At 52.2% G+C, this 243,161-nt stretch overlaps 15 protein-coding genes and 4 long non-coding RNA genes across 39 annotated transcripts; 10 read left to right on the forward strand and 9 right to left on the reverse strand.

Moving 5' to 3' along the window:
* FBRS (fibrosin) lies at positions 5,067-17,602 on the reverse strand. The gene is made up of 18 exons (XM_021086415.1): positions 16,058-17,602; positions 15,588-15,767; positions 14,803-14,838; positions 14,652-14,681; positions 13,551-13,599; positions 13,159-13,459; positions 11,480-11,781; positions 11,072-11,277; positions 10,912-10,956; positions 10,571-10,666; positions 10,245-10,313; positions 9,411-9,440; positions 8,953-9,024; positions 8,527-8,647; positions 8,341-8,421; positions 7,354-7,437; positions 7,042-7,249; positions 5,067-6,867 (listed from the first exon to the last, which is right to left on the reverse strand). The coding sequence occupies exons 1-18, from the start codon at positions 16,511-16,513 to the stop codon at positions 6,285-6,287; spliced, it is 2,949 nt and encodes a 982-aa protein (XP_020942074.1). The 5' UTR covers positions 16,514-17,602; the 3' UTR covers positions 5,067-6,284.
* Positions 19,676-25,171, reverse strand: PRR14 (proline rich 14). 3 transcript variants are annotated; one of them, XM_021086416.1, is made up of 12 exons: positions 25,052-25,171; positions 24,197-24,268; positions 23,904-24,072; positions 23,197-23,318; positions 22,935-23,124; positions 22,364-22,407; positions 22,070-22,179; positions 20,880-21,468; positions 20,668-20,737; positions 20,496-20,587; positions 20,148-20,219; positions 19,676-20,057 (listed from the first exon to the last, which is right to left on the reverse strand). In XM_021086416.1, the coding sequence occupies exons 2-12, from the start codon at positions 24,217-24,219 to the stop codon at positions 19,778-19,780; spliced, it is 1,761 nt and encodes a 586-aa protein (XP_020942075.1). In that variant the 5' UTR covers positions 24,220-24,268; positions 25,052-25,171; the 3' UTR covers positions 19,676-19,777. The 3 variants fall into 3 exon arrangements, with proteins under 3 accessions (XP_020942075.1, XP_020942076.1, XP_020942077.1); XM_021086417.1 differs by lacking the exon at positions 25,052-25,171 and adding an exon at positions 24,691-24,924; XM_021086418.1 differs by lacking the exon at positions 24,197-24,268 and having other exon boundaries at positions 25,052-25,160.
* LOC110259905 lies at positions 25,433-40,146 on the forward strand. Of its 3 annotated transcripts, none has more exons than XR_002342362.1 (2): positions 25,433-26,813; positions 36,621-40,146. It is a non-coding gene; the product is annotated as an uncharacterized LOC110259905 (long non-coding RNA). The 3 variants fall into 3 exon arrangements; XR_002342363.1 differs by having other exon boundaries at positions 37,263-40,146; XR_002342364.1 differs by having other exon boundaries at positions 39,900-40,146.
* Positions 33,830-52,758, reverse strand: LOC110259906. The gene is made up of 4 exons (XR_002342366.1): positions 51,824-52,758; positions 50,463-50,628; positions 47,403-47,497; positions 33,830-40,713 (listed from the first exon to the last, which is right to left on the reverse strand). It is a non-coding gene; the product is annotated as an uncharacterized LOC110259906 (long non-coding RNA).
* Positions 40,531-46,666, forward strand: ZNF689 (zinc finger protein 689). Its single transcript, XM_021086420.1, has 3 exons — positions 40,531-41,095; positions 41,310-41,423; positions 43,810-46,666. The coding sequence occupies exons 1-3, from the start codon at positions 40,891-40,893 to the stop codon at positions 44,991-44,993; spliced, it is 1,503 nt and encodes a 500-aa protein (XP_020942079.1). The 5' UTR covers positions 40,531-40,890; the 3' UTR covers positions 44,994-46,666.
* On the forward strand, positions 65,221-69,222 carry ZNF688 (zinc finger protein 688). 2 transcript variants are annotated; one of them, XM_013992452.2, is made up of 3 exons: positions 65,224-66,445; positions 66,743-66,856; positions 68,038-69,222. In XM_013992452.2, exons 1-3 carry the CDS (start codon positions 66,250-66,252, stop codon positions 68,571-68,573), a joined length of 846 nt encoding a protein of 281 aa, XP_013847906.1. In that variant the 5' UTR covers positions 65,224-66,249; the 3' UTR covers positions 68,574-69,222. The 2 variants fall into 2 exon arrangements, with proteins under 2 accessions (XP_013847911.1, XP_013847906.1); XM_013992457.2 differs by lacking the exon at positions 66,743-66,856 and having other exon boundaries at positions 65,221-66,445.
* Positions 73,492-80,758, forward strand: ZNF764 (zinc finger protein 764). Of its 4 annotated transcripts, none has more exons than XM_005653010.3 (3): positions 73,492-75,447; positions 75,596-75,709; positions 77,412-80,758. In XM_005653010.3, the coding sequence occupies exons 1-3, from the start codon at positions 75,252-75,254 to the stop codon at positions 78,329-78,331; spliced, it is 1,230 nt and encodes a 409-aa protein (XP_005653067.1). In that variant the 5' UTR covers positions 73,492-75,251; the 3' UTR covers positions 78,332-80,758. The 4 variants fall into 4 exon arrangements, with proteins under 4 accessions (XP_005653067.1, XP_003354580.1, XP_013847931.1 ...); XM_003354532.4 differs by having other exon boundaries at positions 77,415-80,758; XM_013992477.2 differs by lacking the exon at positions 75,596-75,709.
* Positions 83,643-84,776, reverse strand: LOC102158302. Its single transcript, XR_002342367.1, has 2 exons — positions 84,129-84,776; positions 83,643-83,827 (listed from the first exon to the last, which is right to left on the reverse strand). It is a non-coding gene; the product is annotated as an uncharacterized LOC102158302 (long non-coding RNA).
* On the forward strand, positions 85,125-88,182 carry ZNF768 (zinc finger protein 768). The gene is made up of 2 exons (XM_005653012.3): positions 85,125-85,759; positions 86,046-88,182. The coding sequence occupies exons 1-2, from the start codon at positions 85,672-85,674 to the stop codon at positions 87,641-87,643; spliced, it is 1,686 nt and encodes a 561-aa protein (XP_005653069.1). The 5' UTR covers positions 85,125-85,671; the 3' UTR covers positions 87,644-88,182.
* On the reverse strand, positions 89,613-91,161 carry LOC110259907. Its single transcript, XR_002342368.1, has 3 exons — positions 90,890-91,161; positions 90,690-90,739; positions 89,613-89,952 (listed from the first exon to the last, which is right to left on the reverse strand). It is a non-coding gene; the product is annotated as an uncharacterized LOC110259907 (long non-coding RNA).
* Positions 91,576-131,848, reverse strand: ITGAL (integrin subunit alpha L). Of its 3 annotated transcripts, none has more exons than XM_005652999.3 (31): positions 131,601-131,848; positions 130,380-130,482; positions 129,667-129,761; positions 129,492-129,559; positions 128,721-128,838; positions 128,466-128,596; positions 126,798-126,943; positions 123,745-123,877; positions 123,143-123,293; positions 118,760-118,833; positions 118,549-118,681; positions 115,054-115,205; positions 114,360-114,497; positions 113,325-113,522; positions 113,053-113,183; positions 110,987-111,147; positions 110,743-110,894; positions 108,127-108,216; positions 104,910-104,963; positions 104,705-104,778; positions 103,967-104,108; positions 102,456-102,566; positions 101,869-101,948; positions 101,688-101,774; positions 100,492-100,567; positions 97,278-97,391; positions 96,975-97,031; positions 96,779-96,880; positions 95,860-95,955; positions 94,638-94,748; positions 91,576-93,160 (listed from the first exon to the last, which is right to left on the reverse strand). In XM_005652999.3, the coding sequence occupies exons 1-31, from the start codon at positions 131,842-131,844 to the stop codon at positions 92,975-92,977; spliced, it is 3,708 nt and encodes a 1,235-aa protein (XP_005653056.2). In that variant the 5' UTR covers positions 131,845-131,848; the 3' UTR covers positions 91,576-92,974.
* SEPHS2 (selenophosphate synthetase 2) lies at positions 160,756-162,919 on the forward strand (the record flags this gene model as incomplete). Its single annotated transcript, NM_001093735.1, is given in 1 exon segment — positions 160,756-162,919. A coding segment is annotated over 1 exon segment (1,356 nt). The 3' UTR covers positions 162,187-162,919.
* On the forward strand, positions 170,217-174,353 carry DCTPP1 (dCTP pyrophosphatase 1). The gene is made up of 3 exons (XM_003354540.4): positions 170,217-170,385; positions 171,086-171,196; positions 173,862-174,353. The coding sequence occupies exons 1-3, from the start codon at positions 170,288-170,290 to the stop codon at positions 174,157-174,159; spliced, it is 507 nt and encodes a 168-aa protein (XP_003354588.1). The 5' UTR covers positions 170,217-170,287; the 3' UTR covers positions 174,160-174,353.
* ZNF771 (zinc finger protein 771) lies at positions 178,231-191,205 on the reverse strand. Of its 3 annotated transcripts, none has more exons than XM_005653018.3 (3): positions 189,365-191,205; positions 188,560-188,709; positions 178,231-179,302 (listed from the first exon to the last, which is right to left on the reverse strand). In XM_005653018.3, exons 2-3 carry the CDS (start codon positions 188,698-188,700, stop codon positions 178,490-178,492), a joined length of 954 nt encoding a protein of 317 aa, XP_005653075.1. In that variant the 5' UTR covers positions 188,701-188,709; positions 189,365-191,205; the 3' UTR covers positions 178,231-178,489. The 3 variants fall into 3 exon arrangements, with proteins under 3 accessions (XP_005653075.1, XP_003354583.1, XP_005653076.1); XM_003354535.4 differs by lacking the exon at positions 189,365-191,205 and adding an exon at positions 189,068-189,323; XM_005653019.3 differs by lacking the exon at positions 189,365-191,205 and adding an exon at positions 188,896-189,040.
* ZNF48 (zinc finger protein 48) lies at positions 194,675-199,384 on the reverse strand. Of its 3 annotated transcripts, none has more exons than XM_003354537.4 (3): positions 199,178-199,384; positions 198,941-199,034; positions 194,675-197,411 (listed from the first exon to the last, which is right to left on the reverse strand). In XM_003354537.4, exons 2-3 carry the CDS (start codon positions 199,017-199,019, stop codon positions 195,610-195,612), a joined length of 1,881 nt encoding a protein of 626 aa, XP_003354585.1. In that variant the 5' UTR covers positions 199,020-199,034; positions 199,178-199,384; the 3' UTR covers positions 194,675-195,609. The 3 variants fall into 3 exon arrangements, with proteins under 3 accessions (XP_003354585.1, XP_005653074.1, XP_020942080.1); XM_005653017.3 differs by having other exon boundaries at positions 198,908-199,034; positions 199,178-199,375; XM_021086421.1 differs by having other exon boundaries at positions 198,908-199,034; positions 199,202-199,272.
* Positions 198,442-211,740, forward strand: SEPT1 (septin 1). Of its 2 annotated transcripts, NM_001244989.1 has the most exon segments (12): positions 198,442-198,515; positions 207,531-207,623; positions 207,800-207,890; positions 207,983-208,069; positions 208,564-208,687; positions 208,992-209,126; positions 209,244-209,361; positions 210,194-210,295; positions 210,420-210,516; positions 210,722-210,887; positions 211,138-211,228; positions 211,348-211,739. In NM_001244989.1, coding segments are annotated over 11 exon segments (1,101 nt in total). In that variant the 5' UTR covers positions 198,442-198,515; positions 207,531-207,620; the 3' UTR covers positions 211,435-211,739.
* On the reverse strand, positions 211,920-214,862 carry MYLPF (myosin light chain, phosphorylatable, fast skeletal muscle). Of its 2 annotated transcripts, none has more exon segments than NM_001006592.1 (7): positions 211,920-212,116; positions 212,207-212,255; positions 213,063-213,141; positions 213,237-213,341; positions 213,545-213,620; positions 213,880-213,972; positions 214,804-214,862. In NM_001006592.1, coding segments are annotated over 7 exon segments (510 nt in total). In that variant the 5' UTR covers positions 214,807-214,862; the 3' UTR covers positions 211,920-212,011.
* TBC1D10B (TBC1 domain family member 10B) lies at positions 218,702-229,860 on the forward strand. Its single transcript, NM_001244423.1, is given in 10 exon segments — positions 218,702-218,848; positions 218,851-219,704; positions 222,877-222,976; positions 223,283-223,390; positions 223,488-223,594; positions 227,041-227,155; positions 227,297-227,362; positions 227,564-227,753; positions 228,103-228,257; positions 228,345-229,860. Coding segments are annotated over 10 exon segments (2,439 nt in total). The 5' UTR covers positions 218,702-218,737; the 3' UTR covers positions 228,978-229,860.
* CD2BP2 (CD2 cytoplasmic tail binding protein 2) lies at positions 231,488-235,595 on the forward strand. Of its 5 annotated transcripts, none has more exons than XM_003354536.4 (7): positions 231,488-231,641; positions 232,161-232,265; positions 232,485-232,620; positions 233,022-233,179; positions 233,287-233,722; positions 233,804-233,910; positions 233,998-235,592. In XM_003354536.4, the coding sequence occupies exons 2-7, from the start codon at positions 232,191-232,193 to the stop codon at positions 234,106-234,108; spliced, it is 1,023 nt and encodes a 340-aa protein (XP_003354584.1). In that variant the 5' UTR covers positions 231,488-231,641; positions 232,161-232,190; the 3' UTR covers positions 234,109-235,592. The 5 variants fall into 5 exon arrangements, with proteins under 5 accessions (XP_003354584.1, XP_005653070.1, XP_005653072.1 ...); XM_005653013.3 differs by having other exon boundaries at positions 231,494-231,641; positions 232,058-232,265; positions 233,998-235,595; XM_005653015.3 differs by having other exon boundaries at positions 231,498-231,641; positions 231,982-232,265; positions 233,998-235,595.

The raw sequence follows: 243,161 nt of genomic DNA on the forward strand, positions 1-243,161 counted from the left end.
AACAAAACAAAGCCCCCAAACCAATAAATTCTTCCCATATAGAATTCCAAATAATTTATGTAGATAAACCTACACCACAGCCACAGCCTCCCAGAATCCAAACCACTTCTGCAACCTACACCACAGCTCACAGTAATGCCGGATCCTTCCACAGAGCGAGTCCAGGGATCGAACCCACATCCTCATGGATACTAGTCAGGTTCGTTAACCACTGAGCCACAATGGGAACTCCGACAGCAATCATTCTTGGAGCATAAATGAACTTGTGCATGCCAGGCACAGTTCTAAGAACTTTATGCTTATTTACACAGTCAATTCATACAGCAATTGGTAGGAGAAAGCATTCAAATTCCAGCTTCACACATCGTTGGTGGAAATACAAACTAGTTCAGCCACTTTGGAAATTAGTTTGCAAGTTCCCCCCATTTTTTTTTTTGTCTTTTGTAGGGCCGCACCCACGGCATATGGAGGTTCCCAGGCTAGGAGTCGAATTGGAGCTACAGCTACTAGCCTAAGCCACAGCCACTAGCCTAAGCCACAGCCACACCAGATCTGAGCTGTGTCTGCGACCTAAACCACAGCTCATGGCAACACTGGATCCTTAAGCCAATGAGTGAAGTCAGGGATCAAATCAGCAACCTCACAGTTCCTAGTCAGATTCGTTTCGGTTGTGCCACGATGGGAACTCCCCCCAAAAGGTGAAACACAGAGTCACTGTATGGAGACAGGCTGGGACCTGGGACCAGAGACCCTCTGCTGCAGTGGCTGAAAAGCTTGCACCTGGACAAAGTCTCCTCCAGCAACAAAATACAAAGAAACGATAAGGATCTAAAAATAACTGCAGGCAGGCACAGTTAGGGCAAATTATGAACAAGATACAAAAAAACTAAAAACACCCAACTGCCACTTTGGAAAAGCAAAAAGCAAAAGCAGGGTACTACCCGCAGCCCCTGCACAAAATACCACCAAAGGGGTGGGCAAACTGCCTAAGCTACCCTTCTGGCACTACCCCTGGACCTGCCCCTACTCTTACCCATGTAAGGAACCAGCTTAACACCACTCAGGGAGCTAGGGAGCAAGGGAAATTCTTGCTTATTTTTGCTCCCCCTGGCTGCCCCAGGGGCCCCAATAAAGCCTTGCTTATATGGCCTTTTATTAATTTCAGTTGATTAAGGAAGGCAGGTACCCAGGTAGATAACAGTTTGACCCAGCAATTCCACTCCAAGGTATATACCCAAGAGAACTGAAAACACATGTGCATGCAAAACTTGTACACAGATGTTCACAGCAGCACTATTCATTTAACAGTCAACTGAAACAACCCAAATGTCCATCGACTGAGGAATGGATGAAAACAAAATGGGAGATCTATTCGGTGGAATATTACTTGGCAATAAAAAGTGATGAAATACTGAAATAAGCTATAGCACAGATGAAGCTTGAGACCATAAATGCCAAGCAAAAGAAGCCAGTCATAAAAGACAGGGTTAATCATAGAGTATGTGAATTATGTATCAGTAAATTGGTTTTTTTGTTTTGTTTCATTTTTAGGGCTGCACCTGAGCCACATGGAGTTTCCCAAGCTAGGGGTTGAATTGGAACAGTAGCTGCCGACTGACACCACAGCCACACCAAGGTAGGATCCTAGGTGCACCTGTGACCTACACCACAGCTCACGGCGACGCCAGGTCCTTAACCCACTGAATAAGGCCAGCATTTTGAACTTACGTCCTCGTGGATGCTAGTCAGTTCCATTGAGCCACGACAGGAACTCCATGTTATCAGTAAAGTGGTTTTCAAAACTCTCCATTTTGCAAATAAACCATGACACAGAAATGCGTACATGGTTTAGGGTCACACAGTTAACTCTGCAGAACTCATTCAAAGCAAAGACACACATTTCCAAGTATCAACCTGGCGATGGTGGGGGATTTCGGTTGGGTTTGGTTTTTCTCCAGTGTTGACAGTTGTTTCTGGACTCCCCTTTTACCTCTGCTTGAGGAGCTGCCTGAGTTAGGGTCAGAACAGGAGAGGGGTCAATGGAGGATGGTGGTTCCTGGGGACAGGCCCTAACAAGGCAGCCTCTGGGACTCTTTCCTCTTACTCTTTCGTCTCATAGGACTTTATTGCTCTTCTCTCCTGGTAGCACGGAAGGTCCAGGAAAGCTGGGCTTTTGTTTACTGCTGTATCCCCAGCCACCAGTTTACGGCCTGGAGTGAGGAAGAAGGAGTGGTTCGAAGAATAAAACGCAGTGCAGACAATCAGAGGGAGGTTTCCGACTTGGGTGCAGGTAATACTCGCAGAGATGGAAATAGGATGATGTGGGCTGGGTGCAGCCTCAGATCTAGACGACTGGGAAATCTGCGGTGCTATGGGAGGGAGGGCTTGGATTTACATATCTAGAGATATTTCACTAAGAGTTTTCACACCCAGATGCTGACAAGGGACCATGGAAGTACTTTGAATAGTGACAATGGCCCATTCCTAAACAATAGAGTAGAGGGGACAGTGGCAATCTGGAGACACCATGCCCCACTGCAAGGGACAGTCATAGTAAAAGCAGGCTCAGTGTCAAGAGATTTTGGATTTTTTTTTTTTTTTTTCCTTTTTAGGGCTGCACCTGCAGCATATGGAGGTTCCCAGGCTAGGGGTTGAATCTGAGCTGCAGCTGCTGGACTACACCACAACCACAGCCACACCAGATCCAAGCCACGTCTGCGACCTACACCACAGCTCAAGGCAATGCCAGATCCTTAACCCACCGAGCGAGGCCAGGGATCAAACCTGTGTTCTTGGGAGTTTTCCATTCTGTGGTGCAGCAGAAATGAATCCGACTGGTATCCATGAGGATGTGGGTTTGATCCCTGGCCTCTTTCAGTGGGTCGGGGGTCCGGTGTTGCCGTGAGCTGTGGTGTAGGTGGCAGACTCAGCTTGGATCCCACATTGCTGTGGATGTGGTGTGGCCCGGCAGCTACAGCTCCGTTTTGACCCCTAGCCTGGGAAGGAACTTCCATATGTCATATGTGCAGCCCTAAAAAGCAAAAATAAAAAACCAAAAAAGCCCTGCGTCCTCACAGATGCTAGTCAGGTTCGTTACCGCTGAGACACAACAGGAACTCCAAATGCATCCTTCCTAAGGTGATGGGTACACTTGGAACCAGTCAACTCTGGAAGCTCAAATGAAATTCGGCCTCTGTAGCCTAGTTTAGTAGTCACTTGTTTTTTAATGATTATACCAAAGAATGATGTTAAGTGTAAAAAGAAGAGTTGTAAAATTTCATAGGGTCCCCCCCTCCACGTTTTAAGCATATAGTTGGAAAGATAACTGGAGGAATATATTGGACAGTTAACTGAGGAATGGTATTTAAGGCAGTTTTCCTTTGTACTTCTGGGTGTTCGAACTGTTTTATGATGACCATGTATAAAAGAGACACTAAGGGAGTTCCCGTCGTGGCTCGGTGGTTAACAAATCCGACTAGGAACCATGAGGTTTCGGGTTTGATCCCCGGACTCGCTCAGTGGGTTAAGGATCTGGCATTGCCGTGAGCTGTGGTGTAGGTCGCAGAAGCAGCTCGGATCCCGCGTTGTTGTGGCTCTGGTGTAGGCCGGCGGCTATAGCTCCGATTCGACCCCTAGCCTGGGAACTTCCATATGCCGAGGATGTAGCCCTAGAAAAAGCAAAAAGCCAAAAAAAAAAAGAAAAGAAACACTAACAGATATAAGTGTATATATATATATATTACATACACACATTTTATACACACGTGCACGCGCGCACACACACACACACACACACACACACACGAGTATTTACTTTTTTGTTGTTGTTTTTTGTCTTTCTAGGGCTGTACCTGCGGCATATGGAGGTTCCCAGGCTAGGGGTTGAATCAGAGCTGTAGCCACCGGCCTACACCACAACCACAGCAATGCCAGATCCATGCCGCGCCAAGCCACATCTGCCATCTACACCATAGCTCATGGCAACGCCAGATCCTTAGCCCACAAAGTGAGGCCAGGGGTCAAACCCGCAACCTCGTGGTTCCCAGTCAGATTCATTCCCGCTGTGCCCTGATGGGAACTCCTACACTTTTTTTTTTAAATGGCTGCATGTGCAGCACATGTAAATTCCCAGGCCAGGGATGGAATCTGAGCTCTACACCACAGCTGCAGCTCCTGAAATCCTCGACCTACTGTGCTGGGCTGGGGATCAAACCCACACTGCCACAGATCCACCAGATCCTTAACCTGCTGCTTCACAGCAGAAAGAAACTCCAGAAACACTAACATAATTTTTTTTTTAATTACAGATCTTGGAGTTCCCATTGTGGTATAGTGGGTTAAGACTACGACTGGAACTGCAGAGGCACAGGTTTGATCCTCAGGCCTCGCCTAGTGGGTTAAAGGATCCAATATTGGTGTGGCTGCAGCTTGGATTCAATCCCTGGCCTAGGAACCTCCATAGGCTGCGGGTATGGCCCTTCAGAAGTAAAAATTCTACATCTTTTCTGACATTACAACGCATGTACATACATACGTGCAGGTAAACATAAATACAAAATGATTGACAGTGGTTACCTCAGGAAGGCTTTGGGACTTGGGCATGTTGAACGGGAAATTTAGTTTTGTCGTCTTCCTGCATTGCTTGAATCTCACATACAATCCACCCTCCTATCTGTGGGGTACTGCTTCCTGGCAGGTACCAAAATCCGGTGATGCTCAAGTCCTTTGGTTGGGCCTCCGTATCTGTGGATGTGCTGATTGAACCAACCGTGGATCGTCGGGTACTGCACGCAGTATTCATTGAAACGAATCCGTGTATGAGTGGACCTGTGCAGTTCAAACCTGGTTCGAGGATCAACTGTAATATGTGCTCCTGGACTGTAGAGAGTGTGAAAAACTTCAGTGCCCAACACTCCAATCCATTCATCCAGAAGCATAGCAAATCTCCCAGGTGGCGGGGCGGGGAGAACCTTCACCAGGACATGGACGTGTCCTCGTCCCTCCCTGACCCCAGGACGCAGCCCACCCCCGACCAATGACCCATACACAAAGAGGAGCCAAGGGGCCTCATTGTAACACTCATTTTTATATAAATATCCTCAAGTCATGTTACAGAATAAGCCCCACCGGGGAAAAAAGTCAACGTTATGTTTTTGTTAAACCGACCCCTGCTTTCTCGGTTGGGCCCCAGCCCGGGGGCACCTGCTGCTTTGGGAAGGCTGGAGCTGCTGCCAAGAGGCTGCTCAAGAAGCTGCCTGTGTGGCCCACCCCCGGGCCGACCCCCTTCTTTGGTGTGTGGTACATGGTGACCTTCTCTGGCCCCCCTTAGCTTGAGGGAGGGTTCTGGAGAACAGGGTTCCGGAGAGCAGGGCCCAGGAGTCCTGGGGGCACTTGGAAATAGTGGGGGGCTGGGGGGGGGAACCAAGCCACTAAGAGGTGGAATCTGAAGCAGAGAGGTTGAGCCTTTGGGGATGAGGGCACACAAAGGTAACGAGAACAGGCCAGGGGCAACCCGGGCCGCCAGCCAAGCAGAAGCAGGTGCCCTTCCTTCTAGCCAAGGTACCCAGGTCCCCTCCCCTGTTGGTCTGCCTCCTGCTGGACCCCCATTCCCAGGGACAAGCCCTGGGTTCTTGCCTGTTCCCTCCCAACTCTTCCCCCTGCGATCCCCCTCCCCCCACAGAGAGGCCAGAGGCTAGGAACACAGCACCAGTCTTGAGGATTTAATTAACCAGGAAGGGGGATTATTGGGAGGGGCACCCCTGTAAAAATGTACAAAAGGTCTGGGGGGCTACGCAGAAGGGGAGATAAATATGTACACGCAACTCCCCTTCCTGCAGCCCCTCCTCCCCCAGCCCTGAGGGGGCATGAGGACTTGGGTGGGAGGTGAAGGGGAGGGGGGCACTTTGGCCTCTGGCTTAGTGAGCCCTTGGGGAGGCAGGCCAAGGGCCTAGGGGCCCTCAGAGGGGGCGATGGTGCACCTCAGGAGATCAAGAGCTCTGACCTCTGAAACGACCCCCATGCTTGCATGCGCACACGCGCGCGTGTGCACGCACACACACACACACCTCTCTAGAGGCTGGTGACCTCTGCCCTCCCGGTGACCCCAAGGTCCAACTGATGCTTGATCTCATGGGGGTTGGGGCTTCTGCTCCCAGGTTCCATGACCCCAGAGGTGGCTGGTGAGGTCTTGACCTCTGCCCTCCAGCCCTGGCTCCACACCTCAGCTCTAGGACCTTGTCGAAAGGAGAGGAGGATGGAGCTCTGCCCCTGCCCCTCCCCTTCCCTCACCTGTCAGCCCGGGCGGGGCCGGGGGCCCGAGGTGGGGAGCTAGGCCGGGGGGCGGGTACGAGCGGAGGTGGGGCCCCCAAGAGGGCTCCTGGCGGGGTCTTGCTGAGAAGGTGAGGGGTTCCCGGGGCCGCAGTCGGCGGCGGCGGAGGAGCCAAGCGGCTGTATAGCAGAGGGTGGGCAGGCTCCAGACCGTAGAGGCGGGCAGCAGCCACGGCCCCAGGTCCAGTCAGCTCCTCCCCCGCCTCATAGAAACGGGGTGGCCTACCAAGGCGCGGGGGCCCTGCCAACCAGGTTGGCTCCAGGAAGCCGGCACAGCGCTCCGGAGGACTAGGGCCCAGGAAGGGAGGCGGCCGGGGCCTCTCAAAGAGCAGATGGAGGCCTTGAGGCCCGGTGGTGGCGGCGGCAGCGGCAGCGGCAGCGGCGGCGGCAGCAGCGGCGGCGGCAGCGGCGGCGGCCTCCTCCTTCCGCTCTTCCTTTACGCGCACCGATTCCTTGGCCGGCCGGGCCCCTTCCTCGCCAGCCCGGGCCTTGGGAGTAGCAGGAGAAACGCGGAGCTGGGGCCGTGAGAAGGGCAGGTCCCTGGGGGGGGGTGCGAGAGGAGGAGGTGAGGGCTGGTCCTCTGGGGCTCAAGGTGAGGGCGGCGGGCAGGGCAGGCGGCGGGCAGGGCAGGCGGCGGGCAGGGCAGGCGGCGGGCAGGGCAGGCGGCGGGCAGGGCAGGCGGCGGGCAGGGCAGGCGGCGGGCGGGACGCGCACCTGTCTTTCTCCTCCTTGGTGATGGAGGGCTCCCTCCGTTCCACAGGCCGCTCCTTGTCTGAGCCTGGTGTCCGGGCGGCCTCAGGGGGCCGGACCCAGGCAGGAAAGGCCAGAGGACTGCGGTGCAGGCGGCCCCATGGGTCTGGGGGGGAGGCGAAGGCTGGTGGGGCCCCTGGGCTTTCTTTCTGGGCAAAGACGGCGCCGGAGTCTAGACAGGGGACAAAGAGCGTGAGGGCAGCCAGGAGAGGGCTGTCCCTCCCAGGCCCCCTCCCGGCCCCCGGCCCACCCCAGCCCGCCCCAGCCAGCACTCACTGAATGTGGGGCTGCCCAGGCCTCCAAAGGCCCCGTTGGAGAGGGCAGCCAAGGAGGCGAAGCTTGTGGGACGCCCAAAGGGATCTGTGGGAGAAAGGGGGGCCGGTCAGAGCACCGGGCAGCCAGCGCTGAGAACTGGCTCGGCTGAGCTTCAAAGAGGCTGATCAGCAAGCAGGCCCCGGAAAGCCACTGAGCTTTTACGTGCGACGTGTGGTTTAACCTCACAAGCCTCGTGAGGCAGACGGGCTCAGTTCCCACTTAAAGGTGATGCGACAGGCTCAGAGAGGTGAGGTGATTTGCCAATGGTCATCTAGCCAGTGAGCGGTACCCCCGTTCCCGGGCCTCTCTGACTCCAGAGGTCAGGCTTCTCACTCTGTCCACACTCCCCGACACCAGCCACCAGGACCAGCTCTACGGCAAGCCACTCCCCCGAAGACCTCTGCTGGCTCCCTCCCACCCGTCATGCAGGGCCACTCCCCACCCTAACTTCACGCGTAGGTCACACGGCCAGTCAGAACACCTAACCTAGCCAGCCAAGGGAACCTTACAATTTCTTGCCTCTTCTAGGAACGCTTCTCCCTAGGCCAGCAGGCTCAGTTCCTCCTCGTCCATCCAACCCGGGATTAACCTCCCCAAAGAAGCCTGCCAAGGCGGCTGGGAGCCAGTGACCATGCTCTCCACTCGGCCTGCACAGCCTCTCTCCACCCGCCTGTCAGGTGGCACAGCGCCCGCCTCCCCACTTCCCCCCAGAGATAGTGACTGAGCTGGCAGGGATTGGCAACCACTCTGCCCTTCCCTACCCCGTTTTACAGATGGTGAGATCAAGGCTCAGAGGAGTAGACGGACTTGCCCAAGGTCACCAAGCAAGTGGAAGCGGGTCTACCCTCCGCCCCGGCTGCCTCCCTGGTCTAACTTCTGTCCCCAGCTTGAGACCTCCTGTGAGGCAGTGACAAGGCTCGGGATGCCCGACATGCCCTTGGCTCTTACCAATGTGGGTGCTGGGGCTCAGAAAGGGTCCGTGGGCCCCGGGAGCTGCCGTGAAAGGGTTGGCTGCAGCATGGACGGCACCTGGGGCAGAGAGGTGGGAGAGGCTGATGATGCTAAGTGGGCGCAAGGAGGGCCTCGGGCTATCAACGGGCAACCTCAGGCCCAGAGAGGGCTGGCCAGACTCACCAGTCGCAGTGAAGAGGGAGGCAGCCGGGTGGGAGAGCTCCTGCCCAGGGGGCAGGGCCCCATAGGGCCCCGGAAGGCAGGGCAGGAGGTCGTTCCGAAAGTCAAGCTTGTGGGAGTCGCCCTGCGTGGGACAGGGAGAGGGGCGGTGAGTGAGGAGCCGGGCGTGGTCCCGCTCTTGCTCTTCCACCCCTGGTCCCCCTCTGAGGGCGGGTGCCAAGATAGGGCTTGGGTGGGCCTCGGCCTCTTTCAGAGCCTTCTCTGACCACCTGCTGGTTAGCCAGAGAACCTAGTGCTAAGTATGGAATGGCTCAGGCAGTGACCGGGGACAGGAGGGGACATGTCTGGCCAAGATGCTGCCAAGTTCCGCTGAGGTGGACGCCCAGAGCTCAGGCAGGCCCGCTCTCCCCAGCCCTCCGGCCCCAGTACCTTCATCTTTTCCTGGTGTCTCAGGATCATGTAAGCCACGCGCACGTGCATGGCACACCACTTCCCTGGTTTCTGCCGCCCCAGAAGGATGACCAGAGGGAAAGGGAAGGAAAGAACGTTCACTCATCACCCACTCCGGACGCGGCCCTGGGCCCAGCCTCGCCACACAACATCCCCACTCATCACCCCTACGACCGAGGGATGACTAGGTTCATTGCACAGCCTAGGAAACTGAGGCTCAGAGAGATAAACTGTCTTGCCCAAGGTCCCATGGCCAGCTGGGTCTGAACCCAGATCTGCGGTTCGCAAGCCTTTAGCTTTGGGCTAGTCCACCTCTGGCTGCCTCCACGTCTTGGGCTTCTCGCTCACTCCCAGGCAAGACCCCCCTGCCCCCTTCAATCAAACACCCTGACGCCAGCCCCCAGCCTCAGGCAGCCTGAGGCCCTCACCCAACTCACCCTCAAAGGTGGCCGGAAATGGTCAGGGATCTGGGGATGGCAAAGCAGAGAAGGGCGGCAGTTCAAACCTGTTTACTGACCCGGGCACCTCCTCTTCCTAGTTCCCGGAGCCCCCCACAATCACCTCCCGGAGACCCTGTGCAGCTCCCTCACAGCTTGCCTGCTTGTGACAAGACCCCCTGCCCCACCTCTCCCACTCCGGGCATCTCTCCTCCAGCACCAAGTTTCTGAACCTGGAGCCGCGGAGGCACCCTGCTTGGAAGGCTGTGCGGTGGGTGAGCGGGCAGGCGGGGCAGCTTTCTCAACCGGAGAAGCTAGCCCAGGAAGAGCTCAAGAGAACGAGGGGCCGCTTAGGATTTCTGCAGGAAAACGCCTCTACTATTGCTACGCGAGGCTGGGTGACCCCCAGTCTAGTCTAACCTCTAGGAAGCGCATCCTGTGCTCTTCCCCACATTCCCAGAGCCCTGGGCTTAGCTGCTCCCCTGGCCGCTTCACAAAGGGGCAGCTTATTTTTTCATTGTCTTATGGACAGGACTTCCTGGTATGAAGTCATTTGGGGGAAAAAAAAAAGTTCTGAGATTTTAAAAAATCTGAAAACCCCTACAAACACTACTGTCTTGGTAACCTTATTTCTGGGGCAACTGCATGAAATTCCTATGCCTCATGCCTGGGAAATTCTGTCACTTACAGACACTGCCTCGCCTCAGATTCTCAAGGACACTCCTGATCATACACTGAAGGGAGGGATCAGGGGTTCACTCGCGAGTCAACCATGCTCTCCCTCGAAAGATCGTCCAGCTCCCAAGAGACCTGCCTTGGCCCCACCCCCCTCACCTGTGTCCCCTTCTGGGGAAGCCCGCTCGGCACTGGCCCCAGTCGTGGTGGCAGCTCGGGGTTCGTGCTCTGGGAAAGGGGAGTGGAGGGATCAGTCAGAAGAGCTGGCACCAGGCAGCCCAAGGGGGCTAGAACCAAGCTGGGGGCCGGGACATGGAGGGAGCATGGCTTCGGAGCAACCTGGGTCCACCAGGGAGGTGAGGCGGGGGCGGGGCAGAAGCCTGGGTGTGGTTCCGGGGAGTGGGAAGTGGGAAGGTCAACGGACAGGAGGTGTCTGGGTTTGGAAGGGGTGGGGGCTGGCGGTGGTGTCTGGGTTGGGAGCTCACCTTGGGCTGGAAGGCCCCCTGCAGGGAGCCAAAGGAGACAGCCGGCGGGAGGCCCGGAGGGAGGCCGGGCACTGCGGGAGGGAAGGCCGTGTACGGCTGCGGAGAGAAGGGGACTGGTCCAAGCTGGGGGTGGAGGTGCAGCCCATGTCGGGCCTACCCATCAGTCCCTCGGCCGCCACCCTAAAACCTCCCAGGGAGCTCTCCCAGGCTCAAGGCTCTAGCTTTGGAAGCTGACGGCGGGACCCCAACAGCCAGGGCCACAGCACCGAGGCATCCACGCCCACGCATCACACACACTCACTCACATACATACACACACACACACTCACTCACTCACTCACATTATGCCGGAAAAGGCCTTCCATCTTTCCTGGGTATTTCTCAAACTAGGGAAGAGAAGGGAAGAGTAAGCTGCCAGTCAGGAACCCAGGGCCTTCCCCTGGAAGCCAGACCCTCCCCCGAGGGCTCTGCGCCTCATCACCGGCCCATTGAGGAGCTCACCATGTGGGGGCCGTGGGGTGGCAGCAGGCCCGGGGGATAAGGGGTGAAGTGCTGGTGGGTGTGCTGGTGGGTGTGCTGGTGCTGGTGGTTGTGCTGGTGGAACTGGAAGGCCAGGGGCCGGGCTGAGCCCCCTGCCCCCACCACCTCGGGGCCACCCTGGGCATTCAGGTAGCGAGAGTTCAGGTCCTGGCCGATCAGGTCCTGCTCTGTGGGAGGGGAGGGGGAGAAGGCTTTAATATCCACCATGTCGGCCTCCCTGGGCCCGGGTGACCGGCTTGCCCTTCGGGCCTTGAGCCACTCCCTCCTCAAGCCCTGCTGTCTGCTAAGGTCCAGATGCCCCAAAGCCAGCTGGGCCCAAGCCCGGGGCCATGGCCCCCCAACCCCCCAAGGCCAGGACCCCAAACTCACCAGAAAGGGCGTTAGCGGCTGAGGCCCCAGGGTGCCCTGGCACCTGCAGCAGGGGTGGGGGTGGGGGCAGGGTGGGGCCGGGGGAGAACAAGGAGGGGTGGTGGGGTGGTGGGGGGGGCCGCAGCCCGGGGGCAGGGAAGCTGTGGGTGGATAAAGGCAGGGGCAGTGAGGGCGTCGGGGGCCGGTGGGTGAGCTGCGCGGACGAGGAGGAGGCAGATGAGGAGGAAGAGGACGAAGAGGATGATGAGGGGGGAGGCTGAGCCACGGGAGGGGCCGGGGCCTTGGGGGGCGGCCGTGAAGAGCTGGGGAGAGAAGTGGGGAGATGAGTGAGGGGTTGGGAGGTGCCAGCTCTGACGGGTGGGGGTCAGAAGCCTGGGCGATACCGTGACCCTGGTTCTCCAAGGAAGGTGGTAGAACCCGGCCCCCGGGACCCCCCTCCCACCCCCGCCCAGGGGACCCATCCTCAGACGGAGGTCCCTCCCACACCCAACAACCCCCTCTCTCCCGCTCTAGGTCTCTGCTTCCACGCAGCTGCCTCTGACGCCTCTGGCCACGTGACTTTCCCTGCTCTGCCTCCGCCACAGCGCAAAACACATCATTCACTTTGACGCTTCATTACGACAGGCCACCTGGGTTCCCACCCGAAGACAGTGGAAGCAGCACCGCGCTGGCCCGGCCCAGGAGTCAGGAGACCCGAATTCTAGGCCCGTCTTGCCATGAACACCCTGGGCGACCTTGAGCAAGTCACTGCCCCTCTCTGAGCCTTAGTTTTCTCCATCAGAAGCAAAAGGATGAGAATGACGATGACGGTAAGAGAAAGAGCATCAGTCGGGATGACAGGATCGGTAATTCTTACCCGTGAGCGAGCCCTCGCTCTAGGCCAAGGGCCGTCACCTGCTTTACATGCTAATCCGAGTCTCCAAAACTCCACAGCACCTTCCCAACTGCTGCCGGCTCCGTGGAACCCCCTGCCCCGTCTACTCCTTCCTTCACCTTAACTCCGTTTCTGTCTCTTTGACTGAGCCTCACCGAGCGGTAACGTGCAAAATCAAGGGGCTGAGGGACTAGCCGTGTTGTTCTAAAGCACATCAAAGCCGAGAAAGATTTTACTCACGGAACATCTACAATTGCCTCCTACGCCGCTGCCGAAGAGCGGACACACTTTGGGAAACACTGCATTAACTCGTGGTTAATCCTCACAGCAGCTTTACGACGAAGGTACTACTGCTATCTCATTTCGGAGACGAAATGGAGGCTCAGAGGGGTTAAGTGACTTGCCAAAAATCGCCGCCGTTAAGTGGCAGAGCAAGAATTTGAATCCAGGTCCGACGGACACCGAAGCCGGCACTCTCAGTTAGCATGTCAGCATTTCCCAAAGTATGTGCCCAAGAGCCCTGTTCCTGGCAGACGTGCCTGGCAGAAATGTCTCGCCAGCGAATACAACTGGGAGACGGCACAAAACGGGTTCCGTGCGTGTGAAGGCAGAAAGGGTTTGCTGCCGAGTCCTCTGGTGAGCTCTTTACGTTTGTCCCGCCCAGCGTCTCAAACTTTTCACCCTCAGAATCCTTTTTCAAGTCACATCCCACAGGCACCATCCCGCGTCCCAGCCACAGAATGCAGGGGTTGGTGCCAAAAGGCCCAGGCCTTTCCAGACCAGGCCGAACCCCTGGACCACTCACCTGCCAGTGCTGAGGTCAAGGCTGCTGCCATAGGGGGAAGTGCGGAGGCCAAAAGGCGAGACCCGAAGCTGCAGCTGGGGCTGGGGTGGGGGTGGCAGACTGGGGGCGGCCGGCAGGGGCGCGGGGGGTGAGACGGGAGGCCGAGGGGCTGGTGGAGGCGGTGGTTCCTTCGGGGGGAAAGGCACTAGCAGCGGGTCGGGCCCTGGGGGCTGCTCCTGGCTCCGCTCCAGGCCCGACACTTTAGGGACCACGGAGAGTTTTGCTTCACAGTTCCCGTTGAAGGCGCCGTGGGGGCCCGAGGCTGTGAGGGGAGGACAGCAGACGCATTCAGGTGAGGGCCACGCTCGCCCCATTTCCCTCCCTCGTCTCCAGCCCCGGCCCTTGGGACCAACCTTTGCTGGTTGAGACAGTAAAGGATGGGTCAAGGTCATCGTCTGAGACCTGGGGGAGAAGGACAAGGACAGAGTCAGGTTCTGGTCAGCTCGGGCCCTCACCCAGGAAGGCCAACCGCCTCCAAAGGCTACTAGGAACCAGCTCGGGTGACAAGTCTATTCCAGCAGCCGAGCTGAAAGCCACCAAAGACTGCGGGCTCTGTGGGGACCTCTGCCTGGGAAAAGGGTGGAGCAGCTGCGCCTGAGAATCTGTGAGGCCAGGAGGACTGAACTGAGGCAGCGCTGATGTAGCTGAGCAGCAGGCACATCAAGCAAAACTGTCAGCTGTCACTAACTGCTGGCCCACGTGCCTACCTGACTTACAGATCTGTGTGGTCCCTAAGAGTTGGGAAAATTGTTAAGCTAACTGCCGATACTCAAAAATCCAGAGGATCCTCCCAGAAACCCAGACGTGCAGGTTTTCTTGAGAATGGGCTCCTTCTCTCATGACAGCGGCCGCCCTCTTTCACTACCTGGGTCACCGCGGCGCCTGTCCAGCCAATTTTTTAGACTCGAGCAAGACCCGCGTCGGGAGGACAGATTAGTTAGTCACGGGGGTAGTAGAATGTCAGCGGAGCTAAAGCACACTGTTTCAAAACAAGCACGTCACCCCTAACAATAAAACGAAATACACCTTCACAGGGTATGTTCTTACGCAACCACAAAGCTTCACATCTCCACTGCCGTAACCACGGTCTCTGTTCCGACTCTAACCTAGAGGATCAGACTAATGGCCAGCAGGAAGGACCAGCTGGGTTCCACAGCCGCCTCGGGTTTCCGTGGAGAACCACAGGTGTCTCCAAGGGCTTTGGGAAGGATGGCACAGCGAGGCACAGGCCTTCTATTCCTTGGTCAACTGGTTCTAGTCACCAATAAAAGTGTCCTTGACCTTCTCAATCCCCACCCACCTGCTTCCTCCCCCCAAAATCTAATCCTGGCTCCACCTAACCTGTGTTCTCTCCTAGAGAGGAGGCTCTGGCTGCTGCACAAGGAAACCTTTAAGCTGCAGTTCGCTTTATGAACCCTAATGCTGCCCACCCAACAAGGTCTAACCCTACTCACCCTCTCGTCCAGATCACTTTCTGCATCACACTGGGGAGAAGGAAAAGACAGAGGTGTCACAAGAGGGAAGAGGAGTGGGGCCCAAGGTCCAGAGGGGAGTTTCAGACAGGGAGGGAGAGGGGAGGGGCCGGTACAGGTGGAGGGCACTTACTATGTATCCAGCTTCCAGAGAATGACGGGAGGAGGCCTGAGAAAGACCAGAGTCCAGAGGTAAGAGAGGCTGATTGGCAGGGCCTTTGGATAAAGTCTCAACTCCCCAGCAAGGCACTCAAGGGCTCTCATGACCTACTCTCAGTCTCGTTCTCCTGCCCAGCCCCTGTTCTCAACGCTCTGGCCATTTCCCAAACAGACCAGATTCTCACATCTTTGTGCTTCGGTCCAAAACAACTTTGCCCCGTTTCTCTTCTTAGCAAACTTATGACTATCCTTCAAGGCCTGACTAAGACATCCCAGGGGGCTTTCCCTAACCACAACACTCCTCCCATCCCCCAGGCCGAATGAGTGGCTTCCTCATGTGGGTTTCTGCAGCATCTCTCCCAGATCTCTGCCTTCTGGTACGTCTCAGGTTTTGGTCTAGGTATTTGCTGCTAGCTTTTCTTTCTTACTTGCTAGACTGGCACTGGGTTACACAGGAGGACAGAGACTGTACCTAATTCATTTATGATTCAACTAAGTCCCTCTGATACATCTCTGAATTACCCACATGTCTATGACAGACTTTAGTGTCAGCCAAAAGCAAGCAGGTCCGACAGTGGACACGTCTTTGTCAGACCTGGACAGGGCAGTGGGAGCTCAAGTTTGCTCTACCTTTCTCTCTGCCCTTAGAGACTGGGATCACTGTTTACAATGGGTGGCAGCATTGCTGATGGAAAACAGGTCTAAGTGAAAAACCTTATGGCCAGAGTTTGAAAGCACAGGGATCTGGGGCAAGCTCACCTCTTTCCTTCTCCGCTTATTGGGCCATTTTCGGGCCCGATCCCCAGAGGGTCGGCCAGGCTCTCGATCAGAGCTGTCCCCTGGCTCCCCAGTGGCTCCACTGGAGCCCCCCCTCTTCCGCTTCCCAGAATGCTTTAGCCGATGCTCCAGTCGCTCTGGGGGCTGAAGAGATGCATCCTTCTGTGGAAGAGGAGGTGGAACTGAAGTAGATGAAAAACAGAAAGCTCCCGATCTCTCTAGGGGTGACCAGGCTACCAGAGTGGCTCAGAGGCCAGGTAACCTGGTTGGTCCCTGGAGACTAGCTCTACCTCCTCCCACCCCAGGGTGGGGCAGAGGCCTGGCCAGAGGAGCCGGTTGCTCTGGTTTGGGGTGCCAGCATTCCCCCCTCAACTCCACCCACTCCAGGCCTCATACTCTTCTCTCTGGCCCTCTGAAGCCCCCCAAGGGTCCCCAGCCCCATCAGACCCCACCTGCAAGGCTTCGAGGCTGGCGAAGCTGGCGATGGCGAAGCCATCGATCAAGTCCTCCTCCTCTTCTTCCTCCTCCTCTGGCTCCTCCTCGGCCTCCCCATCGTCTGCGCCCCCCTCCTCCTCCTCCTCCTCTTCCTCCCCGCGGCTGCCCGAGCCGGCAGGCCGCTTCCGAGCTCGGGGTCGCGGGGGCCGAGGCCTGGGACGCGGCCGCCGCCGTCTCGGGCCTCCCGGCCGCTCTCCAGATGAAGCTGACGACCAGGGCCTGGCGGGCGGCGGCGGCGACGACGAGGACGAGGAACCGCGCGGGGCGGCCAATAGGGCCCGGGGCGCGTCGCCGCCGGGACCTCGGCGGCGCCGCTGCTCCCGGTCTCGGTCTCGGCGCGAGCAGCGCCGCCGCCGCCGCTCCCCCTCAGCGGCCCAGCCCGGGCCGGGAGCCGCGGCCGCTGCCGTCTCCATGGCGACCGCCCTCAGCGCCGCATCCGGAGGCGGCGGGGCCCGAAGCGGCCTGTCCGCAGGCCCGGGGTCGCACGCGCGGCGCTGGCGGCTGCACAGGGACGAGAGGGCCACGGCTTCCCCTTTAAAGCAGGATCTCCTGGCCCCGAGCTTGCCCCAAGGCCAAGGCCCGGGAAGCCGGCGCCGCCCCCGGGGCGACAAGCCTGAGGGCCCCCCCTGTGGGGCCGGCGGGGACGAGACGACGAAAACGGAGCGGCCGTTCCTTTAAGGCAAGGCCTCAAGTTGTTCAGCCCCTGTCCCCTTTAAGACGACCCGACGGTGTCCGACCGGCCTAGTTCGGTGGCCGCCCCCTGCCAGGGGTCGAGACAAGTCTCCCCGAGGAAGAGGAAGGGCCACCCCTTTAAAAGGGGCCGAAAGCTCGACCCGAAACGCAGACCTCCCCTTTAAAAGTGCCTCAAGTCCTCCGACGAAAAGAGGCCACCCCTTTAAGGAGTCCAGGGTTCTCCAAACAGCAGGCCGCCCCTTTAAGGGCTCGGGAGTTAGTTTCTAGTCCTCCACAAGCAGCCACTTCCCCTTTAAGTTGAATTTAAAGGACTTCTTGCGTGGGGGAGGAGAGGCGGTGAGAATCCCCACTCCTTCCAATTCTCCCAACAGCACAGTTCTCAATTTGTCAGCGTCTGTTCGGTGGCTTCCCCTTTAAAGGCTGGCGTTGTAGTCTGCCGAGATGAGTGGCCACCCCTTTAAGGAGATTTAAAGGGGCCTCCTCCAAGCCCAGCTCTTCCAGCCTCCGCCTCCGGTCGCCATGAAAGGCGCGAGGGGGGGGCGGGGCCGCGGGGGCCAGCCCTCCAAAGCCCCGGATGTGAGGCAACGGTGACGGGTAGAGCTTCTCTGTCTGCCGACATAAAAGTCTCTTCCTCCTTTCCTCCGTCTCTGTCTGACTTGCGCCTTAAGGGATCCGGAACGGCTGCTGGGTAGGGAGGGAGCTTCTGCGTACCCTCCTGTTGTCTCCTTTGGAGTCTGGGGCCTCCTCTCCGCCAGGACTTCCCTGCCCCTCCTCCCTCTTCCTCCTCAGCCTACGCCTCCTTCCTCTCTTTGCCTCCTCCCACTCTCCGCCCCCTTCCCCTCACCCCTCTACAGGCTTAGTCGTTGATAGGTTGAGACGTGTACGTCAAGGCGAAGGGCGGAGTCAAACTCCGGGGAGTGGGTAATATGTAGCCGCCCTCAAATCTTGGATTGGGTATACGTCAGATTAGCTCCTCCCTTCATCAAGTCTTATGACTCGACTGGTTAGAAGTACGTGCTTGGGGCGGTCCTTCAGATGACCCCGCCTCTTCCTGCTCTTCGTTCATTGGCCCGTGACCTGACGGCGTCTAGGCAAGGATCCGGATGGGGTGCGCGAGTCCTAGGGACGGTTGGCCGCTGGGCGGCGCGGGGCCGAGGCAGGTCCTTGTCTGCCGCGCGCTACGTCTTCTCTCCCTTTCCGCCGTTTGGCTTAGTCCACCGGCCGCTTGGCTTTTCGCGCACGCGCGTGGTGGTACCTCCGTCGGGTAGCTGCTCAGCGGGATCTCCCGCGGTGCGGGATGGCTAGAGCTTGCGGCGTGTTTTGAGAGCTCTAGTCGCGCGGCAAGCAAACCGCATCCCGTTATGGGTCGGTGCAGTGAGAGAGTGCTTGCCTATGGTCTCCGCGTTCTAGCAAGAAACACCTTGTCCTGTGTGCCGGGCACTTTCTCTCATATTAACTCGTTTGACAGTACGAAGTCTCTTAGGAAGATACTCCTATCAGCCCCATTTTACAGAAGGAGCAGGGAATTGATGCAGGTTTAATTTCCCAGCCAGGGTTTGGACTCAAGTTTAGCTCCAGTCAGTGCTCTTGACCACTGCTGTATTTTGCCTCTAAGTTATGAAAGATGTACAGTGCCACTTACGTCCGCTGGTTGTTTAGGTTACCCTTTTAAGGTGGACATAGCACTGGAACAGTCAACTTGCTTGCTTATATATTAAATGGGTATGACTCTCACAAGGCTTTGTGTAGGTCAGGTAACTGGGACAGGTTGTTGTAGGTGCTTAATTATAGCTGAGTACTCAGCTCTTGAATCCAGCAGGAGGATCCTGGCCTGTGTGTTAGGAGGAACTCAGGGCCATGGTGATCAAGGCCTTCGTCCACTCTGGGTCTTTACATCTGTCCTCTGCGACGTAAGTGAGTTGAGAGAACCCTGACCAGGTATAGAATCATAGTATCTTCTGGAGGAAATTCAGACGTATCCATATGGGAAAATTCTTTTTTTTCCTTTTTAGGGTTGCAGCTGCAGCATATGGAGGTTCCCAGGTTAGGGCTTGAATCAGAGCTTAGCTGCTGGCCTACACCACAGCCACAGCAATGCCAGATCTGAGCCACATCTGTCACCTACACCACAGCTTGCAGCAACACTGGACCCTTAACCTGCTGAGCAAGGCCAGGGATCATCAAACACTTATCCTCATGGATACTAGTTGGGTTCTTAACCCAGAGCCACAATGGGAACTCCATCACATGGGAAGATTTTTTTTTTTTTTTTTTGGTCTTTTGTCCTTTTAGGGTCACACCCAGGGCATATGGAGGTTCCCAGGCTAGGGGTCTAATCAGAGCTATTGCTGCCAGCCTATGCGAGAGCGACAGCAATGCCAGATCCGAGCCACATCTGCAACTTACACCACAGCTCACAACTACGCTGGATCCTCAACCCACTGAGCGAGGCCAAGGATCGAACCCGAAACCTCGTGGTTCCTAGTCAGATTCGTTTCCCCTGGGCCACGATGGGAACTCCGGGAAGATTCTTAAAACCAGAGTATCTCCAGGAGTTCCCACTGTGGCGCAAGGGGATCAGCAGTATCTCTTCCAACACCAAGGTGCAGGTCCAATCCCTGCCCCTTGCAGTGGGTTAAAGGATCCAGCGTTGCCCCAGCTGTAGCACATGCAGAAACTGCAGCTTGGATCTGATTCCAGGCCCAGGAACTCCATATGCCATGGGGCAGCCAAATAAATAAAAAGTGTCTCCAATGACCATTTCTCCACCCCCTTCCCTATATCCATCCTTCACCATCTCCCCTGGTACCTCCCCATTTCCTAGTCTTTGGCAGCCAGTACTGCCAGCTACTCTCAAACTCAGATAGAGACTTATAAAAGAATCAGAAACATATCGAAAACTTTACTAGAAATGTAGAGAAAAAATATAACTGCCTTAGAGACTTCCCCTCCCTCCAGGATGAACGGACAAACAGATGGCGCTTCTAAGTCCGATGGGGCTGCTCTTGATCCCCTTCCTCCTCTTCGAGGAGCAAGGCATCCAGCTCCTGCAGTCGCTGCTGCAGCAGGGGCCCCACATCTGGGTTGGGGGCCAGATTGGGAGTAACGGTCCTGCCAGCTGCAGCCCGGGCCCCTCGAGATGGCCGCCTGGATCGAGGAAGGCTGCAGTCCCGAAATTCTACAGTCCGCCGGAGCTTCTTTGAGCTGGTGAAAATCAGGGTCCCGTTGCGCTCCCGGGGTTCCTCGAAGATGGTCTCAAAGGTCCTGGACCAGGCAGGGAGGAGTGCTGGTTACCAGCGTGCCCCCTGGCTCCAGCCTTCCCTATGTCACCCCCAAGACTTCAAAGTGTCTCACCTCCTGGTCGTGGGTGACTGGTAATTCTTATTGGTGTAAATTTCTTCCAGGCTGAACTCCTTCTTGTTCAACCTGTGAGCAAAGGGCAGAGGCCTCTGAGAAACGTGGGACCAGTGGCCCTGGAAGAAGGGATAAGCAAGGCCTGGTCTGTATTTCAGTTTCTAGGATGTGCCAGGAGCCAGGAGTGCTGCCAGAGGCAGAGGGATGGCTCTATGGCCAAACCAAGTCCAGATCAAATAGACTCCTCCAAGCTGGATTGTGCTCCCTGAGAGGAGACAAAGCCACACGCCGAGGACCTGGGCCTGCACCTATCTGGCAAGGTAGCTCCGTGCACCACGAACCTCTCACCTGATTGGTCGAGGCAGCCCCATGGGCGTAAGGTTTAACTGAGAACGGGCCGGTGTCCTGCGTATTCTGAATCGAGAAACCTTTCCCATGGTCTGCAAGATGGGGCAGAGGGTGTAGGTGCAGCCTGGGCTTGGGCTCCCCCCGGCCTCTTGCCCCTCAGCTGTACCCTTACCTTGGACTCGGGGTCTGAAAGCACCTGGTCTTCTGAAGCCCTTGGCTCCTTCCTCTTGGTTGAGCTCAACCTGCAGTGAAGGTCAAGGCTCAGGGCCAAACAACATCCGAAGCAACATCCCCATCTCCTGCCCCCTAGACACTAGGGAAGGAGGGAGAGGCGGAGCCCAGACTGTGGCCAGAGCTTTATGGAGAGTTCATCGACAGCACTACCTGGGTTCTGAAGCTTCAGAGAAGGCAGACGTGGACGCAGTAGACGAGCAAGATGTGACGAGGGGAGGAGCGCCTCCCACTCCTCCAAGAGGGAAGACCTCCTTCCGGAGACAGGGCCGAGGGGGTGGCCGGGCTCGGGCCATCTCTCCGCCACCCACGGTGTGCCGCCGAGGCCGTGGCCGGCTTGGGTGGGGTAGCGCAGGGGGCCAGCTGCAGGTGTCTCGGCCAGGGGGCCCCAGATCAGGGCAGGAGTGGCTTCGGCCCAGAGAGGGCCTGGGGAGAGGTGCCGGGGGATTCTGGTCTTGGGCCCGCCACTGGTGGATCGGGGGCCGGGGACTGACAGCTGCAGTGCCCTCGGCGACCCTGGACTGCTCGGCCTCTGAGATGGCAATCTTCAACTCCAGCTTCATGGGGGGTGAGGGGGGCGGGGGCCGTGGGGCTTTGTTGGGCGTGAGGAAGATGTCGGCAAAGCTCTCCAGCTTGGAGCGGACGGAATGGAAGAGGGGGGCCAAGCCCCAGGGACTGAGGCGGGGACGTAAAAGGCTGGATGGCGGAGGGGTCGACGGGCGCTCCAGAACGGGATCGGGGGCTGAGGAAAGGAGAGAGTCAGGTGGGTGCTCCTCAGCGGCAGGTGTCAAAGCCCCAGGACAGTAGCCTTGGTCCCAACACCAAGCTCTGCCCGCTGAGGAATAAGCCCATCCCTAAAATACCAAGCCCTACATTTATGTATTTGTGTGTGTGTGTGCGTGTGCGCGTGTGCACAAGGGGCTCTTGAGGGCCACACCCGCGGCATGTGGAGGTTCCCAGGCTAGGGGGTGAATCAGAGCTATAGCTGCCGGCCTACACCACAGCCACAGACACGCCAGATCCGAACCGCATCTGCAACCTACACCACAGCTCACGCAATGACAGATCCTTAACCCAGGAGCGAGGCCAGGGATCGAACCCGAGTCCTCATGGATACTAGCCGGGTTCGTTACCGCTGAGCCACGATGGGAACTCCTCAAGCCCTACATTTAGAAGTTAAACTTCAGGCCTCCAAAGTCTAAACCCCATCTTCACACACCAAGCTCACCCGGGGGTGGTGGGGGTGCGGGGCCTTAAGCTCCATCCCCACCTCTGCACCTGACACTTCAAAAGCTCAGCCAGAATTTTCCAGAACCCCAAGTCTCATCCATCTGAGTCTTTACCTGGTGGTGGGTTCTCCGGAGGATCTGTAGACATGGCAGGCGGCTGGAATGGGGGTTCCAGGTCCCTGGGCGGAGGCTTTGGATGGTGAACCCTCACCATGGGCTCAGCTCTGGGGTGAAGGGGCAAGTTCGAGGCTGAGGAAGCCTCCAGATCAGATCCCACCTGAGCCAGCACCTCCCCGTCCCTTAAGGCTTCTGAAGGTGCTACAAGGAAGGACTGGGCAAGCAAATTCTGACACCTGGATAATGGCTGTGGCCAGTACATCTTGAAAATCCCTTCCCCAGCCCTCTCACCTTTTTGCTGGGACGATGAAGTTGGGCGTCTCACCGGCAAAACCCTGGATGTAAACAGGGGATGTTCGTGGGCAGGCAGGGAAGGCCCCTGCGGCTTCTTTAGCTCCTCACACTCCGAATCTCTCAGTCGCCAGAGGCCTGCCTAGGTTCACGCTAAAGGCTTTTTCATATAGGTCTTTGCTCAGGCAGAGGTCTCTTTCACCTAAAACTGTTCTCACTCTGAGCAAAATCCACCCTAGGAGTTCCTGTTGTGGCTCAGCAGTAACGAACTCAACTAGTTTCCATGAGGATGCAGGTTTGATCCCTGGCCTCGATCAGTGGGTTAGGGATCCAGCGCTGCCATGAGCTGTGATGTAGGTCGAAGATGTGCCTTGGATCCGGCATTGCCATGGCTGCAGCAGATTCGACCCCTAGCCTGGGAACTTCCTTATGCTGCATGTGCGGCCCTAAAAAAGAAAAGGAAAAAAAAAAAAATCCACCCCCGACTCAGCCCTTTTACTCTGTCTTCCATGCCCGCTGGAGCCCCTGCCCCCAGCTGAACCCCCAACATCATTCTCTGAAGTTCGCATACCTCAACCGGGGCTCTGCGGCTGGCAATGTCTTCTAGCATCACCACCAGAGTGGGCTGGGGGGCCTGGTCCACCTTTTGTGAAGGGCCTTCCTCTGGGCCAGGTGTTGGCTTTGAACGCCGCCTCAGGGTGGAAGGGGGCCGATGGACACGGCTCAAGGGCTCTCGGCATAAGCGCAGTGGGTCGGGGGGCCTAGGGACGGAACAGGAAGATCAGTAGGGCTCAGCTGGGTTCCCAGCTTACCCCTCATCCTGCCATGCTCACCTGGCCTGTGAGCACCACGTGGCTTGTCGGGGTGGTGAGGCAGGTGGCTGGCTTCGGGCGGAATCCTGATGGTTGCTGCGGTGCCGTGGGGTGGAGATCTCCTCTTGGGGCACCAGGGGAACCTAGGAGAGGAGGAGGTGTCGAGAGCAAGGTGACGGACAGGGCTTCCCTGGGCCTAACAGTGTCCTCTGCCATACAGATGGCAGACATCGTGCCTAGAATTCATTCGCGAGCCCAAGAAGTCAGCTGAGCTGAATTAAGGACCAGATAATAGAGTGTCTTGAGCTGCTGGTGTGGGACTTGGGTAATATTCACCCAGGTTTCTTTGTAGAAATGAAAAGGAGAAGGTACCCAGAGAGAGTCACTGCCCTATTTGGGGCCTCAGTTTTTCTAATCTGAGCAGTGGAACCAAAGACCTCAGCCTGCTTCCTAAGGGTTGTTTAGAAGTTGGGCTGGGAAGAAAGCAGAAGGGTTTCTCATACTTAGAGTCGTAGGGACGTGGTTTCAGCCCAGCAGAGTCGGTGGTGAGGAATGGGTCCAGGAGACCCTACCCACTTCCAGGTTAGAGTAAGTGAGAGCCGAGTGGGAGGCTGCCTGATGGATGAGTGTGAGAATGAGGTGTTTGTTATCCTCATTAAAGAACGGGTTTGGCTTTGGTACCCAGGAGACGGGAGGGAGAAGGGGGCCTCTCAGTTCAAGGGGCTCACCATGTGGGCAGCCATGACATCTTCCAGGACCACAGCCAGGACCCGCCGAGAGGCTTTTTCCAAGGGCGAAGGGGCCCCAAGGGGCTGCAGTTTCGGCCGTTTGGGGCTCCTGGCTCCCCATAATGCTCGAGCCAGAGGCTGGCGGCACAGACGCTGCCGGCCAGGCGGGCTGGAGGTGGAGAGAAGCAGAGGACGGTCCTCTAAGCCTGTTGTTGGCTCTGTGGTTTCCCCGGTACGGCCACCAGGCTCCCCGTTTCCCGGGCTCAAGACAGGCGGGCGGGGTGCGCTCTCACCTGGAGTCCCCGGGCAAGTCCATGGGGGAAGCGGCGGCTCCGGGGAGTCCCTGGGGGATCCCAGGCTCCAGCCTGGGTTTGGGGGGGAGCGGGGGAGCGGGGAGTGAGGGCCAGCCCCTCCCCTGGGGCTCCGCCCTTCATGGTCCGCCCGAGGCTCCCAGTAGCCCAGGGGCCGGAGCCCTGGGGCTCGGAAGGGCGCCCTCGTCTGGCCGCCGGGAACGGGTGTCTTCCCGCTGCTGCCGCGATCAGTGGATCACTCGCGCCCTGCCTGGCCGCGAGAACCTGGATTGCAGCGGCCCCAGTTCTCCCACGGCCCAAGCCTCCTGGGGCCTTTGTCCCTTCAGATTCTGCCCTGAGATCCCCCGGGATCAGCTGGGATCCCGGTCCTCAGAGGCTCAGTTTCCGCCAGATCCCTCTGTAATCCTCATCCACTCCCAGTGAGTGGGCGAGGACTCCGAAGGAACACTCCCACACGCCGACGGTTCCCCCCCTACCAGATCCCCTAGACTGGATCCCCGCTGAAAGAATCCTATAGCGCGGTTCCTCCAGTCAGACGCCGCGCGAGGATCCTCCTCTCCCCGTGAGCTTCGGCTCCACAAAGCTCCACTCAGAAAGGGGCTGCCCGAGCTTGAGCATCACAAACTCAGTCCGGATCCCCGGGGATCCACTGTCAAGCAGATACCCCCTTCACTCCAATCCCGGGAGGTCCCGCCCACAGACCCCCTCCCTCCGCCCTCCCCGGATCCCCGCCCAGCGCTCTCCCCAGCCCGGGACCAGATGGTTCAAAAGTTTCCTTCCCTCCCTCCTCCCGCCCTCTCTTCAGCCGCTCGGTGCCCTCCCCCGCGCGCCGCTCACCGCCGCCTCCCGCGGATCCCGGGTCTTCGACGGCTCCCACCTCCGGCTCCTTTAAAACTAGCCTTACCCAGCTCTGCCCAACCGCCGAGGGCCTTCTTCTCAGAGCCTTTGGGCAACGCCCAATCGCCGGTCGCCGTCTTCCGGGGTGGTGAGAAACTAAGTGAAGCCGCCTAGCGGCCATCATCCCTAGGGGCAAGAAGCCAAATTGGGCAGCGCCGCCATTATAGTTGAGGGCAGATAGCGCTGTCCTCAGTGGACCGCAGTGGGCCGGATGGCGTCATCTTTTCCGGCCAGTGAGTGGCCGAAGATGATGCCAAGGTTCTTGAGCTACTGAGGCAACTGTCATGAAGCTAGAGTACCGCCACGTTTTTTAAGGGCATCTTCCGGTTCTTTCGTACTTGGGCCAATAAACGTGAACTGAGTGCTAACGATATGTGAAATTCCCAGTTGCCTAGAGAGGCCCCTTTGAAGCCTTTTCCAGTACCATCGTGGGTTGCTGAACCGGGTTCCCGAGTTGCACGGAAGTGTTTGGCAGCGGGTGGCGGGGACCAGAGACAGGCTGGTGCCACCTCCTGCTTCTCTGGTTGCGTGGCGTCCTGGAGGGACTGGGCTGAGCGGGGGTGCGGAGGAGGCTGGGGCGTTGAGCTTCACTTCACCCAAGGGTTGTGTACCTCTTCCTGGAGGAGCGGGGGTTTCTGCCGCTGGCGCTGGGGGCTCAGTATAGAGGTGCTAGTGCCAGGAGACCAATAACAACCTTGGGGTGCTCGGTGGGGTGCGGCCGCTTTCCTCTCTTTTCGGGCCTCCCCCGAGCCCTCTTTCAAGAGGGACCTAGCTGATGGGCTGTGTAATCAGTCCCATAGTAGTAAGGGACCAGGGATGGAATCCTGCTGCTTAAAGGGGCTTCATCCTGAAACTTTTATACCAGGAGCCAGCTGGTGGTGGGGAGGTAGTGGCTTCTTGCACTGTGAAGGCACCCTCACCGCCTAACCAAAACTCATGCCTCCACTCCTTCCCCAGGATTCCCTGGTCCAAGCTAGTACTTATTTTCTTGCTGGAGCAAGAGAGCCTGAAGCCTAGAATCCTGCGTCTGAGATGACGGTGCACAAGTGACCTAACCCAGCCCAGCATGATTCTCGCCTATGAGATTAAATGATAAGAGTAGTGACACAGGGATTTCTCACTGTGGCTCAGTGAATGTGGACACGAATTTGACTAGCATCCACGAGGATTCGAGTGCGATCCCTGGCCCCGCTCAGTGGGTTAATGCCCTGGCATTGTCTCGATCTGCGGTGTAGGTTGTAGACACGGCTCAGATTCCACATTGCTTTTGCTGTGGCTGTGGTGTAGGCCAGCAGCAGTAGTTCCAATTCAACCCCTAGCCTGGGAACCTCCATGTGCCAAGGAAGCAGCACTAAAAAGAAAAAAAAAAAAAAAAAAAGAATAGTGACACAGAAAGGGTAGAATGGAAAGAGCCCCCACTGGTAAGAATTGGTGTAGAAAGTGAAGACACCCCAACTTGGTAACCAAGGACTCATTCAGAGAGATCTCCCAGGACTACAGCAACTCTCTTCATAACACAGGGCCTGCTGGGTCCTTTGGAAATCCGCCATGAGGCTTCTAGTTCAAATAGGTAGCTGTTCTTCCAGCTGAGGTGTTCATTCCCCTCTCCCCATTCAGGACTGGCTACACAAGTAGCCTGAGGATGAGCCCCTGCTGGTTTGGTGATGCTTCCTGCTGTGTTTGGAGAGCCCTTCCAACCTTGGTGAGTTGACACCCCCTGCCCCCAACAGACTCTCACTTTCCTGCTTAAACACCCAGGTATTTCCCAGACTTCAGGACAATGAAAAGCTTTTGCCTGTCATGGCGCAATGGAAACGACTCCGACTAGGAACCATGAGGGTGCAGGTTCAATCCCTGGCCTCGCTCAGTGGCTTAAGGATCCAGCGTTGCTGTGAGCTGTGGTGTAGGTCACAGATGAGGCTTGGATCCCACGTTGCTGTGGCTGTGGTGTAGGCTGGCAGCTACAGCTCTGATTCTACCCCTAGCCTGGGAGATTCCATATGCCGCAGGTGCGGCCCTAAAAAGCAAAAAAAGAAAAAAGCTTTTAAAGGCAGAGCCTGCCTGATCTGAGTTTGTTTTTTCGGTCACTAAGAAATTTACTTTTTAAAAAAAAAATCCTGGAGTTCCCGTTGAGGCGCAGCAGAAACGAATCCGACTAGGAACCACAAGGTTTCGGGTCCGACCCCTGGCCTCGCCTAGTGGGTTAAGGATCCGGCGTTGCCATGAGCTGTGGTGTAGGTCACAGATGCGGCTCAGCTCTGGCGTGGCTTCGGCATAGGCCGACAGCTACAGCTCCAATTGGACCCCTAGCCTGGGAACCTCCATATGTCACCAATGCAGCCCTAAAAAGACAAAAAAAAAAAAAAAAAAAAAAAAAGGACAAATAAAAAAATCCAAATGCTGGCATTGTCCAGAAATTTTTTTTTTTTTTTTTTTTGGTCTTTTTGCTATTTCTTTGGGCCGCTTCTGCGGCATATGGAGGTTCCCAGGCTAGGGGTCTAATCGGAGCTGTAGCCACCGGCCTATGCCAGAGCCACAGCAACGCAGGATCCGAGCCGCGTCTGTAACCTACACCACAGCTCACGGCAACGCCGGATCCTTAACCCACTGAGCAAGGGCAGGGACCGAACCCTCAACCTCATGGTTCCTAGTCGGATTCGTTAACCACTGCGCTACGACGGGAACTCCTGTCCAGAAATTTTTAACAGGTTTATTTATAATTGGTATAAAGTTGAATTGCTGAAACTTGTTCACTTAAATATATTGACTTGCATTAATGCTTTATGTCCCCGCATTTATATTAAAAATTCACATACATGGGAGTTCCCGTTGTGGCTCAGGGGAAATGAATCTGACTGCTATCCATGAGGACACAGGTTTGATCCCTGGCCTCACTCAGCAGGTTAAGGATCCAGTGGTGCTGCAACCTGGGGTGTAGATTGCAGATGTGGCTCGGATCCTGCATTGCTGTGGCTGTGGTGTAGGCTGGCAGCTGCAGCTCCTGATTTGACCCCTAGTCTGGAAAACTCCATATGCCACAGGTGCAGCCCTAAAAAAAAAGGAAAGGAAGAAAAATTCGCACACAAATGAAAATGGAAAAACTGCCAATACCTGATTTCTGTCCCCTATTTTTCCACTTGCAATCATATACTTAGGTACTTTTTGGCCCCATGGAAAAAAATAGCTAACGTTCAGAACTACCAATAACAGGAAGAAGAGAATTTTTTTTTTAATGAAATGTTTCCCAGCATAGTGGATTCTTAAGCACATTCTCCGCGTTTGCGGTGTGCTAGCTGGGTATCTTTTGGCATAATTGTTATACATTTGGATGGATAGTGCACAGGTTAGTGTCCTCAAAAAGGCCAACTAGCTAGGCCTCACTTGCCTCCTGCGAAGCACCAGTAGCTGCACTCTGGAAGCGCAGATCTGTACTGAAGTCCCGAGCAATTTCTCGCACCAGACAGTGTGAGTGGAAGCTGGCTAATCACAAGTTCAGGGAACCTCTGATTTCACAGAGCACCAGGGTGCCAGGCCGGGAACGATGAAGTTTCTTTACCCCTCCAGTAGAGGGTGCACTCTTGCCAGCGGCTTTTGCAGCCAGTTCCTTCCTCAGTGCTTTATCGCAGGTGGATTTGCAGGGGGGTCGGCTTTGTATGAACCACAGTATAGAGACCCCCTCACTTACCCGCCTTCTCCTTCGGCTGGAGCTCTGCGAGCTAGAGGGAGTGCTGGCGTTAGAGAGTGGAGGCGGCTGCAAACTGATCAGAGTTTTGAATCTCTAAGTATCCCGAAAAAGTCAATGCCAAGGGCAAAGGAAGTAGCCTAAAGAAAAGGCCTGAGGAGTTCCTGTCATGGCTCAGCAGTAATGAACCCAACCAGTATCCGTGAGGACGCAGGTTCAATCCCTGACCTCGCTCAGTGGGTGAAGGATCCACCGTTGCTGTGAGCTGTGATGTAGGTCGAAGATGTGGCTCGGATCCTGCGTGGCTGTGGCTTTGGTGTAGGCCGGCAGCTGTAGCTCCGATTGGACCCCTAGCCTGGGAACTTCCATATGCTGCAGGTGCGGCCCTAAAAAGCAAAAAATTAAAAAGTAATTAAATTTTAAAAAATAAAATAGGAACAGCAAAGCCATCTCATGCTTGTCTAAGATAGACAGAGAAGATCAAGTGAGAAGGCACATCTGAATGTGCCTGATACGCAAGTTAAGTCTTGGGCTACAGGTAAAAAGAAGATGGTAAAAACAGGCTTTTCACTTTCTCAGAGTGCCCTGTCCGTTCTGGTCCTCAAGCCTGCTGCTCTGCTCAGTATCTTTCTCTGCAGAAGTTTCCAGCCAGAGATGCTTGGGTTGGGTTGTGTCTGCAGGGTGTTGAGGTGGGAGGGATGTTCAGTTATAGCCCTTTGCCAAGAACCACCCCTAAGAAATGACAGGCAGCCTTGGCTTTGGGTTGCCGCTCTGGTTCGCATCAACCATTGGAAAAAATTTCAATACCTATGTGCCGTGCTGTGGGAACAGAAAGTGCCTGTCCCTGGAGGCTGAAGTTTATATGCCTGTATACAAGGTTGCTGGTGGCTCTGCTGCTTCCCTCAGCCTCAGTCCAGCCAGGTGCCAGCACATTTCTGCCCCCCCCTTTTTTTTTGCTTTTTAGGGCCGCATTCGAGGCATATGGAGGTTCCCAGGTTGGGGGTCAAATCGGAGCTGTAGCTGCCAGCTTACACCACAGCCACAGCAACACAGGATCCGAGCCTCTCATCTGCAACCTATGGCACAGCTCATGGCAACTCGGGATCCTTCACCCACTGAGTGAGGCCAGGGATCGAACCTGCATCCTCATGGATGCTAGTCAGATTCATTTACCACTGAGCCATAACAGGAACTCCTTCCTGCCCAATTTAATTCCCCTGATAAGGTGCTTTCAAGACCACCTCTGGGGCTCTTCCACTCGGGTCAGCTACTTCAGCTACTTGCTAGAATTTTTATTCATCTGAGGAAGCTGATCCTGCCTGGGGTCTAACTCCGTCTCTTCCCCAGTCTTGAGAACCACCTGCCACCTCCTTTTGTCCTTGCCTCCTTTTTTCCCCCCTTTTTTGGCCGCACACGCAGCATGTGGAAGTTCCCAGGACAGGGATGGCACCTGCACCACAGCAGTCGAACAAAACGCTCTGCACCACAAGGGAACTCTAAAGAACTCTAGTTTTTCTTTCTTTTTTCTTTTCATGTCCACACCTATGGCATATGGAAGTTCCCAGGCTAGGGACTGAATCAGAGCTACTGCTGCCGGCCTGCGCCACAGCCACAGCAACACCGGATCCAAGCCTCATTTGCAAACCGGCATCCTCACAGACACTCTGTCAGGTTCTTAATCTGCTGAGCCATAATGGGAGCTCCTAAGGAACAGTTTTTCAATGAGCGGAACTGAGCAGACTGTCTGGTTCTGAGCAAGACAACTGATATCCATGGGTCCACCCATTAAATGGAAAGATCCTAGAGTTCCCATTGTGGCTCAGTGGTTAACGAACCCGACTAGCATCCATGAGGATGTGGGTTCGATCCCTGGCCTCACTCAGTGGGTTAAGGATGCAGCATTGTCATGAGTTGTGATGTAGCTTGCAGACTTGGCTAGGATTCTCCGTTGCTGTGGCAGTGGTATAGGCCGGCGGCTGTAGCTCTGATTTGACCCCTAGCCTGGGAACTTCCTTATGCCTCAAGTGCAACCCTAAAAAGACCAAAAAAAAAAAAAAAAATCCCTTATCTGTATTTATTAGAAAATATCTGTTCTCAAAAGAATAGAAATGATCTATTCTCCCACTTTGTTTTTATTTTGGGCCACATTGTCCAGAATTTGATGTGGGATCTCAGTTCCCAGACCAGAGATTGAACCCAAGCCACAGTGGTGAAGGTTCAGGGTCTGAACCACTAGACCACCAGGGAACGCTGGAGTTTTTGTTTTTGCTTTTGTGTTTTTGGGGGTTTGTTTTGCATTCTCCTCCTTTGAAATGGAAGTCCCTTGAGAAGAGGACCTTTGCGTATTTTTTCACGGACTTATCCTAAGCTGCTGGTACCTAATAGACTCAGGACTAGCAGGAAAAAGCCGTGAGCAGGAGGCCTCAGGTAACAGAACTTCGGATAACAGGAGTGAAGTGTAGTTGAAGATATTCTAAAGTATCTAGAAAAATTAACAAGCTCCCAGCTCGACCACCATGTGAAAATATTTAGCAGCCAGTTCGATGTGCAGGCCCAGAGGGGGATTTCCCAACGGCAGCCCAACGAATATTTTGAGCCAGAGAATTCTTTGTTCAGAGGAGCGCTCCTGCGCGTTAGAGGATGTTTGATGGAAGCAGCCCTGGCCCATGACCACTAGAGGGCAGTAGCACACACATCCGCGCCCTTTGGCCCGCCCCCGCCCCCGCCCCGCCCCAAACCCAAAAAGTCTCTGGACATTTGCCAAACGTCTCTAGGGGGTGAGATGGGTAATCACCACGCCCCCCAAGTGGGAGCCACTGGCCTGGAAGTTAATAATAACAACGGGAACCGAGGGAAAGAGGTTGGACGCCTGAACGTTGAGAAAATGTACTTAAAAAGTGAGCAATGTGGCGAATTCCCGTTGTGGCGCATCCGAAACGAATCTGACTAGTATCCATAAGGATGCGGCTTCGATCCCTGGCCTTGCCCAGTGGGTAAGGAGTCCTGCGTTGCTGTGGCTGCAGCGTCGCCTGGCAGCTGTAGCTCCAATTTGACCTCTATCCAGGGAACTTCCATATGCTACAGGTGCAGCCCTTAAAAAAAAAAAAAGAATGTGGAGTTCCTGCTGTGGTGCAATGGGTTTGGAATCCAGCGTTGCCGCAGCTGTGGCACAGGTGTTAGCTGCGACTTGGATTCGATCCCTGACATGGGACCTGAGGCCTAAATAAATAAATACATAGATATAAAGCGAGGAATGTAACAAAGATAGAAAGACTAGCAGAAAACCAAGTTGAATAAAGCAAAAGAGGATTCAGAAGCCAATGGAAGGACGGGGCAGGGTGTTTTAACGAAGAGGTTGGCAAGACGTGGAGAGAATTATTTTAGTGGAACAGCAGGGCAAGAGCTGGGTTGGAGTGGGTTTGTGTGTGCCTGTGCACATGCGTGTGTCCTAGATGTGCCCTCGGTGGGACAGGTGATGACATTGTCGATACAGTCCAGGGCCAGTCAAGAGGGGAAAGCAAAGAAACATTGTTTTCATGACTGTAATATTTTTGGACAATTGCTCTGCCAGGCGTAGCGATCTAGCACAATGATTGGGGTACATGGTCTTCAAAGTCAGGCACATTGGATTCTGTGGCTGGCTCCTGAAGTGAGCAGTGTTACAATGGAGAGTGTCTTACTGGGCTGAGCTTGAGCACCCCCATTCAGAAAGTGAGATGATCCACCTCGTGGGGTTGTTTCAAGGATTAAATGAGAGAATGTATTTGAAGTGTTTTGCACAGTTCCTGGCACACGGTGTTTTTCTTATTACACCAGCGTTATTAGATGCTTAGGAGCAATGAAGCATGATTCTGACTTTGCTCCCAAGCAGCACAGACCTAGTTATTTCACTGATGGTAAGAGTCCAGTCACTGCGCTGTCAGCAGCCACGTCCTTAAGCCAATCTCTGCAAGTGCCATTGGCGGGTTAGGAGGGATAAGAGTTGCAGCTGAGCATTTCGAGCTGGTCCCTATTTGATAAGCTCAGTTGGAGCGAACGAATGATCAGCTTCCGACTGCACTTGAATGACAGCTGTGAAGGCAGGTCGTCCTAGGACATTTTCTGGTATCGTCGTCCACCCTGAGTATCAGAGCGACCCATGATGCTGTGATTCCTGTTTTGGCTGCAGCTTGTCCCCGCGCGAAGCCAGATCCAGGCCAGCTCAGACGCTGGATCTAGCAGGGCAGTGTCTCCTTGGCCCAGGAGAGTGGCCCTTGGATTGGAGCATCCAGGACCTGGGGACTGGAGGAATTTAAGTGTCGCCCCAGCCCCGTTCCCCGTCTGGGGCCCAAAACGTAGACTTGAGCTGAGCAGGCTGTGGGTTCTGAAGCTTTGCCACGTGACTATGTACTTCTTCTTGGGGAAGTGGTGAAATAGGAGGTGCAGAAGGCCCTTTACCAAAAGTGATGCCTGAGTCCTACTGCCACCTTGGGGCGCTCTGTGAGGCCCTTTGGGGGTCGCCTCCCTCACGCCCATTTTTGCTCACTCCTTTAAAAATTTATTCAGTGTGGGAGTTCCTGTGTTGGCTAAGCGGTAATGAACCCAACTAGTATCCCTAAGGACTCAGGTTCGATCCCTGGTCTCGCTCAGTGGGTTAAGGATCCGGTGTTGCTGTGAGCTATAGTGTAGGTCAAAGACTCGGATCAGGTCTGGCATTGCTGTGGCTGTGGTGTATGCCAGCAGCTGCAGCTCATATTCGATCCCTAGCCTGGGAATTTCCATATGCTGCCGGTGTGGCCCTAAACACACCAAATAAATAAATTTATTCATTGTACCCAAGCCAGTTCCTGGGTGAGAGCTGCAGATGCAGACTCTCTAGACAGGGCAAAATGCCTGGAGGGGAGAGAAACAGAAGGAGTAGTGAGCTGAGACATGGGGAGGGACTGTTCCAGAATGCCCCCTGGAAACTTTTTTTGTTTTGTTTTAGATAATTGACTGTGACCATCTTGCTATGTCTGGGACTACGACGTATTTTTTTTTTTTTTTTGTCTTTTCTCTTTTTTTTTTTTGTTGTTGTTGTTGCTATTTCTTTTGGGCCGCTCCCGCGGCATATGGAGGTTCCCAGGCCAGGGGTTGAATCGGAGCTGTAGCCACCGGCCTGCGCCAGAGCCACAGCAACGCGGGATCCGAGCCACGTCTGCAACCTACACCACAGCTCACGGCAACGCCAGATCGTTAACCCACTGAGCAAGGGCAGGGACCGAACCCGAAACCTCATGGTTCCTAGTCAGATTCGTTAACCACTGCGCCACGACGGGAACTCCTACGACGTATTTTTTAAAAGATTCTATTAAGATGTTATTCATAGGAATAATATTGTGGCTCAGCAGGTTACCAACCTGACTAGTATCCATGAGGGTACAGGTTCAATCCCTAGCCTCACTCAGTGGGTCAAGATCTGGTGTTGCCATGAGCTCTGGTGTAGGTTGCAGATGAGGCTTGGATTCCGAGTTGCTATGGCTGTGGCGTAAACCAGCGGCTACAGCTCTGATTTGACCCCTAGCCTGGGAACTCCCATATGTGCAGTTTTGGCCCTTAAGATATTATTCACATTATCATATAATTTGCCCCATTTAAAGTGTACAATTCAATCTTTTTTAATATGTTCAGAGTTTGAAACCATCACCAAAATCAACTTAGCACATTTTCATCATCCCAGAAAGAAACTCCTACCATCCCTCCCCCGTCTCCCCTCCTCCAGCCCTTGACAACTACTAATCTGCTTTCTGTCTCTATAGATATGCTTTTTCTGGACTTTTCATATACATATATAAACAGAATTATAAGACATGTGGTTTTTTATATCCAGCTTCTCTCACATGGTATATTTTAAAAGTTCATTCATGTTGTAGCACGAATCATTATTTTTAAAAATTTTAAGACTTAATAGATTTTATTTTAATCCTCTGGGTGTAGTTTAGGGTTCACAGTAGAAATGAGCTGGATGAACAGAGAATCCCCAAATTCCTCTGCCCTCTCCTACATCCTCCCCCACCATCAACCTCCTGTACTGAGCTCCAGTGGCTGTAGGGTGGCCCCCCGGCCTGCGGCAGCTTGAAGCAAAATCTCAGTTCCCTCACCAGGGATTGGACTTTGAGAGCACCAAACTCTAGCCACTAGAGTGCCAGGGAGTTCCCTCAAGACTAAACTTTGAGTCAAGTCCAGTAGAGATATGAGCATCTGTAAAGCTGTGGAGAAGAATGTGACCTCCGCGGCTGAGAACACTGAGCTCCTTGCTCTCTACTTAGGGCCTATAACTGTGCTCAAACCAATAGGCTTAATAAATATTTAATCGTCGTCCAAGTCTGGGTGTAAAGGAGGCAGGGAGCCCCAGAGCAATGCAGAAGGGGTTCTGGTGACAGTGGGGCCGAGCGCGGGGCCGGGAGAAGGCCGTTGCTGTGAGCTCTTGGGCAGCAGAGCTGCCTTGCTGTCCCTTGGCACCACCACACAGCACAACGCCAGGCGCCGGGCAGGTGCTCAACAGTGGGGCGGGCGGGGGGAGCTCTGGAACTCCGGGAAGAGGGCCTGCCCTTTTCGCTATCGCCGGCTTCCTTCTAACGGGAACGATTCGCTGAAACCCAATTAGGACGCTGGCTCTTTGCGGTCAGCCGCGCGCCAGCCAATAATCGAGCGCAAAAGGAAGACGGGCGTGAAGCTCAGCAGCGCCAGGACCCCTGAGGGCGAAGAATTTCGGGCCAGGCGCCGCCTAGTGGTGGATCGCGTCAACCGCGCCTCCGCGGCGCCGGAAGGCATCTTCCTGGGCTCTAACCCGGGTGCTTGCAGGACCCGTAGGAATAACTGGGACCCAAAGAGACTCATCCTTGTGCCATTCAGGCCTCCTTGGCGGCGCTCTGGGTCCGAAGATCGGCCAGCTTCGGCTCCGCTGCGTCCAATACCTGACCACCCCACCCCCCGCCGCCACCCCGGCGAACCCTGGGGAAAGCGATGGTGCTATGGCGCCCCCCCACCCCGTCCCGCTCCCCACCGGCGGGCATGGGGGAGGCTTGGCCTGGGCAAGGGAGACCAGGTGCAGTGAAGTTCGCAGACGTGGCCGCGTACTTCTTCCAGGAGGAGTGGGGCTGTCTGCGGCCTGCGCAGAGGGCCCTGGACCGGGACGTGATGCGGGAGATCTATCGCCACCTGGGTGCGCTCGGCAAGGCCCGGCCCTCGCACTCAAACTTTTTGTCATCTGAAGACCCTTAGGTTTGAGTCCTGACGCGCCTGGGAGAATATCTGCTGTTGGGGAGGGTCTTCTCTCTGAGGGATCAGGAGGTTGCATCCCACCTTTGCAGAGGAAGACCTTCTTTAGGCTCCGTGTCTCCGCCTTGGCTTGCTGGCCTCTTCTCCCTTAGGATTTGCAGGCCTCAAACCTGCCCTCATCTCCTGGATGGAGGGAAGGAAGGAAGTGTGGAGACCGGAGGCTGAAGATCCCAAGAAGGGGCGAGGCACCCAGGTTCTGGGATAGGCGAGGAAAGCGGAGCTGAGCTGGAAGTCAGCCTGTCTCGGGAGTGAGTCCAGCAGCCGCTCCACACACGCAGCCTCTCTTGCAGGCCCCAGTTGGTAAGAATCCTCTGAACCTTCTCTTCCAAAGTTCCCTTTGTCAGACCTGGTGCCTTCCTTGGATCAAGGATAGTGAGATGGGGGAGAAGCTGGGCATAGAACGTATGTGCCTCCCTTCGCTGTGTGCCCAGAGGGTCTGCACGCCTCTAAAAAGGGCTAGAAGTTCGCTGTGCAGCCAGGACTGTTTGCTCAGGTGGTGACTGATGTTTCCTTTGTTTGTTTTTTTAGGGCTGAACCTGTGGCATATGGAAGCTCGCAGCCACAGCAACCTACCAGATCCGACCCGCGTCTAAGACCTACCCCACAGCTTATGGCAACGCTGGATCCTTAACCCACTGACTGAGGCCAGGGATCAAACCCACGTCCTCATGGATACTTGTCCGGTTCATTACCGCTGAGTCACAAATGCCTACCTTTAAGGGCTTTCTTTTTTGCCTCCCCGCCCACGGCATTTGCAGTTCCCCAGTCAGGGGTCAGATCCAAACCACAGCTGCAATACTCTACCCTTAATCCACTGTGCTGGGTTGGAGTCAAACCTGCATCCCAGTGCAACCATCCCATTATGCCACAGCAGGAACTCCTTAAAGGCTTTAACATGGCTGGTGATGGCTTATTTCTGACAAGCAGAACTATCCCTCACCTCCTGACAAAACCACAATTTTCCAAGCCCTGAATGGGGAAAAGCATGGCATCTGCCCATGGAATGAGGACCCGCTGATGGCAGCTGAGACTGGGGGTTCAGAAATAAGGGACTCTGCCAGATGAACAGGACCTGCTGTCCCCTTCACACACTCCTCCCCATTTGGAGAGAAAACAGGTGTGGTGATGCAAGCCCTTGAGTCTTCAGTTTCAATTCTCTCGTCTCTTTAGAAGCAAGACAAAGAAGAAGGAAGCGGCCTAGGGAGCCTGAGGATGCTCCTGTGAGGAACGGGCCCCCCACTGAAGGCCAGGCTGCTCCCTGGCTTAATGGACTGTGACCATTCTTTGCCTCAGGTCCCCAGCCAACACCAGACACCAACGTGCTAAGACTGCCAAGAGGCCCTAGCCCTGCCTGGAATGTAGCCGATCTTTCAGCCACCCCTCCTTCCTAGTCAGCTACCAGGGGGTCCACTCTGGGGAGCGGCCCTGCCCCTGAGACCAGTGTGGACGTTGCTTCTGCCAAAGAGGCACCCTGGCTGTCCATATCCACGTGGGCACACTGGAGAGAAGCCTTTCCGCTGCCCAGACTGTGGAAGGCTCTTTGCTTCCCACTCGATGCTGGTCAGATATCCAGTGAATCCATCCCGGAGACCATCTTTATGTCTGTGCGCCTTACGGAGTTCGGTTCTCCCAGAGGGCTCACCTGGTCCAGCACCAGCTGCTCCACACGGGGACAAGCCCTATGCACATCCAGATTGTGGCCGATGCTTCCGGCAGTTCACAGACACAGCTCGGATCCCATGTTGCTGAAGCTGTGGTGAGGCCAGCAGCTGTAGATCTGATTCAGCCCCTAGACTGGAAACCTCCATATGCCGCTGGTGCAGCCCTAAAAAGACCAAAAAAAAAAAAAACAAAAAACAAAAAAAAAACAACAAACCCAATTAGTATTCTGTCCAGCCTGCATTCCCACTTCCTGGATGTTGGAAGGGGGCCTAGCGCCCTGAGCGAGACCAAGCAATCGAATCTGCAACCTCATGATTCCTAGTTGGCTTTGTTTCTGCCACGCCACATCAGGAACTCCTCGGCTCAGGCTTTAATCATCTCCTTTCCTTTTCCACGTTAGCATCTTCTCCGTGTTCAGTTGGCAGCGCATCATTACCAATTGGGCAAAATGTCCACGAAGATTAGGTCCTTTCTAGCCTCCTCTATTTAGTCCATTTCTTCCTTCAAAATGAAATGGATTCACAGGAGTTCCCTTGTGGTACAGTGAGTTAAGGATCCAATGTTGTCACTGCAGTGGCTTGGGTTGCTGCTGTGGCACAGGTTCGATCCCTGGCCTAGGAACTTCCATATGCTGTGGGCACAACAAAAAAAACCCCAATAAGACAAAACAAACAAAAAAACCCCAAACAAACAAAAAGAAATTTTTGCTATTCATTTGCCTTTTTATTCCTTTTGCAGCCTAAGTTTACATTCTTATTTCTCCAAGCAGAAGTATGTGTGTGCAGAGAGAGTAGGCACAAAGCTATCAGTTCATCTTGCAGACTCCCGGCGCAGTCTTACTAAAACATCAATGAAAGGTCATTTGTTTCTCTAGACTGATCTAGAGCTCCCCGATGTACAGGATGAAGCCCTGCACCAACCTCCCCTTCCAGTCCTCCAGTGTTACCCTAAGTGTATCCTGTACTACATTAGAACTTTCCTGAAGTTCTGCCTTGTGCCCGAGATTTCACAGCCATGGAATTCAGGTGTTTAGTCAACAAATGTATATCGAACAGCACTGCTCTCCTTACATCCTACCTGTTCATAGACCAAAGTCATTGGTCCCACTGAGTTAGCGATCTGGAAAGCTATTAGGAGGAGGGACTCTGCCTTTTGGGGGACAATCATGGAATTCCACGTGCTTCCCCAGTAATTTGTTCAGGTAACAGTCACCATCCTTGGACAGAGTAGAACTCAATGAAGGCTTACTGCAGGTTGCTTTGGGTTTTGTTTTTTTCTTTTTACAGCTGCAGGTGCGGCATATGGAGATTCCCAGGCTAGGGGTCGAATTGGAGCTACAGCTGCAGGCCTACACCACAGCCCCAGTAACATGGGATCGAGTACATCTGTGACCTACAATGCAGCTCATGGCAACGCCAGATCCTTAAGCCACTGACCAAGGCCAGGGATCGAACCCAAGTCCTCATGGATACTAGTCAGGTTCATCACTGCTGAGCCACGAGAACGCTTCTTTTTTTTTTTTTAAACAGACAAAACTGCGTTATATGGAAGTTTCCAGGTTGGCAGTTGAATCCAAGCTGCATCTGAGACCTATGCCGCACACAGGATTCACTGCATCTGACTGGGGATTGAACCCATACCTGGGCAGCAACTTGAGCAGCTGCAGTGTGATGATTCTTTTTTTTTTGGTCTTTTTTTTTCCCATTTCTTGGGCCGCTCCTGCGGCATATGGAGGTTCCAGGCTAGGGGTCCAATCCAGCAACAGCAACGCGGGGATCCGAGCCGTGTCTGCAACCTACACCACAGCTCATGGAAATGCCGGATCCCTAACCCACTGAGCAAGGCCAGGGATCGAACTCACAACCTCAGGGTTCCCAGTCAGATTCGTTAACCACTGAGCCATGATGGGAACTCCTGCAGTGAGATTCTTAACCCACTGTGCCATAGCAGGAACTCCTATGAACATATTAATGTTATTATCTATATTACTTATATCTTGTGTATTGTGTTTTATAAGATTAATGCCTCTTGCATTAGCCAATGTATAACCAGGCCTCAACAAAATCGATGGCTAAATGTCGCGTGGCTGTGTGTGTGTGTGTGTGTGTGAAGTTTTATAAAGAATAAAACTTCTATTTTTTTCAGGAAAAACTGCTATATATCCTGGCTCCTGCCTCTCTGGAGCAGTTCCTCGGAGCTATCTGGGAGGTTGCAGTGCTCAGCAAAGTCCCCAACGTGCAATTTTTAGGTCCTGCGTTTTTTTTCAATGGACAAAATCTTTGCTCGCTTTCCTTACTAGCAGGACCCCTCTGAGATTTTCTTAGTTAGTAGAACTAGGTTGATAATCATCCCTTCACACAATGGTAACAAAAAATAAATAAGACGAAATGTGTGATGTGCTGGGCGTGGTACTTGAGCCCAATTCTCCTCCCTAAAAGGCCACAAGGTAGTTACACGCTATCTGCCTCGAAGGCTTCTCTGAGAAAGCCACTATAAGGCAAACCAGGGAAATCTCAGACCCGGGTTGGCCAGAGTGGCTCCGTCGCACAAATCCTTCCCTACCTCGGCTTATCGGGGGATCTTTACAGATCCCAAGTGGGGTCGCCCTTGGCGCCTCCAGACTCACGGCAGTCGCCTAACGCCGAGTCCAACTCCCTGCCCTTACGTTTCCGTTGGCTTCATTTAAACAGGCCGCTTTTGGCATCACCCAATCAGAATGCTCGATCTTCGGTCGCCGCCCAATGAGCTCGTGGAATGGGGGAAAAAGGGCGTGAAGCCCAATCGCAGCGCCATCACACTTGAGGGCAAAGAGGTTAGGAAGCCGGCATGGCGCTCCGGTCAATAAAATCGATAGCTGGAAGCTGCCTGTGTTTCAGGCAAAGGCGGTGCAGTAGCGGCGCCGCCATTTTCCCCGAAGGCATCTTCCGGTGCCTTTCACCCAAGTTCGGGCAGGAGTTTCCTGAATAACAGCGAAAGGTTTCCGTTAGCCCCGCAGGCGGCCGATTCCGGTTCCCTCCGGGCCTCCCTGGGCACGCTCCGCCCGGGTCCGGCGGGGGCTCCCAAACCTCGGGGCCAGCCAGCTCCCAGGGGCCGAGGCCGGGACGGGGACGGTCGTGGCGCCGGCTTCTCGGGCCCAATGGCGCGGCCTTCCGCTCCGCTCCCCGCGCGGGGAGCGGGAGAGGCCGGACCCGGCCGGAGAAGGGGAAGGAGGCCAAGGGCGGTGAAGTTCGCGGACGTGGCCGTGTACTTCTCCCCGGAGGAGTGGGGGTGTCTGCGGCCCGCGCAGAGGGCCCTGTACCGGGACGTGATGCGGGAGACCTACGGCCACCTGGGCTCGCTCGGTGAGGCCCGGCCCAGTCCGCTTCCGCGGGGCCGAAGGGATGGAGGAGATGGGGGGCGGGGGAAGGGCAGGGAGACCAGAGTGTCCGAGGTCCTGGCCTGCGACCAGGTTGTGTGAAGGGAGGAGGACGGGGGCTTGGCAGGAGATGCACCGGGTAGATGTATCTACCCAGCGTTGTGGACGATCTGGGCCTCTGACTGGTTCTCCTTCCCCAGGGTGCGCAGGTCCCAAACCATCCCTCATCTCCTGGTTGGAACGAAATACCGATGATTGGGAACCGGCTGCCCTGGATCCACAGGAGTGCCCAAGGGGGGTAACAGTCCAGAGAAGTGAGTGAAAGATGCCTCTGTGGAGGGTTTGCAGCCTCTAATGACTTGGTCCAGTGTTTTGGTGGCCAGGGGTACCGATGACCTATGCTGTAATGCTCCACTGACTGTGTTCATTTTCACAGCTTAGGGGTTCTTGTCTCATTGATGGTGAGTCCCTCCCTCCACCAACGATACACTTGTCAGTTTGTAAACTAACCACCTGCGGTTGTCTGTTGTGTGAGTGGATCCCTGAGCTTTTTTTTTTTTTTTTTTTTTAAAAAAAGAGCTACTGGAGTTCTCTGTTGTGGCTCAGCAAGTTAAGAACCCAACCAGTACCCCCCAAGGATTCCAGTTCGATCCCTGGCCTTGTTCAGTGGGGTTAAGGATCTGGTGTTGCTGCTAAGCCATGATGTATAGCTGGCAGATACAGTTGGGATCCGGTGTGGCTGTGGCCATGGCCTGCAGCTCCAATTGGACCCCTAGCCTGGGGACTTCCTTATGCTGCAGATGTGGCCATAAAAAAAGAGAAAGAGCTACTATCCTTCTGCCTACTTTTAGGACTCTGCCTTCTGCCTGCTTTGAACTAGGCTGTGACTAAGATACTACACCTCTTGAGTTTTCTGGGGTTGGGTTGAAGGGATCTTATGTAGCACGGGGTCTGGGGTGCAGGGCCTGTTTTTGCCCTTCTGGCAGGATGACCCTGATGAGTGCAGGAATCTGCAGCTCTCCTCAGGATCAGGCAAGGCCCTGATAAAGGCCGTGCAGGTAGAAGAGCCCCACATCCACCCACAGGGGCAGCTGCAACTGTCCGGAGCTTCTGTGCCAGATTGTCTAAGAGCGGGGCTGTCTTTCTAAGATTCAAATCTGACATGGTATTTCCTTGCTTAAAAACTTTTAAGTTTTCACCAAGTCAGGTTGTCAAATTGCTGTCGGTTATAACTAGGTCACTTGGGGAACTTTTTTTTTTTTTTGTCTTTTTACGGCTGCATCCGAGGCATATGGAGGTTCCCAGGCTAGGGGTCTAATCGGAGCTGTAGCTGCTGGCCTACACCACAGCCATAGAAACGCCAGATCCTTAACCCACTGAGCGAGGCCAGGGATCGGACCCACGTCCTCATGGATACTAGTTGGGTTCATTAGCGCTGCGCCACAACGGGAACTTTTTTTTGGCCACCCTGAGGCATATGGAGTTCCCTGGGCCAGGCATCAGGTCCCAACCTCAGCTGCGACCTAAACCCCAGCTGAGGCAGTGCCCGATCCTTAACCTGCTGTGCCCAGCAGGGGATCAAACCTGTGTTCCAGTGCTCCCGAGATGCTTCTGATTCCATTATGCCACAGTGGGAACTAATCCGTTTTCCTTTTGTCTGTGTCCACGGCCTACAGAAGTTCCCAGGCCAGGGATCAAACCTTAGCCACAGGAGTGACAATGCCAACGCTAGGACACCAGGGAAGTTTGGTGTGTGTTTTCGTTTTTGTTTTTTGTTTTTAAATAATCGCTTCAGTTAATTTGAGTGAACCCTTAGGTTTCTGGTTTGGTTCTCTGTGGCCTTAAGACACCAGAAGCAACAGCAGCATTTGGGAATATATTAGAAAAGGCAGATTCTTGGGGCACACCCTAGACGGGCTGAATCCAAAGCTGGAAGTGGAGCTCAGCAGTCTGTTTCATTACAGCCTCCAAACGATTTGGTTCCCAATAAAATTTGAGAAGCATTGGTTTAGGGGGCCTCATGACCTAGTTATTGCTAATTCCTACCTCATTAGTTTTCACTTCTTGCATTTGTTTTCACACCACAGCCACAGCAATGCTGGATCTGATACACATTTACAACCAGCAATGCTGGATCCTTAACCCACTGAGTAAGGCCAGGGATCAAACCTGCGTCCTCATGGACACTAGTCAGGTTCATTAACGGCTGAGCCACGGCAGGAACTCCAAAAACTTTTTAATTTTGTGTGTGTGTGTGTCTTTTTGCCTTTTCCGGGGCCGCTCACGCAGCCTATGGAGATTCCCAGGCTAGGGTTCTAATTGGAGCCGTAGCCACTGGCCTACGCCAGAGCCACAGCAACACAGGATCCGAGCCGCATGTGCAACCTACACCACAGCTCACGGCAACGCCGGATCCTTAACCCACTGAGCAAGGCCAGGGATTGAACCTGCAACCTTGTGGTTTCTAGTCAGATTCGTTAACCACTGCGGCACGACGGGAACTCCAATCTCCAAGAAACCTTCCTTGGTTTCTCCAAGCTAGGCTAGGGGCTCCTGTAATACCCTGTTTTCCTATTTGACTGTCTGTGTCACAAACACTCCTTGAGGATGGGGCTGAGTCGATCTGTCTTATAACCTGTAACACTGATAGGGAAGAGCAGGAGCCCGATATTGATTAATGTCTGCTTTGCATCCCGGTAGAAACCAGAACCAGAAAGAAGAACGAAGACAAGGAAGTCTTCCCACCTAGGGAGGCACCCCGAAAGGGGAAGCGAGGGCGCCGGCCCAGCAAACCCCGCCTGATCCCCAGGCAGACCTCCGGAGGGCCCATCTGCCCTGACTGCGGCTGTACCTTTCCCGACCACCCGGCCCTGCAGAGCCACAAGTGTGCGCAGAACCTGAAAAAGCCTTACCCTTGTCCAGACTGCGGGCGCCGCTTTTCCTACCCGTCCCTGCTGGTCAGTCACCGGCGGGCGCACTCTGGGGAGTGTCCCTATGTCTGCGACCAGTGTGGCAAGCGCTTCTCCCAGCGCAAGAACCTCTCCCAGCACCAGGTGATCCACACCGGCGAGAAGCCCTACCACTGCCCTGACTGTGGCCGCTGCTTCCGGAGGAGCCGGTCCCTGGCCAATCACCGGACCACGCACACGGGTGAAAAACCGCACCAGTGCCCGAGCTGCGGGCGGCGCTTCGCCTACCCCTCCCTGCTGGCCATTCACCAGCGCACGCACACGGGCGAGAAGCCCTACACCTGCCTGGAGTGCAGCCGGCGCTTCCGCCAGCGCACGGCGCTCGTCATCCACCAGCGCATCCACACCGGCGAGAAGCCCTACCCGTGCCCGGACTGCGAGCGCCGTTTCTCCTCGTCCTCCCGCCTGGTCAGTCACCGGCGGGTGCACTCCGGGGAGCGGCCCTACGCCTGCGAGCACTGCGAGGCCCGCTTCTCGCAGCGCAGCACGCTGCTCCAGCACCAGCTGCTGCACACGGGCGAGAAGCCCTACCCGTGCCCGGACTGCGGCCGCGCCTTCCGGCGGAGCGGCTCCCTGGCCATACACCGCAGCACGCACACCGAGGAGAAGCTGCACGCGTGCGGCGACTGCGGCCGCCGCTTCGCCTACCCGTCGCTGCTGGCCAGTCACCGGCGCGTGCACTCGGGCGAGCGGCCCTACGCCTGCGACCTGTGCTCCAAGCGCTTCGCCCAGTGGAGCCACCTGGCCCAGCACCAGCTCCTGCACACCGGGGAGAAGCCTTTCCCCTGCCTCGAGTGCGGCCGGTGCTTCCGCCAGAGATGGTCCCTGGCCGTCCACAAGTGCAGCCCCAGGGTCCAGAACTGCAGCCCGAGATCTGCTCTCGGGGGGCCGAACCAGAAGGGCGATGCCCTTTAGAGTGGGAAGCGCGTTTCATGGCGGGGCGCAGAAAGGGGAAGGGGCCCCCAGCCACACAGGGCAGGGCTGGAGCTCAGCCCCAGCGCTCCTGCTACCCAGAGCTGAACTTGAGCGGATTCTGCCGTGCTGGCTGCCTTAATACGTGTGTCTGGGACAGACGGCCCCAGGAGGTGAGGTGACCTCGTTTGGTTAGTTTTCTAAGCTACCCTCATCCGAAAAGGATTTCTGTGTGTGGATGTCAGGCTGAAAGTTCTCCCCACCTAATTCATACAGCCCGCATCTGTCCCCTTGCCTCGCGTGAGGTCAGGAGGGTGCTGTGGATGGGGAGCAGGATCTTCCCCTCTGCCCTGTCCTCCCTTCCAGGTTTAAACAGACCTGGTTTAGCCCCCTTTTTACAATGTTCCTGCCAAGTGGTCTTCTCCCCTTGACAGGGAGCTCACTACCTCACAAGGCAGGTCATTGCACTGAGGGATAGCTCTGATCCTTAGAGGAACCTTCAGTACCACCGTCTCCTTCCCAGGAAGCCTGGCCCGGAAGGTTTCAAACGTGATCTACACGGCCGGCTCTCAGAAAACTTAATCACAACTCGCCACCACGCTGTCAGGTTGAATAGCACTGAGTAGGTCAATTATTCCTTAAAGACAGGGTTTCAGTCACCACACATGATCTCTTCCCAAAACGGCACTGGTTTTTCAATGTCCCTTCTCAAGGGTCATACAAGATAAGCCAGCATCAGGGTACACCACCCGTGTTCTTGGTCTGTACTTGTTTTAACAGCTCTAGATCACTTTGGATCTGCGGGTGGTGGCAGTGTGCCAGGGGTTTATTGTCGCAGACATCTAAGTACCTAAGCCTTTTCTTTTTCTTCTGCACCCTGTGTTTGGGAAGTTGGTTTAAGATGCCTCTGGGACATGAGTGCAGTGAGCTTGGGGAAAAGGTTGATTTTAAGGCAAAGCAGGGGCCTAGCAGCAAGAAGTAAAACCAGGACCAGCCTGTCCTCTTATCTAGTGGATTTGGATTAGCTCCAGGCAGCCAGTGGCTGGAAAACTCTTGAGAACTGGGTCTCACGCCCCCGATTCTCATCAGCATAAGGAGACACGAGCCCAGAACTGTCTATGAGCCCTCTGTCAACACTGTTCATGAAATGAGGTGAGGCCATTATTTGAGGTCAGAAAGCTAGGGAACTGTGTATAAAGCAGGAAGCGACTACAGGCATCAGGTTATGCTCATGCCCAACCTCTTGCATAAGTTCCAGATGGTGGCAGCAGCAATGTTTTAATCTCTCACATGCCTCCGTGGCCCCCATCCCCGAGTAGGTGTTCTGTAACGCTTTACTGAATTAACAAGGCCTGCCACTTCGCCTTGGGCACCTGCACCAAATTGGAGTTTCCAAACATGACTTAGATCCCAACAGCTGGTGTGGCTCATCCTCCTACCCCTGCTGCTGCTTCCTGCAGCTCTCCTGACATCAGCCCGAGGGGGTGTCCCTGGGAACAGCGTTGGAAACCTCTGTTCTGTATTTAACAAGTGGCATCAAAGCCGTCTGTTTCTCCTTGGACTGATGGGTTACCCCAAAGCAGCGGTCATCCCAGACTGAATTTCATTAAAATGTCTGATGAATGGCTTATGTTCCTTGTGGAATTACTGCATAAAATATAAATCTAGTTCCTTGACTGCGTAGACATTTTTACATTTCTGATGGAAATTCCCCACCCCCGGCCCCAGCAGGGCCCTATTAGAATTCTGCCTAGCTCTGTTTTATTTTTATTATTTTTGGCCACACCCACAGCATGTGGAAGTTCCTGGGTGAAGTACTGAACCTGTGCCACAGCCGTAACCCAAGCTTCGCCAGTTGACAATGCAAATCCTTAACTCACTGTGCCACAAGGGAACTGCTAAACCTGTTTTTTTGTTTTGTTTTTTGGCTCAAGGCATATAAAGTTCCCAGGCCAGGGATCAGATCTGAGCCACAGTTGTGACCTAAGCTGAAGCTGCGGCAACTCTGGACCCTTAACTCACTGTGCTAGGCATGGGATCAAACCTGCATCCCAGTGCTCCCAAGATGCCGCCAATCCCGTTGCGCCACAGTGGGAACTCCTCCTAGCCCTGTTTTATTTATTTATTTGTTTATTTATTTTTTTGGTCTTTTTCTAGGGCTGCACCCGTGGCATATGGAGGTTCCCAGGCTAGGGGTCTAATTGGAGCTACAGCTTCCGGCCTGCACCACAGCCACAGCCATGCCAGATCCTTAACCCACTGAGCAAGGCCAGGGATGGAACCCACAACCTCATAGTTCCTAGTCAGATTCGTTAACCACTGAGCCACGACGGGAACTTCCCTCCCAGCCCTGTTTTAGAACAGGCTCTTTTCCCTACCTTTAGCATCAAGCTGACCCAACTCTTTCCTTACCTAGGAATCCGAGACATTTCTTTGGCCTGCATTTTGTAACTCATAAAACATGGGAGCTGTTGGTGGCCACGTTCCAGTACAGCATCTGTGGGGGGCTGAGATGAGAGACAAGCTGTTAGGGTCCCAAATGCACTTCAGTCCCAGGATCTGTCTGATAACCAGCTGTCTTGCCCCCTCATTGAGTGGGAGATCCCAGTATTCTCGCAAATAACTAGCTAATCTACAGCCTCGGTGTGGGTTAACGTCTCATCTATCTTCATGCCCATATGTGAGTTACGAAGAAACAAAGCGCCCCCACTGCCAGCCTTTCCACTCCATCCTCAGCTGAACCTTCAACGTTACTTATGTCTGTTATACACCCCAAACTGGTGACTGCCTTCTCCTTCTCTAAGAAAACACAAGAGAATAAAAATAAAACATCAGAAAAAATTGTTTTGGAGTTCCCATTGTGGCACAGCGGAAACGAATCTGACTAGGAAGCATGAGGTTTCGGGTTTGATCCCCAGCCTCGTTCAGTGGGTTAAGGACCCGACATTGCCGTGAGCTGTGGTGTAGGTTGCAGACATGGCTTGGATCTGGCGTGGCTGTGGCTGTGGCTGTGGTGTAGGCCGGCGGTGTAGCTCCGATTCGACCACTAGTCTGGGAACCTCCACATGCTGTGGGAGTGGCCCTAAAAAGACAAAAAAAAAAGGCAAATTTTCCTTCACTGGATATCAAGTAGCAATATCTTCAAATGTTGATACGCTGTTCTATTAAATCCCTCTACTTCACAATGTAATATCATATACTCTACATACTCCACTTTTCAATCATTCTCAGGATGTTAACAGAGTTACTGGGAACACTGGGAAAAAATCATGAGCAAAGACATTAGGGTGCACCAATTTCTGACAGAGCCAAAATTGAGGAGTGATCTGCTTTAGGAAACAGTTCTACCAAAAACAGCACGTGAAGAGAAATAATTTAGTGTTCAAGACATTAAATGCCCAGCTGACTCCAAATTGCCATTTAATATGCTTTATATTATAGGATATAAAAACGAACCCGCGTCTCTGAAATGTTAAGCTGACTTCAAGACAATCGGAACCTCTCATATTCAATATCCTACTATTTTCTGGATGAATCAAAAAGGAAGCAAGTAGGGAGTTCCCGTCCTAGCTCAGCAGAAACAAATCTGACTAGCATCCCTGGCCTTGCTTGGTGGGTTAAGGATCTGGCGTTGCCGTGAGCTGTGGTGTAGGTCGCAGATGTGGCTCGGATCTGGTGTGGCTGTGGCTGTGGTGTAGGCCAGAGGCTACAGGTCCGATTCGACCCCTAGCCTGGGAACCTCCATATGCCACGGGTGCGGCCCTAAAAAGACAAAAGACAAAAATAAACGAGTGATTTCACCACTTTAAAAAAAAATCATTTACACTTTAAAGAAAATGAGGTGGGATTCCCTCCTTTTTAAAAATGTTTCTACAGCTACTAAAAACTTGCATTTACAAAATTGTTGATAGAAATATTCCTCCGAGTTGCACAAGAAGGTAGGCAGGGACCATAGATAAGGCCAAATGTGTGACCTCAATCGGCGACTTTCTCTCCTGCTCTATCAGAGGCTGGGCTCTCCTCACTTTTCTTTTCTTGGCTGCACCTGTGGTATGTGGACGTTCCCGGGCCAGGACCCAAGCTGCAGCACTGACAATGCAAGACCCTTAACCCACTGCAGCATAACCCACTTAACCCTCTGTGGCTCTTTTCCCTTTCGTTTGCACTTTTTTTGTCTGAAGATTTATCTTTTCCTGCTGCCTTTTTGACTTCACTTCCACTTTTTTTTTTTTTTTTTTTTTTTTTTTGGTCTTTTTAGGGCCACACCTGAGGAAACTCCTAGGCTAGGGGTTGAATCAGAGCTGCAGCGGCCAGCCTACACCCCAGCCACAGCAATGTGGGATCCGAGCTGCATCTGTGACCTACACCACAGCTCGTGGCAACACGGGATCCTTAACCCACTGAGTGCGCCAGGGATTGAACCCAAGTCCTCATGGATACTAGTCAGGTTCCTTACCACTGAGCCACACCGGGAACTCCTTTACTTCCACTTTTGCAGAAGCAGGTTTAGCTGACAAACTTGCTAATATCCTCCTATGTTCCTCCTTCGAAAAACTGACCTTCCTCTTGGGTGTGGTGGTGGAGGGGTGGGCGTGTGCTGGGTGCCTGCGAGCTGCAGTGAATCTCAAGCCATTGCTCTTCCTCCCACCACCTGAGGTGATGGGACCCACCATGGAGGACCCTATCATTTTTTGGGAATTCTCTTTTCTTTCGCTGTACTGATTGGGTGACTTCCATTACCCTTCTCACTGGTCTGTCTTTTTGCATTCTCTGATCCCCTCTTGCTTTCCACTAATGTATTTTTTTCATTTCAGTTACTAAATTCCAAAGCTCTAAAACTTTTTTTCTTTATTTGTCTTTTTAGGGCTGCAACGGGGGCCTATGGATGTTCCCAGGCTAGGCGTCGAATTGTTTCGGCAGCTACTGCCCTACACCACAGCCTCAGCAACTTGGGATCCAAGCTGGGTCTATGACCTACACCACAGCTCACCACAACGATGGATCCTTAACCTGCTAAGTGATGCCAGGGATCAAACCCGAGTCCTCATGGATACTAGTCAGGTTCATTAACTGCTGAGCCACGATGGGAACTCCTAAACCTTTCTTTTTTATATCTTCTCACCCTTTGATAATTTCCTTACTGGATTCATTCATATCTCTTCTGAATTCGGTGAGCATCTTTTATTACTGTTATTTTGAGTTCTATATCCAGTAAACTGCTGGCCTCCATTTCATTCAGTTCTTTTTCTAAGGTTTTGTCTTGTTCTTTCCTTTGGAAGATATTCTGTAGTTTCTTCATTTTGCCTAACTCTCTGTGTTTGTTCCTATGTATATCAGCTTTGTCTCCCAGTCTTTAAAGAATGACCTTCGTGTGTGTGTGTGTGTGTGTGTGTGTACGACATCCATCTTGCTTGTGGGCTGCCCCACAGGAGGTGGGGAGTTCTCACCAGACCACGACTCTGCCCCTCCTACCTTCTCAAGGTGGCCTTTTCCTTATATCCTTAGTTGTAGAAAAACCTGTCCTGATAGTAGTCTTCTGGTCAGCTCTCAGGGATAGCTGTTCTATAAGCAGCTGTTGTTTTGCAGGGTCCTGGGAGATGAACTCAACATCTTCCTGCTCCACCGTCTTGATCCAGAACTAAAAACACACAGGCATAAAAACAAAAACAGGAATTCCTGTCGTGGTGCAGTGGTTAACGAATCCGACTAGGAACCATGAGATTGCGGGTTCGACCCTGCCCTTGCTCAGTGGGTTGAGGATCCGGCGTTGCCTTGAGCTGTGATGTAGGTTGCTGTGGCTCTGGCGTAGGCAGGCGACTACAGCTCCGATTGGACCCCTCGCCTGGGAACCTCCATATGCGGTGGGAGCGGCCCAAGAAATGGCAAAAAGACAAAAAAAAACAAACAAAAAAAACCCCAAAACAAAAACAGCCCGTGGATCAGCAGGTGGAGGATCTGGGATTGTCACTGCCATGGCTCGGGAAGAACTGACAACATCCTTAGGAGACGATCAATCCTATTACTCATTTATGAGGTGTAATTTGAACACAGGTTTTCTGATTGAGTCAGAGTCCATACAGTATTACAATTACAATAACAACTGCAATACAACAACTATATGTACGTATACATGCATACACATATATTTACACATACACACGTACATTTAAATGTATAAATTTAACATATTTTAACATATGGATATTAAACATATAAACAGAAATATGTAAATATAAAATATAGGTATATATTTAGTGGCTGCACCCTCCACATAGGTAAGTTCCCCAGCTAGGGACTGAATCGGAGCAGCAGCCCTGATCCTTTAACCCACAGCGTCAGGCCAGGGATCCAACCCACTCCTCCACTGCGACCCTAGCGGCTGCAGTTTGGATTGTTAAGCCACTGCGACACAGCAGCAACTCCATCTGCAAGCTCACGGTCCATGAGTACTTATTTTGGGCAGGGCACTACCCTAAGCACATAACTCCACCTAAGTTCAACTTAGAAGGGAGCCAGAAGATGACTTTGAATCTGGCTCTGCCGCAGGTGAACAATCACCTGCCCTGCACTCGGTTTCAGCAGACTGTACAAGGGAGACGTCTGTGGCCTTCGAGCACGGGCCAGATCACATACCGGGTAGGAACCTATTTCCGAAGCTCACGTGGCTACTAGCCCTGCCCGAGGGTCCGCAGCACAGTGTTGGAACAGGTCGCTCCTCACTTCCCGACCTCCAGAATTCGCCTCAGTCTTTCCCTTGGGCTTTTACACACCTCCTAGCCCCGCACCCCAGACCTGCCTGTAAGAGGTCTCATGAGAGTCGCAGAAAGGAGTACCTTACTCGTCAGAATCTCTCTCTCTCTAGATTCTTGTCCCAGAAAAGCCAGATAAGGAGAGAGCCCGCCGCCCCTTCACCGCTGGCCACCTTCGGACCTGTGGATCCTTTCCTCTCGGTCTTTCAAACCGGCCGCCTCGGAAAGGCCAATCACAGCCTTCATTCTTCTCCTGTTGACCGGTACTGTCCAATCAACACACGTCATCTATCGGCGGGTTACTCCCTGGAGTCCAACCTCCTTTCCGGTTTGCCCCTTGGTACTTCAGGGCAAATAGGAAACGTAAGGGATGCTGAGGTCGGAGGGACGCCATCTTGGTTAAGGGCAGGGCTGTGGGGCTTGAAGAACTTTTCCTGAGGAAGGGCGGAAACGGCAGAACATTTCCACATTTCCCGGAAGCCTCTGCGAAGCACCAAAGGGTTTGCCCATGGCTCCGCCCCCGGCTCTTGTTCTCTGTGGCTGAGGTGCCAGGGAAGGCCGGTTCCGGGCTTCGAGGGAAAGCCTCCCAGGGGCTGTGAGGATCGTGGACGTGGCCGTGTACTTCTCCCGGGAGGAGTGGGGGTGTCTGCGGCCCGCACGGAGGGTCCTGAACCTGCACGTGACATAGGAAACCTACAGCCACCTGGGCGCGCTAGGTGAGGCCCAGCAGCCTGGCCAGGACTCTAATATGTGGGAAGCAGGGACTGATGCGCCCAGAGGTGGTGGGGTTGGAAGTGTGGAGCACTGAGCAAGGGGCCTCAGCTGTCTTTTTGGTGTTCGGCCCAGCCCAGTATTTCCTTTTCGGAGGATTTTCAGGCCCCGGACCCGCCTTTATCTCTTGGGTGGAAGTGAAAGGATGAAAATGCAACCCAACCCTCCCAGAACCCAGGAAGTTAATAAAAAGCTCTAAATGCCCCCGAATTCCAGACCCTGTTTCCTGCCAGCAAATAGGTAGAAGGTCACACTTCTTGCTGTTCCAGGGCCTGCTATCCTGGCCTAAGTAAGATAACAGGAAATGAGTTGACTAATCGCTTATCTGGATTCTGTAAAACTGACTAGCGCCATAGAAGAATTGATTACACATTGAAAGCCCTAGTGACTTATCTCAACTGCAATCTGTCACTCTGCCGAGGAGCCCACGCAAATGCGGACCTCCGGAGCTGTTTTAAAATGATTGGTCCACGGAGCGCGGGCTCTCGATGTTTTAAAATGATTGGTTTGCAAAGCACGGGCTTTGTTGTGAACCCCATAAAATCTGTCCCGATTCCGCACTCGGGGCCGCAGTCCTCTACCCCTGCGTGGCGTACGACTGTGGGCCCCAGCGCGCTTGGAATAAAAATCCTCTTGCTGTTTGCATCAAGACCGCTTCTCGTGAGTGATTTGGGGTGTCGCCTCTTCCGAGTCCGGACGAGGGGGATTTTACCTTCTACTGGCCTTTCATTTGGTGCGTTGGCCGGGAAATCCTGCGACCACCCCTTACACCCGAGAACCGACTTGGAGGTAAAGGGATCCCCTTTGGAACGTGTGTGTGTCGGCCGGCGTCTCTGTTCTGAGTGTCTGTTTTCGGTGATGCGCGCTTTCTGTTTGCAGCTGTCCTCTCAGACCGTGAGGACTGGAGGACTGTGATCAGCAGATGTGCTAGGAGGATCACAGGCTGCCGCCCTGGGGGACGCCCCGGGAGGTGGGGAGAGCCAGGGATGCCTGGTGGTCTCCTACTGTCGGTCGGAGTTCTGTTGTTGAGGCGAAAGCTTCCCCCTCCGCGGCCGTCCGACTCTTTTGCCTGCTTGTGGAAGACACGGACGGGTCGCGTGTGTCTGGATCTGTTGGTTTCTGTTTTGTGTGTCTTTGTCTTGTGCATCCTTGTCTACAGGGACAGACGGTGACGACCCCCCCTTAGTTTGACTCTCGATCATTGGACTGAAGTTAAATCCAGGGCTCATAATTTGTCAGTTCAGGTTAAGAAGGGACCTTGGCAGACTTTCTGTGCCTCTGAATGGCCGACATTCGATGTTGGATGGCCATCAGAGGGGACCTTTAATTCTGAGATTATCCTGGCTGTTAAAGCAATTATTTTTCAGACTGGACCCGGCTCTCATCCCGATCAGGAGCCCTATATTCTTACGTGGCAAGATTTGGCAGAAGATCCTCCGCCATGGGTTAAACCCTGGCTAAATAAACCAAGAAAGCCAGGTCCCCGAATTCTGGCTCTTGGAGAGAAAAACAAACACTCGGCCGAAAAAGTCAAGCCCTCTCCTCGTATCTACCCCGAGATTGAGGAGCCGCCGACTTGGCCGGAACCCCAACCCGTTCCCCCACCCCCTTATCCAGCACAGGGGGCTGCGAGGGGACCCTCTGCCCCTCCTGGAGCTCCGGCGGCGGAGGGACCTGCTGCTGGGACTCGGAGCCGGAGGGGCGCTACCCCGGAGCGGACAGATGAGGTCGTGACATTACTGCTGCGCACCTGTGGCCCTCCCATGCCGGGGGGCCAACTGCAGCCCCTCCAGTATTGGCCCTTTTCTTCTGCAGATCTCTATAATTGGAAAACTAACCATCCCCCTTTCTCGGAGGATCCCCAACGCCTCACGGGGTTGGTGGAGTCCCTTATGTTCTCTCACCAGCCCACTTGGGATAATTGTCAACAGCTGCTGCAGACACTCTTCACAACCGAGGAGCGAGAGAGAATTCTGTTAGAGGCTAGAAAAAATGTTCCTGGGGCCGACGGGCGACCCACGCAGTTGCAAAATGAGATTGACATGGGATTTCCCTTGACTCGCCCCAGTTGGGACTACAACACGGCTGAAGGTAGGGAGAGCTTGAAAATCTATCACCAGGCTCTGGTGGCGGGTCTCCGGGGCGCCTCAAGACGGCCCACTAATTTGGCTAAGGTAAGAGAGGTGATGCAGGGACCGAACGAACCTCCCTCGGTATTTCTTGAGAGGCTCATGGAAGCCTTCAGGCGGTTCACCCCTTTTGATCCTACCTCGGAGGCCCAGAAAGCCTCAGTGGCCCTGGCCTTCATAGGGCAGTCGGCCCTGGACATCAGAAGAAAACTTCAGAGACTAGAAGGGTTACAGGAGGCTGAGTTACGTGATCTAGTGAAGGAGGCAGAGAAAGTGTATTACAAAAGGGAGACAGAAGAGGAAAGGGAACAAAAAAAAGAAAGGGAGAAAGAGAAAAGGGAGGAAAGACGTGATAGACGGCAAGAGAAGAATTTGACTAAGATCTTGGCCGCAGTGGTTGAAGGGACGAGCAGTAGAGAGAGAGAGAGAGATTTTAGGAAAATTAGGTCAGGCCCTAGACAGTCAGGGAACCTGGGCAATAGGACCCCACTCGACAAGGACCAGTGCGTGTATTGTAAAGAAAAAGGACACTGGGCAAGGGACTGCCCCAAGAAGGGAAACAAAGGACCAAAGGTCCTAGCTCTGGAAGAAGATAAAGATTAGGGGAGACGGGGTTCGGACCCCCTCCCCGAGCCCAGGGTAACTTTGAAGGTGGAGGGGCAACCAGTTGAGTTCCTGGTTGATACCGGAGCGGAGCATTCAGTGCTGCTACAGCCATTAGGAAAACTAAAAGATAAAAAATCCTGGGTGATGGGTGCCACAGGGCAACGGCAGTATCCATGGACTACCCGAAGAACCGTTGACTTGGGAGTGGGACGGGTAACCCACTTGTTTCTGGTCATCCCTGAGTGCCCAATACCCCTCCTAGGTAGAGACTTACTGACCAAGATGGGAGCTCAAATTTCTTTTGAACAAGGGAAACCAGAAGTGTCTGCGAATAACAAACCCATCACTGTGTTGACCCTCCAATTAGATGATGAATATCGACTATATTCTCCCCTAGTAAAGCCTGATCAAAATATATAGTCCTGGTTGGAGCAGTTTCCCCAAGCCTGGGCAGAAACCGCAGGGATGGGTTTGGCAAAGCAAGTTCCCCCACAGGTTATTCAGCTGAAGGCCAGTGCCACACCAATATCAGTCAGACAGTACCCCTTGAGTAGAGAGGCTCGAGAAGAAATTTGGCCGCATGTTCAAAGATTAATCCAACAGGGCATCCTAGTTCCTGTCCGATCCCCTTGGAATACTCCCCTGCTACCAGTTAGGAAGCCTGGGACCAATGATTACCGACCAGTACAGGACTTGAGAGAGGTCAATAAACGGGTGCAGGACATACACCCAATGGTCCCGAACCCTTATAACCTCTTGAGCGCTCTCCCACCCAAACGGAACTGGTACACAGTATTGGACTTAAAAAATGCCTTCTTCTGCCTGAGATTACACCCCACTAGCCAACCACTTTTTGCCTTTGAGTGGAGGGATCCAGGTACGGGAAGAACCGGACAGCTCACCTGGACCCGACTGCCCCAAGGGTTCAAAAACTCCCCGACCATCTTTGACGAAGCCCTACACAGAGACCTGGCCAACTTCAGGATCCAACACCCCCAGGTGACCCTCCTCCAGTACGTGGATGACCTGCTTCTGGCGGGAGCCACCAAACAGGACTGCTTAGAAGGTACGAAGGCACTACTACTGGAATTGTCTGACCTAGGCTACCGAGCCTCAGCTAAAAAGGCCCAGATTTGCAGGAGAGAGGTAACATACTTGGGGTACAGTCTACGGGACGGGCAGCGATGGCTGACGGAGGCACGGAAGAGAACTGTAGTCCAGATACTGGCCCCAACCACAGCCAAGCAAGTGAGAGAGTTTTTGGGGACAGCTGGATTTTGCAGACTGTGGATCCCGGGCTTTGCGACCTTAGCAGCCCCACTCTACCCGCTAACCAAAGAAAAAGGGGAATTCTCCTGGGCTCCTGAGCACCAGAAGGCATTTGATGCTATCAAAAAGGCCCTGCTGAGCGCACCTGCCCTGGCCCTCCCTGATGTAACTAAACCCTTTACCCTTTATGTGGATGAGCATAAGGGGGTAGCCCGGGGAGTTTTAACCCAATCCCTAGGACCATGGAGGAGACCTGTTGCCTACCTGTCAAAGAAGCTCGATCCTGTAGCCAGTGGTTGGCCCGTATGCCTGAAGGCTATCGCAGCTGTGGCCATACTGGTCAAGGACGCTGACAAATTGACTTTGGGACAGAATATAACTGTAATAGCCCCCCATGCGTTGGAGAACATCGTCCGGCAGCCCCCAGACCGATGGATGACCAACGCCCGCATGACCCACTATCAAAGCCTGCTTCTCACAGAAAGGATCACGTTCGCTCCACCCGCCGCTCTCAACCCTGCCACTCTTCTGCCTGAAGAGACCGATGAACCAGTGACTCATGATTGCCATCAACTGTTGATCGAGGAGACTGGGGTCCGCAAGGACCTTACAGACATACCGCTGACTGGAGAAGTGCTGACCTGGTTCACTGATGGGAGCAGCTATGTAGTGGAAGGTAAGAGGATGGCTAGGGCGGCGGTGGTGGACGGGACCCCGCACTATCTGGGCCAGCAGCCTGTCGGAAGGGACTTCAGCACAAAAGGCTGAACTCGTGGCCCTCACACAAGCTTTGCGGCTGGCCGAGGGGAAATCCATAAACATTTATACGGACAGCAGGTATGCCTTTGCGACTGCACACGTGCATGGGGCCATCTATAAACAAAGGGGGTTGCTTACCTCAGCAGGGAGGGAAGTCAAGAACAAAGAAAAAATTCTAAGCTTGTTGGAGGCCTTACATTTGCCAAAAAGGCTAGCCATTATACATTGCCCTGGACATCAGAAAGCCAAAGATCTCATCTCCAAAGGAAACCAGATGGCTGACCAGGTCGCCAAGCAAGCTGCCCAGGGTGTTAACCTTCTGCCTATAATAGAAATGCCCAAAGCCCTGGAACCCGGGCGACAGTACACCCTAGAAGACTGGCAAGAGATAAAAAAGATAGACTGTTTCTCTGAGACCCCAGAGGGGACCTGCTATACCTCAGATGGGAAGGAGATCCTGCCCCACAAAGAAGGGTTAGAGTATGTCCAACAGATGCATCGTCTAACCCACCTAGGAGCTAAACATCTGCAGCAGTTGGTCAGAACATCCCCTTATGTTCTGAGACTACCAGGAGTGGCTGACTCGGTGGTCAAACATTGTGTGCCCTGCCAGCTGGTTAATGCTAATCCTTCCAGAATGCCTCTGGGAAAGAGACTAAGGGGAAGCCACCCAGGTGCTCACTGGGAAGTGGACTTCACTGAAGTAAAGCCGGCTAAATACGGAAACAAATATCTATTGGTTTTTGTAGACACCTTTTCAGGATGGGTCGAGGCTTATCCTACTAAGAAAGAGACTTCAACCGTGGTGGCTAAAACAATATTGGAGGAAATTTTTCTGAGATTTGGAATACCTAAGGTAATAGGGTGAGACAATGGTCCAGCTTTCGTTGCCCAGGTAAGTCAGGGACTGGCCAAGATATTGGGGATTGATTGGAAACTGCATTGTGCATACAGACCCCAAAGCTCAGGACAGGTAGAGAGGATAAATAGAACCATTAAAGAGACCCTTACCAAATTGACCACAGAGACTGGCGTTAATGATTGGATAACTCTCCTGCCCTGTGTGCTCTTCAGGGTTAGGAACACCCCTGGACAGTTTGGGCTGACCCCCTATGAATTGCTCTATGGGGGACCCCCCCCCCCGTTGGCAGAAATTGCCTCTGTACATAGTGCTGATGCGCTGCTTTCCCAGCCTTTATTCTCTAGGCTCAAGGCGCTCAAGTGGGTGAGGCAGCGAGCATGGGAGCAGTTCTGGGAAGCCTACTCAGGAGAAGGAGACTTGCAAGTTCCACATCGCTTCCAAGTTGGAGATTCAGTCTATGTTAGACGCCACCGTGCGGGAAACCTCGAGACCCGGTGGAAGGGCCCTTATCTCGTACTTCTTTTTTTTTTTTTTTTTTTTTTGTCTTTTTGCTATTTCTTTGGGCCGCTCCCACGGCATATGGAGGTTCCCAGGCTAGGGGTTGAATCGGAGCTGTAGCCACCGGCCTACGCCAGAGCCACAGCTACGCGGGATCCGAGCCGCATCTGCAACCTACACCACAGCTCACAGCAACGCCGGATCGTTAACCCACTGAGCAGGGGCAGGGACCGAACCCGCAACCTCGTGGTTCCTAGTCGGATTCGTTAACCACTGCGCCACGACGGGAACTCCTTATCTCGTACTTCTGACCACACCAACAGCTGTAAAAGTCGAAAGAATCCCCACCTGGATTCATGCGTCCCACGTCAAGCTGGCGCCACCTCCTGACTTGGAGTGGAGAGCTAAAAAGACTGAGAACCCCCTTAAACTTCGCCTCCATCGCTTGGTTCCTTACCCTATCAATAACCCCTCAAGCTAATAGTAAATGCCTTGTGGACAGCCCGACCTCCCATAAACCCTTATCTCTCACCTGGCTACTTACTGATTCCAGTACAGGTATTACTATTAACAGCACTCAAAGGGGAAGCTCCCTTAGGGACCTGGTGGCCTGAGCTACATGTCTGCCTTCGATTGGTAGTCCCTGGTCTTAACACCATGTCCACACCCCCCGATATACTCCATGCTTACGGGTTTTATGTTTGTCCAGGACCCCCAAACAATGAAAAATATTGTGGAAATCCCAGGGATTTCTTTTGCAAGGAATGGAGCTGTGTAACCTCTAATGGTAGGTATTAAAAATGGCCAACCTCTCGGCAAGATAGGGCAAGTTTCTCTTTTGTCAACAATTATACCAGTTCTGATCAACTTAATTATTTAGATTGGCAGAGAGAGGGAAAATATAAACAAATAAGTTGCTCTCCGTCAGACCTAGATTACTTGAAAATAAGTTTCACTGAAAAAGGAGAACAACAAAATATTTGAAAGTGGATAAATGGTATGTCTTGGGGAATAGTTTTCTATAGAGGCTCTGGAGAAGAAAGATCTATTCTAACTATTCACCTCAGAATAGAAACTCAGATGGAACCTCCGGTTGCTGTAGGACCGAATAAGGTGTTAACCGAACAAGGACCTCCAATCCAAGAACAGAGGCCATCTCCTAATCCCTCTGATTTCAATACAACCTCTGGATCAGTCCCCACTGAACCTAACGTCCCTGTTAAAACAGGGCAGAGACTCTTTAGCCTCATCCAGGGAGCTTTTCAAGCTCTTAACTCCACAACTCCAGAGGCTACCTCTTCTTGTTGGCTTTGTCTAGCCTCGGGCCCACCTTACTACGGGGGAATGGCTAGAGAAGGGAAATTCAATGTGACAAAAGAACATAGAGATCAATGTACATGGGGATCCCAAAATAAGCTCACCCTTACTGAGGTTTCTGGAAAAGGCACCTACATAGGGAGGGTTCCCCCATCCCACCAACACCTTTGTAACCACACTGAAGCCTTTAATCGAACCTCTGAGAATCAGTATCTGGTACCCGGTTATGACAGGTGGTGGGCATGTAATACTGGATTAACCCCTTGCGTTTCCACCCTGGTTTTCGACCAAACTAAAGGTTTTTGCGTTATGGTCCAAATTGTCCCCCGGGTGTATTACCATCCTGAAAAAGCGGCCCTTGATAAATATGACTATAAATATAATCGGCCAAAAAGAAAACCCATATCCCTGACACTAGCTGCAATGCTCGGATTGGGAGTGGCTGCAGGCGTGGGAACAGGAACAGCTGCCCTAATCACAGGACCACGACAGCTGGAGAAAGGACTTGGTGAGCTACATAGAATTATAACGGAAGATCTCCAAGCCCTAGAAAAATCTGTCAGCAACTTAGAGGAATTCCTAACTTCTTTATCTGAAGTGGTTCTACAAAACAGGAGAGGATTAGATCTGTTATTTCTAAAAAAAGGTGGGTTATGTGTAGCCTTAAAAGAGGAATGCTGGAGTTCCCATCGTGGCGCAGTGGTTAATGAATCCGACTAGGAACCATGAGGTTGCGGGTTCGGTCCCTGCCCTTGCTCAGTGGGTTAAGGATCTGGCATTGCTGTGAGCTGTGGTGAAGGTTGCAGACGCGGCTTGGATCCCGCGTTGCTGTGGCTCTGGCGTAGGCCGGTGGCTACAGCTCCGATTCGACCCCTAGCCTGGGAACCTCCATATGCCGAGGGAGCGGCCCAAGAAATAGCAGCAACAACAACAACAACAACAACAACAGCAAAGAGGAATGCTGCTTTTATGTGGATCATTCTGAGCTATCAGGGACTCTATGAACAAGCTCAGAAAAAGGTTAGAAAAACATCACAAAGAAAAGAGGCTGGCCAAGGATGGTTTGAGGGATGGTTCAACAAGTCCCCATGGGTGACCACCCTGCTGTCTGCTCTGATAGGACCCCTAGTGATAACTGCTCCTGTTGCTTACAGTTGGGCCTTGCTTAATTAATCAGTTTGTTGCCTTTGTCAGAGAACGAGTGAGTGCAGTTCAGATCATGGTACTTAGACAGCAGTACCAAGGCCTTCCGAGCCAAGGAGAAACTGACCTTTAGCCTTCCCAGTTCTAAGATTAGAACTATTAACAAGAGAAGAAGTGGGGAATGAAAGGATGAAAATGCAACCTAACCCTCCCAGAACCCAGGAAGTTAATAAAAAGCTCTAAATGCCCCCGAATTCCAGACACTGTTCCCTGCCAGCAAATAGGTAGAAGGTCACACTTCTTGCTGTTCCAGGGCCTGCCTTCTGTATGAAACTAGATGAAAGAACGTAAAATAGGCCCTGGAATGCGTGACCCTGGCCTAAGTAAGACAACAGGAAATGAGCTGACTAATCGCTTATCTGGATTCTGTAAAACTGACTAGCGCCATAGAAGAATTGATTACACATTGAAAGCCCTAGTGACCTATCTCAACTGCAATCTGTCACTCTGCCCAGGAGCCCGCGCAAATGCGGACCTCCGGAGCTGTTTTAAAATGATTGGTTTGCGAAGCACGGGCTTTGCTGTGAACCCCATAAAATCTGTCCCGATTCCGCACTCGGGGCCGCAGTCCTCTACCCCTGCGTGGCATACGACTGTGGGCCCCAGTGCGCTTGGAATAAAAATCCTCTTGCTGTTTGCATCAAGACCGCTTCTTGTGAGTGATTTGGGGTGTTGCTTCTTCCGAGTCCGGACGAGGGGGATTTTACCTTCTACTGGCCTTTCAGAAGGAGAGTTGGATGCCTGAAGCCCAGAGGCCGAGGATCCAGATCTCTGCAGCTGTCAGCAGAGACGAGGGAAGAGTAGCAGGAAGACCTTCACTTCAAATCCATCTTTGAAACTCCCTTCCCCCACTAGGATCCTCTCCACACTGCTCCCTCCAAAGCCCCTCAGTGTCTCCCTGCACTTCATCTCCAGAAAGGTTCTCTCACTGCACAGTGGCTCAAAAGAACAGCTGTTAAGGGATTGATAGTGCCTCTTAATCATCCTGGAAAACCCCAGTTTAATGCAAAATTGAGCCTGGGCTTCCAAAGCAGCCAAGAAAAATGGGAAACCCATATGTAATTTGGTGGTTTTTTGTTTTTGTTTTTTTTTTCTTGTCTTTTCTAGGGCCGCTCCCGCAGCATATGGAGGTTCCCAGGCGAGGGGTCCAATCAGAGCTGTAGCCGCCGGCCTACGCCAAAGCCACAGCAACTTGGGATCCGAGCCACGTCTGTGACCTACACCACAGCTCATGGCAACGCCAGATCGTTAACCCACTGAGGGAGGTGAGGGATCAAACCCAAAACCTCGTGGTTCCTAGTCGGATTCCTTAACCACTGAGCCAGGATGGCAACAACAGTTTGATTTTGTTGTGTTTTTGTTTTTGTTTTTGTTTTTTCTCCTTTTCCTTTTAGGGCCACAGGCCATATAGAAGTTCCCAGGCTAGGGGTGGAATCCAAACTACAGCTGCCACAGCAACACAGGCTCGAAATCATCGCGAGGCCAGGGATCCAGCCCGCATCTTCTCGGAGACTATGTTGGAGCCACAATGGGAACTCCTGTAATTTGGTTTTTGTTGTGATAAAGACAGTGCTTCTTTTGGATATTGGTTATATGGATTGCAGTATAATTGGATAATGCCATTCATCAGAGACATTTAAAATAAAATGTTTTTCTGGAGTTCCCATCATGGCGCAGTGGTTAACAAATCCGACTAGGAACCATGAGGTTTCGGGTTCCGTCCCTGCCCCTGCTCAGTGGGTTAACGATCCAGCGTTGCCGTGAGCTGTGGTGTAGGTTGCAGACGCGGCTCGGATCCCGCGTTGCTGTGGCTCTGGCGTAGGCCGGCGGCTACAGCTCCGATTCAACCCCTAGCCTGGGAACTTCCATATGCCGAGGGAGCGGCCCAAGAAATAGCAACAACAGCAACAACAACAACAAAAAAAGACAAAAAATAAATAAATAAAATAAAATAAAATGTTTTTCTGAGTTCCCTTGTGGGTTAAGGATACAGTGTTGTCACTGCTGCGGCTAAGGTCTCAGCTGTGGGGTGAGTTCAGTCCCCGGCCAGGGAACTTCCGGATGCGGTGGGTGTGGCTGGAAAAAAAAATGTTTTTCCTGCAGCTGTGATATCATAATAAATGTCTATTCATTCTGGAATCTAGGATGCTATCCAAGTGTAGACTTTTTGTCTTTTGTCTTTTTAGGGTGGCATATGGAGGTTCCCAGGCTAGGGGTCCAATCAGAGCTGTTGCTGTCGGCCTAACCACAGCCACAGCCACACCAGATCCGAGCTGCATCTGCGACCTATACCGCAGGTCATGGCAACGCTGGATCCTTAACCTGATGAACAAGGCCAGGGATCGAACCTGCAACCTCATGGTTCCTAGTCTGATTCGTTTCTGCTGCACCACGATGGGAACTCCAACCAAGTGTAGACTTTTTGATGGTGTCCTTGAATAGATAGCACCAAGGGAGGTTATTCAATGGCTGTCTGCAAAGATCGTAAAGGGGCTCAGGATTCTAAGCTCCTGGAGGCTGGGCCCACCACCATCCTCAATGCCTGACACAGAATAGGGATTCAAGATTGTTGACTCCTCCCTTTTCCTCCACACTTCCAGGCTTTCCTTTATTGAGAATTTCCAGACAATGGAGTTTGCTTTTACTCCAGGCCAAGTTTCAAGACTTGTTAAGGCACCAGTCTTTGAGCTTCACTCCCAGGGGCCATATACTCAGCCATTCACGCTGCCTCCTAAGGCAGGCCAACGGCTGGAACACACTGCTAAATTTCAAGTTTTATCTTTTTCCCTGTCTTAGAATCCAGGGATGGGAGTAAGAAGAAAGGAGGGCAGAAGAGGCCCAAGCGAAAAAGCGATGGAGCATGAGGGGTTGTCTATCAAGGAGTGGTTGCCATCCAGTACACCACCTGGCCCAATCACAGAGCAAACATTCCAGAGTCCACAGCAACACCAGATCCCAGACGTGCCTGCAATCAACATCGCAGCTCATGGCAAACACTGGATGCTTAACCCGACTGAGGGCCTAAGGAGGGAAATTTCCCAGAAAAAAAAAAAAAAGGGGATTTGAGATTTGATGCTATCTTTGGCAATGTGCACAACTTTAAGAAGCAGGGTAAATAATGTAAGGAGGAAAGAAAGACAATTAGAAAATTCAAGAAGGGGGAGTTCCCGGCGTGGCGCAGTGGTTAACGAATCCGACTAGGAATCATGAGGTGGCGGGTTCGGTCCCTGCCCTTGCTCAGTGGGTTAACGATCTGGCGTTGCCGTGAGCTGTGGTGTAGGTTGCAGACGCGGCTCGGATCCCGCATTGCTGTGGCTCTGGCGTAGGCCGGTGGCTACAGCTCCGATTCGACCCCTAGCCTGGGAACCTCCATATGCCACAGGGGCGGCCCAAGAAATAACAAAAAAGACAAAAAAAAAAAAAAAAAAAAGAAAGAAAATTCAAGAAGGAATTCCCATGGTGGCTCAGCAGGTTAAGAACCTGACTAGTATCAAATGAGGAAGCAGGTTCAATCCCTGGCTTTGATCAGTGGGTTAACAATCCAGTGTTGCCTTGAGCTTCAGTTGAGGTCGAAGAATCAGCTTGAATCTGGAGCGGCTGTGGCTGTGGCTTGGTGTAGGCTGGTAGCTGCAGGTCCGATTGGTACCCTAGCCTGGGAACTTCCATATGCCAGGAAAAATTTTTTTTTTCAGGAAAAGTAAGCAGTTGACAAGAAAATCAATATAATAACAACATACATAGGATATGTTACTATCATTTATTGCATTAAGTATTGGGGAAAAGAAGGGAATGGGCTAGAAGTTAAATATCAAATAGACTAACAGGGTGCCCATAGTGTCTAAAATGAGTACAGGGAGTTCCCGTTGTGACTTGATGGTAAGGAATCTGACTAATATCCATGAGGACTTGGGTTTGATCCCTGGCCTCGCTCAGTGGGTTAAGGATCTGGTGCTGCTGTGAGCTGTGGTGTAGGTCGCAGATGCAGCTTGGATCTGGCGTGGCTGTGCCTGTGGCATAGGCCAGCGGCTGTAGCTCCGATTCAACCCCTAACCTGGGAGCCTCCATATGCCGAGGATGTGGCTCTAAAAAGACAGAAAAACAAACAAAACAAAAACAAAAAACCTCCCTCATTCCAATTCCAGCCTCATCAAGCACTTTCCTCCATCCGTGGCTCAAGTCCAGAGACTGAGCAAGCGGAGCTGCGGGTGGCTTCACAGCTGTGGGTGGGTTGGACTGCAAACCCACAGTACCTGGTCTCCATCTCTGCTGTCCCCACCTCCCCAGGGTTTGGCTGCAGAGGCTGGGGATGGCTTCTGGATCCTACCGCAAGGAGGTGTGGAGGGAAACTGGGATCCAAACCAAGCTCCCCAAAGCTAGGTCCTCTGTGGGTTCCAGAGTCCCCCTGATTGGCCGCGGTGCAGCATGGGCAGGGAGAGTGTTGGAAGCCTCCTGTCTGTCTATCTTTCTTTCCCTTTTAAGTTTTATTTTAAATTCTGTTGAAGTATAGATTGACAATATTGTGTTAAATTTGCTCTACAGCTAAGTGACTCAGTCACATACATGTATTTTTTCATAGTCTTTTCCATTATGGTTTATCACAGGATATGTAAGATAGTTCCCCGTCCACGTTTCTTGAAAGCTAGAAAGCTCCCCTCCGCCTCCTCTACTCCCTGCCGCCAGGCACTTCCCTCAAAACCCACCTGCGAGGCCATTGTATTTAAGGGCAAGTGAACGATGAAGCCAGAGAAGCCAGACCGGCGCCATGTTTGATAAGGTCAATGGGTGGCGCCCTTAAGGGCAACCAGTGGCAACTGAAGCCAGGAATATCGCCATATTTTCTGAAGGTACCTTCCGGGTCCCTCAACCCGGTTGTCTAAATCGAAGCTGCCCGTGAAGTGAATAAACACCGAGGGGGGTCTGTTTGTCCGCATCAGAATCCTGAATCCCAAACCGCCAGTCCTTGCTCCCTCAGTCCCTCGGCCGCGCTCGGAAGCCGAGGCTGGGCGGGGCCGGGTTCGGGAGCCCTTCCTGCGGACGACGAAAGCTGAGGCCGGGCGCGGGGACCAGGCGGCCGCTGCTCGGGGCTGGGAGGCCCCATGGCGCCGCCTCCGGCCCGGCTCCCGGTGCTGAGACCGGGGGATACTGGGCCGGGTTGCAAGAAGCCCGCGGCCGTGAGGTTCGCGGACGTGGCCGTGTATTTCTCCCCGGAGGAGTGGGGGTGTCTGCGGCCCGCGCAGAGGGCCCTGTACCGGGACGTGATGCGGGAGACCTACGGCCACCTGGGCGCGCTCGGTGAGGCCCCGGGTCAGAGCACCCCTCCACCTTCACTGGGGTTCAGAGGGGAGATGACATAAGAACCGAGAGGATCGTGAGCCCCGACCCCGCACTATTCCGCCAATGGCACCAGCCACCTCCCATCCCCCCAGCACTTCAGGCACCCTCTCCGAGTCCTTCCACCCGCACCCGCCCGCTTCGGGCAGGAGCCCTGCAGACCCACCCTGTCCAGGTTGAGCCTGAACTCCGAGGAGGTGCCCTCACCCTGACAGGGCAGCCTCTCAGGCCAGCACTGTGATCCCTGTTCTCTCCCAGGATTCCCAGGCCCCAAACCAGCCCTCATCTCTTGGATGGAACAGGAGAGTGAGGCTTGGAGCCCCGCCGCCCAGGATCCTGAGGAGGGGGAAAGCCTGGGAGGACCTCTGAGAGGTGAGGGATGGTCCCAGGTCTCCCCCGCCTGGCATTCCAGGGCTTCCTGTCTAGCAATGTTTTCTTTCAGATCGCCATCTGCAGCGTCCCTAAAGGAAAGAAAGAGCCGACCGAAGAGCCAACTCTTCTTTCCTATAGAGAAGGGAAGAAGGCAGACCTGGTACAAAGTTTGCAGAACTTGGGACAGTAGCCATGTTGAGACCAGAGTAAGATAATCAGGAGCCCCGGGGGAGTTCTGTGGTGCAGCGGGTTAAGGATCCAGCATTGTCACTGCAGCAGCTCAGGTTGCTGTTGTGGCTTGGGTTCTATCCCCAGCCTGGGAACTTCGGCCATGGGTGAGGAAAAAAAAAAAAAAAAAGGAAAAGAAAAAAAAAAATCTGGAGCCCAAGTCCATGATTCCCTCTTATAGAAACACTGCTCATTCTCCCCTTTTCTGGAACAACTAAAACCCCCTAAGAATGGAAGCAGCTTCAGGTCTGCCTTTCACATTCCTCAAGCAAGGCAATGTGGTGCAAGAGAAAATGCCCAGGAATAGACAAGTTGGTTCTTCACCCCCTTATTATCCCTCAGCAGAATAATTTTTTTTTTTTTTTTTTTTTGCCTTTTGAGGACTGCATCTGAGGCATATTGAGGTTCCCAGGCTAGGGATTGACTCGGAGCTGTAGCTACCGGCCTCCACCACAGCCACAGCAATGCAGGATCCGAGCCACGTCTGCAACCTGCCTCACAGCTCACGGGAACGCCTTAACCCACGAAGGAACCTGCATCCTCATGGGTCTAGTCAGATTCATTTCCGCTGAGCCACGCCTGGGCCTCCAACAGAACAATCTTGAGGGAATATCTTTCCTCCTCTATAACATGTCTTAACTCTACAAAAATTGAGAAACCGCAATAACAATTGGCACTGCTTGTTGAGCATTTGCTAAGTGTGTAACACGTCTACTCATTTACTCCTCTCAACAGCCCTGCGAAATAAGGAAACCACGATGACTCTCATTTGACATACAAGGAACCAAGGCCCAAACAACTCACTTTGAACAACTTTGATCTGAACCCTCCTTCAAAGCCTGGGTATTAAACCCTGGGCAGAACTTTAGCACTTCCCTAAGTAAAAGCATCCTACGTCCTGAGACAATATAAGCCAATGTATTTTAACATGTAACTTAATTCCTGTTCCCTAGGAGATGCCGCAAACCAAAAGGAAGATGAACCCGAGGCAGGGCCAGGAGCCAAAGGACCCAGAAAGACGTCCGGAAAGGAGAGGCCCGAAGAGCTGGTTAAACACACCCCGGACTCGACCATCAGCAAAACCTCGACCAGAGCACAGACACCCAGGAACGCTGCGCAGGACCAGAGCACAGGTGCTCAGCCCCCGGTCCCGGTCCCCGGCGGCCCCGGCGGCGGCGTGGATGCTCAGGCCAGCCAGCGGCGCCACGTGTGCGCGGACTGCGGCCGCCGCTTCACCTACCCGTCGCTGCTGGTCAGCCACCGGCGCATGCACTCCGGCGAGCGGCCCTTCCCCTGCCCCGAGTGTGGCATGCGCTTCAAGAGGAAGTTCGCCGTGGAAGCGCACCAGTGGATCCACCGCTCCTGCTCTGGCGGGCGGCGGGGCCGGAGGCCTGGGATCCGGGCTGTGCCTCGGGCCCCGGTCCGAGGTGACCGGGACCCGCCAGTGCTGTTCCGCCACTACCCGGACATCTTCGAGGAGTGCGGCTGAGCGGCTCCCGCACGCTGCCCTTGACGGAGCCTGACCTGGGCTCTAAGGACTGACTGGTCCCTGAGGGAAACTCCTGTGTCAGGACCTAAAATTCGTCCCTTGGGCCTCCCCCAGGGATCCCTCAAGTTTCCAAGCTTGTAAAAAGAAAAGTGCCTGTAAAGATTCAAATAGATTCAACTCGACACCCCCTCTCCCCAGTCTTTCTAAACAAATGAAGGGAGTGAGATGCTTGGACTTTTCTCAGCGTTATCTCAGTAGCAGGGGCAACCAAGATCATGTGCAAACACTGTCTCCAAAAATCAGCCCAGCGCTTATCTGCAGCAGAGGGAAACGCTGCTGAGGGGACAAAGGCTGGAGAGGAGGCCGCGGATGCAAGGCATGGCTAAACCCCGCCTAACTGACAGCCCCAGGAAGCCCTGCCAGTGACGTGGGTGCAAAGCATACAGAAACCCCAGTTGCGGACTCATCTCTGCACCTTGCCCCCAAGGCACAGCTGGTAAGTCACACACCCTGCCTGAGCCTCAGCTCCCTCCTCTGTAAAATGAAGATCAATAAAATCTACCTCAAAGGGTTACTGTGAAGACTGCAATTGTAACAAGATTATGTATGGCATAGTAAATGTGCAATAAACATTTGTTGAAAGAGTGAATGATGTTGGCATTTTACCCCTCAGAACGTGAAAAGATAGGTTCCCATTGTGGTTCAGCAGTAGGTAACGAACCTGACTGGTATGACTCATGAGGATGCAGGTTCCATCCCTGGCCCTGCTCGGTGGGTTACATATCCAGTGTTGCCACGAGCTGCAGTGTAGGTCGCAGAGGTGACTCGTGGCCGTGGCTGTGGCTGGCAGATGCAGCTCCAATTCAATTCAACCCCTAGGAAGCAGGGATGAATACCAATAGCTACATTTTACAAATGAATAAACTGAGGCTCAAGGTTTCACTGCTACAAGGCAGCAGAGCTGCAAACTGGCCCTGTGCCCACCTGTATCTACCACTTACAAGCACTCAGATCTGGGCCCAACACAGGTCAGGGGCTCGGGTGAGGGTGAAGTGAGAACTCAGGTCTGGGCGGGGAGCCAGCCTTGCTTGTCTGGGGGAGTCTCGGCAGGAAACCGAGAGCCCTGCCAAGGCCAGTGACTTTCACTTGGAAAGGACAGTCAGTGTTCGGTGGCCACATATTGCCTGACTTCTGTTGGAGAGACAGCCGGTGATAAGGGAGCTCAGAGACGAGGGAAGCTAATTTCACTCATTCCTTAAATACCATTGAAGACTTTGTGGAGGTTTTTTGGGTCGGGGAGCTGCAGGGACATACTGACTCAGGTCTAGCCTTCAAGAGCGTGATTTAGGGAATTCCCGTTGTGGCTCAGTAAGTTAAGAAGCTGACTAGTATCCATGAGGATGTGGGTTCAGTCCCTGGCCTTGATCAGTGGGTTAAAGAATCCAGCATTGCCACAAGCTACGGCGTAGGTCGTGGATGTGGCCTGGATCCTGTGTTGCTGTAGCTCTAATTCAACCCCTAGCTTGGGAACTTCCATATGCCACGGGTGCGGCCCTAAGAAGCCCAAAAAGAAGGAGTTCCGTCTTGTCACAGTGGAAATGAATCCAACTAGGAACCATGAGGTTGCAGGTTCGATCCCTGGCCTCCCTCAGTGGGTTAAAGATCCGGAGTTGCCGTGAGCTATGGTGTAGTTGGCAGACCCGCCTCGGATCTGGCATTGCTGTGACTGTGATGTAGGCTGGCAGCAACAGCTCGAATTGGACCCCTAGCCTGGGAACCTCCATGTGCCAAGGGTGTGGCCCTAAAAAGACAAAAGAGCAAAAAGAGAAAGAAAGAAGGTGGAGCTGGAGAGAGGAGGAGCCACAGAGGAAGGGGAAGCAGAACCAGGCACAGTGTGAAGCAGAGCTGCCTGGGTCAGCACAAGGCACAGGACAAGTGCTGTCTGTGCTTGTTTGTCCAGCTAACAATTATCCATTAAGCATGGATCATGTGCGAGGTAAAAATGTATGTGCCAAGAAACAGCAAGGAAATCAGATGCAGGAATCCTCTTGGAGCTTATAATTGGAGTGGGGAGAGTTGAGTGACAAGCCAGTACATAAATAAGACAAGGTACTGTGATTGCAAATTATAAGCTCTACAGGAGTTCCTGTCATGGCTCAGTGGTTAACGAACTGACTAGCATCCATGAGGACGTGGGTTTGATCCCTGGCCTCGCTCAGTGCGTTAAGGATCTGGCGTTGCCACAAGCTGTAGTGTAGGTTGCAGACATGGCTCGGATCTCACCTTGCTGTGGCTGTGGCGTATGCTGGTGGCTACAGCTCCAATTCGACCCCTAGCCTGCAAATCTCCATATGCCATGGTTTTGGCCCTAAACAAATTTTTTTTTGGATTTGATTCTAAATAAATTGGGAAGCCACTGCATTGTTGTTTGCTTTTTTTGTTTGTTTTTGTGGGCTGCACCCGTGGCATATGAAGGTTCTCAGGCTAGGGGTTGAATCAGAGCTGCAGCTGCTGGCCTACACCACAGCCATGGCCATGTCAGATCCTTAACCCACTGTTAATTGAAGCCAGGGATCGAACATGAGTCCTCACGGATACTAGTCAGAATTGTTTCCGCTGAGCCACGACAAGAACTTCTCACTTTTTAAAACATTTTATTTTATTTTATTTTACTTTTTTGCTTTTTTAGGGCTGCATTTGTAGCATATGAAGATCCCACGCTAAGGGTTGAATCAGAGCTGCTGATGCTGGCCTACCAAACAACCACAGCAATGCCAGATCCAAGCCAAGTCTGTGACCTACACCACAGCTCAGGGAACTTGGGATCCTTAACCCACTGAGCGGGGCCAGGACTGGAACCCACATCTTCATGGTTACTGGTCGGGTTCATTATCACTGAGCCACCACAGAGACTCCCTTTTAATATTTTAAATTATAGTTAATTTTTTTTGTGTGTGTGGTAACCTACACGTCATAAAATTTACCATTTTAATTTTTTTTTTTTTGTCTTTTTGCCTTTTCTAGGGCCGCTCCCATGGCATATGGAGGTTCCCAGGCTAGGGGTCTAATTGGAGCCGTAGCCACCGGCCTACGCCACAGCCAAGCAACTTGGGATCCGAGCCGCGTCTGTGACCTACACCACAGCTCACGGCAATGCTGGATCCTTAACCCACTGAGCAAGGCTAGGGATCGAACCCGCAACCTCATGGTTCCTAGTCGGATTCGTTAATCACTGAGCCACAACGGGAAGGACTCATTTTAAACATTTTTATTTTTGTTTTTTTTTTTTTTTTTTTTTTTTTTTTTTGTCTTTTTGCCTTTTTTTCTAGGGTTGCTTCCAAGGCATATGGAAGTTCCCAGGCTAGGGGTCCAATTGGAGCTGTAGCCGCTGGCCTATGCCACAGCCAAGCAATGCGGGATCCGAGCCGCATCTGCAGTCTACACCACAGCTCACAGCAACGCCGGATCCTTCACCCGATGAGCAAGGCCAGGGATCGAACCCGCAACCTCATGGTTCCTAGTCAGTTCGTTAACCACTGAGCCACGATGGGAACTCCTGAAATATTTTTAAATGTACAGTTGGGTGGCATTAAGTACATTCACACTCTTAGGCAACCAACACCACTATACCTCTAACTGTTTCATCTCCCCAATAGAAACTCTGTACCCTTTAAACAAAATGCCCTATTCCCTCTTTGCCCAGCCCCTGGTAACCAAAATTCAACTTCCTGTCTTTATAAATTTGACTACTTTAGGGACCTCATATAAACCACTGTTTTGTTTTTTTGGGGGCCACCCTATGGCATATGGAGTTCCCAGGCTCAAGATCAGATCTGAGCTGCAGCTGCAGCAGTACTGGATCCTTTAATCCACTGTGTCAGGTCGGGGATTGAACCTTCATCCTGGCGCCGCAGAGATGTCCGACATGGATTCCATTGCGCCACAGTAGGAACTCCCCCCTGGAGGGTTTTAAGCACATGACCGTCAAGGGTTCAGGTAATCTGATTTGAATTTAAAAACTTACTTTGCTATTACATTTATTTATTTACATATTGATTTATGTATTTTTTGTCTTTTTTGAGGGCCGCACCGGCACTATGTGGAGGTTCCCAGGCTAGGGGTCTAATCAGAGCTGTTGCTGCCGGTCTATACCACAGCCACAGCAACGCAGGATCCAAGCCACATCTGGGACCTACACAACAGCTCACAGCAATGCTGGAGCTTTAACCCACTGAGCGAGGCCAGGGATCGAACCAGCAACCTCATGGTTCCTAGTCAGATTCGTTAACCACTGAGCCACGATGGGAACTCCCTGTATTATGTTTAGAATGGATAGACAATAAGGTCTTACTGTACAGCCCAGGGAACTGTATCCAATGTCCTGGGATAGACCATGATGGAAAGTAATATGAAAAAAAGAATATCTATATGTATATGTATGACTGAGTCACTTTGCTGTACAGCAGAAATTGGCACAACATTGTAAATCAACTGTACATTAATAATAATACTTTTTAAAAATGACACAAAACCCACTCTGGCTGCTCTGAGGAGGGATGGCAGTGGAGGAAGTTGAGTGGAGGTGAGAGAAGCAGAAGAACTGGAGGTAGACACTCGAAGAGGAAAGGATAGGGCCTGTCCAAGGGCTGGATGTGGGAGCTGCAGTATCAGAGGGGCCTAGGACAAGGACAAAATTTTCGGCTGAGTGAGGAGGATGGAGATAACAGGGTAGACTGTGGCTTCCTGTAGCTGGCAGGGAGCTCTTGGAGCTGTCTGGTTCAATGTTTTTTGTTTTTATTTTTAGGGCCACACCTGCAGCATATGGAAGTTCTCAGGCCAGGGGTTGAATTGGAGCTGCAGCTGGGGTCTACACCACAGCCACAGCAATACCAGATCTGAGTGGCATCTGCGACCTACACCACAGCTCATGGCAACACCAGATTGTTAACTCACTGAATGAGGCCAAGGATTGAACCCACAGCCTCACGGACACTGTGTGAGGTCCTTAACCGGCTGAACCGCAATAGGAACTCCTGGTTCAAAGTCTGAAGCAGGGTTTGAGAAACTGAGGGTGGACCTCTTTGTTGAGGGCACTTTAGAAGGGGCAGGAAGAAGTGGCACTTGTTGCCATCTTGCGGGAATATTGCTCCACAGAATATGCTCTGGGAAAGGCGGAGGCCCAGAGACCAGCCTGGAGACCCCAGGCCTAAATCAGCAAGGACCTAAACCAGAGGAGCTAAACTGTTTTGTGAAGCCTGTCACCCTCCTGTAGGGCAATTTCACTTGAATGACCTTTGGCCCCACCCACCAGCATATGGAACTTCTGAGGCCAAAGATCTAATCCGGACCCATCTTAGACCTATCGCACAGTGATCACACCAGATCTATAACCCACTGTGCTGATCCAGGAATCGAACCAGCAACACCACAGAGACAAGCCACATTATTAATGTACTGGGCCACAGAGGGAGGACTCCTGAATGACACCTCCCTGTACCTGACTCCTAAACACAACCCTCTTACGTACTTTTTTTTTTTTTTACAGTCAGAGAAATTATTTTTTTTTCTTTTTAGGGCATATGGAGGTTCCCAGGCTAGGGGTTTAATCGGAGTTGTAGCCGCCAGCCTATGCCACAGCCACAGCAACACGGGATCCGAGCCACATCTGCAACCTACACCACAGCTCACGGCAACACCAGATCCTTGACCCACTGAGTGAGGCCAGGGATCGAACCCCCAACCTCATGGTTCCTAGTCGGATTTGTTTCTGCTGCGCCACGACAGGAACTCTGAGAAATTCTTTTTTAACTTACTTTTAATCCTTATGCCCTGCTCTGCGACCTACACCACAGCTCAGGGCAACGCCGGATCCTTAACCCGCTGAATGACACCAGGGATAGAACCCACATCCTCATGGATCCTAGTCGGGCTCCTTACCGCTGAGCCACAGCAGAGACTTCCAAGAGGGTCCTTCTGACCTTTCTCAGACCTTATCCTATTCACTCCCGGCTGCCCCTACAACCTCCTGGAACAGGAGCTTCCAGAATTTCAGTCTCGACCAGGCTTCCAATAGAGAAGGTTCCTGGACCATCTCATTTTTAGATCCTCAGCCCTGGGGATAATCTGCTGTCACCCCGTGACGGGTCGAAGCCCGCGGATAAACGACCCAGAGCCGAAAAAAAAACGTCTGAATTCGCAGCGGCGGAACGAGCCGGGCTCGGCGCTGGAGGCGGTGGTCGCCAGCCTGGGCGGGGCCGCGGCTGCACCTTCAGCACGGCGGGCACTGGGACCCGGCTGGGAAGCGGGGCCGCCGCGCTCTGGGCAACGCCGCCCCCCGGCCGGTGGCAGCGCCTTGGCGGGCGTCCTGTCGCCGCCGCGGCCATGTTGACTGAGGGCTCGAAGACAAAGCCACCTGGAGACACCGGCGTGGCGTCATCTGGGCACGACGGCGCGGGAGCAAAGTTCGTGGGGCGGTGTTGCCGCCATCTCTCAGGAAGGCACCTTCCAGTCCTGGTTCTCCGGGCATCTTCGGCCACCCCCGTGGGTCCTCGAGGGGCTGTTCCTGCTCCCCCGGCCCCAGACCCTTGGGCCCGGCCGGGGAGCAACCCGGATCGCCTCTCCTGCATGGACCCCGGCCGGTAGGGGTGGCGCTGGCCCACCGCCGGGGTGGCACTTACGATGGCGCCGCCCCCGGCCCCGCTCCCCACGCGGGAACCTAACGGGGCCGGGGGCCAGTGGGGGACACCGGAGCCCGTTAAGTTCGCGGACGTGGCCGTGTACTTCTCCCCGGAGGAGTGGGCGTATCTGCGGCCCGCGCAGAAGGCCCTCTATCGGGACGTGATGCGCGAGACCTACGGCCTCCTGGGCGCGCTCGGTGAGGCCTCACCTGCTCTCCTGTGTCCACATCCCCGTTCACCCCGCCCAGCCTCGGGGTCCTGCACGTGGAGTGGGCGGCCCCAGGAAGGCGGGACCCTGTGCGGCGGCCTCCCCCGCAGCCTGCGCTTTGCGTTCTTCTCCCCCAGGCTTTCGAGGCACCAAGCCAGCCCTCATCTCCTGGGTGGAGCAAGAGGCCGAACTGTGGGGTCTAGAGGCCAGGGATCCGGAGGTGGGAGAGTGTCTGACAGAGGCAGACACAGGTGAAGTACTGGGTGCTCTGTCTCGTGGGGACTTCCTCTGGGCCTGATCCATCCTGCGCCCCCTCTGCCAACTCCTTCCCTGCTCATCAGTTTCCCCCTTGAATTACTTTCTCAGTTACAGTTATTATTATTTTTGTCTTTTGTCTTTTTAGGGCCGCACCTGTGGCATACGGAGGTTCCCAGGCTAGGGGTCTAATCGGAGCTATAGCCGCCAACCTACAGTACAGCCACAGCAACGCGGGATCCGAGCGGAGTCTGCAACCTACACCACAGCTCACGGCAACGCCAGATCCTTAACCCACTGAGCAAGGCCAGGGATGGAACCCTCGTCCTCGTGGATACTAGTCAGGTTCTTTAACCACTGAGTCACCATGAGAACTCCTACAGTTATTATTATGCCTGGTCCCTGCTGAGCTTCTGGATTTAGCCTAGAAAGGGGCTGTGAGTGTGACTGGCATACCTGCCTCTCCACTCCCAGCTCCTCCGAATCTGAGCCCCTCTCATCTAGCTGGTCTCTAAGCTCTGCTGAGCTCCACATTGTCCCTCCTGCTGTTTGCCTGCCCTCTGGCTCCTCTGCCACCTCCTGGGTTTTAGCTTACTTTTTTTTTTTTTTTTTTGGCTGAGTTTGCCGCATATGGAAGTTCCTGGACCAGGGATCGAATCTATGCCACAGCAGCAACCACAGCTGCTGCAGTGCCAGTGCCAGATCCTTTACCCACGGTGCCACAAGCTAACTCCCAAAACTTTCTCTGCTTTTTTGGCCGCCCCCGCAGCATACGGATTTCCTGGGCCAGAGATGAGATCTGAGCCACAGTTGCCACCTACATCTACAGTGTTGTAGCAACACTGGATCCTTTATCTGTGTTTTTTCTTTTTTTTTTTTTTTTTTTTTTTTTTTTGTCCTTTTAGGGTTGTACCTGTGGCATATGGAGATTCCCAGGCTAGGGGTCTAATCGGAGCTGTTGCTGCTGGCCTACACCACAGCCACAGCAACGTGGGATCTGAGCCCCTTCTGTGACCTACACCACAGCTCACAGCAATGCCGGATCCTTAACCCACTGAATGAGGCCAGGGATCGAACCTGCAACCTCATGGTTCCTGGTCGGATTCATTTCTGCTGTGCCACAATGGGAATTCCACAACACTAGATCCTTTAACCCATGGTGTTAGGTGGGAGATCCAACTCGACCGGCAGAGCTGCTGCTGCTTCCCATTGCACCACGGTGGGAACTCCTTTTTGTTACACTTTGGTATCGGCCTCCTTTCTCCTGGCTTGTACTGTTTTCTTCCTCTCAGTTCACCCTGTCCACCTGTCCAGCCCCTCCGAACTTGTCATTGCCACCCACCTTCATGCCTCCTTTGTGTTCCTGCCACCTGATGCATCCTTACCATCTGCTCATCCTCTGTGATCCAGCTACACTGTCACCCCGACCCCCATTTTCCCAGCCCCGAGCTAGAATGTGCTGTGCACCTGTTTCTTCTTGGTCTCTGTCTCTGCAGCTTTTCTCTCCATCCCGTGCCCCGGAGGAAAGGTGTCACTCCCAGCTTGCTTGCCTGTACCGAGCTGAGTTCCAGAGGCAGCTGTGGGTCCAGAAGGTGGCTGTTTGCAAGAGGATTCTCTGTCCCCATATGCGGTGTGGGACTCAAGGACCAGGATAAGCCTGATAGGAGGATGAGTCTGAGCTGTCCCTTTATCTCCCAGCAGGTTCTAGAGACCAGGAAGAGAAAAGACAAAGAGAAGAGACAGAGGCTCTGGGGAAGATCTTTTCTGTGGACGCTCAGCCTCCCGGGCTGACAGCTCTCAAACCGCTTTCCGCTGGGTTTTCTGGTGGTTGGGAGCAGCCATCCAAGATGCCTCGCCGGGGTCGCCCGCCACTCTGTGCCCATCCCCCGGTCCCCAGGGCAGACCAGCGCCACGGTTGCTACGTGTGCGGGAAGAGTTTCGCCTGGCGCTCCACCCTGGTGGAGCATCTGTACATGCACAAGGGTCAGAAGCCCTTCTGCTGCCCTGACTGCGGCAAGGGCTTCAGCCAGGCCTCCTCTCTGAGCAAGCACCGGGCCCTCCACCGTGGCGAGCGGCCCCACCGCTGCCCGGACTGTGGCCGCGCCTTCACCCAGCGCTCCGCGCTCACCACCCACCTCCGGGTGCACACGGGCGAGAAGCCCTACCGCTGTGCCGACTGCGGCCGCTGCTTCAGCCAGAGCTCCGCCCTCTACCAGCACCAGCGGGTCCACAGCGGCGAGACCCCGTTCCCCTGCCGGGACTGTGGCCGCGCCTTCGCCCACGCCTCCGACCTCCGGCGCCACATGCGCACCCACACGGGCGAGAAGCCCTACCCGTGCCCAGACTGCGGGCGCGGCTTCCGACAGAACTCCGAGATGGCAGCCCATCGGCGCACGCACAGCGGCGAGCGCCCCTACCCCTGTCCTCAGTGTGGCAGGTGCTTCGGCCAGAAGTCAGCCGTGGCCAAGCACCAGTGGGTGCATCGGCCTGGCGCCGGCGGCCGCGGGGGCCGGGCTGCCAGCGGGGTGCCTACACCCTTGGCTTCTGGCGGCGGGGGGGACCTGGACCCACCCGTGGGCTTCCAGCACTACCCAGAGATCTTCCAGGAGTGTGGGTGATGGCCTCAAAGGTGACAAGGCAGAAGTTGAAGACCTAGACATTGTCCGAGGCCCAGGGTGGCCTCAGGGGCCTGAAAGTCTGTGGCAGCTCCAGGGAGGTCTCAGAATTCCCCCCCCAACCCCAGAGCTGGACCTGGGGGATGAGGACTGGGTCATCTTAGGCCCTCACCAGCTTGATCTGCTGATACTTGTTCCTTACTGGCCCAGACTCTAGGAGCACCCGGCTTGCTGAGTTAGGGCTGAGGAAAGAACCCCCACTGTGGGGAAGAAAAGGCTGTGGCTCAGCTTAGATGTAAGAGGATGGAGGTGGAGAACCGTGTTTTACCCTTTGACGTCACTGCAGAAGTTAAAAACTGGAGTTCCTGTTGTGGCTCAGTGGTTCACGAACCCAACTGGTATCCATGAGGATGTGGGTTTGATCCCTGGCCCCACCCAGTGGGTTAAGGATCCGGTGTTGCCGGGAGCTGTGGTGTAGGTCACAGATGCAGCTTGGATCCTGGGTTGCTGTGCCTGTGGCTGGCAGCTGTAGCTCTGATTCTACCCCTAGCCCGGGAACCTCCATATGCCACGGGTGTGGCCCTAAAAAGACAACCCCCCCCCAAACCCGACTAGTTTCTATGAGGACACGGGTTTGATCCCTGGCCTTGCTCAGTGGGTTAAGGATCTGGAGTTGCTGTGAGCTGGGTATAAGTTGCAGACGTGGTTCGGATCTAGTGTTGCTGTGGCTGGGGTGTAGGCTGGCAGCTGCAGCTCCTTTTCAACCCCTAGCCTGGGAACTTCCATAGGCCTTGGGTGTGGCTGTTAAAAAATAAAAAGTTAAAAATTGATGGCCGTGCCCTAAATCTGGCATGCGGCAGCCTCTTTAATTTTTTTTTTTGCCTCAGGCAGCATTTAAAAATGTTAAGAATTATTGGTTAAGATTTAAGAGTCAGGACACTTCACACAAAGAAGCAGGTCTCTGGCCTCTCTTTAAAAATCCAAAGATTTGGAGTTCCTGTCGTGGTGCTGCGGGAACGAATCTGACTAGGAACCATGAGGTTTCGGGTTTGATCCCTGGACTCCCTCAGTGGGTTAAGGCTCCGCTGTTGCCATGAGCTGTGGTGTAGGTCACAGACGCGGCTCAGATCTGGCGTTGCTGTGGCTGTGGTTTAGGCTGGCAGCTACAGCTTCGATTAGACCCCAGCCTGGGAACCTCCATATGCCGTGGGTGCGGCCCTAAAAAAGCCAAAAGCCAAAAGCCAAAAAAAAAAAAATCCAAAGATTTGTCATCTTGACCTGTGCTCCCACAAAACCACATCTGGTGGGAGCCGAGGGGCAGATGGCCCTGTGGCTGGAGCCCAGGCTTTCTAGTTGAGCGCCCGCCACCTCTTATCACCTCCTGACCACTGTCAGCTGGCATTCATCATGGCTTGCCCATGTCTCTCGCGAAGCAGGCCCGCTCCATCAGGCATTTTCTACTTATTTGCATGACCTGTTAGGATCCTTTAGTCATTTGAGTCTACAAACTGCAGTTCACGGCATTTAAGTGTTTCTGAATCAGGGAGTCAGGTAGAGAGTATGTGTGTGAGAGGGTGTCAGGAGAGCAGTAAAACAGGCTTTAGGTGAGAATGTGGCTTGTGTTTTGTGGTTTACAATGTACTGCCTTATCCATCAGCTCATTTCATCCTCATAACAGCCTGTGGAAGGCAGCATCTAGTGTGGAGAGGACAGCCCAACAGGAGGAAGCAGTCAGGACCAAATCATTTGCCCCAAACGGAGTGGTGTCTCCGCCATACCTCAGTCCCCCTCTCAGTGGACTTGCTTTTCCTGTTAGGGTTTTTTTTTTTAAATTTTTTTTCCAGGCCACATCCGTGGCATATGAAACTTCCCAGGCTAGGGGTAGCTGCTGGCCTATACCACAGCCACAACCACTTGGGATCCCAGGCACATCTGCGACCTACACCACAGCTCACAGCAACGCCAGACTTCAGATCCACTGAGCAAGGCGAGGGATTGAACCTGCATCGTCATGGATGCTGATGCTCGTTTTTGCTGAGCGATGACGGGAACTCCACCTAGGGAAACTTCTAAAAGAAGAGGGAAAAGCTTTGAGGAAAAGCCCCTGTTCAGGTAAAGTGATGAACTGACTCGATTCCAACCTACTCCTCCAATCTGACCCCACCAAGACTCACCATAAACTTCACTGGGAGGATTGGCTCATATGCCACCTGTCACAAGGGGGCGTGGGGGTGAGGGGAGGTACCTTGGCAGTAGTAGATACCTTTGCACCAGCTTTTAATCCCCTAGAGAAGCCAGTCCTGCCTCCCCCTGCTCCTCAGCACTGCCTGGGGAAAGTGCAACCTGCAATACCAGTTCTCAGTTCAGCCTCAAAGCCAGATCTGGACCCTGCCCTGATCTTGCCAATTAAAAGTATCATAATTACTACTTTCTCTGAGTGCTGTGAAGTTTGCAAGGCTTGGGTCCCCAAACTAGACCCAACTCCTCCACATTCTGCCCTTGTGACCCAACTTTCCATCACTTAAATAATTTTCATTTGTTTGTTTCTGGCAGTGACTTGATGTGAGGGCTCAGCTGACAGACCAGGGATTGAGCCTGGGCCATAGCAGCAAAAGCTCCGAATCCTAACCACTAGACCACCAGGGAACTCCCTTAATCAGTGTGTGGTTTTTTTTGTTTTTTTGTCTTTTGTCTTTTTAGGGCTGCTCCTGAGGCATATGGAGGTTCCCAGACTAGGGATCAATCGGAGCTACAGCTGCTAGCCTACACCATGGCCACAGCAATGCCAGATTCGAGCTGCATCTGTGACCTACACCACAGCTCACAGCCACACTGGATCCTTAACCCACTGATCGAGGTCAGGGATCGAACCAGCAACCTCATGGTTCCTAGTTCGATTCATTTCCGCTGCACCATGATGGGAACTCCAGTTTTTGAGTGTCATGGAACAATGAAGCTAAGAGCCTCACCCCCTTCTTCTTATTTCTTGGCACAAGTACTTCTTCCAAAGTTAGAGCTCCCTTTTCTCTCTGCTACCACAGGTCTTTGAAGCTCAGACCCTGAAGCCCTTCAAGCCAGGAAGAGGGTTTTCCTGAGGCTTCATCAGTGCATCAGGAGAAATGCTTGTCTGCACCAATGAAAATATGAATCCTATCCATCTGGCCAGACTGAGAGGTCAAGGCCATGACCACATAGCCCATCCTGAGTTTGTCCAAGCCATGTAGAGGCTAAGTATTTATTTGAGCTCCAGGGACCCCTAAGTTTTTTGGGAATATTTGTTTAAGTGTATCTTTCTAGGAATAGGAAGTGCGAAGACATTTATGACTCAGGCTAAAACCTGCTCTAGGCCAGTATTTTTTGAAGTAAGGCCTTTTTGCCACAGAATCATATACAGTACAGTGCCTCTTTAAGATACAGCTAAGGGAGTTCCTGTCGTGGCTCAATGGTATCCATGAGGATGCAGGTTCTAACCCTGGTCTTGCTCTGAGGGTTAAGGATCTGGCATGGCCATGAGCTGGTTGCAGATGTGGCCTGGATCTGGTGTTGCTGTGGCTGTGGTGTAGGCTGGCAGCTGTAGTTCTGATTCCACCCCTAATCTGGAAACTTCCATATGCTACAGGTGCAGCCCTAAAAAGACAAAGAAAGAAAGAAAAGGGAGCTATTTTTCTGGGCCTTGCTGTAGACTTTTGAATCAATATCTCCAGAGATGGAAACTTATGGCTGCTAAAGTTTGAAAGGACCACTGCTCTGAACCTAAAAATGTTATTTTACAGCTGCTCTCAGCTTTGCAAGAGTAGGGGTTGGTCTCAGGGCCAGCTCCAAATGTGTCAGACCAGGAGTTCCTGTTGTAGCTCAGTGGTTAAAGAGTCTGACTAGGAACCATGAGGTTGTGGGTTCGATCCCTGGCCTCGCTCAGTGGGTTAGGGATCCGGCATTGCCATGAACTGTGGTGGAGGTTGCAGACTCGGCTCAGATCCTGCATTGCTGTGGCTCTGGCATAGGTCGGCAGCTATAGCTCCAATCAGACCCCTTGCCTGGTAACCTCCATATGCCTTGGGTGTGGCCCTAAAAAGCCAAAAAAGAAAAAAAGAGTACAAATATGTCAGACCAGTCGATGACCAGCCCTACACAGGGACTCTCATTTCTCTTGTTCTTCCCAAAGGGGCCTGTGTCATGAACGGTCTCTTTCTGTTACCTCAGATCCTCTTCAGTCAACAAGGGCATCCTTGTAGCATCTGATTGAGGCCTCTTAGAGGGCTAGAGGGCTTGTCTTTGACATGTAGGAAGGAAGAAATTCACACAGGAGCCCCTCTCACACTGAGAACTTTTGTTAGGGCTCTTTCCAGGGGGAGCCAAATTGGCCAGACCAGAAACGGTGGATGCACACTGACTAGCTCTGGCACAGTGCTGATGCATGCCAGGGGATGATGCTGTGGCCAAAGTGGCTGCCCAGCTCAGGACAAGCACAGGGTCAAGTTGGAACCCTCATCAGGGGCTTCCCTGTGCTTAGAGCCTGTCACTGCTATGGGCACGTGGGAGGCACAAGCTGGCTGCCTCTTGAAGGCCCACTGCATAGAGAGGACCAGTCTTGGAGGAGGCTGCATGGAGGTTGGCCAGGTACTAGTGAGACTGACTTTTCCCATGGAAATGCTGGTGCCAGAGCAGATTGGAGCCCTGACCCAACTTCTGCTACAAGTGGAGCTTGTGGCCCATGCTATGAAGAGTACAGGCAGTGGACCACGTCAGGGCTGAGGCTGGAGGGCTTGCACACACTTTGCAGGGCATGGCTTGTGCTCCTGTGTGCATTTCCTGGCGGGTAAGCAGGTTGGAGGTCAGAGAGAAGTGCCTCATGACAAAGACTTATTTGGAAGTTTCTTTTGTGGCTCAGGGGTAATGACTTGTATCCATGAGGATGTGGGTTCGATCCCTGGCCTCGCTCAGTGGGTTAAGGATCTGGCGTTGCCATGAACAGTGGTGTAGGTTGCAGACACAGTTTGGATACTGTGTTGCTGGGGCTGTGGAGTAGGCCAGCAGCTGTAGCTCCGATTCGACCCCTAGCCAGGGAACTTCCATATGCTGCAGGTGTGGCCCTAAAAAGCCAAAGGAAAAAAAAGAAGCAGCAGCAAAGCAAAAGGCTTGTCTCTCATCTGTGCTTTGGGAATGACCAGGAGGTGATCAGGTCCAGCTTTGCCCATACTCAGGGTACCTGTAGGGTGTTCTGCCCATGTAGGCTCTCTAGCGCTGGGCTCTGTGGGTCATTCTCTGCAAAGACAGACATTGGGATGGGAGAAAGGCATGGAGCTATAAGCTGTTCTGGAGGGCAGAGAAGTACTCACTTTATTTGTAGGAAGACACCTGTCTGTGATTGTAAGCCTTTACTGAGATGGCTTCTCTCCAGCGTTTCACCACTTGGGATTCTCCAAATTCTTGTTCTCATCTCTTTTTAGAAGAATAGAAGACGCCATGTTTCCTCCTAACCAGTTTCTTCCCTTCCTTTGTCTGGGAAGGCAACGAGAAAACACACTCTATAGTTCTTGCATCATCCCCATAGGAAGAATCTGGCTCATTCATTGTCAGGAACACTGCCAACTAATTTCAGTAGCAAGGGTTGGATCCTCTTAAGTTCTCTTTCCAGGGTCATTTTTTTCCTTGATTCAAAACTGCACCTACGGCAGTGCTTCTCAGGTTCTCTTCCTCTACAAGCCTCTATGCAAGTCGGACAGGCCTGCAAAGTCTTAAAGGCTGTCTTAAAGGCCACATGATTCTCTCTTGGTCCACTTCCCTTCCTGAACTCTATTACCTTCACCTGAAGGGATTCCCAAAGATCCTTGCCTCTCTGTGAGAAAAGCCAGGAACCAGAGATTAAGACTCCAGATATGGCGTTAAACTCAGGGAAGGTGGAGGGGAGAGGCAGGGTAACAGAAAAGGAAGCAGCCTTCTCTCTTTGGCAGTATCCCTCCGATGGGCCCCATCAGCACCTGGAACCTGTGGGGAGAAGGAAGGTGCTAGGAAGCAGAGTGTGGGCAGAGGCCGGGGAGGAAGGGTGTCTGTCCTCAGATCCCTCGGCTTTCGGTCTTCGGAAAGATAAAACTTAATGAGGCGTAAACGGGGGCGGGAAAAGATCTGAAAGCACAGGCCGGTCTAGAAGGGAGACGCCAGGGACCTCCCTCCTACTCCTCCCGCAGGCATTTCTGGAGCACCGGGGAGGTGGAACCGGCCTGCGCACCCCGCAACCAATAAGAAAACTGCCTCGCGTTCCCTGGCGACCATTAACTCCTAGCAGTTGGTGTAGTGGGAGGGGGCGGGATGGTGAGAGCACGAGCTCCACCGGCCAATCGCGGAGCTCGCTGAGAGGTAGGGGCGGTGTCTCTGGAAACGGAGGCGGGGTTGTTTCCTTGGCAACGGTCCTAGCCCTCACCGAGGGGGGAAGGGTGGCGATTAGGAGGAGCAGAGAGAGTAGGGGGCCGGGAGGAGTCGGGGAGGGCGCGCATGGGGTGGGGGTGTACAGTTCGAGGAGGGGTTCCCAGACTCGGGAGACTCGATGAGCCTAAGTTGGGGGGCGTCTATCCAGTTTCCCGAGGCGCGGCCAGAGCTGACCCCAAGGCCGGGGAGGGGAGGGGAGCTAGACGCCGCCCCCGCTGGCGCCGGGAAGCGTCGCTCCTTCTCGCTGACCTTGGTCTCGCTAGTTGCCTCGCCCTTGGCCACAGGCACTGAGGGACGCAGGGCCCGGAATACGGACAGATAGGCCCTCAGGCGGACGGAGACCTAGCACATAGGCACACAAACTGCCCCAGCCTTTCCTGGCGCCTGCAGGGCGCCCCGTCCTCCCCTACCTCGACGCCCGGGCCATCCAGCCCAGGGTTAATGCCAACGAGTTTCCACCTCCAGCCGCTCCTAGAGAGGCCGCGGCGCTAGCCAGCGGGGGAAACTGGCCGCGGACGGACACTTCCTGTGCGGAGGGGAGGGGGTCGGCCAGCCGCAGCCCTGCCCGGGCTGGGGGGCCAGACGGCGGGGTCTCGGGCGGGGAGCGGTATCCCGGGGCGGCAAGGCGAGTCGCGAAGCCCCTCACCTCCGAGGCCACAACGCACGAGGGCCTGAGGAGACCCCAGGGCAAGCCGAGTCCTTGTGGGTGGGGGCGGGGCCGCGGGTAGGGGAGGGGCCCGGCCGGCCGGAGAGGCCCAGGGTCAAGACGTCCGGCCTCTGGGGCCGACGCTGGGCAGCCAGGTCCCCTGGGCGGCGCTGAGCGGGCGGGCGGCGAGGGCCTGGGTCTCAGGGCACTCAGACCCGGGTCGCAGGATCGTCCGCCATCGCCGCCGCCACCGCCGCACTGGGAGCCGGCGGGGATGGAACGGGAGGCGTCGCCATGGGGCCTCGAGCCCCAGGATGTGCAAAGTCGTGACGAAATGGGGAGCCCCGAAGGGTCCCTCAAAGGTGAGGGAGGGAGCGCCCCTCCGAGGAGCGTGCCTGGGAGCGGGAGAGGGGGCTGCAGGGAGGGGAAAAGAGCCGGGGGCTTGGACACCTGGGACCTGGAGGAGGCGGGGGGCGGGGACCTGGTGTCCTGGATTTGCTGAGGGGGTGGTGGGAATTTCAGCACTTGCTCGAGGGCCAGCGACCCTGCTTGAGGAGGAGAAAAAGGCTTGTGGCAACTAGTGGTGGGACCCAGAGACCTTCCATGCCCCACACAATCTGGGTTTTCTGTAATTTTCTGATCCTGCAGGCAACATGAGTGAGAATGAGGAAGAGGAAATTTCTCAGCAAGAAGGCACTGGGGACTATGAGGTCGAAGAGATACCCTTTGGGCTTGAACCCCAGAGCCCTGGGTTTGGGTCACAAAGCCCAGAGTTTGAACCCCAAAGCCCCAGGTTTGAGCCTGAAAGCCCAGGTTTTGAGTCCCGAAGCCCTGGGTTTGTGCCCCCAAGCCCTGAATTTGCGCCCAGAAGCCCTGAATCAGATTCTCAGAGCCCCGACTTTGAATCCCAAAGCCCTGGGTACGAACCCAAGAGCCCTGGGTATGAACCCAAGAGCCCTGGATATGAACCCCGGAGCCCTGGGTATGAACCCAAGAGCCCTGGGTATGAACCTGGGAGCCCTGGATATGAATCTCAAAGCTCCAGATATGAATCCCAGAGCCCGGGGTATGAACCCCAGAATCCAGAGTTCAAAACCCAAAGCCCTGAATTTGAAGCGCAGAGTTCCAAGTTCCAGGAAGGCGCAGACATGCTTCTGAATTCTGAGGAAAAGAATCCCTTGAGCATCCCCTTGGGAGTCCACCCCTTGGACTCCTTCACCCAGGGCTTTGAGGAGCAGCCCACCGGGGGCTTGCCGCTAGGGCCCCCTTTTGAGATGCCCACAGGGGCCCTGCTGGCTCCACCCCAGTTTGAGATGCTCCAGAATCCCCTGGGCCTGACGGGGACCCTTCGTGGTCCCGGCCGACGGGGTGGCCGGGCCAGGGGTGGGCAGGGCCCGCGGCCTAACATCTGCGGCATCTGCGGGAAGAGCTTCGGGCGGGGCTCCACCCTGATCCAGCACCAGCGCATCCACACGGGCGAGAAGCCCTATAAATGCGAGGTCTGCAGCAAGGCCTTCTCCCAGAGCTCTGACCTCATCAAACACCAGCGCACCCACACGGGCGAGCGGCCCTACAAGTGTCCCCGTTGCGGCAAGGCCTTCGCTGACAGCTCTTACCTGCTTCGCCACCAGCGCACCCACTCTGGTCAGAAGCCCTACAAGTGCCCGCACTGCGGCAAGGCCTTCGGCGACAGCTCCTACCTCCTGCGGCACCAGCGCACCCACAGCCACGAGCGGCCCTACAGCTGCCCCGAGTGTGGCAAGTGCTACAGTCAGAACTCATCCCTGCGTAGTCACCAGAGGGTGCACACCGGGCAGAGGCCCTTCAGCTGTGGCATCTGTGGCAAGAGCTTCTCCCAGCGCTCAGCACTTATCCCCCACGCCCGCAGCCATGCCCGCGAGAAGCCCTTCAAGTGCCCCGAGTGCGGCAAGCGCTTCGGCCAGAGCTCGGTGCTGGCCATCCACGCCCGCACCCACCTGCCGGGCCGCACCTACAGCTGCCCCGACTGCGGCAAGACCTTCAATCGCTCCTCCACGCTGATTCAGCACCAGCGCTCCCACACGGGCGAGCGGCCCTACCGGTGCGCCGTGTGCGGCAAGGGCTTCTGCCGCTCCTCCACGCTGCTGCAGCATCACCGGGTCCACAGCGGGGAGCGGCCGTACAAGTGCGATGACTGTGGAAAGGCCTTCTCTCAGAGCTCCGACCTCATCCGCCACCAGCGGACCCACGCGGCCGGCCGGCGCTGACCTGGGGCCCCGCGGGGCGTGGGGAGGTGGTGGGCGGAAGAGAAGGGCACGGGGAGCGAGAGAAACCTTGGGAGGAAGAGTGGGTGGAAACGCTGGAGGCGAAAGGAGTTGAGGATTCGAGGAGGAGAGGGGGCCAGGGTGGAGGAAGTGACATGCCCTGGAGACTTATGGGAAATGGGCTATGAAGAGGGGTTGGAGGGAGGCCAAGCTGGCAGCCAGAGGCTCCGGGAGGGATCCAGAAAGAGGTCAGCAGAGAGCTGGCCTCAGCAGCAGCATGCCCCTTGCTGGACGCCCGGCTTGGCACAGTGCTAGATGGGGGTGGGGGGAGGGGGGGAGGGGTACTTAATTAGAGTTGGTAGCTTAGATTGGTAGCTACTGAGACCCCCTCGGAGTCAGGAAGAGGTGAGGGTCGGTGGGGCGGGGGGTGGGACCCCAAAGCAGGGCCTGGCTTCTGAGTGCAGACCCCAGCCTCTCCCGTCTTCCTCAGGCTTTGGAGCCCCTGAATTTGAGTTCAATAAAAACCTTTATGTGTTAAGAGACATTTGTCTTTCTAATGTGTGTGTGTGGATAGTGCTCTGGGCAGTGGGAGACTCTAGGTCACTAACTACAGCAGTGAAGCCATAAGGCCTGGTCTGGGAAGTGCTTTTTTTTTTTTTTTATTGTTTATTATTTTTTTGGCCGCTGCCAGAATCAGCTGGACGTGGGATCTAGGTTGCCAGATCAGGTTTTGAAGCTCTGGCTGCAGCAGTGTCCGTGCTGAATCCTTACCCCTAGACCACCAGGGAGCTCCCTGGGAAGTGCTTTTCTATTCAGTGTTTCACTGGAATCTTACAGTCTGAGACTCCAGAGCCATGACTTGCCCATATCTGCTCAAGTTCAGGTCCTACGCTTTGAATGCTGCACAAACACAGAGGGGGTCCAGGGAGGTGTGAGAAAACCTTCAACTTTGTGGAAATCCCTATTCCCCAACATGGAGGGACTCTCTCCCTGGCTCCCAGCACCACCCCTCTGTGCACTCTCTGACCAGAATTACAGGGATTGTCTGCAGTTCCGACCCCACCCGTGGAGAGTATATACTGTGCCCATTATGAAGATTGGACAACCTCAGCCTTTAAACCCTCCCACCAGGCTGGGCCCGATTTGCCACAGCTCCACTGCCTTTTTAGGAGCACTTTGTTACACCACAGCACACGGCAACACCAAACTCACCAATCAGGGCCATGGATACTAGTTGGGTTCGTTACCACTGAGCCACCATGGGAACGCCTTCCTAGCCCACTTTTATCTTACTTTGCTTTCCCATCTGATCCTCAGCCCTCCTAATACTTGGCTTCTCAGGAAAGGATGGGGAGTTGGTGCCATCAGTGAATCTGAGGGATTCCGGGGTGTGGCCCGTGGTCACCTTAGCTGAGGAGGACAGGCCACACGTCAGGGAATCAGCCATCGGCGGGGCACATCTAAGATGGACACCTGCTAAGGACCCGACAGGACCCTGTGAAGGAGACATTCAGACCACATCTGCCTGGTCCCACCTGCCCCCAGCGGCTCTGCCACACAGGCGCGTGGGGAGTCGTGACTCCAGAAGGCCTCTCGGGCTTCGGGATCCTGACATCACCCTTGGACGCACGCCCATCCTCAGGCCTTATAACTTGTCAAGAACAAATAACCTCTGTAAGCACATTTCAATCCAGCCTCCCATGATCTACAGACTCTGGAAAGGGGCTCTAGAGAGCATTTAGTTCAGTCCTGATCTTACTGGTTTTCAAAGTTTAAAGTATTTTGGATGTTGAGCATTTTTTTTTCAAGTGAAATCTGCCCATGGGTATGTTTGTTCATTTTTGTGTTTTTAGGGTTGCCCCTGCGGCATATGGAGGTTCCCAGGCTAGGGGTCGATTCAGAGCTACAGCTGCTGGCCGATTCAGAGCTACAGCCACAGCCACAACCACGTGGGATCCAAGCCACGTCTGTGACCTACCCAGAGCTCACGGCAATGCCGGATCCTTAACCCACTGAGTAAGGTCAGGGGTGGAATCTGTGTCCTCATGGATACTAGTTGGGTTCATTACCGCTGAGCCGCGATGGAAACTCCTGAAGTAGAAAGATTTTAAAGGCTGGAAAACAGGTGGAAGTGTTCAGGCTGCCAGGGGACCAGCACGTATGAAGGCACAGAGGTGGAGAAGGACAGGGAGACAGGTCTGTTTCTGAAGCAAGCCTCCCAGATCTGTGTTTTGCTGCTAACTGTGATGAAAATACTCACTTTTTCCTCATGTCACAGATTATCGCCTCCTTGAAGAGACTTTCGTGACCACCTGCGTAAAAGGATTCTCTCCATCACCCTCTAAACTCTTATCCCGCATTTTTCGGGGCCCTATCTCCCCCTGGAAACACATTTCTCTCTTTTTCTGGCTGCTTTTTTTAGAGCTTCACCCATGGCATATAGAAGTTCCCAGGCTAGGGGTCGAATTGGAGCTATAGCTGCCGGCCTACACCAGAGCCACAGCAACTCGGGATCCGAGCCATGTCTTACTGCCTATACCACAGCCCACGGCAACGCCAGATTCTTAACTCACTGAGCGAGGCCAGGGATCAAACGCCATTCTCATGGATACTGGTCAGGTTCTTTACTGCTGGGCCACAATGGGAACTCCTAGCTGGAACCACATTTCTATTTTTCACTCTGTTTTCCCACTGGAGTGAATCTTCCTGAGGGCAGTGACTTGTCTTTTGTGTTCACCACCATGTCCACAGACTCAGCGCAGGACCTACACAAAGGGCTTAAGAAATTCTGCACGAGAATTCCCGTTGTGGCTCAGGGGGTTAAGAACCCAACTAGTATCCATGAGGATGCGGGTTCCATCCCTGGCCTCACTCAGTGGGTTAAGGATCCGGTGTTGCCGTGAGCTGTGGTGGAGGTCACAGATGCAGCTTGGATCCTGGGTTGCTGTGCCTGTGGCTGGCAGCTGTAGCTCCAATTCTACCCCTAGCCTGGGAACCTCCATATGCTGTGGGTGCGGCCCTAAAAAGAAAAAAAAAAAAATTAGCTTACCTTGACTGATCACTAATCATATGCCAGACTCTGTTCTAAGTGCTTTTGTCCTAAAAAGAAAAAGAAAGAAAGACGTCCTGCTTGAATAAATAGAACCTAAGGCTTCCCAGGTTTTGAAATCTTTTCATGCACTTTTAGCAGTTCTGTGATGCTCCTGCTGTCAAAATATTTTTTCCCCCCTGTGAGCAAACGGGCCTCACTTCTTCCTTCCTGATGTCTTGCTTTGGAACTTGCCCCATGGTTCCTTGGGGGCTGGTCCAGAAAGGGGTTGATGAAGTTGGAGAGGCCAGCAGGTCTTGACAGACTGTTCTGGGCCTTACGTGCCAGGTCAGAGAATGTTCACTTCGTCTGCTGTAGGCAGAAGGGAGCCATTAAAGTCACTGCCTGAGGAGTTCCCTTCTTGGCTCAGTGGAAATGAATCCGACTAGTATCCATGAGGACATGGGTTCAATCCCTGGCCTCGCTCAGTGGGTTAAGGATCCAGCATTGCTGTGAGCTATGGTGAACGTTGCAGATGTGGTTCAGATCTGGTTTTGCTGTGGCTGCAGTGCAGGTTGGCAGCTACAGCTCCCATTTGCTCCCTAACCTGAGGACTTCCATATGCTGCAGGTGTGATCCTAAAAAGACCAAAAAAAAAAAAAAAAAAAAATCACTGTTTGGGGGACCAAATATTCTCATCTCCCAGTGTTGGGCAGGAACTGGCCTTGGAGTTATTCAAAATAGCCCTAGTGCCCTACTGACCACCAGAGGGCAGCAATGACTAGTTCCTGCTGTCTGCTCTAAAGGTTGGGGCAGGGGTTCAGGGTCTAGGAACTCCAATCAACTATACTTTTAATTTTTCTTTTTGCAAATGAGTTGACTGTTTTGGTCCCACTCAGTGGAAGGATTGAGAAGCAAAAGTTCATTTAATTGAGCCAGGCTGGAATGCTGCGCTGGCAACAAACATCACACAATGGAATCGATGTGGTACATATGTACATATATGTGGGGACCAGGTGAATGGGCACAATCCCCATCCCTGAGCTCACAGTCTCACAGTGGGGGCCACAGTGGGATGGGATGAAGTTCCCGTGGGGGCTGAGGCGGCAGGCACCTTGACAGATGGGGTGGCCAGGGTCCCACCCCAATTTTTTCCTCTATCTTCCCTCCAGCACCCTAATTCAGTGAAACTGAGTCAAGCACCTCCTGTGTCCGGCTCTGTGCTATTGAGAGGGGTCCCGAGGTGAATGAGACGGGGATGACCCCTCCCCCACTTCCGCCGTGGAGTTCTCTGCTTAAGTTCAGAGATGGATATTAAGTAAATCATTGAACAATGAACAGTACCATCGGTGCTATGCAGACAAGTACAGGCTAGTGCAGGTGCATCGAATCTGGGAACCCAACTGAGTCGGGGCTGGGGGTGCTGCCCTGCAGAAGTTGTGTGTGAGCTGAGATCTGAAGGCTGAGAGAGAGTCAGCTGGGAAAAGGAGGCAGGAGGAATGTTCCAGGCAGAGAAAGCAGGGTGGGTGAAGGCAGTGAGCCAGGAAGGAGCTGCACGCAAGTGAGGAAGGCGGGTGTGATGAGCTTAGAAGGGGAGGTGGGGAGTTCCCTGGTGGCACAGGCGGTTAAGGGTCAGGCATTGTCACGGCTGCGGTGTGGGTTTGATCCCTGGCCCAGGAACTTCCACATGCCACAGGTGGGGATCAAAGAGAGAGGGGGGGGGAGAGAGAGAGAGAGAGAGAGGCAGGTGGGATGGCTCAAGGAGCACTAGGAAGGAAACGGGGACCCGATTGTGCAGATTTGGTGAGGTGTATTAGGAAATCTGGTTGCTAGCCAGAGGGCAAGGGGCTTGCAGGAGCAATGTAGTGACATGGATGAGATCTGCTCTCGGGCAGAACTGAAAGCTGACTGGATTCCAGGCAGGAGAGAATGCAGGGCAAGACTCCGGGAGTCTGAGGCCTCTGGGACATCCAAGGGCAGGGGGGTATGAGGGCCCAGAGTGTCGCTGGGTCTGAGGTTACAGTTTATCCAAAATTAGATCAAGTGTTCTCTTCCAGGGGCGAAAACTGAGAGGTGCCGGTGGAAGCCGGGACCATTGGATCATTACAAGGCTTCATCTCTGTGGCCTTCCTGGCCCATCCCTCGGTGGATCCTCGCCACGAGCCTGCAAAGGAGGCAGGCAGTAATGGGTGCATGTTCAAGCAGGGAAACTGAGGCCTAGGAAGTGGCACTGTGTGTCCTTGCCCGAGGACACACAGTGAAATTCAGGTAGAGGCAGGCTGAGTCCAGTCCTGGGCCCTCTGCAGTCAGGCCTGGGCTTCAGTCGCTCCCACTGCGTCCTGGGTGTTGTCGTTGTGGAGAGGCTCCAGGCAGCCCGGATCCCTGGCGTCTTCCCCAGATGCTGGCCTCCCAGAGTCTTCTTCCGGGGTGTCATTTGAAGCCTCTTCAGTCGCTTCCATCTGCTCCTTCAGGTTCCGTTTAAAGAAGCCAACCTGCAGGGGGGCAAGACTTGAGTCAACGAAGAGTCCAGGAGTTCCCACTGTGGCTCAGCAGTGAAGAACCCAATTGGTGTTCATGTTGATGAATGTTTGATCCTTGCCCTTGCTCAGTGGGTTAAGGATCCAGGGTTGCTGCCAGCTGTGGTGCCAGTCACTGATGCGGCTCGGATCTGGCATTGCTATGGCTGTGATGTAGGCCGGCAACTTCCATCTGCTACAGGGGCGGCCCTAAAACAAAACAAAACAATACAAAAAAACCCCCCAAAGAGTCCACAGAGCACTTTGGACCAGTCAGCCCTGGCAAAACAGGAAAGCATCATTCATGGGGATAAGTCACATATGCCACAGACAGATGGCATCTGCTCTAGGGCTAGGGTGAGGATAACTGCCACACCTCCTTCCTGGCAATATGTTAAAAGGCTGTACATTTGGAGTTCCCTTCGTGGTGCAGTGGAATCCAACTAGGAACCATGAGGTTGCGGGTTCGATCCCTGGCCTTGCTCGGTGGGTTAAGGATCCTGTGTTGCTGTGGCTGTGGGGTAGGCCAGCGGCTGCAGCTCCGATTGGACCCCTAGCCTGGGAACCTCCATATGCTGCGGGGGAGGCCCTGGGAGAGGCCCTGGAAAAGGCAAAAAGACGGAAAAAAAAAAAATCAAGAGGTAAACATGATGGAACTAGAGATTCTCATACTACGGGAAGTAAGTCAGAAAGAGAAAGACAAAGACCATATGATGTCACTTACACGTGGAATCTAATATATGACACAGGAATTCCCCGTTGGCTCAGTGGTAGTGAACCTGACTTGTAACCAGGGGATGCAGGTTCAATCCCTGCTTTCGCTCAGTGGGTTAAGGATCCGGCGTTGCTGTGGCTGTGGTGTAGGCTGGCAGCTGTAGCTCCAATTTGACCCCTAGCCTGGGAATTTCCATGTGCCGCAGGTCCAGTCCTAAAAAAAAAAAAGAAGAAGAAAGCAAGAGGTAAATTTGACTGTACTCAGAAGAAAGACATTAAGATATCATGTCCAGGGAGAAATACAAGCTCCCAAGGAGCATATATGGTATTTTCCATTTTCATTTTCTACGCATGCACTGGCTTTTCCTTTCTTTTCAAGGCCACGCCTGTGGCATGTGGAAGTTCCTGGGCTAGGAGGCGAATCGGAGCTGCACCTGCCAGCCGACGCCACAGCCATGGCAATGTGAGATCTGAACCGCACCTTTGACCCATGCTGCAGACGGTGGCAACACTGGATCCTTAACCCACTGAGCGAGGCCAGGGATCGAACCCGCACCCTCATGGATCCTAGTCAGGTTTGTAACAGTGGGAACTCCCTTGCTTGCTCTTTGGACCCCGTAGCCCGATCTGTAGAGGGAGGGGTAGGCTGCGGCCCCTTTTGGCTTCTGCTCCCCGACGCCCACCAATTCCGCTTTCCCCAGCCTGGCCAGGTGTGTCCGTTCCTCCCCGAAGCTCCTACCTTGTACAGAACTAAGAAAATCAGCAGCAGCAGCAACAGCCCCCCGATGCTGCTCAGCACGTAGAGATAGAGCATGTCCTTCTCGTATATAATGTCCACCTTCATGTTGACCTGAGCAGAGGAGAGGCGGGGAGTGCAGGGAAGAGGGCTTTCCCACCCCCAACATTTCTTGTGCATCCGGCCTCCCTGGGTCTTAGAGCTTCCCGTCCGGGATTGTGACACAACGCAGGGCTCTGGTCCCAGACCCCCTCTCTCCAGCACACCTCCCACCACAGCCACTGGAATGAGCTGGCAAACATGCACCTCAGCCCCCCTTTAACCCTTAAATGGCTTCCCTAAGCTGCAAGATAAAAGGCCAGAGCCCTGGCTCAGCACGCAAAGCTTTCCAGAATCTGGTTGCTGCTGACCATTTTAGCTGCCGCTTCCCTTCTCCTGCTCTGAGCCTCCTGTTCTTATTTATGTATTTATTTGGTGGCACCTGCAGCACATGAAAGTTCCCCAGGGGAGGGATGGAACCTGTGCCACAGCAGTGACCTAAACCACTGCAGATGACAATGCCGGGTCCTTAACCTTCTGTCCCACAGGGGAACTCCTGAGCTTTCTGCTCTTAAACCTGCCTGGCCCAAGCCCTCAACTCTGGGTCCTGCTGTGAGTGCTACTGCTTCTGTGAGTGCTACTGCTTCTGTGGCTGAGTTGCCTTCAATTTGACTTTTTTTTTTTTTTTTTTTTTTGGCTTTTTAGGGCTGCACCTGCGGCACATGGAGGTTCCCAGGCTAGGGGTCTAATCGGAGCTGCAGCTGCCAGCCAACATCACAGCCACAGCAAAGAAGGATCGGAGCCATGTCTGTGACCTACACCACAGTTCACGGCAACGCCGGATCCTTCACCCACTGAGCAAGGCCAGGGATCGAACCCACAACCTCATGGATCCTAGTCAGATTTGTTGCCGCTGCGCCACGACAGGAACTCTGCCTTCAATCTGATCCTTACCTGACATCTCTGACAGCTAACCTTGTGGTTGGCTTGCCCACAAGCCATGAGGAGCTCATGGCTTCTAAGGAAGCCTGTGCAAAGGCTGCCGACTCTTACCCAACTGAGTCCAAACCTTCCGCTACAGGGCTTCTTACACTCCCAGCTCTGGCTGCCCTAGCTCTGCCCTGGGCTTCCTCTCATCCCTCTGCTGCCCTCTGTTCCCGGGTCTTCTGAGGCGATAGAGAGATACCTGGGCGAGGGAGGCGTTGCTGCCATAGAGGTGGAAGTGCTTGCTGCTGTTGAAGGAGATGGCGAGGGAGCTGCAGAGGCTGAACACGGAGGAGGCCTGTGGGAGGAGTGGCGGAGGCATCAGAGGGACAGAGGGAACAAAGCTGCCCCAGCTCAGCAGAAGAGGGAGAGGCTGGGGACCAAGAGTCGGGGTGGGTGCGATATCTCTGCTCAGTTCTCTCCGGGAGCGTTCTACTGTGCTGCTCCCATTGATGGAGGGATATTCTTCCTATAAAGAACAGCTAAGAGGAGTTCCCGCTGTGGTGCAAGGGGATCAGCATCGTCTTGCGAGTGCTGGGACGCAGGTTTGATCTTTGGCCTGAGGCAGGGGGTTAAGGATCCTGCGTTGCTGGAGCTGCGGCTTAGCTCATGGCTGCAGCTTGGATCTGAGCCCTGGCCCGGGAACTTCATAGGCCTTCAGGCAGCCAAAAATGAAAAAGAAGAAGAAGAAGAAAAAAAAAGAACATATAAGAACCATCCATAGGCCCATGAGAACAGTCCTGGATATTTCATCAAGATGGAACACAAAGGCATTCCCATTGTGGCTCAGCAGAAACAAATCTGACTAGCATCCATGAGGACGCAGGTTTGATCCCTGGCCTCGCTCAGTGGGTTGAGGATCCAGTGTTGCCATGAGCTGTGGTGTAGGTCACAGAGGCGGTTCAGATCTGGTGTTGCTGTGACTGTGGCACAGGCCTGAGGCTACAGCTCCGATTGGACCCCTAGCCTGGGAACCTCCATATGCCGCGGGTGTGGCCCTAAAAAAGACAAAAGACAAACAAACAAAACCTGCAGAGAGGTTATCTGTGGCGGAAGCCCACCCCCCTATCCTCTCACCCCCCCCCAACCACGTGGCTTCTGTTGCCTGCGGCAGGTGCTACCTCGATGTCCCCCACCAGCTCCACTGTCCCGATCACTTGGACGAGGATCTCCTGCTTGAAGACAACTGGGCAGCGGAACTGGGCTCCAAGCTGACACAGCGGCTGGCGGGAAGAAGGAAAGCAGGGGGTCAGGGAGGCCTCCTCCCACCAGCCCTGTGCCAGCCCCGCCCCCGTTCCTGAGTTCCCAGTGCTGTACCTCAGCCACACTGGGCAGACTCTCCACCTCCTCCTGGTGGCAGGTGACAGGAGGCTCCTGGGAAGGGTGGGGCGGGGTCCTCAGTTAGTGCAGAGCTGAGAGAGGATGCGGGCCCCTTGAGCCCAGACCTGGCGTTCCTCTCCACTCCCCAGATACCACCTTGCAGCCCAGTTCTCCCCCACCGGCCCTTGGTGGGTTCAACCGTCATCACTCCCTTCCCCATATGTCTGCCCCTCCCCCCACCAACCTACTCCCCCTCCCCAGCAGACCCCGGCGTCCCTCCCCAGTCTGGGCAGCACTCACCATCTGCACGCTCCACTTGTGTGTGATGGGCCCCTTGGGGTGGGGCTGTGGTACCCCAACCAAGGCCTCCAGGGCAGGCATGTTGTGGTCATAGACAGAAGGCTGGATCTTCACCTGGCACAGAGGACAAGGGGCTGCAGAGCCCTGACTGCAAATAGGTACAGGGTTTCTTTTTGTCTTTTTGCCTTTTCTAGGGCCACTTCCTGCGGCATATGGAGGTTCCCAGGCTAGGGGTCGAATCGGAGCTGTAGCCATGGGCCTACGCCAGAGCCACAGCAACGCGGGATCCAAGCTGCATCTGCGACCTACACCACAGCTCACAGCAACGCCGGATCCTCAACCCACTGAGGAAGGCCAGGGACCGAACCCGCAACCTCATGGTTCCTAGTCGGATCTGTCAACCACGGAGACACGACGGGAACTCCAAGGGTTTCATTTTGGAATAATGAAAATGTTCTAAAGTTAGTTTACGGTGATGCTCGTGCAATTTTGTGAATGTACTTACATCCAGTGAATTGTACATTCTATTTATTCTTTTCTTTTAAGAGCCACACCCGCGGCATATGGAAGTTTCCCGGCTGGGAGTCGAATTGAGCCGCAGGGGCTGGCCTACACCACAGCCACAGCAACTCGGGATCCGAGCTACATCTGTGACCTGTTACAGCTTGCGGCAACGGATCCTCAACCCACTGAACAAGGCCAGGGATTGAATCCGCTTCCTCATGGATACTACTCGGGTTTTTTTTTTTTTTTTTAAAGGGCCGCACCCATGGCATATAGAGGTTCCCAGGCTAGGGGTTGAATCAGAGCTGTAGCTGCCAGCCTACGTACGCCACAGCCAGAGCAAATTGAGATACAAGCCTCGTCTTCGACCTACACCACAGCTCTCGGTGACACTGGATCCTTAACCCACTGAGTGAGGTCAGGGATCAAACCTGCGTCCTCATGGATGCTAGTCAGGTTCTTTAACCACTGAGCCACGATGGGAACTCCACTGTTAAGTTCTTAATCTGCTGAACCACAACGGGAATGTACACTTTAAATGGGTAAGTTGTACACTTTAAATGGGTAAGTTGTATAGCACATGAATTCTATCTCAAGAAAGCCATTAAAAGACACCCCCCCCCAAAAAGGATGCTAAGAAGATATCCCAGGGGAGATGAGGGACCAGCTGCAGGAACAGGTGCATTGGAAGAGCAAGAGGGACATAATTCCAAATCCACATTGTCATTTGGAAGGAGGACACTGACTGACACTGAGAAGCGAGACACACACCTACTGGAAACACAGAGGGAGCCCAGAGCCATTCGTTTGCTAGGAGGGGGGCGGTGATGATGCCAAAATCGAGGACAGGGGGTTAGCACGTGTATGTGCGAGTGGTCTCCACCGGCTGAACACTTAGTGTGCGAGGGCTTGTCTAGGTCTCGTTACGTGATCTCATTTGCTTCTTTCATGTTCCCGTGTATGATCATCCCAGTTTACAGACGACAGAACTGAGGCTCAAGGCGATTTGCTAATCTGTCTGGAGTTGCAAGTACTAGAACTGGCTCGCTCCTTCCTTCCTTTCCTTTTCAGGGCCACACCTGAAGAGTATGGAAGTTCCCAGGCTAGGGATCGAATCAGAGCTGCAGCTGCCGGCCTACACCACAGCCCCAGCAACGCCAGATCCAAGCTGCATCTGCGACCTATGCCGCAGCTTGTGGCAACGCTGGATCCTTAACCCATTGAGGGAGGCCAGGGATTGAAGCCACATCCTCATGGATACTAGTCGGGTTCTTAACCTGCTGAGCCACAATGGGAACGCCCTAGAGCTGGTATTTTTACCTTGGCTGTGACTCCAGAGACTGGACCCACCCTGCTCTACCACCTTCCTTAGATGAAGAGAGTAATAATGCTAAAAACGGCCCATGTTGACAGATATCTTCCATGTCAGGAGCATGCTAAGCTCTTAAAGTGCATTTTCTCATTTATGTCTCATAACAACCCCATAAGGTAGGTGCCATTATCTTTCTTGTTCTACAGACTGAAAAACCGAGGCTCAGAGAGGTTAAATAAGCTGCCTAAGGTCACACAGCTTTAAATGGCAGAGCTTCGGACTTCCCATTGTGGCTCAGCAGCTAATGAACCCAGCTAGGATCCATGAGGATGCAGGTTCGATCCCTGGCCTCGCTCAGTGGGTTAAGGATCCAGCGTTGCTGTGAGCTGTGGTGTAGGTCACAGAGGCAGCTCAGATCTGGCGTGGCCATGGCTGTGGTGTAGGCCGGCAGCTGTAGCTCCGATTGGACCCCTGGCCTGGGAACCTCCATATGCCTCTGGTGTGGTCCTAAAAAAAGGCAAAAGAACGAAAGAAAGAAAGAAAGAAAGAAATGGCAGAGTTTCAAATAGATCTCAGGGCTGAAGCCTACGTTCCTAACCAGCCTGGGACCCTCCATATGCCTCAGATGCAGTCTTAAAAAAAAGCAAAATTAATAAATACATAAATAAATAAATGGCGGAGTTTCCAAAAGAAATCAGTGCTGAAGCCTACGTTCCTAACCAGCCAGGGGAGCAGGCAAGCCAGGGGCCCAGCTGTCCGGCTCTTACTGGATTTTCATGCCTGCTTAGCTCACAGTAAACCTCGATTATTACAGGTGACCCGGAGGCAAAAAGGGCCTGAGCAATGGGACAGCGTCAGGAAAGAGGGACGGATCAGCAATGCCCTGAGCCGTGTTGCGTTTTGTTCAGGTGGAGACCATGAGGGTCTTTAGCAAGAGTGGCCGCGGGGCAGGCCAGGCAGTGGCGGGCAGCTGTGTAGGTCACAGACACGGCTCAGATCTGGCGGTGCTGCGGCTGTGGTATAGACCGGCAGCTGCGCCATCGATTCGACCCTTAGCCTGGGAACTTCCTCGTGCTGCAGGTGCGGCCCTGAAAAAAATGGAAAAATAAATAAGTGAGTCAAAATAATACACGTGCATTTTCTCATCAAAACACACCCTGCTGCCCCCAGAAAAACTAGGGTCTCCCTCAGAGCCCTTCTGGCTCTCAGATTCTGTGATCCTAGAAATCATTTATCCAGGAGTGGAAAGGAGTCGGGGAGTGTGCGTCTCCGGGGAAAGGGGAGGAAGGCTGGGCTCGCTGAGGACAGGGCTGGGTGGCGCTGGTCTCTGCACCCTTGGTCCCTAGGATGAGGCTGAACGTGGGACCTCTAAGGACTCTTTCCCACTGAGGTGCATACCTGGTAGCTGTGCTTGACATGGTGGGTCTTGGGACCTTTGGGGGTGAAACTGATATAGAGCGTGGAGTTTTCCTGGCTGTGGAGAGAAAGGAGCGGCCATAAAAGCTGGAAAACACAGCAACCTCGCCACCTGAGGGGCCCTGGGCCAGGGGACGCCCCTGTGCTAGGGACACAAAGGCATGACGTCATGACATCCCTTCACGGCTCTGCGGCTTCCCTTTGGAAACAAAGGCACAAGGAAGTGGTCAGTGTTGCCCAAAGCCTGCAGTGGGGACCAGGACTGGGACACAGGTGGGTGGCCTCTGGAGCTGTGTCCTGTGTCCTCCCCACCTGGTCCTCCCTCTCCTGTATTCTGAGTCCCCTGCTCGTCTCCGAGATAACTGCTCCAGCCCCTGGCTAGCTCTCTCACCCCATCCTTCTAATGACCTTCCTAATGTCGCCCTCTGATCCTGCCACACACCCCCACCTCCGAATCCGGCAACGGCTCCCCGATGCCCACAAGCGTCAAGTCCAAAGCCCCCGTGTCCAGACCTGCCCGTTTCCCAGGCAGCCTGCCCACTGCTCCGGGCACATACCTGCCACTTCCTGAGCCTGCGCACTCCCTGCTCCCCATCAGCCCCGCCGGTTTGCCTGGGTCTGTGCCTTCCCTGTGTTAGTCTCTGAGGAGAAGGGCTGCCTTCCTTCCTGGCCCTTATCTGAACCCCCGTGCTCCTGCAGACCCCAGCGCAAGCCCTTTTTCTCCACAGTCTCTTCCGTCTCTCCTCCAACCCACATCACCTTTCCTGGCTCTGATTTCGTATCACATCTCAGACAATCTCATTGTGTTTGGCCTTTGTTAGTTTTTTTTCCTTTTCTTTTTAGGGCCACATCCACGGCCCACGGAGGTTCCCAGGCTGGGGGTCGAATTGGAGAGGCAGCTGCCGGCCTACACCACAGCCACAGCCACGCCAGATCCAAGCCGCCTCTGTGACCCACACCACAGCTCCGGATCCTGAACCCACGGAGCCAGGCCAGCGATCCAAGACACCGGTTGGGTTTCTGCTGAGCCACACCGGCCGGGAACTCTGTGGCTGGAGTCAGTTCCCATCAGCCCTGGGGCTCTAGGAGTGGGAGGGGCTTTGAGGGAGGAAGCCTGGGGCGCTGGAGTCTGGGAGGCTGAGGCGGAGCCGGGCAGGGGACGGCAGCTCAGGACTCACTCCTTGGTGAGGATGTTGAGGGGGTACAGGACCGGGATGCTGGTGGCAGCCCAGTTGTCAATCAGGTGGCCTGTGTCCTCGTTGTTGCTGCATGGGGACAAGAGAGAGGGCAGTTAGGAGACCAGACAGGCTTGGCCGGTGTCTGAGGCCAGGGTGGGGATGTGGGTGGCGGCCTGCTCACCAGCGCACATCAGCCTTCAGCTCGACAAGGTCCTCCCAGGAGCTGTTGGATAGCGTATCAAACATCACCTGGATATCAACCTGGCGAGGAGAAGAGGAGAATGAAGGAGGAAGGGGCCTCCAGCCATCTTAGCCCTTCACCACCCCTGTACCAATGCCAGAGTCACACGGATGGCTTATCTCAAGCTCTGGGCTGGGTGTTTCATCTCCATTGGGCAGATGAGGCTACAGGCGTTCCACGTGGAAGAATGAATGATCCCACCCTGGGTTTGTCTCATTCCAAAGTCCAGGCTGTGTTTATTTTTATTTTTTTTGGCCATACCCACAGCATGTGGAAGTTCCCAGGCCAGGGATCAGACCACACCAGCAGTGACAACCCTGGATCCTTAACTGCTTGCTAGGCCACCAGGGAACTCCCAGAGTCCAGGCTTTAAAACATGACGCCTTTGCACCCATTCCCTTGGGGCAAGGGGTGGGATGAGCCCTGCCCTGCCCATCGCCTACATCTTTCCCAGAGCCAGGAGCTCCCCCACCTCCTGAGCTCACAGCCCCCTAGATGCTTGGGCCCTGGGGGCTGGAAGCACCCACCGAGCTGTTTGCTTTGAAGATGGGAGAGCTCACGTTGCAGGAGACGGCTCTGCTCTGAAGACTGGTCTCCTCCAGAAGCTCCTCGCAGCTCACAGGCATCTGGCTGTGAGGCTGGGGGTGAGAAAAGAAAGCATGAGCTTTTTAGTGGGCAAGGCTAAGGGATCCCCTGAGGCCACCAACCCTCAGGGTCCTCCTCCTCCCACTCTGTCACTGCCAGGGCACTCTCGCAGAGAGGTGGGGACAGAGAATCAGGGGCACAGCCAGGGGTTCAGTACAAAGAGATTCACTGCAATACTGTTTTTTGTGTGTGTGTGTGTTTTTTTTTGGTCTTTTTGCCTTTTCTAGGGCTGTACCTGCGGCATATGGAGGTTCCCAAGCTAGGGGTCTAATTGGAGCTGTAGCCATGGGCCTATACCAGAGCCACAGCAATGCGGGATCCGAGCTGCGTCTGCAACCTACACCACAGCTCACGGCAATGCCGGATCCTTAACCCACTGAGCAAGGCCAGGGATCGAACTTGCAACCTCATGGTTCCTAGTCGGATTTGTTAACCACTGCGCCACCACGGGAACTCCTGCAATACTATTTATCAAAGGGAAAAACTGGAAGTGATCAAACAATCCAAAGGCAGAGGAGTGGTTTGGTGAATCACCAGAGAGTTAAAACGCTGCTACATCCACACACTCAGTCACCACTGAAGAAAAATGGGGGAGCCTCTGTTGTGGCGCAGTGGAAAAGAGTCCGACTAAGGAGGTTCGAACCCTGACCTCGCTCAGTGGGTTAAGGATCCGGCGTTGCCGTGTGCTGTGGGTCGCAGATGCAGCTCGGATCTGGCGTTGCTGTGGTGTGGGCCAGATCCTTAACCCATTGAGAGAGGCTGGGGATCGAACCTGCATCCTCCTGGATACCAGTCAGGTTTGTTAACCATGGAGCCATGATGGGAACTCCTATTTCTTTTACTTTTTTATCCATATGAGACGACGGATGCTCGCTAGACTTATTGTGATGATCAGTTCATGATGTATGCAAGTCACATCTTTATGCTGTACCCCTTACATTTATATGGGGCTCTAGGTCAATTATATCCAATCAAATTGGAAGAAAAAAAGAATAAAGCAATGCAAACAACCCAGGCTGTCCCTCGAAAACACGACGGTCCCCTTTTGGAGGGAGAGGTCAGTGGGGCTCCCTGAACCTGTACCCATCTTCTTGGCCACCAGGTCCTCCAGCCTCTGTCACATGCTCCATCTCACTCAACCCTCCTGATGACCCTGTGGTGCCCCAGCCTCACTCTTTAGTTGCGAATCTGAGGCTCACAGAGGGTGAATCTTGGATGTCAGGTCACACAGCCTGAGGGTGACCAGCAGGCTGAGAACCGGGATGTGGTCCTGAGCCCTCTGCCCACATCTTCAGGCTGTCCCGGCTGCCTGAGGCTTTAAGAGGCAGCAGAAACTGCGGGGACAAGCCTGTCTGGCCTGGGGCCCCTGGGCAGGGCCCACCCTCTCACTCACCTTGAGCACCTCCACTTTGCGGAAGGAGAGGCCCCAGGGGAAGCTCAGGCTGAGGTGGACCCAGTACGCGTCTTCCTTCACGTTTTGCAGTGTCAGCCGCACTGCGAGGCTGGTGGACGGGGTCAGACGCAGGACTTTGGAGCTGGGGGGAAGATCGGGGCATGGTTAGGGGAGCCAATGAAGGAAGCAGGATCCGAGGTGGGGACTTTGTTTTGCTTTTTGGGGGGCCGCAGCCGCAGCATATGGAGGTTCCCAGGCTAGGGGTCCGATCGGAGCTGCAGCTGTCAGCCTACACCACAGCCACAGCAACACGGGATCTGAGCCGCATGGGCGACCTACACCACAGCTCACGGCAATGCCAGATCCTTAACCCACTGAGCCAGGCCTGAGATGGAACCCTCATCCTCAAGGATACTAGTTGGGTTCATTACAGCTGAGCCACCGTGGGAACTCCCAGGGTGGGGACTTTCTGACCTGAGGGGTCCTGTGGGCCAGAACAAAGAAATACACAAGAGTAAGCGCCTTGGCACAGGCTTTAAGGTTTGCGGGCTCCTCTAATCCTGATGGCAGGGGGGCAGGAGACCAACATTTCTCTGAGAAGGAAACGCAGGCCCAGATGACACGGGGAGGGACGGCAGGTGGGGGTCTCCCGATGAGAAGCCTTCTCCGCACAGGAGCTGCCTCAGCCAAACGCTGAGTGAGACAGGAGGGCCCGGGGGGCTCGGAAGCCTTACAGACCTTTCAGGGGAGAAGGCCACCCTCAGGTCTGCCTCACATTTCTTGTCCTCTCCACAGTTCTTCTCGAAAGGGATCTGAAGGGCCAGGAAGCAAAAGACCAGGAGGCTCAGGTCCCCACGCCCAGGAGGGCCTGACCCCCCACCCCCCACCCCGCCGCCACCACCGGCTCGCGCTGCCGCCACCGCGTCTGCTCCCCGTCCCTTACCTCCCTGGTTTCTGAGTGTGCTGAGGGTCTCAGGATGGGCTGGATGTCCTTGTCCTGCTGAGCACAGAGGAGGGGGAGACGGGAGAGCGTAGCTGAGGCAGCAGAACTGGTGGAGGAGAGCTGGAGGGGCTCAGGCTTGGGGTGGGAACGGGGTGGGGTGGGGGGCTGGCTGTGGTCGGGCCCCTCCCTGGAGCCACCACCCCAGGCCCCAACCTCCCAACTTGGCCCAAGGCTGTCTGTGCCGATCTCCTCTGATGGCAGCTCCTTGAGGGAGGCTCAGGGTCTCTATTCACTGTTGGGCCAGGAGATCTGGGCCTTGACCAAGCAGCGCCCGCCTATCCTCCTGGCCCGTCTCCTCCGCCTGCAGGAATGCCCCAGGCTGCGCCCCCGCTTGTGACTCGCGCCTCCTGTGAATCCCATCTTCCCTGCATCCCCCCCCCCCCCACCGCCCCGCTGACTCCAAGAGCTCTCCATCTCTTATCGAGGCCAGTTTTTTCCAGCAATTCCAGAATTTCTGCCCTGGTCACTAGGTACGCACGAGAGAATAAACCAGACACACTGCCTGTCCTTCCCATGTTGGGGGAGAAATGGCCCAGCATCCTCAAGTGTTATGATGGGGCCAGGACAGGGCCTATTTAGAGGAGGTGGGAGGGAATCTATCCCACCCTGGGAGATTAGGGAAGCTTCCTGAAGGAACTGCATTTCAATTGCAATCTAAAGGACTTGGGGTGGGGCGGGGGTAGGGGCAGTTCCCATGGTGGCGCAGCGGAAACGAATCCGACTAGGAACCATGAGGTTGTGGGTTTGATCCCTGGCTTTGCTCAGTGGGTTAAGGATCAGGCATTGGTGTGAGCTGTGGTGTAGGTCACAGACGCGGCTCAGATCCTGTGTTGCTGTGGCTGTAGTGTAGGCCGGCAGCTGGAGCCGGCCTACACTACAAAAAAATAAAATAAAATAAAAAAATAAAATAAAATAAAATAAATAAAATAAAATAAAGGACATGTAGGAGAGAGCCAGGTGAAGAGAATGGAGAGGGAGGAAGAAAGAACAGTCTGGGAGTTCCCATCATGGCTCAGTGGTTAACGAATTCAACTAGGAACCATGAAGTTGCAGGTTCGATCCTTGGCCTCGCTCAGCGTTGCCGTGAACTGTGGTGTAGGTTGCAGACTCGGCTGGGATCCGACGTTGCTGTGGCTGTGGTGTAGGCCGGCAGATACAACTCTGATTAGACCCCTAGCCTCAGAACCAGTATATGCCACAGGTGCAGCCCTAGAAAAGACCAAAAAAAGAAAGAAAGAAAGAACAGAGAAGAGTCGAGATGGAGGCCCAAGGCAAAGACGGTTTCCCAGCTTGAGGGGCAGGAAGGTGCTCAAGCTGGCTGGAGGGTTCTGTGTCAGAAGGGGCAGGAGAGAGAAGCGGGGTCCAGATTCTCCAGGGCCTTGAGAGCCCTATTAGGTAGCTAGAGTAATGGGGTCACAGAAGTATTTTATGGGTGATCTAGAGAGACTCCAGCCTCCTCCACTTCTGGGGCACCTGCCAAGCAGCCTCCAGACCCCTCCTCAAGGGCGGGGGTCCAGGCAGCCTCTGCTGACTGACGGCTTGCATCCCCTCAACACTCACACGCAGATGCCTAGCAGCCACCAGACCACAGCCAGTGCCAAAGGGGCATCCAGAGCTCTGTCTTGCTGAGCTGTCCTGCTGGAAGCTAAGCCCCCCTGTCTTTCCCCCGAAATTACCACTGTGCCTCTCCTCTCTCCACCAACCCACAGTCCGCTAGTTCTTTCGTTTTCTTTTTTCTTTTTTCTGGCCACGGAGGCATGGAGTTCCCACTCCGGGGATCAGATTCAAGCCACAGTTGTGACCTAAACCGGCAGCTGTGGCAACGCCGGATCTTTAACCCACTGTGCCGAGCCAGGGATCGAACCTGTGTCCTAGCGCTCCCAAGATGCGGCAAGGGAGAAGGCTAGCCTCAGGGCCCGTTTCACCACAGTGGGAATTCCCAAAGTCTGCCAGATCTTCAGGATCCCCGAACAAATGACATCTCCCTTAGGACGCCTCAGGTCTCTTTTTAACCCCGAGTAGCTGCACCAGTTCAGCTTTTTATTTTTATTTTTTTTCTTTAAATTAGTGCTGAGGGCAGACACTGGTGGTTGTTCCTCTATATCCTGAGTGCATGGAGTGGGGGTGAGGAGGGGGCATGCTCAGCGCAGGCTGCCCAAAGCCACAAGAAAGAGTGCACTGCTAAGGTACCCCGCTCTGGCTCTGGGAGGGGCCCGCATAATGTTGGGAGTCCTCTTAGGCATGCGGAAACAGTCCCAGAGAAAGACCGATCCTGCTCGTGCTTATGCCAGAAAATAAACCCACATCTTCAGGAGCTCCTGCTGTGGTGCAACGGGATGGGCAGTGTCTCGGGAGTGCTGGGACTCGGGTTCGATATCCGGCCTGGCATAGTGGGTTAAGGATCCAGTGTTGCCGCCACTGCAGCTTAGTTCACGGCTGTGACTTGGATCTGATCCCTGGCCTGGGATCTCCATATGCCGTGGGGGGAGCCAAAAAATATTCACATCTTCAGGCTTCAAGTTCTTTCCACCTGACCCTGCTGCTTTCCAACAGAAGCCAAACGACCAGCTGCAGGTCCAGGGTTTCAGGAGAGGAAATCGGGCTGTGGGCACGGGCCGGAGCGTGTGCGGTCCTGGAGACGGGCATAGCGGTTTCCCCTCTCTTTCATAATGATTTGGTGTTGAGGGAACTACCTGCCTTCATCTGAAAACCACTGGATGGACAGACGAGAAGGCTAAGGAGGGTGCCCTGCCCTTCCACAGATAAAAGGATGGTCCTAGGCCTTCTGGTGTTTTCTCCCTGGAATTTGCATCTGTTAAAAATTTGCAGGGCGGGGGTGAGGGGAAGAGGAAGCTGAGGCACGGAGCCACCTGGAGCTGAGTCGCTGAAGCCTCCACCCCCACCCCCGGGGGTCCATCCTTTATCTCTTCATCTTGAGAGCCCCCAGGGCCTCTGCCCACCTTGGGTCCCCATCTTCCCAATCTCTGTTTTCCAGATTTCTCTTAAATACAAACTCCCATAAATGTCTTTCCTGCTTAAGGAAGCCATCTTCCGTGTCTATTGCTTAAACCCGAAGACTCCTGTATAGTAAAGTCTTGCTTAATTGAATTTCTGTGCTCTCTTGGCTCATCATGTCCCTAAGCTGATCTGTTCTTACCGCCCTTTGGTCCCTCGATGTCCCTTCTTCCTCCCAGAGAGAGTAATTTAGGGAGACGTTGATCGGCGAGATGAGGTCTTGAACGCATACCTGAGGGTGATAAGAATACACGCCTGCGTCATGAGGTTTGTTTTTGCTTTTTAGGGCCACACCCTCGGCATATGGTGGTTCCCAGGCTAGGGGTCCAAATGGAGCTGCAGCTGCCGGCCTACACCACAGCCACAGCAACGTGGGACCTGAGCCGTGTCTGTGACCTACACCACAGCTCATGGCAACGCTGGATCCTTAACCCACTGAGAGAGGCCAGGGATCGAACCTGCAACCTCACGGTTCCTAGTTGGATTCGTTTCCAATGAGCCAGGACAGGAACTCCGATGTCATGGATTTAACCATTACCATGCTTCCAGTTAAAGGCACATCCTGTCCATACTTTATAAAGGATGAAATTCTTTTTTTTTTTTTTTTTTTGGTCTTTTTGCCATTTCTTGGGCCGCTCCCGCGGCATATGGAGGTTCCCAGGCTAGGGGTTGAATCGGAGCTGTAGCCACCAGCCTACGCCAGAGCCACAGCAACGCGGGATCCGAGCCGCATCTGCAACCTACACCACAGCTCTCGGCAATGCCAGATCGTTAACCCACTGAGCAAGGGCAGGGATCGAACCAGCAACCTCATGGTTCCCAGTCGGATTCGTTAACCACTGCGCCACGACGGGAACTCCAAGGATGAAATTCTAATAACTAGTTGTCTGATTCCTTACCAGTAGTGGGAATATGTTTACTACATACAAGTGTTTATAATATGCCCAGGTTGCTTCTCAGTCATCCCTCAGCTCCAGTTCTAAGGCATTGATCACGCATCAAACTCAGCACTTTTCCCCCACTGAGTCCTAACAGAAACCCTCAAATCTCTGTCAAACTCCTCTAGGCAACCATTATCAAAGTTTGCACCAGAAGGAGTACTCGAAGGAGTTCCTGTTGTGACTCAGCAGGTTAAGAAGGCTATTAATATCCACAGGGACGCAGGTTCGATCCCTGACCTCGCTCAGTTGGTTAAGAATCCGGTGTTGCCATGAGCTGCGGCATAGGTCACAAAGTGGCTGGGATCCAGTGGTGCTGTGGCTGTGGCATAGGTCAGTGGCTGTAGCTCCAATTTGGTCCCTAGCCTGGGAATGTCCTTATGCCACAGATCGCGGCCATTAAAAAAAAAGGAATATTCTAGAATATCTAGAGTACCCTAATTTCTTGAGGACAGGGATAGATCTTAGTTTCTTACATTATTACCAGTTCCTAATACTTTGCAGACACTCAGATGGTATTCACCTGAAGTTTCCCTCACCTAAAGTTTTCCACAACATAAAAAGGCAGGTATTATGATCCTCTTAGAGATGAGGAAAATGACATGCAAGAAGGTGACACAATTTTCCTAAAGACTAGAACTAGGACATGAACCCAGACCTGTCCAACTCCCAAATCTTTTTTTTTGTTTGTTTTTTTGTCTTTTTGCCTTTTCTAGGCCGCACCCGTGGCATACAGAGGTTCCCAGGCTAGGGGTCAAATCAGAGCTGTAGCCGCCAAGCCTACGCCAGAGCCACAGCGACATGGGATCCAAGCCAAGTCTGCAACCTACACCACAGCTCACAGCAACGCCGGATCCTTAACCCACTGAGCAAGGCCAGGGATCAAACCTGCAACCTCATGGTTCTTAGTCGGATTCGTTAACCACTGAGCCACGACGGGAACTCCCCAACTCCCAAATCTAAAGCCTTCCCATCACAGTGCCTCTTCTCTGACAAATTTATTCAAAATGTCCAAATCTTGTAAATCTTGAAAATCTCGGGGGTGTGCAAAGATAGAGAGGCCCTGAAGGAGATAAGATTGTGAGCAGATAACTGTTGAAGCTGAGTGATGGCTATTTGGGGGCTCATTAAACTGTTTTTCTAATTTTGTCTGTCTGAAACTTCTCACAATAAAGAAATGAAAACTGGGAGTTCCCTGGCGGCTAAGTAGGTTAAGGATCTGGCGTTATCTCTGCTGTGGCTCGGGTCACTGCTATGTTGTGGGTTCGATCCCTGGCCTGGGAACTTCTGCATGCTGTGGGTATGGCAAAAAAGACAGTAACAGGAGTTCGAGTTGTGGCTCAGCAGTTAACAAACCTGACTGGTGTTCATGAGGGAGCAGGTTAGATCCCTGGCCTCGCTCAGTGGGTTAAGGATCCAGTGTTGCTGTGGTGTAGGTTGAAGATGCAGCTCGGATCCCACATTGCTGTGGCTGTGGTGTAGGCCGGCAGCTGTAGCTCCGACTGGACCTCTAGCCTCGGAACCTCCATACGCCGAGGGTTCAGCCCTAAAAAGACAAAAAGACCAAAAAAAAAAAAATGTTTACAATTGTAATCATGTTAAAAATGTCTATGCACGTAGAATTAAGGACTGGAATAAAACATGCCGAAGGTACCGTTACTACTGCTGTACAGGAGAGGAAACGGCCGCACAGGGAGATCAAGACGACCTGTGACCTGAGTTGGACAATGATGGAACCGGCCTGGCACCCCGACCCGCTCCCGATGCAGTCGGCTCATCTGCAGCATCCCTGCCCCGAGCAGCCCTGCAGCCTCCCTTACCGGGATGTGGAACTTGAATCTGATGCAGGACTGGTCTGAGGTGACAGCTGTGTTCCCGCTGAGTTCATGGGTCCCTCCTGGGAACAAGCCCCGGCTTCTGGTCCGATGCCCATCCAGCTGCAGAGTGTAAGTGAGGTTGGCAACCAGGGGCCCTGGGCAGGGAGGAAGGGCAGGAGGTGAATGGTGGCGGATCGTGGGGCCCTGGGCGGGCAGCAGCGCTGGGGAGCAGGGGGACAGCACTGACCTTGGAACTGTGAGATGAGAGACTTGACCTGGAAGCAGACTATGAGGTTAACGCCTTCCTTCTTCTGGTTACTGGTTGAATAGGAGCACTCGACTTCGTGCATTGGGATCTCGGCCGGGGAGAAGTCGATGGTCGTGTTGATGTCCACCACAGGCCGGGAGCTGCAGGGCGGGGAACAGCCCATGCTCTCCCTCTGCCTCAGCTGCAACCCCCAGTCCGTGGGGTTCCAGCTGTCAGAGTCCAGGGGACTCGCCTTCCCTGAAGAAGACCTCAGACTCACTCTCTCCTTGCCACGATGATAATAATAATGTGAATTCATCAGGGCTCCCCAGCTCATCCCAGCAGCCTTTCTGACCCATTTTCCATACACAAGAGTGAGGGGTTTTTTGGTTTGTTTTTTGTGGTTTAGGGCCCCACCCACAGCACACAGAGGTTCTCAGGCTAGGGGTCCGTTTGAAGCTGTAGCTGTCAGCCTACGCCACAGCCATGCAGAATCCCAGCCGCGTCTGGGACCTACACCATAGCTCATGGAAACGTCAGATCCTTAACCCACTGAGCGAGGCCAGGGATTGAACCTGAGTCCTCATGGATGCTAGTCAGGTTTGTTAACTGCTGAGCCACGAAGGGAACTTCCAAAAATGAGCTTTCCCAAAGAAAAATCATACCACGCTGATAAATTTTCAATGATGCCCCATGATATTCAGAATAAAATCCAATTTTTCCCTGTCCAGGCCTGCCTTTCCAGTTACTTCCTACCACACGGCCCCTCTTTCAGCACCTCGAACATGTCACACGTTTGCTGCCTTACAGCCAAGGTGCCTCATGGGCTTTCTGCATAGAAAAGCCTTACCCCAGATTTCTGCAAGCTGGAGACAGCCACAATAACTCGGAATCTGAGCCACGTCTGCGACCTGCACCACAGTTCACAGCAACACTGGATCCTTAACCCACTGAGCAAGGCTGGGGATCGAACCTGCAACCTCATGGTTCCTAGTCGGATTCATTTCCACTGCACCATGACGGGAACTCCTCCTTGTTACTTTCTGTGGCAGAACCCTGTTCAATGTTCCTCATGGCACTTACCACAACGGTACTTATCTATTTACTCCTTTTATTTTTTCTTTTTTGGTTGCCCAGTGGCACATGGAGTTCCCAGACCAGGGATCAGGTCTGAGCTGCAGCTGCGGCAACACAGGAAACTTAACCCACCATGCTGGGGCTGGAAATTGAGCCTGTGCTCTGGAGATGCTGCTGATCCCACCGTGCCACAGTGGGAACTCCAATTCCTTTTATTTATTTACTTTCATTTATAAGGATTTTTATTTTTCCCTTTTATTTTTTATTATATATTTCCCTCTACACATACTTTGTATGCAATGCCTGGTTCAGTACTGAAGACACGGTAGATGCTCAATAAACATTCACCATACAATGTTGCAGCAGGCTTCCCATGACTAAGACATGGGTCGGGGGGGGGTTCCCTTCGTGGCTCAGTGGTTAACGAACCCGACTAGGATCCATGAGGATGCAGGTTCGATCCCTGGCCTCGCTCAGTGGGTTAAGGATCTAGTATCCCCGTGAGCTGTGGCGCAGGCCGGCAGCTGTAGCTCTGATTTGACCCCTAGCCTGGAACTTCCAATGCCGAGGGTGTAGCCCTCAAAAGCAAACACGAAACAAAAAACGTTGTGGGTTGGGCAGGAAATGCCACGACCATTTCAAAGATGAGGAAACTGAGCTCCTGAGAAGCTAAGTGACAAGTAAGATCACCCAAGAAGGAAATGGCAGAGCTTGGACTTCAGTGAAGGTCCCCAGGTTCTCAAGCCATCACAGGCCTCTCAGATAAGCCTGAGTTCAAATCCCCGTCTGTCACGGAATAGCAGCGGTTTAACCTGGAGTCAGACTTGAAGCCAGTGTAACACGGGAACCAAGCCCACAGGATTGGGCTGAACACCAAATGCACTGATGTCGAGAAACATTCAGCACGATGCCTGATCCACGGAAACTGCTTAGAGGATGAGCTGAAAGGATCACAGGTGAGGATGTGGGGGGGCGGGGGGGGCTCTTACCTCAGCACGATCACCTGGCCCTCCGCCCCCACCGCCACATCTGCCAGGCCATCCCCTCCAAGGTCCTTCACCCCGTGGATGGAGCGTCCAAACCATCGAATTTCTGAGAACATCTGGGCGCCCGCTATCCGCTGAGACCGGGAGAGAAATTCACGTTACGCTGGGGAGGGGGCTGAAGGGCCGGAGGAGTCGGGCTGGGGAGGCGGGGGTCAAGGGCTCGGAGGCTTCCAGGGGCCTGGAAATGGGTTCTGAGCGCAGGAAGGGTACCTCACCTGACTGGGCCAGGCGCTCAGCCCCCCGGGCTTCCCATTGAAGATGTACACAGCCCCCTGCTCCTCCAGAGGGGCTCCCACAGCCACGTCCGTCAGCCCGTCCCCATTGAGGTCCATCAGGGCAGTGATGGCTGCTCCGAATCGCCCAAGGAGGTAGCCGGGATCCCCATGTAGCTCTGAGATCATTTGGAACTCCAGCTGGGAGGGAGCAAGGCAAAAGGGCCCACCTCCGTCACCCAGTGACCTTTTCCTGGGGGAGGTGTTGTATATGTGAAGAACCCCGCTGAGCTCCTGTGCGGCTCAGTGGCTTAAGGATCCTGCATCAGTTCCGTGGCTTGGGTCACAGCTGTGGCTCAGGTTCGATCCCTAGCCTGGGAACTTCTGCATGCTGTGGGTGCACCCAGAAAAAGAGCACTATAGGAATGTTAGATGTGGTCCCTCGCAGAACTGGAAGGGTGCCTTCAGACTAAACTGGGCCCAACGTTCCAGCTCCATCGCTGCTATATGTGCGACTTAGTGCCTTTGGAAAGGTACCCAGCCTTGCTGAGCTGCAGCATTCCTATTTGTAAAATAAAGCTCATGGAGTTCCCATCTTGGAGTTCCCATGGATACCCGACTAGTATCCATGACGATGTGGGTTCAATCCCTGGCTTTGCTCAGTGGGTTACAGATCCAGTGTTGCTGAGAGCTGTGGTCTAGGTTGCAGGCTCTGCTTGGAGCCTGCGTTGCTGTGGCTCTGGCGTAGGCCGGCAGCTGCAGCTCTGATTCGACCCCTAGCCTGGGAACCTCCATATGCTGCATTGCAGCCCTAAAAAGAAAAAGCTCATAGCATCCCAGAAGGTGGTTAAGAGAATCAAATCAGGTACCGTATGTATAAATTGTCTGGGCCTTGCACGCAGTTCGCCCGCAGTGCTTTGCTCTTGTTCGTCTATTGTTCTAAAGGTCTGACTGACACAGGATCAGACGGGGAAAGGCTCCGAGAAGCCCTAGGAGCCTGTTTCTCCCACACCTTCCGCTCAGGGACCTGGTCCCCACCTGTTTTCTCTGGTAAACGAATACCCGGCCTCCTCTCTGCTCCCCATAGAACAGGGGGACTCCAATCAGTAGCAGCTCTGTCTCCCCATCTTGGTTCAGGTCGACACCACACAGCTCGCCTCCAAAATAAGAGCCAATCTGCAGGGAGAGGAAGACGTTTGAGGAAGAAGCCATGAGCAGGACCCCCCCCCCCCCATCAGCTGTGCCAAATACATCCTACTCCAAGCCCTCCAATGAAGGTTCAAGTCCTGGATCCCACTTAGAGCCTGGATGAATTAAGACACGTGGGGTTCTCCAAGGTCCATTTTTTTTCTTTTCCAGGGCCACACCCACAGCGTATGAAAGTTCCCAGGCTAGGGGTGGAATCAGAGCTGCAGCTGCTGGCCTATACCACAGCCACAGCAATACCAGATCTGAACACCACAGCTTTAACACACTGAGCTGATGAGGGATTGAACCTTCATTCTTATGGATACTCTGCAGATTCTTCACCTGCTGAGCCACCATGGGGACTCCCAAGGTTCGGTTCTTAAACTGGTCAATGGACAAGGCCAAGCTTACTCCAGACCAATGCGACAGTTCTTAGCCCAAGGCCTGCGCACAGCAAGGGGAATGAGTGTTCAGAAGACAGCAGGGAGCTTAACTAGTGTCACAACAGCCCCTCATCGGCAGATGCCCCTGGGGCCATGCTCACCTGGGTCCCATCTATTTTCTGGATCTGCCTCCAGGGTCCTTTGTCCTCTGGTTTTTGGAACAGCAGCACCCGCCCCACATGCTGGTACCGGGGGGCTCCAGCTGCCAGCAGTGACATGGTTCCTCGGGAGGGCAGCCAGGTCACTGTGTAACCTGAGGAGAGAGAGCCAGGGGCTTGCAGTTAGGAAACTTTCTTTTCTTTTTTAAGGGCAACACCCCCGGCATATGTAAGTTCCCAGACTAGTGATATGTGTATTCACTTTTTTTGTGTGTGTGTGTGTTTTTGCCTTTTCTAGGGCTGCTCCTGAGGCATATGGAGGTTTCCAGGCTAGGGGTTTAATTGGAGCTGTAGCTGCCAGCCTACACCAGAGCCACAGCAACTCGAGATCCGAGCCACGTCTGGGACCTACACCACAGCTCACGGCAACTCAGGATCCTTAACCCACTGAGCAAGGCCAGGGATCAAACCCACAACCTCATGGTTCCTAGTTGGATTCGTTAACCACTGAGCCACGACAGGAACTCCCACATTTTTTTCTTTTTTACAAGCATATACCATGCAGTATTGGGGATGTATTTATTTATTTGCTTTTTAGGGCCACACCCACAGCATAGGGAGGTTCCCAGGCTAGGGGTCTAATTGGAGCTACAGCTGCCGGCCTACACCACAGCCACAGCAACACGCAGGATCCAAGCTGTATCTGCGACCTACACCACAACTCATAGCTTATTAACCCACTGAGCGAGGCAAGGGATCAAACCTGCAACCTCATGGTTCCTAGTTGGATTTGTTTCCACTTCGCCGCAACAGGAACTCCTCTTTACGTTCTTTTTATTTTCTTTTTCTTTTTTTAATTTTTTTGTCTTTTTGCCATTTCTTGGGCCGCTCCCTCGACATATGGAGGTTCCCAGGCTAGAGGTGGAGTCAGAGCTGTAGCCACCAGCCTCTGCAAAAGCCACAGCAACGCGGGATCCGAGCCACATCTGTGACCTACACCACAGCTCACGGCAAAGCCAGATCCTTGAATTACTGTTTCAAGAGGTTGCTTTGATTCAACCCCTAGCCTGGGAACTTTCATATGCTGTGGGTGTGGCCCTAAAAAAAAGCAAAAAAAAAAAAAAAAAAAAAAAAAGCGGGGGGGGGGGGCAGGAGTTCCTGACTAGCATCCATGAAGATGCAGATTCGATAAGTGGCCTTGCTCAGTGGGTTAAGGATCCAGTGTTGCCATGAGCTGTGGTTCAGGTTGCAGGTGTGGCTTGGATCTGGCACTGCTGTGGCAGTGGTGTAGGCCGGAGGTTTCAGCTCCGATTCGACCCCTAGCCTGGAAACTTCAGTATGCCACAGGTGTGGCCCTGAAAAAAAGAGTTCCTGTCATGGTGCAGTGCAAACAAATCTGACTAGGAACCATAAGGTCACAGGTTTGATCCTTGGCCTCACTCAGTGGGTTAAGGATCCGGCGTTGCTGTGGCTGTGGTATAGGCCATCAGCTGTAGCTCTGATTTGACCCCTAGCCTGGGAACCTCCATATGCTGCGGGTGTGGCCCTAGAAAGGAAAAAAAAAAAAAAAAAGAGAGAGCGAGCGAGAGAAAGAATAACATATGTATATATAGATACGGATATTGATATATCCTTATTGGCTATGTTTTTCTGCAGAATCTGATTGATAGGGTAATATAAATATATAAAGATAATAATATAAATAATAATATACATATACACAGAGATAAAGCAAATGTGGCAAATGCTAACAACTAATAAATCAGGTGGAGGGTACATTGGTTTTCATTGTACTATTAACTTTTCTCAAAGTTCGACAATTTTTTCATAAAAAAAATTGGTAGAAAAGATGAAAAATATGCTTCAGTGAAAAACTCTGGAGAGGTAACACTGATCAATCAGCATGGAGACACAGCCTAATAAAAACACTGAAATTCAAACATAAAGAGTGCTGACTCTACAGCAAAGGGAATATAGCCAATATTTTATAGTAACTATAAATGGAATAGAACCGTAAGAATTCTGATCACTATCCCATACACCTGAAACTAATATATTACTGTAAATCAACTATATCTCAATTAAAAAAAAAAAAAAAGCAAGAGACTTGAAAACATTTCCTGCTCCAAGATAACACTTGAGGTTATCTTCATATTTCACAAATCCTATGTCAAGGTTCCCTGCTCTCTGTTCCAAAATGATGAGGTGCCAGAGGAAATGCTGCAGCAAAGGGAACAGGGACTCCGGGAGAGCCAGGAGCCACGCCATAGGAATGCCCTGATTCAGAAGATGACTCACTGACCCAATCTGATCTTCCTTCCTTAGAACAGTAGAAAGTGAGTGAAAAAAGACGTAGGAGTAGTTCCTGTCATGGCACAGCGGAAAACAAATCTGACTAGGAACCATGAGGTTTAGGGTTCGATCCCTGGCCTCGCCGAGTGGGTTAAGGATCCAGTGTTGCTGTGAGCTGTGGTGTAGGTGGAAGACGCAGCTCGGATCCCGCATTGCTGTGGTTGTGGGGTAGGCTGGTGGCTGCAGCTCCGATTGGACCCCTGGCCTGGGAACCTCCATGTGCTACAGGTACAGACCTAAAAAAAAAAAAAATGAAAGACAAACAAACAAAAAAATTGGATGGTTTTGAAAGATGTGGGGGTTCTGGGCTACAGGGATGGTCTTCGGTTGTCTAGTATCTGGGCCTGGGGTGATTTAGGTCAGGGGTAATTTCAGCCTGGTGCTGAAAGTTAGCTAAAGGGGGGGTTGGGGATGCTAGCTCTGGATCTTTTAGCTGGTGTATGGAAGGTCTGCTCCCAGGTAAGTTGTTTGCTACCTGTAGGAATCAGCTAGCCTTGGGAGGGGCAGTCTCTCCAGGGTTAGCAAGGAGGCAAAATGTCAAAATACTGCATCATAAAACACAGAAAATAAAAACATGATTGATACCCAGGTGAGGGGTTATTAAGGGGAAAAGGAAGAGTATTATAACCTTATTTATGAGTTCCTGTTGTAGCTCGGTGGAAACAAATCTGACTAGCATCCATGAGGTTGCAGGTTCGATCCCTGGCATCACAAAGTGGGTTAAGGATCCGGCGTTGCCATGAGCTATGGTGTAGGTCTCAGGCACGGATCGGATCAAGCAAACAGCATGAACAAATTCAGAGTTTAAATTTTTGTGTGTGTGTCTTTCTAAGGCCATACCCGCAGCATAAGGAGATTCCCAGGCTAGGGGTTGAATTGGAGCCGTAGCCCCTGGCCTCTGCCACAGTCACAGCAATGCCAGATCCCAGCCACATCTGTGACCCACCACAGCTCATGGAAATGCTGGATCCTTAACCCACTGAGTGAGGCCAGGGATTGAACCTGCATTCTCATGCGTACTAGTCAGATTCGTTTCCACGGAGCCACAACGGGAACGCCGCTTTCATTATTATTTTGAAAGTCAGTCTGAGCCACTCTCTGGTTCCCCACAACCAAAAGAACCCAGCAGAAAAGAAAAGTACTCACCCAAATATCCCGCCCTCACTTCTGGTGTCAGTGGTACATTCCCAACAAATGTATCCCCCTGCAGGTCTGCCTTCAGGTCGAGGAAGCCCCCAGCCCAGTCCTCGGCTCCGACAGCCCCTACGATGCCGTGGCCCTGCCCAGGGAGGGAGACGAAGAGGTCAGCCGTGTCCCCACCACCTCCCTCAGCCCCCTGCTCGGGTCCGCTGCTCACCTTGCTGAGGTCCGCGCTGATCCCGCTGGAGGACAGCTCCATGTCGAAGGACGTCAGGTCCTGTTTGCTTGTGCCTGAGGGATGAAGCAGGGAGAAAGGGCCAAGACTCAGGGAGCAGTGAAAACAGGGCCATTCAAGGAAGGACTGAGAAAAACACAGTGTCTACCTGCAGGCCAGGTAGAAAGAGCATGAATCTTTTTTTTTTTTAGGGCTGCACCTGCGTCACGTGGAAGTTCCCAGCCTAGGGGTCGAACCGGAGCAGCAGCTGCTGGCCTACTACGCCACAGACACAGCAACTTGGGATCTGAGCCGCGTCTGCGACCTATACCACAGCTTGCTGCAATGCTGGATCCTTAACCCACTGCGTGAGGCCAAGGAATGAAACTGCCTCTTTATGGATACTAGTTGGGTTCAGTTTCACTGAGCCACAATGGGAACTCCTGAGGTCGAACCTTTTCGTGATTGATTGATTGCTTTTGCCTTGGTGCACAGCAGCTTGATGCGGGGGGGGGGGGGGTGCGGCAGGGGTGGTCCTCAGTTCCCTGACCTGGGACTGAACCCAGGCTGCAGTGGTGAAAGCGCCAAATCCTAAGCTCGAGACCACCAGGGAACTCCCCAGAGCATCAGCTTTAGAGTCAGATGGGGAAGTGATGTAAGCAGAGTCTCCTATGACTCCATCAGCCCTAAATGTGGCTGGCCCATTACTCGGACGCAGCACGTCGAAGAGGCATGTTTTGATTTCTGCTCCCACTCAGGCTTCGCCTCACTCTTTTTTTTTTTTTTTTTTGGTCTTTTTGCCATTTCTTGGGCCGCTCCCTTTGCATATGGAGGTTCCCAGGCTAGGGGTCTAATCGGAGCTGTAGCCGCCAGCCTACACCAGAGCCACAGCAATGCAGGATCCGAGCAGCGTCTGCAACCTACACCACAGCTCACGGCAACGCCGGATCGTTAACCCACTGAGCAAGGGCAGGGACCGAACCCGCAACCTCATGGTTCCCAGTCGGATTCGTTAACCACTGCGCCATGACGGGAACTCCTCCCCTCACTCTTAAAGCCCAGGAATCAACCTGGATTCTTCCCTTTCCCCCTCCATTCTGCCTCCGGCACCTGACCAAATCAGGATGGTTCTACCTGCAAAACACATCTGTCCTGTCCCACCCCCCACCTGCCTGTATCATCACCACACTGGCTGGCGCCATCCTCCTCGCCTGCCTGACTAATGCAGGAGCTTGCTAATTTGGTCTCTTTGACTTCATTCTCTCTCTTTCGTATTTATTGATTTATTTTTTTTTACTGCCGAACCTGCAGCATTTGGAAGTTCCTGGGCCACGGGTTGAACTGGAGCTGCAGCTGCTAGTCTATACCACAGCCAAACACCACCAGATCCGAGCTGTATCTGGGACCTACGCCTCAGCTTGCAGCAATGCCAGATCCTTAACCCACTGAGTAAGGCCAGGAGTCGAACCCGCATCCTCACGGACACCATCTCAAGATCTCAATCCCCTGAGCCACAATGGGAACTCCTCATTCTTCCTCTTTCTATACCTTTTTTCTACAGGGCAAGTCAAGTAATCTTTTTTTAAAATGCATATCAGAGAGTTCCCTGGTGGATCAGTGAGTTAAGGATCCAGCATTGTCACTGCTGTGGCTGTGGTTCCTGCTGTGGTTCAGGTTTGATCCATGCATGGCCCTGGAACTTCTACATGCTATTGGAGTGGTCCCCAAAAGTGTATATCAGACCACATCTTTTTTTTTTTTTTTTGGCTTTTTAGGACTGCACCTGCGGCATATGGAGGTTTCCAGGCTAGGGGTCGAATTGGAGCTGTAGCTGCTGGTCTTCGCCACAGCCACAGCAACGTGGGATCCAAGCCTCATCTGCAACCTACACCAGAGCTCATGGCAACGCCAGATCCTTAACCCACTGAGCGAGGCCAGGGGTCGGACCTGCATCCTCATGGTTCCTAGTCAGATTCGTTTCCACTGAGCCAGAAACAGGAACTCCCAGAGTACATCTTTCTCTTTCTTCAAAACCCTTCACTACTCCCCATTGGACTGTCGACTAAAATCCAAAGTTCTCATGAGGATCTGCCAGGCCCTGCCTACTCTCCAACCTTCTTCCTTCCTTACTCCTCACACTTTATCACACTGAACATTTGTCCCCTTCCTCCCACACGCCTTGCCCGGCTCCATCCCCCAGCCTTTGCACTCGATCTTCTTTCTGATGACAATACTCTCTTCCCACACTCCTCGTATGGCTGGCTGATTCTCATTGTTCATGTTTCAGCTCAAAAGTCATCTCAGAGTGACTTTTCAAGGCCTTCCTTGAAAAGCTCATCTAAAGCGGCTTCTTGGCATTCCCGTTGTGGCGCAGCAGACACGAATCTGACTAGGAACCATGAGGTTGCAGGTTTGATCCCTGGCCTCGCTCAGTGGGTTAAGGATCTGGCGTTGCTGTGAGCTGTGATGGAGGCCAGCAGCTATAGCTCCGATTTGACCCCTGGTGTGGGAACCTCCCTACGCTGAGAGGTCGGCCCGAGAAAAAAAAAAAGTGAAAAAAGGGCAGGGGGACTTCTTCCTGGGAGTTCCCGTTATGGCTTAGTAGGTTAAGGACCCGACAATGTCTCTGCAGGGGTGCAGGTTCAATTCCCAGCCTCACTTAGTGATTAAGGATCTGGTGTGCTATGGCTGTGGCATAGGCCTCAGCGGCAGCTCTGATTTGACCCCTAGACTGGGAACTTCCATATGCCACAGGTGCAGCTGTAAAAAGAAAAAAAAAAATAATAAAGTGGCTTATTTCCATTAAATGTCTCATCACTTTATTCATTTTTTTGCTGTGCCTGTGGCATGCAGAAATTCCTAGGCCAGGGACAAACATGTGCCACAGCAGTGACCCAAGCTATAGCAGTGACGACACCAGATCCTGAATCCACTAGGCTACCAGGGAACTCTCACTTTATTCATTTTCTTTATAACACGTATTACGATCTTTAATTATCCTCTTTGTTTACATTTAACTGTCTTTCTTTTTTTTTATGGCTGAGGGGCATAAGGAAGTTCCCAGGAGAGGGACTGAATCTGAGCAGCAACTGTGACCTACACTGCAGCTGTAGCAATGCCAGATCCCTTAACCCACTGCACTGGGCCAGGGATTGAACTTGCACCTCTGCAGTGACCTAAGCCACTGCAACTGGACTCTTAACCCGCTGTGGCACATCAGGAACTGCTTTATTGTCTTTTTCTTTTTTTGGTTTTTAGGGCTGCACCCACGGCATAAGGAGGTTCCCAGGCTAGGGGTCAAATCAGAGCTACAACTGCCAGCCTACACCACAGCCACAGCAACATGGGATCTGAGCCACGTCTGCGACCTACACCACAGCTCACGGCAACGCCAGATTCTTAACCCGGGGATCGAACCTACAACCTCATGGTTCCTAGTTGGATTTGTTTCCACTGCGCCACGATGGGAACACCCGTCTTTCTTTATCCATCCTGAACATGAGGTCTCTGTTGGCCGTATCATCTGATTGGTAGTGTCTGTCCCACAGGTGTTGCCGGTATGAATTAATAAAGTAAAAATAATACCAGCAGCTCTGCAAGGATACTGAGATGAAGAGATGCAATGATAGAGATAAAGTGCCTGTGATGAGTTCCCTGGTGGCCCACCAGGTTAAGGATTCAGCATTGTCACTGTGGTGGCTCAGGTCACTGCTGTGGCAAGGGCTCCATCCCTGGCCGGGGAACTTGCATGGCCAGAAAAAAAAAGGGCCTGTTATCTGTAAGCTTTTAAGAAATGTAACAAGTATTATGAAGACTGAGTAAATATTCAGAGCCACTAAATATTTGGTGCCAGTGATCCAGTAGAGGAAAAGCAGGCACAGTGCTGCCCACAATAGACCTCAGAGTTTCGTGTGCGAGACAGATAACTAAGAGACAGTTTGTGTGTGTGTTTTTCAGGGCTGCACCCATGACATATGGAAGTTCCCAGACTAGCGGTCAAATCATCAGAGCTGCAACTGCCAGCCATGCCAGCAGCCACAGCAACACGAGATCTGAGCTGGGTCTACAACCTACACCACAGCTCACTGCAACACCGGCTCCTTAACCCATAACCTACTACACAAGGGCAGGTATTGAACCCATGTCTTCATGGATACTAGTCAGATTTGTTACTGCTGAGCCATGAAGGGAACTACCTACTAGTTGGATTCGTAACCCTCTGAGCCACAATGGGAACACCTCTTTTTAAATTTTTCAAAGTGAAGCACAGTGGATCTACAATGTCGTGTAGTGCCCGTTATTATTCCGTGTGTCTCTGATCTAATGTCCCAGGTGAGTTTCTGTTTTCAACCCCCCAAACCCTCTCTCCTGGGGTCTGTCACTCACCCTCAATGTCATAGATCTTTTTTTGAAGCTCGGTGAATAGATCTTTCAGCTTCTCAAACGTGTCCAGAATCTTTACAAACTCCTCCACGGGTTTTGAGGCAAACTGGTGAAGTGTTTCTTGACTTTTCGTGGTCTTAAAATGCTTTCCGACCTGTGGGGGAGCGGAAAGCGACACGCTGGCATGCCCAGAACTGCTGATCCCTTTCCTTTCATTTGCGTGAGACCCCAGCCCCAGGGAGAAAGGGGAGTTGGGTTCAGGGAAAAAGAGAGGGAAGGAGTTCCCGTCGTGGCGCAGTGGTTAACGAATCTGACTAGGAACCATGAGGTCGTGGGTTCGGTCCCTGCCCTTGCTCAGTGGGTTAACGATCTGGCGTTGCCGTGAGCTGTGGTGTAGGTTGCACATGCGGCTCAGATCCCGAGTTGCTGTGGCTCTGGCGTAGGCCGGTGGCTACAGCTCCGATTGGACCCCTAGCCTGGGAACCTCCATATGCTGCGGGAGCGGCCCAAGAAATAGCTAAAAAGACCAAAAAAAAAAAAAAAAAAAAAAAAAAAAACCCAGGGAAGATGGCACCCAAGAAGCAGGAGGGTCCTGGGGCCCGTACCCCAATGATGTAGCGGACGATGTCCTTGGCGGAGCTGATGTCCTTTCCGTCGGTGGCTTCCCCGTCCGTGATGATGATAAGCACTTTTGTGGCATCTGGACGGGCCCCCAGCTTTTGCTGGAACACGTGACTCCTGTGTCCAGGAAAGGGAGGCATGTGAGAGGCTCCCCCAAATCGCATGAGGTCTCCCCCTCACCATGGCAACAGCCTTTCACACAATCCCCAGGTGGGTGTCCCCTGCCTTCCAAATTCTCTTTTTTTGCAGGGAAGGGGGCACACCAGTGGCATATGGACATTCCCAGGCTAGGGGTCAAATCGGAGCTGTAGCTGCAAGCCTGCACTACAGCCACAGCAATGCCAGATCCGAGCCATGTCTGCGACGTACACCACAGCTCACGGTAACGCCAGATCCTTAACCCAATGAGCAAGGCCAGGGATCGAACCTGCAATCTCATGGTTCCCAGTTGGATTTGGATTTGCTAACCACTGAGCCACCACGGGAACTCCTTTCTTTCTTTCATTTTTTTTTTTTCTGTCTTTTTGCCACTTCTTGGGCCGCTCCCTCGACATATGGAGGTTCCCAGGCTAGGGGTTGAATCGGAGCTGTAGCCACCGGCCTACGCCAGAGCCACAGCAACATGGGATCTGAGCCGCATGTGCAACCTACACCACAGCTCACAGCAACGCCGGATCCTTAACCCATTGAGCAAGGCCAGGGATTGAACCCAAAACCCCATGGTTCCTAGTCGGATTCGTTAACCACTGAGCCACGACGGGAACTCCTCTTTCTTTCTTTCTTTCTCTCTCTCTCTTTCTCCCTCTCTTTCTCTTTCTCTATTCTTTCCTACCTTCCTTCCTTCCTCCCTCCCTGCCCTTTTCTGGTTATGGCTGCACCCACACCAGACGGAATCTGAGTTTCTGCTGTGGAAACACCAGATCCTTTAACCTGGATCCTTTAACCCACTGTGCCAGGGTGGGGATCAAATCTTTGCCTCCACAGCGGCCCGAGCCACTGCAGTCTGACTCTTCATGCACTGTGTCACTGCAGGAACAAGGGCTTGGGTTTTCTATTCTCATTTCAACCACGTGGCAACTTCGCTTTTATCATGTAGATATGCTGGTGGTCTAGGTGAGATTTCAGTGGAAGGGTGGGTTTCTATGGCAATTCTATGATTCTAGAGAAAGTTCATATAACATGTTTTCTGCCTCCTCTACCATTGCCAGGCTGCCTGTGGATCTCTGCCACAGCAAGTCTCCTAGAAAATCAAAGAGAATTGTTTCTGTGTCGGGTTTTCCCTAAACTTTAAGCTCCTGAAGGAAAGACCCCTGTTTTGGTTTTTTGTTTTGGTTTTTTGTCTTTTAGGGCCACACCAGCAGCATGTGGAGGTTCCCAGGCTAGGGGTCTAATCAGAGCTGTAGCTGCCTGCCTACACCACAGCCACAGCAACGAGGGACCTGAGCCATGTCTTTGATCTACACCACAGCTCAGAGCAACACCAGATCCAAGCCACATCTGCAACCTACACCACAGCTCACAGCAACGGATCCTTAACCCACTGAGTGAGGCCAGGGATCGAACCTGCATCCTCATGGATGCTAGTCAGGTTCACTACTGCTGTGCCACAACGGGAACGTACACATATACACACAGCCCAACTATGTTCACCTAGGCCTCAATTTGAACACAACAATCTGCTCCAACTCTGGGAAAAAAAATTTCTATAGTAGATTTTAAAATATGGGGCTCCCTAGTGGCCCAGTAGCCTAAGGATTTGGTGTTGTCACTGCTGTGGTGTGCATTTGATCCCTGGCCCTGGGAACTTCTGTATGCCATAAGTGGCCAAAAAAAAAAAAAAAATCAGGAGATGCTAGTTTCCTATGTGGGACTTGAATACAATGACTTTTAAAATCTTGTTTTATTTTTTAACTTTTTTAGGGCCACACCCGAGGCATATGGATATTCCCAGGCTAGGGATCAAATGAGAGATGTAGCTGCCAGCCTATACCACAGCCAAAGTGACATCAGATCCTTAATTCACTGAGCGAGGCCAGGAATCAAACCTGCAACCTCATGGACACTAGTCAGGTTTGTTACCTCTGAGCCATGACGGGAACTCTGAATACACTGACTTTATGAGCAATTCAAAGAATTCTTCGAAAATAATTTGAGATTTGGGTTCCTATGGTGACTTCAAAAGGTGATACCCATTTAAGATGTGACTCTACCTCGGCTGCCATCAGCCACAATCACTTTCCAAGTCCTGGTTCTAATCCCTCAAGAGGCCTGGCAACATTCTCTGTCCTGAAAGTTCGTGAGCATCCTCTCAAGAATCTCCCTTTGGGATTTAGTTGGTGTAGAGTCCTGTTACGACCAAAAGAAGCTGGACTAAAATTGTTCCACTTGAAGTTCCTGTTGTGGCTCAGTGGAAATGAATCTGACTCGTATTCATGAGGATGCAGGTTCGATCCCTGGCCTCACTCAGTGGGTTAAGGATCCGGTGCTGCCGTGAGCTGTGGTGTAGATCGCCATCGAGGCTCGGATCTGGCGTTGCTGTGGCTGTGGTGCAGGCCAGCGGCTACAGCTCTGACTGGACCCCTAGCCTGGGAACTTCGATATGCCTCAGGTGCGGCCCTACAAAGACAATAAAATAAAATCAAATTGCTCCCCCTGAATTCTTTTTTCTTTTTTTTAAGGGCCACACCCACAGCACATGGAGGTTCCCAGGCTAGGGGGTCTAACCAGAGCTGTAGCCGCTGGCCTACACCACAGCCACGGCAATGCAGGATCCGAGCCTCATCTGTGATCTACACCACAGCTCACAGCAATGCCCGATCCTTAACCCACGGAGCGAGGCCAGGGATCGAATTGGCAACCTCATGCTTCCTGGTCAGATTCATTTCCGCTACGCCAAAACGGGAGCTCCTCCACGTGAATTCTTACAAGAACCTGCCCCTTGCTGAAGCCACCTGGGGGGTTCCTACACCCTCAACTTGAAGACGTTTATACACACAGACCGACCAATAGATGGGCTCGCTCTTAAAAGGGAACTCACGCAACATAGTCGATGGCACCAAAGGTGTTGGTCAACTCGCGCATGTGTTTGACATTATTCAGCAGAACATCCGGGTTCTTCTGTTTAGCATAATCCAAGAAAGTAAATTCTGTACGGTAGGTTGTGGAAAATTGAACAGCAGCAAACTAGAAAAAAAAAAAGAAGGAAGATGTGAAATGTCGCTCCCTATCCCTCCCACTTGTTCATCCTAGTCTCCCCTTCTGTGTGTGTGTGTGTGTGTGTGTGTGTGTGTGTGTGTGTGTGTGTGTGTGTTTTCTAGGGCCGCTCCCGCAGCATATGGAGGTTCCCAGGCTAGGGGTCCAATCAGAACTGTAGCCCTGGCCTACACCACAGCCATAGCCATGCAGGATCTGAGCCACGTCTGCAACCTACACCACAGCTCACGGCAACGCTGGATCCTTAACCCACTGAGCAAGGCCAAGGGACGAACCCACAACTTCATGGTTCCTAGTCAGATTCGTTAACAACTGAGCCACGACGGGAACTACGTAGTTTCCCCTTCTTACGCAGGACCTGGGCAACCCTACTCCGCATTCCTGACTCCAATCGTTCTTATCAAAATGAGGCTGTACAGGGAGTTGTGGTTGTGGCTCAGTGAAAACGAATCCAACTAGTATCCACGAGGATGTGGGTTGGATCCTTGGCCTCGCTCAGTGGGTTAAGGATTCAGCGTTGTGTGTGAGCTGTGGTGTAGGCAGCAGGTGTAGCTTGGGTCCCGTGTTGCTGTGGGTGTGGTGTAAGCTGGCACCTGTAGTTCTGATTCGACCCCTACCTAGTCCGCGAACTTCCATATGCCATGGGTGTGGCCCTGGGAAAAAGAAAAAAAAAAAAGAGGCGGTAGAGAAACATATAGAAATAAAATCAGGTTAGCCTCGAATCTCTCATGGAATGCTATCTGCTGGGGTCTGCTTCTCCGGGTCTGCCTACTTCACCAACAGAGATGGTTCTCGGCAGCCGTCTGAGTGACCCTGCTAACCTGGGTACAACTGGCTGGGCCAAAGATGACCACTGGCCTGAGGCAAGGCCAGTCAGAATCTGTCTCTGAGAAACTGGAATTTGCAGAGGGAGGGGTTGGCTGAGAGAAAGATTACAAAACAAACAAACAAAGCTAAAAAACCCAGAAGTTCCGTTGTGGCTCAGCAGTAACAAACCCAAGGCAATGAACCATGAGGACGCGGGTTCGATCCCTGCCCTCGCTCAGTGGGTTAAAGATCCAGCATTGCTGTGAGCTGTCGTGTAGGTTGCAGATGCAGCTCGATCCCATATTGCTGTGCCTGTGGCGTAGGCCGACGGCTACAGCTCTGATTCGAACACTAGCCTGGCAACCTCCATGTGCCGCAGGTGCAGCCCTAAAAAGGCAAAAACAAACACCAAAAAAACCCTCCAGAAACTTTCACATGTGAGCATGGGAGCTTTCCACAGGCCCATGTGATCCAAAAAAGTTGAGGGCGCCAGGCCAGAGAGTAAGAGAAGAGGGAAGCAAGAGCCAAAATGAAACAGAAATGAGAATTAGGGAGAATCCTGGCAGCCGAGGCCCATGCCCTTAGGTTCTAGAACCATGGCCTTCTAGATGATTCCTGAGTGCCTTGAGTGAGCTCAGGGAGGCATCTAGCGCCTACCACCAGGAATCCTATGGAATACCTTTACCTGGTAGGAAGTGTTGCTGAGTTTCTTCATCACATCCTTCATGAAGTCCACGATTTTCCGAAATTCTTCGGGACTCAAGCTGTTTGATCCATCAAACAGAAATACCAAGTCCACGTTGCCCTTTATACATTCTGCAGGGGCCAGACACAGAGAGATGTAGTTAAAGGGCCTGCAGGGCTTGACCTGTCCGTGCAGTTCCCAGGAAGAAGCCACCATTTGGAGGTATTTTTACCCACTGGATCCCCAGATCCTTACCCTGATAACCAGGGCGCCCTTGCAGCACAGGACCCCCCAGGCCCTGGTGGAAGAGGTAACACAGGCCACTTAGATAGATGTTCTGATCACATGTCCGAGACAGCCCAGGGTCACAGGCCTGAAAAGGAAGCAAATATTTATTTATTTATTTATTGTATTTATTTTTGGCGGCACCTGCAGCATGTGGAAGTTTCCGGGCCAGGGATTGAACCTGCACCACCGCAGCCACCCCAGCCACTGCCTTGACAAGGCCAGATCTTTAACCCACTGCACCACAAGGGAACTCCAGGAAGCAACGATTTTTTTTAAAGGGTTGGTGCTTGCTCTTGTGGTGGTGTCTTTTGGGCATTATCAGCTAAGAACAAGGACCTTCAGAATTGTCATCCCCTGATCTCATTCCCCACCTCCAGCTTGTTACCAAAGCAAAGTAGTTCTTTTTTTTTTTTTGGTCTTTTTGTCTTTTTAGGGCCATACTCATGGCATATGGGGGTTCCCAGGCTAGGGGTCGAATCAGAGCTACAGCTGCCGGCCTACATCACAGCCGCAGCAACGCCAGGGCCGAGCCATGTCTTTGACCTACACCACAGCTCATGGCAATGCCGGATCCTTAACCCACTGAGCCAGGCCAGGGATCAAACCCGCAACTTCATGGTTCCTAGTCGGATTCGTTTCCGCTGCGCCACGACAGGAACTCCTCTTCCTTCTTTTCAATATCTCTTTTTGAGCATCAAGTCTCACAGGCATCAATATCACACTCTATCAAGTTCTTACCAAAAGACTGTTCGTTGTGGGATCTGTCGCCAAGGTCATTCCCAAGTACTTGGAGGTATAGTTGGAACCTGTTGGCACCAGAAGATTGGTCTGAAGGAACTTAGACAATCCAGGTGTGGCAGGGGGCAGCCTTGATTTCCTGACATTCCTCCCAGCTCCCGAACCAGTTACTCACCACTTGGTGTGACTTGCATGCATTGTCCATTGTCTGGCTGACACTGATAGAGGCTTCCCATGCTGTTCCCCTCACCTGGAGCTCCCACGAAAACCCTGATGAGAAATCTCACTTGTGAGATGGAGTTGGTCACCCACATCCTACCTATTAAGGGGGTTCAGATCCCCCACAAGGTATCTCAAAGCAGCCACTCCCCATCTCTCAGCCCCCACCTTTTCCCTACTTAATCCCAGATAAAAAAAAATCCAATATGTCACAATTCTTAAAAGTTAAAGATCTTTTCTATTAACAGTCCAGAAAAACAGAGGTCCAGAGAATGATTTTTCAGAATGTCACATTACGAGTTCATTCAATTAGACATCAACTCAACTCATTTATGGCCTAACTGCTTTGTGCTAGGCTGTGGTCTGTACTAGGGATGGGGTAAGGGGCTGGAAAGAGAAACAGAATCCCTGCCTTCAAGGAGCGCACCCTTTAGTCTGGGAGAGAATGGGGAATCTGGAAGTGCAGCAAAGCACTTTAGGGGTGGTGATACATTTCTCTTGGATTTAGGCACTTATGGCACTTTAACGATGGATGGTCCTTATCCTACTACCCCATGGTCCTGCTCCTGATTCTTGGAAATCCCACCACGGACTCCTCGAAACTGTTCAGAGGACTGTTTAGAAACTGCCAGGGCGCAGGGCAGGGAGGGCCTGCGGGGGGCAGCTCACCCATTTCCAACCTGCAGGACACGGTACCCAAAGTGCCTGCCGGCGAGTGGGAAGGAGAAGTGTTGTACGTGCCGCACGTCCAGGTTGTAGCTCCAGGCGGCGGCTGTGGGAGACCAGGAGCCTGTCAGCCACTTCCGGTCAGGGACCACCAACCCCGCCCCAACCCCACCCCCCGGCCCTGGAGTGCCGGGCGCTGATTGGCTGCCGCCCACGTGCCCCAAGTGGGCGGCCAGACCCGCAAGGACCTGGCTTTCTTCTCCCCGGGGGTTCCCCAACAGCAGGGCAGGAATCCGTTCCCTGGCCCGCTCCTTGAGGGCCCGGACTCCAGCAAATATGGAAGCAGGGATGCCTTCCTACCCAGACCTCTGGCGGCGCCAGAGCCTGGGAAAGACACACAATTTCCCGTTTGTTTGCTCGGCAAAGAAAGACGAATGAGAAGGTGGAGGAGCAAAGCGAAGGCCACCGCTCCCCACCCCAACCAGGCAGTCAGAATGTCCCAAGGCGGGTACATTTTCCTATGTGTCCACTTCTCCCTTAGGCCTGAGGGCCAGTTACCCTGAAAATCAGATAATTGGTCTCAGACTTCCTCCTGGTGAAAGTGCAAGATCCCTTGATACTGTGACGCTTCCTCCATGCTCTCATCTAATGGTCCCTCACTCCCCACCGGACCATGGACCACCCTCTCCCGTTAACTATTAGATCTCAAATTCCCCCGTGACATCCCTCACTTCAGTGAGCCTAGGCGTCATCTGAAAGTCCCAAACTCCTTTCCCGCCCTGCTTTCCTTCCACGCCTCAGGCTAATATCCAAGCATCCTAGGTATCAGAGATGCTCGTCCTGTCCTTTATTCACATGGAGAAACTGGGGCCCAGAAAGGGTAAAGGTTTTGCCTAAGATGGCACAGAGAGGTGATGCTTCTCTGGGAGGGACCAGATCCTGGACCAGCTCTAGGGACCCATTAACCACTGACCTTTTTTAAAGGGCCCTCTCCCCTATCTCTCATCATTCTCACCTTTCTTTCCCTTCTCTGTCTTTTCCTTCATACCTTGCCCATGCTTTCTTTGCCGGCTTCTTCCTCCAGACTTCCTGTGCTTCGCTTTACCAATGAAATGGCCCATCCTACCCTCAGAACAGCTGCACATTTACTCTGGTTCCACAAAGCCCTGCAGTTTCCCTGGTCACAGGCACAGGTCCCTTCCCCTCCCCACCTCCCTTGCCTACCAAAGAGAAAAGGCCCGGACAGCAGCAGCCTCATCACGATGATGCAGGAGTTCATCTTTGAAGCTTCTGGAGGGACCATACCCAGGCGAAGTCTCAGAGGGCCCCTGGGATTTGCTGGCAACCCAGACAGGGTGAAAGACGGAAATGATAGAGCCCCTGGGGCCTCTTGCAATGGAACTTTCTCACTGAGGCACCAGGCTGCTGACACTGGGTTGGGGTGGGTGGTGATGGGAGGGCTGTACATGAAGGGTTGTGAAACCACACGGGTTCAGAGAGGAAGTGTAAGCAGGTTAGAGACACTTCCTGTGCCTGCTTTGCATTTTCATATCATCTGCCCATGAGCTTAAAGCATATTAAAGCTCAGCAGAGGACTAGTCCAGTAAACTCTAGTACAGCTATAATGGAAAGCTATGCGGTCGCCAGAAAGAATGAAGAAAGAAAGAAAGAAGGTGGTGGGGGGGAATAATGAGACAGCTTTCTCCTGACATTGAAGGAGGCCCATGATGAAGAAAAAGAACAAGTTACAGAACACTGTATTTTAGGAACTCATCTCGGGGCTAAAAAAAACCAAAAAATTATTTCCGCAGAATGGGAGATAAATGATTTGCAAGTTATTGCTCTGATATGGGACTTGTATTTAGAATATATAAAGAACTCTTGTAACTCAACAATAAAAACACAACCCAGGTTTTTTTGTTTGTTTGTTTGGTTGGTTGGTTTTTTGTCTTTTGTCTTTTGTCCTTTTAGGGCCGCACCAGTGGCATATGGAGGTTCCCAGGCTAGGGGTCGAATCAGAGCTACAGCTGTAGGCCTAAGCTGCAGCCACAGCAATGCCAGATCCAAGCCGTGTCTGCAACCTACACCACAGCTCACAGCAACGCCGGATCCTTAACCCACTGAGCAGAGCCAAGGATGGAACCTGTGTCCTCATAGATGCTAGTCTGGTTTGTGAACCACTGAGCCACAGTGGGAACTTCAAGACCACCCAGCTTTTTAAGTGGGTGAAGAATTTGAATAGACATTTCTCCAAAGACAGTATATAAAATGGCCATTCTGGCATTCCTGTTGCGGCTCAGTGGTAACGAACCTGACTAGTATCCATGAGGATGCAGGTTTGATCCCTGGCCTCACTCAGTGGGTTAAGGAGCCATCGTTGCTGTGGTGTAGGTCACAGATATGACTCAGATCTGGCATTGCTGTGGCTGTGGTGTAGGCCGGCAGCTGCAGCTCTAATTCGACCCCAGTCTGGGAACTTCCATGTGCCATGGGTCCGGCCATAAAAAGAAAGAAAAAAAAAAAAAAAAAAGGCCACTGAGCATTTGAAAATGTTCAGTATTATTAGTCATGAGGGAAATGCATATCAAAACTGAAAGATATCACTTCACACCCACAAGGATGGCTAGAATAAAAAAGAAAGAAAGAAAAAAAGCAAATATTCATGAGAATGTAGAGAGATTGGAACCCTCACATTTTGCCAGTGGGAATTTAAGCCGGTGCAACTACAGTGGAAAACAGTTTAACAGTTTCTCAAAAAAGTTAAAATAGAGTTTCCATGTGACCTAGCAATTCCTAGGTGTAGACCCCAAGGAATTGAAAGCATGTGTTCACGAGAAAACTTATACGCAAATGTTCCTAACGGCATTATTCATATTAGCCAAAAACTGGAAACAGTGCAAATGTTCACCAAGTGATGAATGAATAAACAAAGTAAGGTATATTCATACAGTGGGTGTTATTCATCCATGAAAAAGAGCGTAGTTCTTGCTATAATGTGGGCAAACTTTGAAAACGTGCTAAGTGAAAGAAGCTAGGCACCAAATGTGAATATTTTTCGATTCTTGTTTGATAGTATCACTTTTGTTTTTTTAAATCTTTTTGTCTTTTCTAGGGCTGCACCTGCAGCATATGGAGGATCCCTAGGCTAGGGGTCCAATCGGAGCTGTAGCCGCCAGCCTATGCCACAGCCACAGCCACGCAGGATCCGAGCCGCATCTTTGACCTGCACCACAGCTCATGGTAACACCAGATCCTTAACCCACAGCTCATGGCAACGCCAGATCCTTAACCAAACGCCAGATCCTTAATCCCATCGGGGCCAGGGATCGAACCGGCAACCTCATGGTTCCTAATCCGATTCGTTAACCACTGAGCCACGACGGGAACTCTGATAGTATCACTTTTGGGGATAGAGTGAAGAAACACAAATATTTAAAAATATAAGCATTTCTCTGATTAAAAAAAAAAAAAAGAAAAGAAAGAAAAAGAAAGAAAGAAGCAGCAGCCATGCACAAAAGGTCACATATTGTCTGATTGCATTTAAGTGAAATGTCCAGTAAGGCCAATTCATACAGACAGAAAATAAGAGTAAGGGGCATGACTGCTGGTGGGAATAGAGGTTTTTCTCAGCGTGATGGAATATTCTGGAATTAGGCAGTCGTGATGGTTGCACAACTTGTGAACGTATTTTAAAAACCGCTAAATTGTACACTTTAAAATGGTGACTTTTTTGTGTTTTTCTGGCCTGCCTGTGGCATGCAGAAGTTTCCGGCCAGGGATCGAACCCGTGCCACGGCAGCAATCCGAGCTGCTACAGGGATGCCAGATCCTTAACCCACTACTCCACAAGGGAACACCCCATATGGTGAGTTTTACGGTATGTGAATTATATCTAAAAAAAAAAAAAAAAAATATATATATATATATATAGAGAGAGAGAGAGAGAGAGAGAGATAGAGAGAGAGAGAGAGAGAGAGAGGTCGAATTATGTGTATGTGTGTGTAAAAAAATCTGAAAGGACGTACAACCAAACTCCAAACAGTGGTTACCTCTGCAGAATATGGTATCATCTGAAAAAAAAAGTTTTTTTTTTCAGTGAGGATATATAACTTGGGAAATTTAAAAAATATTAAAAACACAACAGAATAGAGGAACTATATTTGTTTATGGGAAAGTGATACTGATATATTCAGAGTCTCTGCGGTGAAGAAATCCTGCTCAACCTGCAAAGTCACTTCCAATGTCACTGCCCTGGAAAGGCTTTTGTAGGCAGATTACCTGTAATCTATTGTCAAGCAGTTACAATCTGGCCAGTTAGCTCTCTTGGTAATTAGATGATGTGAGATTGTCTTTTTCAAATTCAGTCAAAATCTGTTAAGTCAGATGATTTCTTTGATTCTCTGTACAGCAGTTCCAGTTGACATCTAGCCAAATTCTTTTGTTTGGTTCTGAAATGACAAAAAATATATACATTAAAAAAAAATCAGAGTTCCCATCGTGGCGCAGTGGTTAACGAATCCGACTAGGAACCATGAGCTTGCGGGTTCGGTCCCTGCCCTTGCTCAGTGGGTTAACGATCCGGCTTTGCCGTGAGCTGTGGTGTAGGTTGCAGACGCGGCTCGGATCCCGCGTTGCTGTGGCTCTGGCGTAGGCCGGTGGCTACAACTCCGATTCAACCCCTAGCCTGGGAACCTCCATATGCCGCGGGGAGCAGCCCAAGAAATAGCAACAACAACAACAACAAAAAAGACAAAAACAAACAAACAAACAAACAAAAAATCTGTTTTAGGCGTTCCCATCATGGTGCAGTGGGTGACGAATCCAATTAGGAACCATGAGATTGCGGGTTCGAACCCTGGCCTTTCTCAGTGGGTTAAGGATCTGGCGTTGCCATGAGCTGTGGTGTACGTCGCAGATGCGGCTCAGATCCTGAGTTGCTGTGGCTGTGGTGTGGGCCAGCAGCTACACCTCTGATTAGACCCCTAGCCTGGGAACCTCCATATGCCGTGGGAGCAGCCCTAGAAAAGGCAAAAAGACAAAAAATAAAATAATAAAATAAAATAAAATTCAAACATCACAAAAGTATGTAAAGTAAGAGTAAAAACTTTAGAATAACCACTGTTAACAATTGGAGCAGAATTCCTGTTGTGGCTCAGCAGTTAATGAACTGGACTAGGATCCATGAGGATGCAGGTTTGATCCCTGGCCTTGATCTGTGCATTGAGGATCAGTGCATTGCCTTGAGCTGTGGTGTAGGTCATAGACTTTGTTCCGATCTTGAGTCGCTATGACTCTGGCGTAGGCCGGTGGCTACCGCTCCAATTGGACCCTTAGCCTGGGAACCTCCATATGCTATGAGTGCAGCCCTAAAAAGACAAAAAGACCAAAACAAAAGCAAAAACAAAACAAAACAAAAACAATCGGAGCAATGCATCTTTTTTTTTTTTCCTTTGGCTGCGGCCACGGCATGCAGAAGTTTCCGGGACAGGAAAGGAAACCAAGCCGCAGTAGAGACCCAAGCTGCTGCAGTGACAATGCTGGATCTTTAACCCACTTTGCCATAAGGAACTCCTGAAACCATGCATTCTTCATGACCAAAAATTGTTAGTCCTAGTAGTTAACCATACAGGTCTGACTTGTTCTGAAAAATCGTACTTCTCTCACCATGGACCATCTAACCCAGAATTAATAGACAAATCAGCCATCTCTGGTATGAAGGTTTTCCTTTAGGCCAGCTTCAAATTTTAGATACCTGCATTAGGGCTTAAGTTTATAGAAAATTTTAAGTGTATCACTAGCTGTGAATAGAACACCTGGCATGAAGAGAATTCAGGGAACAACCTCAGAGTCTCTACTGCTTGAATTATAGTTTATGTATATGTTTCAGCAGGCAGGTATACTCACTTATGTATTTATGTATTTATCATGTTCTGGTTTCTTTTTCTTTTTTTGTTTTTTTTAGGACCGCACCCCCGGCATATGGAAGTTCCCAGGATAGGGGTCTAATTGGAGCTGCAGCTGCCACAGTCACAGCGTCTAGGGATCAGAGCTGCATCTGCTACCTACACTGCAGCTCAGGACAATGTTGGATCCTTAACCCACAGAGCAAGGCCAGGGATCGAACCTTCATCATGATGGATGAAAGTCAGGTTCGTTACCACTGAACAACCACGGGAACTACTCTGGTTTCCATTTTTAAAAAACAAAACCAGAGTTCCTGTTATGGCTCAGCGGAAATGAATCTGACTAGGAACCATGAGGTTTTGGGTTTGATCCCTGGCCTCATTCAGTGGGTTAAGGATCTGGTGTTGCCGTGAACTGTGGTGTAGGTCACAGATGTGGCTTGGATCTGGCATTGCTGTGGCTGTGGCATAGGCTGGCAGCTACAGCTCCGATTAGACCCCTAGCCTGGGAGCCTCCATATGCCATGGTTGCAGCCCTAAAAGAACAAAAAGACAAAAAAAATACCCCACAAAAACCAAAAATATATATATATATATTTCCCTTTTGTCCAAGGGCTATAAGGCTGAGGAAGCTACCAAGTACAAGGAAACCCCAAAGATTCTAAGTCAGGGGCCCAATGCAGGAGAGAGTAGGTGATTCCCCTGAAGAGCTGGGCTGCAAAGATCTCAGGCTGGGGCCACGTGGAGAAGGCCTGAGGCAGGGTGCGCCTGAGTGCCCATGGGCGCGCGTGCACACACACACACACACACACACACACACACACACACTTCTCCCTAATCATGGTTGTCAGCTGCTTTCATAACAGCCCAGACTGTCAGTTCTCTGAGGGCCCCACATCCTCCCTGCTGTCTTGAAATTCCGTTCTTTCTATTGGAAGCTCCATCAATTCCCACCTGAATAATTCATTGCCACTGTGGCTCTTCTTTCCCTTAGTCACCTCCGCCTAGAGAAGGTTCTACTACCCCAGGAAACTTTTTTTTTTTTTTTTTTTTGGTCTCTTTAGGGCCACAGTCGAGGCATATGAGGTTCCCAGGCTAGGGGGCCAATTGGAGCTACAGCTGCTGGCCTACACCACAGCCACAGCAATGCCAGATGGGCGCCGCATCTGCGACCTACACTACCACAGCTCACGGCAACACCGGATCCTATACCCACTGAGTGAGGCCAGGGATCGAACCTGCGTCCTCATGGATCCTGGCCAGATTCGTTTCTGATGCACCATGATCGGAACTCCTACCCCGTGAACCTTGAGAAGCCTGACCGTGACTCTCTCATGCTTCAAAATCATCTCTGATGAATCCCCTTTTGCACACACAAGATCACGTCTGGGCTCCTTGACCTGGTTTTCAGGGGCCTCTCTATACCCTGTGGGCTAATTAGCAAATGTCTCATTGGTGTTCAAACCGAAAAAGAATCTAGAGAAAAGTTTGCGAAATGCAAAGTGTTGGCCATACTTGCACTTGCTTCTGAGGAAAGCACCTTCAGTGGGAGGTTTCTGCATAATGTCATCACGGCTGCATGGGTGAAAATGAATCACTGGTGGGGTGATGGCTGACCGGACCCAAGATGGATCCCAGGGCAAAGATGGGACCCAACACATGCAGCTCTTTCCAAGATGGCTTGGTTGCTTGTTTATGAGTTATTCCACACAGGATCATGCAAATAGACTCAAGGAGTTCCCACTGTGGCTCAGCAGGTTAAGAACCCATCGTCTGTAATGATGCGGGTTCAATCCCTGGCCTTGCTCAGTGGGTTAAGGATCCAATATTGGGAGTTTCCATTGTGGTGCAGCAGAAACAAATCCAACTAGTATCCATGAGGATGTGGGTTTGATCCCTGGCCTTGTTCAGCAGGTTGGGGAACCAGCGTTGCTGTGAGCTGTGGTGTAGGTTGCAGATGCTGCTCAGATCCCACATTGCTGTGGCTTTGGGGTAGACTGGCGGCTGTAGCTCCAATTTGACCCCTAGCCTGGGAACTTCCATATGTTGTGGGATGCAGCCCTAAAAAGCAAAAAAAAAAAAAAAAAAAAAAGGGATCCTATGTTGTTTCAAGCTGCATCAAGCTGCAGTGTAGGTCGCAGATGCAGCTTACATCTGGTATTGCCATGACTGTGGTATAGACCACAGCTGCAAGTCCCATTCAACTCCTGGCCCAGAAACTTCCATATGCCACAGATGCAGCAATAAGAAGAAAAAAAAGAAGCAGCAAGAAAGTGGGCTCAAATATATCCTCGCACAGAGCAGTAACAAAGGAGGTCCTAGAGTGGGAACATCCAGGGTACCAGAATCCCTGCACCTGGACGGAGCCAGTGGCCTGGATGCCGCAAGTCTCTGTGTTCTCTGCAGAGTAAAATGATTTCATTTATTTATTTATTTATTGTCTTTTTGTCCTTTTAGGCCGCACCCTCGGCATATGGAGGTTCCCAGGCTAGGGATCTAATCAGACAGAGCTACAGCTGCCGGCCTACACCAGAGCCACAGCAACACCAGATCTGAGCCGCGTCTTTGACCTATACACCATAGCTCACGGCAACGCCGGTTCCTTAACCCACTGAGTGAGGCCAGGGATTGAACCTGCAACCTCATGGTTCTTAGTCGGATTTGTTAACCACTGAGCCATGACGGGAACTCCTGTAAAATGATTTTAATTATGTCTTTCCATAGGTTCATGTGAAAACAATGAGAATTTTCTCTTGCTCTATTCAAGAGAGCAAACAAAACTTTGTGTCCTGCCATTGTGCATCTTCATCACTGCTCATTCCTTGGAACAGGCAACCACCATCTTGCGCCTGGATTTTTTGTTTGTTTTTCATCAGATTGCTTTTTTTTTTTTTTTTTTTTTTTGTCTTTTCTAGGGCCGCTCCCACAGCATATGGAGGTTCCCAGGCTAGGGGTCTAATCGGAGCTGTAGCCACCAGCCTACGCCAGAGCCACAGCAACACGGAATCCGAGCCGCATCTGCGACCCACACCACAGCTCATGGCAACGCCAGATCCTTAACCCACTGAGCAAGGACAGGGATCGAACCTGCAACCTCATGATTCCTAGTCAGATTCGTAACCACTGCGCCACGACGGGAACTCCCCAGATTGTTTTCTATTTTTTAATAAATACAAATAATCCTTCAATCCTCCATGTTCCCCTCTCTGGTCTCATGCCCTCGAAGCAATAATTATAATTAGGTTTGAGGGTAATGATTTAATATTTTAGTATATATAAATATCACTCTATATATGCAAAGCTTATTGTAGGCCAATTATACCTCAAAAAGCTATTGCAGGAGTTCCCGTCGTGGCGCAGTGGTTAACAAATCTGACTAGGAACCATGAGGTTGCGGGTTCGGTCCCTGCCCTTGCTCAGTGGGTTAAGGATACGGCGTTGCCGTGAGCTGTGGTGTAGGTTGCAGACGCGGCTCGGATCCCGCGTTGCTGTGGCTCTGGCGTAGGCCGGTGGCTACAGCTCCGATTCAACCCCTAGCCTGGGAACCTCCATATGCCGTGGGAGCGGCCCAAGAAATAGCAACAACAACAAAAGACAAAAAGACAAAAGACAAAAAAAAAAAAAAAAAAAAAAAAGCTATTGCAAAACAAACAGAGAGGCCACATGCAGTAAAAAATGATACATTCATGTGTGATATTTAAGATTTTTCATTGACAAAATGAGTTAAAACTCTACAAAACATTCTGCCGTTTGCTTTGTTAACTCAATGGAATGTCTGTGAGACCAGTTGATGGGGGTATATATAGTTCTGGCTTGTTTTTTTTTTTCCTGCTTTTTTTTTTTTTTTTTGAGAGGATGGTGGCTGCACCCTCAGCATATGGAAGTTATACAGGTTGAATCAAAACTACAGCGGCCAGCCTACACCACAGCCACAGTAACGGCAAATCTGACCCACATCTGCAAACTACACCACAGCTCACAGCAATGCCAGATCCTTAACCCACTGAGCAAGGCCAGGGATCAAACCCAAGTTCTCACAAATACTAGTCGGATTTGTTTCTGCTGCACCATAATGGAAACGTCCCTGGCTTGTTCATTTTGACAGCTGTATAGTGTTCCATTGTTTGGGTATGTTCACATGTAGTCTTCCTTTTCTGGTAAATGTTGAGTTGCAATGTTTCAATAAAAATATTTGTATAGGAGTTCCCTGTGGGGCAGTGAGTTAAATATCTGGCAGTTGTCACTGCAGTGGCTTGGATGGCTGCTGAGGGGAGGGTTAAATCTCCAGCCCAGGAACAGCACAATGCCATGGATGCAGCCCAAAAAAAAAAAAAAAAATCCTTGTATATGTCTTTTTTTTTTTTTTTTTTTTTTTTTTGTCTTTTCTAGGGCTGCACCCGCAGCATATGGAGGTTTCCAGGCTAGGGGTCTAATCGGAGCTGTAGCCACTGGCCTACACCACAGCCACAGCAACACCAGATCCGAGCCGCGTCTGTGACCTACACCACAGCTCACGGCGACACCGGATCCTTAACCCACTGAGTGAGGCCAGGGATCAAACCCACCTCCTCATGGTTCCTAGTTGGATTTGTTAACCACTGCGCCACAACGGGAACTCCTAGTATCATTTTAAAAATTAGATTCCACATATACGTGATACCGTATGATATTTGTCTTTCTTTTTTTTTTGTCTTTTTGCCATTTCGTGGGCCGCTCCTGCGGCATGTTGACATTCCCAGGCTAGGGGTCGAATCGGAGCTGTGGCCACCAGCCTACACCAGAGCCACAGCAACTCGGGATCCGAGCCGAGTCTGCAACCTACACCACAGCTCACGGCAACGCCGAATCGTTAACCCACTGAGCAAGGGCAGGGACTGAACCCACACAACCTCATGGTTCCTAGTCGGATTCGTTAACCACCGCGCCATGACGGGAACTCCCGTCTTTCTCTTTCTGACTTCACTTAGTACAGTAATCTCCAGCTCCATCCATCTTGCTGCAAATGAGGTTATTTCATTCTTTTTATGGCTGAGCAATATCCCATTGTATATATGGAAATGGATTTTGACTTAATTCTTATAGAATTTGTTTACATTATAATGTCCAATTTTGTCTATTAAGGGATATATGTAAAAGCTTGTCAGGAGTTCCCATAACCTGGGAGAGGCTTCTGGTGGAAGCCAACCCATAGCCTGGGAACTTCCATAGGCTGCAAGTGTAACCCTAAAATACTAAAAAAAAAAAAAAAAAAAACCACAAAAAACAACCAAAAAATCACCAAGCCCAAGTCCTTAACCCATCGACTATCTCATCATCTGGCAGAACTCATTCCCTCTGACTCACTCCCTTCAAGCCACACTGCTGTGCTGACCCTTTGATCCTTTGCCTCAGGGCACCTCTTCTGGTCTTGCTGACTCCTTCTCTCCTCTCCCCCCCCCCCCCTTTTTTTTTTTTTTTTTTTTGTGTGTGTGTTTTTCTTGGGCCACTCCCTCGGCATATGGAGGTTCCCAGGCTAGGGGTTGAATCGGAGCTGTAGCCACCGGCCTACACCAGAGCCACAGCAACGCGGGATCCGAGCCGCGTCTGCAACCTACACCACAGCTCACGGCAACGCCGGATCGTTAACCCACTGAGCAAGGGCAGGGACCGAACCCGCAACCTCATGGTTCCTAGTCGGATTCGTTAACCACTGCGCCACGACGGGAACTCCCCATGTTGGCTTTAGAAGCAAAAATCTGTATTGTCCAAAAGGGAGAGGTTGAAGGAGTTGAAAGAAGAGGGCTGAGTTCCCAGAGCTGGGAATTTATTTAATAAGTATATAAAACAGAGTACCCTGATGGTGCAGCAGGTTAAGGATCTGGTGGTGTCACTGCTGCGGCTCAGGTAGCAGTCGTGGCGTGGTTTCAATCCCTGGCCTGGAACTTCCACATGGCATAGGCACAGCCAATAATGATAATAGTAATAATAATAATAATAATACATAAAAAGAAATAATACATTGGTGGCAGATAATCTATCTGTTGTCTCCTTCCAGAATGTTAACTGGAGGAGTTCCTGTCGGGCGCAGTGGTTAACGAATCCGACTAGGAACCATGAGATTACAGGTTCAATCCCTGGCCTTGCTCAGTGGGTTAAGGATCTGGCGTCACTGTGAGCTGTGGTGTAGGTCGCAGACATGGCTCGGATCTGGTGTTGCTGTGGCTGTGGTGTAGGCTGGCAGCAATAGCTCTGATTAGACCCCTAGCCTGGGAACCTCCATATGCCGCAGGAGCGGCCCTAGAAAAGGCAAAAAGACCAAAAAAAAAAAAAAAAAAAAAACACACAGAATATTAACTGGAGAAGAGAGAGCAGATTGGCTAGTTAAACACTTTTTTGGTCTTTTTCGGCCGCCCTCCGGGCATATGGAATCCCCAGGCAAGGTATCAGATCTGAGCCACGGTTGTGATCTAAGCCACAGTTGCAGCAACACTGGATCCTTAACTCCTGTGCGGGGCCAGGGATCACACCTGAGTACCAGTGCTTCTAAGACGCCACAGATCCCATTGTGCCACAGTGGGAACTCCTGATTGGCCCGTTATAAGTGAGGGGAGGGCGGCACAGGCATGCAGTGAAATAGATGTCATGAGAAGATGTAAACATGAGGTCATGATAACTTGGGGGGCCACCTCCATCCCTAACAGCCCTTCTAGACCCCGTCCTTGCAGACTTACACACGGAACCTTTTCTCTCCTGTGGCTCTTGAATGAATAAAATATTGATCATGCTGGAGTTCCCATTGTGGCACAGTGGTTAACGAATCCGACGAGGAACCATGAGGTTGTGGGTTCGATCCCTGGCCTTGCTCAGTGGGTTAAGGATCTGGCGTTGCCGTGAGCTGTGGTGTAGGTCTCAGACTCAGCTAGGATCTGACATTGTTATGGCTGTGGTGTAGGCTGGCAGCTATAGCTCCGATTCGACCCCTAGTCTGGGAACCTCCATATGCCGCGGATGCAGCCCCCAAAAGACAAAATAATAATAATAAAATAAAATATTGATCATGGAAAGGCATGGCCCCAGGGAGCTTCTGGGCATGCAGGGACCATCAGGCCTCTGGCTGATATCGATGGAGAAGGAAAGACAGGCTAGGATCTCCCTGCCTTCACCCCAATCCACCAGGCCCAACTGCCTGCAAACCCTGGAAAAATCAGGGCGAAGTTCTCTTTTCAGATTTGCACAGATGATCTGCTGGTGCCAATGCTGCTGGCTTCCCCCAGCTGCTGTCTCCCCGCCCAGGCTCCCCACCCACCACTTCCTCCTGGGTGCCACTTTGGTCAGGATGGTTCTGACATGAATATCTGGGTCACCACAGGGCTTGTTCCCCTTCTTCCCACCTGCAGGGAGGTTAGAAGGAGGAATTTACCAGAGAAGTCTGCCTGAGGCTCAGGGGCCAGGAGGTGACTAAGGCCACCAGCCCATTCCAAGGCCCTTATGCCCTCATACCCACGTGGACTGTGCATTCTAAAGTTTTAGAGGCTCTATCTGGATTTCTCCTCTGCCTGAAGGGAGGGCTGAGCTGAACCTCTCACAGGTAGGGATATTCCAAGGATTGCTCCTCGGCAGTTCATGGGGGGTCCTACTGTCCCAGGGTGACCTCACTTCAAGGCCTCCATTTCCAGCCTCTAAGGTGTGTGGTTGATTTTTGCGGTCCAAAGAGCGTACAGCTCAGGGCCAGGGATCTGGGAATCAGCTCCGGGCAGTACTGTCGCTGTGTTCTGCCAATGAGCCTCTTCACTCCTCTGGACCCTGACTCTTCTTCCTTACATGGCTCAGAGTTTACGGGACTCACCAGTCTGTGAGTTCACACAGGATCATATTCATCTTCATACTCAGTCTATGTTGTTGCTTCATCCCCCCAACGTGCTGGTCCAAGAGCTCCGGCTTCCTGAAAATCCTCTCTGCTAGTTTATTTATTTATTTGCTTTTGAGGGCCACACTCATGGCCTATGGAGGTTCCCAAGTGAGGAGTCTAATGGGAGCTACAGCTGCCAGCCTACACCACAGCCACAGCAACGGCAAATCTGAATGGCATCTGTGACCTACACCACAGCTCACGGCAATGCCAGATCCTTAACCCACTGAGCAAGGCCAGGGATCAAACCCACAACCCCGTGGTTCCTAGTTGGATTCATTTCCGCTGCACCATGATGAGAACTCCTCCTCTCTGCTACCTACCGTTTCCTGGTGCATGATGTGCTCCATACCTTGACTGTTGTTCTATAGCCAAGACCTTAGATAGAGCAATTCTTCTTCTCCTTCTTCCTTCTCCTTCTTCTTTTTGTCTTTTTAGGGCCAAACCCATGTGTATGGAAGTTCCTAGGCTAAGGGTCAAATCAGAACTGCAGTTGCCGGCCTACACCACAGTCACAGCAACTTGGGATCCAAGCCATGTCAGTGACTTACGCCACAGCTCACAGCAATGCCAGATCCCTAACCCATGGAGCAAGACGAGGAATCAAACCCGTGTCCTCATGGTCCTAGTCAGGTTCATTCCCACTGAGCCACAACGGGAACTCCAGATAGAGCAATTCTTGGCTATTAGTCCCATGCCCTGGGAAAGCCAAAGCTGACAGGAGGGTGTGGCAGAGGTGGGGGAAGCTCTCTCTCTCTGCTGGGTTACATCATGGTAGATTGGTCCCCATTGCTCTTGTGCTTGGGCGCCAGGGGGTACGGCTAGCAAAGCAGCAATTTCAGGTTTTGCTCTTTCTTCAATCTCTTTCACTCTTGAACCCTAATATAGGTTCAGGGGGCTGTGCCAGACATATATTGAATGTCCGCATATATGGAGCCGCTGTGTATAGAAACAATCTCTACTTCCCTCTGACAACTAAGACTTCATTCTTAGGTCAAGCTCTCCTAGGAGGTCCCCCTGACCTTTGGGAAGCTTCTCTGCTCCCTCTTGCAAAGGTCTTCGGTAGGGTGACCTCGAAAGTTCTCCAGGCATGCCCATTCTTTTTTTTAAATTGTAAAATTAATGTTCAATACATGAGTTTAATAAATTTCACTGAACTGTCTTCTTTGTTGGCCACACCTGTGGGATACAGAGGTTTCCAGGTCAGGGATCAAACCCATGCCACAGCAGCTACCTGGACCTCTACAGGGAGAACACTGGATCCTTAACTTGCTGAGCCACCAGGGAACTCCTCATTGAAATTTCTGATATATTATTTTATTTTAATGTTATATAATCTCTGCCAACATTATTTTTAATTTTAGATTTATAATCTCATGTGGGAAAAAAAAAAGAAAAAGAAAGAAAGAAAAAGAAACTACATATGGGAGTGTCCGTTGTGGCTCAGCAGGTTACAAACCCGACTAGTAGCTATGAAGATTCGGGTTCAATCCCTGGCCTCACTCAGTGGGTTAAGGATCCCAAGTTGCTGTGGCTGTGGTGTAGACTGGCTGCTGCAGCTCCCATTCAACTCCTAGCTATCCATAGCCCTTGGGTGCGGCCCTAAAAAGCAAAAAAAAAAAAAAAAAAAAAAAAAAAAGAAAAAGAAAAAGAAGAAGAAGAAGAAACTACATATGGTGATAAAACATTGAATGAAAGATTCCAAATCAGTAAAATGATGAATATATGCCCGGTCATTCGAAGTGGCCCAAACCCAAGTTCGGCCGGCTCCATACACGATGGGGATGTTGGAAGTGCCAGCCTGTTTTACTTGTGACGACAAGGAAAGTGACCTCCTACCATCAGCAGGAAAGAGGAAAACATCTCCCATCTTCTGACCGGGTAGCCTGAGTCCATGTAGAAAACAAGTCAAACAGGACCTGGAGGACTGGTTACCATATGTCGTGTTTGCACAGGATAACGAGACGAGCGAAGTGTTTGGGGCAGCTACCTCTAACATCTAAATGATTAGAGAGGCCCCCTCCCAGGTCTCAACCGCTATCAGACTCTGCTCAACTCCTTCTGCCACCCCTCCTCCAGCCGAATGCCCCTGAAGCTCCTTAGGAAATACGAATGACTCCCTTCAAGGCCTTGGATGACTCCCCGTGAATTTAGGTTCTTGGCCAAACCTCACATTGTGAAAATAACAGGAGCCCATTTGAACTGACTAAAACCAAACAAATACATTGGCTTAAAGGCTATCACAAGGACTTTCCATTGTGGTGCATTGGAAACGAATCCAACTAGGAACCATGAGGTTTTGGGTTCCATCCCTAGCCTCGCTCGGTGGGTTAAGGATCCAGCGTTGCTGGGAGCTGTGGTGTAGGTCGCACACACAGCGGGGATCTGGCGTGGCTGTGACTGTGGCGTGGGCTGGCGGCTACAACTCTGATTGGAACCTCCATATGCCTTGGGTGTGGCCCTAGAACCAGTTGTTCCTGTGGTGGCTCAGCAGAAACTGAGTATCTGACTAGTATCCATGAGGACGAGGGTTCGATCTCAGGCCTTGCTCAGCGGGTTTAGGATCCAGCGTTGGCGTGGGCTGTGCTGCAGGTCACAGACGTTGCTTGAATCTGGTGTTGCTGCGGCTGTGGTGTAGGCTGGCAGCTGTAGCTCTAATTCGAGCCCTCGCCTGGGAACCTCCATTTGCCGTGAGGGCAGCCCTAAAAAGACCAGAAGAAAAAAAAAAAAAAAGCACAGAGGCTAAGTTTTCTCAATTTCCACACTCTTTTTTTTTTTTTTTTTTTTTTTTTTTTTTGTCTTTTTGTCTTTTTTGTTATTGTTGTTGTTGCTATTTCTTGGGCCGCTCCCACGGCATATGGAGGTTCCCAGGCTAGGGGTTGAATCGGAGCTGTAGCCACCGGCCTACGCCAGAGCCACAGCAACGTGGGATCCGAGCCGCGTCTGCAACCTACACCACAGCTCACGGCAACGCCGTATCCTTAACCCACTGAGCAAGGGCAGGGACTGAACCCGCAACCTCATGGTTCCTAGTCGGATTCGTTAACCACTGTGCCACGACGGGAACTCCAATTTCCACACTCTTAAAAAGGAGCATGTGGGAGTTCCCGTGGTGGCCCAGTGGTTAACGAATCTCACTAGGAACCATGAGGTTGCGGGTTCGATCCCTGGCCTTGTTCAGCAGGTTAAGGATCCCAAGTTGCCGTGAGCTGTGGTGTAGGTCGTAGATGGGGCTCGGATCCTGTGTTGCTGTGGCTCTGGTGTAGGCGGGCGGCTACAGCTCCGATTAGACCCCTAGCCTGGGAACCTCCATATGCAGCGGCAGCGGCCCAAGAAATGGCAAAAAAAAAAAAAAAAAAAAAAAAAGTAGTTCTCAAGTAAAAGCTGTGGGGCTGGGGTTAGAAATAGAAATGCCAAAAGTTCTTTTTTAGTTGGGGTAAATTTCAGTCTTACAACATAACTTTGGTTCAAACTTTTTTTAGCCTCGGTCCTGTTTTTCTTCCTCAATCTCTCATCTGCTTCTCCTCTTTGCCCAAAACTTGCCTTCTCCCATCGCCACTCACCAAAATCTTCCCTAAGGCTTCTGGCCAACTTCTCCGCACCATATTTTATGATGTCTCCCACTAGAAGTGTAAGAAAATTTCACATTGGAAAGGACTCCAGAAGATTGCTTAATTCCACCCTCCCTCGTCTCACACACAAGGCCCTGGTATGACCTCCCACTAAAGCTTCAAGCAGACCCCGCGAACACACCGCCAGAGACAAGATGCTCATGACATTTCAAGGAGGCCCACAGTGTCTCCAGCACCTCTGCCTGTAGGAAAATGTTTTCCTTCTTTTTTTTTTTTGTCTTTTGCATTTTTAGGGCTGCAACTGCAGCATATGGAGGCTCCCAGGCTAAGGGTCCAATCGGAGCTAGAGCTGCCGGCCTACACCACAGCTCACAGCAACACCGGATCCTTAACCCACTGAGCAAGGCCGGAGATTGAACCTGCGTCCTCATGGATCCTAGTCAGGCTCGTTGATCACTGAGCCATGACGGGAGCTCTGGAAAATGCTTTCTTGTATGACAAGTCCATTTGCCTTTCTGTGACTTCTCTGCTTTAGACTCAGTTTTGCCCTGCGGAAATGCCTTGACTATTCTGTTGACTTTCCCACCTTGAAGCCCCATCAACAACTGGACAGGGCTCATGTCACCCCTTAGTCTTCTCTCTTCCAGGCTGAACATGCAGTTATATCTAACATTCCCCATAAGACAAAGTCTCAAGTCCTCTGACTACCGCAGGTGGAATACCTCTTTCAGCTACATTCCTGGAGTTCCCGCTGTGGCATGGTGGGTTAAGCATCCAACGGCAGTGGCTTGGGTTGCTGCAGAGGTGCAGGTTCCATCCCTGGCCCAGTGCCGTGGGTTAAAGGATCCAGTGTTGCCACAGCTATGACGTAGGTCACAGCTGTGGCTCAGGTTCAATCCCTGGCCCAGGAACTTCCACATGCCATGGGTGCAGCCATCAAAAAAACAAACTATTACACTCCTAAAATCTGGTGCCTCAAAATAAATACAACAAGGGTATTCAAGGATATCTTTTTTTAAAAAAAAAAAGGAAGAAAGTAAATCACATATCCAGCATAATAAGAAAATAAATCCAGGTTATATTGATTAAATAAATCCATTTTATAGAATATTATTCAACTTTTAACAAAGTATGGTAGATACACATACACTAGCATAGAAAGATTGTTGTGATAATGCAAGCAGAAAAAAAAAGCAAGTTATAAAACTCTGTGTTACATCTTAGTTATCTGCTAGGCAGGAAGTCTGTCTTTCTCAGCTTCTCTCCCACAGCTCTGCCTATTAAATATTTCATTTTTTAGTGTATACACAAAACTGATGGGGGGGAGGTTATTTAATGAACTCTGCATAGTTATTTCTAGATTCTAGGGATGTCTTGAGCTATTTCTAGAGTATAGAGGATAAGGTTTGGGGGTTCTTTCATGCTATAATTAATAGATCTGCAATGTTTGGTTTTTTCATAAAGAGCATGTATTACTTTCATAATCAGAAAGCAATTCGTTATAAAGGATTTGCAATGCCTTGGTGAGCTCCAAATATCAAGGGTAGATCGGTTTCCTCCTTCACATTTTTTTCTTTTTTCTGGCCATACCTGTGGCATGTGGAAGTTCCCCAAGCCAGGGATCAAATCTTTGCCACAGCAGTGACCCAAGCCAATGCAGTGACAATGCTGGATCCTCAACCCACTGAGCCACCAGGGAACTCCCACATTTTTTTTCATTTATGCATTCAACAAATTCTCTCTAAGGCATTCTCTGCTCCAGACCTTGTGCCAGGCCTGGGCCTGAGCCTCCTAGAGCCTAGAGAGCTATGGTCCCGGCTATGAGGTGCTCACAGAGGTCAGAGAAAACTTAGCATGATAAATGTTAGAATAGAGGAAATCACAGGGTTGATTCTGGAGGAACTTCCTGGAATCTTTTTTTTTTAGGGCCGCACCCACAGCATATGGAAGTTCCCAGGCTAGAGGTGGAATCAGAGCTTTAGCTGCAGGCCTACACCAAAGCCACAGCAGCTCAGGATCTGAGTTGTGTCTGTGACCTACACCACAGCTTGCGGCAACACTGGATCCTTAACCCGCTGATCGAGGCCAGGGATCGAACCCACATCCTCATGGATCCTAGTCGGGTTGTTTAAACGCTGAGCCATGAGGGGAATTCCAACTTCCTGGAACCTTGAAGATAATAGTGTTTGCTGGTCAGAAAGGGCTTTGGGGTGATTGCCAGCAGCCTGTGCCAAGGCCTGGAGGCAGGGAGAGCTGTGCTGTCTTCCGTCCAGCCCGCCCACCTACCTCCTCCTTGTCCAAAGCACCTTCATCCTTCACTCTCCTCAGCTGCAGTCTTCCCCTCCAAACTCTTTTTGAACTAGCAGACAGAGTGATCTTTCAAAAACACTAATGCAGGAGTTCCCACTGTGGCTCAGTGGTAAAGGAACCCGACTAATACCCATGAGGGCTCAGGTTCGATCACTGGCCTTGTTCAGTGGGTTAAGGATGCAATGTTGCCGTGAACTGTGGTGCAGGTTGCCAACGCAGCCCTGATCTAACGTTGCTGTGGCTGTGGCTTAGGCCTGCAGCTGCAGCTTCAATTTGACCCCTAGCCTGGGAACTTCCACATGCTGTGGGTGTGGCCCTGGCGGGGGGGGGGGGGGAGAAGAAGAAGAAGAAAAATAAAAAACTGCTAATGCAACCATCCTCTTAAGCTTATCTCTCTGCTTAAATTCAATCCTGTGCCTTCCTCTTTCTCTTGGGAGAAAAAAATCCAAAAATCCTCCCCATGACCCATCAGATCTTACATTCAACCTATCAGGAAAGCCATTGGCTCTCTTTCAAAAATTTCCCAGAATCTGACTGGTTCTCATCATCATCAGTGTAGCCAATGGTGCAAAGCACCATTGTCTCTCCCACACATTTTTTTTGCGGGGGCCACGCCCACAACATGCGGAAATTTCCAGGCCAGAGATCAAACATGTGCTATAACAGCAACCTGAGCCACAGCAGTGACAGTGCCGGATTCTCAAGCCACGCTGCCACAAAACCTCCCCTGGGTTTTTGCAAGAAACTTCTCACTGCCCCTCTGCTTCCACCTCTCAAGCCCATCTGCCTCACCTTAGCCAGAATGATCACGTCTCTCCTCTGGTCTAAAGCCCCCAGCAGCTCCAGTCTCACTCAGAGCCAAAGCCAAAGGCCTTACCAAGGCCCACAGGCCCTGGGCATCAGGCCCTCTGTGCCCTCTGACATCACCTCCTCCAGTCCTTCTCTCGCCCACTTGCAGCCTCCTTGCTGCTCCTCCATCACGTCAGGCTTGCTCTGTCTTGGGGCTTTTTTTTTTTTTTTTTAGGGCCACATCTGTGGCATATGGAAGTTTCCAGGCTAGGGGTTGAATCGGAGCTGCAGCTGCTGGCCTATGCTCCAGCCACAGCAACACCAGATCCGAGCTGCGTCTGCAACCTACATCATAGCTCACAGTAACGCTGGATCCCTGACCCACTGAGCGAGACCAGGGATCGAACCTGTGTCTTCGAGGATACTATTTTAGGGTCGTCACTGCTGAGCCACCATGGGAACTCCTGTCTTGGGCCTTTGCTCTAAGGGTTTCTGTATGGAATGCTGTTCCCCCAGAAGATCATATGATTCCCTCGGCCGCCACCATCAAAGCCACTCAAGATCTCTCGTCTCTGTCTCCGCAGCCTCCCTTCTCTGAGTTCTCCCTTCAATCTGGGTCCTTTTCTCTCCTGTTTTTCCCTTGTTCCTATGGCAAGAGTTGGCTGACAAGGGCTTCTCACACTGACCCCAGATGCAAAGATGAAGCTTCCTTCCTTTGGGGATGGTGGATGGTGGTTAAGAGTGTGAGAGTTGTGGCCTTGGGTGTCATTTCTCAAGTCTTCTGAGGCAGAGCCTTGCTAGAAGTCCCACGGGCAAGCCCAGGGGAAGCTGCTCCTAGCCTGGGTCAGATCCAAGCCAGGGGACAGCAGTTGGGGACACTGCCTTGGATGCTGGGCCAGAGTGGTGAGGACTCAGACTGATGGGAAAGGTTTTGGATCTCTGGGGTTTGATTGCAGATGTTACAATATAGAAAGGATTGGTGATGTCAGTCTTACAATGACCTGAGAGGCCCTATATCCTGTACCACCCCCGCCCTACCCTGTGCCATATCTGTCTGACTTCATTTCCTCTAACTCTCCCCACCCACTCTGCAATAGTCACCCTGGCCTCCTTGTTCCTAGGCAACACAGGCATACTGCTTCCTGCCCCAGGGCCTTTGCATTTGCTGTTCTCACTGGCTGAAACACTCCTTCCTAGATATCTGCCTCACACTTTAATAAGGTATCTGGATCCTTATTCTTCTCATCATTCAGGCTTTTACTCCAAAATCACCTTCTCAGGGAGTTCCCATTGTGGCTCAGCAGGTTAAGAACCCGACATGGTGTCTTTGAGGATGCAGGTTCCATCCCTGGCCTTGATCAGTGGGTGAAGGGTCTGGCGTTGCCTCAAGCTGCAACATAGGTCGAAGGCGTGGCTTGGATCTGGTGTTGCTGTGGCTGTGGTGTAGGCTGGCAGTGCAGCTCTGATACAACCCCCTGGCCAAAGAACTTCCATCTGCTGCAGGTGTGGCCCTAAAAGGAAAAAAAAAAAAATCACCTTCTCAGTGAAGGGTTTCCTGGCCACAATCATACAATACAATACACACTCACATACCAAACTTCTTACCCCTCTGTCTCCAGACTATTTTTTTTCCTTAATATCTATCCCTAACAAATGATTGCTCTTATCTGTTGCTATTTTTCACTCCACTAGCATGTTGGCTCCATGAGAACAGAGGTTTCTGTCTGCTGTGTTCACTGCTGTATCTCCAGTATCTATTCCATGCCAGATTTTTTTTCAGCCATCATTTAATTTCCTTACTGGAAATAAATAAGATGATCTCATTTTTGCTTTAAAAAAAAAAGTGGAAGTTTCCATCAGTGGCTCCGTGGTTAATGAACCTGACTAGCAACATGAGGACACGGGTTCAATCCCTAGCCCCCCTCAGTGGGTTAAGGATCTGGCATTGCCCTGAGCTGTGGTGTAGGTCACAGACTTGGCTCGGATCCTCCGTTGCTGTGGCTGTGGTATAGGCCAGCAGCTGTAGCTCTGATTTGACCCCTAGCCTGGGAAACTCCATATGCCTTGGGTGCAGCCCTAAAAAAAGACAAAAGACCAAAAAAAAAAAAAAAAAAAAAAAAAAAAAAAGAAAGGTGTATTGACACACAGAGCACACAGTATGTTGCCTGTTGCCGCACACAGCTTGGAGAGAAAGACTGGGCGCCCCCTAGGGGTCAGTATGAGGTGGTGGCCCTCCAGGCCTCCCGGGGAGAAAGATGTCTGAGCTTTGCTCCCCTAAAGGGTCAATAGCATTTCTCTCAGGGAAGAGGGATTTCAAGTGGTTTTAACTTTTTTCATTTTTACTAAGTTGCATCTTGCGACTTTTTTACAATGACAACACAATGATTTTGTAACCAGAAAAGGTTTAATTGAAAGTGTTCTGAGCCCAGAGTTCCTGTTGTGGCTCAGTGGAAACGAACCTGACTAGTATCCATGGGGACACAGGTTCAATTCCTGACCTCACTCAGTGGGTTAAGGATCCAGCGTTGCCATGAGCTGTGATGTAGTCGCAGACACAGCTTGGATCCAGTGTTGCTGTGACTGTGGTGTAGCCTGGCAGCTGCAGCTCCCATTCAATCCCTATCCTGGAAACTTCCATAACTTCCATAACTTTTTTAGGGGTATGGCCCTAAAAAAAGGAAGAAAAAAAAGTGTACTGAGCCTACTGAAGTACTTTCGGTATAATGGAAATGTACTAAATGTATAGTTTATCACAATAAAAAACGTTTCAAAAAGCTGTATTGAGGAGTTCCCGTTGTGGCACAGTGGTTAACGAATCCGACTAGGAACCAAAAGGTTGCAGGTTCAATCCCTGGCCTTGCTCAGTGGGTTAAAGATCCGGTGTTGCCGTGAGCTGTGGTGTAGGTCGAAGACGCGGCTCGGATCCCGAGTTGCTGTGGCTCTGGTGTAGGCCAGTGGCTACTGCTCCAATTCGACCCCTAGCCTGGGAACCTCCATATGCCACGGAAGTGGCCCAAGAAATGGCAAAAAAAAAAAAAAAAAAAAAAGCTGTATTGAGGAGTTTCCCTTGTGGCACAGCAGATTAAGGATCCCGAGGTCATGGCAGCTGCTGCTCGGATTCGATTCCTGGCTAAGGAACTTCCGTATGCCATGGGTGTGGCAAGAGAAAGTGTACTAAACCTTAAAGTGTAGCATTATAATTCTGAATGGTTATCATAATGGGAAAAAACTATAACTAGCCCTGGCCCCAAGGCTTTTGCCGTACATGTGTATGTGGAAAGCAAATGTGGAGGTAGTGGCGAGGGTGAGATGATGGTAGGGTGCTGGGAGCCGAGTTTCAAGAATGGAATCCACCTGATGACAAAGTCCAGGGGCCTCTGAAGAAAGGAATCTGCCTGATGACAAAGTCCAGGGGCCTCTGAAGAAAGGAATCTGCCTGATGACAAAGTCCAGGAGATTCTGAAGAAGGCTCTGCAAAATAGCACATCCACCAGGCCTCGAAACCCCCACCAGGCATTAGAGACCAGTGCCTGGAGATATATACCTTTGGCTTCTGTTTTTTTGTTTTTAATAATTGATCCATGCCTTGCTTACTGTGCCTTAACTCTGTGTTCTTTTTGCCTTAAGAAAGGAATTTATTATTCTCTAATTAAGCTTCAACCTCTTTTTGCTTGTTAGCCTTTAGTTTATCTTTGGAGCTATGGCTCCGTGCTGTCTACTTCCAAAATAATAGCTTCTGGGGAGGTTTCTGGTTTTTCTTTTTTGTTTTTTAATAATTTTTTTTTATTTTCCCACTGTACAGGGAGGGGGTCAGGTTATCCTTACATGTATACATTACAATTACATTTTCCCCCCACTCTTTCTTCTGTTGCAACATGAGTATCTAGACAAAGTTCTCAATGCTATTCAGCAGGATCTCCTTGTAAATCTATTCTAAGTTGTGTCTGTCTGTTTTTTCATATGATGATCTTAGATAATATTGGCATGCTTTATTTAGGCAGCACAATTATTTGGCTTTTACAATATAGTATGTAGGCATTAGGAATTGATGATTATTACTTTATTGTATAAGTATAAAAATCTATCATAATGTTAGAAGTTAAAGTAAGATTGTTGCTAGGTAGTAATAGATATTTGTGTTAAAGGACAATGAGGTGTCCCGCAACCTCATGGAAACTCCAAATGTCAGTTGCTTTTCCACAGCTGTGACAACCACAAATGCTTCCAAGCACTGGGAACTACAGCTAACCACTTTTGATGGAGCATGATAATGTGAGAAAAAAGAATATATATATGTATGTGTGACTGGGTCACCTTGCTGTACAGTAGGAAATTGATAGAACACTGTAAACCAGCTATAATGGAAAAAAATAAAAATCATTAAAAATAAAAAAAATGTTTCCAGAAAAAAAAAAAAGGACAATGAGGTGTATGTGACATTTACAAGGTTGTTTGTGACCTGTATGTGCCTCTAGCGTTCTGCTTGTTTACTCTTTAATGGGTTTATGGTGGACCTTCCCCGATCCAGGTGGCTTTTTCTATCTTTACACTTAATCTGTAACCCTGGAACAGTTATTAGATATTGATCTTTTTTGCTGATGTAATTTTTAAGTTTTTTCCCCATATTAGCTGCTGCTGTCCACCAATAAATTTGACACTGCTTGAGCACTACTCGAGAGTACCTGCATCTCCGTTATTCTTCCCGCACCTGCCACCCCTCCTCTTCGGGAAATCCAGGACCCTGGCAGTAGGGGATTAAGAGGTACAAACTACTATGAATAAAATATACAGACTACAGGATGTATTGTACAGCACAGGAACATAGCCAATATTTTATAATAACTTACTTTTTTCTCTCTTTTTTTTTTTTTTTTTGTCTTTTTACCATTTCTTGGGCTGCTCCTGTGGCATATGGAGGTTCCCAGGCTAGGGGTCTAATCGGAGCCACAGCCACTGGCCTACGCCAGAGCCACAGCAACGTAGGATCCGAGCCACGTCTGTGACCTACACCACAGCTCATGGCAACGCCAGATGCTTAACCCACTGAGCAAGGCCAGGGATCGAACCCGCAACCTCATGGTTCCTAGTCGGATTCGTTAACCACTGCGCCACGACGGGAACTCCTATAATAACTTTAAATAGAGTAAATCTATAAAAGTTTTGAATCACTATGTTGTACACTGAAACTAATATAATCCTGTAGGAGTTCCCGTTGTGGCACTGCAGAAACAAATCCCACTGGGATTTACACCATAAACCCGTTAAAGAGTAAACAAGCAGAAAGCTAGAGGCACATACAGGTCACAAACAACCTTGTAAATGTCACATACACCTCATTGTCCTTTAACACAGCCACAGCAACACGGCATCTGAGCCTTGTCTGTGACCTACACCACAGCTCACGGCAATGCCAGAGCCTTAACCCACTTAGCAAGGCTGGAGATTGAACTCTCGTCCTCATGGATGCCAGTCGGGGTCCTTAACCACTGAGCCATGAGAGGAACTCCCTCATTCAACAAATGTTATTGCCAGAAGCTCCTGTCATGGCTCAGTGGAAAACAAATATGACTAGCATCCATGTTGCAGGTTCGACCCCTGGCCTTGCTCTGTGGGTTAAGGATCCGGCGTTGCCATGAGTTGTGGTTTAGGTTGCAGACGCAGCTTGGATCTGGTGTTGTTGTGGCTGTGGTGTAGGCCAGAGGCTACAGCTCTGATTGGACCCTTAGCCTAGGAACTTACATATGCCAAAGACGCAGCCCTAAAATGACAAAAAAAAAAAAAAGTTATTGCCGTGTAAAGTTCTAGGGAAACCAAGGTGGACAAAACAGAGTAGGCCCTGCTCTATGGAGCTTCCAGACCAGTGGGATGGACAGACCGTTTGGTGGTAATTACACATATAAGAGCTGCAGGGAGTTCCCGACATGGTGCAGTAGAAATGAATCTGACCAGGAACCATGAGGTTGAAGGTTCAATCCCTGGCCTTGCTCAATGGGTTAAGGATCCGGCGTTGCCGTGAGCTATGGCGTAGGTCACAGACTCGGCTCGCATCCCACGCTGCTGTGGCTGTGGTGTAGGCTGGCAGCTGTAGTTCTGATTAGACCCCTAGCCTGGGAACCTCCATCGAACCTGACTAGCAGCCATGAGGACACGGGTTCAATCCCTGGTCTAGATCAGTGGGTTAAGGATCTGGCATTGTCATGGGCTGTGGGGTAGGTCGCAGACGTGGCTCAGATCCCACATTGCTGTGGCTCTGGCGTAGGCCAGCGGCTACAGTTCAGATTGGACCCCCTAGCCTGAGAACCTCCATATGACGCAGATGTAGCCTTAAAAAAGACAAAAAAAAAAAAAAAAAAAAAAAGATTTGCAGGAGTTCCTGTTATGGTACAGCAGAAATAAATCTGACTGGTATCCACGAGGATGTGAGTTTAATCCCTGGCCTTGCTCAGTGGGTCTGGGATCCGGTGTTGCAGTGAGCTGGGGTGTAGATTGAAGACGCAGCTCAGATCCCATGTTGCTGTGGCTGTGGCTGTGGTGAAGGCTGGCAGCTGTAGCTCCAATTCAAAAAAAAAAAAGAATTGCAAAGTGTACTAAACACTGCGAAGGAAAAGTCCAAAGAACTAAGAGATAGCTCGTAATCAGGGCACCTGATCTTGTGACTTTTTAACCCAGGTGAGGTGACTACAGATGTAATAGAGTGTTTTTGTTTTTCCTATAATGATAAGAGAATCTTTCACATGTACATTATGCTGAACATTTTGCCAACAACTTTTCATAGTTGAGATTTTCATATGATCCAAAGCAGAGATTATGACCTTTGCTTTGACAGACGTGGAAACTAACGGGTAAAGAGGTTATATAACTTCTTCAAGGCCAGACAGATTTGCTAGCTGGATTTGAGAGCAAATCCAGAGGTCAGACAAAACCCAGAGGTTTTTTGCTTCCCTATCTATTGCTTTTTCACTTTCTTAATTTTTGGTATTTTTAAAATTCTGAAATACAACATACTTTTTAAAATGTTGAAATATAGGTTACTTACAAAAATCATGGGAACATATACATGCATGGTTTAAAGATTACCCATGTAACCACCATCCAGTTCAAGGAACAGAATTTAACATAGCTCAGAGTTCTCTTCCCCAGAAGTAACTCCTATACAAAATTGTGTCAATTGTTCATTCACTTTCCTTTTGAAAAAAGGAATAGTGTAGGATAATAGTCAGTTTAGGAGTTATCCTATGGCTCAGTAAGTTAAGGATCTCCCCCCAAAAAAAGGTCAATTTAAAAATCCCAATGGGGGAGTTCCCATCGTGGCTCAGCGGTTAAGGAACCAGACTAGCATCTATGAGGATGCGGGTTTAATCCCTGGCTTCTCTCAGTGGGTTAAGGATCTGCCTTGCAGTTTCTCTAGGGCATGTCCTATGGGTGGAATTGCATGGGTTTGCGTATGTCCGACTTTATCAGTTAGGGTCAAATTCTTTTTTCTTTTTTCTTTTTCCCTAGGGCTGCACCAGGCTAGGGGTCAAATCGGAGCCGGAGCCACTGGCCTACAGCAGAGCCACAGCAACGCGGGATCCGAGCCATGTCTGCGACCTACACCGCAGTTCACGGCAACGCCAGATCCTTAACCCACGGATCGAGGCCAGGGATCGAACCTGCAACCTCAGGGTTCCTATTCGGATTTGTTAACCGCTGAGCCACAATGGGAACTCCTAAGGTCAAATTCTTTTCCAAAACGTTTACACCAATTTAAACTCCCATAAACAGTGGTGGGAACTTTTTTTTTCAAAGTATATATTATATTCAGATGTTTAAAAAATGTTTTTAAGTTCTAAATGTTAAAAAAAACAAAGACAGGGAGTTCCTGTCGTGGCTCAGTGGTTAATGAATCTGACTAGGAACCATGAGGTTGCAGGTTCGATCCCTGGCCTCGCTCGGTGGGTTAAGGACCCGGCGTTGCCATGAGCTGTGGTGTAGGTCGAAGACGCAGCTAAGATCCCACATTGCTGCGGCTCTGGCGTAGGCTGGTGGCTACAGCTCTGATTAGAACCCCTAGCTTGGGAACCTCCATATGCTGTGGGTGCGGCCCTAGGAAAAACAAAACAAAATAAAAAGAACAAAGACAATACAATGAAAAAAACCTCCTATCCCGTACCCATCTCATTCCCTCCCCAAAGGCAATCAAAATCACCAATTTCTGGTGAGGATCCTTCCAGAAATATGCTTCTGCATGTATTTCCCCCCTTCGCAACAAATAGTAGCATTCTATACACACTGTTCTGAAGTAAGTTTGTGTCTCTTAACAAACATCATAGGCAGTATACCTGGTGGTCTTTGGAGCAGATTGCCTGGATTCATATCCAGCTCCCCTCCAAACTGGCTGTGGGAGTTCCCCTCACGGCTCAGTGGTTAAGGAACCCAGCTAGTATTTACGAGGATGTAGGCTCAATCCCTGGCCTTGCTCAGTGGGTTAAGGATCCGGCGTTGCCGTGAGCTGTGATGTAGGTTGCAGATGTGGCTCGGATCCCACGTTGCTGTGGCTGTGGTATAGGCCACAGCTGTAGCTCCAATTAGACCCCTAGCCTGGGAACCTCCTTATGCTCTGGGTGAAGCCCTAAAAAGACAAAAGACAAACAAACAACAAACAAACAAACTGGTTGTGACTTTGTATAAAAGTCATTTAATCTCTGTGTGCCTCATATTCCTTATCTGTAAAGTGTAGAAAGAATCCTAATGTAGCAGGTCTTTCGGAGAATTTAAAATAGTTAATACACCTAAGACATTTAGAATTGTGCCCATTAGAACTGTAACTATTATCAATATAACCACATCAAGGTTTTCTCATTCTTTTTTACAGCTGCCTGGTAGTCTATTATATAGATACCTCACAGTATTTTAATCATAATTAATAAACATTTAAGTTGTTTCCAGTATGTCAGTGTTACAAACAGCACAGTAATAAATTACTATCATTTTGGAATCACACAGGTGAGTACATCTGTAGGAGAAAGTTCCAGAATTGAAACTGCTGGGTGAAAGGTATTACCTGCAGTTGTAATTTTAATGAATACTGGCAAAATACTGCCCTTCATGTATACATCACAGATTCTCATATATATTAACTTAAAGAGATACAGAAACTTGAGAATAGAAGAGACCCAAGTAAGCTACTTTTTTGTCCAGATGAGTCAGCAGAGGCCTAGGAGAAGTAACTCTCACAGGAAGTTAGTGGTGGAAACAGCACCAGACTCCACGTAGGTGTCTGGATTAGAGTCCTAAAATACTTTTTTTCCCCAATTTTGTTGAAGTATAGTTGATTCACCATGTCGTGCAGAGTCCTACTTCTTTAAAAGTCCATGTTAACATTCCATTATTTTGATGCTGCAGTCTGCCATATAAGCTGGTAACTTAATCTTTAATTTCTCACTATTCTTTCTGATTTTTCTCCCTGGGCAGTTTTCCTACCCTAGATTGATCATGTGCACTAAGCCGAACTTTGGACAATTCCGTCTGGCTTGAGGTGTGCCCAGTGACCGATCTTTCCTCAACTTTGAAAATGCTGGAGTTAATAGCAAAAAAAAAGGAAAATGCTGGAGTTGGTCAAATGCCTCTAGAAGAACAGAGTTCTGCCAGTCACTCCCAAGAGAGCATTTAAATTACATCAAGGGAAATGAACCAAAGCACTCGCTGTGTAATCTTGCCCAGACCAATTTCGCAAGCTGGTGGTTAATTTGTAATACCTCTTTTAGACCAAAGGAAGCCCGCCTCCTGGTGGCAAAGTCATTGGCTGGTGCTGCTGTCAATCACCCTTGGTATAAATAAGGGAAGCCGCCAGCCCCTCCTTTAGGACCGCTGGAGCGCGTGGTGTCGCCGCGCGCGCTGTGCCGGGGAGACCCTCTGCGGTAATATCTGACCGTTACTCCGTATTAACTGGAGTCGAAAGTAAACGGGACCTCTCCTCCTCTCTCTTTTCCCCTCCCTGCCGGGCAGGCGTGATGGCGGAAGCCGCGGCGACGGGCGCCGGCGGAGAGATGATGGCGGCGGTGGCGGCGGGTGAAGGCTGCTCGGGCCCGGCGGGCTTGTCTCTAGGTCGGGGCTTCTCGGGCTACCGGCCCTTCGAGCCCCAGGCGTTGGGCCTGAGCCCGAGCTGGCGGCTGACTGGCTTCTCTGGCATGAAGGGCTGAGGCTGCAAAGTCCCCCAGGAGACGCTGCTCAAACTCCTGGCGGGACTGACGCGGCCGGAGGTGCGGCCCCCTGTGGGCCGGGGCCTGGTCGGAGGCCTTGAAGAGGCGGCCCAGGAAGCCGGCCTGCCGGTGAGGGCGGAACCCAGCCCAACCTTCCCAACCCTCGGCATTGGCCTGGACTCCTGCGTCATCCCCCTGAGGCACGGGGGCCTGTCCCTTGTGCAGACCACGGACTTTTTCTACCCCTTGGTGGAAGATCCCTACATGATGGGGCGCATAGCTTGTGCCAACGTGCTGAGTGACCTCTACGCCATGGGCATTACTGAGTGTGACAACATGTTGATGCTCCTCAGCGTCAGCCAGAATATGATTGAGGAGGAACGAGAGAAAATAACCCCCCTCATGATCAAAGGCTTTCGGGATGCCGCGGAGGAAGGAGGGACTGCAGTGACTGGCGGGCAGACGGTGATAAACCCTTGGATTATCATCGGCGGAGTGGCCACTGTGGTCTGTCAGCCAAATGAATTCATTATGCCCGACAGTGCCGTTGTTGGGGATGTGCTGGTGTTAACCAAACCCCTAGGAACCCAAGTCGCCGTCAATGCCCACCAATGGCTGGATAATCCTGAAAGATGGAATAAGATAAAGATGGTCGTCTCAAGAGAAGAGGTAGAGCTGGCCTATCAGGAAGCCATGTTCAACATGGCTACTCTAAATAGAACCGCTGCTGGCTTGATGCACACGTTTAATGCCCACGCCGCCACAGATATCACGGGCTTTGGCATTCTGGGACACTCGCAGAACCTTGCAAAACAACAGAGAAATGAGGTGTCCTTTGTCATTCATAATCTGCCGATCATCGCCAAGATGGCTGCCATCAGCAAGGCCAGCGGCCGCTTTGGGCTCCTTCAGGGAACCTCCGCAGAAACTTCTGGGGGGTTACTGATTTGTCTGCCAAGGGAGCAAGCAGCTCGCTTTTGTTCAGAAATCAAATCTTCAAAGTACGGAGAGGGTCACCAAGCCTGGATCGTGGGCATTGTGGAAAAGGGAAACCGGACAGCCCGGATCATTGACAAGCCTCGAGTTATTGAGGTCCTACCTCGTGGGACCGCTGCTACTGCTCTTGCTCCTGAGAATTCCAGTGCCTCCTCTGAGCCTAGCTTGTGAAATGGAATAGCAGAGGTTGTTTGGACTGTAGAGCCTTTGAACAAAATCATGGACAATTCTCAGGAGTTACTTTTAGGAAGAAATTTCCAAAGAAGGCTGCCTGCATAGTAGTTCCAGCTGTCTTTTCTAGGTGATTTGAATCGGCCCATCAAAAGCTGCACATTCCAAGGTCAGAAGTAACATTTTGGACTTCCATTGGGTAGGTCTGTTAATCTCTTGAGTGGAAGAAGAACAGAAAAACCTCTCTTTCCTCTTTCCAAGAGCAAGATGAGGCTTCTCGGGTCTGAGAGATTTTTCTTGGCACAGGGTTGACTGATTTCTGCACAGGGGATGAGATTATTAAAATTACATAGACACCAAAAATAAATTGCAAAATGGAAAACATTTAGATCAGAAGCAAATAAGTTTGGACCAATACTGTTGACAAACCTAAATTGTTCAGGGAGAGATTAAAATGCAATGTCAAATTCCTTGTTAGATTTCTCTGAAATACTGGCTCTTTCCTGCTCTGGACAAGAATTGAGCAGCTTGTCCAATGACTGGGAAAGGAGGACTTCCAGCCACCTTACTTGGTCTCTGTTAATGATGTTTCTCCCTCTAAACCCCTTCAAGGACTGGGAGAGGCAGAGCAAACTCCAGAGTCCAGGCCTTGGTGGACATTAAATCTTGTGCTGAAAATTCCTGGTGATTTAATCCATAAAGTGATTTCTAGTGAAATAAATAAAGATTTTGTTGAAAAATTCTTCTGGCTAGTGTTTGGATTCTTGGAATCCTAAACCTCTGACAGTCTTACAAAATGAACCAACAGATACATTTAGAGTTGACAGCCAAGGACTGAAGACAGGCACAAACCCCAAGAACTAGAGGGTGGGAGAGGAAATAGTGAGAGAAAAGGTGTCAACAATTCTTAAAAGATAGAAAGGAGGTGGAAGAGGGGTAACTGACTTAAAAGAACAGAGGAGGCCGAGGTATAAATACCTTCAGAGTTGGGGAATACTGGAGTTCTCGTGGCTCAGCGGTAACAAACCTGACTAGTATCCATGAAGAGGCGGGTTTGATCCCTGGCCTTGCTCAGTGGGTTAAGGATCTGGCATTACCATGAGCTGTGGTGTCAGTTGCAGACACGGCTTGGATCTGGCAATGCTGTGGCTCTGCCATAGGCCAGCAGCTGAAGCTCTGATTGTCTCCTAGCCTGGGAACTTCATATACGGCTGGTATGGCCCTAAAAAGACAAAAAACAAAACAGAGTAGCAGAATACTAACAGGAAGCGAGGGATATGCTACAGATATACTAAGGAAGCCGGGGGTGGGGAGGGTCAAAGGTGGGGGAAAAAAACAGATGCTGGTTAAAAGTTTAGGCACAAGGTAATTAGTTAGATTTTTGAAGTTCTCAAACTTCTCCCTCATGTCATATAACCAGATGACTGTCTCTCACCTCTGTAGATAAGGAGGTTTATTTTCAGGAAAATGAGGATGTAAAAAATACTGTAAAATCAGGGACACCAGGCAGAGCAGAGAACAGGGAGCCTGACCAAAACCAGAAGAAAAAAGACAAAAGATGAGACAGCCCAGAATCCCTGCTGTGGCACAATGGGATCAGTGACATCTCTGCAGTGCCAGGATGCATGTTCAGTCCCCAGCTGAGCTGGGACGGCACCATGGGTTAAAAGATCCAGCACTGCTGTAGCTGCAGTTGCTGTAGCGCTACGGTAGCTGCACCGTGAGTTAAAGGATCCAGCGTTGCTCAAAACTGGCTTGGAGTTCCCGTCATGGCTTGGTGGTTAACAAATCCAATTAGGAAGCATGAGGTTGTGGGTTCAGTCCCTGGCGTCGCTCAGTGGGTTAAGGATCCGGCGTTGCCGTGAGCTATGGTGTAGGCTGCACATGTGGCTTGGATATTGCTGTGGCTGTGGCCAGCAGCTGTAGCTCTTATTGGACCCCTAGCCTGGGAACCTCCATATGCCGTGGGGCGGCCCTAAAAAAAAAAAAAAAAGAAAAAAAAAAGAAAAAAAAAAAAAGACCAATATAAAAAAAAGAAACATTGTCAATTAAGTTTATATTGCCCCTACCTGGTGAAGCTAGAAGATACTCTTCTGCAGAAAATAAACCTGCCCAGAAAAAAGACCTACAAATACAAACATTTAGGGGGCCCCCAGTGAAAAATCCTTGTACGAGAAAATCTCCCAGTTGAAAAGCACTCAAGCACATTCTTTTTAATGCCTCATTCTCAAATGTGAGCAGTCAAGGATCACCAGACATTTGAAGCGAGCCTCCAACTTGAAAGAAGTCAAAGCAAACAAAAAACTCAAGAAAGACAATACAGGGAGGAAAAGAAAAAAGAGCAGAAATAAAGTATCCATAGAAAGATGAGAACAAAGCATTTAGAATATAAAAATGAGCTAAAATTTTAAAATTCAGCAGAAGACTTGGAAGATGAAAGTTGAGGAAAGGAGAACAAAACAAAAAGATGTGCAGCAGAAGAGAGAAAAAAGTAGGAAAATTAGAGGTGAGCCAGGAGGTTCAACATCTAAGAGGAGTTCCAGAAAGGCAGTAAAGCCTATGGAAGAAAGAAAACTCTCAAAGAATAATACAAGAAAGTTTCTTGAAATTTAAAAGTTATGTCTGTCACGTGCCTTTTCAATTTCCAGCCTGGTGAGTGGAAAAAGATCTATACTCCATTTACTGCTAAATTTTAAAATGCCAGGGATAGGAGTTCCCTTCATGGCTCAGCGGACCAGCATCCATGAGGATGCAAGTTGGATCCCTGGCCTCACTCAGTGAGTTAAGGATCCCACGTTGCTATGGCTGTGGTGTAGGCCAGCAGCTGTAGCTCTGCTTCAATCCCTAGCCTGGGAACTTCCCCATGCCTTGGGTGCAGCCCTAAAAACAACAACAACAAAGTAGACTAAGCTAAGCCATGATGTTTGGAAGGTTAGGTGTGTTAAATTATTAATTTAAAAAATGCATTTTTAAAAAAAATGCCAGGGATAAAGAGAGAGCCTAATAACAATAGCAGATGTTTATGTAGTCCATACTCTTTGCCAGGCACTACTGTGTCTTTATATAGTAACTCATGTAAACTTCTAGCAACCCCATTTTACAAATGAGGAAGGTGAGTTGCAGGGAGATTGAGAAATTTGTACAAGGTTGCATTGTCAATTTTTTTCTTTCTTTTTTTCTTTTTTTTTTTTTTTGTCGTTTCCTTTTCTAAGGCCACTTCCTGCGGCATATGGAGGTTCCCAGGCTAGGGGTCCAATCAGAGCTGTAGCCACCGGCCTACGCCAAAGCCACAGCAACAAGGGATCCGAGCCGCATCTTCGACCTACACCACAGCTCACAGCAACGCTGTGGTGCAACAGGATGGGTGGTGTCTTCGGAGCGCCTGGGACACAGGTTCTATCCCCAGCCGAGCACAGTAGGTTAAGGATTCAGTGTGGCCTTAGCTGCTACTTAGGTTGCAACTATCACATGGATCTGATCCCTGGCCTGGGAATTCCATATGCCTCAGGTCAGCCAAAAAAAGAAAAGAAAAAAAAAAATTTACCAAATGGGGGAGAAAAAAAAAAGATGGAGGCAGTTATAACTCCAGCCAGAAATAGAGCCTTGAAAAATAAATAATAAATACATTAATTCAATTGGTTTTTCTCTAGCTCAGAGCTCAAAGCTCTCAAGTAACTTTCCGTAAATGCCCTGCTTCATCTCACAGCACTTACCCTCCTCCCTCTCTCACTAAACTCTAGCCCATGAGCCTTTCCACGGTGTTTCAGACAAATCGAGATCCTTTGTTCTCTATCTAGAACCTCTCACCCCAGGCTCTCAATCTAGCTGGGTCACTCTCAGTCCTAGCTTAGCTCAAATAAAACCTCTTCATAAAAGCCTTCTCTGACTTCAGCCAATACCCAGCTACTCTCCAACTCATCACCCTATCTATTGGCTTATCCTAATCTGTAATTATCTTGAGAATTTACTTACTTTTTTTTTTTCCCCTTCGGCTTTTCAGTGCCATACCCAAGACATATGGAGGTTCCCAGGCTAGGGGTCGAATTGGAGCTATAGCTGCCGGTCTACACCACAGCCACAGCAACGTGGGATGCAAGCCAAGTCTGTGACCTACACCATAGCTCAGGGCAACGTCGGATCCTTAATCCACTGAGCAAGGCCAGGGATTGAACCCTCATCCTCATGGATACTAGTCAGATTTGTTTCCACTGTGCCACAGTGGGAACTCCTTAGTTTACTGTATAATCGACACTTTCTGCTAGTATGTAAGCACCAAGATGGCAGAGGATGTTCTGTCATCAGCACCTGGAACAGTGTCCTGTCCACAGTTAGTGCTCAGAATACACAGAATCAAGGAGTCAATGAATAAGTGAGTAAGGTCTAACTTGGGGACCCTAGCACGGTATGTTTTCACACTTTCCTTGCTCTTGGTGTCTCCTAGTGGTGGAAGTTGGTACTACAATCTCTCTCTCTCTCTCTCTCTCTCTCTCTCTCTCTCCCTCCCTCCCCCGCCCCCCTTTTTTTAGGGCCGCACCCTTGGCATATGGAAATTCCTGGCTAGGGGCTGAATTGCTGCAGATGCTGGTCTACACCACAGCCACAGCAACACCGGATCCAAGCTGCATCTGGGAACTACACGGTAGCTTACGGCAATGCTGGATCCTTCATCCACTGAGCGAGACCAGGGATCAACCCAGCATCCTCATGTCGTGTTCTAAACCCACTGAGCCACATTGGGAACTCCCATCCACCAATCTCTTAAGACAGGCTTTGGAGAAGAAATTTGAGCCTTGGACCTGATGGTCCACTTATACAGCCCTCTCACTGGTTTATTTTCTAGCTTGGGGTGGGCAGTAGAAAGGGGCAGGAAAATGATTGGATGCTTCCCTGATCTGGGTCCTCTTCGTTAACCTGGAAAAGGCTAGGGGGTGAGAGCAAGGTAGGCATCCAACTACTCCTTGAGGAGGGGCTGGACAGCAAAACGGAGGTGGCAGGCAGTGGAGGTGACAGGCCTTGCGTGGAAATTAGGACAAAATCCTGGGTACAAACAGAGGTAAGGAAGTACAGGCGGAAAAGATAGAGGCAGAAAAGGAAAAGGGAGTCAAAGGAAGAAAAGAAAAAGTAAGTTGATGGTAGAGAAGGAGGAAGAGAAAGGACAGAAGGGCAGAAGAAAAGGCAGTGGCGGAGTTCCCGTCGTGGTACAGTGGAAACGAATCTGACAAGCATCTGTGAGGATGCAGGTTCGATCCCTGGCCTCACTCAGTGGGTTAAGGATCTGGCGTTGCTGTGGCTGTGGTGTAGGCCAGCAGCTGTAGCTCTGATTTGTTCCCTAGCCTGGGAACGTCCATAGGCTGTGGGTGTGGCCCTAAAAAGCCAAAAAAAAGAAAAGCGAGTGTCAAGTGACCTCAGCAGATACCCAAGCACAAGATGAGGTCTGAATTCATCATCTCCCCTCCTACCCCAATGCTCAGGTCTTCTGTGTCCTCATTTCAGCAAACAGCAAAACTCTCCATTTGTTTACTCAAGCCAGAAACTCAGTTACCCAGGACCCCCTCTTATCACCCCTCTCCCATATCCAATCCAAGGTTGCTTATCCAGAAGCAAATTCTGTGCCTTCGTTTTATCCAGCAGCTCAGCACCACCAGCTGTCCACTCATTCTGGGACACCTTCCTCCCTTAGCCTCTGTAACATCACACTTTGCCAATTTTCCTCCAGCCTCACTTCTCTCTTCTTTTCTGCTCAACTGCTAAATGTTGGAGTACCCCAAATCTTGGCTTCGTTTACCCAGATTCTTTTTTTTTGGCTGCGCCCTCAGCCTACAAAAGTTCCTGGGCCAGGAATCGAACCCATCCCACAGCAGTGACAATGCCAGATCCTCAACCCACTTGAGCCACCAGGGAACTCCCACCTAGATTCTTGTGTTAGCTATTCTTCTCCAATGTCCTGCTTTAAGAACTGTTTAAATGACTGAGACCACCAAATCCAAATCTCCAGCCCTGATCTTCTCTACACTTGAGGCTCATAAATCCACCTACCAACTTGACAGGGATCTTTAACTTGCTTTGTCCTAAACCACACTTCTGATGCCACATGTGTTCAATCCTGCACCTCATCTTCCTCATCCAGTATGAGCCATCATCCAAAATAAAATAAAATATAAACTAAAACTCATGGTTGATTGACCTGATCGTGCTTCTTTTTAATTCTCCCACACCATACCCCACCATTCTCCCCCTTGCTCACTACATTCCTGCCACACTGGAATTCTTTTTGTTTTTAGAACATGCCAAGCCTTTCCGGCTTTAAGCATTGGTGTTCTCTCTACCTAGAGCTCTAGTCCCCTTGATTTCTGTTCAGCTTAAATGTCACTTTCTCAAAGACAAGTAGCAGAAAACCCAACTACAAGTGGCTTGACTAATAAAGGGATGTATTATCTTATGGAACCAGAATCCTAAATCAGGGCATCTTGTAACTTATAAAAATAAGTAGCTCAGTAACTTTACCAAAGATCCAAGTCCTTTCTGTCCTGCCATCTACCAGTCCCAGCTTGTGGACCAGCTGTCCTCACAACCTGATCCTCACATACCAGCATCTAAGGCGGGGAGTTCCTGTCGTGACTCAGTGGTTAATGAACCCGACTAGTATCCCTGAGGACTCGGGTTCGATCCCCAGCCTCTCTCAGTGGGTTAAGGATCTGGCGTTGCCATGAGCTGTGGTGTAGGTCACAGACGTGGCTTGGATCTGGCGTTGCTGTGGCTGTGGTGTAGGCCAGCAGCTGTAGCTTTGATTCAACTCTTAGCCTGGGAACCTCCATATGCTGTGGGTGTGGCCCTAAAAAGACAAAAACAAACAAAAAACACCCAAAAAACAAAAAACCATCTAAAGGTGGAAACACCCTATGTCCTAGGAACCTTTCTCAGAAGTTGCCAACAGACTTCTAACTTCTGTCAAGAACTGGGCCACATGCTCACCCATAAAACTGGTCAATGGCCAGGGTCATGGGACTATGTGGTCAATCAAGTAGAGGAGGGGAGACCCCAGAACAGCATCATGGCTCTGCAAGGATGGAGCAGGGGAAGGGCAGTTATTAGCACATCTTCCCTGGCCCATGCCATCTGTTTTTTAAAATGATTTTTATTTTTTCCATTATAGTTGGTTTACAGTGTTCTGTCAATTTTCTACTGCACAGGTGACCCAGTCACACAAATACGCATTCTTTTTTCTCACATTATTCTCCATCACGTTCTATCACAAGTGATTAGATACAGTTCCCTGTGCTATACAGCAGGATCTCATTGCTTATCCACTCCAAATGCAATAGTTTGCATCTATTAAGTCGCATGCAATCTAAAGTTGCCCCACTTTTCACAATATTTAAATACTGTAACATTAAAAATTTTTTTTTCATGGAGTTCCCGCCGTGGCGCAGTGATTAACGAATCCGACTAGGAACCATGAGGTTGCGGGTTCGGTCCCTGCCCTTGCTCAGTGGGTTAATGATCCGGCGTTGCTGTGAGCTGTGGTGTAGGTTACAGACGCGGCTCGGATCCCGCGTTGCTGTGGCTCTGGCGTAGGCTGGCGGCTACAGCTCCGATTCGACCCCTAACCTGGGAACCTCCATATGCCGCGGGAGCGGCCCAAAGAAATAGCAAAAAGACAAAAATAAATAATAAATAAATTCCCCTTTCTTGTTTAAACCCCTCACTTCTGGCCCTCTCCACCGGCCTCCCCAACCCGTCATTTCGCTTTGGCGCCATCTGGCGCCCAAAAGGGAAGTGACACGCCTGCGCTCTCCTGCCCTCAGCCCTTTGTTTCTTCCCCTAGCTGAATCTGGTACCTATACCTTTAAGATGCTTAGCAAGCCTGAACAACTCGAGGGCCGGAGCCTAGGAACGCCCGCTTGAAGTTCTCTTAGGTTGCTCCAGTCCGGGTAAGGGGCGGGCTGTAGCTAACTCCACAGAAGTAATTGGTCTTTCCTTAGGCTCCGCCCCCGTGAAGCAATCGCGAACGCCTGTGATTGGTCATGGGCTCTGGAGGCGGGGGCTCTGAGCTTGGCCCCGGGCTCTCTGGGGCAGTCCCGGCTGCAGCGCGGTGGTCAGCATGTCCGAAAGTGGGGAGACGCATGAGGACTCTGGGGGAGAGGGCTTTGCCGCCGCCGGCTCCTTCAGCTTCAGCTCGGAACCCACGCTCGAGGACATGTAAGCTGTCCTTGCCCCATCTGGGCTGGGGAGATCTCCCCCTTTCTCCTTCCTATTGCGCTCCTATTGAGGAGGATCCCTCCACGTGGTCGGGAGGAAGGCTAGCAGCTATGCTCGGGTCCCAGCGCTGCTGGCTGACCCCGGGCGAACATTCTAACCAACTGGTCTGCAAAATGGGCTTAACAAGGCACACCTGAACATTGTTACCTACTAGTTAAGAGTCCGACGCCACTACTGCCCTGCCCCTGCCTTCCAGGAGCAGGAGGTAGGATGAGGGCAAATATAGTGCTGAGAGGTGGAGATGTTTCTTTCTTGAGGAAATCTAGGAGGGCATCTTAGGGGAAGTGTCCTGGCGCTGCATTCTGTAAAATCAGTAACATTTAGATATGCAGAGATTGGAATACTCTACGTGGAGGAAACTGCAGAAGAAGCAGTAGGAAGTGGAATAATGGAAAAGAGGGAATTACTAGGTTTCAATAACTTAGGGTCTGTGTAAGGACACACACATCTCATAGATGAGGAAACCAAGTCCCCTAAAGAAGAAATGGCTTGTTCATGCCATCCAAGGAATTAGTTGCACAATCTCCTCTGATACCCATGCCCCCATTACATATTACTGAGGTACCTGCTGGGTCCCTGCATCTCCTCCCCAGTCCCCTAACCTTGGGACCTGGACTTCTACCCCTTCCTCCTATTCCAGCCGCCGCCTCCATGCCGAGTTTGCTGCTGAACGAGACTGGGACCAGTTCCATCAGCCTCGGAACCTCCTCCTGGCCTTGGTGGGAGAAGTGGGAGAACTGGCAGAGCTCTTGTGAGTAGATGAAAGGCTTTCTGGAAGAGTCTGTGTGTTGGGGAGGGGAGGGTTTATTTGACCATCAAATATCCCTGGATTCAGTTCCCCCTCCTCACAACAAAACGCTGTGCCTGTTTGCTAGAGATACAGAGATAACTTATGGGTCCCTGTCCTCTAGGGATGCCCAGTCTGCTAGGAGAGAAAAGTCTGAAACCAGCAAGGGACATCCAGGTCTAAGAAGGGATGGTGGCGATCTTCCTTTACCTGTCTCCCGTTGTGGCTCAGTGGTTAACGAAACCGACTGGGAACCATGAGGTTGCGGGTTTGATCCCTGGCTTTGCTTACTGGATTAAGGATCCGGTGTTGCCGTGAGCTGTGGTGTAGGTCGCAAACGCAGCTTGGATCCCACATTGCTGTGGCTCTGGTATAGGCCAGCGGCTACAGCTCCGATTGGCCCCCTAGCCTGGGAACCTCCATATGCCACAGATGCGGCCCTAGAAAAGGCAAAAAGACCACAAAAAAAAAGAAGAAGAAGACCTGCCCATAACATTCCAGACAGGGGGTACTGTTTGCAAAGATGGTGAAGTGGGAAGGGGCAAGTTAAATTCTGGGAGAATGTAAGATTGCATCAGTGTAACCTTCTTGAGGAAGGGCAAGGATTCTGTATCCATTTGTTTGTTTGTTTTTAGGGCTGCACCTGCAGCATATGGAAGTTCCTGGGCTAGGAGTCAAATCCGAGCTGGATCTGCTGACCTAGGCCACATCCACCGCAACGCTGGCTCCGAGCTTCATCTGTGACCTACACCCCAGCTCACAGCAACGCCAGATCTTTAACACACTGGCTGAGGTCAGGGATCGAACCCACATCCTCATGGATACTAGTTGGGTTCTTAAGCAGCTGAGCCACTGCGGGAACTCGGGATTTCGTATCTGTTTTGCTCACTGGCCCGCGTAGGTGCTCAGTGTATATCCACTGAGGCTGTGGGGGAGACAGAGGATGATAGAATCAGGGCTGGCAAGTCATGGAGACATGCTGAGGTTTGAGTGGTGGAAAGATCACTGTGTCTGTAGAGTGGATTGGATCCCCAAGTGAATTGTGTCAGGGGAGACCCGTGAGGAGGCTGGTGTAGATCAAGCCAAAGGCGGTGAGGTCTGAGCCAAGGCATTCACTGTCAAATGGGGAAACGAGGACTCAGAGCTGTGGGTGGGGGCCCGCGAGTCATTCGTTACGGATTCATGAGCATCACCTGTGTGCTAGGTGGTCTGTGGCTTTGAACTAGACAGTTCCTCCCATCACGGTGCAAGGAGACGGACAATACATAAGCGACCTCGTTTGAAAAAGACGTAGAGGAGTTCCGTCGTGGCGCAGTGGTTATCGGATCCGACCAGGAACCATGAGGATGCGGGTTCGATCCCTGACCTTGCTCAGTGGGTTAACGATCTGGCGTTGCCGTGAGCTGTGGTGTAGGTCGCAGATGCGGCTCGGATCCCCAGTTGCTGTGGCTCTGGCGTAGGCCAGCAGCTGTAGCTCCGATTAGACCCCTGGCCTGGGAACCTCCATATGCTGCAGGAGTGGCCCAAGAAATGGCAAAAAAAGACCAAAAAAAAAAAAAAAAAAAAAAAAAGACATGGAATTGTGACAAGTTCAATGAGGAAAGTAACACAAGGTGGTGAGAAGGTTACAGAGGGAGAGGGGTTTCCTGAGGAGGTGACATCTGAGCCAAGACCACAGTAGCATCATGCAGCCATGGGAAGGATGGGGGAAGAGCATTCAAGGCAGAGGGAGCAGTAAGGGCAAAGGCCCTCTGCCAGTTTGTGTGTCTGCGTGCAAGACAGAAAATGCCCAGAGTGGCTTTAGGTGGGGAGTGCGAGGGAGAGTGCTGGATAATGACAGTGGAAGACGCAGGACTCAGGTCATGCAGGATCTGGAGGGCATGGTGGGAGTTTGGATTTTATTCCAAGCACAGTGTGGGGGGGTGGTATTTAAGTCAGGAAGGAACAGAATATAATTTGTTCTTTTAAAAGATGGGACAAGGCAAGAGAAGATGAATTTTCGGGATTCTGCTGTGGTCCGGGCCTGAGGTTTATTTTGTTGTTGTTGGTTTTATTGTTTGTTTGTTTTTTGTCTTTTCTAGGGCCACACCCATGGCATACGGAGGTTCCCAGGCTAGGGGTCTAATCAGAGCTGTAGCCGCCAGCCTACAGTACAGCCACAGCAACACCAGATCCAAGCTGCGTCTGCAACCTACACCACAGCTCACAGCAACGCCGGATCCTTAACCCACTGAGCGAGGCCAGGGATTGAACCTGCAACCTCTTGGTTCCTAGCTGGATTGGTTAACCATTGAGCCATGATGGGAACTCCCAGGCCTGAGATTTAGTTTGGGGAGGCAGGGGCTGGGGCTGGGGGGGTGGGGGAGTAGAATTGGGTCTCCATAAGTGACATGTCCTCCTTGGCTCAAGTGGGGACACAGGTCTGGGTGAATCATCTGTGGAATTCTCCTCCCCCGCCCTGAAGGGTCCAGGGCCCAGATGGGTTGAATTGTCCCTGGAGGAACTTCCCAAGAGGTGGGAGTTCCTACCCCTGCAAGGACTGGGTGCTCCTAAGAAGGGGGCGGGGGTGGAACCTGTTGTCCCCTCTCGCCTCTATGTGCGGGTGCCTGTCTACGTGTTCTGTCCCCAGTCAGTGGAAGCCCGATGAGGAGCCGGGGCCCCAAGCCTGGTCCCCCAGGGAACGAGCAGCGCTTCAAGAGGAGCTGAGCGATGTCCTCATCTACCTGGTAGCATTAGCAGCCCGCTGCCGGGTGGATCTGCCCCAAGCTGTGCTTTCGAAGATGGACACTAACCGGCGACGCTACCCAGCACATCTGTCGCGCGGCTCGGCCCGAAAGTATACAGACCTGCCCCGTGGGGCCACCTCAGACCAGGCTGTGACGCCTGCAGACCTCGCCTGTGAGTCCACAGGTCAGGCCTCAATCTAGAAACACGGGCACAGACCCTGCAATCAGCAATAGCATCTAACGAGCAAAGGGTGCCGGGCCATGAGACCTCATTCTAGTCCTTTTTTAACAGATCACGGGCCTGAGGGGCTGCCCTCCTTGAGGTCTGAGGCCCAAGGACCTCCAGAGGATAGCCTCCTGGTATTTTCTCCCTCAATAAAAGTTTTGGTTAGCAACTTCTGGATTCTTCCTCAGGCAGCCAAGGAGGCTGGCTCAGCCCATGCTGGAGAGGGGCACCAGGAATGCCTCTGAGCCAAGCTCCCGTGTAGCTCCCACCTGCAGTGTGGACAGGTCTGATTTCTAGTGACTTCCCCGTCTGATCTCATGCACGTCCCTTTCCCTTCTCTAAACAAGATAGGAGGCCGGCTGGAGTTCGTGTCCTGGCTCAGCAGTTAACGAACCCAACTAGTATTCATGAGGACGCGGGTTTGACCCCTGGCCTCGCTCAGTGGGTTAAGGATCCAGCGGTGCTGTGAGCTGTGGTGTTGGTCGCATACGCAGCTTGGATCTCGAGTTGCTGTGGCTGTTTTGAAGGCTGGCTGCTACAGCTCCAGTTGGACCCCTTGCTTGGGAACTTCTGTATGCCTCGGGTGCAGCCCTAAAAAAGACCAAAAAAAAAAAAAAAAAAAGCCAAAACCAAGATTGGAGGCTGGAGGCTGGCTGTAGTGTTGGATAAGAGCCCAGATTCTGGAGCCAGGCTATCTGGGTTCAAATGCCTTCTCTGATACTTAAGAGCTGGATAATGTTCATGTTAATTCATCTGTCTGTGCCTCTATTTCCTCACCTAAAAATGAAAAGAATGGTACCTGCCTGATAGGGTTGTAAAGTTTAAGTGAGTTATTCTAAGTAGAGTGCTTAGGACAGTGCCTGGCACACAGGAGGTCTTTTGGAAGGTCACAACTGTTATTATCTGTTTCCCTTTTCTTTTCTAGGGTTACACCTGCAGCATATGGAGGTTCCCAGGCTAGGGGTCGAATTAGAGCTGCAGCTGCCAGCCTACACCTCAGGCACAGCAATGCAGGATCCAAGCCGTGTCTGCGACCTACACCACAGCTCACAGCAACACCAGATCCTTAACCCACTGAGCGAGGCCAGAGATCGAACTCTCATCCTCATGGTTCCTAGTCAGATTCTTAACCTGCTGAGCCACAATGGGAACTCCCTGTTTGCCTTTTCAATTCAAAACTTTCAGGGGCCCAGAACAGGAAATATCAACAGTTAAGGCAGGCCCCAGCCTTGTCTATTAGGACCGCAGCCCTGTGAGAGCCCGCTGCCCATCTCCCTTGGCCCCCAGCACAGATCAGGGTCAGGTCTGTCTGAAGTGGAACAGAAGAGGGCTTCCTCTCTTTTAGGGCTTGGGTCTCTACTCTCCTATCCCCCTAAGGCCAATTTTTTGGTGCCGCTTCTACACCTAAAGATGGTGCTGGTGTGATGTACGCCATGTGTGACCTAGGCTCATCCCTTCCTTTTAGAGATACCCACGGCCTGGGCCTCCTTCCCAGGCAGGGGTAATGCGGAGAAGACCATTAAACTACCTTGGCTGCCCCTCAGCCTATTTCCACATTGGTTAAATGAAACATCCCCTTTGACTGGCCTCATTCCTCTTAGTAGTGACCTCACTCCCTCTTAACCAGAGACCTCTCTTCCCAGAATCCATCAGATGGGAACTGCTTTAGCTTTCTGTTCGCAAACCCTCCTTTGGTCTCCCCACCAGGGGTAGCAGGAGCCCCATCTTACTGAGCTCTTATTTCCTCCTGTCTCCTTTATCAATTATCCCCTCTCCTCTGTATAATCCACATCTCTTCCTTTCCATTAGCCCTTCCCACTAGCACGTAAGCATAATTGAGTTCCTTCCCCACTCATAAGACAAAACCCACACTTCCCCTCGTGCTTTTCACAGCCGAGACTCTAGAAAAGGGTGGTCTACACCCATCCACGCCGCTTCTTCATTCTCCCATTTACGCCCTCACCCAATCAACGCTGGCTCTCACCCCCACCCTCCACGAAAAGTGGTCTCGCCACGTCCCCCAAATCCACACACATAATGGACACCAGAGCAGCATTTATGTGTTTCCTGCGTAAAGAATGTTCCTCTAGATTTCCCAGACAAGACACTCTGGTTTTCTTTCTCCCTCTGGCTGTTTCTGGTTTGGTTTTTGTTTTTGTCTTTTTAGGGCCGCACCCATGGCACATGGAGGTTCCCAGGCTAGTGGTCTAATCGGAGCTGTAGCCGCTGGCCTACACCACAGCCACAGCCACACCAGATCCAAGCCGTGTCTTCGACCTACACCACAGCTTATGGCAACACTGGATCCTTAACCTGCTGAGCAAGGCCAGGGATCAAACCTGCAACCTCATGGTTCCTAGTCAGATTTGTTTCTGCTGCACCACGATGGGAACTCCATCCCTCTGGCTGTTCTCTAACAGACTCAAGTTCCCGCGCTTTCGTTTCTGTTTTTTGGTTTTTTTAGAGCCGCACCCTTGGCATATGGAAATTCCCAGGCTAGGGGTCCAATTGGAGCTGCAGCTGCCGGCCTACACCACAGCCATAGAGCAATGCCAGATCCAAGCCACGTCTGCAACCTACACCACAGCTCACGGCAACACTGGATCCTTCTTAACCCACAGAGTGAGACCAGGGATTGAACCCGAGTTCTCATGGATCCTAGTCAGTTTCATTACTGCTGCACCACCTCAGGAACTCCAAGTGCCCTTTTCTGGTTGTGGTACCTTGCCCTCTGGACCTGCTAACCCTAAGCTGTTACTTCCCATCACCTCCCTGACTCTCCACATGTACCTCACACTCAACATGCCCAGATTGGGGTGTAGCAATTGCTGCCACTTCAACTCCTGTCCTGCACCTCATCCTATGTCCCCACGTCAGTGACACTGCCTGCAGTCACCCAAACTAAGAGATGAAATCAGCCTCATCTCTCCTTTCCCTTATCCCCACATCCACTTTAACGCCTATGAATTCTAGCTCCTTGATAATATCCAGATCCATCTCTCCCCTCTAATCCCTTAAGGCTTCTATGTGGCCTTGGAACCTTTAACCTGGCTTGGAAGGTCCCTAATGCTCCCTCTCCTGCTAGCTTCCTTGCTTTTTGTCCCCCTACATTCCACCCCAGGGGACACCTGCAAGGTCTAACAAGTCCAGCATACTTCCCCAAACCAAATTCTCTCATGATATTAAGACTAGCCTGAGGAGTTCCCGTCATGGCTCAGGGGAAATGAATCTGACTAGTATTCCATGAGGTCACAGGTTCAATCCCTGGCCTCACGCAGTGGGTTAAGGATCAGGCCTTGCTGAGAGCTGTGGTGTAGGTCGCTGACACGGATTGGACCTGGCGTTGCTATGGCGGTGGTGTAGGCCAGCAACTGCAGCTCCAATTTGACCCCTAGCCTGGCAACCTCCACATGCAGCGGGCCCTAAAAAGACAAACAACAACAACAAAAGACCAGCTTAAATTAAATAGCACCTCTGAGAAGAGCTTCTCTAAACTCCCAGATCGTTAGTGAAAATCTTTTCTATCCAACAACTTGCCCATCACAGCGCCAATAACAGGAGGCTGCACCTGCCTGTATACTTGTCCCCACTCTGGCCCTGAGTCCTTATTTACTCATCTGCAGAAATGGAGATAAAAGTGTTACCTAACTTGGGGACGTTTTTGAGAACGAAAATGCGCGGAGGTCCCCGAGGTTCAGGCCGGCTCAGGAAAGCTCGGCAGAATGCAGTGCCCGTTGATCACAAACATGCTAAATTTATGGACCCTTCTAGATCTGAAGTTACGAGGACAAGAGGCCGAGTGTGGGGTGACTACACACACACACACACGTTCCTGGAACTCATTTCCGGAAATTTTGGAGCTTATAGCCCCACTTGGCTCCCTGGCAAGTCACCTAAGCCTGTTGAGAGCTTCAACTTTTCTCCTGGAACTCATTTCCGGAAATTTTGGAGCTTATAGCCCCACTTGGCTCCCTGGCAAGTCACCTAAGCCTGTTGAGAGCCTCAACTTTTCTCCTCTCCCCACGCACCGCATTCACAGGCACGGGTGGGTGAGGATACAATACTTTATTCACTAACAAGGGCCGAAGGGATGTAATGAGGGGGTGATGAGCACGTTTCCAGGGGCCCCGGGTAGGGGATACTCCCCATCTCCCAGTTCCAGGGCAGCCAGCCCTGCCCTTCCATCCGATCCCAGACCCGGGGAGCAGGGAGGAGTTGTCCAGGGTAACCCAGCCCCCTGGTCGGGGTCCCAGCGTGCCCCTCTCCAGCCGGACGTTCGTACCCCGCGGCGACAAGAACGGCGGCTCAGCTGCCCCCACAATCTGGGCAGCGCTCGGTGGCAGTGGCGGCTGTGGCGCCCGGAGGGAGCTTGAAGTCCCGGCCGCAGCCAGCACAGATATAAAGACGCCGCCGCATGTGCGCGCGTCGGTGGCGGATGAAGTGCGAGCTGAGGCGGAAGCGCCGGCCGCACTCGGAGCACGGGTAAGGCCGCTCCCCCGTGTGCGTGCGCGCATGCTCCGCCAGGTTAGAGCGGTGGCCGAAACGGCGGCCGCACACGGCGCAGCGGTGCGGCTTCTCGCCCGTGTGCACGCGCCGGTGCTTGGCCAGCGCCGAGCTCTGCGCGAAGCGCGTGCCGCAGTCGGCGCATGCGTACGGCCGCTCGCCCGTGTGCGTGCGTCGGTGGCGCGCCAGGCACGAACTGCCGCCGAAGGCGCGTCCGCAGTCCGGGCACGCGTACGGCTTCTCGCCCGTGTGCACGCGCAGGTGCTGGGCGTAGTTGGAGCTCTGCGCGAAGCGGCGACCGCAGTGAGCGCATGCGTACGGCTTCTCGCCCGTGTGGCGCCGCCGGTGCTGCCGCAGGTTCGAGGCGGCGGAGAAGCGCTTGTCGCACTCCGGGCACTCGTAGGGCCGCTCGCCCGTGTGCGTGCGGCCGTGTTTGGTCAGCGCCGACTTCTGCGAGAAGCGCCGGCCGCACTCGGTGCACGCGAAGGGCCGCTCGCCCGTGTGCGTGCGGGCGTGCTTGGCCAGCGTGGAGCGGCGTGCAAAGGCCCGGCCGCAGTCCGGGCACGCGTGTGGGCGCGCCGGGTCGGCAGACGGTGCTGGCGGCTCGCTCGGGACCTGCGGGGAGAGGGGGGACAGGTCAGCCCTGACCGAGAGGCCCAGGAGCCAGAGACCGGAGGCTCCGCAAACGGCAGTCTCTCCGTCCCCGGTTTGTACAGTAGGAAAAGCCACGGTGCCTGCCCCTTAGGACGGTTGTGCGCATTAAATGAGGTAATACATCAACGCACATATCACAATGCCTAGTGTCATTCTAGCTATTCTTTATTAATTCAGCCAGTATTCATTGAGCGCGTACAGTGTGCCAGAATCTGCTGCCAAGCACTGGAGATACAGCATTAATTTTTTTCTTTTCTTAATTCCTACTTTCCAGAAGAAAGGATAGGGAGTTCCCATTGTGGCTCAGCAGGTTGCGAACCTGACTAGCATCCATGAGGAACCAGGTTTGATCCCTGGCCTTGCTCAGTGGGTTAAGGATCCAGCCTTGCCTGTGGCAAGCTGCGCTGTAGGTCCAAAACGCAGCGTGGATCTGGTGGTGTTGTGGCGCAGACTGGCAGTCGCAGCTCCTATTGGACCCCTAGTCTGGGAACTAACATGCGGCAGGAGTACCCCTAAAAAGGAAAAGAAGAAGAAAGCATAAGGAGTGCTGGTATTGTGGGGGATGCTGCAAATTTAAATAGGGTTGTTAAGTTGCCTTACTGAAGTCACATAAGACCTAAAGGAGGTGAGAGAGCAGGTTACAGTGGAACAGCCAAGGCCTTGAGACAGTTTTCTTGTTCCGGGAATGCCAAGAAAAAGTGCCTCGTGCAGAAAGCATGAGGGGGAGAGGAATCTATGGATTTGTCCTGAAGGGGAAATCTTAACCTAGGACCTTGCGATGTGAGAGTGATGAGGAACCATTAGAGGAGATGTGAGATGGTTTTGAGCAAGAATGCGAACAGATCAGATTCATACTTTAAAAGGTTCCACAGATGAAGGAGGGGAGGGGGCAGTAACCCAGTGAGGAGGCTGCTGTACTGCAGCCAAGAGACGTCAGGGGTTCCAGCCCAGGTGACAGAGGTGCAAAGTGAAGGTGTGAGAAGCGCTCTGCTTATTTTCTTGCAGTTTGAGACAACAATTTCCATAACAGATCAGATATGATGGAAAGAGAGGAGTCAAAAATGACTCCAGTGATTTTAAGCTTAGCAACTGTGGGGGTGGAACTGCTCTTCCAGAGATGAGGATGGTGGGGGGAGCTAGTTGGTACCAGCGATCTGTTTCTGATTTTATCTGCAGTTCTCCTTAACACATCTGGAGAGAGGCCCGGGCTGGAGATGTTCATTGGGAAGATACCCATCTACAGATGGTTTCTAAAGCCTTGAGACTGGATGAGATCACCCGAGAAATAGGCAGAGAGAACTGGGAGCAGCAGAGTGAGGAGGGGCCAGCAAAGGAGACTGAGCAGAAGCTGCCAGTGAAGTAGGAAACCCAGGAGAGGGCGTTCCCATTGTGGCGCAGCGGAAATGAATCCGACTAAGAACCATGAGGTTGCGGGTTCGATCCTGGCCTCGCTCAGTTGTCGTGAGCTGTGGTGTAGGTCACAGACCCGGCTCGGATCCCGTGTTGCTGTGGCTGTGGTGTAGACCCGGCAGCTGTAGCTCCAATTTGACCCCTAGCCTGGGAACTTCCATATGCCACAGGTGCAGCCCTAAAAAGCAAAAAAAAAAAGAAAGAAGAAAGAAATCCAGGAGAGCATCGTGTCTTAGAAGCCAGGCCAGGGACAGGTCTAGGCTCTTTAATAAACTTTTCAGGGGAGTTCCCATTGTGGCTCAGCAGTAACGAACTCAACTAGTATCCGTGAATATGTGGGTTCAATCCCTGGCCTCGCTCAGTGGGTTAAGGATCTTGCGTTGCTGTGGCTTTGACGTAGGCTGGCAGCTACCTTCTGATTCGACCCCCTAGCCTGGGAACTTCCTATGCTGAGGGCGTGGCCCTAAAAAAATAATAATAATAGACTTTTCTGAAGTTTCTGTCGTGGCTCAGTAGTAACGAACCTGACTAGTATCCATGAGGACTTGGGTTCCATCCCTGCCTTCACTCATTGAGTTAAGGATCCGGCGTTGCCATACAGCTGTGGCATATGTCGCACACTCAGCTTGGGTCTCCTGTTGCTGTGGCTGCGGTGTAGACAGGCAGCTGTGGCTCCGATTGGACCCCTAGCCTGGGAACCTCCGTATGCCACTGGTTTGGCCCTAAAAGCCATAAATAAATAAATAGGCTTCAGAGTAAGCACCTATCACTTTTCAAGCCTCAAAAAAAGGCAGCAAGTGTAAAACCCAGCTACTATTCCGAGGCTTCACATGAAAAAATTTGCAAATAAGCCAGTGTCATGAGGTCTGGGCCTCTAGAGATAAAATCAGAAAGAAATGCTTTGTAAGAGGCAGATGAAGGGAGAACAGTTTGTCCTAACAGTAGAGTGAGGAGGCACATGGAGGGCGCACTGGTTCCTTCTAAGGAAAGAGAAGGCTCATCCTAGCAAGCGTGGTGTTGAGGCTCCTCTGTGGGCCAAGCAAGTACGTATATAAATTCATGACCAAATGAAGAACTGGACGCATATTAAGGACAAGACACTGTTTACTTTTTTCTCCCCATAGTCCTTCTCCATTGAGTAATTATCACTTTTTTTGGCCTTGCCCACAGCATGTAGAAGTTCCCAGGCTAGAAGTTCCCGTCTTGGCTCAGCAGTTAATGAATACGACTAACATTCTTAAGGACGCAAGTTCGATCCCTGGCCTTGTTCAGTGGGTTGAGGATCTGGTGTTGATGTGAGCTGCAGTGTAGGTCGCAGATGGGGCTCGGATCCTGCGCTGCTGTGGCTATGGTGTAGGTCGGCAGCTGCAGCTCTGATTGGACGCCTAGCCTGGGAGCCTCCATATGCCAGGAGTGTGGCCCTAAAAAGCAAAAAAAAAAAAGAAGTTCCTAGGCTAGGGATCCAACCCAAACCATAGCAGTGACAATGCCGGCCCTTAACCTGCTCTGCCACAAGAGAACTCCCACTATTCTTTTATAGTTGATGAAACAGATTAAATAAGAAAGGGTAAGTAACAATTAGGAAGTAGTAAGGCCTTTTCTTTCTGAAGTTTCAAGGAGGGGCACCTTCAAGATCCTTTGTCCAAAAGACAGTAGCTTTTTTGCCAACCAACTCAGAAATTTTGGAAAACAAGGCAGTTTGGGAAATTAGTGACCAGCCAGGGAACTCTGGTTTAAAAAGCTTATATAATGATGATAGTGATAACAGCTTCACCGTGTAAAGACGTGACAGTGCTGTGTTAGGTACGTTCTTGGATTAGATCTTCCTTGAGTCAGGTGTTCCATTGTGGAGATTGAGAACACTGAGCTCAGAGAGATGGCGTTCCCAGAGCCAGTGGGAGTCAGGGCTGAATTTAGAGGTCTCACCCTTAACCATAGGCTACACTGCTTCCCTGCACTCACAGTGCCAAGACATGAAGAGGCTGGATGCCAAGTGCCTGGCACTCTCCAAGAGGGATTCAAGGTTAAAATACAACTTGATACTTTACATCAAGAAACTCCCCACAGCAGATTTAGCACGGGCTGAGTTCAAGGTCACATTTTCTAGTCTCACCCGGGTTTCGACATCTGTGGGGTTTATTTTATTATGGAAGCCATCCTGGAGAGAATTTTTTTCTGATTATATCTTTCTGGCCTGTTTGTCTTTGGCACCCTTCTGGGTTTTTTGTTTTTGTTTTTGTTTTGTTTTTTGTCATTTTAGGCCGCACCTGCAGCATATGGAGGTTCCCAGGCTAGGGGTCAAATCAGAGCTACAGCCACAGCAATGCGGGATCTGAGCTATGTCTTCGACCTACACCACAGCTCACAGCAACGCTTGATCCTTAACCCACTGAGCGAGGCCAGGGATCAAACCCAAGTTCTCATGGATGCTAGTCATGTTCACTAACCACTGAGCCACACGGGAACTCCTGACACCCTTCTTAAAGATGACTTTGACCAGACTGAGGACTTTTCTTATGTTGGTTCAGTAGCTTGGGAAAAAGAAATTCCTCACACAAATACTCTTGGTGTCTCCAGCTCCGGGAGGAGGGGCCTTGGGTGTCCCAGGAAGAATCATGGGGAGAGGGGCTGAGTCTAGCTCATTAAGACCCCAGGTAAGTCCCTCCCTCCCCCTGCCTCAGTGAACCAAGGAAGGCAAGGTAGACTACTCGGGATGCAAATTTCCCAACCTGAGGTATGCACATCACAGAATGCAAGAGGATTCTAAGTGTTATGGAGTCTAACTCTTATCTTATTATAATCATTATGTATTTATTTTCAGATATTAGAAAAACAGATCACATGAAACCCACAATTTCATCAATAGTATCTTCCAGATGAAGGTAAATTTATTTAACAGAACAATGTGACTCTATCTGAAAAGAGCATTAAATAAATGAGCACAATAGGTGAGCAAGATACATGTTACTGAAGCTTGGCAAATACCAGATTTACACGTTGTAAAGCCTTCAACTGTTAGGTTTAAAAATTGGAATAGGAGTTCCTGTCGTGGCGCAGCAGAAACAAATCCGACTACGAACCATGAGGTTGTGGGTTCGATCCCTGGCCTCGCTCAGTGGGTTAAGGATCCGGCATTGCTGTGAGCTGTGGTGTAGGTTACAGACATGGCTCGGATCTGGGGTTGCTGTGGCTGCAGTGTAGGCTAGGAGCTGTATCTCCAATTCAACCCCTAGCCTGGGATTCAACCCCAAACCTTTTTAGGGTGGGGCCCTAAAATGGAAAAATAAAATAAAATAAAAATTAGTACCATAACAAGAAGGTACTGGGGGATACAATGTAGTATAATAATATGATAATCCAGGTGTTTAAAGTTAATGATTTTGTCTTCCTGCTTAAAATTTCCTCCTGTTTTTTTTGGCTGCCCGGTGGTGGCAGTCTTAAATTAAAAAAGGTGGGGGGCAAACATCCCGGTTTCCTCCTCAGCCATTATTATTATTATTTTTGGCTGCTCCCATGGCATGTGAAAGTTCTGGGGTCAGAGATTAAACCCAAGCCACAGCTGCAACCCAGGCCACCACAGTAACAACACTGCATCCTTAACCCGTTGCATCACCAGGGAACTTGTTTTAAACTCTTGTTTTTAAATCTATGTTCTTGTTCCTTAATTCTTGTTCTTTAATTCTGTGTTCTAATTGAATTCTATGTTGTTGTTTTAAATTCTCGCAACCCTTTGGGTTAGGTATCATGAGCTCCGTTTTTATTTTTTCGTTTTGTTGTCTAGGGCCACTCCCAGGTTCGGCTTCGAATTGAAGCTGCAGCTGCCAGCCTACACCACAGCCGCAGCAAGGTGGGATCTGAGCCTTGCCTGCGACTTACACCCCAAGTCATGGCAACACCAGATCCCCGACCCCACTAGGTGAGGGCAGGGATTGAACCTGCATCCTCATGGATACTAGTCGGATTCGTTTCTGTGATGCCACAACAGGAACTCCCAGCTCCATTTGAAAATAAGGATATAAGCCTGCAAAGTAAGTAACTGCCAACACCCTTCAGCTAATCCATCGGCAGAGCCGGGGTTTGCACTGGAAATCTGTCATTGTCCAAAACACCTCTTCGGTCAGCCATGATGCACATCAGTCTCACAAGTTTGAGGCCACCGACACAGCTTGCCTCCCTCCCCAGGCCTCTTACAGCTGTCAGACTCGCCCGTCTTTTGGGCACAAGGTATAAAGTATCATCCGTGCCCTCTCACTCACTGCTGCGGAAAGTGTGGTCCACAGACCAGCAGCATCAGCATCACCAGGAACCTGTTAGAAATGCAGATTCTCCGGTCCTAACCCCAGACCTACTGAATCAAATTCTTCACTTTAACGATCCCCAGGTGATACGTATGCATGTTAAAAATGAAGAAACCTGATCTAGGAGACAGCTAGTCCTGGAAAAGGAGGTGGGAACGATCAAAGAGGGTTTTTACAGGTTGAAAGCCCACGTGGGCAAAGTCTTGGAGGGAAGAAGGGTCAGGGGGTTGAAGCTAGGGCATGGGATGGGTGCTGAGTGCCTGGAGAGGAAGCCAAGACATGAGGTCGGACAGGGAGGAGCTTTGAGTGCCAGGTGTACGAGCTGCAGGAAACAGAAAACCACTCACCGATTCAATTTTAAGCAGGGACAGACAGGACTAGATGCACATAGAGCCCGGCTGAGAAATCTATCCATTAAAGATGGGATTTTGATAGACAGAGAGAGAATACACTGACCCCTGGGTGCAGCATGATGAAGGCCTATTCTGGACAATGACTGAGCCACAGGACTGGGTGAGAGCAAAGAGTCACAGAAGGTGGACTCTAGAAGGAGCTTCAGAGACCAACCACTATTTCATAGAAACCAAGACTCAGGGAGACCACACACACCGCAAGGGCATGAGCTGTCTTGCGGGCACAGTGCTAAATCTTCATGTGTAACGTGTGTAAGCTCATGTCCACCCTCCTCCAGCAAATCTAGTCACCACGTGATGCTTAGACTGGATTTCAAGGATCTTACTTTCATTATCTCATTTTACAGATGAGAAAGCCCTGGAGGCAAAGCTGGTAACCAATGCTTTCAACTGCTTTTAAACTTTAGATTCTAGCCCTACAGACTTTTCAGGACGGGCCATGCCCAGCCCCGCCCTTCCCATCCTTAGCTGCAGCCAGTCCAACAGTCCAATCAGTGTTCCCAAATAGCCCCTTTGTTCCTTTTTTTTTTTTTTGCTTTCTAGGGCTGCACCGAGGCATATGGAGGTTCCCAGGCCAGGGGTCGAATCAGAGCTATAGCTGCCGGCCTACACCACAGCCACAGCAACACCAGATCCGAGCCGTGTCTGCATCCTACACAACTCACGGCTACGCTGGATCTTTAACCCACTGAGCGAGGCCAGGGATCGAACCCAAAACCTTATGGTTCCCTGTCGGATTCGTTTCCACTACGCCCCAACGGGAACTCCCCTTTTTCCATCTTCTCTCCACTGCTGCTCCTACGTTAGGACTGGCAGCCATCCTCACCTGGCCAGGTCTCCCCACAGCAGCCAGTGATTCTTCTGAATAGAAAATCTGATCATGTCTCTCCTCTGATTCGAGGCGTCTGATGACACCAAATCCGAATACCAATACCGTAACGCAGTACGTCCACCTTCCTATGCTGGCTTTCCGCTCCCTTTATTCTCTGGCCCCGCCTACTTCTCTGACTTTATCTTCTCAGAGCGTTTGCTTTGGCTGTTTCCGCACCGTGGAATGCCCTTCCTCCTCCTCCATTTGCCAAATTCCCCCTAAGTTTTCGAGGCCCATGTCAAAGCCATTTCCATGAAGCCTTCTTCACCGCCTTGAATTATTATTATTATTATTATTCTTTTATTATCATTATTATTTTTAGGGCCGCACCCACGGCATATGGAGGTTCCCAGGCTAAGGGCCCAATCGGAGCTGTAGCTGCCAGCCTCCACCACAGCCACAGCAACGCCAGGTCTGAGCTGCATCTCAGACCTGCACCACAGCTCCCGGCAATACCCGATCCTTAACCCACTAATCGAGGCCAGGGATCGAGCATGAAACCGTATGTTTCCTAGTTGGATTCGTTTGCGCTGAGCCACGACGGGAACTCCGCCTTTGAGTTATTTGCCCTCACTCGTCTGTCGAGGCCTCCGTGTTGGTTTCCCCATTCACTCCCAGCCCCAGGATTCAGCCCAAAAGGCCTTGATAAAAAAAACTGAGTTGAAAAATCTCCAGGGGGATGACCTAGCCCAAGGTCCTGACCTTGAGGGAGACCAATGAATAAGAGCAGCAAATACTATTACTATGGTGTTTACTATCTGCCAGACACAGCTCTAACTCTTTCCATAGATTAACTCATTCAGTCCTCCCAACTTCAAGAAGTTGGTGCTGTTCTGATTTTCTTTCTACCAATGAGGAGACTGAGGCATGAAGAAGTTAAACTTGCCCAAGGCCACACAGCTTGTAAGAGATGGAGTTGGTAGTGCACCCGATGCTCTGAGTTCTTAACGTACAGGTCAGAGGTGGAGATTAGGGGATCCACAAGGGCCAGAAGAGGCAGGCTGAGCTAGGATGATGGGCCAAGGAGGCCTGAGAAAAACGGAACTAGAACTAAATAGTTATTTTGACTGGAAGAGGCCAAACAGCAGCCAGCACCCCCCCACTCCCCACCCAAGGACCCACCTCACCCACTAGGGGGCAGCAGAACTTTCTTTTCCTAGCTGGCTCCTGTGCAGGAAGAAGTCAGAGGGAGCTGGGGGGGGCCCCAAAAACCTGGTCCAGGAGGAGCCCTCCAGCTGGTTCAGGGCTGCTCTGGCTGGGGGTGGGAGTCCTGTAGGATTCTGGGAAGCAGATATCTACCCAGTGACAGGGTCTCAAATGGATAAATCTAACTCATATTTCAACCTCCTTAAAATTCCTCTCTAAACCTTCAACATCCTCGGGATAAAACCCAAATGCTCTCCCTGGCTTGCCAACCACTCCACTCTCATCCGCGTCATAGCATAACTGAACCGCTTGCCCCCTCACCTCTCCTAGCGCCCAGTTACTCCTCTGTGCCATTGGAGGGGCCTTTTTTTTTTTTCTTCTTTTTGGCCGCACCCGAGGCACATGGGAGTTTTTGGGCTGGGGATTGAACCCGTGCCACAGCAGCAACTGGAGCCGCTGCAGTGGCCATGGCTTAACCCTCTGCACCACGAGGGAACTCGGGAAGGGCCATTCCTTCTGCCTGGAGTAGTCAAGGCCTCCAACCCTCAGATCCTCACTGGTCTCAAATAAGCCATCCCTTCACTAACTTTGAAACCTGGGCCTCAGTTTCCTTACCTGTAAAATGGAACAAATACCACTTAGAACAGTGTCTGGCCCAGAGTGAATGTGACCCAGTGTCAGCTGTTAACTGTTGCTGTTGCCTAAGCTGACTCCCCACCAACCCTAAGTCTGCATTACGTTCCCATCTCTAGGCTTCTACACCACTGGTGCCGGCACCCAACGCACGGGACTGTAGCTGTGTGGTTACCTGTCAGTCTAACCCTGCTAGACATCAAGCTCCATGAGGAACCGAGGAGAATATTTACTCTGCTAGTACCCGGCACGGCACCTGGCACAGTAGGCAAAACATCAGTATGGTGGCAGCATGGGTAGTGGGACAGAAGGTTGGGTGGCCAACCCTGAGATTCTAGGTCTGAGAGTCAGGGGAAAACACGGACAGGATCCTTGGCTTCTGTCTAAGGGAGGCTAGACCTGCACCAGGTTTAGGGGCAGTGGGACCCCTGGGTGTGTCACACGTACCTCCTTGTTGTCCAGGGGGATCTTGAGTTTCACCACTTCATACTTCTCTTCACCCTCATCCTCCTCACCCTTCACCAGCAGCACCATCTCCTCTTGCATTTCTTCCTCCTCCTCCTCCTCTGTCTGCTGTTCGCCGGGCATCTTGGGGTCCTGGGGCAGAGAGCTGGGTCAGAAGCTCAGGACCCGCCCCCCACCATGGTCCTGGCCCACGACCAGGCGGTGCAGCCGTGACTTCTCTTGCCTTGCCCAGATCTCTGGGTCTGACCCTCTTCCCTCTATCCCAGCCTGGCCCTAGGCCCCAGCCCTGCCCCAGACCAGCTCAAAAGACACTCGTACACCCCACTCATCCTGGCATTCAAGGCCCTGAACAGTTCGAATCTCCAGCCCCAGAGGGTCTCCACCCTCCCCGCGCTGAGTCACTCCCCGGAGCCAGGGTCGGCAGCCCGGCGCTCTAGGGCACGGGCGGAGGCGGGATGGGGGCGGAGACCCTGAGGGGGTGCGCACTCACCAGCCGCAGATTCGGGCGCTCGCGCTGCCCCAGGCCAGGGCGCCGGGCGGTTGGGCACTCAGCGAGGCCGCGAGTCAGGGGGCGTGGTTGGGGCGGGGCCTCGATGACGACAGGTCATTGGTCGGGATGCCTGACCCCGCCCCGAGGGGAGGGGCCAGAGGACCCAGGCATCTGGCCCAAACTGCCCCGGGAGGATGGAGAGCTCAGACCCGGTGCCTTCTGCTGTCCTCTGATGCCTAGGGACCCCGAGGCGCTCCACTTGCCGTTCAAGGTCCTCACAGTCCGGTTGTAACCTACCTTCAAGGCTCGTCTCCTATGGCCGGCTCCGAGGTCTCAGCTGCGGCCAAGCGCGTCTGCTCCGCCCGAAATAGGCCACGTGCGCTCCCGCCCCTGCCTGGGCCTCTCGCTGGCGCCCCGCCTGGAGGGCGGACCCTGTTGCCTCCTCACCTCTTCCCTTCCCTCTTGCCTCTTTTTCCCATCTTTTCTCCTTTCCCAGCGGCGTCTTACTTGTCTCTGGGGTGTCTTGCTTCTTGAATGCATACTTAGCAAACCAACAGCCACCCAGGCTACCGCTGCCATTTATTGTGTGGCGTGCCTCTTATGCGCCATCGTTCAGCTAAGCCTTTTACATACCAGGTCTCCATCCGCACAAAGGTGGGTCCATTTCACAGATGAGCTAGTTGAAGTTCAGGAAGGTAAGCTGATTTGTCCAAGTTACAAAGTGAGGGTTGTCATAGCATCCCTGACAACCCAGTAGCTTAGATGGAAAATTATAGTACACGGACCAGGTCCAGTCCACAGCATTTTTTTTTCTTTTTTTAATGGGCGCACCAATGGCATATAGAAGTTTCTGGGCCAGGGATCGAACCCGCGTGCCTCCATAGCAACCCAAGCTGCTGCAGTCAGAGCCACAGCGGGAACTCCCACAGCAGTATCTTGTTTGGCCCTCAAGTTTAAAAGTTAGCTTTAGGAGTTCCCTGGTGGCCTAGCAGGCTAAGGATCTGACATTGGAATTCCTGCCTGTGGCCATCAGGATCAGTGGCATCTCAGCAGCACCAGGATGCAGGTTCAATTCCCCAGCCGGGCACGGTGGGTTAAAGCATAGACCGGGGAACTCCATATGCTGTGGGGCGGCCAAAAAAAAAAAAGGACCTGCCCGTTGTCACTGATGCACTGATGTGGCATGAGTTCTGTCCCTGGCCCAGGAATTTCCACATGCCACAGGTGCAGCACAAAAAAAGTAGTAAGAGAGAACTTTTACACATTTTAATTTTCAACATTTAAAAATTGAGATATTTCATATAAACATCTGTATTTTCCTACTTCTCTTGAAAAAGATAGCTGAGTCTCCTATTTTATGACTGAGGCAGTGAAGATTCAGAAATGATGAAAAAAAAGAGAACATCCAGTAAGTGCTTACAATCCCTAGTTGTCTCTTTACAACGACCTTGTGGGGACCTTCTTTTGACAGATGAGGGAACTGAAAGATGAGCGAGCTTAAGTAGTTTCCTCAAAGGCACATAGCTGGTAAGTAGAAAATTCCATAGCTCCAAATTATCTTTCAGAAATGAGGTTACATGAGGAAGCTGTAGCACAGCCAGGACTCAAGACATCCTCAGTCTGCAGTCCAGGGCATAACTCGGATGTTGGGATTACAAATGGTCAACCTTTTGCTCCTCCTCAGAGCTGGCAAAAGGGAGTAAATGAGTGTGATACCCACACTCAGGATCCCCAATGCTATTTTGATTGTGTTCATTCTCTCATCAAATATTTATTGAGCCCTACTATGTGCCTGGCACCATTCTAGATATTGGAGATGCAGTAGGAAACAAAAGAGACAAAAATCTTGGCTGCTATGGCACTTCTCAGGGTGTTAAAAAGTGTCAACAAGTAAATAAACCAGATAATTTCAGATAATGACAGGTGTAGGAAAGAAATAGGGCCAATAAGGAGTATTGCAATGATGCAATAGGGAGTAGCTATGGTTGGGGGCTTCTTTAATGTGGGTAGGGAAGGCATCTCTTAGGAAATAATTTATGAGATGAAACTTGAATGATGACAAAGTGTAGCCACTTGAGGAGTTCCTGTCATGGCTCAGCGGTTAACGAATCTGACTAGCATCCATGAGGACACAAGTTTGATCCCTGGCTTTGTTCAATGGGTTAAGGATCTGGTGTTGCTGTGAGCTACGGTGTAGGTCGCAGACATGTCTCGGATCCTGCATTGCTGTGCTTGTGGTGTAGGCTGGCAACTACAGCTCGGATTCAACCCCTAGGCCTGGGAACCTCCATGTGCTGAGGGTGTGGCCCTAAAAAGCAAAAAAAAAAAAAAGCATTAGCCACTTGAAAATCTGGAGGAATGTTCTAGACAGAGCTACAGAGACTAAGCTGAGATTAAACTTGGCATATTTGAGGAACAGAAAGAAGGCTTATGTGACTGGAGCCAAGTGAATCAGTGATGGGAAAAGCAGTGTGAGATCTGGGGGAGAGGCAGGCAGGGGGCCAGATGATGGCTGGAACCCTAGAAAAGGCAAAGTGTTGTCCCCTGATGCAGAGAATCAGTGAGGAGACTCAGCTGGGAGCAGGAAAGTTCCTACTGGGAGGTCTTCCTACTGTGGGAGGACTTTAGGACAGATGCTGGCAAAAGGAGAAACATGTACAAGTATCCAGAATCAGAGCTAGTTCTTGTTCTTGAGAATCTCACAGTCTAGTAAAAAAGATTGTGACTAAAAAGCATAGAGTCAGAGTTCGCATTGTGGCACAGCAGAAGCAAATCCAACTGGTAACCATGAGGTTGCAGTTTTGATCCCTGGCCTTTCCTCAGTGGGTTCAGGATCCTGTGTTGCTGTGGCTGTAGCTCTGATTTGACCCCTAGTCTGGAAACCTTTTTTGCGGCCCTAAAAAGCAAAAAAAATAAAAATAAAAAGTATAGGGTCCCCTGGTGGCCCAGTGGGTTCAAGGATCCAGTGTTGTGGCTGCAGTGGCTTGGATTCGATCCGAGGCCTGGCCCAGTGGGTTAAAGGATCTGGCGTTGCCACAGCTGCAGCATAGGTCACAGCTGTGGCTTGGATTCAAATCTTGGCCCATCAACTATTGAAGAAAAAAAAAACCAAACACGAGAAGGAAATAGTAGGTCTTTGACTGGAGAATAGTGGGGTGGGTGAAAAACTCCCTTGATTAAAGTGGGAATTGGGTGTAGGCCTCACTGAAGGGATGAATGTAAAAGACCTCCAAGGATGAGTGGGAGTTTGCCAGATGAACAAAACATAGCATCTTCTGGGATTGTAAACTCTTGTGAAGGGCACATCATGTTCCAGGGACACCATCACCAGAGTATTTAGTGAGGCCTGTTGTGTGCCAGGCCCCTTTTAGGACTAGGAGGTCATAAAATGAATTTGGAAAAGTTTTTTGTTTGCTTTGTTTTTGTTTTGTCTTTTGTCCTTTTTAGGGCTGTACCTGTGGCATATGGAGGTTCCCAGGCTAGGGGTCTAATCGGAGCTGTAGTCACCGGCCTCCACCAGAGCCACAGCAACACGGGATCCAAGCCTCGTCTGCAACCTACACCACAGCTCATGGTCGCGCCGGATCCTTAACCCACTGAGTGAGGCCAGGGATCAAACCCGAAACCTCGTGGTTCCTAGTCGGATTCGTTAATCACTGAGCCACAACAGGAACTCCCCAAATCAGTCTTTACATCTTAAAGCCATTGCCACTTCTTTGGAGAGGCATTGGATTATGTAAAATTCTCTCCTGCACACATGCTTCCTGCATAGTCTTTACCATACTTGAAAACATTTGTTCGCCCTTATCTTCTACGTAGAAACTGAGGGCAAAAACTTTTGTCTTATTCATTCTTCTAGTTCTCCCACTACCCAGCACACAGTTGGTAATGCTGTTGAGTGACTCTTTATCTTTTTTTTTTTTTTTTTTGTCTTTTCTAGGGCCACACCTGCGGCACATGGAGGTTCCCAGGCTAGGGGTCCAACTGAAGCTACAGCTGCCGGCCTACACCACAGCTCACGGCAACGCCAGATCCCCAGCCCACTGAGCGAGGCCAGGGCCCGGACCCGCAACCTCATGGTTTCCAGTCAGATTCGTTAACCACCCAGTCACGACGGGAACTCCAATGACTCTTTATCTTAAAGAAGCTCTCGATGTGTTAAGTACTCAGATGAAGGGGGTTCTAACCCAGGCTGGAAGTTTAGGGAAGGCTTTTGGTAGGAAGTAGTGCTTGAGGTGTTTAGATAGATTAACAAGGAGTTCTCCTCATGTCACAGGGGAAACAAATTCAGCTAGGAACCATGAGGTTGCAGTTCGATCCCTGGCCTTGCTCTGTGGGTTAAGGATCCAGTGTTGCCGTGAGCTGTGGTGCAGGTCGCAGACAGAGCTCGGATCTGGCGTTACTGTGGCTGTGGCTTAGGCCGGCAGCTGTAGCTCTGATTGGACCCCTAGCCTGGGAACCTCCATAAGCCGTGGGTTCAGCCCTAAAAGCCAAAAAAAAAAAAAAAAAAAAAAAAAAAGATAAACAAGTTGGGGAAGGCACGGGTAGCATTCCAAGTAAACAGAACATTTAAGGGGCACAGGGCTGAAAACCACACAAGTGGAGGCCTTGAATGCCAACTAAAGAGTTAAGTTTTATAGAGAGGACATGTGGAGACACAGCGGGGTTTTTAATAGGGGAGTGACGTGGTCAGATATAATTTTACAAAGTTCCCTACAGACCGGCTTGCAGGCCAACCTAGTAGGGAGGGGAGGCTCTGAAACCTGCAGAGAGGATCGCCCCAAAGGCCCGAAAAGCCTCCCTTCTGGTCTGTGGGTGTGTCCGTACTTCAGGACAGAAGGCGCAAAGAACTCCAGGCCTGAACTCCAAATTCTGGGGTTTCCAGTGTGTCTAACAACTTGGCAGGGGTGGGAGGACTGGGAGCAACGCATCACCGCAAGTTTTCATTGGTTTCTAGGGAAGCCTGGCTAATTACTATCTCGCGAGAGCGTCTATCCCGGGACCGTTCCAGCCCGAAGATGAGCTGAGACGCTCAGCGGGCGAAGTTGCTGGGCAGTCTCGAACTTCGTTTCTTAGATGGGTGAACCGCCCTATCCTTGTTTTCTTGTTTGTCCCTGGCCAGTCAGGTCAGTTCCCTTTTCCCCTTCCTCCCTATCGACGCCCGCACCCCACCCCCGCGCTGCCCCTCGGAAAAAGCTAGGAATTGAAGTTCTGCACTGAATGACGCATGGTGGCTCGGAAATACGGTTGCCTTTCGCAGAGGATAGACATGCCCTTTGCCCTCACTTTGGGCTGGGCAGCCAAATGGCCTGTTTCTCGACAAGAAAGACTCGCAGGGAGGCGGGGTTTCCCAGAAGGCAGAGCATCAGTGTCCGGGTTTTCGGTGCCTGTGTCAGACCAGCGGCCACATTTCTCCAGGTACCTGTCGCCATAGCAACAGCGCTCACTGAATAGCCCCCCTCCCCCCCCCGCCCCGCCTGGCGTGTTTTTCCTTTTGAGGGTCCCAGTCGATGCTGTGGTGTAGATGGCCCCTGTGGGCAGCCGGAATTCAGCTGACGGACCTGGTGGCCCGTTTTGTAGCCAGCTGTCAGAGCTATAAAGCAACGATGACAAGCCAACTTCTTTATTTGACAGGCTCAAAGAGGGCAAGTTTACACATGGCTTGGAGGTTTTGCCTGTGTGGATGTTTTGGCACTGTTTTCACCCCTCACCGCGCAGGCGCACACATGCACACAACAGAGTCCAAACCTCAGACAAGAAGCAGTTTATTGGCGAGGAGACACATGGAGATGTGGCCTTCCCTGGCCTCTCCTCACTCTGGTACTGCCCTTCTCCCAGCCTGTGTGTCTCTGCTGATGTCCCCAAGGACCTGGGCGTAGCCTCCAGAGCAGATGAGTGCTGCTTCTGCTGTCTCTGGTCTATGCAGTCAGTATCCACGAATCGGGGCAGTTTGGGCTTCTCTAGGGCAGACAGGTCTGGGCTCTGGCCAAGTGTCCCCTTCTTGGCCAGGACCATATCCAGTGGCCTGAGGCTGGGTACAGCCTGCCTCACAGCTCCTCTCCCCATCAGTAGGATGATCGAGATGGCCCTGCCTCACTCTGTCCCTCTAAACCTCAGCAGTCTCGTTGCCGCTCATAGGTCAACAAGCCCCCCGTTCAGCATACTGGTCTCCCAAGGGCAAGGTTGGGAGCCGTCAATGAACAGGTTAAGGGGCAGCAGGGATTTAGAGTTCTCTAAGGGCCCTCAGGCTAAGGCCAGTTTATTCATTCAGCAAGTATTTATTGAGAGCCTACCGTATATATACTAGGCAGTGTTCTAGAAACTAGGGGTACAGACCGCACCGGCAAGGTCCTGATCCCAGCCAGGACAGTTTCCTGAGCTTCAAGGTCATGGTATCCAATTTCTATTTCTATCTATTCACTCCTTTCCCCCTTATCTTCCCCTCCTTCTCCCTCCCACCACCTCCCAGGCCCTTTCTTCTCTGCTTAAGCAGCAGATACCCTCCCTTTGGTCTCCTGGGCCTCCACCCTCCCTAGACCCCATCACTCCAGTCCTGTTGGAGGCTCCTCTTTGAGGGGCCTTGCCCGACCATCCCCTGTCCCAAAGGGCCTCAGGACCAGGTGCCCACGCTGGTGCTTGATACGGGCAGAACTGTCCCCGAAACCCTTGCCACACTCTGCACACTTGTACGGTTTCTCCCCAGTGTGTGTGCGCCTATGTTTGACCAGATCTGAGCTCCGGGGAAACTCCTTCCCACAGAAGCCACACACGTGGGGCTGGCTGGGTCCGGAGGGCTGAGCCCGCACTCGGGATCGAGGGGCTGTGGGTGCTGGGCCTGGGGGGTTATGTGGCCTCAGGAGAGTGGACGGTGGTGGCGGCCGAGCCCGTTCCCCACGGTGGGTGCGGAGGTGCTTGACTCGGGCGGAGCTGTCGGCAAAACCCTTGCCACACTCAGGGCAGAGGTAGGGTTTTTCCCCCGTGTGTACACGATGGTGTTTCACCAGGTCCGAGCTTCGGCGGAAGCCCTTGCCACACTCAGGGCACTTGTGGGGCTTGTCACCTGCCAGGGGCGGGGGTGGCTCCCCAGCTTGTGGGCCCACGGGCTCCGGCTCCAAGCCAGGCAGGCCAAAAGGGCCGTCGCCCGAGTGTGAAGGGCTTCGAGGTGTCAGCGGGGGGCTGGTGCCAAGGGGAGGCGGGGGTGGGCTTGAGCTGGGGGGTGGGCTGGGGATCAGAGGGGCCAGGGGGTAGCCTGGGAAGCTGAAGTCCTGGGGCTCCATGTGCGTGAGGCGGTGTCGGAGGAGGGTGGAGCTGAGGCTGAAGGTGCGGTCACACTCGGGACAGGCATGAGGCCTCTCGCCACTGTGGGTGCGGAGGTGCTTGACCCGGGCAGAGCTGTCAGCGAAGCCCTTGCCACACTCAGGGCAGAGGTAGGGCTTCTCGCCCGTGTGTACCCGCAGGTGCTTCACCAGATCCGAGCCCCGGGCAAACTCCTTTCCACACACATCGCAGCCAAAAGGCTTGGGCCCCAGGTGGCTGCGCTGGTGGCTCAAGAGGCTGCAGCTGAGCACAAATCTTTTGCCACAATCGGTGCAGATATATGGCTTGTCCTGGGCCTTAGGTCCTTGTGTGGCCGCCGTGGCCGCTCGAGATGGCTGCCGCCGGGGCACCACGGGCCGGGGGGGCTGCTCCCCGCGGTGTGTCCGCTGGTGCTTTATGCGGGCAGAACTATCACCAAAGCCCTTGCCGCAGATGCCACACTTGTAGGGCTTCTCCCCTGTGTGTGTCCGCTGGTGTTTCACCAGGTCAGAACTCTGTCGGAAGCTCTTGCCACATTCACCACAGATAGTGGGGCGCTCACCAGCAGGGATCCTGGACCGCGGAATCTTTGGGGGGCCCTGGGCCGGTGGCCGGGCTCTGTAGGGCTTTTCACCACTATGAGTCCGCTGGTGTTTGATCCGAGCAGAGCTATCCCCAAAGCCCTTGCCACAGACCCCGCACTTGTACGGCTTCTCCCCTGTGTGGGTCCGCTGGTGTTTCACCAGATCGGACATCTGGCGAAAGCTCTTGCCACACTCGCCACACACGGCGGCCCGATCACTAGCCTGGCCCCAGCGTGGTTCTCCCAGGAGCCGAGGGCCTCTGTCCCGAGCCTGAGGTTTTCCAGGTCCCTCTCTCTGGACCCACAAGTCATCCCAGGTCTGGATGCCCTCGGGTTTGAGAGAGGCACTTCCTACTTCATGGCCTGGGGCCAAATCTTCCTCTTCCTTGAAGCCCAAGTCATCTTCTTGTGGGCCATGTGCAAACTCATCCGGTTGAGACATCGCCACATTCTCACTCCCCAGACCTGGGGAAAGAAAAGGGAGTGGTAGACCCTGTCCTTTGCCTCAGCCCCTGTCTTCCTAACAACCTCCCCGGGAAGGCGTCCTTGACCATCTGCAGTCACAAGGATCTCTCTCGCTCTCTCTGAATTTCTAAAGCATTTATGATTGTCTCTGCCTCAGTAACAGTAACTGCCTTCTACCACACTCTTCATGTGTGCCAGTATCGTTTTTTTTCTTTCTCTTTTTTTTGTCTTTTTAGGGCCGCACCCGCGGCGTATGGAGGTTCCCAGGCTAGGGGTCCAATCGGAGCTACAGCTGCCGGCCTACGCCACAGCCACAGCCATGCCAGATCCGAGCTGAGTCTGTGACCTACACCACAACTCACGGCAACGCTGGATCCTTAACCCGCTGAGCAAGACCAGGGATCGAACCCGCAACCTCATGGTTCCTAGTCGGATTCGTTTCCGCTGCGCCACGACGGGAACTCCGGAACTCTTTACTTCTTTTTGGCCACAGCAGCAGATGGCAGCTTGATGGGAGATCTCAGTTCCTAGACCAGGGACTGAAGCTCCACCTCCTAACCACTAGGCTGCCAGGGAACTCCCACCGATACCTTAACTAAGTGTTACTGAATCCTTGCAAATAATCCTAGGAGGGAATACTGTTATTATCCCCATTTTACAGACATGGTGGCTCAGAGAATTTAAGTCACTTGCTCAAGATTATAAAGGTTAGAAAGTAGCAAAGCCTGGTTTCTAACTCAGGTCTGTCTGATTCCCACGCCTGTGTTAAGCCCTACATTATAGAGTCTCTATTTGGAAAACCCAGTGTTTGCTCATTACATTGTTTCTTCTTTATACTAGCCTATTCTGTAATTTATTATTTCAGTCATCTTCTATGTCCCTGAGAGGACCCAGACACACACCCGTCCCTCAAGATACTTAGGGTTGGTAGGAGAGACAAGATGAAGCACAGATAATTATAATTGCAGGCTCAGAATGACTGTGCTGTCACCAGAGAGAGGAAATCAAAAGATAGGGCTGGGCTTTCACAGAAGAGGAAAGAGTAAACCATGGAAAGGAATGGAAGATCCTGCTGGAAAGGGATGTTGGGACTAGATTAAGTAGGTAAGGTCTGCATTGAACACTAGGCTAACGCTTTTAATTAATAGGCAGAGGGAGCTAGGGACAGTTTTGGGGAAGGCAGGCAGGATTAGATCTGAACTCAGATCAGTGTGGCTGCTCAGCGCATCACTGGAGAGAAAAGGGCTTTGGAGAGGCTGTTACAATGGCTGGGACAGGGCAGAGACAGCGAGGATGGTGATGACTAGAGGATGGGGAGAGAGTCTTTGAAATGATGCTCTTCACAGCCTGGTGCACAGTAGGTGCTCAGAAACACCGGCTCCCTCCCTGGGCTTTTGCTCCCCTCCCCTTCTTCCCTTGGAAGCCCAGTTCAAGTCCGATTTTTCCGGGTCTGGGCCCGGCAGAGGCCAGCACTGGAGTCCCCACCCGGCCATTACCTGCCCAAGTCGGCGCACCGCCTCGGCCCTCACCTGTGCGGGCGCTTCTCAGCTGCTCCCTGTCGTCTGGGCCACGGAGATCGGGGCCCCAGGACCCCACCGCGCGCTCCATCGCCGGCAGGCCGCCCTGAGCAAAGGGACAGACACAATTCCACGGTCACACAGCCATGTGCGGACGTTGGCGCCCAGCCGCTGCCCTCTGCCGGCCGGCGCGGGCACCGGGCAGCGTCCGGGTCCGAGATGCGGGGCGCGGCTCTCGGTGACCCTTACCCGCGCCGCCGGTCGCCCCTGCACCTGCTGCTCCTTCCGGTGCGCGGCTGCCCCCTTCCCCTCCGGCCGCCGCCGCCGCCGCCACCCCGGCGCCCTGCGGAGCTCCTCGGCGGGGCTCCGGTGCCCGAGCCGCCGGGGGCTCGGGGATGCGGGCTCCGCGCCAAGCGGGGAGGGGGCTCGGACCCAGGCGTCCCGGAGGCTGCTGCCGGGGGCGGGGACGGGAAGCGGAAGCGCCGGGCGGCACCGAGCCGCTCTAGGACCTTGGAGGAGCTGCACGCCTGTGGGGGCCGCCTGCGTCCTCGGGGCTCGGTGGCCGGCGGGCAGCCGTGTGCCGCAGAGCGGGCTACTCTGAGCCGCGGACAGTTGCCCGAACTCGGTGGTATTAACCGTGTGCCTCCTGGGCTGAAGCTGGGTGCCGAGGGCCGAAGACTCTTCCTAATTGTCGCTGTATCGGGCCACCCGCGCGGACCTCCGGAGCTGGCCGACAGTGCCAACCACCTCGGCCGGGAGAGACAAAGAGAGATCCAAAGACGGACCCAGGGAAAGGGGTGGGGGAAAGACCGAAGCAAACAAAGGGCGGCAGAGGGCGGCGGAGACCCCAGACGGGGCGGGGGCGGGGCGCCGAGACACAGGAAACAAAGCGGGGCCGGTCGGCTAGATCGAGGGTCGGGGGTGGAGGCTGGGCTGGGCTGAGCTGGGGAAGACCGAGACGCGAGCAGAAGCCAGAGGCAGACGCCAGATAACTGCTGGGCAGAGGCGGGCCGATGGAGTCAGACCTGCGCCCGGGGACTCACGAAGTCCTTACCTAAGAGCCCTAAGTTAGAGCGCTTGCAAAGGCAGAGAGACCAAAAAACTGCAGCCGACCAAAAACACTGGAGCAAAAGATGGGCCACCAAAAACAAAGAGATGTAAAAACAGAGAAGAGACAAAGTCCCTGAAGCAGAGGCTGAGGAACTGCAAGAAAAGGCAGGGAACCTGGAAAGAAACCGGCCCAGAGACAGAGGAAACAGAGGAAACAAAGACAGTGAAACAGGCAGAGACAGAGAGACCGAGCACAAAGAGGCCATGGGGAGACTAGGAATGGCTTGACGGCCGACAAAGGCAAAGGCCAGGCAGAGGCTAAAGCATTAAACCCTGCTTCCCCGCTTGATGGGGCCCAGCTGGAGCTGCGTATCTGTACTCTGGGCAGGCTTGCCTTTGAGGAGGCCGTGGGGCGCCTGGAAGTGTCTGCAGCCCATGTACTGAGGGAGGGGAGTAACCAAGTCTTGTGTGTTAATTCCCATGTATTAGCACCTCCGTGCCATGCCTAGAGTTTGATAAAGAGATGGAACACATGTGAGTGTGGTTTTTGGGGTGCTACCAATTTAAAGAGGCAAGCACACAGGAGTTCCCGTTGTGGCTCAGTGGTTAATGAATCTGACTAGGAACCATGACGTTCAATCCCTGGCCTTGCTCAGTGGGTTAAGGATCTGGCGTTGCCGTAAGCTGTGGCGTAGGTCGCAGACTCGGCTTGGGTCCCATATTGCTGTGGCTGTGGCACAGGCCAGAGGCTACAGCTCTGATTCAACCCCTAGCCTGGGAACGGAAGCGGCCCTAGAAAAAGCAAAAAGACCAAAAAAAAAAAGGTAAGCACACAAATCATGACAAGAACTGTTAGGGCATGGGAGAATTACATGCACTGATTGAAGATAGTTCTCATTGGTGGGAAGGAGTCTGCAGGGTTCTGTGTACCTGGTATGCAGGAATGTTAGACACTGATAGACAGGGACTGCAAGTCGATCAGCACATACTTCTGGATCACCAATTCCAAGTCTAGGCCCTGGAAATACTCAGACACTCTTGGCTCAGTAGATCGTGGAGAGGTGCAGGTGATATGACAGATTCTATACTGACCCTATGAACACAGATACGATAGGAGGAATTTCTGTTGTGGCTCAGTGGAAACAAATCTGACTAGCATCCATGAGGACACAGGTTTGATCCCTGGCCTCGCTCAGTGGGTTAAGGATCTGGCATTGCTTTGGACTGTAGTATAGGTCTGAGACATGGCTCAGATCCTTCGTTGCTGTGCTGTGGCTGTGCTACAGCTCCGATTTGTCCCCTAGCCTGAGAACCTCCATGTGCTGTGAATGTGGCCCTAAAAAGACCAAAAAAAAGATAAGACGATAGTGCAGAGAGACCTGTAGGGTTCTGCAGCTGTGGACAGTGTTTTTAGGTCATTCATGCAGAGTGTGATTCCTGGCCTTGTCACTTGCTACTCTTTAGCCTTGGGGAAGTTAATTCTGTTTCCTAAACTATAAAATGGGGATAATACCTAATTTGAATGGTTGATGATAATAGGTATAAGGCACTGAGTTAAAAATACAGTTGTGACTCTATGGGCTGAAGTAATCACGGAAAAGTTGCCTTTTATTTATTTATTTATTTTTAGGGCCACACCCATGGCATATGGAGGTTCTGAGGCTAGGAGTCGAATCGGAGCTGCAGCTGCCAGCCTATGCCACAGCCACAGAAATGCAATATCTGAGCCCCGTCCGCCCCCTATACCACAGCTCATGGCAGTGCCGGATCCTTAACCCACTGAGCGAGGCCAGGGATCAAACCTGGGTCTTCATGGATACCAGTCAGATACGTTTCCGCTGCACCACAACGGGAACTCCAAAGGTGACATTTTTGAGCTGATCCTTTCAGGACAGCTAAAATTTCAGCCAAGTCCAGGGCCTGGCTGACGTGGGTCTTGAATGAAGAACTCCAAGCAGAGGGAATAAAACGAATAGTGGCCCCCACGCTAATGAAAAGCCTACTATATGCTAGAAGCTTGAGATCCAAGGATGACTGAGACCTCTCCTTACAGAAGAAAAAAGAGAATAATTGCTTTTTTTCTAATGATTTTTTCCCCCTTATCGTTGGTTTAAGAGAATAATTCCTGTAATGGATTTACATAATAGGAAAGTAGTGGAGGACTTCTCCGGTGGCTCAGCAGGTTAAGGATCCGGCATTGTCACTGCTTTGGCTCAGGTCACTGCTGTGGCTCAGGTCACTGCCGTGGCACATGTTCGATCCCTGGCCTGGGAACTTCCGCATGCAGTGGACCAAAAATAAATTAATTAATTAAGGAAAAGAGTGGAATCTAAAGACAGGACGGCCAGTTAACCATTTGTTTCACAAACATTTCCTGAGGGTTCAACACGTGTGCAAGGAAACAGGTAAGAGGGGACCAAATGGCAAAGAAATTTCCCCAAAGCTGGCCAGCCCGCATGCTATCCACATTTGTAGATCTAGCCCTGACTTTGAGAAGACAAAGCCTGGAGTTTTAGGTCCGATATAGATGTTCCTCCATGGATAGAGTAATTACGAATGTATTGTAGAGCCATAGGCAATTATGAAGGTATGATGGTGCGAAAAAATAACTCATCCAGATTATTAGTCTTACTATTTTTTTTGTCTTTTGTCTTTTTAGAGCCGCACCCGTGGCATATGGAGGTTCCCAGGCTAGGGGTCTAATCAGAGCTGTTGCTGCCGGCCTACACCACAGCCACAGCAACGTCAGATCCGAGCCGAGTCTGCGAGCTACACTATAGCTCATGGCAAAGCTGGATCCTTATCCCACTGAGTGAGGCCAGGGTCCGAACCCACGTCCTCATGGATGCTAGTCGGGTTCGTTAATTGCTGAGCTGTGACCAGAACTCTCCCAGATTATTATTAAATGAGAAAACTGTCCACCATACGCTGCCCCAGCTCAAGGTGGGATCTTCCTTTCTCCAAACAGGCTCCAAACTTTATCACCTAAATGACTGGGCATAATTTGTTGGAGTTAATAAGCATGTAAATGGAATATGCTACTAATTCGTGTCATCTCTATGCTTGACACAAAGACCAGCCAAGAACCTTTTCTGCAGGGCACTTTTTTTTTTCCTTTTTATGGCCAACACCTTCAGCATGAGGAAGTTCCCAGGCCAGGAGTCGAATCAGAGCTACAGCTGCTGGCCTACACCACAGCAACAGCCACAGCCACATCAGATCCAAGCCGCATCTGCGACCTATGCCAAAGCTTGTGGCAACACCAGATCCTTAACCCGGTGAGCAAGGCCAGGGATTGAACCCACAGACATTATGCCAGGTTCTTAACCTGCTGAGCCACAATGGGAACTCCTGCAGGGTATTTTATTTTATTTGCTTTTATGGGCTGTACCCATGGCATATGGAAGTTCCCAGGCTAGACGTCAAATCAGAGCTACAGCTGATAGCCTACACTCAGCCACAGCAATGTGGAATCTAAGCCACATCTGCGACCTACACCTCAGCTCATGGTAATGCTAGATACTTAACCTACCGAGTGAGGCCAGGGATAGAACCTGCCTCCTCATGGATCATAAGCGTTAGTTAACCGCTGAGCCATGAAGGGAACTCTGAGAGCATTTTAAAATATGGCCTCGAAAAAAAAAATAAATAAATAAAATAAAATAAAATATGGCCTCGATCAGTGGGTTAAGGATCTGGTGTTGCCGTGAGCTGTCGTGTGTGTCGCAGATATGGCTCAGATCCCGTGTTGCCGTGGCTCTGGCATAGGCTGGCAGCTGTAGCTCTGATTGGACCCCTAGCCTGCGAACCTCCATATGCAGGTGCGGCCCTAAAAAAGCCAACAACCACAAAAAATATGCGCAAATGCCTAAATACGTGACTTCCTTTGACTCAGTAATTCCCTTTATGGAAATGAGGCCCAAGGAAATGGTTGGCCAAGTGCACGATGATAGCACCACAAACATACTCATCCCAGCTCAGCATTGTTAGTCACAGGGAAGAATGAGAATCAACCTAAATACTAAGCATCTATAAAAATGATACTGGGGAGTTCCCGTTATGGCGCAGTGGTTAACAAACCCGACTAGGGACCATGAGGTTTCAGGTTCAATCTCTGGCCTCACTCAGTGGGTTAAGGATCCGGCATTGCTATGAGCTGTGGTGTAAGTTACAGACGCGGCTCAGATCCCACATTGCTGTGGCTCTGGCGTAGGCCGGTGGCTACACCTCCGATTCGACCCCTAGCCTGGGAACCTCCATATGCCATGGGACACGGCTCTAGAAAAGGCAAAAAGACAAAAAAAAATAAAAAATAAAAATGATACTGTAGATAGTTATTTATGATCACAGAAAGATGTATAGAACATATGAAGTGAAAAAAAAAAACGTTTCTAAAGTTACAGCATGATCCTAGTTTTAGGTATTTATTCATAATGTATAGTCATAGGAGAAGTCTAGAAGGATGAAAATCAAAATGAGGTTCTATCATGGTAATGATATTAAATGTAAATTTTTCTAACCATTTGTATTTGCTAATTTTCCTATGAGACTATATTGGATGTACCATAAGCAAACGAATATACGTGTGTTTGGTTTTGTCTTTTTGCCTTTTCTAGGGCTGCTCCCGCAGCATATGGAAACTCCCAGGCCAGGGGTCTAATCGGAGCTGTAGCTGCCAGCCTACGGCAGAGCCACAGCAACACGGGATCCGGAGCGGTGTCTGCAACCTACTCCACAGCTCATGGCAACACTGGATCCTTAACCCACTGAGCAAGGCCAGGGATCAAACCCAAGTCTTCATGGATACTAGTTGGATTGTTACCACTGAGCCACAACAGGAACACCTATTTTATTTTTTAGATTCCACATATAAGTGATGTCTTATACTGTATAAGACAAATACACAGTATTTGTCTTTCTCTGACTTATCACACTAAACATCATACCATCCATGTTGTTGCAAATGGCAAAACTTTCATTTTTCATGACTGAGTAGGATTCCTTGGGTATATAGACTACATTTTTTTATCCACTCATCTATTAATGGATACTTAGTTTGCTTCCAAATCTTAGCTATTGCAAACACTGTTGCCATGAATATTGGGTGCATGTATCTTTTTGAATTAGTGTTTTCATTTGCTTTGGATTTATACCCAGGAGTGGTATTTCTGGATAAAATGGTAGTTCTATTTTTAGTCTTGGAGTTCCTGTCGTGGCTCAGTGGTTAACGAATCTGACTAGGAACCATGAGGTTGCGGGTTCGATGATCCCTGGCCTCGCTCAGTGGGTTAAGGATCCGGCATTGCTGTGAGCTGTGGGGTAGGTCAAAGACGTGGCTCAGATCCCAAGTTGCTGTGGCTGTGGCGTAGGCCAGTGGCTACAGCTCCAATTCAACCCCTAGTCTGGGAACCTCTATATGCCGCAGGTGGGGCCCTAAAAAGACAAAAAAAATAAAATAAAATAATTTTTTTAGTTTTTGTGGAACCTCCATGGTGTTTTCCACGGTGGCTGCATCAATTTACATTCCCACCAACAGTGTGCAAGGGGTCCCCTTTTCTCCACATCTTCGCCAACCTTTGTTAGTTGTGGTCTTTTGGATGATGGTCATTCCGACAGGTGTGTACACATTATTTTCTTTCTTTCTTTTTTGTCTCTTAGGCCCACACCCGAGGCACATGGAGGTTTCCAGGCTATGGGTTGAATCAAAACTGTAGCTTCCAGCCTATGCCAGAGCCACAGCAACGCCAGATCTGTGCTGCGTCGGCAACCTGCACCACAGCTCATGGCAATGCCGAATCCTTAACCCGCTGAGCGAAGCCAGGGATCGAACCTACATCTTCACGGATGCTAGTCAGACTAGTCAGATTTCCACTGCAGCACTACGGAACTGCTACACATTATTTTCTTAAAGATTATTGAATAATTCAGGGCAGAGCTGATTGGAGTCTGAACCCAGGGCAGGGCAAAGAGGGTGAGGGGGGTACAGAGGGAAGGGGACCAATTTTTCTCATCAATGGGAAGAACTTGGAATCCACTTGGATATACCTGTAGAGAGCAAGGGAAGGAGGAATTCAGAGTTTTAACTAAGAGGATAGGGCTGCTCAGGCTGATGAGAAATGCAGGAGGAAGTGTTGCGGAGCAGTGGGGAAGGGTATAATTATCCCTTCCTGGGCTTCTCAAAGCACTCTGTTTATCTCCTTATGACACTACATTTTTAGCTTCAGTGTGTGTCACACTTTCTTGTGGCTGTCTCTGTCTCCCCAGAGGGCCGCATGCAACCCTAACTGATTCACTCTGTCTGGATTCTCTGCCACTAATCCAGGAGAGCAGTCACTAGAGTGGAGCTAGTGGCACCTCAGCTCGTGTAATAGCAATAACTACCACTCTGGAAGGTCTGTGGAACAGTGGAAACAAATCTGACTAGGTACTATGAGGTTGCGGGTTCGATCCCAGGCCTCACTCAGTGGGTTAAGGATCTGGCGCTGCTGTGAGCTGCGGTGTAGTTCGAAGACGTGGCTCGATCTGATGTGGCTGTGGCTGTGACGTAGCTCCGATTTGACCCCTAGCCCGGAAATGCGGCCCTAAAAAGCAAACAAACAAGAACTACCACTCTGTGGGAGCTCATCTCCTATACCAGGCGCGCTAACGTGCTAAAAGCTTTATGTGCATCAGGCAGATAATCCTCATCGTGACTCTAGGAGGTGAAATTGTTAATAGTGCCATTTAACAGGAGTTCCTGTCATGGTGTAGTGGTTAGCAAATCCGACAAGGAACCATAAGGTTGTGGGTTCGATCCCTGGCCTTGCTCAGTAGGTTAAGGAGCCAGTGTTGCGGTGAACTGTGGTGTAGGTTGCAGACGAGGCTCGATCCTGCGTTGCTGTGGCTGTGGTGTAGGCCGGAGGCTACAGCTCTGATTAGACCCCTAGCCTGGGGACCTCCATATGCCTTGGCTGTGGCCCTAAAAAGCAAAAAAAAACAAAAAACAAAACCCCAAAACAGAGTCTGATTGCAGCAGCTCAGGTCCAGGAGGTATGGGTTCGATTCCCACCACCATGCAGTATGTTAAAGGATCCAGTTGTGGCTAGGTCACAGCTGCGGCTCAGATTCAATCCCTGGTCTGGAAACTTACATATGCTGCGGGTGTGGCCATAAAAAGAAATAAAAAAATTAAATTTTAGAAATGCTTTTATGCTTAAAAAAAAAGTGCCAGTGCATGAGCTGGCAAGGAACACTGATGACCCCTCAATCTTGTTATGGTTTTTGCGGTCCACTGAGACCCTTGGAACTTTTTTTTTAAACCATCCCTGTCAAAGCCTTCATCTCACTTGCTAGAGAGACCAACCCGCTTCCTTCCTCTCTTCTCACACTGTATCTCCTACCAAGGGTGATGGGGCCACAGCTTGGAATAAAGGTGTACGGAAAACAAAGGAGTTGACGTTTCCTTAGGGGTGATGATGGGCAAAGGGATCCAGGAATTGAGGACCTGGACCCCTTCTTGGTCTTGGCTCTCCCCACCTCTCTGGGCCAGTTCAAGCATCTCATCTTCTTACAGGGCCCGCCCCCTTGTTTGCCGCCCTCAACTTCCTGCCCTACCAGAGGAAGTGGGGAGAGACAGCAGGTGCAGCGACAGCTCTCAGAAGCCATGGTGAGTTCTTATGCCCAGGCATCCAGGCAGCTTAGCCCCCAGCCCCCAACCCCCAGGGTAGCCAGGCCCAGGTCAACCCACAGTAGGCTGACTTCTCCCAGCCGCTGAGATCAGGTTATCCTGGGGGCCTGGCCTGCCGCCCCCAGCAGCCTCAGCTCGTCCACCCCCACCAACAGGACAAGGAGTATGTGGGTTTCGCCGCCCTCCCCAACCAGCTGCACCGCAAGTCCGTCAAGAAGGGGTTTGACTTCACACTCATGGTGGCAGGTCTGAGGGTTTGGGAGGGGGGCCTGGCAAGGGGTCCTCAAGAGACCTTGGTTGTCCCCTTATCTGACCAGGTGGGCCTGTCCTGCCTACAGGGGAGTCAGGCCTGGGAAAATCCACCCTCATCAACAGCCTGTTTCTCACCAACCTCTATGAGGATCGGCAAATCCCAGAAGCCAGTGGTAAGACCCCCCCCACCCCCCCACCCCCCCGCTGCCCTGCCACGGTGCTCTCCAGGCACTCTCACCCCCTCCTCTGATGTCCCCAGACTGTACTCTCCCTTTCCAGCTGGGTCACCCATGACATTCTGGGGGACTCAGGCAGCCTCACTGCTTTTCTCTTTTTGCTTTTTCTTTTTAGGGCTTCACCTGCACCATGTGGAGACTCCCAGGCTAGGGGTCAAATCAGGAGCTATAGCTGCCGCCTACACCACAGCCACAGCCACAGCCACGCAGAGTCCTTAACCCACTCATTGAGGCCAGGGATCAAACCCTCATCCTCATGGATACCAGGCGGGTTCCTTACCACTGAGCCACAATGGGAACTCCTTCACTGCTTTTCTTGGAGACTCAGGCTCCTCCCTTGAGAACTGGGTGAGGGCAGCTGAGTCTGAGAAAGGAAATTAGTCCTGCCTCGGACCCCTACCCAGCTCCCTGACCTCTCCTCATCCTCACAGCTCGCTTGACACAAACGCTGACCATCGAGCGCCGGGGTGTGGAGATCGAGGAGGGGGGCATTAAGGTGAAGCTGACCTTGGTGGACACACCTGGCTTTGGAGACTCAGTGGACTGTTCAGACTGGTGAGGCGTGGGAGAGGACACGGGGCTTGGCTTCCCAGTGTGGCTACTCTGTGGAGACGGAGGGGTCAGATACAGGGCTAGCTTGCCCTGTTTCTGCCCAGAGGTGGGGGGGGGACCTGTTTCTGCTGGCCTTGTGGCCCAAAGTGCCCTGGCTTTCCCACATCTCACCTGTCGATTCCTCTGATGTCTTTTGTTGGACCCAAAGAAACTACTCCCCATCCCCACCATCCTGCCTGGCCTGGCGCCCTTCCCTGCGCTGCAGTCCCTGACCCCTGGGGTGTGACCCGCTCTCCCCACACCCCAGCTGGCTGCCTGTGGTGCGCTTCATTGAGGAGCAGTTCGAGCAGTACCTTCGCGATGAGAGTGGCCTGAACCGGAAGAACATCCAGGATTCCCGTGTCCACTGCTGCCTCTACTTCATCTCACCCTTCGGCCGAGGGTCTGGGGCAGTGGGGTTGGGGGAGCGTCCTTGGGGGTTGGGGGCATTTGAGAGGGCTTGGAGGGGGGTGGTCTTATAGTCCCTGGAGACTGAACCCTCACCCGTTCCTCGGTGCAGGCTCCGGCCCCTAGATGTGGCCTTCCTCCGGGCGGTGCACGACAAAGTCAATATCATCCCCGTCATTGGCAAAGCAGATGCCCTGATGCCGAAGGAAACACAGGCCCTCAAGCAGAAGGTGTGTGTGGGGTGGCCTCTGACCTTTGGCCCCCCCATGAAACCAAAAGTCATGATCAAAGCCGAACTCAGCTTTGCCTTCTTAGATCTTGGGGGTGGCCCTTCTGGAACAGGTTAGACTGTGGAGGAAAGTTTCTGAGGTTGTGGATCACAAGTTGCCAGAGGGAAGCCATGTCTCTGGAGGCTCAGAAGAGAAGCTCTGGGCTGGATGCTGGGCTAAGGCCTGTGTGAGGGCAGGGGCATAGCCATGATGCTCCCTGTTAACCCTCTGGCCCCAGGATGCTGACTGCCCCCGCCACCACCACCGCCAGTGTCTTTAGCGCCTTCTCCCACTGTTTCTGCTTGTCTCTCTTGATCTTTTTTCGGGGTCTGCTCATCTTTGAAACTTTCTGGGCATCACTCTTCTCCGTTAGGGTAGCTCTCTCACTCAGTTTTCATCGTCTCCATCTCTGTCGATTATGGGCTGAGATGCACCTGTGGCATATGGAAGCTCCCTGGCTAGGGGTGGCATTGGAGCTATAGCTGCCGGCCTATGCCTCAGCCACGCCAAATCCAAGCCCCGTCTGCGGGCTGCACCACAGCTCACAGCCATGCTGAATCCTTAACCCACTGAGAAAGGCCAAGGATCGAACCTGCCTCCTCCTGGATACTAGTCGGGCTCATTACTGCTGAGCCACAAGGGGAATTTCCAATTCTCTGAGATTTTGTTTTCAGTTATCCTGCATGTCCATTTCTCACCATCTCTTGTCTTTCACATCTTCTTCTCTGTCTCTACCAGCCTGTATCTCACGGTCTCTGTGCTTCTCACTCTCTCTGCATCTGACTCCTCCAAGATTCGGGACCAGCTGAAGGAGGAGGAGATCAACATCTACCAGTTCCCCGACTGTGACTCTGATGAGGATGAAGACTTCAAGAGGCAGGATGCGGAGATGAAGGTGCAGAGGCAAAGGGGGAAGGGGCAGAGAAGCCGGGGAGGCGGATGTGGAGGTGGGAGCTGAGAAAGAGGTTTCTGCCCATGAGGGGAGGGGCCAACAGTGATCCCTGACTCCCGCCCTCCAGGAGAGCATCCCTTTCGCTGTCGTTGGTTCATGCGAAGTAGTGAGGGACGGGACCCGACCAGTGAGGGGACGCCGCTACTCCTGGGGCACAGTGGAGGGTAAGGCTGGGCAGGCAGGAAGGGCAAGGTGATTTCAAGTCCACTGCACTCAACATTTGGAGTTGGGGCAAAGCTCTGGTCCCAGGAGTCCTCCTAGGTGCCAAAAGAGGGGTCCTTCGGCAGCAGACTGGGGACCCTCCCCTATTAGCCTGCGGCAGTCCCGACCCAGCCCGAGCTCCCTGATGCTCACCCATCCGACCCCCAGTGGAAAACCCACATCACTGCGATTTCCTGAACTTGCGACGGATGCTGGTGCAGACACACCTGCAGGACCTGAAGGAGGTGACGCATGATCTGCTTTATGAGGGCTACCGGGCCAGCTGCCTACAGAGCCTGGCCCGGCCTGGGGCGCGTGACAGAGCCAGCCGTAGGTGAGAGCCAAATAGGACACCTAGGTATTTCCAAGGCCCTGCCCTCACCCTCCTTGACCTCGGCCTTCACCTTCAAGACCTCTCTCCCAGACCCTTTCTTTCCCTACCCACTTTGCTTACGGCCCTAAACTGAAGGATGCTGCTCCACCTCCTGAACCCCAACCAAGGCCCAGGCCCTGCTTCACGGCCGTGACCTACAGCCAAGGCTCTCCCCCTTGATAGATTCCTGTCCCTTTTCCCCATCTCCTAGTAAACTTTCGCGCCAGAGCGCCACAGAGATTCCGCTGCCCATGCTGCCTCTAGCAGACACGGAGAAGCTGATCCGTGAGAAAGACGAAGAGGTAAGAAAGCACCTCGCTTCCCTCCGCTCCCCCCACTCCCCAACCAAGCCCCCACGTCCTCTTCGAAGTCCCTCTCTGGCCTCGCCCGGTGCCACCGCCTGCAATCTTGCTCCGCACAGCTGCGCCGCATGCAGGAGATGCTGGAGAAGATGCAGGCCCAGATGCAGCAGAGCCAGGCGCAGAGCGAGCAGTCGGACGCCCTCTGAGGCTCCCGTCCCCGCCCTACTTTACCTCGCCTCCGCCTTCAGTTCGTCTCTAGTCCAATCCCCGTGTCCCAGGCTGCCTGGCGCCCAGTCCGCGAGCCTCAGTCTGTAAGGCCCGCCTTTGCAAGGGGTTGAGGAGCTAACAGACTGCTACCTCCAATCCCGGAGTTTGTCGCCCCGCCTTTGACTCCGCCCCAATCCGCCCCGCCCACTTCACAAACACCAGCTTCCAGCCCGGCCCCTAATTCCCTCATCCCCGCCCCCCTTCACCCAAATTGGGAGTTTAATAAAAAACTGAGTTTCCCTGAGGCCACGCAAGCCTGCTCTTTCTCAGCGGGAGTGAATGGCTGAGTTAGCGGGTGGAACGGCCCCACCCAGGCCTCCAGGCCACTATTCATTCATTTACTGGCGCTCATTTCGTGCCAGCCGGTGTTTCAGCCCAGCCTCCCACCTGAGCCCCGCTGCGCTCGCACAGAAGGCGCCGCGGATAAGAAACAAGACCCATTCAATTTATTAGGAATCGAGCCAGGGGGGTTGGACTGGCAGGAAAGTGTTGGCCATCAAAGACCGAAGAGGTCCCCTACTCCTGGTCCTTGGCGTCGCCGTGCGTGATGACGTAGCAGATGTTCTTGTAGTCCACGTTGCCGCCCACGTCAGGGGGGAAGGCTGCCCACATGTTCTTGATCTGGGGAAAAGACACGGGGGTATCTCAAACCTGTTCCATACGCTCTCCCTCTCCCTCCTTCCGCTCCTCCCGGGCACCTCCTCCACTCACCTCTTCCTGGGAGAAGCGGTCACACTGCGTGGTAAGCAGCTCCTCCAGGCTGGAGAAAGGTGACGTAAGGGGAATTGAGAACAGGCTTGGAGATTCCTTTCCACTCCCTCCCACCTCATCCCAGTTGCCATTTCCAGTCTCCCCAGTCCCGCCTTGAAAACCTTAAACACCAAAGTCACACTGGATTCCTCACTGGTCTCCCAAACACTTTTTTTTTTTTTTTTTTTTTTCGCCACACCTAAGGCATATGGAAGTTCCTGGGCAAGGCACTGAATCTCAACCGCGCTTACGGCCTGATCCTTTTAACCCACCGCGCAGGGTGAGAAATGGAAGCCACACCTCCGCAGCTGCAGTCGGGATTCTTAAGGCACTGTACCAGGGGTGGGAACTCCTTGCAAATTCTCTTGCCTCCCCGCTTTTGCCCTTCCCCTATGTGCTGTGAAAATTTAATCCCATTGCCCATTTCCACAGTCCTGGTTTCTCCCTAAGCCCTGGCAGTGCCTAACCCTTGGTAGGAATTTAAGGAGACCTCCTGTGTGGGAGCAGCTGGAGGGGGTCACTTACACTTGCTTTTTTTTTTTTTTTTTTTGTCTTTTGCCTTTTTAGGGCTGCACCCGAGGCATATGGAAGTTCCCAGGCTAGGGGTCTAATCGTAGCTACAGCTGCTGGCCTACACCACAGCCACAGCAACACTAGATCCGAACCACGTCTGCAACCTATACCACAGCTCAAGGCAACGCCGGATCCTTAACCCACTGAGCAAGGCCAGGGATCTAATACAAGTCTTCATGGATACTAGTCGGGTTCGTTAACCACTGCGCGCTGAGCAACGACGGGAACTCTGGGGGTCACTTACAAGTGCTTCTTGATGGTACCCTTCCCCTCTGGGTCCAGAACCTTGAAGGCTCCAGTGATCACATCCTCAGGATCAGCACCTGATTGGGGAGGGGGATCAGAGGGTACATGAAGCTGAAGGGTTGCTAACGGGGAGGTCCCTGAAAGGTCTGGGGACCTAGAACACTTCATTCACCTTTGAGCTTCTCCCCAAACATGGTCAGGAAGACAGTGAAGTTGATGGGACCGCTGGCTTCCTTCATCATGGCGTCTAGCTCCTCATTCTTCACATTTAGACGCCCTGGAACAGGGTGGGGAAAGCATGGGCTGGAGTGGAGGCTTGGGGCCAGGGGATAATGCTTCCCATAAAGTCACATCATCCTACCCATTTTTCACTTGGGTAGACAGAAGCCCAGGGTGGACCTGGCGGGGCTAGAAACCAAGGCTGCTGAATTCCCAGGACTCTGCAGCCTTGAATCTTTACTGGGGGCGTTGGGGGCTCACCCATGGCTGCGAAGGTGTCCCGAAGGTCTTCCTTGTCAATAATGCCATCACGGTTCTGGTCAATTACTGTGAAGGCCTGTGGAGGGCAGGGAGAGGTTAGGTCCCGCATGGACAGGCTTCAGCATCCTTACTCCAGGCAGATCAGATTCCAAGACTCTGGCCCCCAGCCAGCCGTCCTCCTCAGACGCCAAGCAGGGCAGAGAGCAAGGAATTCTAAACCCTCCCCCTCCCCCTAAACAGGTGCACATTCCAGGGGGTGGGGGTTGGGGGGCGGGGGGCAGAGTAGCAGTGGGTGCCTTTGGTCAGCCTCCAGTCTCCCTTCTCCCCGCACTCACCTCCTTGAACTCCTGGATCTGAGTCTGATCGAACATGGAGAAGACGTTGGAGCTTCCTTCTGCCGCTGCCCTTCTCTTGGCCTTCTTGGGTGCCTGAGGGATGAGGATCGGACAAAGGAGTTTGTGGACAATCCTTACCCCTCTCTGGAGGCAATGGATTAGATTCAGCGTTCTCCGAGTCCACTCTTTTAAAGTAACTCTTCTGGCTCCAGGCATCCCCTTCCTACGACCTCTCTGCTGAGGGGAATTGCTTCAGTTGTAGCCTCAAATTCCTATTCATAGCCTTCCACTCTACCCAACAGGTGGGAGGTCCCTCCCCTTCTCGGTGCCCGGAGCCTGGCTCATCCAAGTCCTAGACTTGCTGTGTGACCCAGATTCACTCATCACCCTGTTTAAACCTCTAGTTTCTCATTTACGAAATGGGAGTGAAGGGAGTTCCCATTGTGGCTCAGCAGTAATGAACCTGACTAGTATCCATGAGGTCGAGGGTTTGATCCCTGGCCTTGCGTGGTGGGTTAAGGATCTGGCATTGCTGTGGCTGTGGTGTGGGCTGGCAGCTGCAGCTCCAATTTGACTCCTAGCCTGGGAACCTCCATATGCTGAAGGTATGGCCCTAAAAAGACAAAGAAAAAAAAAAAAAAAAGGAGCGGGTGTTCTTGCCTGGTTGATTGCAGGGGTTTTTCAGAAGACGGAGGGCAGGAAGGTATGGATCAAGCTTTGAGGGGCACTGGGCTCCTGAGAGTGGAGTGTCTGGGCAGATTATCCTTGGTTGGGTCCTTTAGGGCATCATTCTGTACCTTTCCCATTAGTGATACCAAGGGAGGGAAGATTCATCTTTTTTCCTCTTGCTGGACTGGGCACCAGCTCCTTTCAAAGGATAAGGTTCCTGAGGGATCTGGGCAGGGGCTGGGGGTTCTCACTCACCATGTCTTAAGTCTCCTGGGGGCAAGGCAGTGGCTCTGGCTGGAAAGGAGCAGAGAGTCAGCCTGGGGCGGTCCCTCTGGAGTTATATAGTCCTGCCCCAGGGAGCCCTTAACATACCAGGGTAACCTTAGCCCTGTGGGTGCCCACCCCAGATACCAAAATAGCCCAGCTCAGAGCCTCTCCTTTCTTGGAGGGCCGGCAGCAGCTGGAGCCCAGGGAGGGAGGGAGGAGAGAGTGAATCTTGGGATGCATGTCTCACTCGGACCTGGGCAGGAAGGGATGTTCTTTCTCCCAAAGGGGGGGGGGGGCTGGAAGGTGCCAGAGTTCAGAGAGGGCCCAGGCTGAGACAGACTACTAGGAGAGAGAGGAAACAGGCCCCTGTACCCCTGCCTGAGGTGGACTCACATGGAAACCCAGGACATTTTGCTGAACACCCAGAGCCTGCAAGGCATGGGTCTGTGCTTAACGGGTACGATTCGGCAAACACAGCCTCCCCCCACCCCCATCACAGAGTTCACAGTCAAGAGTATAATATGCGTGAGGCTAGTGACAGAGGTTCAAGGTGAGTGAGAGCTGTCTGGGGAAGCTGGGGATCAGAAGGTTCTTCTATATCCCCTTTTGGGGGGATTTTGTGAGGAAAGATTTGGGGCATAGAATCACTAGATATGGAGGCACTAGACAGGCTGGAGCAGAGAACCTGCTCTATGACCTTGGACTTGGTACTACAACTCCCTGGGCCTTGGTTTCCTCTTCTATGAAATGGGGGTGAAATTCCCATGCCAAAGAACTTGGGGATGTGAACACTATTTGGAAACAGTTAGTGAAGTTTCATCCTTGTAATTAATATCCAAGCCCTGCCTTGGTGGAAATTATAGTCTAGCCATGGAGACATCCCAACCCAGCTGGTCAGGAGGACAGAAGGATAGGGCATCACAGCCCTGTCTAGGAAATGACTTTATGAAGGCCAGTAGAAGCGAGTCAGGTGAAAGTGGGGAGGAGTTCCTGCTGTGCTGCAGTGGAAACAAACCTGACTCGTATCCATGAGGATGCGGGTTCCATCCCTGACCTCGCTCAGTGGGTTAAGGATCCGGTGTTGCCATGAGCTGTGGTGTAGGTCACAGATGCGGCTCGGATCCTGCGTTGCTGTGGCTGTGGTGTAGGCTGGTGGCTGCAGCTCCAGTTCTACCCCTAGCCTGGGAACTTCCACATGCTGGGTGTGGCCCTAAGAAGCAAAAAAAAAAAAAAGGTGCAGGTGAAGGTGGAGGAGCAGGCATGCTAAGCAGAGGGCATGGATGGGTAAAGGCCTGGAGAAGTGAAAGATCAGAAGTCTTTTGCTCAACAAAACTGTGATGGGGCCTGAGCAGAGGCAAGAGGAACTGGCTGGACACTAGACACTGGCGGGTCTTCAGTACCAAGCTGAGGGCTGAGACTTTTTGAGCCTTGGAAAAGTTTGAACCATGAGAAGGACATGGTCTAGTATGAGTCCATAACACTTTTGTGGATAGTGGTGTGAAAGTTGGAACTCAGAGGAGAGGAGTCAAAGACACCAAGAGAGAAGCTAACTGGTCACCTTCTCCCGGGTGGCTGGGATGGCAAATGGCTTCTCTCTCCAATCTGGGCAAGAACCGGCTTGGCTGATGTGTGTGATTTTAAGGTATTCTCTCCTACCCCTCTGGGCCTCTGTACCCTAGTCCCATTCCACGCAGTGGTGGTCTTGGGAAATAGTGGCTGAGGAAGCCCCAGAAGGCCCAGGGTTGGCAAGGACACTCATCTCCTCCTCCTCCTGCTCCCTCTAGGGCCTAATGTCCTGAGGAAGCTGCCTCCTCCCCGCCCCTGACTCCGGCCTCATGCCAATGTCTCTAAGACATTTTCTTTTCTGGGCACAGCGGTCCAGCCACCTGTTGTCTCTAAGAAGAGAGAAGGAGCCACCCTAAACTTAGCAGCGGCCCTTGGCCTCCTGCACTGGTCCCTCCCTGCCTCAGTCGACAGCTGCCTCACCTTATATGGTTACCATGGGGGTCCAGGTCCAGGGAGAAGCCCACTTATTACTGGTTCTGGGAGGGGAGGAGAACTCCAAAGAGGGGAATGGGGGAAGAGCTCAGGAAGCTCAGGTCAAATGAAAAGCAAGGAAGTTGAGAAGGAGATCTGGAGCAGCACTGGAGTTCACAGGATCTGAGTCTGAGCTGGGAGTAAGGAGCTTCAGAGAACTCAGAAACCAGGGAACTGGCTGAAATTTCAGGATGGTGGGCTTTGTATGGAAATCAGAGCCCCCCTGGGGCTACATCCTGAATCCTGGGGCTCAGGGCAATGGGAGATAGAAAGAGGAGGGGCTGGTAAAGACAGGGCTTTGTGTTCGTGGTCTGGGGTAGCCTGGGGGGCTCATGAGGTTGGGGTCTGATTTCTTAGCAGAGGTTGAGCACAGAGAGGTGTGTCAGTGAGGGGAGAGGAGCCGATGGAGTGCGTTTTGGGTCCCCCAAAGAATAAACACACAGATATGGGAGTTTATGGTATTGGAATTCACGATTTGGAGTCTGGGATCCCCACTAGAATGGAGGCAGCACTCACGGCGGCCCCGGATTCTGGGGAGGAGCTCAGATAGATGGAGCTGAGGTGAGGGACTTGGGGGTTGGGATTCCCGTAGGAAATGGCGGATGCAGAGAGATGAGTCGCTTATAGGATTTTGGGGCTCTGGTTATAGCCGCCTGGGCTTGTAGCGTTGCGGTTTCTTGCGGGCTGAGATGACAATTAGAGACGGAGTGAAGGTCAAGAGTACTTGATCAGGGCACGGATCTGTAGTGGGCTCGGAGAATGGGGCCCAAGAGTCGACTCAGGCAGAGCAGCCTGGCGCTCTTATTGTCTAGGGGTTGTACCAAAGCCCCTAGCCCCCGCCCTCTGTCTGCGCTGTCCCCAGCTGTCACCCCCCTCCCGCGCTAGTCTCCGATTGTCACCGATATCTCCGGCCCGGCACCGCCTGCTGGCAGCACGCCTTCTCTTTGGAAGCTGCCATTGGGTGAGACAGCCGTCTATCTTCCTCCCCTGTTGCTAAAGTGAGAGGACGCATTCATTGGCTGATGTAGCGAATTAATCGCAACTGTGGCCCGCCCCTTCCAGCTGTCATTCCTTCCTGACCTTCTTGGGAGACCTAAAGAATATCTCAGCTCCTACTGACTGCGGATGCCGTCTGGCGCCGCCTAAATAGATATCGCTGTCTGTCAAGTTGACCTCCGCCTGCTTCTTTTCATTGGCTCCCTTTTTAACCATTCCTATTAGCCAGGCCCGCCTCTTTTTGCACAGCACCCGCCTCCTCCCCCAGTCATTCACTCTCCAGAGGCTTTAATTGGCCAAGAGGTTCGGCTTCCCGCTTTCTTATTAGTTACTCCCTTCATCCTGCCTCCCGCTGCCTTCACTCGTCCTCTCATTGGTTTTATAGCCCTCTGCCTTCTCCATTTCCTCTTCCCAAATTACCCACCCCCTTCCCACCTCCAGCCCCACCCACCCTCCAACGATTGGCAGAAACCCAGTTCCCTCTCTCCTATTATTCGTCCAAGCGCTTTGACTAAGGCGGTAGAGAAAAGGAGCGCGATGGGACCGCCCGCGCGCAGGCGTGGAACGTCGAAACGCTGGCCGCTTGGCCGGCACCCGGGCGTGTGCGCAGGCGCGAGGTCGGCCGCTTGCCCGAAGCGGGAGGGGGGGCGGCAGCGAGAGAGCGAGAGGGCTGAGAGAGCGCGAGTGAGACCCCGCCGCCTGGCGCCCCCGGACCCCTGCCCCGCCTCCGTGCGCTGGGCTGCCGCCCGCGCGCTGCCCCCGACCCCGGAGCGCGCCGGGCCGCGCCCTTCGCCCTCTCCCCTTCCTTGGCGGGCGGCGCGGAGCGGCCTGAGGGGCGGCGCCTTTTGCGGCCGCCCCGGCGGGGGGATGTGAGGGGCGGCCTGCGGTCATGGAGACGGGCCCGGCGCCCCTGGTGGCCCCACCGCGCCGTCATGGCGCCCCCGCGGCCCCCTCGCCGCCGCCCCGCGGCTCCCGGGCCGGGCCCTTCGTGGTGGTAGCTCCGGGCCGCCGGTGACTACGGCCACTTCGGCCCCGGTCAACTTGGTGGCCCCGGGGGAGGCGCAGCCCGCATGGGTACCGGATCCGACCCAGACCTCAGACTCGGCTCCGGCCTCGGCTCCCGCTCCCGCCCCCGCTCCGACGGTCGCAGGCAGCACGGCGGTGGTGCCGACTCTGGAGGCCTCACCCGACGCCCCGAGGGCGCAGGTCTCCGGCCCAGAGCCCTTGGAGCCCGAGGCTGTGGCAGGAGCCGAGATGTCCACGGCTCTGGCCCCAGGGGCAGACTCTCCGAAGACGGAGGAGGCTAGAACCTCACCCGATCCTGGACCAGGTACCCCCACCGGGACCCTCACCAGGACCCCTTCAAGAACGGCTCCTGGGGCCCTGACCGCCAAACCCCCGCTTGCCCCCAAGCCGGGAACCACAGTGGCCTCAGGAGTGACTGCACGGGTGGCAGCAGTGACACCAGGACAGGTGACAAGTAGACATGGAGCTGCAGCAGCAACATCAGCATCAACGGGACAGGCTCCAGAGGACCCCTCGGGGCCTGGCACAGGCCCTCCAGGGACATGTGAGGCTCAGGTAGCTGTCGTGATGGTGACCCCAGCTCCAGAGCCTACTGAAAACTCTCAGGATCTAGGCTCCACGTCCAGCCTGGGACCTGGCATCTCTGGGCCTCGAGGGCAGGCCCCAGACACGCTGAGCTACTTGGACTCTGTGAGCCTCATGTCTGGGACCTTGGAGTCCTTGGCGGATGATGTGAGCTCCATGGGCTCAGACTCGGAGATAAATGGGCTGGCCTTGCGCAAGACGGACAAATACGGCTTCCTTGGGGGCAGCCAGTATTCAGGCAGTCTGTGAGTACCCGGTGGGACCGCCTCAGGGAAGCAGAGGTTTTTGGAGGTGGAGGTGGAGGTGGTGGGGGTGGAGGGACTCGGATGATACACCTTGCCTACTCTCTGGCAGCCCCATCCTCCTCTGAGGCTCCAGGGGGTGATCAGTGGGAATGAGATGCTTAGCAATCCCTATCTTGCCTAGAGCGTCCTGCGGTTTCTGTGGCTCCAGCCTGTTAGTTTCAGACCAGGTGTTAGGAGTTCTAGGGTTGAGCCCAAGCCTTGCCTTTGGTTTGTTGTGTGCCATCGAGTTAGGACCGTCCCCCATTTCCCTGCCTCTCTTTCCTCTTTTGTGAAGTGAAAGGTTGAGTGAGACCATAGCTCAGGTTGGCCCAGCTCCTTGATGGAAACTCCAGCTACAGGAAACATATTTTGGAGGTTTGGCTGGACAAGGGTTCTGGTCCTGTCTCTTTTAGGGGGACCGTCTGGAGGGATGTAGGCGCCTCCTCTCCCCCATTGCCCTAGGTCTGCTGGATGGTGAGGTGGGGAAGTCTGTTTGATGGAGGGGAGACTCTGAAGGCAGGGCCTTCTGTGCAACAGAAGGGCAGTCTTGTGTTTTCACTGAAGGAAAGGAGTGGGGGAGGCCTCTTCCCCATTTCCTCATCTCCCCAGCCCAGCGTACTCTTTCCTAGTTCCTTCCAGGGGCCTGAGTCACTCCTAAGGTGGGGGTGTGATTGCTTTTGACTTCTTCCTTCCCTCTCTTTGGATCCTGCCCTTTGTTCCTGTACCCCTCGAGCCTGCTGTTCTGTCTACAGCATCGCCTGAGAACCCCAGTGCCAGGCCCTGTGCTGGGGACTTAGGATAAAATAGTCATTTCAAAGTGCTCATCATTAGAGAGACAAGTACTTAAACAGTTGTTTTCACTATAACATGTTAGGTGTAGCTCAGAGATCATCACGGGGTTGCGTGAGCCCTTATGGAAGGGTTTTTTTGGGCCCAGTTTGGGAATTCAGCTGAGCTGATCTGAAGAAGAATGAGTCGGATTTAGCCACAGCTGTGTATGTGGGGGTCAGGGGGATCTGCCTGGTGTTGGGGGTGGGGAGCCCTGTGGGAGGCTATTCTAGGGAGGACTTATAATCCAACAAAAAAATCAGAAAATCTCTGAGCACCAACATTCAGGACCCTTGTGGGGAAGGCATCTCTCTCTCTCTCTTTTTTGGGGGGGTGGGGTGGGGGGGCTGCCCCGGGGCATATGGAGTTCCCAGGCCAGGGATCAGACCCGAGCCGCAGCTGTGACCCAGGCTGCAGCTGTGGCAGCACCGGATCCTTTAACTCACTGTGCGGGACTGGGAATCAAACCTGCATCCTGGTGCTGTAGAGATGCCGCCGATCCCATTGCTCCACAGGGGAACTCCAGCAACTGAAGTTTGACCCTGGTGCTTTGGCATGCGCTGTTGTACCTAAGTTATAGTTGAAGAAACAGGATTGAGCAGAGTGAATTGCCTCACTCGAATAAGTTGGATTTGTGTGACCAGCGGCGCTCTCCTCAGTACTATGCTGCCCTAAGGAACTTGGGTTGAGTTGGATTTGATTGGAGCCCCCCTTGTGTACCAGGTCTCGTGCTGGGTGCTAATTCTCTGCTTTGTAATTTTGTCCCTCGAAAATCCATCTTCCCTGCTGGCAGAATCTACTTCTGAGACAAACCTGACTGGCACACGTTCCCTTAAAAGCTTTCGGCAGCTCCCCACTGTCCACAGGATAGGGCTCAAGGGTGTTAACTTGCACACAGGCTCCTTATTGTCTGGCTCTGTCAACCTCTCTGGTCTGCTTTTCCACTGCTTCTCACTGTACACCGTGTGCTGTGGTCCTCGAAGTGGTTGTAGTCTTTATCCTTTCATACTCAGGCTGTACCATCAGCCAGAGTGCCCGTCTCCTGGTTTTTTCCTGCCATGTTCCACTCAGTCCTTCATGGCTGACCTCAGATGTCCCTTCCTCCAGGAAACCTTCCCTGATAGCCATTGCCCCTAGTCCAGTTAGGCGCCTCTTCCATGCATCTTTGTTATTGTATTTCCCTCATCATATTGAGATTATCTTTCCTGCGGGTTGTCACCCCTTGAGGGCCGGGAAGGTATCTTCCTTTCCCTGGCCTTTCGTAGAGTTTGGAATTGACTTACGATGGAGATGAGTGAGAAATGGCCTTTCAGTTTAAGGAGCTTCTAGGACCAAAGAAACTAACAGTAAACCTCCCATTTAAGAGTCCTCTGTATACGAGTCCTCTCCTAACTTTGTCATGTAGGTGGTGACATCCCTTTTTTACAAATAAGGAAGAGACTCAGGTTATCACTTGCCAAGACTCTCCACCTCCTAAGGGAAAACTGGGCTTTGAGTTCAGGTCCATCCGGAAACCCAGTTCTTTTCTTCCATTCCACTTGCTCGGTACTGGCTCTTACCAGGAACCGTTTCAAGACTGATGGGGGTACAGTCACTTCCTGAGTGTGAAGCTCTGACAGAACAGTGAGCACACAGTGCAAGGACGGCTTCATTTGCTTGACAATCTGGGGTGATTTCAGGGAGGAGGAGGTAGAGGAAATTGCAGATGGTCTAAGGGATTTCAAAAGTCTGGTAGAAGGAAACTCAGACAGTTGCTTCTAAGGAGACAGGGAACGGTATTTGCTGTGTATTTTATTTTATGGATAATCATTGCTGTTTTTGATTTCCTGCCAGGTGTTATCTGATAGAACCTCTCGGTTAGGTGTTGTTTTTCTCACCATCTTACAAATGAGGAAAATGAGGCTTTGAGGAATTTAGTGATTTGCCTCAGGCCACCCAGTGAATAGGTGATAAATTGAGACCTTGGTTTCAGGTCTCCTGCAAAGTGTATCTTTTAAATATTCCGTACTTTCTTGTATGTGTCAGCAGTGGGGTTTGAGCATAACCTCTGTATAGAGATTGAACATGAGAACCCCATCTCTGTTTAGAGATTCCTTCCAAAGGGAATTCCTTTCAGCGTGGGGAAGCAGGGCCTCGGATGGCCAAGTGGCCAGACATCCTGATGTTTGGTATTGGTGACTCCCCCAAATGTTTTTATGGTCTGGTGTCTCCTTGGAGCCTGGGGAGGTGGCTTGCCTCAGTTCCCCCGGCAATCCAGGTTTTTATCCTACTGCTACTGACCTCTTCATACTCCCCATGTCCTCAGAGAGAGCTCCATTCCTGTGGATGTGGCTCGGCAGCGGGAGCTCAAATGGCTGGAGATGTTCAGTCACTGGGATAAGTGGCTGTCACGGCGTTTCCAGAAGGTTTGAGAAGGCTGTGGGGGGCAGGGCAGTGGATGTGGTGGGGGTGGGGAGGACAGGTTGGGCACCTGTGCTCTGGGGAAGCCCAGGAACCTGATATAGCTGCTCTCTGGACCCTGTTGGGGGTTGGTGGTGCTCGGGCCCGGGTGGGGAGAAGCAGCTTTAGAGACAGAAGGCCAGGCCGCGTCCGATGGAGTTCAGCCTGTGGGATGTGGGATGGGTGTCCCAGGGAGTATGAGACCTGCTAGGGAAAGCTTGGAGGCTGTGCCAGCCACTGCAGCTGTTCCCCTGCCTGTCACTCTGCCTCAGGTGAAGCTGCGCTGCCGGAAGGGGATTCCCTCCTCCCTCAGAGCCAAGGCCTGGCAGTACCTGTCCAATAGCAAGGAGCTCCTGGAGCAGAACCCGGGCAAGTTTGAGGTGCGCACTTGGGGTGTGGGGACATGCGACACTGTCTTTTCGAAGGGCATCCTCCGTTCCCTCAGATCCTGAGATAATCCCAGCTGTCCCACTGCAGGAGCTGGAACGGGCTCCAGGGGACCCTAAGTGGCTGGACGTGATTGAGAAGGACCTGCACCGCCAGTTCCCGTTCCACGAGATGTTTGCTGCTCGAGGCGGGCATGGGTAAGGTGACCTGACTCTGTGAGTCAGTGGTGGATACGGGGCTGGGTTGAAGTCCCGGCCGGCTGAGTTCTTGCCTTCCAGGACGTCTACAGGAGTGGTCCTTGATGGACTGATGTCAAGCCATGCTGAAGGACGTGTCATGGGAGGGAGGCTGCCTCAGGGCGATGGGGGTGGGTGTGGGTGAGGGACAGGGAGGCACACCAAGGCCTCGTTGAAGATGCTGCGATTGAGCTGGGTTTTGAAGGGTAGATGGCAGTAGAGCAAGAGGCAGGTTTTTCCTGGCTGGGGGGCTGTGTAAGCTGTGTTTGGGCAGTGGGATTGGGTAGAGCTGAGGCTGGAAAAACAGTTAAGGGCCCTTAAATGCTGTGCCAAGGCCCTGTGATTTTTGTTGTTTGCCAACCTTCCTTAAGAAGTCCATTTGTTGCTCCCTAGCGGTGTGCAAGATGTTTTTAGGTGGTTCTCAGCTCCTTGTGGGCGTGTGTGAATGGACGTTTTTTTAACAGTAAGTTCATCCTTTCAGCATATATTTATCAAGCACCTGCTATCTGCCAGTTACTGTTTTAGTTACAGATGACAACAGTGAAGGAAAGACAAAAACGCCTGCCTTTTGAGGCTTGTTGTATTTTAGTAGTGATAGACAATAAAGTATGTTGTATGTTTGATGGTGTAAATACTAAAGAAGAGTTTAAAAAAAAAAAAAAAAAAGGAGTTCCCGTCGTGGCGCAGTGGTTAACGAATCCAACTAGGAACCTCGAGGTTGCGGGTTCAGTCCCTGCCCTTGCTCAGTGGGTTAACGATCCGGCATTGCCGTGAGCTGTGGTGTAGGTTGCAGACGCTCTCGGATCCCGTGTTGCTGTGGCTCTGGCGTAGGCTGGTGGCTACAGCTCCGATTTGACCCCTAGCCTGGGAACCTCTATATGCGTGGGAGCGGCCCAAGAAATAGCAAAAAGACAAAAAAAAAAAAAAAAAAAAAAAAATGAAGAGTTTAAAGCAAGAAAGGGTAATAGAGAATGTGAGTGGAGCTGGGGTTACACGTGACCTACTCTTCACTTGTGTTTTATTATTTATTTATTTATTTATTTTTGTCTTTTTAGGGCCGCACCTGCAGCATACGGACGTTCCCAGGCTAGGGGTCAAATCGGACCTGTAGCTGCCAGCCTACGCCACAGCCACAGCAACGAGGGATCCTTAACCCACTGAGCGAGGCCAGGAATGGAACCTGCATCCTCATGGGTACTAGTTGAGTTTGTTATTGCTGAGCCATGACCAGAACTCCTGACTTGCGTTTGAAAAGGAGCATTCTGGCCGCTGTGCTGAGAATAGATTATAGGAGACAAGGGCAGAAGTAGAGAGACCAGTTAGACTATTTCCATAATCCAAGAAAGAGATAATAATAGGTAGACCAGGACGGTAGCAGTGGAAATGTGGGGAGAAGTGGTTGGATTCTGGATATATTCTGAAGGTAGAGCCAAAAGGATTTTCCTGTAGATTAGATGCAGAATGTGTATGAGAGAGAGAGAATTTAAGGAAGAGTGTTAAGGGTTTTGGTCTGAGAAACTAGAATGGATGGAGTTGCAATCTGCTGATATGGTTGGGGAAAGCTGGGGAAAAATAGGATCGAGAGGTCTATCAGGAGGTCATTTTTGGAATGTGACCTTTGCAGCACTCGCTGGACATCCAGATGGAGATGCCCAGTAAGTTGCGTGTACAATATGGGATTTCAGGGAGAGGTTTAAACTGGAGATAAATGGGAAATGGAGAGTTGTCCACCTTTAGATGAGACCAGATCTCACCCATGGGATTAGATGAGGTCCTCGAGGCAGCGAGCACAGATACCAAAGGAAGCTGTTCAGAGATCGAGCGCTGCAGCTCCAGGAAAGGGAAGATGAGAAAGAACCAGTAACGGAGACTGAAAGAAGCTGGTGAGATATAAGGAAAACCAGGAGCGTGTTGATTCCTGGAAGCACAGGCAAGAGGGGTTTCAGGATCAGCTGTGTGAAATGCTGCTGGTGTCAGGCAGGGTCAGGTCTGCAAATCAGTCCCTGGGTTTAGCAGCGTGGAGGTCATTGGTGACCCTGGTAAAAGCAGTTTCGTGTGGAGCAGTGGGTTGAAGCCTGCCTGGAGGATGGGAGGCAGGAAACTGAGGATAGCAAGTCTGTAATCTAAGGGGGCTACACTGACTACGTAGGAAAGAAACGGCACGGTATTCAGAGGGAAAAATGGAGTAAAGAGAGGGGTTTGTTTTTTTTTTTTTTAAGCTAGAGGAAATGACAGATGTTGGTATGTCAGTGGGAGTGATCTAGTGGTTAGAGAAGAGTGGATGATAACATAAGTGATGGGAAGGTTGCCGGAGGGATGGCCTGTGTAGGTGAGAGGGGACTGTAGGTGAGAGGGGACGGGACCCAGGGCCCAAGTGGGAAGGCTGTGCCTGGCCAGGATGACAGATGTCTCACCCATAGCAACAGGGGAGAAGGCAGGGCACGGAAACAGGCAGGCGGGTGAATGTCGCGTGGGAGCTGGTGGAAGTTACATGTTTAATATCCTGGTATATCAAACCTGTCATTTCATGGCAAATGATCGTAGGGGTGGTATGAGGATAAGGCACAAATGAAGCTCCTACTTCAGTGACTGAATCTGTGGAAACACCATTGTCAGCAGTGGTCAGGCAAGTGTGACTGGAGGCAGGGAGAGGTTACTACCTTTTTCTGGTTAAGAGATGAAGGTCTGAGCGGCTCAGTGGCTGTGGAGGTGGAGAGAGGGAGCAGACATGAGTGAAATTCAGAATGTGGTATTGATAAGACTTGATTAGCAGTGGGGAGAGATGGAAGGCTCTCTGTTTTCTGATGTGGGGCTGAGCGGATGGAATTCCCACGCACAGCGATCTCCTACCTGCAAGGAAGAGGATCGGGTCTAGGGCAGAGAGTTTATTCTTTTGGATGCAGAGATAAGAGAAAGATCAGAGGCACTGCTGGCTTCCCAAGCCTTCAGGCCCTGCCCTGTGGGGAACTGATGAAATCCAGTGAGACAGATAAGACAGGCCTGCCCGGGGAGAGCGCCTGCCTGCTCAGGCATTCAGTGCTGGAGGAGGGCTGATGCTGTGGCTGTTGAAAGCTTCCTGAAGATGACCTTGGAGGTCTCTGGGATGGTGGCAGATGGGGAGAGGGCACAGCCTGTGCCAGGGAATGGAAAGGGAGCACGCGGGTGGGCAGGCAAAAGGAGAAGGCTGGAGCCTGGCAAAGGCTTAGATTATGGTCTGAGTCTTTGGCTTAAGCTTGATGGGCAGGATTAAGAAGGTGGATGGAGGTGTGTGTGGTAAAGCTCTGAGGCAGAACTGGCTGGGATGGAGGGCGGCGCTGGGGGTGGGGGGGGCGCAGGCATGGGTTAGTTTGGGGCAGAGAGCTCCCAACTCCTGTGATTGCCCTCATGGTCTTTCCCAATACCCACAGGCAACAGGACCTGTATCGAATCCTGAAGGCCTACACTATCTACCGGCCTGACGAGGGCTACTGCCAGGCCCAGGCCCCCGTGGCCGCAGTGCTGCTCATGCACATGCCTGCTGAGGTCAGCAGACGCTGGGCCTGGTTGGGGAGGGGCCGGGAGGATCTCCGCCTGCAGCGGTGATGGGGGAGCCTCCGCGCGCTGGCGCCTCTCATCCCTGTTTCTCAGGCCCCATTCCTCCCTCCTTGTTCTCGCCCTTCTCAGCAAGCCTTTTGGTGCCTGGTGCAGATCTGCGACAAGTACCTCCCCGGTTACTACAGTGCAGGGCTGGTGAGTGTCTGGAGGCTTGGGGGCAACGGGGGCTGTGACTTTTCCCCAAGACTGCAGGGTGGTCCTCGTCCTACCCCACCCTGCGCTCTTCTGTCCCTCTGCTCTGGGCTTCTCCCACTGAGGTGAGGATCCCCCGCCAGAGCCAGTTCTGCCCCAAGGGGGCCAGAGCAGGGCTCTTCTCATGGTTCATCCCACCTCCAGGAGGCCATCCAGCTGGACGGAGAGATCTTTTTTGGGCTCTTGCGCCGGGCCTCTCCACTGGCACATCGGCACCTGCGGCGGCAGCGCATTGACCCCGTGCTCTACATGACAGAATGGTTCATGTGCATCTTCGCCCGCACTCTGCCCTGGGCTTCGGTGCTGCGTGTCTGGGATATGTTCTTCTGTGAAGGTACTTCTGGAGCCCTTCAGGCCCTGAGGGCTTGGGGTTCCCATGGTGGCCGCCAGAGGGTGACCTTCTGACAGAAGGTACTTTCAGGACTAGGCTTCACTGTAAGCAGACCGGGGGCCAGGGAGACTGAGGCCTGATCTTGTTGGCTCTGCCGCCAGCCCACAGCTCGCTTTACCTCCCGGGAACCTGAAACCCATGGCAGCTCACTTCTCTTTTGGGGGCCTCAGTTTCCTCATCTGCAAGGAAAGGATGACAGTAGAACAGGGATGGGGGCTGTGAGTCCCTCCTAAATGGGACAGGCTGAGCTCTTAGGCTGATCACCTGTGCTCTTTTCTCTTTGACCCCGAAGGCGTCAAGATCATTTTCCGGGTGGCCCTGGTGCTGCTGCGGCACACGCTGGGCTCGGTGGAGAAGCTGCGCTCCTGCCAAGGCATGTATGAAACGATGGAGCAGCTGCGCAACCTGCCCCAGCAGTGCATGCAGGAGGACTTCCTGGTGCACGAGGTAGGCCTGACCTTAGCGTATCTAAAGCCTGCTTCAGCCCATCCCCATCCCCAGCTGCATTCTGGGTCCTGTTCCTTCTCCGTCTAGGTGACCAACCTCCCAGTGACAGAAGCATTGATTGAGCGAGAAAATGCAGCCCAGCTCAAGAAGTGGCGGGAAACCCGGGGTGAGCTGCAGTACCGGCCCTCTCGGAGACTGCATGGTTCCCGGGCCATCCATGAGGAGCGCCGTTGGCAGCAGCCACCCCTGGGCCCCTCCTCCAGCCTCCTCAGCCTCCCTGGCCTCAAGAGCCGAGGCTCCCGGGCCCCTGGAGGGGCCCCCTCTCCACCCCTGCCTGCCCGCCGGGCCAGCGCAGGGCCTGCCCCGGGGCCCGTGGTCACCGCCGAGGGACTGCGTCCATCTCTTCCTTCGCCTACTGGCAACAGCACCCCACTGGCTCCGAGCAAGGAGGCCCGGAGGCAGGAGAAAGAGCGGCAAAAACAGGAAAAGGAACGTGAGAAGGAGCGGCAGAAACAGGAGAAGGAGCGGGAGAAGCAGGAGAAGGAGCGGCAGAAGCAGGAGAAGGAGCGGCAGAAGCAGGAGAAGGAGCGGCAGAAGCAGGAGAAGAAGGCCCAGGGCAGGAAGCTCTCGCTGCGTCGAAAGGCAGATGAGCCCCCTGCCCCCCAGGATGGCGGGGACAGGCCCTCAGCATCGGAGGCGCGGCAGGATGCTTACTTCTGACCTCTGCCCTGGAGCTGGACGGCATGGCCCCCCTCTTGCCCTCAGCGGAGAGCAGGCCTGGCCTGGGGTGTTGCTCCCCGCCCCCTGGGCAGGCTGACCCTCTTTCTGCGGAGAGTGGATCAATTCCCCATCTCCTTCCAGCTGCTGATCCCTCCGCGGCCAGGACAGAGCACGCGGGGCAGCTGCATTTCCCTGGGGTGGCAGGGAACAAGTCTGAAGCCCCTCACCTCCAGTTAGACCCAGCTGGGATCTCTGTCACTCCTGCCCCCATTCCCTCTGGGGTCCCTCCCCAGGTGCTGTCCTGATTGGCCTTTTGTCACCACAGGGGTGACTGTTGGCAATGGGAGTCAGCAGTGTTTGGATTCTTACACTCCAGTCAGTCCCCTCACCCGTGAAGCGGAGCCGGGTTCCTTTTCCCTTCTCCAGTCCTGCCTGTCCCCCCGCTTCCCGGCTGGGGGCCCGGACTCTTCTTGCTCTACTTCTGGACATCTCTGTGTTGTAATTATGTACAGAGGACCTGGTCGGCCCAGGGTGGGGGTGTTCGCTCTGTCTTCTGTCCTTTGGTTCTTCCTCCACAGTGGTCTTGCACTCTAGTTTATTTAAAGGGACACGCACTGGAACAGGAAATGTCCCTCACTTCCCAGCCACCTCCTTCCTCTTCACCCACCTGTTTCTGTATTCTCAGGCCTCCTCTGCTTTGTCTCACCAGCCTCCCCCCCTGCTTTCGCCTTGTTCCCTTCCAGCCTTCCAGCCCCTACCTGGGTAAGGGGGTCTTCCCTTGAGCTCCAGGGGGTGGAACCCAATGTTTACATTTTCTTCTGTCTCTGCCCCCACCCCATGCGGCGCTTTGAGGAACCGGAAAAGAACCTGCTGTTGTACCTGGGCCTGGCTCCTGCCTTGTTATTTGATGAAGGGGGTTAGAATAAGGACTAGGAGGGAGGGAGGGACAGAGCCAACCAGGATCTGGGTGTCTGTTGACGCAGTCTTAGCAGGTTGGTACCTTTTGGCCTTTGGGTCTGTCAGTCACTCATTAACAGATGATGGTGGCTCTCCTGCTCCACTTCTGCCTGAGATCGGCCTTCATCATCACTGGTCTCCTGGAGCCCTCTAAGCACTGCCTGCAGTAGCGGGATCTCCTTCCTATAGTGCTCATGCAGATTTTGGAAGTTGGAGGGGGTACCGAAGGTGGCTGGGAAGCCACAGTCTTCTGGGGGTGAGCCATGCTCTTGGCTAGCTGTCTGGCACAGCTCCAGGTACTGGGCCTCCAGGGGGCGTAGCAGCACAGCCAGCCGCCTCCAGCTTGCCCCAGCCAGTGCCTACAGCCAGGCTCCCAGCTCCTCCTGGTTTTCTGCTGCCAGTTTGTGGGCCTGCCCACCTTCTACCCCTGGGGTCAGGATAGTAAAGCCATGGGGTTCTGGCAGTTCTCTAACGGGATGAGGCCTAGGGGTGCGTGGTCCACCTTGTGTTCCAGGTAGAAGAAATTTCCCTGGAGGATGAACCAGCGGTGCTGGTAGCTGGTATTTTGGGTCCCCTTCTTTAGCAGGATGCCCTCCTGATCTGGAGCCTCTGTTCTGTACCCACAGAAGAAACTGAGCACGGACTGTTGGTGCAATTTCATGATAGTCCTGTCTGGGAGGAAACCCTAGGGGCTGGAGAAAGGAAGGGTGTTTCATCTGGTTATCCTGGGGACCCCTGTGCTGCTCTCCTCTGGCTCCAGTAGGTTCTTTCTGGGCACAGCCTTGGCCTACTGGGATTCAGACTTGTATCCTCAGGAGGATGAGGTCTTGTACCCACAGCATTGGGACCTACTCCTCCCAATCCTAGCTCTGCCAGATTACAAAACCTGGGTTAGGACCTGTCTGGGATGGGAGGCACGGGTATCCACTGCTGCCCTCTTCTAGGCCTAACTGAAATGAGGGCACAGGGGACTTCTGCCCTCGGCACTGGCCACAGGTGCCACAGCCACAAATGAACTCTCCTAAACCAGGAACTTGCCCCAGGGGTTGGGGGGGGGGGCAGCGATGGATTTCCCTGGGTCCTAAAAGGAACTGGGTTCAGAAAATGCTCCAAGGTCCACCAGGAGACCCAAGCATCCCCTCTGGGACAAGAGCAAGGCCGCATCTTGGATTGGGAGGAGGGAGGTAAGTGGACACAGAGCGGAGAGGCAGGGTTTCTAATGAGATGGGGGGAGGGGAGGGCTGCAGCACCAGCCCTGGGGAAAAAGAGACTCTACCCGGGAAAGGAAAATTAGGGCAGGAACCCAGTGGCCCTGCTGGGACTTTGCCCCCGCATCGTGACCCGGGCGCCCCTCCCAGTTAAAATGCGTTCACTTAATCCCCAGAGCCTCTACCGCAGTAGAAGGGAATCAAGACCACTTCCGGCCGTCCCTCTCTGCTGATCGGGGTCTAGGCCTTCACTCGTCCCCTCTTCTCGCTATTGTCGCCCCACACGGCTCACGTCACTTCTGGGAGGGAGGGTCTTTTCCCGCTCACGCGTACTTCCGCCCGCGCCTACAGTTAGTCCTCCAACCCTGGGGATGGAACTTCCGGTCTTCTCCAGCGCCTTCCGCAGTTCTCTTCCGGGTGATGGCGGCCGGGTGCCCCGGATGTAGCCCTGGCAAAAGCTTTTTTTCCCATTCTTCCTCCGCCTTCCCTGGCTCCTTAGGTGAGCGCGCGCCGTGGGACTGCTGGTGTCCCCGTGGCTCTTCCGCCTTTCTAATTTGTACACAGCCCAGGACAGTTGGGGTCACCCCGTGGAGTTGGGAGTTCGGCGCAGGGAGGGGCGGGCTGGCCAGGGCGCCAGGGTCTGGGTACGCCAGGGCCCCGCGGGCTCCGAGGAAGCTGGGGGTGGTGGCGTGGATGTCTGTCCGCGTAGCACCGTCGCGCCCACGGCTGCGGGGGCCAGGAGTGGGAGTGGTCACGTGGGGGGGGGCGTCTCCTTTCGTCAAGCGTGGGGGTGCCCGTGGGGAGCTCCTCACGCATCCACCTCTCCGTCCCCCTTCCAGCATACCAAGCCCTGGGGGCCTCCTGGTTGCCAACTCCTTTTTTGCCCCCTGATTCTGTGCTCTCTCTTCTCCCAAGCCGGATCTGGTCCGACCAAGTGAAAGATCTGTTTTGCAGGGGGCCCTGTCGCAGTGAGTATCTTCCTCACCCAGTTCCCCTTAATCTGCATCCTTGCCCTCAGCTCAGCTTGGGGAAGACCCTCTGACCAATCATGCTAAAGAGGAAAGTGACCTTCCAAGGCGTGGGAGACGAGGAGGATGAGGATGGAATCAGTGTCCCCAAGAAGGTGAGGGGGGCCAGATTCCTGCGTTCTGGGGAGGACTGAGGGGAGACAAAAGAACTAGAAGCCAGAAAAGAAATCTGGAGGGGCAAAGAATGGGTGGAGAGGGCTAACTTTTCCTTGTTTTCTGAGAAATAGGTTTGCGGGATTTTCAGTTTGAGTCTAGATCTCAGAGTTGGGTGATAGTCACCTGCATATCTCTTGATTTCTGGTTCCTGCTCGCAGTTGGTGGACTCTGTGGCTGGGGTAGGGGGTCCTGGGAGCCGCTTCAAAGACAAACACTCTTTGGACAGCGATGAAGAGGATGACGATGATGATGGGTCCAGCAAATATGACATCTTGGCCTCAGAGGATGTGGAAGGTGAGCCACACCCAAGAATTGACTTTCTGGAGTTCCCGTCGTGGCGCAGTGGTTAACGAATCCTACTAGGAACCATGAGGTTGTGGGTTTGATCCCTGGCCTTGCCCAGTGGGTTAAGGATCCAGCGTTGTTGTGAGCTGTGGTGTAGGTCACAGATGCAGCTCAGATCCCACGTTGCTGTGGCTCTGGTGTAGACTGGCGCTACAGCTCCCATCAGGCCCCTAGCCTGGGAACCTCCATATGCCGCAGGTGCGGCCCTAGAAAAGACAAAGATAAATAAATAAATAATTGACTTTCTGCTGGAGAACAAATAGGGGCTTTGGGGCTTGTGGAGCACCGGAAGCTCCTGTCTTTTTTTTTTTTTGCCTGCCTTGCATGGGACGTCTGTGTCTTTGATGCAGGTCAGGAAGCGGCCACACTCCCCAGTGAGGGAGGTGTGCGGATCACACCTTTCAACCTGCAGGAAGAGATGGAGGAAGGCCACTTTGATGCTGATGGCAACTATTTCCTGAACCGGGATGCTCAGATCCGAGACAGCTGGCTGGACAACATTGACTGGGTGAGGCCCAGGGACTGGCATGGCTGGGCCTGGAGGCAACAGGTGCTGAGCCTGAGCCCTGCTGGCAGTTTGTCAGCAATAAAACCCTCCCGTTTTTCACATCACAGGTGAAGATCAGGGAGCGACCACCTGATCAGCGCCCACTGTCAGACTCCGAGGAGGAGGACAGTCTGGGCCAGACACCAATGAGCGTCCAAGCCCTTCTAGAGGGGCTTCTGGAGCTGCTGTTGCCCAGAGAGACAGTGGCTGGGGCACTGAGGCGTCTAGGGGCCCGAGGAGGAGGCAAAGGGGGCAGCAAGGGGCCTGGGCGGCCCAGTTCCCCCCAGCGCCTGGATCGGCTTTCTGGGTTGGCTGACCAGATGGTGGCCCGGGGCAACCTCGGAGTATATCAGGAGACAAGGGAACGACTGGCCATGCGCCTGAAAGGATTGGGGTGCCGGACCCAGGGAGCCCCTGACCCCACACCCCCACCGTCTCTGGACATGTTTGCTGAGGAGGTGGCGGAGGCAGAGCTGGAGACCCCAACCCCTGCCCAGAAAGAAGGTCAGATTGGAGGGCCAAGGAGGGGTACTGCGGGCAGGGGGAAGCCACTGGAGGCTCACACGGCTTTGCCTGTTACTTTAGAAGCAGAGTCACCCGGAGATGGTTTGGCGGACGTGATGTGGGAATATAAATGGGAGAACACGGGGGATGCTGAGCTGTACGGCCCTTTCAGCAGCACCCAGATGCAGGTAGGCTCCTTTCTGCTTCATTTCGCCTCTTCTCTCCCTGCCCCGTTCCCCTTAGTTCTCCCCCAGCTCTGCCCTCTCTCCCTGCAGACCTGGGTGAACGAAGGCTACTTCCCAGATGGTGTTTATTGCCGGAAGCTCGACCCCCCCGGCGGACAGTTCTACAACTCCAAACGGATTGACTTTGACCTCTACACCTGAGCCTACCGAGGACCCAGTTGGGGGCCCTGTTTTTTTTTTTTTTTTTTCCTGGACTCTGTGGAGGAGGCCCTGGCTGCCTCGGGCAATGAGGACATCAGGGGGCTGCTTTTCTTTTCAGTCAAGTTCCTTTTCCCAATAAAAGCTTTTAGTTGTGTCTTAGGGCCTTGGCTGTGCTGACGGCCAGAAGCCGGGGCCCTTTTGCCCTTTTCCACACTGCCTTTGGACTCACCTCGGCCCTTGAGCATTTCCTGTCCTGAAGTTCCTCCGTGGGAGTTTCTCTCTGGTCCCTTGAACCACCTCGGCCTTGTTTACCACCCCTGGGGCAGAGCCAGGGTGTGGCACGTGTCGTGTGGCCACCCAGCCTGGATTTTGTTTACCCGCTAAAAATCTCTTTACTCACGTGCCATTCTTCAGGGTCCTCTGGGGGTTCGTGCTTTGATTTTTAAGGGCCTCTGATTCTCTGCCTTGCAGCCAGTACTGGCTGGAGCCTCGGAAGTGGAGATTGTAGGCCTGGAAGGGCTGGACGCCTGTTGGGGATGAGCAGGAAGCTGACACTCACTGGCTCCCAACCGCCTCAAGCTCCTTAGAAGGCAGATGGAATTGGGCTCTTTGATAAAGTCTAGTTAGACTCAGTGTTGACACTTGAGGGCCTTCCAAGGCCACATAGAGGCACGGAGAGGGCCAATGTCTCACTGGAAGTTACACAGCGAATCAGAAGCCTGGCCCAGACGCTATGGGCACCCCTCGGAGACCTTTCTTGGCCCCAGGCCTTTCCTGTCTGGCCTTCAAGGCCCCGGAGTTTACATTTCCTGGGCTCTTGCGATGTGGGTGACACAGGGTAGTGCCTTGAGGGAACCAGGGTAACTGGAATTAGTATTCCTTCCAGGAACTCAGAGTCTGGGGTGCGGGTTTGGGAGGAAGACCCATAGGTGTATAGTCTGGACCTAACACCCTCCACCTTGGTGGCTGGTGGCATCTCATGGGGAGCCTTAGCGCTACTCTTCAGAGATCCTGTGAAAGTTGACCTGATATCCCAGTGGTGGGGCTTCTGCAAGCTCCCAGGTATTTCCCATGGGGCTCGACGCCATGACTGAGGTTACACTCTGGGGGGGCAAGGCCAGGCCCTGCTGTGGCAGAGCTGAGCATGTGTGCGTGCGGCCAGGGCTCTAGTGGAGGCTTGTAGGAGTTGAGCAGCAGAGCTGTGGGGCAGTCGGGAGGCCCAGGGCGGAAGGAACCAGGCTTGGACCAAGGATGCAGGTGGGGATGTTTGATGGTCTAGTGAGGCATCCAATCTGTGTGATAATTAGGCCCCTTCTCGTCCCAGCCTAGCCTGGATTTCATGGACTTGAAGATGCCTTCAGTTGTAAGATGTCTGTGTGTCATTAAGAAAGAAAACCCTGCATGTTACGGTTGTAAGATGTCACTGATGTAAGATGTCCATCTTGAGCTCAGAAATGTTCTCAAATGAATACCATGTCTTTGGACCAATGAGAGTTCATGTTTACATCCCCAAGGACCAATTCACGGGGGGTGCTTAGTGTTTGGTGAATAGATCGGAACTGAGGGGGACCCACTGGCACCTCAGGCTCCACACATCCTAAGCTGACCTTGGCTTCCCCACACAGCCTCTGCTCACCTGCCTGATGACACCATGTGTAGGCAGAATAATGGCCCCCAAAGATGTCCACGGCCTCAGCCTCAGAACCTGTGAATACGTGACTGTGGCAAAGGGGACCTTGCCAATGTGATTACATTGGTGACTTTGGTGGGGGGGGATTATCGTGGATCATTGAGGTGGCCCCAGTGTAACCACAAGGGTCCTGTTAAGTGAAAGGGACCAAGAAGGGTCAAAGTGACGGGGGCTACCCTGCTGCCGGCTTTGAAGATAGAAGAGAGGGCTGGGTACCAAGGGGTGTGGGGGCCTGTGGAAGCCGAAAAAGGGCAAGAAAATGGATTCTTCCCAGAGTCTCCACAGAGAAATGCAGCCCCATGGTGGGTTTTAGCCCAGCCAGCGAAAACCATTTTGAGCATTTGACCTCTTCTAGAACTAATGAAATTGTGTTTTTCACTTGTTTGTTTTTTTGGCCACATCTGTGGCATGGGGAAGTTCTCAGGCCAGGGATTGCACCTGTGCCACAGCAGTGACCCAAACTGCTGTGGTGACAACACTGAATTCTTGACTGACTGCGCCGCCAGAGAACTGAAATTGTGTTGTTTTGTCATTAAGTTTGGGTGGGTTTTGTTTGTTTTTTGCTTTTTAGGGCTGCACCCTTGGCACGTGGACATTCCCAGGCTTGGGGTCGAATCAGAGTTATAGGCGCCAGCCTACGCCCCAGCCACAGCCTCGCAGAATCCGAGTCGCATCTTCAAGCTACACCACAGCTCACAACAATGCCAGATACTTCACCCACTCCGGAGCCAGGGATCGAACCCGCAACCTCATGGTTCCTAGTCAGATTCGTTTCAGCTGCACCACAACGGGAACTCCTGGGGTTGTTTTTTACAGCCTTGATAGGAAACTCACACTTTGTTGAGCTGACTGCCTTCCCCTGTTGCAGACATTCCTAAGTTTTCTCTCCCTGAAGCCATTGTCCCTATTTCAGGCCCCTGTCCACACTTAACTCTTGGCTTTTAAAAAAAAAAAAAAATCACAAAACTATGTGTATGTGTGTGTATAATGTTTATATAAGTAAGCTTTTTATATTTTAATAGCTTTGTAGCTATATATATGTGTGTGTATATATATATATATTTATTTATTTTGGGTTTCTTTTTTTGAGGGCCGCACCCACAGCATATGGAGGTTCCCAGGCTAGGGGTCCAATTGGAGCTGTAGCCGCCAGCCTATGCCACAGTCACAACAACTTGGGATCCGTGCCACGTCTGCTACCTAAACCACAGCTCATGGCAACGCTGGATCCTTAACCCCCTGAGCAAGGCCAGGGATCGAACCCGCAACCTCATGGTTCCTAGTCGGATTTGTTTCCGCTGCACCATGATGGGAAGACCACTTTTTATATTTTAATAGCTTTGTAGGTTTAACAGAAAGTTTACAAAAATAGTACAAAGAGTTCACCCCATTTCCCCTATTGTTAACATCTTTCAGTGGTTGGTACACTAGTGAACCAATGACATTTCTTTCTTTTTTCTTTTTTTTTTTTTTAAGCTCAACTGTGACACATGGAAGTTCCTGGGCCAGGGATCAAACCTGTGCTGCAGTTGCAGCCTGTGCCACAGCTGCATCGATGCTGGACCCTTAACCAGTTGCACCGCATGGGAACTTACGACTTTTTTTTTTAATGGCCACACCTGCAGCACATGGAAGGTCCTGGACCAGGGACTGAATTTAAGCTGTGGCTGTGGCAACACTGGATCCTTTAACCCACTGTGCTGGGCCGGGGATAGAACCTGTGCCTCCACGGCGACCTGAGCCACTGCAGTCAGATTCTTAACCCATTGCGCCATGGTGGGGACTCCATGACATTAATATTTTTAAACAGCTCTCTTGAGCTATAATTCACCCATTTACAGCTGTTTTTAGTCGAGTCACCAGGTTTTGCAACCATTGCTGCAAACTCATTTTTCATTTTTCTCTAAAAGAAACCCCACCCGTTAGCAGTTCCTCCCCTTTCCTCTCCATGCTCTGTCACCCTCCAGGCCCTGCCAACCACTAATCTACGTCCTGTCTCTGTAGATTAGCCTAATCTGGACATTTCACACAAATGGAGTCATATAATATGTGGTCTCCTGTGTTTTCTGTGTCTGCTTCTCCTTAGCAGGTTTTCAAGATTCATCCAAGTAATGCGTAACAGTGCTTTATTCTTTTTTATTTTTGGATACACATTCTGTTGTATGGATGGGTTACTACTATTCACTAAACCTCACACTTTATATGGATTTTACTAGTTTTTCTCCAACATTCCTCTTCTGTTTCAGAATCCCTCTTTTTTTTTTTTTTTTTTTTTTTTCCTGTCTTTTTAGGGCCGCACCCATGGCGTGTGGAAGTTCCCAGGCTAGGGGTTGAATCGGAGTTGTTTCCTCTTGCCAGTGCCACAGCCACAGCACCTTGGGATCCAAGCCTTGTCTGTAGCCTACACCACAGCTCACAGCAATGCCAGATCCTTCACCCACTTGTACGAGGCCAGGGATTGAACCTGTGTCCTCATGGATGCTGGTCAGATTCGTTTCTGCTGAGCCATGACGGAACTCCCAGAATCCCTCTTAAAATGCAATCTCTTGCCTTTGGCACGCCGGTTTCCAGAAGAGTAGCACAAGAATGGAAGCAAGGGGGAAAGGCAAGTCTGGACAGTCCTGGGAGAGGGCTAGGGTGCCACACTCTGCCCTGGGCATCTGGTGGGGCACGGGGGAAGCTAAGGACTGGAAAGGAGCCCCAAAGGGCTTAAGAGTAATGAATCAGTCTCCATAAAGCCTGGGGAGTTGGGTGTTTTCTTACCTTTGACACATCTGCCATCCTTTCTAGACCCACCTGGTGGCTTGATGCCTCACTGCACGGTCACTGAACCCAGGGTCCCAGGCAGTGGGGAGGCCTGAACTTGGCAGCCTGTCTTCCACTCTGCTCCCAGCCAGAACCGTGATGGAGCCCTGGAGACTCCTAGCTCTTCCTAGAACTGACATCCAAGAGGAATTTCTCTCAAGGGTGGCTTTTAGTAACAGATGTTTTGTGCAAGGTGGGTAATATTCCTTCAAGTCAGTAGCCATTTCTTTCTTTATTTCGCTCTCTTTTTTTTTTTTTTTTTTTTTTTTTGCTTTATAGGGCTGCACCTGCAGCATATGGAGTTTCTCAGGCTAGGGGTCGAATCGGAGCTACAGTTGCCGGCCACAGCCACAGCAATGCCAGATCAGAGCCAGGTCTGTGACCTACACCACAGCCCACGGTAACTGTAGCTCCAGTTCCTCAACCCACTGAGCGAGGCCAGGGATCGAACCTCCAACCTCATGGTTCCTAGTCGGATTCGTTTCCGCTGCGCCATGATGGGAACTCCAAGTCAGGAGGCAGTTCTGAATTCCCTGTGGAAGCTGGGCTGCCCCTGGCTGGTTTCGGCCATTGCCCAAGTTCAGTGATACGATCTTTGTGACAGGTTCATCACCTCCCAGTCCACCTTCAGCCTCCTTCCAGGGAACCTCCCAGCAGACATGTCCAGCTGGCTCGCTGGGGGCCGCTGGTGCCCTGTTCTCCAGGAGGCTTGCCGACAAGCCTGCCCTGTAGGTAACACCCCCCTATGTAAACACTGCTTGCAACAAGCCTGTAAAACCTAGCTGCAGGAGTTCCCTGGTGACCTAGCAGTTAAAGATCCAGCATTGTCACTGCTGTGGCTCAGGTTCAGTCTCTGGCCTGAGAAGGACCACATGCCATGGCATGGCCAAAATGGAAAAACAACAACAAAAAAAACCAAAACCCCAAAAACAAAACCTCGCTGCCGACACTGCTGCTTTCTGAGATTTGCCTGGGCAGACACTGGTTTTCCTGTTTCCTTGGTTTCACGTTCCTGTTTTTCACCCCCTACCCCCACATATCTCTGCCCTGCAGCTCTCTGTGGCCCTGTGGCGCCAATACCCTGTTTCAGACACATTTCTCTGGCTTGACCTCGTCACGCTCCCTAGGACGCAGCATGGACTTTTGCCCTCTGGCCTAAGGGCACTGTTGTTTCTTATCTGACGCAGACTTCCCAGGCTAAAGCCTTCTCTGCTTGACCAGAGCAGAGGAGGGTGTTTGATGTTTTTTTTTTTTTTTCCCCTTTTTAGGGCCCCACCAGTGGCATATGGAGGTTCCCGGGCTAGGGGTCAAATCAGAGCTGCAGCTGCTGGCCTATGCCACAGCCACAGCAACACCAGATCTGAGCCTCATCTGTAACCTATTCCATAGCTTGCAGTGCTGCCAGCTGGATGCTTAACCCACTGAGTAAGGCCAGGGATTGAACCTGTGTCCTCCCAGAGACAAGGTCGTGTCTCTTAACTCACTGATCTGCAATAGGAACTCCTAAACTATGATTATTTTGTCTTGCTTGACTATGTTCCTTTGCTTCTGCATTTTCTCATTTCTCTGATTAAATTTCTTTTCTTTGGAACTGAGGGAAGACCTAGAAGGCTCAAGTTTTTCTCTATAGACAAGAGGCAGCCAGGAGGTCCCGTCATGGGGCAGTGGAAACGAATCCGACTAGGAACCATGAGGTTGGGGGTTCGATCCCTGGCCTTGCTCTGTGGGTTAAGAATCTGGCGTTGCCATGAGCTGTGGTGTAGGTTGCAGACCTGGCTTGGAGCCTGCATTGTTGCTGTGGCTGTGGTGTAGGCCAGCAGCTGTAGCTCCGATTAGACCCCTAGTCTGGAAACCTCCATGTGCTGTGGGTGTGGCCCTAGAAAGAAAAAAGAAAGAGGCAGGCAGAGGACAGGCAGGGAGCAGGGGCCTGTCTGGGAAGGTCCCATAGGGTCCTGCTCTGGTCCAGTCTCCCTGAGGTCCTATTGCCACCAACTATTCTGGGATTCATGAAGAAGTATCACATGTAACATCTACCTAGAGCCTATGGACATTTGTCTTCTGGGGAACAGACTTTGCTCTAATTATTCCTGAAGTTGCCTTGGTGAGAATAATAACAGTTGGAGTTCCTGTTGTGGCTCAGTGGAAACAAACTCAGCTGGTGTCCATGAGCATATGGGTTCGATCCCTGGCCTTGCTCAGTGGTTAAGGATCCAGCGTGGCCATGAGCTCTGGTGCAGGTCGCAAACGGGTCTTGGATTCCGCGTTTCTGTGGCTGTGGTATAGCCTGGCAGCTGCAGTTCTGATTCAACCCCTAGCCTGGGAACTTCCATGTGCCACAGGTGCAGCCCTAAAAAGACCAAAATAATAATAATAATAATAATAATAATAATTAGTCAACATTGGAGTTCCTGTCATGGCTCAGTGGTTAACGAATCCGTCTAGGAACCATGAGGTTGCGGGTTCGATCCCTGGCCTCGCTCCGTGGGTTAAGGGTCCAGTGTTGCCGTGAGCTTCGGTGTAGGTCACAGACATGGCTCGGATCCCGAGTTACTGTGGCTGTGGTGTAGGCCGGCGGCTGAAGCTCTGATTAGACCTCCAGCCTGGGGACCTCCATATGCCGTGGGTGGGGTCCTAGAAAAGGCAAAAAGACCAAAATAAATAAATAAATAAATAAAAATAAAAATAATTGTCAACATTTATTAAGTACTAATAACATACACGTAGGCACTAGGCTACATTTTATACACATTTGTCCTCATAACAGGCGTAAACCCATCAGCAGCAGGAATGTGGGACCTTCTGGGGTTTCCTGAAGGAGTAGCCAGTGTGACAGGCATGGGGGATACGGGAGGGATTGCTTGGGCCAGTGGCTCTTTCCATCGAGGTACAGGACTTTCCCACTATCTTAAGACGGGACAGCTGCACGTGTGTGTGTGCCTGCTGTACTCGACTCCTGGGGATGTCAGCAAGACACCGGTCTTTGCAAGTTCCAGTGTGGGCAGTAGGTGGCAGGGCACCAGCATGATGCTGCCTGGGGTATCCTTACTGTCAAGACTGCATGTGGCCCCAGGACCTGCGACAGAGTAGGAAGCTTTTTTTTTTCTGTCTTTTTGCCTTTTCTAGGGCCACAGCCACGGCATATGGAGGTTCCCAGGCTAGGGGTCGAATCAGAGCTACAGCTGCTGGCCTACACCACAGCCACAGCCACAGCCACAGCCACGCCAGATCCGAGCCATGCCTGCGACACACACCACAGCTCACAGCAACACTGGATCCTTAACCCACTGAGCGAGGCCAGGGATCGAACCCGCAACCTCATGGTTCCTAGTGGGATTTGTTTCCGCTGCGCCACGATGGGAACTCCAAAATAAAATTATTTCTTATTGCAAATCACAGCATCACGGGAGGCTGCCTCATGGATGCTATAGACAGACTTGGTAGGGCAATAAAGCCACTGCTGGCTTTATGGGAAGAGACCCCGAGCAGAGAAGGAGCAGGGAAGAAAGGTCCTGACTCTCTTCTCTCTCTCTCTGATCTCCAGCCTGTCCTATCTTTAGCTGAACCCAAGTGGGATCCAGAGGGTGAAGGAGTCTCAGGGCAGAGAGCAAGGCTGAGAAGGGATCTGCGGGTGGAGGGCCGAGGACAACCAGCCCAGGGTGACAAGCCCCAAATACCACCTCTGAACCCAGGGGTCTGAGGATCTTTGCCTGAAAACCACTTCTTAGGTGGAACACGTCAAACTGAATAGATCCCTGGGCCAAGGACTGGTGGGGACCCCTGGAAGTCGTATAGCTTCTGAGGGATCTTTGGTGAGATTCTTTTTTTTTTTTTTTTTTGTCTTTTTAGGGCCGCACGCACAGCATATGGAAGTTCCCAGGCTAAGGCTGAATCAAAGCTGCAGCTGCCAGACTACACTGTAGCCACAGCAACAGTGGATCCTCAACCCCCCCCACCCCCACCCAGCAAGGCCAGGTATCGAATTTGCATCCTCATGTCTGCTAGTCAGATTTGTTTCTGCTGAGCCATGATGGGAACCCCTTTGGTGAGATTCTTTTTATTTTTTTTGGCCACCCCCACAGCATGCTGAAATTCCCAGGCCAGGGATTGAACTCTCACCAGAGCAGTGACAGTGATTGATCCTTAACCCATTAGGCCACTGGGGAACTCCTTTGTTGAGATTCTTAATGGCTGAGGCAGGAGAAGAAAAAGAAACTAAATTTCGTGTCAGGGCTTGCCATGGGCTGGGTGACTTCACTGGTATTTTCTTGTTCAACTTCAGAACAGTCTGGAAGAGACAAGCACCTCTAACTTCAATTTAGAGCTGGGATGAGGGCGAGCAGTTGGTGACACTTATTGGTGACATTTTCCCAGACTGGTGGAAAGCCCACAGGGCTGTAATGCTGAGTACTCCACTAATTGTTTTGGGGCTGGGATGGATCCAAAAGCTTGTCTTGGAGTTCCCTCTGTGACACAATGGGATCAACAGCATCTCTGGAGCGCTGGGAGGCAGGTTCAATACCTGGCCCAGCACAGCCAGTTAAAGAACCCGGCATTGCTG

This window comes from Sus scrofa, chromosome 3 (genome assembly GCF_000003025.6).
Source record: "Sus scrofa isolate TJ Tabasco breed Duroc chromosome 3, Sscrofa11.1, whole genome shotgun sequence".
Lineage (NCBI taxonomy): Eukaryota > Metazoa > Chordata > Mammalia > Artiodactyla > Suidae > Sus > Sus scrofa.

Coding starts and splice junctions, on each gene's coding strand:
- ZNF764 (XM_005653010.3), top strand. CDS start 75,252: ATGGCGCCGCCCCCGGCCCCGCTCCCCACGCGGGAACCTAACGGGGCC. Junction 75,448..75,595: donor CGGCCTCCTGGGCGCGCTCG/GTGAGGCCTCAC, acceptor CTTCTCCCCCAG/GCTTTCGAGGCACCAAGCCA. Junction 75,710..77,411: donor TCTGACAGAGGCAGACACAG/GTGAAGTACTGG, acceptor TTTATCTCCCAG/CAGGTTCTAGAGACCAGGAA.
- CD2BP2 (XM_003354536.4), top strand. CDS start 232,191: ATGCTAAAGAGGAAAGTGACCTTCCAAGGCGTGGGAGACGAGGAGGAT. Junction 232,621..233,021: donor GGCCTCAGAGGATGTGGAAG/GTGAGCCACACC, acceptor TCTTTGATGCAG/GTCAGGAAGCGGCCACACTC. Junction 233,723..233,803: donor AACCCCTGCCCAGAAAGAAG/GTCAGATTGGAG, acceptor CTGTTACTTTAG/AAGCAGAGTCACCCGGAGAT.
- PRR14 (XM_021086416.1), bottom strand. CDS start 24,219: ATGGACTTGCCCGGGGACTCCAG. Junction 22,408..22,934: donor GCCGCAGAGCCCCGGTTGAG/GTATGCGAACTT, acceptor GTTTACATCCAG/GGTTTTGCCGGTGAGACGCC. Junction 20,588..20,667: donor TTTCAGACCCCGAGTCCAAG/GTAAGGGTACAG, acceptor CCCATCTTGCAG/ACCATGGGAAAGGTTTCTCG.
- ITGAL (XM_005652999.3), bottom strand. CDS start 131,844: ATGTACAGCCCTCCCATCACCACCCACCCCAACCCAGTGTCAGCAGCC. Junction 101,949..102,455: donor TCTTCAAAGCAAACAGCTCG/GTGGGTGCTTCC, acceptor TCTCCTCGCCAG/GTTGATATCCAGGTGATGTT. Junction 94,749..95,859: donor GCAACGCCTCCCTCGCCCAG/GTATCTCTCTAT, acceptor TCCTCTGCTCAG/GTCAACATGAAGGTGGACAT.
- ZNF48 (XM_005653017.3), bottom strand. CDS start 199,019: ATGGAGCGCGCGGTGGGGTCCTGGGGCCCCGATCTCCGTGGCCCAGAC. Junction 197,412..198,907: donor CGGTGCGCCGACTTGGGCAG/GTAATGGCCGGG, acceptor TTCTTTCCCCAG/GTCTGGGGAGTGAGAATGTG.
- ZNF688 (XM_013992452.2), top strand. CDS start 66,250: ATGGCGCCGCCTCCGGCCCGGCTCCCGGTGCTGAGACCGGGGGATACT. Junction 66,446..66,742: donor CGGCCACCTGGGCGCGCTCG/GTGAGGCCCCGG, acceptor GTTCTCTCCCAG/GATTCCCAGGCCCCAAACCA. Junction 66,857..68,037: donor CCTGGGAGGACCTCTGAGAG/GTGAGGGATGGT, acceptor CCTGTTCCCTAG/GAGATGCCGCAAACCAAAAG.
- DCTPP1 (XM_003354540.4), top strand. CDS start 170,288: ATGTCCGAAAGTGGGGAGACGCATGAGGACTCTGGGGGAGAGGGCTTT. Junction 170,386..171,085: donor GAACCCACGCTCGAGGACAT/GTAAGCTGTCCT, acceptor CTCCTATTCCAG/CCGCCGCCTCCATGCCGAGT. Junction 171,197..173,861: donor GGAGAACTGGCAGAGCTCTT/GTGAGTAGATGA, acceptor TTCTGTCCCCAG/TCAGTGGAAGCCCGATGAGG.
- ZNF768 (XM_005653012.3), top strand. CDS start 85,672: ATGGAACGGGAGGCGTCGCCATGGGGCCTCGAGCCCCAGGATGTGCAA. Junction 85,760..86,045: donor CCCCGAAGGGTCCCTCAAAG/GTGAGGGAGGGA, acceptor CTGATCCTGCAG/GCAACATGAGTGAGAATGAG.
- MYLPF (XM_021085892.1), bottom strand. CDS start 213,915: ATGTTCGATCAGACTCAGATCCAGGAGTTCAAGGAG. Junction 213,342..213,544: donor GGACACCTTCGCAGCCATGG/GTGAGCCCCCAA, acceptor ACCCTGTTCCAG/GGCGTCTAAATGTGAAGAAT. Junction 212,117..212,206: donor ACCGCTTCTCCCAGGAAGAG/GTGAGTGGAGGA, acceptor TCTTTTCCCCAG/ATCAAGAACATGTGGGCAGC.
- ZNF689 (XM_021086420.1), top strand. CDS start 40,891: ATGGCGCGGCCTTCCGCTCCGCTCCCCGCGCGGGGAGCGGGAGAGGCC. Junction 41,096..41,309: donor CGGCCACCTGGGCTCGCTCG/GTGAGGCCCGGC, acceptor CTCCTTCCCCAG/GGTGCGCAGGTCCCAAACCA. Junction 41,424..43,809: donor GGGGGTAACAGTCCAGAGAA/GTGAGTGAAAGA, acceptor GCATCCCGGTAG/AAACCAGAACCAGAAAGAAG.
- FBRS (XM_021086415.1), bottom strand. CDS start 16,513: ATGGAGACGGCAGCGGCCGCGGCTCCCGGCCCGGGCTGGGCCGCTGAG. Junction 14,839..15,587: donor ATAAGCGGAGAAGGAAAGAG/GTGAGCTTGCCC, acceptor GGTCTTTCTCAG/GCCTCCTCCCGTCATTCTCT. Junction 11,782..13,158: donor CTTGACCTCAGCACTGGCAG/GTGAGTGGTCCA, acceptor TTCTCTCCCCAG/CTCTTCACGGCCGCCCCCCA.
- SEPT1 (XM_021085671.1), top strand. Junction 210,296..210,419: donor GGCAGGATGCGGAGATGAAG/GTGCAGAGGCAA, acceptor CCCGCCCTCCAG/GAGAGCATCCCTTTCGCTGT. Junction 210,517..210,721: donor CTCCTGGGGCACAGTGGAGG/GTAAGGCTGGGC, acceptor TCCGACCCCCAG/TGGAAAACCCACATCACTGC.
- ZNF771 (XM_005653018.3), bottom strand. CDS start 188,700: ATGCCCGGCGAACAGCAGACAGAGGAGGAGGAGGAGGAAGAAATGCAA. Junction 179,303..188,559: donor TCCCCCTGGACAACAAGGAG/GTACGTGTGACA, acceptor CTCTCCCCGCAG/GTCCCGAGCGAGCCGCCAGC.